At 41.4% G+C, this 270,262-nt stretch overlaps 3 protein-coding genes across 4 annotated transcripts; 1 reads left to right on the forward strand and 2 right to left on the reverse strand.

Annotated features, from left to right (window-relative positions):
- Positions 1-40,113: 40,113 nt before the first annotated feature.
- On the reverse strand, positions 40,114-100,237 carry rab35b (RAB35, member RAS oncogene family b). Of its 2 annotated transcripts, XM_060843783.1 has the most exons (6): positions 100,072-100,237; positions 81,090-81,140; positions 77,063-77,186; positions 48,682-48,806; positions 44,352-44,476; positions 40,116-44,248 (listed from the first exon to the last, which is right to left on the reverse strand). In XM_060843783.1, the coding sequence occupies exons 1-6, from the start codon at positions 100,121-100,123 to the stop codon at positions 44,120-44,122; spliced, it is 606 nt and encodes a 201-aa protein (XP_060699766.1). In that variant the 5' UTR covers positions 100,124-100,237; the 3' UTR covers positions 40,116-44,119. The 2 variants fall into 2 exon arrangements, with proteins under 2 accessions (XP_060699767.1, XP_060699766.1); XM_060843784.1 differs by lacking the exon at positions 44,352-44,476 and having other exon boundaries at positions 40,114-44,248.
- Positions 100,238-110,035: 9,798 nt separating this feature from the next.
- Positions 110,036-243,389, reverse strand: gcn1 (GCN1 activator of EIF2AK4). The gene is made up of 58 exons (XM_060843785.1): positions 243,366-243,389; positions 232,807-232,909; positions 231,346-231,409; positions 227,706-227,837; positions 225,829-225,937; positions 223,130-223,228; positions 222,127-222,261; positions 220,927-220,995; positions 219,472-219,580; positions 215,593-215,667; positions 215,188-215,316; positions 213,533-213,583; positions 209,212-209,310; positions 207,680-207,853; positions 204,959-205,111; positions 203,744-203,836; positions 197,856-197,919; positions 197,148-197,307; positions 195,699-195,888; positions 190,774-190,898; positions 187,323-187,501; positions 185,084-185,177; positions 183,869-183,982; positions 178,986-179,184; positions 177,606-177,761; positions 177,034-177,212; positions 173,303-173,383; positions 169,262-169,405; positions 167,199-167,326; positions 166,253-166,442; positions 165,509-165,579; positions 164,089-164,254; positions 163,314-163,508; positions 161,623-161,869; positions 159,858-159,979; positions 159,484-159,598; positions 158,295-158,474; positions 152,737-152,957; positions 152,374-152,442; positions 151,877-152,015; positions 150,090-150,286; positions 148,061-148,203; positions 145,845-145,962; positions 144,725-144,940; positions 139,661-139,825; positions 138,250-138,411; positions 137,400-137,492; positions 135,028-135,171; positions 134,366-134,635; positions 133,955-134,068; positions 132,670-132,900; positions 126,787-126,980; positions 125,703-125,817; positions 125,339-125,435; positions 119,338-119,486; positions 112,061-112,168; positions 111,389-111,607; positions 110,036-110,458 (listed from the first exon to the last, which is right to left on the reverse strand). Exons 1-58 carry the CDS (start codon positions 243,381-243,383, stop codon positions 110,333-110,335), a joined length of 8,001 nt encoding a protein of 2,666 aa, XP_060699768.1. The 5' UTR covers positions 243,384-243,389; the 3' UTR covers positions 110,036-110,332.
- Positions 243,390-250,543: 7,154 nt separating this feature from the next.
- On the forward strand, positions 250,544-263,437 carry LOC132827412 (phospholipase A2, minor isoenzyme-like). The gene is made up of 4 exons (XM_060844080.1): positions 250,544-250,744; positions 253,505-253,661; positions 256,664-256,791; positions 263,281-263,437. The coding sequence occupies exons 1-4, from the start codon at positions 250,711-250,713 to the stop codon at positions 263,400-263,402; spliced, it is 441 nt and encodes a 146-aa protein (XP_060700063.1). The 5' UTR covers positions 250,544-250,710; the 3' UTR covers positions 263,403-263,437.
- Positions 263,438-270,262: the final 6,825 nt, after the last annotated feature.

The raw sequence follows: 270,262 nt of genomic DNA on the forward strand, positions 1-270,262 counted from the left end.
TACCAACAACCAAGTCTAGGCTAATCGGCCTATAATTTTCCATCTTTTGTCTTGATCCTTTCTTGAACAAGGGGGTTACAACAGCGATTTTCCAATCATCTGGGATTTTCCCTGACTGCAGTGATTTTTGAAAGATGACAACCAATGCCTCCGCTATTTCCTCAGCCACCTCCCTCAGAACTCTAGGATGTAGCCCATTGGGGCTGGGAAATTTATCAACTTTTAGACCTTTTAGCTTTTCTAACACTTTCTCTTTTGTAATGGCTACTATACTCAACTCTGCTCCCTGACTCTCCTTAATTGTTGGCATATTACTCATGTCTTCCACTGTGAAGACTGACAGAAAGTACTGCCAGAGCTTTTCGAAGAATGGGTGGGAGATCCTAATTGGGCAAGAGTCAAAAATTCCGTCTCCTAACAGCAGGTCAAAGTTTTGATGTTAAGTTCTGGAACATTTTAGGTGGATCTGTTTTCTTGATCTTCATCGAAAGGAACCTTTTTTGCATTCCTATATGTCAGGAATAATCGTTAATACCCCGTCCTGCTGGAATTACATTTACATGTGCAATCTTGTTCAATAAAAATGGGAAACACCTGTTCATAAATCTAACCATATATTCTTGACATGTACCTGGCAGGGTAGACTACTTTTGCCAAGCTCCAGTGAATAAAAGCTTATTCACTAACTTGGTTCCCACATAACCAAGCTATTTCTTTGTGCAAACACTTGCAGTGTAAGGGGTGAAATCTGATCAGGTCAGCCAGCTTGAGCAGTCTCGGTCATATGTAACCTGTAGGGGATGAAGCCTCTCCATGTTGATCAGCTCTTGAGAAGTCACAATCATTTGTAGCCTGCCTCTTGTAGTTAAACAGTGGCAGAGTAAGGGGTGAAGCCTCTATGTGTTCAACAGTTCATAAGAAGTCTCAGTCATATATAATCTGCTCTCTTAGTTAAATGCTTTTATTGGTAGGACACCAGCTGGCCCAAGAGAGGTTCTCACATAGCAAACTTAACTAAGGCAGGCAAGCAGGATTCAACATAAAAGAGGAATCAACTTAAATGTTGGATTAACCTAAAAGAGAATCAGTTTAAAAAGGGGATTAATCAGAAAGGTTATCTGTGTGTGTGGAGGTGGCGTGGAGGGGTGGGGGGTGGGGGGGAACCGTTTAAAAGGAGATTTACAGAAAAGATGGATAGAAAGATGGGCTGGTTGGAAATGGAAGGTAAGGAATGTAATTTAAAGGGCATGATTGTCAGAGGCACTGGACACTGGGGAATGGATGGAGCAAACTAGGATGCAGAGGAGACAAAACTCATTGGGGGGAAAGGAAGGATGACAGCTGCACACTAAGGATGTGGAACAATTAGAGGTATTTAAGCATGATGGAAATGGAGTAAAGTGGTGGAACTGAATAGTCCCTGTCACCCATAAGCCAGCTTTAGAGATGATGTGTGGGCTTGGGGATGGATGTTGCAGACAGGGTACAGAGCAGGTTTGTCATTCACTGTTGTTGAGAGTGTCTGTTGGTATTTATAAATACGGGCTGCCTTTCAGGAGCTAAGATGGGATATGAGCAACTGTTCATCCATAATAAATTTAGCACAACATCAGGAACTTGGAGAATTCTTTGCTTGAAAAACTTCTAAATGCATGACATCTGGTCAATAAACTAAAGTTCAAAACTGAAGAATTTTCTAACACAGCAGCACTTGAAAGATTGAAGGCTGCTTTATTTGTTAGCTTGGAAGGCATTACAGAGCTTCAGTGTGTAATGTACAAGCAGGCAATTCTTTTTGATTGCACATCATTCTGAATTATTTATATTAAGTTTCCTAGCAATTTGTTAGGTGATCATTCCTCACCATACTCAATCTCTTTATGCCTTTTACTGTGATTTTATTCATGACTTTCTTGCTTTCCTTCTTGGTCACTAGTTTCCATTTCTTGGAAATCATCACATCCATGTTCAGACAACTTGAGTCTTGTTTAAGAAGAGTGAGAGAGATAAACTAGAAAATTATGGGTCTAAAAGCCTACAGTTAGGTGTGGGGAAGTTACAAGAATCTGTTTTTAGGGTACAATACTGATCATTTGCACGAATATAAGCTGATCATAAAGAGAAAGATTACATGGACTTGTAAAGAGCAAGTCATGTCTAATGTACAAGTTGAATTTTTTGAGGAGGATGCTAATATGGTAGGCAAGGGAGTATCTGTGGATATTATTTATGTGGACTTCCGGAAGTATTTAAAAAGGTTTTACATAAAATATTGTTAACAAAGATGAGACTACACTAAACAAAGGCAATCTGTTCACATGGATGGAGATTTGATTCTGGAGTAGGAAAGAAGGAACATGGTTAATGAATATATATTCGAATGAACACGCTGTGACTAGTGGTATTCCCCAGATTTCAATACTTACACCTGAGCTTTTCATTGGATTTATAAACGATTTAAATGAAGGAACAGGGAGACAATGATCCAAGTTTGACATTACCAAGGTAGGTGTCAAAATGAATAGTATAGCATAGAGCAGAAAATTCAAAAGGGGATGATAGGATATGCCTGTCCCCTCTCTTTATTCCACCAGTATCTTCAATCAAAGGATCACCCGCTGCCATTTCTGCAACCTCGAGGACAATGCAACCATCAAACACATCTTCTCCTCCCCTCCCCTGTCAGCCTTTTAAAGGAACCATTCGTAGAGTCATACGGCTTGGAAACAAACCCTTTGGTCCAACTCCTGTTTCCGGCAAAATATTGGCAGAGTAAGACTTTCCTGCTGGAGCTCCTCTGCTCTGCCTGTTCTTTTTCTTTCTTTTTTTTCTTCCTCTCTTTTTCCCACCGTTAGCCCCGGAGGTGAATCCTGGAGCAGCAGCAGGCATGAGGAGTGAGTGCTGGAGCAGCATGGGCAGTGAGTCCCAGATCAGCATGGGAGCAAGTCCTGGAACAGTGCACAAGCAGCGAGTCCCAAAACACCGTGGGCTGCGAGTCCTGGAGTAGCACACAGGCAGGGAATCCTGGAGGAGCATGGGCTGTGGTCCAGGAGCAGGGCACAGGTAGCGAGACCCTGGGACTTGCCTTGGAGCAGCTGAGTGCTGGCATGGAGTGGAACGGGGAAGACTGCTGGATTAGGGTCTGGTATGGGCAGTCAGACCACGTGTGGAGATCCTGTGCTGAGCTACTCCAACATAATGTTTATTTGAATTTTTTTTTTACCTGACTGTAATGTCAATCCTTTAATGACGTCTGATTTCTAATTTTATTTTTAATTCCTCTTTTGTATCCAAGATTTGTATCTAGATACTTGTACCTAAAGTGGCGCCAGAAGAGGCAGACACTACAAAAGCTTTTCATTGCACTTCTACAATGGAGTACACGTGACAATAAAGGATATTCTATTCTAAATAAACTGATCCACTGACCAAGTTTCCCAAACTAAACTAATCCCACTTGCTTGTGTTTGGTCCATATCCCTCTAAATCTTTCCTATTCATGTACCTTCCTAAATATCTTTTAAATGTTATAAATGTACCTGCATTTACCACTTCCCCTGACAGTTCATTGCACGTAAGAACCACCATCTGTGTGAAAACGTTTCCCATCAAGTCCCTATTAAATCTTTCTCCTCTCACCTTAAAAATATGCCCCTACTTTGGAAATCCCCCAAATTTTGCTATTCACCTTATCTATGTCCCTTATGATTTTATAAATCTCCATAAATCTTTAATACCAATATTCCAGTGAAAAACATCTCAGCTTATTCAGCGTATTCTTATAACTCAAACTTTTTTTTAATTTCAAAAATATACTTTATTCATAAAAAATATTTTGATGATCTGCATAATTGGTCATGCCATCCATACGTCAACATCTTTGCATACAGAGATTGAGTAATAATTCATATATATAGATCTGTATGTTTACTATCCATATGTTTAGCTGAGGTGTCAGCGGAGTCTACTTACTGCGTGGGCCCCCTGAACTTTGGCAGGCAGACATCACACGGTGGTCTTTCCCCACCGCGCTTTGGTGGCAGCTGCCCCAAGCTTCAGCGCATCCCGCAACACGTAGACCTGGACCTTGGAATGTACCAGTCTGCAAGACTCAGTCAGGGTCAGCTCCTTCAGCTGGAAGATTAACAAGTTTTGGACAGACCAAAGAGCATCTTTGACCGAGTTGATGATCCTCCAGGCACAGTTGATGTTCATCTCGGTGTGAGTCCCAGGGAACAGGCCGTAGAGCATTGAGTCCCGCGTCACGGAGCTGCTCAGGACGAACCTCGACAAACGCTACTGCATTCATCTCCAGACTTCCTTTGCGTAGGCACATCCCAGAGGGAGGTGTGTGACAGTCTTGTCCCCTCTGCAGCCATTTCGAGGGCAGCGTGCGGTGCGGCAGAGAGTCCGGGTGTGCATAAAGTATCTCCCAGGCAGAGCCCTTCTCACCACCAGCCAAGCCATATCTTGGTGCTTGTTGGAAAGTTCTGGTGATGAGGCATTCTGCCAAATGACTTAGACAATCTGCTCAGGGAACTGCTCGATAGAATCCGCCCTCTCCTTTTCCCGAAGGGTCTCAAGGACACTACATGCTGATCACTTCCTGATGGACTTGTGGTCAAAGGTGTTTTTCTTCATAAATTTCTCCACGAAGAACAGGTGATACGGAACGGTCCAGCTACTCGGAGCGTTCCATGGCAGCAAGGCCAGGCCCATTCTTCGCAACACTGGGGACAGGTAGAACCTCAGTACGTAGTGACACTTGGTGTTTGTGTACTGGGGATCCACGCACAGCTTGATGCAGCCACAAACAAAGGTGGCCATCAGGGTGTGGTTGGCATTGGGTGTGTTTTTTCCCCCATTGCCCAGAGATTTGTACATGGAGTCCCTTTGGACCCTGGCCATCTTTGATCTCCATACAAAATGTAAGATAGCCTGGGTGACTGCGATGGCACAGGTTCTGGGATAGGCCAGACCTGTGCCACATATAACAACAGTGAAAGTGCCTCATAGCGGATGACCAGGTTTTTACCCATGATGATGAGCGACTGTAGCTTCCATCTGCCTAGTTTCTGCCTCACATTTTTGATACGCTCCCCCCAAAACTTGGCGCATGCCCCACCCCCCCAAACCAAATACCCAGCACCTTCAGGTGGTCAGTCCTGATGGTGAAGGGGATGGAGGATTGGTCGGCCCAGTTCCTGAAGAGCATGGCCTCGCCCTTGGCTCCCGAGGCCCATTCGAACTGGTCACATGTGCACAGACAGAGGATCCGAGCAGAAAACGGCGACATCATCCATGTACAGGGAGGCCTTAACCTGCAGGCTCGCATCCTTCCTGATGGACTTGGCAAATGGCTCTATGCAGCACACAAACAAGGCAGGAGAGGGAGGGCAGCCCTGCCTGCCCAGATCTGACTGGGAAACTGTCTGATTCCCACCCATTGATGGAGACTGCACTGACAATGTTGGTGTAGAGCAGTCTGATCCAATTGCAGGTTCCCTCCCCAAAGCCCATTTTGGAGAGAACATCTCTCATATACGTGTGTGATATCTTGTCAAAGGCTTTCTCCTGGTCCAGGCTGATGAGGCAAGTGTCCAACCCCCTGTCCTGTAAGTAGGCGATTGTATCCCTGAGGAGTGCGAGACTCTCAGCGATCTTCCTGCCCGTTTTGGTCAGGGTGGATCACCGAACCCAGAGCAGACCTGACCTGGTTGGCGATGACCTTGCCAAGATTTTGTAATCTGCATTTAATAGTGAGATTGGTCTCCAATTTCTGATTTACTCCCTCTCCCCCTTCCGCTTGTAGAATGAGGGTGATGATGCCTTTCCTCATGGATTCACTCATGGTGCAAATAGAACTCAGTATGGTGAAATCATCAATGAACATTCCCACATGACTTTATGTTACTTGTTGATGCCAAAACATTGAATGTATTCAAGAGGCAGCTAGATATAGCATTTGGGATGAATGGGATGAAAGGTTATGGAAGGAAAGCAGGATTAGATTATTGAGTTGGATGATCAGCCATGATCATGATGAATGGCGGAGTAAGCTCAAAGGGCTGAATGGCCTCTTCCTGCTCCTATCTTCTATGTGTCTTACAATGGAGGAAAAATCATCAATTGAGCAGCTGAAGATGGTTGAGCTAAGGACACTACCCTGAGGTGCTCCTGCTGAGATGTCCTGGGGCAAAGATGATTGACCTTCAACAACTACAACCATCTTCCTTGGTACCAGGCAGTACTCCAACCAGTGAAAAGCTTTCCCTTGATCCTGTTGATTTCAATTACATTCAGGCTTTTTCATGAAAGAGTCAGTGAAATGCTGCCTTACTGTCAGAAGCAATCACCCTGACTCCCCTCTCAAATTCAGCTCTTTAAAAACATAGAAAATAGTTGCAAGAGTATGCCTTTTGCCATTCAGCCTGATCCACCTGTCATTATAATCATAACAAATCATTCAACTCAATTGCCTGTTCCTGATCTTCTCTCATATAGTTTGAACCCTTAATTCCAAGTGCTAAATTCAATTCCTTCTTGAATCAAACAATATTTGGGCCTCAACTGCTTTCTATGGTATTGAATTCCACAGGATCCCTATTCTCTGTGTAAAGAAATTTCTCATCATTTCTGTCCTAGCTGGGTTACCCAATATTGTTAAACTGTGACACTGATTCTAGACACCCCAGTCATCAGGAACACCCTCCTTGCATCTACCCTGCCTAGTATTGTTAGAAGTTTATAGGTTTCTATGAGATCCACCCTCATTTTTGTGAACACCAGCAAATATTATCCTAACTGATTCAACCTTTTCTCATATGTTAGTCCTGCCATCCCAGAAATCAACCTGGTAAACCACAACTGCAATCCCTTTGTAGCAAAAACATCTTTTCTCAGATAAAGAAAACCAAAATTGCACATGGTATTCCAGGTCTAGTCTCACCAAGGCTCTGTATAATTGCAGCCACACATCCACACTCCTGTACCCAAAACCTCTTGCTATGAAGGCCTTCTTTAGCATCTGCTGCACCTGCATGCTTACCTTTAGCTGCTAGTGCACAATGACACCCAGATTTAATTGCACATGTTTGGAATAAGGGATGAGGTTTGGAATTAAGTGGCCCTGCTGGAACCCAATGTGTGCATTAATTAGTTGGTTGTTGTGAAGCTGCTTGAAAGCATTGTAAAAAAAAACTCCATAACTTTGATTGAGAGTAGACTGATGGGAGCATAACTGGCTGTATCAGATCTGTTGGAGGAGAAAGTGAGGACTGCAGATGCTGGAGATCAGAGCTGAAAATGTGTTACTGGAAAAGCGCAGCAGGTCAGGCAGCATCCAAAGAGCAGGAGAATCGACGTTTCGGGCATGAGCCCGAAGAAGGGCTCATGCCCGAAACGTCGATTCTCCTGCTCTTTGGATGCTGCCTGACCTGCTGTGCTTTTCCAGCAACACATTTTCAGCTCTGTATCAGATCTGTTTTCACCTTTGTGGACTTGATAAAGACGGACAATTTTTCCCATTGCCTGTTCCCCAGTCTTTGCTGTTACAGGAATAGAGACAATCTGCATGTGAGTTACATGGTCAGAGTTAGAGATAAATAACTGTGACTGAGTTACATTTATAGAAATAGGTAGGTGGGAGTGGATTCCAAGGATAGTAACAGACAGCTGAGCTTGAGTTACAGGGATGTTGTGATGATAACTACATTTTTAAGAGGTGTATTTTATCCGTGATTTTTTATAAGAGAGGTTTTATGTCAGAGGTGTCAAGCTGTCTGTTGAAAGCCTTAATGGCTTGGTTTTTATTAAAGTTGGAACAATAGGAGCAGCCAGAATGGATGGGCCAAGTTCCCAAAGAACCAGGGGATTTTTAGTTATAGTTTTTTCAGTAGCAGTTGCTGATTCTTGAAGCTGGGTGGAAGCTACAGTATATCACTCCCTGCTTCTTTCTCTCTCTCTGTCTCTCAGTTTTTCTCTTGATGTTTTTCCCCCTTGACTGGAGAATTGCCTCTGAGACAATTTGTTTTTCTGAACTTGCCTTTGTCAAGGGTGTGTTTATGGGACATTACAATATTGGAAAAGTTACTGTTTAGTAATAAAATAAGCTATTACTTTGTTAAGTTCTCCCATAAAATTAAGTTATTCCAATTTCTTCTTTCTTTTGTTGTACTTTAACTATAATATATGAATAAAGTGTGTTTTGTTTCAAATTTGGTGGTCTGACCAATCAAATTGCATGTGGAATGCAACATCTGGCACTTGCCTTTAAAATAAGAAACCGTTAGGATCTAGGCTATCTTCTTAAGATATTTTGAGGGAGTTTTTCTGGTCATAACAATAGACATAGATGATTAGGAATGAATTATTTTGAAATTAGTGCATTCTGCCAGTGTGATTGCTCAAGTGCCTAAAGTCGTTAAATCATAGAATCTGTACAGTGTGGAAACACGTCCACACCAACCTTCTGAAGAGTATCCCAGCCAGAACACTTCCCCTGACTAATGCACCTTATCTACACATCCCTGAACACTACGGGCAGTTTATCATGGCCAATCCACCTAACCTACACATCTTTGGACAATATCAGGAAACTGGAGCACCCATAGGGAGTATGTGCAAACTCCACCCAGACAGCTGCCCTAGGCTGGAATCGAAACCGGGTCCTTGGTGCTGTGAGGCAGCATCGCTAACCACTGAGCCCATTGTGCTGTACCCCCCCAGGTAACTTCTAGTATCATGGGGCTTATTTTAAGACATGTCAATGAGGATTGGCAATATTGTCATTTGCTTGGTGCCTAAGGTTTTATGGAAGTTGAAAACTGTCTGAAAATTGATAATCAGTCTGAGAGTCCTGTACCTGGAAAGATTTACCAGTGCTTAACTTCCAACCCATATCTAGAATAGAAATCTAATATCCCATGGATAATCCAGAAAGAGAAAACTTTCAAATAATGCAATCCATCACCACTAAATATTACCACAGGATATTGATGATTTACAAATGTACAATGTGGTGTGTCTTACATGTGCCTAGATTTGATGTAGTAATAGCAATAGCAAGCACTTCCTGCATTAAACTTTTCAAAATACCCAATACCCTTTCCGAGTTTTAATTCAAAAGTACTCAAATTTTGCAATTCTGAGTTACAGTGACTAAAGCAGACTTTCCTCATTCCTGATGAAGGGCTTTAGCCTGAAACGTCGAATTTCCTATTCCTTGCATGCTGCCTGACCTGCTGCGCTTTAACCAGCAACACATTTTCAGCTCTAAAGCAGACATATCACAGAAATCATGAAACTAAAATGAGTATTAGGCTAATGAGGATATATGATTCAGACACTCACCTAGCAGTACTGAGAAATGTCAAATATTCACCACCCATTCTCAGCGGACATGAAGAAGCAATATAAAGAGAGGCTAGGGCCCGTACCTAATGCAGTACACTGATAACCAGTAGCAGTAAGACAAAACTTGCACACATTGGCAAATATTTCTGATCTTTGGATCTCCCAAGCATAGTCTTGAAGACTAAGGTAAGGCAGCTTATTATTGCATTGAGGTGATCTAACTGTACTTTTCAGAACTTTGATGAGAGATTTAAGAGAAGGCTTTCTGTTGTGGTGAAGGGTTTAATTGTCAGGGGTCTAGTTGTATCAAAGTTTTTCCTTTTTCCTTCTGACCTCAGGCTTTCCTATTCGAGGTTCTGTGGTGCCCAGCCAGATATAAATTGACAAGTAACTTTGATTAAAAATAATCTCTCTCTCACCTGAGAAATTACATTGAATTGGAATACTCAACTTCATTTGCTAGCCTAGCCAGCAATGTGGACAATAGAAAGAAGGTGCCAACATTTGGAAAGACTGTGTGTACTTTTGACTTTGCTGTTAAATTTCTGACAGAGTTAGTTGGTGAAGGAGGAAACCAGAAGTCAATCTTTATTCAGGTTTTAGATTATTTACCAAGTGAAACATTACAAATACAATTCCAAACTCTAAGTCAATTACCAGTATTAATTAATAACTCTTTATACTATTATGCTCTGTTTGGCAAAGTTGATAAGAATCGTATGAGAAATGCTGTACAAACATGATGGTTTATGAGGTTTCTGCACACAGATATTCCCTTTTGCAAATAATGGGCAATGTTGGAAGGCTTACGTAGAATTGTATTATGAACTCTCTTTCCATTGTCAACAATATCCTAGAGTGGGACTTGAATCTGGACTTTCTGACACAGAGGAAAGGATGCTACCCACTAATCTCTTTTAAATTAGAACAGCAATACATTCATCCATCATGACGTATTATCTGAGAGGTAAACTACCTGAAAATTTGGCAGAGGTGGGACATATTCTCAAGTCACTATTCAATTAATGTCCCCATCTGTACACATCTGAACTTAATGTATGCAATTAACATACAGATTGGTATCGAGGGATCTGTAGCTGACTCCACCACTTCTTTCTGCACCACCACAGAAACGTTTAGCCCATACTGGCTGAGATCACATGATGCATTTTAGGACAAAGCTGCATCACTCTGTGATGGTATATGGGATGTATTATTAAAGTTATTTTAAATCATGGCAAGATCTGGAAAGATTGGAAGAAATGTGGCTGAGCATAAGAAATAACCTTATCAGATTGTATTTTTACCACGCTGTATCATTTGAAGGCTATTCTTTGGATAATTTATAGTTTTGCACGAGTAAAGATAGGATTGTAACTTAGTGTATGTGATTTTTATATATTTTAATTAGCTTATTTTAGAGTCTGGATTTTGAATTGGTGTCAAATGGGCTTTGCTCTGTGTGTATGAGGGTTTAATGATTAACTGGTCAGTATTTCTGGAGTTTTTTTTTAATACCAGTGAGAGCGAAAGAGAGCTCCTGATTGAATAATGGGCATTTGAAGAGTTTTAGGAGTAAACAGGGCAAACACTGAAGAGCATTAGAGTTGACAGTGTGGTGCTAGAAAAGCACAGCAGGTCAGGCAGCATCCAAGGAGCAGGAAAATCGACATTCTGGGCAAAAGCCCTTCATCAGGAATGAACAGCATTAGCCTGATAGAAGAATCGGGGATTGATTTATTTTGTTCCTTAGGGATAAGCACACAGCTTGAAAAGCTTTTACTTTTCAGTTTTGCCTTGGGTCCTGGTTGAAGTTGAATGTACGAAGCAGTGAAAGTTAGGAAAATGGTTCCCTTAGTGCAAGGATTTTAGTTGAAAGCTCCAGATCCGAAGTATTCGGTTAGAACCCAGAAGGGAATATTTGAAGTGAAGGGAATTTAAGTTATATGACTAATCAAGAAAAAGCCTCTTAAACTCACAAGACTGTGAATTAGAAGCAGCAGTTAAATCAAACCTATGTTTGTGATGCAGAAGAGAACTCTCTGATATTTGAGTACTATAAAGTGATGATATCGGGATAGTATTTACTGCGTGTTTTGAAATCTTTCAAGCTGTGTTTTGGGTATTCTATCTTATCTTCATTTCGTTTCAGTCAAACTTCTATTTTATTGTTAAAACAAAATATGCCATTTTGTATGTTTGTGTTTCCATGAAAGACCACCTTATCAAATAAAATGAGTGTGACCTATGAAGCCAGACTTCAGTCTGAGATCTGTTTTGTCAAGTAATAACATCAGCTGGGATCATGACAGCACCCAGGGTTCCTAAATTGACAAGGAGATGAAATAACCATTTGCTACAGTATAAACATGCTCAGTATTCAGTAATAGCTTAGTGGCATAACTGCAAAGTTCCACTGGTTATGATCTTTCGATGTTCCTAAATTCTACAATCATCCAAATGGATTAGAAGTTAGCAAATATAGTGGTGTTGCATTTGCTAACTTCTAATTCACTGGGATGACTGTAGAATCTAGAGAATTTTGGAAGACCAGAACCATTGGAGCTTTGCAGTACCAGTACAGCAGATTATTATAACTGTGGAAAGATATAAAAGAGACCTAAGGGGCAACTTTTTCATGCAGAGGGTGGTACATGTATGGAATGAGCTGCCAGAGGATGTGGTGGAGGCTGGTACAATTGCAATATTTAAGAGGCATTTGGATGGGTATATGAATAGGAAGGGTTTGGAGGGATATGGGCCAGGTGCTGGCAGGTGGGACTAGATTGGATTGGGATATCCGGTCGGCATTGACGGGTTGGACCAAAGGGTCTGTTTCCATGTTGTACATCTGTATGACTCTATGATACTAAATGGCTTGACAGGATAAATGTGAACCAGGAATAGAACCAATAAGCAAACCCCAACCAAGACTGCCAGTGAAAACTGGGAAGAATGTGTTGGCTTAAAGAGTTGAGTAAATATTGATCATGAAAAGGGTGGAGAATGGCAGGTCAGCTATGAAAAGGGACAGTTGAACACCATATAAGTTGATGATATTTGAATTGCTAAAACTGTTAAAATATCATTGATGGGAGCAGAGGATTATACTGGAATTGTGGGAATGGAGTTAAACTCTTGTACTCAATTTGCTTTTGGGTTGAGGGTGGGTCTTGAAACTAAAGGAAATAACAAAATCTTGCATTTGCAGCTTTGAAGACAGAGAAAGGAAGTGGCTCTAGAAATAATGGATGAATTGATGGTCATCTTCCAGGAGTCTATAGATTCTGGGACAGTCCCTACAGATTGGAGGGTAGCTAATGTCACTCCAATATTCAAAAGGGATGTAGAGAAAAAATAGAGAATTATAGACCAGTAAGCCTAACTCTGGTAGAAGGGAAAATTCTCGAATCCATTATCAAGGACTTCAAGTGAAACATTTAAAAAACAGTGACAGGATCAGACAGAGTCAGCATGGATTTGTGAAGGGGAAATCATGCTTGACAAATCTGTTGAATTCTATGAAGATGTAACTAGTAGAGTTGACAAGGGGGAGCCAGTCAACGCAGATATTTGGACTTTCAGAAAGCGTTTGACAAAGAAATTATTGTGCAAGATTAAAGCACATGGGAATTGGGGAAAGTGAATTGAGATGGATAGAAGATTGGTTGGCAGAGAGGAAACAACGAGCAGGGATTCATGGGTCCTTTTCAAATTGGCAGGCAGTAACTGCTGCGATGCCACAGGGATCAGTGCTGGGACCTACCTCAGCTATTCATAATATATATTAATGATTTGGATGGGGGAACGAAATGTAACACCTCAAAATTTGCAGATGAAACCAGGTTGGGTGGGAGGGTGAACTGTTACAGGGATGCAGAAATCCTTCAGCATGATCTGGACAGATTGGGTGAATGGGCAAATTAGTGGCAGATGCAGTATAATTTGGATAAATGTGAGGTTATTCACTTTGGAAGCAAAAACAAGGTTGCAGATTACTACCTGAGTAGCTTGGGAGAGGGGAGTGTGCAGTGGGACCTGAGTGTCCTTGTGCACCATTTGCTGAAGGTGAGCATACAGGTGCAGCAGGTGGTGAAGAAGGCAAATGTTATGCTGCCCTTCATTGCGAGAGGTTGAGTACAGGAGCAGGGATGTGTTATTGCAGTTGTACAGGGCCTTAGTGAGGCCACATCTAGAATAATGTGTACAGCTCTGATCTCCTTTTCTGACGAAGGATGCTCTTGCTCTCAAGGGAGTGCAACAAAAGCTTAACGTGCTGATTCCAGGGATAGCAGGACTGACATCTGAGGAGAGATTAACTAGTTGGGATCGTTTTCATTGGACTCAGACGAATGAGGGTCTGATCTCATAAAGACTTTCAAAATTCCAACAGGACTAGACAGGGTAGATGCAGGGAGGATGTTCCTGATGGTGGGTGTGTCCAGAGCCAGGGGTCACTGTCTGAGGATTCGGAGTACACCATTTAGAACGGAGATGAGGACTCATTTCTTCACCCAGAGAGTGGTGAGCAACTCATTACCACAGGAAGTAGTTGATGCCAAAACATTGAATATATTCAAGACGTGACTAGATATAGCACTTGGGACGAATGGGATGAAAGGTTATGGGGAGAAAGCAGGATTAGGCTACTGAGTTGGACAATCAGCCACGATTGTGATAAATGGTGGAGCAGGCTCAAAGGGCCAAATGGCCTCCTACTACTCCTAAATTCTATGTTTCTAAGAAACATTCGAAAGCGCATCATGCTTATGTCATCATATATAAAAAACACTGACCCAATCAGGAGCTTGTTTAAGGAGCTGCTGTTTCAGGAGAAGTTTAAAGGAGCAGGCAGAGCTGGAGAGACAAAGAGTGAATTCCCAATTGTGGAGCATTTAAAATTGAACGCACAGCCACCAATGTTTGGAAGAAAGGGATGTATAAGAAGTCAGAGTCAGAAGACAGAGTTCATTGCAATTTGAGGAAAAGACACAGAGATATTAGATCAAAGAGATCAGTTTCAAGAAGTGTTTTAATGTATGAAAGCACGATAGGGATGCACAAAGATCCAGAGAGAATTCCAGAGCTTAGAGTAAAAGTAGCTGAAGGTGTGATCATAAATGGTGAAGTGCTTAAAACAGAAGATGCACAAGAGACTAGAATTAGAGGAATGTGGAAGTTTGTGTAGCTTGGCTGGGAATTGACATAGGTCAGAGAGCACAGGGAGTCATATGGAAACAGGAGTAGGTGCCAATACACAGAGTGAATCAAATAATCTGGGCTGCAAAGTTGTTGCTTCATTGTTGGGGTCAAGAAAACATTATTTTTAGAATGTGCCTACTCAGGATTGAACTGCAAGCTCAAGTGGGAATGATGAGGAAGTGATCACTTTTGCAATTCATGAATTTAGCAATTGAATTGGACAGAGTTACAAATCAGATAGTAAATGCAGTGCCTAACTCTTTCAAACAAAATTTGGGTTGAACTGAAGCATAGGAAGACATGTCAGTTATCTGCAAGTCTGGAGAGGGAAACATGAAAAATGTCTATTTAAACGCAATTTATGAGCAAGAACAATGCATACATACGGAGGAAGAGTCCTCGTGATGTTTGAAAAGAACACAGTTTAATCCATTGGCATTTCTTTTACCATTAACAAACATGCAGCTTGTGCATCATTGTGTCCATCAACAGACACTCAGTAGAGTCTCCCAGTTCATAGCTATTGGTTATGGATTATATACATGGACAGCAAACCCACTGGGCTCATAAATGAATGGTGAGACACCAAGGAACAATACTGGTGATGGTGTTCATTTTATAATAGCCTTTATGACTTATTACTTGCATCAAGTTAGTTTTTTTTAAGGTTAGATGCTCCTGGTTTGTTGATGTCTCTCTTTATATTTCTTGCAGTTCACCCTTTATATTATCATGCTGCTCGTGATTTATATAAAGCACCATTCGGAAGTTTTCGGGAAACCGATTAATTCTAATTCCACTTTTCATCGCAACGACATTGAGAAATGGATTCAAAAACTGAGCACACAGCCTGTTAGTCTTTCCAATGCTGAGCAGAGCAGTGTGGCTCAATGGACATACAGGTAGGGAGCACGATTTCTTAAGGACTATCAAGCATGTGTCTGCAGGTTACTAAGAATATTCTTGGTGATGGTTATTCTAGAAGGTTACCACATTTATAAACAAATTTGTGTTATGGGCATCTCTGATAAGGCCACACTTGCTTAGTTGATGGTGCTCCACATGTTGGGTCAATTTGTAACTTTTTTTAAAGACATCCAAGTAATTAACATAGGCCATTTTTTAAATAGGTATTTTTATTGAAAAGAAGAAAATTTTAAAGATTTTTTTTACAAAACAACAAAAATAGTACAAACTAGTGTATTCCACATAACAATATAATAACAACACCAATATAAAATTAAATAAATAAACCCAACTAACTACTAATCTATTCTACAAACAACCAAAACATAAAACAGGATATCATACGTTACTAACAGTAAACAAAGTAATTAAATAACTAGATACATGCTTAAAATAGATTTACATCAAGTTCTATTATAACTATGTAAATCTATTTTGAGCATGTATCTAGTTATTTAATTACTTTGTTGTTTACTGTTAGTAATGTATGATATCCTATTTTATGTTTTGGTTGTTTGTAGAATAGATTAGTAGTTAGTTAGTTTTTTATATTTATTTAATTTTATATTTGGGTTGTGAATCATTCCATGCCCTTTGAGACCTTATTGTATAGTGACCATTGGCCATAGCACTCTCCCTTCCCTATCCGATTTGTAAGGATCGACTATCAGTGTGCTCTTCTTTTGTATTAAGTCTTGTATTTGAAAATACTCAAAGAGGTCCTTGTTAGGCAGTCCAAACTTCTGGTGCAGCTGCTCAAAGGACATCATCATAACCTCCCCATCGAACAAGTCTCCCAAGCAGGAGATACCTCTGGACTTCCAAGTTTTACATGGAGCATCCGTCAGCCCTGGCTGAAATCCTGATGCTCCCACTATGGGGGTATAAGGGGAGGTTTTTTGCAGGTTACCCTCATCTTATCGCAATATCTTCCAGGCTTTAATTGTATTTAGTACAATAGAATTTTTACAATAGTCTGTATAACTCTCATCTTATCCATAAATAACAGATTGATGAGGGACATTTTGCTTGGGAGGCCTCAATATCTGACCAGATTGATTGTGGGTCACAAGAGACCCAATCAGCTACAGAAGATAATAAGGAGCTCAATTGATACCTCCTCTGGAAATCTGCAAAGTCCAGTCCTCCCCTTGCTTGTGTGAGCTACAGTTTTTCTAATTTGATAAGGGGCCATCTATGATTTCAAATAAAGGAGCCGAGCCAGCCGTAAAGCTTATGCAATGCCTGTCTTGGCAGCATCAAGGGGAACATTCTCATAGGATAAAGAAGATGAGGTAGGCTACTCATCTTATCAAAGGCTACTCTATCTAGCCAGGATATTGGGAGATCTCCCCAGCATTGAAGGTCCTGCCTTATTTTCTCTAATAATGTACGTAATTGGCTTTATGTAGCTGACCAAATACTGGAGTAGTAAAAATACCCAAGTACAGAAAACCTTCTAGTGACTATCGTAAGGGAAAGCAAGATCTGTCCGGTAAATTGGATATACTGGCAAGGCCTCCCACCGGCATAGCCTCTGATTTCCATAAAATTGATTTTGTAACCAGAGAACATACTGAATAGATTGACCACTTGAATTAAGCAGGGCCCGATCCAACCCTCAACACTGTTACATTAGGGTCAGTTCGAATAGCTTCCGCTCGTGCTTCAATCACCAGCATAAATAATAATGGTGAGAGAGGACATCCCTGGCAACAGCCCCTGCCAATGCTAAAGCTATCCGAACTTAAACTGTTGGTGATCACTGCTGTTTTGGGATCATTATAGAATACTGAAACCCCTTTAGTAAAGAGTTCTCCAACACCAAACCTTCCCAACGTATAAAAAAGATATGGCCTTTCTACCCATTCAAATGCCTTCTCTGCATCCAGTGAGACAACCAAACCTGTTGACAGGCTTATATCATATTTAAGACCCTTCTAATGTTATTAGTTGACCTGCAACCCCTTATAAACCCCATCTGGCCCTCTTTTATAATGAATGGTAAAACCGTCTCCACTCTTAACGCTCACATTTTTGAAAGAATTTTAAAATCTACATTTAACAAGGATAAGGGTCTATATGAAGAGCAATCTTCTGGGGCCTTTCTCTTCTTAAGAATAAGAGAAATATTTGCTTCTCTCGGACTGTGTGAGTAATTATACATATTGAGGAGTGGCCTGCCCAGCTCCCTTCTAAATTATTTATAGAACTCAGCCTGAAATCAGTCTGGCCCAAGTGCTTTGCCACTCTGAAGCTACCTAACCGCATCCTGTACTTCCTGGGTCGTCAAGGGGGCATTCAAGATCGACCTGCTCTGAGGTTAGGCCCGGAAGGGCCAAATTTTTAAAGAAAGACTCCATCTTCCCAGTTCTATCCTCACAGTCCTGCAACTTATACACTTCAAAAGAGAACTTTCTCAAGGCTGTATTGATCTTTTTATGATCACTAGTCAGGGTAGCAGCACTTTCTCTAATGGACATAATGGCTTGGGGAGCCTTTTTCTTTCTGGCAAGGTACACTAGATATCTGCCAGGCTTGTCACCGAATTCAAATAATCTCTACTTCGTGAATAATATTTCCCTCTTTGCTGTTTGGATAAGTGCGGTATTCACAGCTGCCCTAAGGGCTGGTGATCCTCTGCAGCTTAGTAATGGAGGGCCTATCAACATACGCAATTTCAGCTGCCTTCAGGTGAGCATCGAGTAGGCGCTGTCGCTCTCCCTTTTGTCTTTTCCGGGTCGCAGAATATGAGCTGACCAAGTCTCGCACATATGCCTCAGTGATCTCCCACATCATCAAAGGGTTACTAGCCATACCAGAGTTAATATCCCAGAAGGTTTTGAATTCCTGTGAAAAATACTTTATAAATTTGCTATCCTTCAATAAGAAAGGATCCAAACGCCAATGGTGGGGGCCTATCCCATCATCCCTAGTCTTGACTACCATATATACTGCGGCATAATCAGAAATAGTTATATTACCTATTTGACAAGACAGTATCGAATTCAAAAGGGTTGAGGGGGGAAAAAAACATAGCAATTCTGGTATGGCACTTGTGTGGTTTAGAATAGAAAGTAAAGTCTTTACCCTGAGGATGAAGACATCTCCACACATCTCCTAGTCCTAGGTCCTTGTTCAGATCCACTAGTTGCCTAGATCTCAGAGATATACCTGCAGTGCTCCTAGGTATCTTTTCCACCTCTGGGTCAATAATACAATTAAAATCCCCCACTATCATTGTATAGCGGACCCCGAAAGCCATTAACTTAGAGAACACTTCCGTTACAAATTTAAAAGGGTGTGCCAGGGGACAATAAAGATTCAAAATCCCGTATTCCTCACCGTATATTAGGGCTTTGATTAATATATACCGTCCAGACTCATCTTTGATCTGGCTTAACATTTGGAAAGGAAGATTCTTCCGAATAAGAATGGCAACTCCCCTACTTTTTGAGCTGAAAGATGAAAAGAACACCTGACCAAACCCACTCTGTTGTAGCTCAGTGTTCCTTATCAAGTAGCTGTGTCTCCTGTAAGAAAGCTACATCAACCCTTTCTTTTTTTAAGGCTTGATAATATCTTTTTCCTTTTGATTGGTGAATAGCTCCCCTTGACATTCCAGGTGCACCATCTAAGTGAATAGCTAGCCATGATTGTCCAGGCAGGGCAGAGACCCCTCAGGTGGAAGAACCCCACCCAAAAGACATTGAGTAAAGACCTTAGAAAATTCATATTAAAAAAACTCTTTAAAACATTTAAATTAACACAATTAAGAACTACTCCTATAGTTGGGGGCAGTATGGTGGCACACTGGTTAGCATTGCTGCCTCACAGTGCCAGAGACCCGGGTTCAATTCCCACCTCAGGCAACACTCTGTGCAGAATTTACATGTTCTCCCAGTGTCTGTGTGGGTTTCCTCAGAGTGCTCCGGTTTCCTCCGAGTGCTCCGGTTTCCTCCAGCAAGCCAAAAAGACAAATGTGCAGGTTAGGTGAATTGGCCATGCTAAATTGCCTGTAGAGTTAGGTGAAGGGATAAATGTAAGGGAATGGGTCTGGGTGGGTTGTGCTTCGATGGGTTGGTGTTGACTTGCTGGGCTGAAGGGCCTGGTTCCACACTAAGTAATCTAATCTAATCTAAAAATAACAAAACATATTTAAAATGAGACTTTCGCCCTTGCTCCCAGGGGGCATTACTACCTACCAATAGCCCTGCCCTCAGCCCAGGCATTACAAAAGGGAGTAAATAAATTCAAATGTCTTATAAAACAGGAATTAAAAGTGAGTGACCCACCCCACGCCATAGCCTGGACACATTATATAAAGTTACAAAATTACAATCCCAACAAGTATTAGGCAACTAAATAAGAAAAAGAAAACCCCATTCTAGAAAAAACCCTCCCCCACAAATCAGATAAGCCGCATGAGCTATAAAAAGGAGACCAAAGAAAAGAGTAAAGAACAAGCTTCCCCCCTCCCCCACAACCGTAGTCATTTTTTAAAAAGTACCAAACTATTAAAGTTTGATGTAAAATGACTAAGAGTGCTGGGTGAAAGCATCTCCCTTTTGTCCGAAGTGTAAGATAAACGTCAGTACTCTCACTCATTATTATGATCTTGCCACAAGCTCTATGTTCTGTGGTAGGGATTATAGAGAGGGTCTTGATGGCCAGGGTTAAGATGGACCCTCTCTCCCTTCCTGGGCCCATATACCCCCTTTGGATGCTCATGGTGAAAGAAAAACATTGTAATATCCTCATTTGCTGCAGTAGGAAAATATTTGAGTGCGTTGGGTTTCTGGAACTGCGCCCCCTACACATACACGCACACATACCAGAGGTCTGTTGGGTTGGCATGGGCTTATGATGGAATAAATCCCTCTGAACCTTTTCAAGAATAAGGTGCACCAAAAACAGAATTTTTAAAAATAATATATAGCAACCCTTTTTGGACTACTTTGGTGTAGATTTGTCTGCCATTTTAACTAGGGCTTTTGTGTAGCCGTGACGTCTGCTTCAGTGTACTTGATGTCCTTGAAGGAAGAACTCTAATTATTCTGTTTGTAACAGTTAGTGCTCTCAGAGGTCAAAAGCTAATGTTTTGTCGTGCTGAGCTGTTTTGCTTGCTTATTTATTCATTAAACTACCTTTATTGATTTGTCTGTTTTGCACATCGGTATAATTGGGTTTTGATTGTATCATTGTTGTGGTTTTATTTCTTTATTTTGTTGTTATATGTATAGAGAATAATATTTGCTGGTGTTGTAATTTATTTTGCTTTTTTTAAAAAAAAAATTTTGGTTTTGTAAAGAAAGAAAAATTTCATAAAAAATATCTATAAGAAGTATTTGGTCAAACACGCGATGTGTGGCTGGAGAAAGGCCATGCTGGATTGGGTAGAGATTAACAGGTTTTGTTCCCAGAGGGAAACTGAATCAGTTGTGATTATTACAACAATCTGGAAGTCCGGGTTGGTTTCTTTACCATCTACAGCCAGCCCTTAAATTAGCAGATTCTATTCAATTAAATCCCAATACCATAAATTGTTGGAATTGAAAGATTTACTTGACTAATGATGCATTGGCATGGTGGCTCAGTGGATAGCACTGCTGTCCACTGCACCAGGGATTCAGGTTCGATTCCAGCCTTAGGCAACTGTCTGTAGGGGGTTTCTGCAGAGTGCTTCAATTTCCACTTACAGTCCAAAGTTATATGCAGCTTATATGGCTAGGTCATGTTAAATTGCCCCATAGTGTATAGGGATATGCAGGTTAGCCATGGTAAATGTGGGGGGACTTGGGTCTGCATGGGACGCTCCCCAGAGGGTTGGTGCTGACCTGAACAGCCTGCTTCCGCATTGAAAAGTCCTTATGATATACAACGGAGTAGAATCTCTGTAGAGATCTGGTAATAACTTTAGAAAAATCTGGAGAAACATTCTAACATTCCAGCAACTCACCAAGACTTCAACTGTATCCTCCTAACATGCAATCTTGAATTTATAAGATAATTAAAATCGACAGTCACAAACACCACTACTAGGTGTAAGATCACTTCTAAGTCCACACCATCTAACTTGGAACTAAATCACTGTTCCTTCACTATCAAAATACTGTGACTAACTTTACTAACTGCGTGATGATTATATCTATACCACATAAAACTGTAGCAGTTAAAAGATGCAGCTCACCACCAGCTTCTCTGGGGCAATTAGGGATTGGCAATAAATGCTGGCCTAGCCAGCAATGCCTATGTTCCAATCACTGCAGACTTTGCCTGCCAGCCTGGGTCAGTGCAGTGGAAGCCTATAGTCCAGGCATTGGAAATGAAACTGGAGAAAAACACTTGTTCCAGGCTTTATTAGATTAGATTAGATTACTTACAGTGTGGAAACAGGCCCTTCGGCTGAACAAGTCCACACCGACCCGCCAAAGCGCAACCCACCCATACCCCTACAATTACCTCTTACCTAAGATGGCCAATTCACCTGACCCGCACATCTTTGGACTGTGGGAGGAAACCACGCAGACACGGGGAAAACGTGCAAACTCCACACAGTCGCGACTGAGGCAGGAATTGAACCCGGGTCTCTGGCGCTGTGAGGCAGCAGTGCTAACCACTGTGCCACCGTGCCGCCCACAGTGATTACCACGTAGATCTGATTTATTTCTTAACTCAACAGAAACATTCATACGTTAAATGTTGGCACAGACATTAAGGTTGGTTTGTGGATATTGTGATACTCAAAATTTCGTAGCAAATGTTTTCACTACAGGGTTAGGGTAATGGTCCGGGACATGAGCTGAAAGCACAAAGCAGAACTAAGACTTCCTCCACATGCTCATTTTTCTGCGGGAGCACACTTTCAGTTTACCACTGCAAAAGTCCACTTCAAATAGTGTAGGAAATAATGGACACTCCCTTTATCCATTGTCTTTACTTGTGACTCAGTCATACAGACTACTGTGACAACTAGCATTTCTCATTCTTCTAACAGTAAAACATTTGATGGAGCAAACTTTGACTCAAGCACAAAGATACAAGAACTGGCAACTGCTTTGCAATATAACACAATAATATCAATGTATTTTCTTTACAGTAATGACTTTGATGCCAGTTGGACGCCCCAGCACGCTGCAGCCATTCATCCTGTTTCATTAATAATACCTACAATCCCCACTATGCTGCTGTCAATCTGGCCATCAAGTTACCAGTGCTGAGGCACATACATGATGGCAGAGCGCTCTTGGATTATGAAAACGTGGTGGTTGCCTGTCTGTCTCCACGCCAACATCTAGTGATTTAATACTGGCTTGGACTTGAGATCAGACAGCAGTCTGGGAACTTTTCTGTAGCAACATTTAAATGAAACTGGTGACTCCTAGTCAGCCAAAATGAAACTGCTTTGATGTGGGAATGTGATACAATATATCCTACATCTGAGTTTAAATGCAGAGGCCAGAGGCCACACAGTCCAAGTGATCTTTGCTGGTATTTATATTTCAACCAAGCCTCCTCAAACCAGAGATTCTCACATCCTGCATGTCCTTCTGTTCCTTTCTTGCTCATGGTCTTACCCAGCTTTCTCTTTATTTTTAAATTTATATACCTAGTATTTGATGCTTTTAAATTAATTTTGCAATTGTGACTTTACTTACCTTGTCTAATTACTTGGATTTGAAGTTTTTGTTTGAAAAAAAAAATTAAATCTGTTCTGGTTCAATGTGTTGAATTGGTACTTCATATTCTTACCTGTCCAGGTATTGGATACAGAGGTCAGTACTTAAGCTAATGTTACGTAAAGTGTTCAGAGAAGAGGTCAGAAACAAAATTGGTACTTCCTCCAAAAAGCTATTGAGGCTTTACAGTCAGCTAAAAATCTCAAATCAAAGTGAGTGTGTTGAACTTTTGAGAAAGTTGAGAGAAGTGGTACACAGGTGAGTTAGCGGAGAATGTCTGTCTACAAGTGAATGGCAACAGCATTGCACCAGACAGGATCCAGAAATTAGGACATCATAACTCACTTTAGAAAATGAATTAAACAGCAACACGCATAAACTAAGTCAATAAAACATGGCTGACAGAATAAACTGACTGAAGGTACTGCAAATGAGGTGGGCAGCAACTGAGCTTTTAAGGAATTGGAACAGAAAGCCAGGGTCCACCTTCAATGCCAAATTGTCCATGTCTGTGATACAGTATTCGCAGATAGCTGATGATAAGCCAAGAGATAAGTATTAGGTAAGGTGCTAATGAGAAGTGTGAATTGTTGAGTGAATTGGCAATGCAGCAAAGATCCCAGACTCTGCAGGAACAAGGGGTGGGTTGTGTTGGTTGGGGAGGGGGTTCACAGTAAAAGAGAAGAGGGAAGATCACCACATATTGAAATTGTTAAACTCAAATGCGAGTTCTGAAGGCTGTAAGGTATCTCAGCTGAAGATTCCTCCAGCTTGCATTGAGCTTCACTGGAGCACTGCAGCAGGTTGGAGAAAGACAGGTTTGAATGTGGAAGCTAACACCAGATATTCAAAATAACTGGGATTTTTCAGAAGGTTCCTCAGCCATTACCCTATTACACTTTGCCCTGTTGTTATGGACTAGGCCAGATTACTCAAAACATTCTTAAACAGGCAGCCCAGACTGTAACTTCACAATTTGTTTCAGTGAGCGTACCGTGAAAATTATCCGGAGTAAATTAGTTAGGTTGACTACCAGGTTTTTAAACAGAAAAATTTATTTGCAAAGTTACAGAATGAAACAAAGAATATGACATAGAATACCCACAGACCTCAGTCTATTCAAACTAGACTTAATTATGCTGTTCTGAAAATACACAATGGTCCAATAAATAATCCCCTCAAATGGAGTGAAAACAAAAAGACTTACAGGTTGAAGTTAGAAGGGCAGAAGGAGAGAGATCCTAGCAGCCGGTTTCCACATAGCCCACTGCTGAACTGAACAAAACAAGACGTCAGCTTTCAGGACTGACCGTGCTCCTTTCATTACACAGGTTACTTCTAAATCATGAAAGCTGTGGCCTAAAGTCTCAACTGTTTACGAATAAACAAAAAACCTCAGTAAATTCTTTCATCTCTGTACCAAACCAGTCGATTCGGAGCCCAGACTGTTTTACGACCCCTCTGAAAAATAATCCAGGAAAGAAACACAGCATCCTTGAGAAAACAGAACAGCTTTTAGAAAAAAAAAGGACCAGCTTTGTGACAGCACGGATGTGGTGCTAGTAGTGCTGTCTTACTAGTTGATGCCCTGGATCCCAATACAAAACATGACAGGCAGGTCCATTCATTGAGCTAAATCGATTAAACCTCCAAGCTTTTTGCACCTTTTTTGCTGCTTAATGAAATTCCAGCATGTGGTATTTTAGGTGTTAGGGATTATTTCCTCCAATTCCAGGAACAACAATTACTGTTTTATATGAAGTTGCATTTTTTTTTCTCCAAAGTTCCAAAACAACAGCAGTTTTAAAAATGGAGAAGGAAGCACATGATGAGGTCAGTGCAGGAGAGAGAGACAGACAGAGACAGACAGAGACAGACAGGAGGGAGGGAGGAACCAACCCACTTTGCTAACTGACAAAGTTAGCAGTTCCTGTCTTTGGTGTTGAATTCATGTATCGTTGGACATTGGAATGTATCTGGGAAAATTAACACAGTGGAATTCACATGACCTTGGAGGAACCTGTTGGGAGAGGTCACAGCACAGAAACAGTTAAGTGGATGTTTAAGTGTGGTCTTAAAATAAGTCTGCAATAGGGAGTGGGTTCTTTCTTGATTATATATTTTATTGAGCTATGTCTCCTGATTAAACTTAAAATATAAGCCATAAGTATTCATTTAACCTGGAGCAGTGTTTTGTAGAGGAATAAGTCAGTGCTATTTTCTGGGTCTGTGGATTGAAAGAAGCAAAAATAGCCCTTAGTAGAGTGATATGCTCTTCTTGTCGGATGTGGGAGTTTACAGAGAGTTTACGGGGTACTGAGGATTATATCTGCAATAAATCCACTGGTTGCGAATCCTATCGGATCAAATGGATTGACTGGAGAGGCAGTTAGAGCAATGAGGAAGTTACAAGGGCAAGGGGGTGTGATGGATGGCAGTTATGGGGGGCTCTCAAATACAGTCACATAGATGGTTAACTCCAGAGAAGGTAAGAAAGGTAGGCAGTCAGTACAGACGTCTTCTGTGGCTCTCCCTATTTCAAACAAGTATGCGGTTTTGGAAAATTTAGGTGGTGATGGATTCTCAGGAGAACGTAGCACAAACAGCCAAGTTTCGGGTATTGAGACTGGATCTAACATAATGAGAGGTACGTCATGTTCCAAGCGATCTTAGGGGACACTCTAGTCCGAGGTACAGACAGACGCTTCTGTGGCCAGCAACGAAAAATCAGAATGGTGTGTTGTTTCCCAGTTGCCAGGATCAAGGATGTCTCAGAGAGAGTGCAGAATGTTCTCAAGGGGGGAGAAGGGCCAGCAAGAGGTCATTGTCCACATTGGAACCAATGACATAGGAAGGGAAAAGGTTGAGATTCTGAAGGGTGATTACAGAGAATTAGGCAGGAATTTTAAAGGGAAGTTCTTGAGATAGTAATATCTGGATTACTCCCAGTGCTACGAGCTAGTGAGGAACAGGAATAGGAAGACAGAGCAGAGGAATGCATGGCTGAGGAGCTGGTGTATGGGAGAAGGATTCATGTTTTTGGATCATTGGAAGCTGTTTTGGAGTAGAAGAGACCTGTACAAGAAGGACGGATTGCACCTAAATTGGAAGGGGACTAATATACTGGCAGGGAGATTTGCTAGAGCTGCTCAGGAGGAATTAAACTAAGGTGGGGGTGTGGGTGGGGCCCAGAGAGATAGTGAGGAAAGATTTCAATCGGAGACTGGTACAGTTGAGAACAAAGGCGAGTCAAACAGTCAGAGCAGGCAGGGACAACGCAGAGAACAAGGTAGGACTGCTAATATAAACTGCATTTATTTCAATGCAAGGGGCCTAACAGGGAAGGCAGATGAACTCAGGGCATGGTTAGGAACATGGGACTGGGATATCATAGCAATTACGGAAACATGGCTCAGGGATGGGCAGGACTGGCAGCTTAATGTTCCAGGATATAAATGATACAGGAAGGACAGAAAGAGAGACAAGAGGGGAGGGGGAGTGGCGTTTTTGATAAGGGATAGCATTACAGCTATACTGACGGAGGATATTCTCGGAAATACATCCAGGGAGGTTATTTGGGTGGAACTGACAAATAAGAAATGGACGGTCACCTTATTGGGATTGTATTATAGACCCCCTAATAGTCAGAGGGAATTGAGAAACAAACTTGTAAGGAGTTCTCAGCTAACTGCAAGAATAATAGGGTGATTATGGTAGGGGATTTTAACTTTCCAAACATCGACTGGGACTGCCATTGTGTTAAGGGTTCAGATGGAGAGGAATTTGTTAAAAGTGAGTACAAAAAAAATGTTCTGATTCAGTATATGGATGTACCTACTAAAGAAGGTGCAAAACATGACCGGTTCTTGGGAAATAAGGCATGGAAAGGGTTAAAGCATGAAGACCACTGGCAATCTGTGGAAAACAGGATGGGATAACCATAGTGGAACATTCTTACACCAATTAGCAGAGTATGGTTACAGCTGAAAGGTCACTATGGCAGGATGAGATAACAGGGAAACTAGCTCTACGAACTGTTCAGTATCATTATGGCAGGAGTGGGACCACAAATATTTGAGACATGACATTAAAATATCTAATTAATAGTTAGTAGAGTCAGCATGAGACAGGAGACTATTGTAATAGATGGAATAGCTAAATATCCGTCATGACAGATTAGTCTGGAATGGAAGATCACTGTAGTAGAGGTGATAATAAATATCTGACCGTAACATTAGAATAATATTAAGTTAATAACAAAGATAATGGGAACTAACATCACTGGTTTATTGTGTAGCTAGAGTGAGGTACTTTGATTAATATAGTTGGACATGCCGATAAGCTCACAGAAACATGATAAAAAATGAAAAAAAACACAGACCTGGAGGTTCAGGGGCATTCAAGAATCTGCTTTCTCAATGTCACGGTTTTTTGTTTGCAAATAAAAGACCTACTTCTTGAAGAACTCTCTGCGTCTCCTGGTGATTCTCTATATTTTCTCCACAACAAAGGCAGGGCAGGTGACTGAGGTGTCAGTGGGGGAGCACTTTGGGGCTAGAGACTGTAATTCTATTCGTTTTAAAAATAGAGTGATGGAAAAAGATAGACCAGAATTAAAAGTTGAAGTTCTAAATTGGAGGAAGACCAATTTTGACGGTATTAGGCAAGAACTTTCAAAAACTGATTGGGGGCAGATGTTCGCAGGTAAAGGGATGGCTGGAAAATGAAGCCTTCAGAAATGAGATAACTAGAGTCCAGAGATAGTATATTCCTGTCAGGGTGAAAGGAAAGGCTGGTAGGTGTTGCATCAGAGGCTGAGGGGTGACCTTATGGAGGTTAGGGCATAGGTTTAGGGTGAGAAGGGAAAGATATAAAAGAGACCTAAGGGGCAACCTTTTTACACAGAGGATGGTATGTGTATGGAATTAGCTGCCAAAGTGGTGGAAGCTGGTACAATTGCAACATTTAAAGGCATCCGGATAGTATATGAATAGGAAGGGTTTAGAGGGCTATGGGCCAAGTGCCTGCAGGTGGGACTAGATTGGGTTGGAATATCTGGTCAGCATGGATGAGTTGGACCAAAGGGTCTGATTCTGTGCCATACATTTCTATGACGCTGAGTGGCACATAGTGCATTACTGCCACCAGCTGGTGGCTACCTGCACTTGTAGCAGGCTGTCCAACTCAAATAAATCAGTGAAAATTGTTTTGAAAAACTAAATCTCAATGGCCTTTGAACATATAATGACTGCAATTTCACCTACCCTGGTCAATGAACACACGGAGTAGCAATTTACTGAAGGCAAGTTTAAAGGGATGAAGCCAAACAGAGTGGAGAGTACGGTACTGGAAAAGCACAGCAGGTCAGGCAGTATCCGAGGAGCAGGAGAATCAACGTTTCAGGCATAAGCCTTTCATCAGGAATGAGGCTTGTGGACCGGGTTGGGGGTGGGGGTGCTGAGAGATAAATTGGGGTGGTGGGGTAGCAGACAGTTAGATGAAGGTGGGGGGAGAAGGCAATAGTTTAGAGGAGGGTGGAGTGGATGAATGGGTGGGAAAGGTGATGGACAGGTCTGGAGGGCAGGCTTGGGACTGGAATAATTTGGGGAGAGGGAACATAAGGAAAATGTTGAAATCCATATTGGTTGCAGGGTCCCAAGGCAGAATGAGAGGGTTCTTCCTTCAGATGTCAGTTGGTAAGGGGTTGGCGATGGAGGAAGCCCAAGACCTGCATATCCTTGATGGAGTGAGAGAGGGAGGTGAAGTGTTCAGCAATGGGGCAGTGGGGTTGGTTGATGCAGGTGTCCCAGAGAGGTTCTCTGAAATGATCCACAAGTAGGCGACCTGTCTCCCTGATGTAGAGACGACCATACTTGGTGCAACTGATACAGTCGATAACATTGGTGGCGGCACAGGTAAATTTCCTGTTGGATGTGGAAGGATCCTTTGGAACCTTGGATGGAGGACAGGCAAGTGGTGTGGGCACAAGTTTTGCACTTCCTGAGGTGACAAGGCTCCAGGAATGGGATGTGGGCTGGTGGGAGGTGGTGAGGTGTGGACCTGACAAGGGAGTCATGGTGGGAATGGTCTCACCGGAATGCTGATAGAGATGGGAAAGGGGATATCTCTCTCGTGGTCAGGTGCGTTTGTCGGTGGCAGAGGATGATGCGATGGTGGCGTGGAAAGTGAGGACCAGGGGAGTTATGTCTTTGTTGCGTTGGGAGGGGGGAGTTCAAGGATGGTGGTGCAGGAAGTGCAGATGTGCTGGAGGTCATTGTCAACCATGTAGGAAGGGAAGTTGTGATCTTGGAAGGAAGCGGCCATCTGGGAATTTCTAAAGGTGGAAGTGGTCTTCCTGAGAACAGATGCTGCAGAGGTGGACGGATAGGGAATAAGGGATGACATTTTTTTTTAAAACAGAAGATAGGGTGGGAGGTGGGTTGGTCTAGGTAGCTGTGGGAGTCTGTGGGCTTGTAGTAGATGTCCGTGGTTAGTTGGTTGTTGGAAATGGAGAGGTCCAGGAAGGGGAGGGAATTGTCTAAGATGGTCCAGGTGTATTTGAGGTTGGGTAGAAGGTATTGGTAAAGTTGATGTATCGTTCAACCTCCTCGTGGGAGCATGAGGCGGCACTGGTAGTCATCGACTTCGAGGAGGAACAGTTGGGGAGTGGTGCTGGTGTAACTGGGGAAGATGGACTGTTCCACATACTCGACAAAGGGGCAGGCAAGCTGGGTCTCATGCGGGTGCCCATAGCTACCCCTTTGGTCTGGAGGAAGTGGGAGGATTGGAAGGAGAAGTTGTTAAAGACTGAGTAGAGGAACGCTTTGGAAGCTGTTTCCAACACCTTACTTTACATTGCCAATTAAGTCTCTTGTTGTGTTCACAGCATTCCAAACGCAACCTATTCCTTTTGATTGGTCGCAAATCATGGGATCCCATTAGTGGGAACATTTTACCTATTTCTGGGTGCTTCAAGAACATTTATTTTAAAAACAAAAAGAAAACTTAGCTTTACTCCAGGGAGGCTCCTGCTGCAACTGAAGACTGAGTGGAACAGTTAATTGGGAATATAAAGTGCTGGAGAAACTCAGCAGATTTGGCAGAATCTGTGGAGAGAATAACAGAATTAACACTAAAATCCTTTGTCAATCTAATGTTAGCCAAATTAATAGTGCCCTGCCCAGCACATTTACTGATTTTGGAGTGATTAGTACTTCGATGTTGGGCCTTCTAGGTTGGGAGAAGCTTTTTTCTTGACTCTGGGTTTCACTGGAAAGTCATGAAGGCAACATTCATGGTCCTTCTCCAGTGCATGGAGAAGCCTCCTGTCAACTTAAATTATGAGGACTATAGAATTAGTTCATCACAAAGTTATAATAAGAAAGTCCTTCAGGATATTACAAATCACTTTACAGCCAAAAATAATTTTGGAGCTCAAAGTCAAAACAAAGGAATCAACAGCCAATCCAAACTCTGCCAAATCTATGAAAAAGCCATCAGCTAAAAATAGACTATTCTGGTGAAGTCATTTGAGGGATGCCAGTTCCCCTCTTCTGTGACTCTCAAACTTGCAGCAGAGAAAAAAAACAAATTGGGCAGTTGCATCTGTTTCACAGTTTCACTCTTTGATGGAGCAACTTTCTTTAGTCTCACGTAGTTTTAGTTTGCAACACCAAATTTGAGGGAACAGGAGTATGCCATTCAACCCCCTAACCTTGCTGGGCCATTCAACTAGAGCATGGCACATCATCTACCTCAATGCCAATACCCATAATATCCCATAGTCCTCAAAATGTCCCATCTCTAGAAAGTGATTAAATAGCTAACATCTGTGAAAATGGTAATGAAATGAGCTATGTTGTTTCACACTGAGTTTGTGATGTTTGGAATGTTCAAAGTGAATGAATTCCACTTTACAAAATACTGGGATTAACCACTGAAAAAGGCACAGGGCTCAGGGGAGATATTATTAAACTGGAAAGAGTACAGAAGAAATTTACAAGGATGTTGGCAGGATTCAATGGTTTGAGTTATAGAGAGAGGTTGGACAAGCTAGGGCGTTTTTCTTCAGAGCATAGGAGATTGAAGGGAGATCTTATAGCAGTGTAAAAGATCATGGAGAGGCATGCATGCATGCACTCAATCTTTTTCCCAGGGTTGGGAAATTGAAGACTAGAAGGCATCAGTTTAAGCTTAGAGGAGAAAGAATAAAAGGGAACTTTAAGGACTTTTTTTTTTACAAAGAGGATGGTACGCATATGGAATGAGCTGCCACTGGAAGTGGTTGAGGCGGGTACATTAACAACATTTAAGAGATGTTTGAACAAATACATGGATAGGAAAGGTTTGGAGGGATATGGGCCAAGTGCTGGGAAATGGGGTTAGCATGGATGGACATTTTGGTTGGCATGGACCAGTGGGGGCTGAAGGGCCTTTCTCCATGCTGCAGAACTCTTTGAAGACGCAAGGAGGTTTTAAATTTCTACAAGTTAGTATTGGCAATGGCAAGCAGTGAGCTGATACCGGGGCAAGACTCAAGTTTTCAGATGCAGCCTTTAAAATTTACAACTTCTTGTCATTGTTCAAAATGGAACTTTTGGCAATTGGTGACAAGGGCTTTTACCACAGTTAGGAGAACGCAACGGAGCTCAGTGAATTTAGAATGATTGGTCAGAGAAGAAATGGTCAAGATGGTTCCAGTACTTCATTAAAACAACAATAGGCAAATATTTTCAGGTGACATCGACAAAACACAGTTGTAAGTTTAGCAATTAACTACTACAGACAATATGGACTGAATGATCATTTCGGCGCTCTGGCTTGTGTTCTGTCTTCGGAACTACCCAGCAAGGACTAGGAGGAGATAAATCCATTTCAAACATGGGGAGTTTTGGAGTAGATACATATGTAGGGGAGATGGTAGTGATGTCGTCACATCATTGGACTAGCAATTCAGAGGATCAGGCTAACGCTTGGGGCATGGGCTCAAAATCCATCATGGCAACTGATGGAACTGAATTCCATTGATAATTCTGGAATTGAAAACTAGCCATTAGTTTCATGGTAAAACCTTTTTTAAAAATCATAGATTGTAATGACCCATCTGGATCACTAATATAGTGTAGGAAGGAAATCTGTCTGTCTTATCATATCTTGTCTGCAACAAAATTCCATTCCCACTGCAACGTGGTTGACTCTTAGCCCTCTACAATGGTCTGGCAAGCCAAGCAGCTTGAGGGCAGTTAAGGATGGGGGACAAATCTTTCCAATGACTCCCACATCCCTTGGAAGAATAATGAAATAAACACTGCACATGAAAAGTTGATAAGAGGGTCAGATGGAGTTGCTGCGCATTATGTAGGCCGAAATGGAGTGGGTTGTCAAGCCTTTCAGGGGACAAAAAGGAGAAACCCAAGAGATGTAGACTGATCCAAGAGGGTGCAAACAAGATCGCAGCAAAAAAAAGTTCAAGGAGTTGAAGAGTGCTGTAGGGGAGTGAGGAACAATTGAAAATAGAGTTTGAAGGAGAACTCAGATGATGACAGGGTAGAGAAGTTGAGAAGAGATAAAACCCATTCAAGTAATGGTGACAGCATAATGCAAACCGATTAACAGAAGGTCAGGTCTGAAAAACAAAGTTTTGATCTAACTGTTAAAGACTGTTCAAGATTTTTTTGCTTCATCTGAAAAGGTAAAGATGTCATCATCCCACCGGACCAAAGGGTTGCGCTCTCATTAGAGAAGGACAACTCACAAGAGTGTAGCCTGATGGTTTCCATGCCTCAGATAATGAGGTGAACAATCCTTCTGAGAAGGACAATCGTTCATGGTAACCTCAACCAATGCAGAATTGAAGGCATACTGCTGGACATTAGTCTGCATCACACACCAGCTGTCCAGATAATAGAGTTAACTGACCCTTTCTCAGGGAGACAGGTAAGCAGGGAAACAGAGACAGTGTCTGCGTGTGTATGGGGGCAGAAGGTGGAACAACAGAGTTTGGCAAAAATTTAAAAATGTTGGTTAGCCACAGAAGGAACAGGGTGGTCAATTCTCCCCCCAACCCCAACACGACAGCAGGTTTACCTTCCTCCTTGCAATAGAGTGCAGCAGTTCAATGCAGCAACTCACCACTAAGGGTAAGCAGTAGATTCTGGCCAGCTGACATTGCCCACGCCCCTCTAATAAGAAAGTAATAAAATTCTGGGCACTGAACTTTAGGAATGATGTCAAAATCTTGGAGATATTACAGAAAGTTCTCCTTTGAAATTAAGTAAAATGTCTAGCTTCCACTGGCAGATGGCTCAGTCACCAGAGAAAACAGAAACATGATAATCGACAAAAAGGAGACATGAGAAAATAATTGTACAAAAAGCAACACAATCTGGAAAGGACTGCCTGAAAAGTGTGGTGGAAGAAGTTAGTAAAAATCAGAAGAGAATCAGAAAAATACTTGAAGAAAAATAACGATTCAGCTAAGACGTAAAGCAGTGATGAGAGTTTAAATTATTTTTCCTCAATTAAAGATGCAGCCCAATAAGCCAAATGGTTGCAAATTTTGTACGATTCAATGATATATTCATCGCTGAAGTTGACAAAAGCCCTTCGGCCCATCGCCCCTACATTGGAATTAGAATAGTTAGGTTGTTTTTGTCCAGTTTGCAGCATTTAGCCCATAACCTTGAATGCCTTGGCATTGCAAGTGCACATCTAAATTCTTCTTCAGTATTGAGTGTCTCTCTTACAGGCAATGACTTCGACATTTCCACCACTGAGTGAAAAAGATTTAAAAAGGTACAGGGCAGTAGGTTTAGAGGAGATTAGGGGAAAAACTACACCCTATGGTAATCGATCCCTTCACCAATGGCTAAAGTTTCTTCCTGTCTCTATCCCTCAATTTTATACATCTCAATCTCCTTTAAGAAAAGCAACTCTAGGCTGACCAATTTCTCTTCATAACTAAAACACTCCAGCCAAGGAAACATCCTGGTAAATCTCCTCAGCACTCTCTTTGACGTGATTCCAGAACTGCACAACCAGTTGGGAATGGTGATGGATAATTAAACAACACACTGGAGGCGGTAGCTCCACAAATATTCCCAATCAAATGGAGGAGCCCAACACATCCATGGAAAAGATAAGGCTGAAGCATTTGGAGCGATATCTTCAGCTAAGTGTATGATGCATCTCAACCTCCTCCAGTGGTTCTCAGCATTGCAGATGGCAGAGTTTAATTCATTGCATATGACATCAATGGAGGCAGTGGAGACTGTAAATGTTATAGGCCCTGATAACATTTCAGCAATAAACACTGAAGACTTGTGCTTCAGAACTTGCTGCTCCCCTAGCCAAACTCTTCCAGTTACAGTTACAACACTGGTATCTATCCAACAACGTGGAAAATTGCCCAGGTATGTCCTGTACATAAAAAGCAGAACAAATCCTGGCCAAGTGCCGTCCCGTCAATCTATGCTCAATCCTCAGTAAAGTGATGGAAGGGCTCACCAACAGGGCTTTCAAGCAGTATCTGCTCAGCAATAACCTGCTCAGTGATGCCCAGTTTGGGTTCCGCCAGGGCCACTCAGCTCTTGACCTTATTGCAGCCTTGGTTCAAACATGGACAAAAAAAAGCTGAATTCCAGTGGGGAGGTAAAAGTGACAGTCCTTGACATCAAGGTTGCATTTGACTGAGTATAGCATCAAGGAGCCCTAGCAAAACTGGAATCCATGAGTATTATGGGGCAAACTCTTTGCTGGTTAGAGTCATCACTGTCACATTGGAAGATGTTCATGGTTGGTGGAGTTCAGACATCTCAATTCCAGAACATTTCTGCAGGAGTTACTCAGGATAGTGTCCTAGGCCCAACCATCTTCAGCTGCTTTAATGACCTTCCCTCCATAAAAGGTGAGAAGTGCAACAAAACTTAGACAATATCAATGGGCTGACAAGTGGCAAGTAACATTGATGCCACATAAGTGCCAGGCAATGACCACTTCCAATAACAACCTAACCACTAGCCCTTGATGTTCAACTGTGTTACCACTGACTCCCCAACTATCAACATCCTGGGGGTTACTCCCATTGGTCAGAAACCAAACTGGACCCACCACAAACATTGGTTTCAAGAGCAGATCAGAAGCTAGGAATAATATTGTGAGTAACCCAGCTCTTTACTCCCCAAAGCCTGTCCACCATCTACAAGGTGGATGGCCAGGAGATGGGATACTCCCTACTTGCCTAGATGGATGCAGCTCAACACCACTCAAGAAGCCGGATACCATCTAAGAAAAAGCAGCTTGCTTAATTGGCACTACATTCATAAACATCCCCTCCCTCCACCACTAAGGCACAGGACAGTGTGGAGTGCAGAAATTCAAAGATCCTCAGACAGTAACTTCCAAACCCACAATAACTTCCATCTGGAAGAACGATGGCAGCAGGTACATGGGAACCCCACCACCTGCAAGTTCCCCTACAAACCACTCAACATCCTGACTTGGAAATATATCACTGTCCCTCCACTGTTGCTGGGTCAAAATTCTAGAAATTCCCTCCCACAGGATGTTGTGCGTCAACCTACTGGTTGACTGCAGCAGTTCAAGGAGACAGCTCAACACCACATTCTCAAATGCAATTAGGGAGGGACAATAACGGTGGACAGCCACAAATTAATAAAAAAAACTTGTAGCCCAAGGATCCCTGACAAGTGAGCTATCTAATAGTATGTACCAATCATGTGCATTGCAAGAAAGGGATTGTGAATTATTTAATATTATTTCCCAGAGTATTAGAACCCAAATATTAGATTTCCCTAGCTGGTGTTAGGGATAAAAGATGTTGGACAGCATCTTAATTACCACTACGAGGGAAAATTGGGATATATAAACCTAATTTTGGGCTATAGTATATCAGGGTCTAACTCAACAGCTAAATATCACTCACCTTTGTTGTAAGCCACCTTGTACCTACCAGACTAAAAAGCAATTTGCTTCCTTATAAAGTCTGGTGAACATGAAAGGGTTAAGTTTTGCAATCAGCTTTGCTATCTGCTGCAAGGACATTTGATGTGGCACAGGCTGGTGGATGCAGGAACATTAATAGTCAACTATTGCCCCAAATGTGCAAGGTGGTGGTGAAAAGTGCTTTATTTTTCATATTGGTAAGATTTAAGAAGTTATGTACCTTAATGATCAGTATGCTGGGGCCTCAACTCTTTACAATTTATAAAAATGACCCCAATGATTGGACAGAAGGTATAGCTAGCAAATTTGCTGATTAGAGATAGGTGGGAAGACAAGTTGAGAAGACGGTATAGGGAGGCTACAAAAAAAAAATTACAGACAGCTTAAGAGCACACAGATGTGGCAAATTGAGTATAATCTGAGAAAATGTGAAATTGTGCGCTGTTGCAGGAAAAAAACAACATTGGATCTAAATGGGGAGAGATTAGAGCGCTCTGGGATGCTGGGTGTCCTAGTACACAAGGGATAAAAAGGTTCGTATGCAGGAAATTAGGAAAGCTAATACAACATAATTTATCCTGTGGGGGATGGAATGCAGAAGTAGGGAGGTTATGTTTCAGACATAACAGGTCACTTGTGAGACCTCATCTGTAATACAGTCTATAGTACTGATCACCTTATTTAAAAGGAGAATGAATGCAAATATGTTGGAAGCAACTTAGAGAAGGCTTAACAGATTAATACCTGGAATGCGCAGGTTACATTATGAGGAAATGTTGAGCAGACCAGGCTTTTAAGCTAGTGGAAGTTCAGAAGAGGAGGTGAATTGGTTGAAACATACAAGATCAAAGTTTGTGAGAAGATTTGTAGCTAGGGTGCTCGTTGTTGTGGTTCTGTTCGCCGAGCTGGGAGTTTTTGTTGCAAACGTTTCTTCCCCTTTCTAGGTGACATCCTAAGTGCTTGGGAGCCTCCTGTGAAGCGCCTCTGTGCTGATTCCTCCGGCATTTATAGTGGTTTGTCTCTGCCGCTTCTGGTTGTCAGTTGCTGTCCACTGCAGTGGCCGGTATATAGGGTCTAGGTCGATGTGTTTGTTGATAGAATTTGTGGATGAGTGCCATGCCTCTAGGAATTCCCTGGCTGTTCTCTGTTTGGCTTGCCCTATAATAGTGTACAAAAAATCCCATGCAAGGACTGCACAAAACACTACATAGGACAAACAAGACGACAGTTAACAACCTGCATCCATGAACACCAACTAGCCACGAAACAACACGACCAGCTATCCTTAGTAGCCACACACTCAGACAACAAGCAACATGAATTCGATTGGGACAACACCACTATTATAGGGCAAGCCAAACAGAGAACAGCCAGGGAATTCCTAGAGGCATGGCACTCATCCACAAATTCTATCAACAGACACATCGACCTAGACCCAATATATACCGGCCACTGCAGTGGACAGCAACTGACAACCGGAAGCGGCAGATTCAAACCACTATAAATGCCGGAGGAATCAACACAGAAGCGCTTCACAGGAGGCTCCCAAGCACTGAGGATGTCACCTAGAAAGGGGACGAAACGTTTGCAAAAACTCCCAGCTCGGCGAACAGAACCACAACATACAAGATGTTGAGGGATCTTGAAAAGTTGGACGTGGAGATGATGGTTATTATAATGGGAGAATCCAGTTAGATGGTCACTACTTAAAATTTAGGGGTTCTTTCATTTAAAACAGACTAGATGATTTCTTTCCCCACTCCCAGTCAGAAGGTTGAGTTCTTTGGAACTCTTCCTTAAAAATATGGTGGAAGAGGAGTCCTTGAATATTTTTTTACTGTAAAGGTGGAAAGACCATTGGAAAGCAAAGAGGGTGAAAGGTTATCAAGAGTAAGCAAGAACGAGGGTTTATAGTTACAAATAGATCAGTCATTATCTTATTAAATGACTTATATGCCTTGTTTGTAGATTTGCCCTCTGGTTCTGAGGAATGGTGCATTCTCCTAAATCTTTCAATGTTACAAAGACAATTGGGCAGCTGGGACACAAATTTGTATGTATCTTCTTTGACTCGCGAATGCCAATTCAAATCATAGTAAAATGCTTTTAAAATTAATTAGATGCTTGATGCTCTTTAGAAGGCCTTCAGAAATGCTGCAAATTCCCTTGAAATAGTCTTTCCTTAGACTGCAATTAGATTTCACTATTCCTATATTTTATTCTTCTCTCCTGCTGTCTGCTCTGAAGCCCACACTGGAGTCTGAGACATTTTGCAAACAAACTTACATCAGAGAACCAAGTTGATTAGCAAAAGTTGCACTAGTTCCAAACCATTTGATTTAACTATTAACTTGTTACCAACTCATGTGAAGAGATACATACATCATTCAGCTGCAAACACACTGAAAAGATGGTACCAAGAGAACTCACCACGCTTCAAATCCAAGACTACTACAATTTAGAAGGACAAGGGTAGCAGATACACTGGCACACCACCCCATCTGCAAGCTCTCTGTCAAGCCACTCTAGACTTGGGAGACAAATTGCTGTTCCTTTAGAGTCACTGGGTCAAAATCCTGGAATTCTCTCCAGGATTTGTTGGTGTCTTTCACCAAATGGACTGCAATGGTTTGAGGTGGCACTATCTCATCACTCCCTTCACGGACAACTAGGCAATAAACTGCTGGCCGATACTGTCCACATCAAAAACAAGATGCACAGTAAAGGTACACACACACACACACACACACACACACACACACACACACACACACACACATACACATGAGGACTGGTGCGCAAGCACAGGGTTACATAAGATGAGGAGCTTGCTGTATAAGTCTAGATGACCACCCAAAATGACTGAAGTCAACCTGCCTATGCACTTCCAAGTTAAATTTACACATTACACTGTCATCACCATGCATTCCCAGCAACGGTTATCAGTTCAGCAGGATGTCAACAGCCACGAGACACTAGCAGCTCAAAAACTCCATAAAATGACACACATAGTACACAGAAGTTTTAAACCTGGTGTGTTTTAGGTGAAAATAAACAAATCTTTAAGCCTTCCTAAAACAGCACAATGAAACAATATGAGACAGGAAAAAAACCAAGAGACTTGACAATGCCAGAGATGCACATGACATGAACACTGTCACATGATAGAGGACATGCATTTTCCAATGCTGCCCGTGCACTTCTAGAGGGAACATGCAAATTTAACCAAGGTACATTTATACAAGACAGAGAAACATAGTCGCAGCCCTTACACATTCCCAACAGGTAGCAGGCAAACTCTACTAACTGTTTATCATTTCCCAGATGTTAATTATCAGACTATTGCTTAAGCTGTTTTAGAGCTATTTTGACCAGTTCAGCTGATGTCAGCTTTCACCTCCATCCACCCCCATGCTCCAACCACTAGGCCCTGCGTTGCTCGTTTATTATTAGTTTAAAAATAGCGAGACTTTTCGACCAAAAGTCAGCTGATACATTTGCTTGTGACACATCCTTTACTAAAAAACTGTTAAATTTCTGGAAAACAGGTAAAGTCATAAATAGTAACAATTCAGGAACTCAAAAATTGAATAGCAGCACATGTGTGAAAGTTGCTTGCGCGAGTCATGGACCTAAAGCAATATTCCTCAGAGTGGCAACTTAGGAATTATTTTAGGACTCACCTTAGAAGTCCATCAAATGTTACAGTATTTAATGGTAAGTTGGGTATTTACTTCAACATACAAGTACAGGCCACACTATCTACTGCAGGGAAGTAGATTATCCTATGTCAATTTTAATTATTGTCAAAGTGCAATTAACACCTGGCCACAATCTGGCCACAAATATTTTGTGGGCACACACTACAAATCTGAAGTATGGTAATAAATACAGAAATGACATGTAGATGTTTGAAGTAGGAATTCATTTACATGAAAAGCACTCTATACATTTAGAAAGAACTGTAGACAGCAAATGCAAAACCACATGCACACTCAAAGTAGTTGCAAACCTGACCATCATACAAGTCCCATACACAGGAATAAGTAAATGGAGTTACCACCTTGATTCCTGATGAAGGGCTCCTGCCCGAAACGTCGATTTTTCTGCTCCTCGGATGCTGCCTGACCTGCTATCCAGCACCACTCTAATCTTACCACCTTGAAGGGCAACTAGGGATTGGAATAAATCCTGGCCTGGCAGCAATGTCCACACACTCTGAATGAATTAAAGGAGTAAGTTAAGCACATGTACCAGGTGCACCAATGGATACAGACAAAGCACACAATATGCAAAGACTACAATCCTTGAAAGTTTGTTGGGTGCAGTTTATGTTGATTCACAAATATCTTTTTGTTGTGCTGTACCTGAGGGGGAATGCTTGTGAGCAGCCTGTGCACGATTGCTATATATGCACACAGCTTAAAGGAATCACTTAAACAAGAAATAGCTTATGTGTAAAGCATCTACACAACGTTAATGACAATATAAACACAGACATAAAGAAAAGGTTTCAGTTAACAGTTTTCAGAGAGCTTGTATGTATTCAGATGTGTACACACACATGCAAATACAGTAATGAGTTGTGCTCACAACCATGAATTGGGAACACACACACAATATACATTCATTTGTGGTGTATATGCAAGAGTCAAATAAGGCTGGAGTTTAAGAATATGCAAATACATTTATCAAGCACAACTCTTGCACACACAAAACATCAATAAAAAGATATTTTTAAAAAATCAACCTGTTTTGATGAACTATGATACCGCTGGAGCAGCTAGGACTGAAATGGGGCCTCCTGGCTCAGAGTTACATTCCCATTGCACCATGAGACTCCTCATCAATAATAGATACATAGATACACAAACAATGCATCCACGCTAACAAAGTTTGTGGACCAGTCTCTGAAGATACGAACAAAAGGATGCCCACTTGGGGTCTTCATGTACAAGATTTTTGAATCAGAATCCCTACAGTGTGGAAGCAGGCTTTTCAGCCTATCGAGTCCACACCAACCCTCCCAACAGCACCCCAACCAGATCCACCCCTCTCATCCTAGCCCTGTAATCCTGACAACTTCAAGAAAATTAGAGAATGATGTAGTACAGGAGGCAGCCATTTGACCTATTATTCCTCTGTCTGCTCTGAGTGATTCAATTAGTCCCATTCTGCTGATGATTCCCTCAAAGCCTTGCAAATTTTTCCATTTCCAAGTTCATCACATTACATTCACCACTCTTTCAGACAGTGTAATTCAGATTATAATGCAACTAATTTTCTTTTCTCTGCTGGTCACCTCAGGTTGTTTTATCAATTACGGTCAATCTGAGCGGTGTGATTATAGAATCTCCTGCCATCTCATTTCTTCAAAATCCTTCATGATTCTTTAACATAATGAAATCTTCAGTTCAGCTCTCTGAAGAAAGAGAGCGCCACCTGAGTTTCATTTGTAATTTCTCCCCAAAAATAAAGCCTTTCACCCCGTTACTATTCTAATAAATCTCTGCAAACTCAAAGACAGATGTCCTTCCTAAAGTGTGGTGCCCAGGTATTGGCCATAGTGGTCCAACTAAGGAATTCAATACCTAAACATCTCAGTTATTTAGCAACAAATTCACTTTTTCACTTGCCCAGGCATCTTAGGGCAAATAACTGCAAAAAGGTATAAAGCAAATTGAAGAAAGTTTGCAGGCACCCATAACCAAGTATGGTGGCAAAAGCCATACCGTGTGGATGGAAGCTACACATACAGGAGGTGCACACGCAGTCAGGTGAGCACATCCTGCATGCGTGTGGCACGATAAGGGTATGTGAGGAACATAGGACATTGCAGCTTGCACCACATTTTGCAACAATTTCTGTGTTTTAATACATAATTGTCATTACGAACAGTTGCATAACCAAATGCCACAAGATTTCAGATATTAAGATACATCTTTGAACAGAAGGGATTCCACAATAACACCTTGCAAAGTAGGTCTTCTCTTTTGATGTCCACCGTGTAGACAAAGAGTACATTTTCTTTAAAACTGTCAGTAAACGGTAATTTTTTTAAAATAATAGTTATTTAAGTTGCTTTTATTCAACAGCCTGTTAAAAAATATTGGCATCCACTATTCCCAATCAAGTACTTGCCTGGTTAGATACACAGTTTTGAACCAAGGTAGAACTCCCAGTGCAGCGACCAATGAGGCTTCAACCTCCCTCCAGTTAGCCCTTTCCATTCCCCACACCGGCAAACCACATGACACAAATCTTTTAATTTAATAATAATTAGCAGTCAATTTTGGGCAGTTTTGTGTTGCAGATTCCACCCATTCAGATTGCACTGTGAACTCAAATCCAGTGTTCATCCACCTCCCCAGCAGGATTGGCTGATTCTCCACGCAGATCAGGTGATAATGGGTCAGTATATATTTTGTGGGGTGCCGTGTTCAAAGCTATTAAATATTGGTGCTGGGGAAAAGTGACTTTCCTTTCAGTGACTGTGTCAACATTAAACAGATCAGGTTGGATACAAAGTACAGCTCTCCATATTTCTCCCTCTAGCGCTCCAAACTCCGGTAACAGCAAGGGCAGAGCAAAGCTCCCTCAATTCTGCTCCAGTCTTAGCACAGCAATCCACATTTCAAGTTGGCCATTTTAACTATTTCCCAGCCAATTGATGGCTTCGCAGGCTAGAGCTGCAAAACTAATGAAGTAGCAGGGCTGGACCATTGTAAAGTGGATTGGGGCTGCCAGAAATCTCTCCACACAAGGCCCCTCAGACCTAGCAGTACAAATTTTGACTCCAGCCACATGGTCTAGGTACAAAACTCTTGTTCCAGTGGCGAAAGACCATTGGACAAGCTAAGACGAAATATGTGCATTTCAAATGCAATAACCCCCATGTTGTAATGTGTGCAGTTATTACGTGGTGGGACTCAGACTTTGTGCTGTTTGCAGTGAGACACCATCACAAATCAATCACCTGCGTCCAGGCTGGAGGACTGAGGTTTAAACACAAACCAAGTTAACATACATGATCAACAAGCTTTTTAAAAACCATGTTCATTCACCTTGCTTTTTTTTTAAATTATTTTAAAACGTCCTCCCCCCACCCAACCCCAGTTTATACTTCTCCCCACCTGTTATAGAAAAAGGCTAGTTACTATTCCACACAAGGTAAATGCCAACCAAAATTTCTGGACCCCCTTTCAGTATAAATAGCAGAGCAGTTAGTTAATTAATTGATGGTAAAAAAAAAGTTCAAATGCAAAAAAGGGACTCTTGAATACCATTAATAAAACACCTAGTCCAGTGGTGAGCCTTTGCCCCTTCATCTCTTCAAAACGGTTAGCTTAAACTCCCCCTCCACCATCAGCCCCAAACAAACTATAAATCAGGTAATGTCAAGGGGAATCAAATGCAGGGAACAATAAAGGAATGGAAGGAGCAAGTGGCGTTATGTCAATATTAGTCAGTAGCTTGATTCAAAGAATTCTGCTTTCTTAAAAATAAAAAGAGAAGAACGAAGGTGATTCATGATTTCTTGGCATCTGAAAGGATTAGGCAAAGCGTCGATGAAAACAAGTGGCATTAGAAGCTGAAAGGTGTACATCATGTGCAGGGTTTTTAAAACCCATGGGTGAGTCAAGTCACTTGATCTTCGAGACATCCACACAAAATCAAACTGGAATGAGACGATCAAATCCAATCTTGGCACTGAGCTACATCGGCGCAGTCACTTTCATACAGGGTGAAAAATAATTCAGAAGCTGAAATCTGGGAGCAAAACCACTGAGCTGGCAAGATCCCACATCTGCTGTTGTACGTTATCCTTCCAGCCTGGGAGTGGGGATTGGGGATGGTGTGTGGAAAGAAAATGTCCATTTTTGACTTCATGATATACAAGTCCAAGTGAAAGGGACTGTTCATTGCAAAGAAGTCTTTTTTGTTGTTGTTCCTCGTTAGCAACACTTTCTCTTCTTTTTACTATTTTTGGATAGTTTGATGACATCATTCTGCTGCTGTTGCTGCTGTTTGGCTAAGTTCTCTTTCTTGGCCCGCAGAACTAGCTCCGTGATGCAGTTGAACATCTGTAAAAGGAACAGAGATGATCAGCCTGATGCACACGAGTGGAGCAGGACAAAGGAGAGCAGACAAGGAAAACGGACCAAACCTCATCACAGGGCAGCCTACCTCTTCAACGTTGAGGTTCTCCTTCGCACTAGTTTCAAAAAGCTGAATGCCCATCTGTTCTGCAAATTTCTGTGCGTCGTTGGTCTCCACCACTTTGCGAGCTGGGTCATCATTCTTGTTGCCAACTGAAATAGAAGCAAAAGCTTAAGTCATTCCTGAGAAAGGAAGCTATGCCGTGAATCATGCAGTGATGTAGGATTCAAAACACGCCTTATTGCCAGAGAACTCAAGTATCTGAATGAACAGTGAAGAATTCCAAAAACAAAAAAATGTTGGAGGAGCTCAGCAAGTGTAACAGCATTTGGGAGAGAAACAGTGTAAATTTTCAAGTTCAATTCCACTTCTTCAGAAATGGAAGGGGGATAGGAAAGTAATGGGCTTTATACAATAGGATTTAGAGGAGCAAGTAATACAGGTTGTCCCCTCTCCCTGCCTCCAACCCAATTAAACAAACATTCTAAAGATTACCATTGAGCAGAAACCAAAGTGGACTGTCAGTATAAATACAGTGGCAACACGAGCAGGTCATAGATGATGAATACTGCAGTATATAACTCACCACCTGACTCTCCAAAGCTTGTTCACCATCTACAAGGCACTAGTCAGGAGTGCGCCTGAATGGGTGCAGGTCCAACAACACTCAAGAAACTGGATACCATCCAGGACAAAGAAACCCACTTGATTGGCACCACATCCACAAACATTCACTCCCTCCATGACTGATGCTCAAGTAGGATATGTTTATAACATCTTCAAGAGGCACTGCAGAAATTCATCTAGGCTCCTTAGACAGCACCAACCAAACCCAGGACCACTTCCATTGAGAAAGACTGTACCTTTTAGATATCAATACTCAGTTGTTTTTACTTTAAGATGCTTTTTTCAAAAAAAAAAGTGGGCAAAGTTGAGGAAAGCAAGAGCTCTAAATGCTGCAAAACTCTAAAGCCTGTTCCAAGCCGTTTAGAAAAGAAAGAGTAGGTGTAAGGTTTGCACCTTTACTCTGCAAAAACCCATCACCACTACAGAAACAGCAATCAGTAGCTACACCATGATCACAGGTATGACAGGATTGGTTGAAAAAAAATAATCAGAACAAGTCCAATCCCTGAAAGCCTCAATCTTCAACATCAAAACTAGCATCAAAACTGGCAATGAGGACATCGAAACACACTGGCACTGTGGGATAGTGGACCAGTTGCTACGTAAAATGAGAACCTATCAACTTGACATTTTCAGCAACAGAGATGCGGTGGACAGACTATGGACAAACTAGCTGTGAATACATGATGATCCTTCATTTCACACAAGAACACGGTTCCCATCAAATTGGCCTCAATTGACAGATAATAGTAATATGGATATCAGTAAGCTACTGTATCACAACTCATGGAAAGTCATTGTCGTGCAAGTTGAAGCACCACAATATTAAGACACAAAGGTGGGTGAGAGACAGTGAGAGTGAGAGAGAGTGTGAGTGTGAGAGAGTAAGAATTTTACCAATTGATTGCAGGACACACTCCACCAGACAAGCTCAAGCTAATTGACCAGTAACCTCAATGCTAAGCTTGATGACAACCAGCAAGGACTGAACAGCGATCGGGCCCCAGGGATCAACAAACTCACTCATTTCAAAACAAACACCTGTTGGTCTTTTGAAGCATGGATGTGTCCAGCAGTGGGAACACCTGAATCAAACTCAAGGTCATTCACAAGTGACATGGAGGTTGCCAGATGGCAACATGCTGAACAGGACTGACTACATAGTATTGAATGTAGGCCATCCCTACAAGATGTCAGGATGCTAACACAGGATCGTACTGCCTCTTTCCGTTAGCCAGGATCCTCCTGAAACTGAGGATGACCACAATCACAAAAGACAAGATGGCCATTTGCAATGCAGAATTTAAAGGACATGGACAGTTGAGCTGATTCTCTCCAACAAACCTGAAGCACCAGTGAGGACAATATTACGTACAGTCAAGAACCTTCCAAAAAAAGGGGTACGAGATGGAGAGTGCTCAAGTTACCAATCAAGTGGAGAAGAACCAACAAGATTGACGGATCGCCAAACCAACATGGAACTGGACTAATGAAAGCAAGCTTAAGAGCAGGAGGGACCAGGAAAATAATGTCAAGCAAAGACAGTGTAATAAAGAGAAGTACAGAAAACTGGATAAAGCTGTGAAGAACTACAAGAAAGGGAAAAAACCCAAAAGGTGGGCAATGCGATAAAAACAAAATGAGGGATGCATAAGCAGCAGAATGTTGGAATAACTTCAAGATGCTATACAGGATCATCGCCTAGCCGTAGCTCCATGCGCAAATTCAATGACTGCACCGCAGCAAGTGAAAGTCAGCCTAGGAGAAATGGCCCAAAATCATCCACAGAGCTACCAAGAGCCTGAAGAATAAAATACCTACAGGTAGAACTCCTGAAACATGATTAAAATACTTAACAGAACTCTCAGACCCAATTAACAAGACTTTGAGATGGATGACTGGACGAGGGGCAGAGGAAGACAAAAAAAGGAGGAAGATGGAAACTTCACTATAACCTTAGTCAGTGCAGGAAGTGAACCAACTCTGTTGGCATCACCCCCATCACAAAGCAACTGAACTAATCAAATTTCACATTGTACTCTCAAACAGAAGTAAATAGTTGCCTTCGAGAGGAACAGGTAGGTTTCAGATGTCACATGTTGGGAGTCAATCTTTATGCATCATAGACAATTGCATAAAGCAATGGAAGCCACTCAATTGATTTCTAAAAGGCTTTCGATAGCATCTATCATCATGACTTTGGTACGACTCAAGATAGTATGGCATCCCAGAGTAGTGTATGAACATATTCAAAACATTATCCCATTTTTCAATTTCTGCATCCAGATCAGCATGGTCACCAAGGACTCCAACATCAGATATACAATAGGAATGCATACTCTCGCATTCCTTTCCCTTCTGGTTCTTGATTTTATAATGAAGGCAGCATTACAGCAAATTTAGATTTGAACTGTAAGGCAATAATAGATGAAGATTTGGGCACATTGTGGCAATACCACAAGTCGACAGGCGTGGATTTCACAAATGACCAACCACCTGTTAGGTGACAAGTCACACGCATTCCAAGGGGAGAGTAGTGGCACCAAATTTAGTCTATGCACCAGCCAAGAGAAGACACTGATGGCTGGATTGCAATAAGACCCTTCCATCATCTCTGGGGCACAGACTAAGGGTGTCAATTCCTTCCTCTCTCTAGGGAGCAACATCTTTGGTGATGGAATTGTAGAAACCAGCATCCACAACATGCATCAACAAATCAGCATTAGTTTTTTCAAAAGGTTCCAAGCAGTCTGGTCAACCAAAACCAAAAAGACAGCCACGAAACTATAGCTCTACATGTCCATTGTTAGTGTAACTATAAAGTATGCCATTTCTCTTCAGTACAGCTGGTGAACATCCCTTGAAGGTCTTCCTTAAATATACTTCACAAAGTCTTCTTTGGCCAACACAGTAATCTTTTCCCATTTGTTAATAACCATTCATGTGTCACTGCAGGGCATTCACCCAGTATACAAAATCTCTCCTGCCAGTCTGTTAGTCTGTCAAAATGTTGCACAAACACCTCTACCCATTCCTCAACAACATCCTTGCAGGTGATGTCTCTCCAAGTACCGCCCAAGGTATTGGATAGGCAGTACTGATGGAAGGACCTTTGCAACAACTTTGTTCTCTTTCATTTCTCAGTGGCATAGTTTATGGTTAGAATAACAATGGACATGTAGAGCTGTGGTTTTATGGCTATCTTTATGGTGTTGATTGTCCAGACTGAATGGAGCCGTTGGAAAACCAATGTTGATTTATGTTAGAATATAGAATCACGACAGCGCAGAAACAGACACTTCAGCCCAATAAGCCTTTTTAGTACTGCACTGTTTGTTGAAGATTCTTGTTCATCTGCAAAAAAAGTGCACTTCTTTTAAAAGGGACCATTGATCAACTCTGGCTTGTTTGTCTGGATTGAGGACTCTTGTGGCACGGCAGTGTCCCTATCCCTGGGTCAGAATGCCTGTGTTCAAGTCCTACCAGCACCAGAAGTATGTTATAACAAGTCTCAGCAGGGTGATTAAAAACTATAAATTTTAGATTTATGTGGGAACACAGCCACACATCAGTTAAAAGAGAATGCTGCTCAAGCGAGTGAAGATTGAGTGACAAACACACTCATTACCTGATGGGTTAGGAATAAGATTGGCATGCAGAGTTAAGGGCTGGTAATCATCTGGTAATCTCCAGATGAGAGACTGGGATGCAGTGGAAACTTAATACATACCTAGTATCCGACACACATCATCACAATTCTGGTTTATTTCATGTAACCATCGCTTGACGTTTACAAAGGATTCTGCACTGGTCACATCATATACTACTATAACCCCATGCGTGCCTCGGTAGTACCTGCCAAATAAAAAGAGGTAAAAATTACAAAGACGTGGATTGGTTTTGATGCTGTCAATAAGTTCACACTCCTTTGGTAGAGTCAATTTGAGGGTTCATATAGCCCTCACTCGCTCCTATTCCTTCTAGAGTCAGAGGTTTATAGCATGGACATGCCGCGCAGTTTTCACAATTAATCTAATCCCATTTGTCTGTGTTTGGTCTATATCCCTACATAACTATCCCATCCATATATCTGCCCAAATGTTTGTTAAAATGACAAAATTGTATCCTCCTCCACCAATGCCTGTGTTCATTTATATCCAAATGAAAACAAAACGTAATATAGAGACTCAAATCTCATCTATCTTGAACTTCAACCTTTCATACAAAACATAATCCAGACTGACATTGCAGTGTGGCGGGGGGAGGGAGAGAGAGGGGGAGATGCAATGTCAGAAGTGTTATTTCACAGGCAAAATGTTAAAGCCTCACATGCTGATATAAAAGATCCCATGTTTGAAGATCAGAACTCGCCTCACTTCAAGGACAACACTTATTGCTCAGCACATTTCGTCAATGCTGTTTGTGGGACTCTACTATTCTAAATGCCTTGCCTACTAGTATCACAACACTGGTGAGGGTTCAAAATGACTGAGACCTCTAAGTGCTTTGCAGCCTAAGTTGTGTCAGGCATTCTTGAATGCAAGTCCCTCCTTTAATCTGAAAAGGCTCCAAAATAAATCAACACTTCTAATTCAGTTTCAAATTCCTTTTATTGGTTCTTACATTTTGTTTCAATACTGAAAACTTTTATTGACAGATTTCTTGATGGAATCTATGATAAAGCAAAATAATTACAGTACCTTAACTGTCATCATGGACATCTTGGGACAATACATAATCCTGCACTATGTCAGAGCTATGACAATGTCTGAACTTTACAAATCCCAGCTATCCAAAAGGAGGGGTAGACTAGCAAAGATTGGATCAGATTAGATTAGATTCTCTACAGTGTGGAAACAGGCCCTTCAGCTCAAGAAGCCCACACCGACCCTCCGAAGAATAACCCACCCAGAATCCATTTCCCTCTGACTGATACACCTAACACTATGGGCAATTTAGCATGGCCAATTCACCTGACCTGCACATCTTTGGACTGTGGGAGGAAACCGGAGCACCCGGAGGAAACCCACACAGACACGGGGAGAATGTCTGTGTGGAGTTGCACAGTCGCCAGAGGCTGAAATCGAACCTGGAACGCTGGTGCTATGAGGCAGCAGTGCTAACCACTGAGCCACCATGCTGCTAGTAAGGGCACTCTTGAAATAAAGTTATGATACAAAGTGTCATATGCCTTGAACAAGGTTAAAGTAAATATTTTTGACTTAGAAATCTATAAGCTGCTTTTGCTTAAGGATCTCAGCATATCCAGCTTCTGTACATTCTCAGCCGGCATAGCAGCAAGTAGACTGGAGGTATTTCTGTAATGGAGTTGCCGAAAGCACATACATCAGCCACTGTCACTGCAGCAATGTTCAAATAGACGTGAACACCAGATGGCACGAAGATTCACTGGTTAACACTGCTGCCATACCAGGGACCCGGATATGATTCCGCTTTCAGGTGACTGACTGACTGGAATCTAGTGCGCTCCGGTTCCTCCCAAGTCCAAAACGCAAAGATTAGGTAGGCTGGCCATGCTAAATTGCCCACTGTCCAGGACGTGTAGGTGAGGTGGTTTAGCCATGGAAAATGCAGGGATATGGTAGGGGGCTGGGTGGGATGGTTTATCAAATCATAGAATCCCTACAGTGTGGGAACAGGCCCAGCAAGTTCACACCAACCCTCCAAAAGAGCATCCCACCCAGCCCAACTACTCTACATTTATCCCTGACAAATGAACCTAACCTACATGTCCCTGAACACTATGGGCAATTTAGCATAGCCAATTAACCTAATCTGCACATCTTTGAATTGTGGGAGGAAACCCACGCAGACACACCGAGAATGCACAAACTCCACACAGACAGTTCCCTGAGACTGGAATCGAACCAGGGTCCCTTGCGCTGTGAGGCAGCAGTGCTAACCACTGAGCCACCGTGCTGCTCCAAGTGGGGAGTCTATGTCCTACTTCTATGCTTTAGGGATTCTGTGATTCTAGATGACTATATATTTGGAGATGAGTCAGTATTAGTTTATACAAGGTACAGTGGAGGACAGAGTATCCTTGAAATATTTTATACAATCCCAGCAATAGGAGCATCTCAGATGGTACTCTGGTTATGTACATCATGATACAATACTGACTCATGCAAACCATATGGCCCTAGAAATGGATCTTGGTCAGTGCTGAGTTAGCTCATCTGCATGGAAGTGGCAGCAGAGAATCTGCAACATCTATCAGTCAGTGCCCACAACTTAGGGCAAGGGAGCTTGTGTTGGTTTCAGGTTGCTTTCTTTTATATTAAAAAACTACCTAAAAAAAAAAACAAATTTCAGCAAATTAAACAGATTAATGCTAATATGCTGCTGAAATAAAACAGTAAGATTATAATTAATGGTTCAGTAAGTGTTTACTGAAGTCTCCAAACTCAGAACTCTCAACAAGTTGAGGAAGGGAATCCCACTCTGCCACAGTTTGACTAAGTAATAATGAGTCATAGGGCAGCTGACTCACACTGCATGTGAGGAAAGAAACAAGGGTCTAATGTTGCACTGCTTAGCTGACAAGCAGGAATTAGCAATTCAGCCTCTGAAAGACTGTTCCACAGTATAAGTTCGATCTTGTTTGCCTGTATCTTATCCATTGACATGTCTTTTAGACCACAATTTTGCAAAACGTAGGAGCAGGAAGACTCTATTCAGCCCAGAGTCTACTTCATCAATCATTTCCAACCACTGTTGATCAGATAATTTTTAGATTAGATTACTTAGGTGTGAAAACAGGCCCTTCAGCCCAACACGTCCACACCAACTCTCCGAAGAGCAACCCACCCAGACCCATTCCCTTACATTTACCCCTTCACATAACATTACGGGCAATTTAACATCGCCAATTCACTTAACCTGCACATTTTTGGACTGTGGGAGGAAACCCTCGCAGACGCGGGGAGAATGTGCAAACTCCACACAGACAGTTGCCTGAGGCGGGAATTAAACCCGGGTCTCTGGCGCTGTGAGGCAGCAGTGCTAACCACTGTGCCACCGTGCCACCCAATACTCAACCCTACTTTCCTGCCTTTTCCCCTAGCACTTCAGCCCCATGTCAATTAAAAAGTTTTGTCGATCTCAACCTTGAACACACTTATGAAACCAGCCTTGGTAGTCTTCTGTTATAAAGAATTCCACATATTCACCACCCTCAAAACATTCCTCCTCATCCCTCTCCAATATGAGTAACCTCTTATTCCAAGACTTTTCTCTGGACATAGTCTTTCCCAAAAGGGGAAAGAACTCCTCCACATTTATCCTCTCGAGACCCCTAAAAGTCTTTTATGTTTCAGTGAGAACTCTCTCTCTCATTCTCCTAAACTCCAGTGAATACAGACACTGGTCAGCACATCTATATCCTCTTGGAATCTAAAGCTATCCTTCTGACTACAGAACAAACTTGATAATCTGAACGAGATGTGGGGGCCTATTGGATAATTGATCATTCGAGTAATTGATATGATCGTGAATAAGCAGTAATTTACAAGTGCTAGTCATCCAAACATGCCTCGGTTATTGAGCAGTGCATGCCATATTGTCATTTAACTGATAACTGAATGTTGAATTGGCCATGCTAAATTTCCCGTAGTGTTAGGTGAAGGGGTAAAGGTAGGGGTATGGGTGGGTTGCACTTCGGCGGGTCGTTTTAGTCTTCTTGGGCCGAAGGGCCTGTTTCCACACTCTAAGTAATCTAATCTAACCTTGAGTTGCCTAATGCTGTTTTTAACAGGACATTGAGATCTTCGGATAAATCAAGGCTATCCTGTATTCACCATCTGCCATTTCTCGTATCATCCGCGAACCTACTGATCATCCCTCCTACTGTCAAATCTAAATTGTCTACATATATCACAAACAGCAAGAGCCCCACTGTACATGCACTTCCAGTAACAAAAGCACTCAATCATCACTCTCTGGTTGGGTAACAGGAAGCAATTCGCCAAAGTTTCCTTGGATCCCATGGGCTCTTCCTTTTACTATCAGTCTACCACATGGACCTTACCAAAAGCCTGGTCGAAATCCAAGTAGGTTACATCGAATGCGTCGTCTTCATCAGCGCACCTGGTTACCTCTTTAAAAACTCAGTCAAGTTAGTCAGATATGACCTCTCCTTAACAAAACCATGCAGTCTATTCTTGGTAAATCCCTCCAAGTGATGATTAATTCTATTCTTCAGAATTGTTTCCAACAGTTTATCCATCGCTGAGATTTGAATACCTGGTGTAGTTTTAGCAAGATTTATTTAGTTTTATACCTCATTCCCTTTGAATGAAAAGTCAATGGAATATTGGTCTGCCCTGGTACCTGATTAACTCATATGCTGACTTGTTATTTATGAACGAGGGCTCCAAACTTCCTTGGAGCTGTAGCTATAACTTTCTCATTTAAATGATTGTCAGGAAGGATATGATCTCACTTAACCCCATTTATATTCTTCTGCAGACTCCTCATCCTCACCACATGCATTCCCATCCACTTGCTTCATCCATAAACTTAGCTTTAGTATACTCACAATCATCATCTAACTCGTCAATATATAAAATGATTATAGTACCACCACTGATCCTTGAGGCACTCCATTAGGTGCAGGTTGCCATCTGAAAACGTTACTTTATCTCAACTCCCTTCGATTAGTTAGCCAATCCTCTATCCATGCCAATTATACAAACCCTACACTATAGAGTCTTACTAAGTAGCCTAATGCATGGTACTTTTCATAGAATCCCTACAGTGTGGAAACATGCCATTTGGCCCAACAAGTCCACACCAACCCTTCAAAAAAAAAAGTACTCCAGCCAGACCCATTCCCTACCCTATTTCTCTACATTTCCTTACTAATGCACCTAACCTAAACATCCCTAATTACTATGGGCAAACACTTTTTGGAAATTCAAATATATTTACACAATGTCAGCTGTTCCTCTGTGCATCCTGATGAAGGCCTTGTGCTCGAACAGTCGACTCTCCCACTCCTCAGATGCTGCCTGATTGGCTGTGCTTTTCCAGCACCACACTTCTTGCCTCTGTATATCCTTCAATAAAATATTAACCAGCACCTATGGGGCAGCACTGTGGCTTAGTGGTTAGTATTGCTGCCTCACAGTGCCAGGGACCTAGGTTCAATTCCCGCCTTGGGCGCCTGTGTGGAGTTTGCACATTCTCCCAGTGTCTGCCTTGGTTTCCTCCAGTCTCCTCCCACAATCCAAAGATGCGCAGGTTAGGTGAATTGGCTATGTTAAATTGCCCGTAGTGTTAGGTGTAGGGAAATGGGTCTGGGTGGGTTGCTCTTTGGAGGGTCGGTGTGGACGTGTTGGGCCGAAGGGCCTGTTTCCACACTGTAGGGAATCTAATCTAATCTATGGGACCAGGAGTGTACTGATTGATCAAATATTCCAGAAAATCAGATTTATAAGATCAGGAGTCATGGATAAGGTGAATAGACAAGGTCTTGCCCCAGGTTGGGTGAGTCCAGAATCAGAGGGCATAGATTTAGGGTGAGAGGGGGAAAAGATATAAAAAGAGGGCCTAAGGGGCAAAGTTTTCACACAGAGGGTGATGCGTGTATGGAATGAGGTGCCAGAGAAAGGGAAGGAGACTGGCATGATTACAACATTTGAAAGGCACCTGGATGGGTACATGAATAGATAGTATTTAGATCAGTTTGAGCCACGTGCTGGCAAATGAGACAAAATTAATTTAGGGTATCTGGTTGGCAAGGGCAAGGTGGACCGAAGGGTCTGTTTCTGTGCTGCACATCTCTATGGCTCTATGAGGTCCACAATCAATGTAAAAAGACACCAAGTAATAGAAAATCCCCAGGATACTATGAAGTCACTCCTCAGCCTCTGATGCTCCAGGGAAAATAGCCCCAGCCTATTCAACCTTCCTGATAAGGTTCAAAACACCCTCCCCACCAAAACCCTGGCAACATCCTTGTTAATCTTTTCTGAACCCTTACAAGTTTCACAGCAAAGTTCGAAGTATTTAAGGAAAATTGACTTGAAATGGAATCAACTGTTGATATTTGTTGTGGCCATTCGATCGAACGAGTATATTGACATAGAGGTCAAGAAATTTAAAATAATAATTGGACAGAACAATAAAGAAAACTTTGTGGTATGTGAGGTACATAATGCTTGCCAATTCAAAGCAAAAAGCTCTGCTATTACATCTGTAAATGGACTCTACCATTTTCTTGATGACAGATATTAAGCAAGCTGGCTTATATTTACCATTTTTTGTCTCTTTCTTTTTTGAAAAAGGGCATTATATTGGCAGTTTTCTAATCCTCTAGGACTTAAGAACATAAAGATTCTTGAAAGATCTCTATATCCCATGATAACCTCACTCAAGAAAAATTCAACTCCAATCACCATAAGTTTTGATTAAACCCTAGCATCTACAACACCTTGTGGAAGAGATTTCCACCGCCTTTTCAGATGAAATGCCTCTAGATTTCATTCTTGAGCAGTCTAGTTCCAATTTTAAAGATTGTGCACCATTATTCAGTACTCAACTGGACACAGAAAGGCTATGTATTTTTAAATGGTTTAGCTGAATTGGCACCAGGTTGGCTAAGTGAAAGCTGGTATCATGCCAATAGTTCAATTTGGTATCTGAAAGACTGCACCTGCACTGACACGGATCATCCACAGGGTGCTGCTTCTGAATTTAACAATGGACATCATTAAGATGCCTGGACTAACGTAAGTGTACATCACCTAAGTCATAACCAGATTAGAAATGCATTCGAATTGTACAAGTATAGACTGATACTACAGTCTGTGCATGGGGTGATGCCTTCTTTCTGATGAGGACGTCAAACTGAGACACCATCTCTGGTGGGAATAAAAGATCCCATACTTCAAAAAGAACAAGGCCAATAACTATCCTTCAACAAACAATACTAAAACAGATTGCCCTGTGTTACCATGCAGTTAATGGGAATTTGCTGTTTGTAGAATGCAGTGTTTCTTACAAATGTGACCATATTCCAAGAGTACTTTATTAGCTGTACAAGTGTTTGTGTCATCCTGAGGTTGCCACAGAAATGTTAGACCTTCCTTTCAAAATCTTTAGACCTTCTTTTATCTCCAAATTTATAATCACCAAAGGCACAAGTGATTAGAACCCAATCATGAAGGAGCATAGCATAGAAGAATTTTCAATGCAGACATTTCCACAGTGATCAAATTAAAAACGTTTTGGTTCACAACTTTTGTTCCCAATTCAAACTTCAACTCTCTTAAATCTAGTTTCCAATTAAGCATATCTCAGTCTCCAAGAAACAAAACTGAGTTCACGGAGGAAACCACAAATTCTGAGCATATATTCTGCACACCACTGATCTACATCATTTGGCACGTTCAGTGAACAGAAAACCCGTCCTTGCAATCGACCACATTCATCACTAAACTGAGTCCAGACAAAACAACAGATCACTGCAGATAACTCTATACTGCAGAGGCCTCAAAAGTAAAACTAAAATTTTGGGCGCACACACTGCAGGTATCTCCTCAAAGTTAATGCCTGGACACAGCAGTAGTCTCCAGTATAAATTAGTTCTTGGACACAATGGGGGTCTGCATGTTGTTATCTGTCTCACCATTGACACATGGTGAATGTCACAGAATTGTTATATTTCTGCTATAGATAAGAATCATACTTGGCTATTTATGGGTAGTATTAATGAATAACTTGGTGATAATTGTGGAAGAGGACAGATTCCTGGTTTGACTGCACTGAAGTGTTGCGCCCCACTCACTTTGCTTTCCCCACGAGGAAAGAGAGCTACAAGGATGATTTCCGTTTTAAAGAACCCCAGGTACCTTGATAATTCGAAAGATGGAGTTATTTATTTAGTTTACTTTGAGCAGCATAAATCCCTATCAGCTTGTCTCAAGTTTCTAAATAAATATAAAGGGTTGGATAGCACTGATAAATTAGCACTGCTGCCTCACAGCATCATTGACTCATGTTCAATTCCAACCTGAGGCGATTGTGTAGAGTTTGCACGTTCTCCCTGCATCTACGTAGGTTTCCTCCAGGTGCTTAGGTTTCCTCTCACAATCCAAAGACGTGAAGGTTAGATGAATTGGCCATGCTAAATTGCTCAGAGTGCTCAGGTATGTGTAGGTTATGTACATTTCCCCTGACTAAAGCACAAGTAGTAAGGTCGGGGAATGGATCTGGATGAGATACTCTTCGGAAGGTCAGTGTAGACTTGTTTCCACGTTGTAGGGATTCTATGAAATGATTCTAGATTAATAGTTTGGGGAAGGACCAGGGATAGGAGCCTGAAAAGTCACCTCATTTCTCATCTATTCCTCCTCTTGTGTAGTTCAGCCTTGAAGAATAGCAAGCTCCTGGCATGCGTTTCAAGCTGATGTAGTGTGTGTGTCTTCAAGAGGGAGGCAAACCACCTCTGGACTGGGACAAAGATTACTTCATCTCAAAAAGAAGGAATTTAACATGCCATTTCCCTGGATTGATTTGGGTTGCCCAAGTTTGGGGTGGTGGGCAAAGGGAATTTTCTAGGGATTTTTCCTATCTTCACTGGATTTTTGGATTCTTCAGGAAAACACTCCTTTTGTCAACAAGACATCTTCCAAGCCATGTTTATATTAGAAGACTGCACTATACACAATGGTGGGTAAAAACAGCATCAGAGGAAGAATAGATTGCAGCTACAGATGAGTTATGATCAGTGAATAGCCTCAGTTTTTCCTTTTTTTAAAAAAAGGAAACAGACAAAGGATTAAATGCAGGTTTGACCTGGTTAGTACAGATTTTGGGGGAAGGTGGGATTAAAGCACAGAACAAGAAAGCAAAAGTTTTCCATGTACTTTCTGGTGTTTAACTAACCGGTTGAGGGTGGGTAGGCCTTGAAGAACCTGGGAACATATCACAAAGTGACTTATTTGGCAATAGAAATACAAAGTCAAGACTTGGTGCTAGAAAAGCACAGCAGGTCAGGCAGTATCAGAGGAGCAAGAGAATCGCATTTCGGGCATAGGCCCTTCATCAGGAATGAACAGAAATACAAAGACCATGAAAATGAAACATAAAAGGACAAGAATTGTAAAAAAGGGATTTGAAAAAAAACAGATACAGATAAAGGCTCATTTACTCGCAGTACTTGATAGCTTACTGTGCATATTGATAGGTGCTAATAAAAGGTTTTTACTTTGGTACCATGGAGGAGATACCATAGACACAGATTACTCTTAGCTACCCTAGCAACCGGCAAGGATTCATTCTTTCTGACCTGTGCCTGACATACATGAAAGCTGAATGAGGAAGTAAAAGGTTTGTGGCGACAGAGATGCAGAATCCTAACTTCAGTCACTTTTGTACAGGATTAATGTTACTGCAACTCAGAACGAACACAAAGAATCTTAAGCAGTCAGTAAAAGAACTGAAAAAGGAGGCAATAATAAATAACAGCAAACACTGTACCTATGATCTCTGGATTATAAGGATTTAAATTGTTACAAATCTGCTTTAATTTGGAAATGTGCACCAAGGTTAGTACATACTTTTCTTCTTGCCCCAGTATTTCCCCAAAACCCTCTTTAAAAGTGAACCATACGAACATAGACCCACGTGTTGAATGGCCTACTTCTGTGTTGTACATGTTACATCTCTGTTAGGACGAAAGCTCGGGTTTTCTTTTCAACAGATCCGGCTATTGTTCATCAGCTGACTTCACAGGTCACTGCACAGGCCTCATTGTTCTCGAAATAATAACCTCTGACCCTATTCCTCAGGAATGAGGGGTTTCAATTTTTCAAGCTGGCAGCTCTCAACAGTTAGCAGAGAAAGTGCCATGATATTGGAACCACTTCCCATTGGATTTAAAAACTCACTTGTCTGTTGCAAAATTCAATATATTTGCCATATTTTGATTTTTACATATTGCTCAGCGAAACATTAGTCTTTACTGCAAGACATGAACAGAGGAAATAACTACTCAAACATTATGCATTGGAATCAATAAGGGGCAGAGAGTGGAGGTATGATTAAAGAAAAGCAAAGGCTCAGTACTGCATAAAGTAATCAGTCATCAATGGCACTGCAGTTCAAAACAATTTTAGGATCACTGTTCAAGTCATTAACTTGCAGAGTTCAGGCACTTAATGATAATATCAACAATATATTGAGATTTAAAGAAAACTAATCTTGATAATTTTTGCTCCTAGGAGGGACTGCCCAAAGGCCAGAAAATAGCAGTCACTGCCTGATAGTCTAACAGGACCAGGACCAGCAGCAAAACAACATACCAGTGGTAAAATTGGCACATGTACAGAGGTGGTACATGGATACTAAAAATATAAACAAGTGCTGGGAGCAAATTAGCATTTGCGAAAAGTAGTCATCAGCTCAGAGCAGGACATTTAGGAACCCCACATGTCTGCTTGAATGCTGCTCACATGCTATTCCAAGTATTAATAAAAGATTTTAAGCGAATCTTTAAAAGATAAAAGCAAATAAGATTTCGAAAAACAAAAGCAGGTCTTATGCACATGCACTGACAGTCTTTCTTAGCATGCTTGCTCAATATTCTGAAAAGGTCCCCTACAAGCCACTCACCATACTGACTTGGAAATACATCACCTCGAGTGTCAGTCAGTCAAACTCCTGGAACTCCTCTCAAATAGCATTTGTGGGTCTAACCTACAATACATGGACTGCAATGGTTCAAATTCTCAAGGTACAAGGGACAGGTAATGAATGCAGCCCCAGCCAACGACACCTGAGAATGTGTATAGGGTATGAGCAGGCAGGGAAAAAAAAGAGTTGAGCTGAGTTTTGTGAAACAAGAGGTTCAGCTGAGCATGACTCAGATCAGATAAGAACTTAGTTAACAATGGGGTGCTGGAGGCAAGAGTTAACAAGATGGAAAAGCAGTCTATAATGGAAGCATTCAGTATGCAAGGTCAGCTAACAATGGGAAAAATGTTCATTGTATGAATTCAGTTAACAAGGTTAAGAACATTTATTGTATAACAGTAAAGGGCTTGATCTTTGCTATTGATACTTGTTGATTGTAATGGTCACCCAATTAATATATATGTTGCCTTATCTGATGCTCTTCCCTGTAAAATGACTATGTAGTTCATGGAGAAACTGTTGTTCCAGAGAAGACAGTGAACTCATGTTCTGATTGAGCCCTTCTCATTACAGATGAAGGGCTTATGCCTGAAATGTCAATTTTCCTGCTCCCCGGATGCTGCGCTTTTCCAGCAACACACTCGTGTCTCTGAGCATTTTCTTTCAACTGTGGTGTGTCATCCTGTTCGCCCCTATGTCCCACAGGTAAATAAAATAAAACCCCAACAGATGTCCAGAGATTGTTAAAGTGGATACTGAACAAAGCTCATCTGTAAGGCTCAATCTCTGCTGGGTCAGCTGAAACAAGAGCAGATGTTGTTTGGTGGGTCACATAATTGACAACTGCAGACCAAGTTCACATTTTCAAGTGGCCACTTGGCAATAATCTCGGCAGACATGTCCCCACAGATACACACATTTAATGAAGATGGCATCCTAAAGCAAGCTTTTACAAACCTATCATTCACATTTGTGCAGTATCCAAAAATACCCCTTTAAACAGTAAACTAAAAATACTTTCCTAACAGGTTTAAGGGCAGTGTGATGTTAACACTTGGACTACAAATACAGTAGCTCCAGGAAGGAGCTCTCATAAACACAGTTTAAAAAGTAGTCAGCTTCAATAACCTCTTCAGGTGTTCATCCCAATACTTCTGGTTTGGGACTAACTCCTTACTTTAAAGGTGACCTACTTTAACTACATTCTCCCCTCCTTTGCAGCACAGTTCTAATACACCCATCTTTCATCCAAAGGGCTTCATAGAACTGCCAAGCTATGGGCGCTTTCCCCAAGATAAAACAACCTCAACCTTGAAATTTCTAACACAAAAGACACTAAGGGTTTAATTGCGTACTTTGGGACTTTACAATCTAGCAAACAAAGAGTCAATAAGGCTGCAAAGAGGCTCCCAAAAAGTATTATAAAAGAAATCACCATTGCCACAGAAAACTTAAAGTTACTTATTAACTTCAGACACCATGCACAATTACTAACGTAAAATTCAAAAGTCCACTTAAAATAAATGACAAGATTTATGTGAATCAAACAGTTCACATCATATTTTACAACTCTAATGCACTAAATGATCGGGTAATAGCCAGAGGTTTTGTTTTGACAAAATGAAAACTTAGCTATAAAATTAAGCCATACAGCAGGGAAATCAAACAATGCTACGATAGAACAAGAACTTTTCAATCCCAGAATCCCTCACCTAAAATTTCATGTGCTTTACTATCCCTAATTATTGGCACATTACAGAAAGTGAGGTCTGCAGATGCTGGAGATCAGAGCTGAAAATGTGTTGCTGGAAAAGCGCAGGTCAGGCAGCATCCAAGGAACAGGAGATTTGACGTTTCGGGCATAAGCCCGAATTCCTGAAGAAGGGCTTATGCCCGAAACGCCGAATCTCCTGTTCCTTGGATGCTGCCTGACCTGCTACGTTTTTCCAGCAACACATTTTCAGCCCACATTACAGATACCACATAGTATATAATTTAAGCAATTAAGTTGGCTGATATGGGCCTCACAGACTGTGCTGAGTGCATATATCCAATAGCAACTCTGATTGCCAACTTCATAGGATCTATCAAACATTAGCAAGACCAAAAATATACAAGTCATTCTGATATGATGCGTACTTCATCAACATGAAATGGCTATGAAACTTGACGAATTGTGGATGCTATTGGATGACACAATCTTCTACAGCGTGATTTTCAATAGTGTGAAGTTATAAAGGAATGCAACAGTTGAGTTATAGCAGAATGATTTATACAGATCAGCTAAAACCAGAAACTCCACACCCTTCTTACTAATTTCAATTCCTACCCTGACAATACATACTGCCTCTCACCCATACTAAGCTTTGAAGTCAATATTCAGGCCATCTCCAAAAGCATGCACTTCTCCGCTAAAGTACCTCAGTCAAACTGTCATCCATTTAGTCACTTCAAGGTTTGATTTATTAGATTATATTAGATGATTTACAGTGTGGAAACAGGCCCTTCGGCCCAACAAGTCCACACTGACCCGCCAAAGCTCAACCCACCCATATCCGTACATTTACCCCTTACCTAACACTATGGGCAATTTAGCATGGCCAATTCACCTGACCCGCACATCTTTGGACTGTGGGAGAAAACCAGAGCACCCGGAGGAAACCCACGCAGACACGGGGAGAACGTGCAAACTCCACACAGTCGCCTGTGCCCTCCAAGCCAATAAAAACTCAAAACTTATCTGAAATTCTATGCCACATCATTTGCGTACAAAATTTCTTATTTACTATCCTTGTTCTTATTGGCTCACTGTCTGATGCCAAAGGACCATGAAATAAATTTCCAATTTGAATTAACAACTTGAAACTTGATTAGCAAGGTTAGATCTCATGGAATAAAGGGAGAACTAGCCATTTGGATACAGAACTGGCTCATAGGTAGAAGACAGAGGATGGTGGTGGAGGGTTGTTTTTCAGACTGGAGGCCTGTGACCAGTGGAGTGCCACAAGGATTGGTGCTGTGCCCTCTACTTTTTGTCCTTTACAAAAATGGTTTGGATGTGAGCATAAGAGGTACAGTTAGTAAGTTTGCAGATGACACCAAAATTAGAGGTGTAGTGGACAGCGAACAGGGTTACCTCAGATTACAACAGGTTCTGGACCAGGTGGGCCAGTGGGCTGAGAAATGGCAGATGGAGTTTAATTCAGATAAATGCGAGGTGCTGCATTTTGGGAAAGCAAATCTTAGCAGGACTTATACATTTAATGGTAAGGCCCTAGGGAGTGTTGCTGAACAAAGAGACCTTGGAGTACAGGTTCATAGCTCCTTGAAAGTGGAGTCGCATGTAGATAGGATAGTGAAGGCAGCCTTTGGTGTGCTTTCCTTTATTGATCAGAATATTGAATATAGGAGTTAGGAGGTCATGTCCTGTACAGCTGCAACTGTTGGAATATTGCATGCAATTCTGGTCTCCTTCTTAGCAGAAAGATGTTGTGAAGCTTGAAAGGGTTCAGAAAAGATTTACAAGGATGTTGCCAGGGTTGGAGGATCTGAGCTACAGGGAGAGGCTGAACAGGCTGGGACTGTTTTCCCTGGAGTGTCGGAGGCTGAGGGGTGTGGCCTTATAGAGGTTTACAAAATTATGAGGGGCATGGATAGGATAAATAGACAAAGTCTTTTCCCTGGGATCGGGGAGTCCAGAACTAGAGGGCATAGGTTTAGGGTGAGAGGGGAAAGATATAAAAGAGACCTATGGAGCAACTTTTTCACGCAGAGGGTGGTACGTGTATGGAATGATGTGCCAGAGGATGTGGTGGAGGCTGGTACAATTGCAACATTTCAGAGGCATCTGGATGGGTATGTGAATAGGAAGGGTTTGGAGGGATATGGGCCAGGTGCTGGCAGGTGGGACTAGACTGGGTTGGGATATCTGGTCGGCATGGACGTGTTGGACCGAAGGGTCTGTTTCCATGCTGTACGTCTCTATGACTCTATGGATACTGGAAATCTGAAATAGTAATAATTCCTGGAGTAATTCAGTAGGCCTGGATTCTTCTGTCAAAAAAAGGGTTAAGTTGAGCCCAATAGGACTCTTCTGGAAGAAGCATATGGGACTTAACACTTTCTCTTTCTCTCTTTCCATAAAGCTGGCAGATAGTGAGTGAGTGAGTGAGAGAGAGAGAGACACGGGGACTCAATACTATGTTTGCGACTCAACACAACAATTGTTTCAGGTACTGTAAAATACTGTATTGGGAAGAAATAATGGGTGAAATATTCCCATTAACAGTGCCAAAATTGCTAAGAATTAAAACCTAAAGAGAGACAGTAGCAAGATTCATGGTTAATCATTCCTGATGAAGAGCTCATGCTTGAAACATCGACCCAGATGCTGCCTGACCAGCTGTGCTTTTCCAGCATCACACTTTTCAACTGACCTCCAGCATCTGCAGTCCTCACTTTCTCCCAGTTAATTATAATCGTACTGCAAAGCTTCTTCCAAGGATGCCCACCATGAAGTTCTCCTCCTTCCTCGACAAGGATCTCTGAGTCTCTCTCTCACCGCAACCCCCCAGGATTCCTGATGAAGAGTTCATGCTCAAAACGTCGACGCTTCTACTCCTCAGATGTTGCCCGGCCAGTTGTACTTTTCCAGCACCACACTTTTCAACTTGTCCTTCATGGTCAATAGGCCTAATGATTGCACATCAAATAAAATAGGGACAGGTCTGCAACTTCAATACTGTTTTTATAGCCCAAATTGTCAGGGCTGAACACAAGGCAGTCAAAATAAAGCAAATGCTCCGAGTTACGAAAAACAAAACCAAAAAGTATAACTTTTAGTTTTTTTTGACCCATAGGCAGCTTCTGTGAGGGAGTCTCATGGAGGGACAAAAAATTAGTTAAGAAGGAGTAGCAAAGATAAATCGAGACTAATATTATATAAGCTGTGAAAATGCATAATGGAAACATATGTTTCAATAAACAAAAGGAAATTTGAAAATGTTCTTCATAGAGATCTATTAATACATGGAAAGGACCAGTGGAGCAGATGCAAAAATTTTAAGGAGGAAATCAGGGTGTTGAAACAGGGCAAAATGACATCCAGAACTAAAAAGAATGGGCTGAATGGTTTTTCCTATAATTAAAACAACCATTTAAAAAAAGTAATAATGTCACTTGTATTTTTTTTACAAAAGAAATACAATGGATAGTGCTTAACTTGCTGTACCTTGGCACCTATTAATAACAAAAGGCATAGATAAGAGAGAGAAAAAACCAAGTCCATCTTAATTACCTGTGATCATAACACTAAAACAGATGGGAACTGAAACTGTCCTAATATTACTAACTGTTCCAATTGTCCTAATGTTATTGAACATTCCAAGTATTGTAAATCAGACAAGATGACTATGCCAATAAGAGCGAAATACTGTTGTTTTGAGAAATCTGAAGTAAAAAACAAAAAAAAATGAGAGAGAAACTCTGCTTTGGCAGCATCTCTAATGAGAGAAAAAGAGTCCACTATAACTCTTCTTTAGATTATCAGGCATGCATAACAACTATTCGCCAGCAAGAATCTTGCGATTTGAAACATGTTCTTTTTTTGTTTACAAATGAAGCAATCAAAACATTTTGCTGAGGCAATCCCAAGATGGCAGCAATCTAGGAAGTTTGCAGGATCCTCTGACTCAATTTCCTACCAGATCCTTATAAAAGAACTCACGAAATCTCATGAGATGTTGGGTAAGCAGACAGAGGAGAAGCTGACCCCTATTTCTATCATGCTGCAGAAGCACGAACAGCAGCTGGGAGACCTGGAGAAAAGGACAAATGAGGGAAATCACAGTGGTGGAGGCTGATACCGATTCCTCCAAGGATAGGGTGTAGACCTGGAGAGGCAGGTCCATAATTTGCTGGACCAGGCTGATGACCTAGAGAACAGGGCAGGAGAAAGAAATATTCAGATCAGCAGTCTATTGGAGGGGAAGGTGAGTGGAATGTGGAATTTGTTGAGGACTGGTTGCCAAAATTCCTCATCTTGCAGCCTGGAATGCGAGGCTTGAAGATTAAGTGGGCTCGCTGGGTCAAAGCACGGAGGTCAGATCTGGATCAACATACTCATCCTATCCTGATGCGGTTTCATTACTATAGAGATAAAAGGAGAGAATCGTGGAAGCTTCCAGAATCCAGGAGAAAGATCCCAAGACGCTAGTTTACGAGGGCTCTAAGATCATGTTCGTGCAGGACTTCTCAGCGGCGGTGATCTGGAAAAGAAATCCTATGACGGCACCAAGAAAAGACGAAGGGAGCTCAGGATGCAGTACTCTCGGAGGTATCCGGTGGTGCGTGGATCACCTTAGATGGGTCTGTACATCTCTTTGACAAGTTGGAGAAGAGAGGAGACTTTGTGGACAAATTAACTTAATCTGAACAATTTAGTATGTACAAATAGTAGCGTTGTTTGGGTATGTCTCTACTTTTCTTTAAATAAAGGAGCAAGTCTGGTTGGGGCTTTCTTTTCCTTTATTTATTGGTAATAATCTGGACCAAACTATGTTCGGAGGCAATTGGGATGTGTATTTTCAATTTCTAAGTTCAGTTATACCAAAAGGATGGATCAAGTACTTACCTTTTTTTTCTTTCAACGTTTCTTTGTTCACATTCTTGTTATGCCACGGTGCATTTTCTTTCTTTTCTGCTTGTGTTTGTGGTGCAGCTCTAGCTAGGAGAACAGAAAATGGTTGGGATGGCTAGATACCTACTTATGGGCAGTTTATGCCTGGTTCAGGTAATTAAATGCCCTGGCTGCTGTACTAGCAGCAGGATGGGAAGTTGGGTTTTGGGATGTGTAGATGCCCCCTTTGGGCAGGGGGAGAGTTTCCCCATTCAGCACCATTGGTGCTTTATATGTTTTGTTTTTTGGTTTTTGTTGTACATAGTCTTTGATAGCTCTGTAGGTTTGTTAACTGCTGTGGTGGTTTTAGTTTATGTAGTTTTTACATTCGATGCATCTTGCGATACTAAGGCTCGACGATTTGTAAGTTGAGTTCCTCCTCTCTGAAATCTAAATGTTGCTGCAGAATGTTATGGCTAATGACTTGATTAAATGGTGTACCTGAAATATCAAGGGGAGTCACTCACCAATTAAGAGGAAAAAGGTATTCTCAAGTCTTAGAAAGGAAAAGATGGATATTGCTTTATTACAGGAAACTACAGCAAACTGGCTTTGATCGGGTTTACTTTTCATCTTTTAATACCAGAAGAAAGAGACTGGCTATATTGGTTAGGAGGATTCTCCCATTTAAGTTACTAGAGTGTGTTAAAGACACACACAGGTTTGTAATCCTCAAAGTGCTGATAAACGGGAAGAATATGGTATTTTGAATGTTAAATGACCTCCATCCCATCCTCTCAAATTTCTGGTTGAGGTGTTCTCTAAATTGATCACACTGGATTCCTGGCATATCATTATAGGGGGGCAAGATTTTAATTGTTGTGTGGATCCCATGGTAGACAGGTTTCTCAACCCCATCCGATACCCTCTGACAAACTAAACAATTAGTGGATCGGTGTGTGAAATTAGGATTGGCGGATATGTGGAGGAGTCTCCACCCTACAGGCAGGGATTTTACGTTTTTTTCTTCCCCAATCCACACAGCTGTCACATCAGGATTGTTTTTTCTGACCCCTGTGGCAACCCTGCACTTGGTGGCATCTTGTACGATTGATAATATAACTAACTAACTAACTATCTCCGATCATGCTCCAGTGTACCTGTTGGTGAAGACTAATGACACTCTAGTAGGTCAGAGGCACTGGTTAATGGATCCCCAAGGATAATAAGCTTGTGGAGTACTTCTGTAAGAATGTCTAGGGCATTCCTAGATGTTAATTCAGACTTGGTTAGTAGCCAGTCCATCCTTTGGGAAACTGCCGAAGCCGGTGCCTAGGGTTAGTTATCTCCTACTCCACCAGTAGGAAGCAGCAGAAGGGTGTGCAGCAACGTTTCCTTAAAGCACGGTTGAAGGCAGCTGAGAAGGCTTACTTTGACAGGCCCTCATTGGCCAAAGCTACAGAGGATTACAGCGCTGCAATTTGCATTGAATTCCGTGCTCACACAAACAGCAAAGAGCTTACTTTTCCCAAAACAAAAAGTTATATGAGCAGAGTGACAAACTGGACAAGTACCTAGCATATCTTGCTAGGAAAAGGAGTGCCCCTCAAGCACTGGCAAGGGTCTGGGAACCTAACATGTGATTGCAAAAAGATTAATGCAGCATTCCAGAGATTTTACTGAATTATACCAATCTAAGGGTTATGAGGAGAGGCAGGCCAAGATAGAGTCCTTTTTCAGGGATCTGGAGCTCACAGATGTGACCACCGAACAAGAGTTTTTTCCCAATGTCCCCTTATCAGAGCAAGAGGTGCAGGAGACTGTGAAGCATCTGCAGAGTGAAAGGGCACGCGGTCCTGATGGACCTCCCAGCGAATTCTATAAGGAATTTATAAGCATAATGTCAGGCCTGATGCTCAACATGCTCAATGACTTGTACAGTCACGGTCGTCTCCCGCTATCACTAAGAGGAGCCAATATTTCACTTAATTCTTAAAAAAGGGAAGCTTCCAGAGGACTGTGCTTCTTACAGGTCCATTTCACTCTTAAATGCTAACTTTAAAATCCTCTCCAAGACTCTTGCGTTAAGGCTGGAGACAGTGTTACCTTCAATTGTTAAAGATGACCAGATGGGCTTCATAAAGCACCACAGATCCTCCAATAATGTTAGAAGGCTGCTTAATTTAATTCAAGCATGTTGTCAACAACAGTTGATTCCTGATGAAGGGCTCTGGCCCGAAATGTCGAATTTCCTGTTCCTTGGATGCTGCCTGACCTGCTGTGCTTTAACCAGCAACACATTTTCAGCTGTTGTCAACAACAGTCAACACAGGGATTGTGATTTCCCCAGATGCAGAGAAGGCATTTGACCCAGTTGAGTGGCCATACCCTTTTTATGTTCTTGAGCAGGTTGGCTTGGGTGAAGCCTTTATAAGATGGGTAAAGATTCTCTATAGTGACCCTCTCACTGCGGTCATTACCAATAGGGTATGATCCAGCAATTTTTAGGGGCAGCAGACAGAGCTGTCCCCTTTAGCCGTTGCTTTTCACATTGGTGATCTGAACCGCTGGCGGAGGCCATTCGTAGACATCCCAATATAAATCGGCTGCAGAAGTGGGGCCAAAATTACACAAGATTTCGTTGTATGTGGACCATTTCCTCATTTTTTGACAAATCCAGCAGTTTCGATGCCTTGCCTGATCCAATGCATCAGCTCGTTGAGCACCTTTTCGGGGTACAAGATTAATTTTGCAAAATCAGAGGTCTTACAAAGCTACTAGGTGTTGAGGGCAAATCTCGATTTCCATTTGTGGGGTCATGGTTGGTGGTGGGGAAGGGCTATGTATTTGGGCATATTCATCACTCCAGTTCGTGAGCGATTGTTTAAAACTAATTTTGTTCAACTAATCAACAAAATCAAACTAGACCTTGAAAGATGGTCTCATGGTTAGGTTGGGTAGCTCTGATTAAGATGAATATTCTCCACCCCCCCACCCCCCCCAATTTGTTGCACCCTTACACTGTCGTTGTACAATCTCCCCTCGATTTTCGAGAAGCAAACATTCAAGAGATTGAACGTCTGGTTCAGCTCTTTTATTTGGCATCATAAGCGGCCTCTTATTAAATCGGCTAAACTGCAACTGCCTCACAGACTGGAGGGAATGGATCTCCTGGACATGAAAAACTGTCAACTAAGCTCACTTTTGTCTTCCGTGAATGATGAGGAGACCCTTTTTCAATATGGTTAGATATCGAAACCTCACACCCAAAGTGCCCCCTTACTAATTTGCTGTTTGTGGATAAAATGAGGACAGTTAAGGAATATTGCCACATCCCAATAGTTATCAATACTGTTAAAGCATGGAGGGCAATTTGGCAGAAGGAAGGCAATATTGGCAAAATATCTTTTATTACACCTATTGTGGGTATGCCAGGTTTTCAGTTGGGATGATGGATTCAGGATTCAGGCAGCCTAGGGGTGTGTCTTGCATGGATGATTTATTTGGAGGGAGATACAATGATATCTTTTGATCAGTTAGCGTGGAAATACAAGCTATCTGGCTGGGACCTCTTACTTTTTTCAAGTTGGGGATTTTATTCAAAAAGACTGCATTTTTGACTGATCCCTACAAATCCGACAGTGAGGAGGGTGCTAAGAGTACACTTTCTGTCAGCACAAATGGGGGGGGAACACCCCCTCAGATGAGTTTGATCGACTCTGCAAGGTGTGTGGAAGAGAGACCTAGGCATTGAAGTCTCCTCAGAGAGATAGGAAATTATTTGGGAAAATGCACCAAGATATCAATTTGCAATAGGACCCATGCTTTACAATTGAAGATTCTCCACAGGGACGAGTTGGCTCCAGATAGTTTGTCAAAATTTAAACCAGAAGTATCTTCAACATGCCAAGTGTAAAGTTAGTACGGGCACTCTAACTCATCGTCTCTGCTCCTGTGGTAGGCTTCAAACATACTCTAGTGCTGTAGCAGGTGCAATGGAGGGGATTTTGGGTGAAAGGGTGGAGAAGGACAAGATCGCTCTTCTCCTTGGCCAGCCCCAGTGTATTTCCTGTAAAATAACTTTTCAACATTCTTTCTTGCACAGAAGGAGAAAATATCTTGCTAGGTTGGGTGCACGAAAATCCCCCAGGGTTGGCATAAGATTGCTATGGAGTGTATCCCCTTGAATTTTCTTACAAGCATGGTACACCACAAAACTGAGAATTTTGATAAGAAGTGGCAGCCCTAATGATTGTGCTTTACTGTGCACATATGCTAAGATTAATGCTCTTGATATTAGAGTTAGTGTTTTGCTTTGCTCAGCTGCATTTTTATTTATCAGTTTGCTGTTAATCACTTAATTAAATCTATAAATTAAGTGGGGTTTTAAAAATATTTTTATATTTATACATTTGAGTTTTTTTTTGGCATTATTTGTATTGTTTTGAATTTGTTGTAATATTAAAAAATCTATTTTTTAAAATTTTGCTGAAGTGACAGCAGACATTTCTACTTTCAGTTCAACTTGAAAAGAACTGAACCCAGCTCAGGCCCTAATGTACATGTACTTTACCATACATAACCAAACTGTGACTAATAATTACAGCCTGTGTTATTGAAATTTAAAATAAACCTAACAGTTCAATGATTGTTAAAAACTAAATCTTCATTTGCTATTCTGGATAACTTTCTAACTCCACTCCTAGCCTGAACACTAATGTAGAAGATGAAGGGTCGGCCCAGCGACTGGCTGGAGTCAGCAGAACACACGCCAGTGGAGACTGAACTTCCTGTTAACTGCACAAGTGTGGTTATCATCAGCGGATGTCTACGTTAGGGAGTGCCTTTGAACCCATTGTGGAAAATGAGAATGAAGTGTCTGCGAGTCTGATAATAAAGTGCTGAAACTCTTTTTGAAGCAACTAAATGGTAAGCTTATCATTTGCAGTAAGATAGGAAAAATATGAAATAGGCCAATTAGAATTTGAATTACTCACCTCTGAATTACTGCATTTTGCCCAATAGAGAAACTTAAATGCAAAAGAATGGCAGAAAATAGTGCCCACTACCACCACAAATACACTGCATGAACACCAAGAAGCTGATACTTTACTGCAAGATTAACTATGATCATCTTAGAGGACAGTTGTTTTCAATGCATATTGATACCAATCAGCCCGAATTTGCATGACCACATTTGTATGTAAGAAATTTGACACAAATTTCATCTAGGTTATCCATTTCCTCTTGCTAGATGAGACAGAGGAAGGCAGTAATCAGTACTCTTTATCTACAAAATATTTTGATACACATGCATTCTAATAATTCAGCAATTAGTTGTGAAAATGCTGCTTTCCATTTTGTGTTATGACTATGTTCAAGCTACGAGTATATCAGATGGATTAATTCTGAACCAAAGAATGCCTCAAAACTAGGTTAGAATGCCTTTAATTCCCCTCGTGATTGTTCAGTTACCTTTCTGCGTTATTCTCCAACATGAGTTCAATGGTAGCACTCTTGCCTCAGTATGAAGAAGAGTTATTACATTTCTATTTGTGGGATTGTGTTGAGGAACAGGACAACATTAATATTTTTGAAGCTGAGAATTGCTTTCATACATATGGCAGTAAGATTTTGTTTTCCAGTTTTTGCATTTTATTCCACAACTACTATCAAAAGGCACAGCTAAACACACCTTTGTACAAGATCTTTTCATGACCAGCGTCCAAATGGTTGGTCTTCATAAAAGATATATAATTCTCCTATTTGCCCTCACTTTAGACAATAATGAAAATGCAGACAAAGCAACACTAAATCAGAAAGGCAAGTTAATTTCAACCAGAATTTTCACTGGTACCTGCATTCTACATCCATTTAGTTGAATTATAAAACTTCAATGAAATCTCCAACAACTTTGACAAGGAAGTAGATGAATTCCAATTCAACTTTTCCAGTATTGTAGAAATCAAAGGAGTATGTGCTGTCAGCAATCGACGCAGGATGAAGACAGAATATAAAGCATTTTTGGGAAAAAAATATCTAAATCAGAGGATCTGACGAGGGAGTCGCAGAGGGAATGGTCCACCCAGAATGTTCATGGAGTGAGGAGGGAAATACATCTCTGATGGTGGGGTCCATTTGTAGGTAGCTTAAGTAGCTGAGGATGATGCGGTATACACAGAGGTTAGTGGGATGAAGGTGAGAACCAAGGCAGGTTCTGTCCTTGTTGCATTGAGAGGGGTGGGTTTCGAGGGCAGAGGTGCGGAAATTGGAGGAAATGCGCTGGAGGGCATCATCGGCCACGTGGGAGGGAAAATTGCAATCTTTGAAGGAGGAGACCATCTAGGATTTTCTAAGGTGGAATTGGTCATCCTGGGAACAGATGCAAAAGAGGTGGAGGAATTGGGAATAGGGGGATGGTGTTTTTGCAGGAGATAGTGTGGGAGGAGGTTTAGTCTTGGTAGCTATGGGAGTTGGTGGGCTTGTAATGGATGTCTGTGGTTAGACAGTCGCCAGAGACGGAGATGTCCAGGATGAGGAGGGAGATGTCAGAGATGGTCCAGGTGAATGAGGTCAGGGTGAAAGGTGTTAGTGAAGTTGATGAACTGTTCAACCTCCCTGTGGGAGCACGAGATAGCACCGATACAGTCATCGATGTAGAGGAGGAACAAACAAGGGGTGGTGGCAGTGTAGCTATGGAACATGGATTGTTCCACATGTCCAGCAAACAGGCAGGCATTGCTGGTCCCATGGCTACCCCTTTTGTTTGGAGGAAGTGGGAGGATTGGAAGGAAAAGTTGTTAAGTAAACATCAGGTAATATGGAAGGAGGGAAACTCCCCCTACATTCCTTATGAAGGAGTTATGTCTGAAACGTAGATTCTCCTACTCCTTGGATGCTGCCTGACCTGCTGTGCTTTTTCAGCACCACACTCTCGATTCGGAGCTCCAACATCTTCAGTCCTCACTTTCTCCTCCTAATTGGAGGGGATGTTGCCATAGACAATGCACCAGGGAACAATAAATTGCCAAGCTTTGAGTTAAATTCAAACCAAGCAAAAGTTAATCCTGATTGGTTTAGGCACTGCCATGGAAGAACACACTAAGGAATGGCTGTCTCTCAAAACTGTGGGCTAGTTGAGAAAAACTGCAATGACAGACCCCGAGAGGGAATTATATGCAAGTCTTACTGATAGTGTTAAGGTGGTTGTCCGTGTAATACTTAGCACATTCAGGGTTGTTTAGAATATTAACAGAAATTGCTGGAAAACTCAGCAGGCGTGGCAGCATTTGTGGGGAGAAACCACAGCTAACAAAGTATGCCAACCTCATTTTGAACATGTTGTTCAATTGCAGACTCAATGTTGGACACTTGACTTTCACAAGCTCAGAGTAGTTGAATATAGTCAATGCTCTGCCTGTTGCAAACTGCCAGAGACTGGTTTGATATGATCTGCCACAACAGGATTTCTTGTGATGTCATGCCATAAAAGGGTTCTAATCCCATCTTTGTGGCTAGTTTCAGTAACAGTAACTATAATAACTATCAAAAATGCACATAGACCACTAATGGCCTTTAGTGAAAGAAAATCGGTCATCCTTATCTGGTTTGGTCTATATATGATTTTTGACCCACGGTAATGAGAGTGACTCTCGATTGCCCTCTGAAACGGCCTGGCAAGCCACTCATTCAAATGTAATTAGGGATAAGCAACAAATTCAGATCTTGCAAGAGACACCCACAACCTATTAACGAATAAAATGATAACATACATTCTGTCACCAGTGAACACGCTTATAAAGCTTTTAACAGCTACTCCAAAAACTGGCTACAAAAAAAAATTACAAAAATACACCACTTTTTCTTTCAAACTGAGTGCCCCTGTAAGAAGGCACCTATACAGACACTAGATTACAGAGGTCGACAATGGAAACTGCAAACAGCAAATTTTAAAAAAAAGATGTCACAAAACAATGCTGGCAGCAATTTGAATTGGCTGTTAGAACTAGTTTCATTCTAACTTCAATATCCTGTCCAGGTCTTAAACTGAACTGCAGTGAAGTCACAAAACCAAAGCCACAGTATGTTAGTGAATCAGGCGTTACAATGCTGTGATCAAGTAGGATGATATTCTAAATAAAAAGTGAATGCCACCCAATGCAATACAATGTCACCATTGTTCCAGATGACCACAGAGAAAGAGAGCAGGAGAAAGGGAAAAGAGAAAACTAGAGGGATGGAGGGAGAGGAAAACAAGAGAGAAAAGAATGATAGCGCGAGTGAGACAACTGGTGGTTTAACTGGAGGGTCACCATGCCTCAGGCCATAGATGAGGTTGTAAAGCAGAAACCAAATCCTTGTTAAAATAGATAAACCAGCCATGATATAGTTATTGTCTTCTGTACATACAATAAATAAGAGATCAAACAGTTCCTAATACAGTATGCAGAGCACAAAATTCCAAAATTAAGAGAATCATACAGACTGCAAGTCGAATGCATCATATGAAGATTCCACGAAGACGTAGACCAATATTCACGCCGACTCAAATTTTGTTTTAAACCTTAACACTCTTGAATTATAACCTTGTGTTGCTAAAATCTTATATCTGCTTATGAATGTCTGCAGAAGGAAATGCAGCTTGATTAAAGTATCTTATTTAGCTGACTCAGAGTCCAGAAGTGGTGACATATCTCTCACGTTAGAGCTATGCCATTCGAGTAGTGACATCAGAAAGCATTTCTTCAAATAGAGGATACCAGGAGTCTCTCCCTAAAAAGCTCGAGACTAGATTAAATTATAAAATTTAAATCATGGAAATTTACGATTTTTAGGCAAGAGTATTAAAATGACAATGAAACCAAAACACAGCAAGATAAAGTTAAGATCTTCTTGACTGTCTTACCATTCTCACAGCACTGATCCCATCATGTTACATAATATCCATTACTGAGTACAAATGCTTCTAGAGAGTTGCAGTATCAAAGTGCCAAGAGTGGCTAATGTACATAAAGCAATGGATTAGAACATTAAAATATTTCCAGGAATAAATTTTAAGAGGAGTTGATAGATATGAGCCATATGTATTCTGGAAAAGCTTCAACTCTCAATAACAAAAAAAAAAATCAGAAGCCATATATTCTTCAATCTCCATAATCTTCCAAATTGAATATCATTGACCAAATAGAAGTCCATAAATAAAAGTTCTGAGGAAGGGTTACGCAACCTGAAACATTAACTGATTTCTCTCTACAAATGCTGCCAAATCTGCTGAGCTTTTCCAGCAATTTCTGACTTACAGCATCTGCAGTTCTTTATTTTTAAAAATAAAAAGGTGCAGTTTTCACACAGTTTAATTAAAGATTATTTCTAGGTCACTGCAGAATACACAATACTCAACAAACTGCAAAACGATTCTGCATTTATATATGTTGGCTTCAAAAGAACTGGCTCGAAGGTAGAAGACAGAGGGTGGTGTTGGAGGGTTGTTTTTCCAGACTGGGGGCCTGTGACCAGTGGAGTGCCACAAGGATTGGCACTGGGTCCACTGCTTTTTGTCATTTATATAAAATGGTTTGGATATGAACATAGGAGGTACAGTTAGTAAGACACCAAAATTAAAGGTGCACCGGACAGCGATGAAGGTTACCCCAGAGTGTAACGTGATCTTGATCAATGGGCTGAGGAGTGGCTGATGAAGTTTAATTTAGATAAATGCGAGGTGCTGCAGAGGAAGTCGTGGAGGCTAGTACAATTTGCAGCATTTAAAAAAGGCATCTGGATGGATATATGAATAGGAAGGATTTGGATGGATATGGGCCGTGCTGGCAAATGGGATTAGGTTAGGATATCTGATTAGCATGGATAAATTGGACCGAAGGGTTTCCACACTGTACATCTCTCAAGCTCTAAGTGGAAAGTGTTAGAATCCAAGCTAATAACAGGAAAGAATCAACTTGGAGCCTCAACAGTTTTGTCATGTCTCTCAGTTCCAAAAATATAAGGAACAGATCAGGTGAATCCCTGGGAAGAGAGGGCGACAGTTTCTACCTGCTGTGTTTTAGTCAGCTTCAGAATCAGTTTTACCAGGTTATTCTCATTGCCATGGAAGGACAAGTTGACAGTTGAAATTGGGAAACAGATTTCCCACAGCACTCAGTTCCTACTATATAGTCACCAAATTCTCACTAAAGACTGTCCATCACAAACAAAGTATAATCAAGACGTGTCAGTTGATAAAAAGCAACTGCTTGGTTTTAAAACGCACTTACGTTGAGCCTCTAATAGTTGCATACACCACAGGATCAGATCCAATTTGGTCAAAACTCTCCAAACATGTGTGAAAATGCACAAATAACAAGGCTGCAGAGGCAAGTGGCTGAGTATTCAATCGTAAGGGAACTTTTTCTATGACTTAGGAATACAAATCACACTACATGTTCAGATAAGTTCACTGTCAAGATCACTGGCAACTGGCAAGGATCAAAACAAGATTCCCAAGAGCACCTATTGCATATTCAATCACATACAAGTAGTTTCTCTTGCCAGACAGGCTTTAACTATTTTAAAAGCTTCCACGTGGAAATGGGCACACCCAACTTGTAAACTATGACAGAACTAATTGTTTCATCTCAAGAATTTTCTTGGGTTTTCTCTTCACAGTAAGCCAGACTCATCAGACAATCACACAATGATTCCCAAACCTGTACTTTGGCCAGAGACTCTTCAACTAAAGTAAACAAATATGCTGTTGATTACTCCATGAAATGGCCTTCAAATAAGAATTTCAGGAGTAAAAGGTATTAGACATGAGATAAGTGAAAAGGGGACTCACGTGGAAGTGATGGTTCGAAATCGTTCTTGCCCAGCTGTATCCCAGATCTGCAATTTTACTTTCTCTCCATTGATTTCCACAGTTCTTATCTTAAAATCTACTCCTATCGTAGTAATATAACTGCCTGTGAACATAAAAGGAAAAGCAGTATAATTACTCAACATTAAGTACAAGGAGGAATGTTCTCACTTATGCAGAAAACAGAGATGGCCCTTGCATGGAGTGCAAACTAGCCTTGGGCAACACATTCTTAAATTCCAAAATAAACCTGAAGTGAGGAATTAGGCCTTTTATTCAGCCTCTTCAGCATGTGGCAGGATTTTTCATTAAGTGTTGTGTTTATATAAACAAGAACTCCATTTTCCCCATGTACCGCACAGAACAAGCTTGAACCATTAAAAAATAACCAAAATTGGACTTCTGATGGCAAATCAAGGCAACAATCCACTGTGGCTGCACAAAAAAACAGTAATAACTGAGCAGATACTAGGCTGGACATTATGTAGGGAGAGATATTCAGTTCACCTCAACATTTCCTGTCAATGTAGAGTTCCACCCAGCAGTAAGAAAATAAGGACATGTTCCTCTAACTCAGCAGGCCAGAGAAATGGATGATCAGGACGAGGAAGGAAATGCCAACATGGTGTATCTTTACTCTGCATCTGTCAAAATTATCCAAAGATCTTTTGACTATGTGATACACATTCTCTGGAAATTGTACCAGGACTGACAAGACTCAAATGGAAGAGAGAAAAAAAAATTACTCCTCCAAATATCAGCACAAACAATAAATCAGGTATAGGAAGCATTGAGAAGAAACAATATAATGCATCAAAAGATCACCTAACTCGCTCTAGAACATTATAGTACTTGTTGTAAAAGCAGATTTTTCCTTACTTTTTTGGGGAATGGTGTGGGGCCAAAAGGAAGAGAAGGGAGAAAATTGGCAAAAAATGGATAAAATTACAAGTGACAGAATTCACTCAAAACTAAACCTATAATTGTCCCTTCCTGTACATTACAGACACTGATGGAGGTGGTTTGTAAAAGCATACATAGTAGTTTCCTGCGTGTGGGAGTATAAAGCAGTGAGCAAGTGCTAGTATCAAAAACGCATTAATTGTACAGACTAATGTGCTTACAACATGACAATGTCAGTCATGTGTGACCTCTACAGTGCGAATGTGTGTTTAAGTGTGTCTCTAATTGAGTAAAAAGTGAGGTCTGCAGATGCTGGAGATCAGAGCTGGTTAAAGCGCAGCAGGTCAGGCAGCATCCAAGGAACAGGAAATTCGACATTTTGGGCTAAAGCCCTTCATCAGGAATGAGGAGTGTGTGTCCAGCAGGCTAAGATAAAAGGAAGGGTGGAGGGACTTGGGGGAGGGGCGATGGAGATGTGATAGGTCCCTCGCCCCTCCCCCAAGTCCCTCCTCCCTACCTTTTATCTTAGCCTGCTGGACACACACTCCTCATTCCTGATGAAGGGCTTTAGCCCGAAATGTCGAATTTCCTGTTCCTTGGATGCTGTCTTTAATTGAGGTCAAGAAATGTCGCAGCATGGTCTCAAGAGGAAGGCTAAGCTCATAGCTACTTGATCAGTGTTTGGGCTATTAGTAAATTTCACTCACACAGTATAAGAGATTTGAATGCAGCAAGACCAGGTCTTGAACCAAGATCCCACCCTTCAGATACCCCATTCCAATAGCACAGGTGGTTAGATCTCCTGCTGCTGCTATACACAGTAGTTTTAAAAAGCCAAACCTGTTCTTATCACCATTTTCTAATTCTACATCAGAACAATGACTACATTGCAAAAGTACTTGGATGAGCTGTCAAGAGCTTTCTGAGAAGTTTTTATATAGATGCAAGCACTTCTTTGGTGTTGGTTCACGTACAATGATGACTGCCCGTTTTGACATACTCAACTCAGACTTTGATCTCCACAGACAAGATTTAAAAATAAAAATCGCAAAACACTAGGTTACAACCCAACAGGTTTATTTGGAAGTACTAGCTTTCAGCACGCTGCTCCTTCACCAGGTCACTTCACCAACCCCAGTCCAACACCTGCACTTCCACATCAAGATTTAAAGAAATAGAAGCCCTCTCAGCCAGTTCAGGTGTGAAAGATCCCATGACAGCAGTTCAGAAGAGAAGCAGTATGTTTTTCCAGTACCATTGCCAACACAACACCATCTTCTACCTAGGTAGCCTACAGCCTGGAGGAGTCAATGTCTCCAATTTCAAATAACCTCCCTTCCCATCCCCCAACTCCCTTCCATTCCATTCCTCTGATCAAACCTTCCTTCCAGCTACCAACTGGATTCATTCCTCCTAATCGACCAACCAGGCCATACCCTGTATCTGTGTTCAACTCTCCCTATCTCACCACCCCGCCCCCACCCCTCTTATACCCTGACCACAGTCGTGAAGAACGGTTACACCCGAAGCGTTTACTTCTCCACCTCCTGATGCTGCCTGGCTTGCTGGGTTCTTCCAGCTTCCTGCTGGTTTACCTAGGATTCCAGCATCTGCAGTTTTTGTCTCAATTACTCCCCAAACTGGCTTTCATCATCTCATGAATATCTGTGCTCCTTTCTGGCTTGTTACACATATTGTACTTTTTAAAAAAAAAGTATTTCAATGGCATTAATACCCTTGTAATGGAGTGGTGAGATAATGAAAAGCATTCTAGAAAATTGTCTTGCGTCATGCAAGTTGTAAGAGATTCATTGTCACAAATAAAATGGAACTACATAGAGAGGACAACGATGTGCGTGGATGGCTAACAGGTACTCACAGTAATTTAGAGTTCAAAGTTCCTGGGCTTTCTAAAAAAAATTCTCATGACAGCCACACCCAGCAAGTTGATTGTCACAAACTGGCATAAACTATGGGTTTCTCACAGTTGTGTACACACAAGTTTCACGTCACCAGGACAACTTAATTAGCTAGAAGCGATTGCAACTCAGTACAATAGCAGAAGTGAGTAGGTGATAATTTCAAAAGCATTGTGGCTCGAGAAGAATAAGGATCCAGCAATGGACTCGAGTGTCTGAGTGAATGCAATGGAAACCGATGAAACAATTTACTTTCCAGGTCTTGATTACTCAGTTAAAGAACAACAAAAAAAAAGAAAAGCACTTAGTTATATAGTGTCCCCAATGTCTTAAGAATTAGAAAGCATAATCACTTTTGTAACATAGGAATCCCAGCAGCCAACTGGAACACAATAAGCACTAATAGTAATGTGTAAATGACTAAATAATCTTTTTGTGTTACAGACTGACAGAAAAATAATGGCCTGGACAATCAAGTAGGATCAGATTCCTCTTCAGAAAAGTGCAGTGGTCATTTTTGTTTATCTAAGAGGGTAAACTGAGGTGTCTCAGTACTTTTTCTCCTCCATATTCTTTCATGGAACATGGACACGTCTGGCAAGGTTAGACATATGCTGATCATCCCTAAATTGCCCAAGAACTGAAGAGCCTTGCTCAGCCACTTCAGAAGGCAGTTAAGAGTCAACCACATTGCTGTCCGAGTATGGAATTGCTTACAGAAGAGAAGGAAATCCACTTTGAAAAAAAGATATAATCAGTGAAACGAATGAGATTTTAAAATAATGAAAAGATAGTAGACTAATGGCACCATTACTGAGACTAGCTTTATTTTCCAGATTCATTAACAGAATTTAAATGCTACCATCTGCAGTAGTGGGATTTGAACCCATGCACCTAAAGCATTAGTCTGAGTCTATAGTTCAGTGGCTTCGTCACTACACTTCTGTTACACTAGAGTGTCTCAGCTTGTTTGCGAACTCAAGTTGTAGTGCGACTTTAAATTCACATCTTGTTATTCAGAGAAGATGCATTACCAAGAGCCATAGCGAGCAGTAAACAAAGGATTAGGAAGAGAAAGGCACTTTGTAAAACAAATCATGAGAACAGAAATTGTTCCAAGATAAAACAGTACATAAATCAGAGAAATTCACAAATATCATCAACATTACATACAAAAGGGTGCTTACCAGAAAAGGTGTTATCTGCAAATCGCAGCAGCAGACTGCTTTTCCCCACACCTGCAAAGACAGAGCAGGACAGTCAAGAGGACAGCACTTGATCAAATCAAAAACAGTACTTACTAGAATGATAAATTCACTGATAAACCCTCATCCAATTATAATGTGGGAGAGGGCTGAAGCAAGATTACAAAAGGTTCAATACATCACAAGTGAAAACATACAAGTAAAAACATACAATACACAGCTCAGCAAAAATAAACTTTACAATAACAAGCGTGAAAGGAGACTTTATTTTTGCACTATTTCCATGGTGACAAACACGTGCCATGAAGAAGCAAAAACTGGAATCTGGCAACAGATGAGAGACAATGCCAATCAGCTGTGGACTGGCAGGGAGCATGTGCTGCAAATTATCCAAAACCAGTATCCAAAAGGATGGATAGCTAAGAGACAGTACAAAAAAAGTTCTTTTCCATTCTCAATAATAAAAGTGCTGCTTGCGACCTAATAAATGTTTTTTGCTGGTTTCAGAGGCGATTAAAACAGTGAGCCAACTACAAACAAATTATGCTCATGTAAAAGCATGAAGAGAATAACAAAAACAAAACAGTGGAGAAACTCAGCAAGTTTGGCAGAACTTTTGGAGGAGGGTCAGTGGGCCGGAAATTTTAACTCTGCTTTCTCTCCGTAGATGCGGTCAGACTTGCTGAGTTTCTCCAGCAATGTATGTTTTTGTTTCACATTTCCAGCATCTACAGATTTTTTTTAAAAAGAGAATGTCACAATGACATTTATTAAAAAGTGAAATAACGAGGTGCCATTTTCACAGCTCTCCCGTATGCATTGAGTATTTGAAAATGTTTGGATTTCTCATGTCGGAGAAAACAGCTTAAATGTCATTCAATGCATGTATGATCTCATAGTACTAATGTCTAAACATGAAAAACAATGGTACTTTAAAGCATTTTGGGAGGAAGGTCCTGGGAGTGCAGTAAAGCACTATAAATGCAAAATGCTGTCTAACAAACAAGCTGAGCAGTCACCTTGATTAAAAACAATCAAGTGTAACATCTCCAGCTCAGGAAAGACAAGCCAAATCAAGTAAGTGCGTGCTTTGTTTACCAAAATGTAGACTAGAATTGAAATGGCTCATCACATAGTTGCGATAGCAGGTTCACATCCTATTTCCAGCATACACACATTTTTCACTTTGCCATTTTACCAAAAGGAAATCTCTTCAATCCAGGACCAACAAAATGATCCTTCGCCAGGGAATACTCATTGCTGTCACTTCTTTGAACCCACCCAAGTGTAATCACTGTTGCAGGTCAGAGAAAGTGAGGGCTGTAGATGCTGGAAATCAGAGTTGAAAAGTATGGTGCTAGAAAAGCACAGCCAGTCAGGTAGTATCCAAGGAGGAGAATCGACGTTTCAGGCATAAGCCCTTCATAATGTCCGATGAAGGGCTTTTGCCTGAAACGTCGATTCTCTTGCTCCTCAGATGCTGCCTGACTGGCTGTGCTTCACTGCCACAGGTCGCAAGTTTTTCATCACTTGTGCACTAGAAATTGTTGTTTATCCACTGATATACATTAAACACAAGTCACAGAATCTGAATTGAAACCGGACAGATCACCTGACATCAATTTAGGCACTGGAACAGGCAGGGGCAGGGGCAGGGGCAGGGGCAGTCTTGTCAACTCTGCAATGTCTTCCTTACTGAAGTCTGGAGGCTAGTGCCAAAACTGGTAGAACTGTCTCAGAGTAGTCAAGCAATAGCCTTACATAAGTCACACACACTTACAATGTCCCAGGCACCACCAACACCCTTGGATATGTCCTATCCCACCTGCAGGACAGATCCAGCAGAGGCAGCAGCACAAAGGTATACAGGTTTGAGAGAGTTGCCCTGGAAATCCTCAACACTGACTCAATGAAGTCTTATGGCTTCAGGTTAAAACATGGTCAAGGAAAGCTCCTGCTGATCATCACGTACTGTCCTCCCAATGCTGATGATTGGGTACTCCATGCTGAACAACACTTAGGAGGAAACAGGGAGGATAGCAATGGAAAGAACGGCACTCTGGGTAGGGAATTTCAAAATGTCCACCACCAAGAGAGGCTCAGCAACAATACTACTGATTTAGGACCTGACCAGCTCAAAGGACATAGCAGGTGGGGAGGGAACAAACAAACAAGAGAAAAAGAAAACATACCTGACTTTATCCTTACCAATCTGCTGGTTGCAGATGCATCTACCCACGACAGTGAGGCTGACCACTGCACAGTCCTTGTGGAGACAAAGTCCTATCTTCACATTGAGAATAACTTTCATCATATTGTGTGGCACTATCACCATGCTAAAATGGGACAGACATTTGAACAGACTGGGCATCCATGTCACGCTGTGAGTCATCAACAGCACCAGAATTGTACTCCAGCACAAACTAATCTCAGTTCAAGATATTCCCCACTCAACCATTAGCATCTAGCCAGGGAATCAACTCTGGTTTAATGAAGCAGCACCAGGTATACCTGAAGATGAGGTGTCAACATGATAAGCTACCAAATGCGACTATTGATGTGCCAAACAGGGTAATTAACAAATGACAGACAGAGCTAAGCAATCCCACAATCAATGAATGTGATTTAAGCTCTGCAATCCTGCCACATCGAGTCATGAATGGTGGTGGATAATTAAACAACTCACTGGAGGAGGTGGCTCCACAAATTTCCCCATCCTTAATGATGGAAGAGGCTGGCACACCAGTGAAAAAGGAAAAGCTGAAGCTTCGGCAGCAACCTTCAGCCAGAAGGACTGAGTGGATGATCCATCTCAGCCTCCTCCAGTGGTCCCCAGCCTTACACATATCAAGAAACGGTTGAAAACACTGGATGTGACAAAGGCTATAGACTCGGACAACATTTCAGCAATAGTACTAAGGCTTATGTCCCAGAATTTCCACTCCCCGAACCAAGCTCTTCCTATACACTGTTACAACCCTGGTGTATCTACCTGACAATGCAGACAATTCCCAGGTACTCCTGCACATAAAAACTGGACAAATCCAACCCAACCAATTTACTGTCATCAGTAGAGACATGGAAGGTGTTATCACCGATACCAAGCAGTATCTGTTCAGTGATGTCCAGTTGGGGCTCTGCCAGGGAAGCAGCTCCTGATCTCAATACAGCCTTGGCTCAAACATGAACAAAAGAACTGAATTGCAGAGGTAAGGGGAGAGTACAGCCCTCGACAGCCAGACTGTATTCAACCAAGTGTGGCATCAAGGAGCCTAGCAAAACTAGAATCAATGGGTATTAGGGGGCAACCTCTCCAGTGGTTGGTTCATACCTGGTATATAGGATGATGATGATGGTGGTTATTGGAGGTCAGTCATCTCAGGCTCCAGGATGACTCTCTGCAACAGTTCCTCAGAGTAAGGTCCTAGGCCCAACCATCTTCAGCTGCTTCACAATGACCTTCCCTCCATCATAAAGTCAGAAGTGGGAATGTTCACCGATTACTGCACAGTTTGCAGCACCATTTGCAACATCTCAGACAGTGAAGCAGCCCATGTTCAAATGCAACAAGATCTGGTCAGTTCAAGCCTGGATATTGTCAAGTGGAAAGCAACATTCACACCAAAGCAAATGCCAGGCTCTGACCATCACTAAGAGACAATCTAACCATCACCCTTTGACATTCAAATGGTGTTACCACTAGTAAATCCACCCCCCACCCCATTGCCAATGTCTTGAGGTTTATCATTGACCAAAAAGTCAATTGGACTCACCACATAAACACAGTGGCCATGAAAGCAGAGACAAGGAATACCGGAACAAGTCAGTCACCTCCTATCTCACCAAAACCTGTTCACTAGGTACAAGGCCCAAGTCAGGAGTGGGATGGAATGCTACCCACTTGCCTAGATGAGTGCAATTCCAACAACACAAGAAGCTTGACACCATCCAAGACAAAACATCCTGCTCGATTAGCACTACTTCCACAAGCATTCACCTGAGACTCAGAAGTGTGTACTTATCTACAAGATGCACAGCAGAAATTCAAAGATCCTTAGACAGCATCTTCCAAACCCATCTAGAAGGGGGAAGTGCAGCAGATACATGGGAATACCAACACCTGCATGTTTCCATCCGATCCACTAACCATCCTGACTTGGAAATATATTGTCATTCCTTCACTGTTGCTGGGTCAAATTCCTGGAATTCCCTCCCTGACAGCATTGTGGGTCAACCCACAGAAGGTGGATTGCAGCAGTTCAGGAAGATAGCTCACCACCACCTTCAAGGGCAACTAGGGACATGCAATAAATGTTGGCCAGCAAATGAGCCCACATTCCACAAATAAAAAGAACAGACTGCTGCTTAACAGTGAACACTTAATATGACATTAAATAGATTCACTATTTCAAATTACACAAGTTGCTAAGTTCACGATTGTTGGGACACAACAGACTGTGGATTAGATATTGTAGCAAAGGACTTAAACAATAAAAATCTGAAGTCGCAGAAGACAGAATCAAAATATCAGCAACATTTTTACTAGCACAAAAGGTTAATCAGTTTATAGCAACTGAATCTGAAAATACAATTATTCTCTTCAGACTTTTCCAATTCCAAATCTCCGTTAACCATCACTTGCTCACAACAAGCCACAAGAAAATACAGTCCATTTTAAACTAGATTAGGAAAACACATTTCAAACAGCAGATATGCTCCGGGAAACTAATTAGGTTGAGACTGGGCTTTTCCCATTTTTAAAAAAATGTAAAATCAGGAGAAGAGTTCTGAACCCAAGATTTTCAACCATGATAAGCTCATTCCATATCTTATTTTGTAAGAAAATAATCAAAACCATCATCATCAGCAGTCCTTTGCAGGGAAGGATGACTCTTCCACTCTCAGAAGTCCACTGACGGCTGTACAGACAATGCAGGTACCGCAGGCTTTATTACACTTAAGAGTCAGAGATGTACTGCACAGAAAACAGACCCTTTGGTCTAACTTGTCCCATGTTGACCAGATATCCTTAGTTAATCTAGTACCATTTGCCAGCACTTGGTCTATATCCCTTTAAACCTTTCCTATTCATATTCCCATCCAGATGTCTTTTAAGTGTTGTCATTGCACCAGCCTCCACCACTTCCTCTGGCAGCTCATTCCATACATACACCACCCCCTGCATGAAAATGTTGGCCCTTAGATCTTTTTTAAAAATCTTTCCCCTCTCACCTTACAACCTATGCCCTCTAGTTTTGGATTGCCCTACCCTGGGCAAAGGACCTTGGCTATTCACCTTAACCACACCACTCATGATTTTATAAACATCTCTGACATTTCAAGGAAAATAGCCCCAGCCTATTCAACTTCTCCCTGTAAAACAAACCCTTCAATCCTGGAAAAATCCCTGTCAAATGTTTTCTGAATCCTTTCAAGTTTCACAAAATCTTTCCTATAGCAGTAGACCAGAATTGAACAGAGTATTCCAAAAGTGCCCTAACTAAAGTACTGTGCAGCAGCAAAATGACCTCCCAAAACCTATACTCCATGCACTGACCAATAAAGGCAAGCATACCAGACACCTCCTTCACTGCCCTGTCTACCCATGACTCCTCTTGCAAGGAACTAAGAATCTGCATCCCAAAAAGTCTCTTTGTTTGGCAACAATCTCCAGGTCCTGACCATTAAACACACTAGTGCTATCCTGATTTGCCCTTCCAAAATGCAGCACTTCACATTTATCTAACTTAAACTCCATCTGCCACTCCTCAACCCATTTGATCAAGGTCCCATCTTGGAGGTAATTTTCACTGTTCACTTGACCAATTTTGGTGTCATTTGCAAATTTATTAAGCATACCTCCTATATTCACATCCAGGTCATTTAGATTAGAATCCCGTTGTGGAAACGGGCCCTTCGGCCCAACAAGTCCACACTGACCCTCCGAAGAGTAACCCACCCAGACCCATTTCCCTCTGACTAACGCACCCAACACTGTGGGCAATTTAACATGGCCAATTCACCTGACCTGCACGCCTTTGGACCGTGGAAGGAAACCAGAGCACCTGGAGGAAACCACGCAGACAGGGGGAGAATGTCTGTGTGGAGTTTGCACAGTTGCCCAAGACTGGAATCGAACCTGGAACCCTGGTGCTGTGAGGCAGCTGTGCTAACCACTGAGGCACCGTGCCGCCCATAAATGACAAAAAGCAGTGGGTCCAGCAACAAAACCTGCAACACACCGGTCCAGTCCGAATAGCAACCTTCCATCACCATCCTGTCTCCCATCTTCAAACCAATTTTATATCCAAATAGCTAGTTCTCCCTGTATTTTGTGATCTCACCTTGCTAATTAGTCTACAATGTGAAAACTTGTCAAACACCTTGCTGAAGTCCATATAGATCACATCCATCACTCTGCCCCTAAGAATCCTCCTTGTTACTTTATCAAAAAGCTCAAATTAGTGAGACATGATTCCCCACACACAAAGCCCTGTTGACTATCCCTAATCAGTCCATGCCTTTCCAAATAGACATAAATCCTGTCTCTCAGGATTCCCTCCAATGCCCACCAATGATACAAGGGTCTATAGTTCCCTGGTTATCCCTTACCACCTTTCTTAAATAATGACATCACATTAGCCAACCTCCATTCTTCCACGACCACACCTGTGGTTATCAACAATACAGATATCTCAGCAAGGAGCACAGCAATCACTTCCCTAGCTTCTCATAAAGTTTAGGTACATCTCAGTGATTTATCCATCTTTACTCGTTAAGACGTTTTAGCTACATTTCCATTAAGCACCTCTGGAACATTTATCCATGTTAAAAGATATGAAAAGAGGCAGCGGAAAGGTCATCATCCAGAAACATCAATTCTGTTTTGCTCCACATATGCTGTCTGACCTGAGCACTTACAACATTTTTCTGTTTTACTTGGTAGATGATATATAAAAATTACTTTCTTGATTGCCAAAACTAAGATTTGAATCTGGGCGTTGTGTGTGTAAAAATGGGCCTAACATGGGACAGATGGTGGTTGTGGCAAGGGGGATTGGTGTGGCAGCATGCTGGTTTTCACAGGCGTCCACTTTATCCCCCATGTGAAAGTCTCGAGATGGTTGATGCCTTCCCTGAAGTTCCTCCTCCACATTGGACAGTCTTGGGCCAGTGATTCCCATGTGTCTGTGGAAATGCCACACTTTACCAGTGAGGCCTTGAAGGTATCACTGAAGCACTTCCTCCATTTACCTGGGGCTCATCCAGCGTTTCAAAGTGGAAGCAGAGCACCTGCTTGGGGAGTCTAGTGTCTGTGCCCAGCCCATTGTAGCCACCAAAAACACTAAATGGGGTGTGAATGAGTTAAAGGATGATGGAGGCTTTGTTTTGGTACTTGTACGTATTGATGAGGTTCATGTCTGAAGTATGCTTCAAAAGGTCGCTGCATCTTAACTTCTTTTGACACAACCCTGAAGCAGCTGATGACAGTTTATAAACTCTGATTTTTAACATTTTTTCCAAAAAAAAGGGGCCATTAGTTTTGAAAATGTTCAGCGCTCTTTCTAGGAGGTTGAAAACCATTAACATGCTGAAATGTACGTTGTTTGATGCATTAGCTCCTTGTTGGTTAATGTTCTGTTGAAAGGCTCCAGCATCACCTTGAAGTTAATTTGATCCACTTCAGAATATCTTACTTGGTTGGCCATATCACCGTATTAGATTCAATTTGCTTACCGAAGCTGTAGACAGATCTTTCACCACACTTTTTGGTTAACCATTTCCCAGGCATATGTCAATATTTATTCACGTGTTGCATCTAATTTTGTTTGAGATATTCATAGGATGAGAGTCTTTATCGCCCACCTGGAACTACCCTCAGAAGTAGTGGTGGAAATTGCTTTCTGAACAGTGGTCAACGGGAGTGTACAGATACCCACGGTGCTGTTTGGAGGGAGTTCCAAGATATTGACCCAATGACATTGAAGGAGCAGTTCAAAGACAGGGTGGTGTGTGGCTCAGATGAGAACCTGCAGGTGGTGCTCCCATACATCTGCTGCTTCATCCTTGTAAGTGGAAAATGTCAAGAATTTGGTATTGGCTATCGAGGGGCTATGGTGAATTGCTATGGCGCATCTTGTAGATGGTGCACACTGCTGTTACTGTACAGTGCTGGAGGTAGTGAACTTTGATGGTGATGGATAGGGTGTCAATCAGTGTTGCTTTTCCCTGAAAGGTATTAACCTTAGTATTGTTGGAACAGAAACTAGTAAAATCTAGTATGGGTAACTTTGGCCATTAACCTTTATGTTGTTTTTATTACTCTTGATGATGCAAAACAGTTGTTAACAGAAGTCCAAGTGAACTTGTAATGTCTCCTGCATCATCACATCATAGCACTTCTAATATTGTATCTAGCCATCGTGCCAAATTTACTCACTTATAAAGGGCAAAATAATTAAGCAAATAAAGCAATGGCAGCTAACATACCTCGGACAATTAGTGCATGTGCAGAATCTTGCTACTTGCGTGCCTTCACAAAATACCCTGTGGACATGTACAGAATGTTGTACAAATTGAATAATTTTTTTTAAAGGACCTTCACAGACAACCTTCATTAAGTCTAGGACCTTATACTTCATCCACATCAAGGATTATAGATCAATAGTTTTGCTAACCATTTTGTAACAGTTGTAACTGGGATATGTGGAAACATTGTTAGTAATTTATTAACTACTCAGTAATGAAACTAAGCTATTCAAAGTTTCAAACAGGGTTTGATGTACATATATGTTACCTATGTCTATTAGTGGCAAGTATCATGCCCTTCATTCTTTAGTTGCTCAGCTTCCAAAAGCAGAGTTGTCGTCATTATCTACTGAAGGTGGCGATGAATCAAGGATAAATTACCCATCACTGCCACTTCAGACTTCTATGTTAACATGCTAGCAAGTAAATTTAGCAGTGGCTTTCAACACTTTTTGAAAAAGATCCAATTTAAAATACAGCCTATAATGGAGCATTACTCCAATGAAAATGTTAATTTAATTTTGCTTTGCTGTCGAGCTGGCCAGTTTTGAAAAAAAAGTTAACCAACTGATGCCAGGGAAGTATTATTTACAATGGGCTTCAAATCAGAGTAATGAGTTTATAATGGTGTTACAGCCAAGGGTAAGATAGAGACAGTATGCCAAGAGTTACAAATATTCAATTCTACCGCTGAAGAAAAATGTTAACTATTTCTATTCCCAAAGATGCTGCCAGATCAGAATCTCTCCAGCTTGTTTTTATTTCATTTCTTGTCCCTGGTAGTTTTTTTTTGATGGTGGTTAATAGCAATCTTGGGGGATGCTGCTGTCAAAGCACTGGTTAGGTGCTGGGATGCATCTAGCTGATAGCATATCAATTGCAAATATTTAGGCCAATGCATAAAGCACTAACAAGCAAACAGCCATACACTGGGCAGTGTTGGCACACTGATATAAAGGTGCAGAGTATTCTGATCTAAACTTTGCAGATGGCAAAGGTGCTTTGGGGAGTTAGAAGGTGAGCTAAGTCCCAGAATGTGGAAGTGGGGCTTGGCAATGATAATGCCATTAAAATCACCAGGCAAGTGGTTTATAGTCTCTCTTTAGATTATCTGTCTAATCTTCCTAGATTATAGGCTCATTAAGTCACTGAAACTTTTGTGGCAAAAATGTTGCTACCACTTGGCAGTCTAAGCCTGGATGTTGTCCAGGTCTTGCTGGATGCAGACACAGATTTCTGCAAATGGAGCTGACACTAAACAGCAGAAAGTATCCCAATTTCTGACTTGATGGAGAGAATGCCATTGACTAAGCAGCTAAATACACAGTTAGCAGAGGATGTCATGAAACACAACTTCAGCTACAATATCCTGCATTCATGACGACTAGCTTCTAACAATCATAACTGTCATCTTTCTCCTTACCCCTCATTTCACAAATCTCCAGGGCATCTAATCCAGCCAAACGCTGCCTTACCAAAAGGCAATCATTCATTCTCATTTCACCTCACAAAGTTGGTTCTCTTGTTTGGATGGCAGTAGAGAAATCCAGATCAAGTTACGCTGGCAGAATCTAAGTCTAAATTGATACTGCATCAACAGAATTGCATCAACATGGCCATTTTAGATGGAGGAAAAACACTCGTCAAGATTGCCTCCTTTTTCTTTAAACCTCCAATCCACCTCATTGCACATCTGGTCCTCTTTCACTGCAGCTTAGAAGTTAGACACAATTTTCATTGTTGTTACCAGTTCCTCCGACAGCTGATCATAAGATAGCTATCATTCAAACTTGTTCCCACGCTCCAAACGAGAGAAGCATTGAGCAATTAATCTCAAGACCATTTCAATGCCACCTCATTGGGAGTTCCTGTTCTGTTCCTGAGCACAACCCCTTTTTTTGGATCTAACATGCAATGATTATGGTAATAAGTGAGGAAAGCAATTACTTATGCATTTGCATATTTTGGGCATGAAGAAGGGTTTATGCCCGAAACGTCGACTCTCCTGCTCCTTGGATGCTGCCTGACCTGCTGCGCTTTTCCAGCAACACATTTTTCAGCTCTGATCTCCAGCATCTGCAGTGGGTGGCACGGTGGCACAGTGGTTAGCACTGCTGCCTCACAGCACCTGAGACCCGGGTTCAGTTCCCGACTCAGGTGACTGACTGTGTGGAGTTTGCACGTTCTCCCCATGTCTGCGTGGGTTTCCTCCGGGTGCTCCGGTTTCCTCCCACAGTCCAAAGATGTGCGGGTCAGGTGAATTGGCCATGCTAAATTGCCCATAGTGTTAGGTAAGGGGTAAATGTAGGGGTATGGGTGGGTTTCGCTTCGGCGGGTCAGTGTGGACTTGTTGGGCCGAAGGGCCTGTTTCCACACTGTAAGTAATCTAATCTAATCCTCACTTTCTCCTGTTTGCATATTTGGACAGCACAAGTTATGTTTAAACCACTTTTTTAAAAAAAAGTGACATTATTCTGTCAGTTAGGTCTTCCACAACATTTTCAGCTGAAATATGGTGTGCTTTAACAAACATTCCAAAGCATTTGAATTTCCTCACTTGCCTCAACCTCCCACTGAGCCTTCTCTGGGGAGTATACTGCAAAATCTCATTCAAAATTAAATAAAACTAAAAAAAGTGACCTGCAACAGTCCAAGTCAAAACTGGAGGAAGCCAGCAGTGGAGTAACATTGCTGACCACTCAAAGAATGTGAACATTTTCCAAGCTGACTATATGGGGGTTTACCTTGTCACTTTTTTTTTAAAAAGTGAGATTTTTGAGTAATAACTAAAATAGGTTAACATTGCACCTTTATTTTCAATTCATGCTCCTCTCAAAATTACCTTTTAGCCACTATTTTCCTGTTTTCCTTTGTCTCATACATTCACCGATAGTCCACTACTCAGGCTTCGTTTACCTTGTGTTCATTTTATTGAATCGTATCACTGAACTCGGAGGTCAGTCAGCTCAGTTGGCTGGACAGTTGGTTTGCAGCACAGTCTATTAGAAATAAGGTGACTTCACCATTGCAAAATCCTTCCAGCTCACTCCAATTAAAATCCTGTCAATAATCTCTATTTTGCATTTCACTCCAACACTGTGGCAGAGCCTGGCAGATTTATAACTTTTTATTTTCATACCAGACTCCTACCCAACATTCAATACCAGGCCTCTAGACAGGATCAATTCTTTATGATCCCCGAAGCACTTGGCTCTTCCCTTGTATGATTTGAACAGAGGGACTGATTGCTAAACTTGATTGTTAAACATGTCGATGACAAAAAAGTAAGTTGTGAAGGGAATGCAAGAAGTCAGAAAAGGATTATAGATTGGTTAAGTTGGTAGGGTGCAGGAATACTCAGCAGGAGTACAATGAGGGAAAAGGCGATTTTGTGCACATTAACAAAGCAAACAAAAAAAAGCTTGAATAGAGAGAAACTGTAGAATTGTGAGGTACAAGGGAATCTGGGTGTCCTGGGACAAGATTCAAAAAAGTTTAAGCAGGTTAAGCAAGTATAATAAGTGGCAGGAATCAAACTGAACATAGTCATTTATTGCAAGGGTGATGGAATGTACAATTAGGGCCTTTTACTACAACTGTAAAGAGTGTGCTTGGGAGACCATATTTAAAGTTGTGTTCCCAGTCTTGGCCTCTTTACCCAAAGAGCATTAAACAGTTCAGAGGAGGTTCAATCGACTGATCCCTAGGCTGAGGAGTTTATCTTAGGAGGAAAGGTTGGACAGGTTGGGCCTGCACCTGCTGGAGCCAAGATCTTTAAAAAAAATATTTGGAGTGAGCCTTAATGACATAGTCATCAACGATTGTCCATCCCAAACTGAATCAGGTGCCATGCTAGGCCATTTTAGAGGACAGTTAAAGAGCCGACGGATGTCAAATCACAGCTATTTAAAAACAGAGAGATACTGTAGAACAGATAATGATGGCAGATTTTCTTCCCTCGAGGACATCACTGAACATTAGTGATCTAATCGAAAAATAGAAGGTCCTATAGAAAATGAGAATCTGATGAATTAGTAATGCAGAATAAGACTATGGCAGATGAATTGAACAGATGTTTAGCATCAGTCTTCATGAGAGACAATACAAGCAGCATCCTGGAAGTAACTGTACATCAGTAATTGAAAGACGGAGTAACTCAAGAAAATCACAATTATCAGGGAAGCAGAACTGAGTAAAGTGTTGGAACTGCAAGTTTCCAAGACCCCAGGGCCTGGTGGATTTCATCCTCAGGTCTTTAAAAAGTAGCTAGTGAAATAGTTGACACGATGGTTTCAATTTACCAACACTTATTAGATTTAAGGAAGTCTCCTTTAGATTGGAAAATTGCTAAAGTAATTCCTTTATTCAAAAAGAGAGGAGACAGAAAAACAGAAAATTACAGACCAGTTAGTTTAATATCTCCACTAGGGGAACATATTTGAAACTAAAGACATTATAACAGAGCACTTGGATAAGTTCAAGGTAATGAGGCAAGTCAACATGGTTTTGTCAAAAGGAAATGTCTACTTTATTGTGTCCTTTGAAGGAGTAACTTGCATTGTGGAGAAAGGGCAACCAGTGGATATATTATACTTAAGAGTTCCAATAGATACTCAAGATTGAAAGATTGTGGAAAATAAAAGCTCACGGTGTAGATGGATAGAAGATTGGCTGACTAAGAGTAGAAATAAGTGGATCTTTTCCAGATTAGAGGTTGGTGCCTCAAATCTTTACAATAATGATTCCAACAAAGGATGTGAAATGGACACATGGAACTTACAGAAGGAATATAGATAGATCACGTGTGGATAAAGATGTGGCAAGCAGAGAATAAATGTGAGTCTATTTCAACAAAAAAAAATTTTTAAATATTGTTTGTGGAGGGATTGCAATGCTCTGATATGCAGAGACATGGGTGTTTAATGCATGAATCACAAAGTTAACAGGCAGGCACAGCAACTAATCAGAAAAGTTAATGAGTGCAGCTTTCTTTGAAAGGGAAATTGAATTCAAGGTGATAATGCTTCAGTTATACAGGACATTAGTAAGGCCATATATGGAATATGGTGTACAGTACTGGTCACAGTACTTAAGGGAAGGATGCTAATGTACTGGAAGCAATTCAGAGAAGCTCTACTAGACCAATACTTGGAAGAAGTGGATTGCCTTATGAAGAAAGGCTAGGCTTGTATCCTCTGGTGTTTAGATATGTCAATGATGACTTAGTTGAAACTTATAAATCTCGAGGGGGCTTGATTGGGTGGATGTGGACAATCTTCAGGTGCCATACCCAAAAGTTTCCAGTCATCTAATCATTGTTTTCTGATTATTCTCCTCCTGTTCTTAAATAGTGGCTATTCTGCACTCAGCTGGAGACAAAGGCACCTCCACACAAAAGATTAATCAAATGACTGACTCTTTTCAGAATAAAACTACTCATTTGTTTTTTTTTGTATAACCAGCAAAACAGCCAATCATCTCCAATCTACTTCTCCTGTCCCTGCTTCTAATAAAAAGAACATTCGTTGCAGCTTTAATCATGAACACAACCAAGGTTTATGATGATCAAAAAACTCACTGCACTGGAGTTTCAACATGTTTTAGATTTAAAGCCAAATTGCAAAGCCTTTAGTTATTCAGCACGCATCATATATATTGCAATAGTGTTGATAGGAGTGCAAGAGGAATAATCACAAGCAATTCCTGATGAAGAGTTTATGCTTGAAACGTAGATTCTCCTGTTGCTCGGACGCTGCCTGACTGGCTATGCTTTTCCAGCAAACACACTCTTCGACTTTGATCTCCAGCACCTGCAGTCATCACTTTCTTCCAGATTTATATACACTTCTATTCTGATGACAACTCACCTCAAATAGTTCCCATTGCCAGTGACAGGTCAGGCATTACCAGACATAGCTGTATTACAGCTGAAATATAGCTTTTTCTCTCACATTTGGAATGACTAGCTTGATCTGTGCCGATGCTCCTCCCCCAACCTCCCAACCCTTCAAAAATTTAAATATATGTGACAACAATTTCCATCACGCCTACCCCATACTTTAATGAAACCCTGGCAGCACAGTTACTGTATACTCTGCTGGATAGGTACAGAATTGCCATTTCAAACAAGAACTTTGTTTTAGACTTGAAATAGTATTGCTATCAGGATATGAGCTGCACTGTCAAGTCTGAATTCATTGGGGTGATGGGCATTCTTCTGTCATGGTTTGATAAATGCCATCAGCAAGTAAATGCAAGACTTGAAATCAAACTTGAAGTCATTGGTATGGCTCTGGAGTCAACACAGAGTTAGTCCAAGCAAGGACAGCAAGCAAGCTTCCTTCCCTACAGGTTCTTAGTGGCCCAGTTGGGTTTTTAACACCAGCTTCACTTCAGAAACACAAACTGAATTGAACCAGCTTCATTGATTTACATAAAAAAACTGAATTCACCTTCTTAAATTAGCATGGTGGGATTGGATCACATTCTCTATTATTAATTCAGTAACAATCACCAGCACGGAGCAAAAAGTCGCAGGATAAACTAGACAGTGTTTTCAAATAAATTAATCTTGGCCCAGAAAGCTGCATGGTAGCAATGTGCATGCTGTGTTTTACACTGCTTCAGGTTTAACAGATCTTACAGTTTTACACGATTCAGAGCAAGCTGTTCACCAGAAACAGAATTTCCTGTAAAGGTTCACATCACTGGGGCATCAAGGTTTGTCACTGACCCCAATGAACTAAGATCAAACATTTCTGCAGACGTTACAATATTCAAACAGTTTCAATAAAAGTTACAAATAATAGCTGATGTGATAGCAGTACACTATCCCTGCTCAACCTGTCTGTAGCCTTTACCACGGTTGACCACAACATCCTTCAAAGCCAAAGCCACTTGCTAGCTGAGTGGAACTGCTCTCATTTCATGTCATGACTTTAGCCAGAGAATCTTCTACAGTGGCTTATCTTCTCGTGATATTACCTCAGGAGATGTCTAAAGGAGATGGTGCCTTACGTGGCATGTCTCAGCGACAAGATAAAACACAGAGTCAAGTTCCACAAGTATACTGCTAACATCAGCCTCTATCTCCTCTTCCCCCCCACCCCCAAAACACCAGCACTCACCCTCCCAAACCCTGCAAAACGGATAAAGTGACCAGATGCCTGGAGGAAGAACACATCTTCTGCCACGGAACCCTCTAACCATACAGGATCAATGTGGATTTCAGCAGTTTTCTCATTCCACCACCACCCCACCCTCCACTTCCAACTTGGCACCGCCCTCTTGAATGGTCCTACCTATTCATTCATCTTCATTCCCACCTATCTGCTCCCTGGCCTATCATTTTCACCCCCACCTTCAACTACCTACCTCAATCCCAGCTGCCTTCTCCCCAGCCCCACCTATTTATCTCTCAGACCCTCAGCTACAAGCCCCAATCCTGATGAAGGGCTTATGCCTGAAACGTCGACTATCCTGCTCCTCGGATGCTACCTGACCGGCTGTGTTTTTCCAGCACAACACTTTTCAACTCTGGAAAATGTCTTGCTTGACAACCAGTTCTGGAGAAGTTGAGATTTCCTCCATCTAACTACTAAAAGATTCTGGATGCAGGTTTGCTTGCTGAGCTGGAAGGTTAGTTTTCAGATGTTTCGTCACTATACTAGGTAACATCAGTGAGCCTCCAGATGAGGCACTGGAGGCATGGCCCGCTTTCTATTGATGTGTTTAGGTTTCCTTGGGTTGGTGATGTCTTTCCTGTGGTGATGTCATTTTATTAGATTTATTTTTATTAGATTTACAGTGTGGAAACAGGCCCTTCGGCCCAACAAGTCCACACCGACCCGCCGAAGCGAAACCCACCCATACCCCTACGTTTACCCCTTACCTAACACTATGGGCAATTTAGCATGGCCAATTCACCTGACCCGCACATCTTTGGACTGTGGGAGGAAACCCACGCTGACACGGGGAGAACGTGCAAACTCCACACAGTCAGTTGCCTGAGTCGGGAATTGAACCCGGGTCTCAGGCGCTGTGAGGCAGCAGTGCTAACCACTGTGCCACCGTGCCGCCCACCATTTTTCTCAGGGGGGAGAAATGGGATCCAAGTCAAATGTGTTTGTTGATCGAGTTCCAGAACTCTAATCATAAATTTACGATTAAATGAAAAGATCAACAATTGGTGAGAAGGTCCCAATATTTGACTGATCCTTGTGCACCTTTCGGTACAAAAGTCAGTGCTCACTCTTTCTGCACAAGTAGTCTAATTTTAAGACTCTCTGAAACAGGGTGGATTGGTATTCTGCACATTCTCTCTCACTTGCTGACATACTGCTGCTATCTCACACACACTGGGAAAAGATGGGGTTGCGGGTGATGCCTTAAAACAAAACAGTTCTGAGAAAGGGTCACTGTACCTGAAACCTTAACGTCTCTTCACAGATACTGCTAGACCCGTGGAACTTTTCCAGCAATCTCTTTTTGTTTCTGATTTACAGCATCCACAGTTCTTTCAGCTTTTATACACAGATGACCCCCAGGATGCCTTCACTGACACAAACTAGCTCAATATATGGACTCTTACAAACACCGACTCTACCCTAGGAAGTCAAGGAAGCAGATCTACAGATTCGATTCCCAGACCCCTCAAACTCTGGCCTTGTCTTTTGGCTCAACAGCTCACTGGTACTTAACCCACTGCTTTTACTGATCAAAATCAATTACCTAGACTTGGCTGCATAGGGCAGATTTTCAAAACATTTCAAATGACAAAACTCAGATGTAAATTCATCTATGGGGAGGATAGTGATAAACAAGCTGGCAAAATACATGAACACATGGCAGGCAAAATATAATGCAGGTGGACAAGATGGCTTGAAGATGAGAAGAGGCAAAAACAAACTGAACTAAGGTAGTGTAGGAACAGAAATACATGGCTGTTAATACGTACAAATTGCTGATGGCAAGAGGACACATGAGACAGCAGTTAACAGAAGGTGTACAAGATCCTCGGTTTTAATAAATAAAGGCATAAAATACAAAGCAAATAAAATCTGATGAACTTTCATAATATACTGGCCCAACATCAACTGCAAACACTTCAGAAAGGATTCAAAGACTTTAAATGCAGACAAACATTTACAAGTATGGCTCCAAGGTTGAAGGACTATAGTTAAGTGGATAGACTAGAGAAGCTGCATCTTTTCTCTTTAGCAGAGAGGATTCAGAAGAATTTGATACAGGCATTCAAAATCATGAGGAATCTAGACAGCAGAGAAGACAAAACTGTCCCACTGATGGGAAATGGGATTAAAAGTTAAATGGTTGTTTTTGACTGACTGGGCTGAAGGACCTTTCTTCTGTGCTATAGATCTCTATGACTCTATAGCAAAAGGAATAGAGTCTAAGAAGAAACCAATTTCAGCTGATTTGTTGTTGGTTCCTTTACCAAATTACAAAGACTTTATTCCCCTCCCCAACACATCAAGTGGTTAGGATCTAGGTTGCACTTCCTAAGTGTGTAATGGAGGTAGATTCAACTGTGACATTCTAAAGAGAATCAGATGAATACAAGAGGAGAAGAAAAAAGTACAGTGAACTAAGCTGGAAGCTAGTTTGCAGGAAGTCAGGTCAGCTCATGACAAGTGGCATCACACTCCACTGTAACGATTCCAGAATTCACTTATACTATTCTTGGTGTTGCTTATACTTATCAACACACAAACACAATCAGCAGTTTCTAACATTTACTGAGACTACCACACTTAACCCATCTCCAGACTACTTTACAATTAATGTTGCGCACATAAACATACATAACCAAAATCCCTGTGTCAAAGTTCAACCAGTTGATCAGATACTTACATCATTCCCTCCCAGATCTCTCTTTTTTGTATACTGGTCCTATTTCTAGTCACACACCATGCTGGTATATCTGCTTTATCCTAATGCACAGCCCCATGTCCCCTAACAGTCACTCCCCCTCCCTTACTTGCCTTCAACCACCTTTCCCCATGTCCCAACCCACAAACTCCTCCCTGACCCCTTCCCAGCTCCCCCATCCCTGCTCTCTAGACTCCCCCCTACCCACCCCAGCTACTCACCTCCTCCTCACCCCCCAGACTGCCTGAGCCTGCCTAACTCCCTCTCCCCCCTCCCCAAACTCTACCCTCAGGCTCCCTCCCTACCCCCACCCCCACCCTCAGGAGCTCAGTAATCTCCAGTCCTCCACCCCGGCTATTTTCACGGCCCAAAAGTCAACTTCTGACAAAAGGAGGAGAGTGCCTGTGCGCTCGGCTGCGGCCTGGCTGCCTCTATCGAGCTCCCCTTTCTCGGGCCGTGCGGACACCAGTATCGGGGCCTTGGGCCCGGCCCGTTTCCTGTCGCTGTCGCCCCGACGCCGCGCTCGGTTTCCCCGCCTGTTCCTTACCGCTGTCTCCGATGATGAGCAGCTTAAAGAGATGATCATAGTCCCTGGCCATGACAGCGGCGCTGAGCAGACACCTCGCTCGGTTCAGTCTCTCAGTGGCGGCGCCGCTTCCTCCGGCTGTTTGTGCAGGGCGGCTGCGACTATCCGGCTCCCGCTAAGATCGGCTCTTTCCGGAAATACTCGAGTGCGATCCGCGGATACCCGCCCACCCGCCTTCCGGAAATAGCCCCGGCCTCCCTCATCTCGGCTTTTTCCGGAGTAATTCTGCGCCCGTCTCTCCGAAGCTCAGACGTTCGGCTCTTTCCGGCTCCGTCTCTCCGAAGCTCAAGTGTTCGGCTCTTTCCGGCTCCGTCTCTCCGCGGCTCAGACGTTCGGCTCTTTCCGGCTCCGTCTCTGCGCGGCTCAGGCGTTCGGCTCTTTCCGGCTCCGTCTCTCCGCGGCGCAGACGTTCGGCTCTTTCCGGCGACGCTGTGCGCCGTGGGTTCGTTTTTTGCCTCAAATGCTCGGCTTTTTCCGGTGAGGTCTTGGAGCATCTGGTTGAGATACTGAGATTCCTGCTGGAAGTGATGCTTTCTGAGATTGTGATCTTTCCAAGGAAACCAGATGTGGGTTTTACGGTTACTCTGGAACACTGTAGGTCACTCATCCTGCACAGACCCTGCTGCATTTCTGCAAGAGAAAAATCAGCTGGTTCCACTCCCAGTCCCACCACCTTTACCTTGTACCTCTGAAGCTATTTTCTCTTCAACTCCACATCCAATTAACTTTTGAACTGAATCTGCTAACACCATCTTAAATTCAGGCAGTGCAATCCATAAGAGACAGGAACAGATGTTTGGCCCCTCAAATCTACTTTATGATACCCCTACTCATTAAGAATCTACCTAACTGAGCCTTACAAGGACTCTGCATCCACAGTACTCTGTGGCAAGGAATTTCAAAGATTCACAATCCTCTGAGAGAAGAAACTACTCCTCACCTGAGGAGTACCTTGGCACCCCTTCGTTCTGAAACTATACTCTCTGGCCCTAGACACTCTTATGAGGGAAACATGCTCCCAACATTTACCCTGTCAAGCCACCTAGAATACAATAGAATGTGGAAGTGTGGAAACAGGCCATTTGGCCCAACAAGTCCACACTGACTCTGAAGAGCATCCTACCCAGACTCATCCCCCACAACCTATCTCTGCATTTCTCATGGCTCATCCACCTAATCTACACATCCCTGGACACTATGGGCAATTTAGCATGGCCAATCCACCTGACCTCCATGTCTTTGGACTGGAGAAGAAAACCCATGCAGACGGGAAGATTCAACAGGTATCTGGGGGCAAACTCTCCAGTGATTGGAATCATGGGTTGAGCGTGTGGAGCAGGAAACTGATGAAGGGCTTGTGCCCAAAATATCAATTCTCCTGCTCCTTGGATGCTGCCTGACCTGCTGTGCCTTTCCACACCACACTCTCGACTCTGATCTCCAGCATCTGCAATTCTCAGTTTCTCCTAGGTGATTGGAATCATACCTGACACATAGGAAGGTGGCTGTGATTGTTGGAGGTCAGTCACCTCAGTTCCAGCACACCTCTGCAGGGTGGTGTCCTCAGCCCAAACATCTTCAGCTGCTTCACCAATGACCTTCCCTCCATCAGAAGGTCAGAACTGAGGATGTTTGCTAATGACTGCACAACGTTCAGCACCACCGACTCCTCATATACTGAAACAGTTCATGTTCAAACACAACAAGATCTGGACAATATCTAGACTCCGGCTGATGTGATAAATAACATTTGTTCCACTCAAATGCCAGGCTATGACCATCATGAATAAGAGACGATCTAACCACCACCCCTTGGCATTTAATGGTGTTACCATCACTGAGTCCTACACTATCAACATCCTGGGGGTGATCATTGACCAGAAACTTAACTGGACTCACCATGTAAACATAGTGGCTACAAGAGCAGGTCAGCAGATTGGAAGACCGCAGCGAGTAACTCACCTCCTGACTCCTCAAAGCCTGTCCATCATCTACAAGACACAAGTCACGAGTGTGATGGAATACTGCTCACTTGCCTGGAGGAGTGCAGCCCCACCAACACTCAGGAAACTTGACACCATCCAGGACAAAGCAGCCTGCTTGATTGGCACCACATTCACAAGCATCCACTCCCTCCATTGGGATGCTCAGCAGCAGCAGCAGTTTGTACTATCTATAAGATGCACAGTACTAATTCACCAAAGATCCTCACACAGCACCTTCCAAACTCACAACCACTTCCATTTAGAAGGACAAGGGCAGCAGATATATGGGCACACCACCACCTTCAAGCTACTCACTATCCTAACTTGGAAATGTACCACTGATCCTTTACTGTAACCGTCCAGGTCAAAATCTTGGAATTCTCTCCTTCATGGCATTGTGGGTCAACCCACAGCAGGTGGACTGCAGTGGTTCAAGAAGGCAGCTAACTACCACCTTCTCAAAGGCAACTAGGGATAGGCATTAAATGCTGGCCAGCCTGGGATGCCCACATGCCACAAAATGAATAAAAATGTTTAAAAATGGGGAGAATGTACAAAATCCGTACAGTCACCTAAGGTTGGCATTGAACCCAGATCCCTAGCACTGTAAGGCAGCTGTGCTAACCACTAAATCAAAGAATCCTATATGTTTCAATAAGATCACCTCTCATTCTCCTAAAATCCAGTCACTAGAATCCCAACCTGTTAATTTTTACTCATAAGACCACCGCTCCATAGCAGGGATCATCTTTCTGAACCTTCCCTCATCTGTCTCCAATGAAATAAAGTTGTTCCTTAAATAAGGGGACCAAAAATGCTCTCAATTTGCCAGAATCTCCAACTCTGATGAAGAGTCATCTAGACTCAAAATGTTAGCTGGCTCTCTCTCCTTGAATGCTGCCTGACTCATTGTGATCTCCAGCATTTGTTGTTTTCAGAACAATTCTCCAAATGTGGTTTCACCAGCACCTTGTACAGCTACAGTCTGATTTCCCCACCCTTTATACTCCAACCCCCATGAAATAACGGCCAACATTCCATTATCTTTCCTGACTTCCTGCCTCAGTTCTACGTTAACTTTTTTTGTACACAACTACACCCAAGTCCTTTGCATTTCAACTTTCAGCCATTTTTCTCCATTTAAATAATACTGTTCTTTTGTTCTCCCTTTTCCATCTGAATAATGTCACATCTTCCCACATTACACTCCATTTGCCAAAGTTTTGCCTACTTATTTAACTTGTCAATATCTGTCTGTAAACTGTTTGTATCCTTCCTGCAATTTGCTTTTCCACCTAAATTTGTCTATATTGCATTTGCTTTGCTCCTCCAAGTCATTAATATATGTTGCAAACAGTTGTATTTCCACTGGTTGCTGTGGAATCCCAGGTCACCAACCTGAAAAAGAACACTTTATTCTGTTTCCTATCCATTAGCCAATTCTCTATCCATGCTAATATACTTCAAGGTGTTTTACACAATTTAGTTGAGTGCATATAATGTGGTTTAATGTGAATTGTGGATGTATAAAGGCATCTGGGTTTATTAATAAATAAAAGACAGGTAGATACAGCAATCAATTGGGAAGGGCAGTGGTATACTAGTCCTCATTGCAAGCTGATTTGAGTTCAGAAGTAGGGACGACTTCCTGTACTTTTATAGAAACTTGGCAAGACCATACCTGGAACATTGCGTGCGATTTTGGTTTCCCTAAGAAACAATATAATTGCCACAGAGATAACGCAGCAGAGGTTCACTGGACTGATACCAAACACAGAGGGATTGCCCTTTGAGGAGAGATTGGTACGATTGGGCCTGTATTCAGCACAGTTGAGAAGGATGACAGAGGATCTGATTGAAATGTATAAAATTCTAACAGCACTGTACAGAATAAATGCAGGGAGGATGCTTTCCCTAGCTAGGGAGTCTAGAACCACGGGAAACAGTCTCAGGTTAGAGGATTAGACAATTTTGGATTGAGATGAGGAGAAATATCTTCAACCAAATGTAGAGCACCTGTGGAATTCTCTACCACAGAAAGCAGTGCAAGTTGAGTCACTGAAATATTCAAAAAAGATTTTCTGTTAGACTTTAAAAACATATGGGGCACGGGGAGAGAATGGGAATAAAGCATCGAGACAGGATCGTCATGAACATATTGAGTGAGGATCAGGCTCCTAGGTTTTGACATTAAGAGTGAATGGATCCTGTTTTCATTTGTTAAAATTGCTCAATCTTATGGTGCAGTGGTAGTGTCCCTGGCTGACCCAGTTCAAGTTCCACCAGTTCCAGGAATGTAATAAAACAAATCTCTGAACAGGCTGATTACAGAGCAATGCAGCATAGAAACAGAACCTTCAGTCCAACTTGTCCATGCTGACCAGATATCCGAAATTTATCTAGTCCCATTTGCCAGCATTTGGCCCATATCCCTCTAATCTCTTCCTATTCATATAACCATCCAGATGCCTTTTAAATATTGCAATTGTTCCAGCCTCCATCACTTCATCTGGCAGCTCGTTTCATACATGTACCACCCTCTGCATGAAAAAGTTGCCCCTTAGGTCTCTTTTAAATCTTTCCCCTCTCACATTACTCCTCTGCCCTCTAGTTTTGGACTCCCCTACCCTGGGGAAAAGACTTTGGCCGTTCACACAATCCATTTCTCTCATGATTTTATAAACTTCTAGAACGTCACCCTTCAGCCTCCATTGCCTCAGGGAAAATAACCCTAGCCCATTCAGCCTCTCCCGAAAGCACAAACCCTCCAACCCTGGCAAGACCATTGCAAATCAGAGTCCTTTTAAGTTTCACAATATCCTTCCGATAGCTTTTCTAGCTTGGAGAAAATAATGTACGGGTTGAAATACTATAATGTTCTTCATTGAAATAAGATGTATAAAATAAATTATTAAATATAAAATAAATACTATAGTCAAGAACTTCAGGATTAGAAAATATCAAAAACTTCTCACTATTCCAGGATGCACTCAGAAAATTGAGATAACTCCAATTTTGTTTTTGTGAACTGCACCCTTGAACTCTTCCTTACCATTCTTGCCTATCCAGTCATAGAAAGAGAATCAGGTTCTCTTCCCACTTCTGAAATGTCAGCTCTCGGATCCCCTAAGGGTCTATTCATTGTCTCCTCATACTTCAAATTCACACAGTCCTCGACAATAGCCTCCAAAACAAGCATCAGCTTTCACACACACACTGATTACATTCAAATATTAAGGAAGTATGAATTTGTATAATGCTTTTCACTATCATCACGTTTACTCACTTTTGAGCTTTTCTCAACTATTTCTAAATTGCCACATTACCCATCAAATACATGAGCAGAAATTTCCTTCTATTAAATATTGAAAGAGTAAAGCTTTTTGTTTTTGGTCACCACTACAAGCCTGTTCCCTAATCACCGATTCCAGACTTTTGCCTGGCAACTGTTCGTGACTTTGGTGCCATTTTTGACCCTGTGATGAACTTTTAATCACATTTCCATACCGTCACCAAGATTACTTATATCCACCTCTGTAAAGCATGACCTGGATGCATTCAAGCTGAGATAAACACTCATCTGTACATTGTGTTGTTTAAAAATAACAAAATTAAGGACTATAGATATTTCACTTCGAAAGATAAATTGGAATAATGAAGTTTGGACTACAATATTGCAGAGAACGAACTCGTCTTAGTCATATAACTTAAAGGAAAAAGGGTATTTTTTGGTCACTAATTGGTTACAAAAAGACATTTGTTTTTATTTTGAAAATGCATTTTTGCACTTTTGTTTCTTTGAAAAGAAATGATATGCCCAGCAATTTGTGGATTGGTTTAAGTACAGTTTATCATTGGCACAAGAGCAATTTGGATATGGATAGAGTCATATAGAATCATACAGAACTGAAACAGACCCTACACCCAAAACCTCAACCTGAGCTACAAATCTTCTCAAAACTCACTCAGACCCTTCAGTCCAAGCATTCAATGCCAAACATAATCCTAAACTAACTAGTCCTACCTGCCTGGTCCTGGCCCATAGCCCTCCAAACCTTTCCTAAGGTTACTTCTCAACCTCCTACACTCCAGTAAGAGAAGTAGCAGCCTACCCAGCCTTAAAATCCTGAAGCTAGTGAGTTAACTCCCCTTTTCTTGAGTAGAAACTTAGTAACTCAGACTTTGCAGAAAGGTAGAACTACTGACCCAGGCGATGACCTAGGTCCAAATGACTAGTGATTTTTTTGGAGAATTGCTGCAGTTGACAACATGTTATCGCTAGGTGAAAGTGAGAACTGCAGATGCTGGAGATCAGAGTCAAGGTGCTGGAAAAAGGCAGCATCCGAGGAGCAGGAAAATCGATGTTTCGGGCAAAAGCCCTTCATCAGCAATGATTCCTGCCCGAAATGTCGATTTTCCTATTCCTCGGATGCTGCCCGACCCACTGTGTTTTTTCAGCACCATTCTAATCTTGAATGTGTTATCATTGCCATGAAACAAAAAAAATACTGTGAGAAAGTCACCTCATTCCATCTATCTTTATTTGGAATTTGATTAACAAACTTCAGGCTTTTTTGTCCCCATAATATTCCTGGGGAAAAAAAATGGTTTCTCTCATCTATCCCATGTGTGAATGAATGTGCTTTCATTTTGGACTTAAAATGGGGATCATTTAATTTTGCACGTTAATCATTTCTTTGCCACATTACAGAAAGTTTATCATAAACAAGCTTTTGTTTTGCTCAACAATGAAACCTCATCAGTTGGACAGTGTCACAGTCAGGTATTAAAGAGACTAATATATAAAATTTGTGATGTCAACTGGAATGGTAGGATATTATTTCCAGTGCACTATTCCCTGAGTTGTGACAATTATTCCAAAAATTTCACTTACTCCACCCATTTGGAATCATCCAAAACCTTGCTGCCTATGTCCTAATTCACATCAAGCCTCAGTCACCCATTACTGTTCTGACTTACATTGGGTCCCAGTTAAACATTGCCTTAAACCTTTATAATTCTCATCCCCATTTTTTAAATGTCTCCATAGCATAACCGTATTTCTGGAATCTTCTCTAGCCCTCTTAGATATCAACTCTCCATCAGTTCTAGCCTCTTGAACTCGCCCAATTTTATTTGTTGCACAACTGGTGGCATGTTTTCAGCTGCCTGTCAAAGCTCTGGCATTTTCTTCCTGAACTACTTCACTCCTGTACATCCCTTTCTCCTGTCAATTGCATCTTGACCAAGGTTTTAGCAAGCTACCTGAATGACAGACATTAACGGGCGGCACGGTGGCACAGTGGTTAGCACTGCTGCCTCACAGCGCCTGTAGACCCGGGTTCAATTCCCGACTCAGGCGACTGACTGTGTGGAGTTTGCACGTTCTCCCCGTGTCTGCGTGGGTTTCCTCCGGGTGCTCCGGTTTCCTCCCACAGTCACAAAGATGTGCGGGTCAGGTGAATCGGCCAAGCTAAATTGCCCGTAGTGTTAGGTAAGGGGTAAATGTAGGGGTATGGGTGGGTTGCGCTTCGGCGGGTCGGTGTGGACTTGTTGGGCCGAAGGGCCTGTTTCCACACTGTAAATCTAATCAAATCTAAATTGGTGTCACATATTGTTTGATAACACATTGCTAAAATAACAAATAATGTTTATAGAATATTGCAAAGAGTTATATTTTGAAAGATGGTAATAAACTTTACAAATGCCTTCCCCATCTTTACCGGAGTAAAATCTGAGATAGTGCACTGAAAACTAAAATACTGTAAGTCAGTGGGTCAGGCAGCATCCATGGGGACAGTGCAAGTTACTATTTCAAGTCTAGATGACTCTTCATCAGAGCTGACATGAAGCATGGAGGAGGCAGCATTTATGCAAAAGTGGGTGAGTGCTGGGGAAGAGAAGCTGCTGTAGGGCAGATTAAGTGATTGAAACAGGAGAATAGCAGAACAACACGTGTCTAACTGCCAAACTGGAAAGAACAGAATGCTGAAGAAAATCAGGTCTCGCAGTATTTGTGGAGAAATGTATGTTTCAAGTCTGGTATGACTATTTCTCTGAGCATTCTCAAAATGTTAACTGTTTCTCTCTCCAGATACTGCCAAACTGGCTGAGTTTCTCCAGCATTCTGTTTGTTGACTTCTTAATGGTTTATGGCACCTTGCTGCAGGCAAATTGGCTCTGAAGTGATTTGGATGTCCCAAGACTGTAAAAGGCATTTATTTTCCTCGCTGTTATTTTGTTGGGTCAGTGGAGTGAAGTCTGTTGGAAGGTCAAGGCCAAAGATTTCTCAGATTAGTTGCTGTATTATAAAGTCTATTTTGTTAGTGATTTTATTTTGGTCCATCATCCCTACCTTGTTTGGGGTTCAGTTAGCTCAGTTGGCTGGTTTGCGATGTAGAAAGACACCAATACCGTGGGTTTAGTTCCTGCACCAGGTGAGGTTACCATGGAGCGCTCAACCTCTCCTAAGGTATGGTGACCCTCAGTTTAATCTTAGTACCAGCTGTCTCTTTCTCTAATGAGATCTGCTTATAGGTCTCTGGGACTATGTCAACTTTACCTTTTACTGGTTAGGTATGTAAATTAGATTAGACTGGACAGATTTTGCTATCACTTTTGCCATATTAGGTACAAATAAGGTAAATGGACAAGGTATTTTCCTTGGCGTGGAGGGAGTCTAAAACTAGAGGGCATAGGTTTAGGGTGAGAGAGTAAAGGTATAAAAGAGACCCAAGGGGCAACTTTTTCACACAGAGGATGGTGCGTGTGTGGAATGGGCTGCCAGAGGAAGTGACTGAGGCTGGTAAAATTTCAACATTCAAAAGGCATCTGGATGAGTATATGAATAGGAATGGTCTGGAGGGATATAAGCCGGCTGCTGGCAGGTGGGATATCTGGTTGGCATGGATGAGTTGGACCGAAGGGTCTATTTCCGTGCTATGCATCTCTATGACAGAAATCCAACTCTCAAGTTTTCATTATTTTCTTATTGGTTTCAGTAATTTTTTTCTTGCCCCGACTTCATAAAGAGACAACTTAATTTATCGTGAAGATTAGATTAGATTCCCTCCAGTGTGGAAACAGGCACTTCAATCCAACAAGTCCACACCAACCCTCCGAAGAGTAACTCACCCAGACCCAGTCCCCTACCCTATTATTTATCCCTGACTGATACACTTAACACTATTTAGCATAACCAATTCACCTGACCTGCACATTTTTGGATTGTGGGAGGAAACCCACGCATACACGGGGAGAATGTACAAACTCCACACATACAGTCGCTCGGGATGGGAATCGAACCTGGGTCCCTGGTGCTGTGAGGCAGCAGTGCTAACCGCTGAGCCACTGTGTCATTAAATGTAAAAACTAGCAGCCATCCCATTCATCCAAAGATGTGTTAATTTTACAGTCAGGTTGTAGTGGTGGAATTTTGCAAGCAACACCTACGATTTTATCATTAGAGATTGAATTTCCTTTTCCTGCATTGTGGCTGTTGAATCATCTGTACAGTGGACAACAGGGAAAATTGGAAGAAAACAAATGGCCTAATTGCAGTCCTCCCTACTTAAGATCTGGGCAAACAGTGGACCCAAAACACAGTCACAGCTGTATGCGCACCGTCAATAGTATAGCCTATACAAATTGGTCTAGTACTGATGGTTGACTCCTTTTTGATTTAGCCAATAAATATTGGATATGCCCAGTATCAGAAGCAATGATCAGTTAGCCTGATCTAAACCCATTGATCATGTTACCCTTATTCATTGCCACATGTGTTGATACAAAACTGCAGTCAGGACAGATCCCATGGATAAGTTTCTCTTTGCTGACAGAAGACTATAGCCGTGTCTGTGCATATGCGTGCAAAAATAAGTTGAAGTGATTCCAGAACAGAGATCATTCACAGACCACAAAGGAAGTTGAGTACACAAGAGTCTGAGTCAAAGTTTTATTAAATCTTTATGTTTTTGAAGGCATGTGTGCTGTCACTCTCTGGTTATTTAACTCCAGGTCCCTTGCACTACCATTAATACTTGCTACTGGAAAGCCTTGTCATGACACCACCATGTCTTGATTCACTTCTCTCACAAATTACGTGCAGCAACGCTAACACAGAATCATGTCCAATTCCAACAGCCCGCCGTAATGGTGACTGCACTTTGAAACAAATTAAAAATTAAAACTTTTCACGTGAAGATGGTTCACCAAAAAATCCATTCAATTCTTCAACGTCATGTCAGAATAGTGTCATCGACCTGTTCTGTTGAGTCTGCCTGTCCGGCAAGTTTCTTCAAAGACCGCCGATAGCTTTCAGCCAATAGATCCAGACTAGCAGTATCAAGAATTTTGGAAACATTCTAAATTTTAAAGAAAAAAAAAGTAAGTTTCATTTTCAGTTTTAAGCATGTGTACCAGTGTACTGGCGTGTATAGTACTGGTCACCATAATTAAGGAAGGATGTTAATGCGTCGGAAGCGGTTATGGAAGATTTCCAAGACTAATAGCTGGAATGAGTGGATTGGTTTATGAGGAAAGGCCACACTGGCTAGGCCTGTATCCTCTGGAATTTAGAAGTGTCAGAAGCCATTGGGGAATGCTTACTGAATTAATTAAATAAATCTGGAATAAAAAAGATAAAGAAGTAATAGCAATGCTGACCAAAGATCCACCGGATTCATCGGTATCCTTTGGGAAATAGTTACCCAGCCTGGCTTGTCATTCCAGATTCTTTACTGCATTCTGAAATAGTCCAGGAAGCCACTCAGTTGTATTTTGGCTTTGTCACCAAGGGGAATTAAGAATGGTCAATAAAGGTTGACCTTGCCAAGAACACCCACATCCCACAAATAGACAAACCTTATTGTAACTTCCATCTGTATTTCAGAGCAATATTGAAGATTTAAATTGGGTAGCAATATGCTGAAGACACTTAAGCCTTTTATCCTGGCTTCTGAATCCAGACTGAACATATTTCAAGGAGAAAGCCTTGTTCTGGTTAGGAAAGCTCTGCTTTGAAATCAGTGTTTTCCTGTCTAGAATGCTGGTCATTGGAATGGACCTAGAACAGGGCTGCAAACTTTGAATCTATCACTTTTGTCCAAAACCAAAGACCAATCAATGTGACAAAAAGGAAATCTCATGTGACCAACTTGACTTCAAAGCAGAACCGTGACTCAGTGCATCACCATTAAAAAAGCATTTCAAAGAACACGTTGGAATCATTTGTAATTGCAAACACAAACAAAGCAATGATTCCCATATAAAATACTATTAAATATTCCACGTACCTGATACAACTCTTCTCCTTCCCTTAACCTGAGCAAGCTGACTATGGCCTGCTCGCTGTATGCTCTGACACTGGTGTTTTTGTCTTTTGTATTATCGAGCAAAGCTTTCAGAATCGGTTTGATTGTCTGAGGGTCAAGTGGGTTCGAAGTTTCTTTATTCACTAACCAGACCATTTTCTCTGCAACTAATTTCATGTCACTCGATGAATTCTGCAAATTCTGTATGATGAGAGTTAGTGGGTTATGTACAAGATCAATAGACGAATAAACTGACAGAAGACCATATTACACTATTTGTATTTATACCATCTTTGATATTCCATAGAAGTCTATAGTTAGCTTCCTGTTTCCAACTACATGCTGCCCCTTGATGATAGCATTCCAAATTAGTCAGGTTTTCTCATATATGCTGACCCAAACTATCCATCACCATTTCTCCACTGTTTGTGGAGTGTAATATTGCTCGTCTGATATCTAGGAAGAGATGAGGAAAAATTTCCTCCAACTAAGTATCGGGAAAACCAAAACCATTGCATTTGATTTGTTCCATAATCCTCACTCCTCAGAAACTGAGTCAGAACTAGACAAGCATACTGATGAGGCTATCTACTTCCACCAATATTAAAAGCAACCCTACTGAATAATATTCCGACTAGGTGTGTTTAGGCTTACCTTCACCAGCAATGAGATGAGTTTTGGAGACACTGTTCCACCCTCAGCCTGAACTTGGTGTTTCATCAGGAAACCCATGGCTCGGATTCCACTTGTGGCAATGGGAATCTATAGCATAAAATAAAATGATGTTACATTTTTAATTTCATGATCAGATGAATATTAAATCTCTTGGTCTCTTGATCCTGATGACGTTTACCATAATGAATTGCAATATGCAAAAACAAAAAGATGTGCATTTCTTCAGATCCTTACTTTAAACAAAATTTCATTAACCTGTCTTGGAAAATAAGAAACACCTCATACCCATGGAAACCATTGATCTCATTTCCTGGCTGTGAACAGCCAGAAATGCAAACAGACTCAAGCAAGGAGATTTGTTTGGAACGGGAGAGGATGTGAATTCAAACAGACATCAGAGAGAGAGAAAGCTGTGAATGAAGAGCAGCTGGTCCCATTGAGCACTCCATTCCATCATCAAACCAACCCCACCCCTACCATGAAACCTTTTACTGAGACAAGACATTCAAAAGGATAGTTAGAAGATACAACACACTGACGTGTTAAATATTCTTTTACATTATGGAATTGTACAAGTATGATTATACCAATAATTGGGACCTTATTGGAAAATAAAGCAGTTAACAATTCATTTTCTAGTGTTCTCTCAACAAGGATTTACTCGGTCCACCATGAGAAAACCACAAGTATCTAGTTCAGATGCCAAAGCAAACCTATCAGATTATAGCTGGTCTGTGTACGCTGACTCATACAAATGTAAGATGGTCTCAATCTGCTTCCAAATGGACAGTCATCACTTACTCCAAGTTACCCTGTCAGGCCTTGATTTGTGACAGACCTCTAACACTGCTGGCCAAGAACATCTTTCAAATGTCGAGTTGTCAGAACAAATCCCTCAGCTGTATTGGAAGTGCATTTCACAGAATGAGAAGTTATGCCATATTGAGAGGCAGAGGCATTTAGTAACTAGTTGCTCGAGAGAATTTGTTGCTCTCAAGTGTAAATCCTAAAGGCAGTATACAGAGGAACCTAGATTATCTGAATACCAATTATCCAAAAATCAGATTATCCAAAGGAGATGGAGGTCCTGATAGAAACATTACATAAAAGACGTGTTTTTAACAGTGATCGCGTCTTTTGTTTACAGTGATTAAACAGGCACCGTCTCCAAATGACTGACCTCCCGCCCTCTCTCACTCTCTCCCCCCCACCACCTCCCCCCCCCCCCCACCCCCAACCCCACACACTTTCCCTGGAGTTCTACAGAGGGGTGTCAGGGACAGGGTTTTGGGGGGCAGGCGGGGGCTCACGTGCTTTGTGCTGGGGGCAGGGCGGTGTTGGATGGGGGCGGTGGGCGGTGTTGGGGGCAGGGTCTTGCACGCTATGTGCTTCTGCAGTCTCCTGAACGGGGAGCAAACTTTTAAAACTCCGAGCCCCAGAGGAAAGACAGTTAATCGATTATCTGAATGAAATAGTGCCTACCTATCTTGTTCAGATAATCGCGGTTCCGCTGTAGACTGGTTATCTAGATATTGTTAAATTTAGTGATGGGCTATGTTCAAAGGCTTGATACTTCTGCTGCTAGTTAAATTCTGGATCCTAGAGAACAGGATTCACTGATGAGAGTAAATGCAATTAACAATAGCTATAAATTAGGAGGTAAAGGCCAAGAGAACTTGGTAAAGTTACAATAAATGGGGAAGTGATACCAAGTAACCTGATGAGCTTCAGGCTGATCCCTGGATCCTGATGGATTTCATCTTAGGCTTTTAAAAAAAGGTGCCTAGTGAGGTGTAGATGTACTGGTGTTCACTTTCCAAAATTCACTGGATTCTGGAAATATTCCTCCTCTGTTCAACAAAAGCAGCAGAAACCAGGAAACACTTATTGTGAGAAGGGTGTTAAAGTCATTCATTAAGGGGTTTTTGGTTGGGCAGTTAAAAAAGGCAAGGTAACCAAGAGGAGTCAGCATGGTTTTGTGAAATCATATTTAACTAGCCTGTTAAAAGTTCTTTACAAAATGTTTACGCACTATAGATATGAATATTTTGTACTGTACTTCAATTTCCAGAAGACATTTGACAAGGTGCTACATAAAAGGTTATTGTACAAAATAATAACTCTCAGTGTCTGGAGCATCATTTTACATGGATAGAAGATTGGTTAGCAGAAAGCAGACAGTATACATAAACGGGTCTTTTTCTGATTGGCAAGATGAGACAAATGCAGCCCTGCAGAGGTCTGAAGCTGGGGACAGGACCTGAGATGGGTTGGCTGCATCAGGGCCTCATAACAGTGGCCCTGAAGATCCAGGGTGACTACTATGCTCAGGGGGTCAGTGGCAGAGGTCAGGGCCCTGAGCCAAGAGCAGAACTGGGGTCCATTATTCCTGACCCTGACTCAGGCTGGGACCTCAGTTTTGTATCATTTATGACAATAACTTGGATGATGAATGAAGGCATTGGTAACCTGGAGATGACAGAAGATAGCTAGGAAAGTATATTGTGAAGAGAGAATAATGAGATTCCAAGTGGATTGGATAGGTCAGGTAAAAATCAGGCTTTTGGAGTATTATGTGGGAGAATGTGAAGTTGTTCACTTTGACTGGGAGACTGAAAAGAAAAGTGGCATATTACTTAAAACAGGAGAATTTCAATGTCAAGGTGTTGTAGTGCAGGGATCACAAAGGTAGTATGAGGGCAGAGCAACTAAGGTGGCCAATGGAATTCCATCCTTTAATCCAATGGCTACTGAACAGATCTGACAGAAGATAAAAAAAAGTTTGAAAACACCTAACAACAGATTCAAGATCAACTTCTTTCCAGCTGTTATCAGACGTATGAACGGACTGCTCATATATTATAGTTGATCTTTCTCTGCACCTTCTCTGTAGCTGTAACTCCATAATCTGCATTCTGTTCTAATACTCTGATGTATTTATGTAAGGTATGATTTGTCTGGTTAGCAAACAAAACAATACTTTTCACTGTTTCTCAGTACACGTGACTATGATAAATCAAATCAGAAAGTTATTACGGTTTCAGTCATACGAGCATTGGTGAACCACATCTAGAATACGTATTTGGTATTCTTTGGTCGCTTTGGTCCCCTTAAGGAAGGTGTAAATGTATTGGTGGCAGTTCAGAGGAGTGACACCTGGAATGAGTGGGATGTCTTAGGAGGATATGTTGGACAGACTAGGCATATTTCTGCTGGAATTTAAAAGAGTGAGGAATGACTCAGTTGAAGATCCTAATAGTTTTGACAAAGTGGACAGAGAAAGGGTGTTTGCTCTTGTGGGTGCATCCAGAACTAGGGGCACTATTTAAAAATTGTGTGTCACCCTTTTTGGATAAAGATGAGGAACATTATTTCCTTTGAAGATTGGGTGACTTTGGAACCTTTTGGAAGGTAATAGAAACAGGGTTATTGATTTTTTTGAGATAGTTTTGTTCCCTTGCATAAGAATCCAAGGTTACCAAGACAAAATGGGAATGTGGGATTCAAAACACAAATCAGCCATGATGGTACTGAATGACAGATGAAGCGAATGGGCCCTAATGGCTTACTCCATTTGTTTCCAACAGGAAAAGTAATTTTGTTAGATTTAAAACTCAGCTGTTATTGACGGAGTTTAGAGTCTAGACTCAGTTTAGAGTATTGAGCTAGATTGGAGACTAAATACTTTTCATAAAAAAGCTTTTGCAAGATGGATAATTGGGTTCTCTTGTAATTCTATCAGTTACTAGATTTCGAAGTATTTAGATAGTTAAACTTTGCACTATATGGGAGAGGTTCAAGCTTGGTGGGCCAATGTGGATTTCTAGATGAATTACACTTGGATAAATGTCTTAAGTTGTGGTTATGCAAATCTGTGGTGGAATAGGAACTTGTTTCATAAAGGAGATGGAGGGTTTCTAGACACATACCAACAGTTGAGTCCCTCCACAGTTAGAGAAAGTGACAAAAAATAGATTAAAATGCACTGCCATCCCATTAGACCGAGAAGAGAAACATGAAGCAATGCAGGCTAGAGAATACTTCCTTGGTAAATGTTTGCAAACTGAAATTTCTTTTATAATCAAGAATTTGAGAAGAGCAGCCAAAGGTCATATCATTCCACCTTGGAAAAGATGTTGCCAATTGCAGAAACAATGATTGTGGAATATTCTTCAGGGAGAAGACAAATTCACCTCATGACCTGGGAAACTTCTTGGTAATCAACTTGTTTCTTTAAAGCCAATGATCGCTATTGAACATTGAATACGTAATTGATTCAGTAATTCATAACCAGATCAGCCTGGATCACACCAAGCACTCACTTTTAAGATAAATTCTCATCATTGTGATCAAATTCCCCCATTATTTTGTCCCTCCTCATTCCTGTAACCACCTTCAGATCTACAATTTGTTGAAAGCTCTGCGTTCCTTGGGGCTCTCCTGTATTCACGTTTCCCATATCACATCAGCTAGTGCTAAGGCTATGCTCTGAATTTGCCTCCCAAGATTCATCCACCCTTCTCCTCATTTAAGGCATTCCTCAAAGAGTAACTTGCTTGAAAAAACATTTGGTGACCGTTTCCTCACAGCCCCTTTCTGTCTAATCATGCTCCCAGGGAAAATCCTCAGGATATTTTACTACAATAAAGTTGCAAGTTGCTGGTGTTAGTTTGTAACTTTAAAATCAAATCCAAAACAACATGATGATTTTCAGGATGCGACAAGACAGCAGAAGTATTTGAAAGCATACAAGGGTTCACTAGGGAATCAATGATGCAGGAAAGAACAAGATTCAGACATTTCAAAGCAGACTATACATCGCAAGTCTGGCCTGAGTGTTAATACACACCAAGATGGAGACTTCACAGCTCCATGGTCAGACTTAGACTTGTTTTTCAGATTCCCATTCAAGAGGATAGAAGAAATCCTAAAGGACTATTTGAGTAGCAGAGTGCCTGACCACCTTAGTGTCCTGTCCATTGTCCTTCATTCAAACCAGTAACAAAGAATCAGACTTAACTAGGCATTTTTTTTTGTTTGTGGAACTTTGCTGCATGACTGATGGAAATGAGTCATTAAACCAATGGTGTATCAGAAATCCCAGTCTCTTGAGCGTCCCTAATTTTAATTGTTTCATCCTAGTGGCTAGGCCTTCAGATACCTCAGCATTAATCACACTCCCAGGGAAAATCCTCAGGATGTTTTACCACAATAAAGTTGAAAGTTGCTGGTGTTAGTTTGTAACTTAAAAATCAAATCCAAAACAACATCATGACTTTCAGGACACGACAAGACAGCAGAAGTATTTGAAAGCATCTCTGAAATTCGGTCACTAAACATTTCTGCCTCACGTCCCTCTTTTAAAACACTTTAAAACTCACCTCCATGACCCAAGTTTTAGCTCATCTGCCTAATAACTTTTGTAGCTCAGTGTCATATTTTGTTTTAGGATACTCCTGTGAAGTGTCTTGGGATGAGGTAAAAACAATGACTGCAGATGCTGGAATCCAGATTCTGGATTAGTGGTGCTGGAAGAGCACAGCAGTTCAGGCAGCATCCAAAGAGCAGCAAAATCGATGTTTCAGGATTCCTGATGAAGGGCTTTTGCCCGAAACATCGATTTCGCTGCATTTTGGATGCTGCCTGAACTGCTGTGCTCTTCCAGCACCACTAATCCAGAAGAGTCTTGGGACGTCTTATTACGTTAAAGGTTAAAATAAATGCAACCTGTTGTTAACGAAACAATTTTTGGAAGGTTTAAATTAATACGGTAAAGAAAAGGAAAAGAAAATTTTAGGAGACTGGGACATAGGATCATGGACAATTTAAAAAAAGAGTTAACCCAGATCATAATAGCTTGAAAAATAAATAAATATTATTCTATCTAATACAAAATTAGATAGAAGACAAAAGAGAGAAATTGGCAACAAAGGAATCTAAATTTAAATTTGCATTAATGTACAGAATATGCAATTGGGGAACCAAAAAACTTGCAGGAAATAAACAACGTCATGACATAATGGCAATAACTGAAATGTAATGGTGGCTGGGTCAGGATTAGGAAGTAAGTAGTTCTGAGTATAATAATTGGGCAGGAGAGGGATGGAAGTGGATGGAGTGATTGCTTTAGAAATCTTATCTCTGCACTAATAAGGTAAATTGGAAGAAGCAAAAGAACAATAAACATAGGCAGTCTAGATGTACATTACAAGTTGCAAACAATAAATTGGAAATGGAACATGAACAAATTTTTACTAAATGAGAAATACATGCATTGGCAAAAAAATATATAATTGGTGAATTTAAGCAGCTAAAACCTGACCGGAATATGGAAAGTGCAATGAAAATAAAGAGGCTATTTCTGGACTGTTTTCAGAATTGTATCCTCAGTCAATACATTGCTATTCCAACAAAGAAGATACCTTGTTCTGGCTTAATAAAGTAAACCAAGTAGGTTTACTAAAATATTGTTGAGGACTGAATAACTATTATAAATTAAATCCACCTCAAGAAAACAAAAACTTGCAAAATCAAATGGAAAATTATTTTAGGAGGAGGAAGAAACCTTATCCAGGTGAAACTGAAAGAAAAATTCTATATGGATCAATGATGCTAAGTATTGAGACAAGGAATAGGGAAAGGTACAAAACTAAGTGCATCAAAAAAAAATTGAACATCAGATCAAAACAATGGTGTGACTTGATCAAAATTTAAACGAAATAAATTAGCATTGGTAGGACACAATAGTGTAATAGATGAAATTTAATGAAAAAAATTTAAAATGCTAATAACATAAAACAATGAAAACTTAAAAAACAGGAAAGTTATATATTATACACAGTATAACATAGCATTGTATAACATATTCTGGAAGAAAAAGGGGAAGGAAATAAAACAAGTAACAAGATTTTAAATGAGGAACAGAAGGCCCTGAATATCCAGGTACACAAGTTATTATAAATCAGCACTGAAAGGAGTTAAGACAGGAGAAAGAAAATAAAATCCTTGAAATTATGTCTAAGACAAATATAATAAGCAGCAAAAAGTTACTGTTGAATTATAATAGTCATGAAATTAGAACAGTGTGTGCAGATTTCAGCATCCAATTTAAACAAAGAAAATCAAATCAATGGGGAATACTCACCACTGACAACAGACTGTGAAGAATTTGGGTTTTCTTCCCATTAGAGAAGCTACCAAGATGAACTGACCGAGGTCAAAGAGGATTTAATAAGCAAATGAGTAGTGCTGCTTACCCTGTCTGCTGTAGCACTGGCAATAATCATGTCCAGTACGCTGGTGTTGTATTCAGGTGTGCAGAGCTTGCTTGGGGCCACTTTCATTGCAACTGAGAGCGCTACACTTCTTCCATGCCTCACCATCCAATCAATACCTGATACATCAGCTGCAAAACAAAATTGTAATTTCAATAATGTGGCTCTCAGAACAGTTACCCTGTGTCTAGCAGAAACATCTTTGGTTGACCGTCAGACACAAAAATAGCATCTGGAATACACAATATTTACAAATGCAATGTTAAATTTGACTTTAAATTGGAGTATTCAATTAGTTGCCTTTAGGATCTTTCCAAAGAATTACTACATCAATGTTTACAGCTTTTTCAATCCAGCCAGGGGAGAACTTAACTTGTTTTTTCAAATTTACTCTTTAAATCCATTTTGCTCATCCCTCATCGTTCTCAAGCTGAGTGACTTGTCGTCGGTGTGGAATTGAGAGATAGCCAAACCAAGTAATTTATGTAGATTGTGTAAAGTAGTAAGCCAGGTGGGTTTTTAGGACTAGAGATAGTTTTATGTTCACTGTTGCTGAATGTAATTTTTAATAGCAGATTCTATTAATTAATATAAATTTCACCAGTTGAGTTTGATGGGATTTGAACTTGTGTAAAAAGTGAGGTCCGCAGATGCTGGAGATCAGAGCTGAAAATGTGTTACTGGTTAAAGCGCAGGAGGTCAGGCAGCATCCAAGGAGCAGGAGAGTCGACGTTTCGGGCAAAAGCCCTTCATCAGGAATGAGGAAAGTGTGTCCAGCAGGCTAAGATAAAAGGTAGGGAGGAGGGACTTGGGGGAGGGGCGATGGAGATGTAATAGGTGGAAGGAGGTCAAGGTGAGGGTGATAGGCCGGAGTGGGGTGGGGGCGGAGAGGTCAGGAAGAAAATTGCAGGTTAGGAGGGTGGTGCTGAGTTCGAGGGAATCGACTGAGACAAGGTGGGGGGAGGGGAAATGAGGAAACTGGAGAAATCTGAGTTCATCCCTTGTGGTTGGAGGGTTTCCAGGCAGAAGATGAGGCGCCCTTCCTCCAACCGTCGTGTTGTTATGTTCTGGCGATGGAGGAGTCCAAGGACCTGCACGTCCTTGGAGGAATGGGAGGGAGAGTTAAAGTGTTGAGCCACGGGGTGGTTGGTCCGGGCGTCCCAGAGGTGTTCCCTGAAGCATTCCGCAAGTAGGCGGCCCGTCTCCCCAATATAGAGGAGGCCACATCGGGTGCAGCGGATGCAATAGATGATGTGTGTGGAGGTGCAGGTGAATTTGTGGCAGATATGGAAGGATCCCTTGGGACCTTGGAGAGAGGTAAGGGAGGAGGTGTGGGCACAAGTTTTGCATTTCCTGCGGTTGCAGGGGAAGGTGCCAGGAGTGGAGGTTGGGTTGGTGGGGGGTGTGGACCTGACGAGGGAGTCACAAAGGGAGTGGTCTTTGCGGAACGCTGATAGGGGAGGGGAGGGAAATATATCCCTGGTGGTGGGGTCCGTTTGGAGGTGGCGGAAATGACGGCGGATGATACGCTGTATACGGAGGTTGGTGAGAACCAGTGGGGTTCTGTCCTGGTGGCGGTTGGGGGGGGGGGGGGGGGGGGGCGGGGCTCAAGGGCGGAGGAGCGGGAAGTGGAGGAGATGCGGTGGAGGGCATCGTCGATCACGTCTGGGGGGAATTTGCGGTCTTTGAAGAAGGAGGCCATCTGGGCTTTATGGTATTGGAACTGGTCCTCCTGGGAGCAGATGCGGCGGAGACGAAGGAATTGGGAATATGGGATGGCGTTTTTACAGGGGGCAGGGTGGGAGGTGGTGTAGTCCAGGTAGCTGTGTGAATCAGTCGGTTTATAGTAGATGTCTGTGTTGATTGGGTCGCCCGAGATAGAAATGGAAAGGTCTAGGAAGGGGAGGGAGGAGTCTGAGACGGTCCAGGTGAATTTGAGGTCGGGATGGAAGGTGTTGGTAAAGTTGATGAACTGTTCAACCTCCTCGTGGGAGCATGAGGCAGCGCCGATACAGTCATCGATGTAGCGGAGGAAAAGGTGGGGGGTGGTGCCAGTGTAGTTGCGGAAGATGGACTGTTCCACATATCCTACGAAGAGACAGGCATAGCTGGGGCCCATGCGGGTGCCCATGGCAACTCCTTTAGTTTGGAGGAAGTGGGAGGATTGGAAAGAGAAGTTGTTCAGGGTAAGGACCAGTTCAGTTAGTCGAAGGAGGGTGTCAGTGGAAGGGTACTGGTTGGTGCGGCGGGAAAGGAAGAAGCGGAGGGCTTTGAGTCCTTCGTGATGGGGGATGGAGGTGTACAGGGACTGGATGTCCATCGTGAAGATAAGGCGTTGGGGACCGGGGAAGCGAAAATCATGGAGGAGGTGGAGGGCGTGGGTGGTGTCCCGAACGTAGGTGGGGAGTTCTTGGACTAAGGGGGACAGAACTGTGTCAAGGTACGCGGAGATGAGTTCGGTGGGGCAGGAGCAGGCTGAGACAATGGGTCGGCCGGGGCAGTCAGGTTTGTGGATTTTGGGCAGGAGGTAGAAATGGTGGTGCGGGGTTGTGGGACTATGAGGTTGGAGGCGGTGGATGGGAGATCCCCTGAGGTGGTGAGGTTATGGATGGTCTCGGAGATGATGGTTTGGTGGTGGGAGGTGGGGTCATGGTCAAGGGGGCAATAAGAGGAGGCGTCTGCGAGCTGGCGTTTGGCCTCAGCGGTATAAAGGTCGGTGCGCCAAACTACTACCGCGCCTCCCTTGTCTGCCGGTTTGATGGTGAGGTTGGGGTTGGAGCGGAGGGAGTGGAGGGCTGCACGTTCTGAGGGTGAGGGGTTGGAGTGGGTAAGAGGGGTGGACAGATTGAGTCGGTTAATGTCGCGGCGGATTTGAACTTGTCTCAAGATTATTATTAATCTAGTGACAAAACGACTAGGTTGGCACGCCTCTGGTTGTACCACTTGTCCAAAAATGACCTGTTTTCCATTCATGGAGATACACAGACAGAAGAGTTGATTCCAGATGGCAGGTGATGGTGACTGCCCTTCACATCAGTGGGACCTTGAGAAAACGAGCCAGTGGGAATAGTGGAAAGATCTCTGTACTGGTTGGATTTATATCAAGCACAAAGGAAGATAACTGTTGTTGCTGGAAGTCAATAACGTCACCCTAGGACATCTGTGCAGGAGTTTCTCAGTCCTGCATTGTTCTTGGCGCAAACATCTTCAGGTGCTTCAATAGTGACCACCTCTCCATCACAAACTCAGAAGGTGGAATGACATTTCTGAATTCCCCTTCATCCAGTTTCATGGGATGGGGGGTTGGGAGTAGAGGTGGAGGCTTATCATTGACCAGTAATATTTGATGTGATTTTTCTTTGATTTGATAGCCAAGATTCTTTTTGCCTACATACGAGACTTGCAATTGAACTCTGTAGCATGTCAGTCCCTGAGTGCGATTGATATCTCAAATGGTGGTTAGAGCCTTAAAATAACCATTGGATGCAAGAATTGAGTGGCTGGATGCAGAGCTCCAATTCTTCATATTTTTTAATACGTAAATCCTAAGCTCTGAAATTCCCTCCCTAACTCTCCCCATTTTTTTTTGTGTACTTAGTTAAACCATACTTATTTCAGAGACCTGAAAGTTGTACTCTTAGAATTGAGGCAGAAGAGAGGATGTAGAGAAAATTTACAAGGATGATGTCAGCAAAACCTGCATATTCGTATTAAGAAAGTGCATGTTCTCCTCTCTTGGAAAAAGCAGGCGGAGGGCTTACCTGATGAGCATGTTTAAAAGTTATCAAAAATTGGCATGGGATATTCTTTTGCTTCAATTCTACATTCAGATATAAGTACAGTAAGATAACATCGGCATAACAGATAGGGTGATGAAGTCGGCGTTTGGCATGCTTGCCTTTATTGGTCAGTGCGTTGAGTAGGAATGTCATGTTGCAGCTGTGCAGGACATTGGTTTGACCACTTTTGGAATAGTGTGCTCAATTTTGGTCTCCCTCTTATAGGCAAGATGTTCTTCAACTTGAAAGGGTGCAGACAAGATTTAAAAGCATGTTGCTGCGATTGGAGGGTCTGAGCTATAAGAAGAGGCTAAACCGGCTGGGGCTATTTTCCCTGGAACATCAGAGGCTGAGGGGTGACCTTATATAGAGGTTTATAAAGTCATGAGGGGCATGGATAGGTGAACAGTTAAGGTCTTTTTCCCAGGGGAGGGGAGCCCAAAACTACAGGGCATTGGTTTAAGGTGACAGGGGAAAAGATTTACAAAGAACCCGAGGGGCAACTTTTTCATGCACAGGGTAATGAGCGTTTGGAGCGAGCTGCTGGAGGAAGTGGTGGAGGCTGGTACAAATACAACATTTAAAAGGCATCTGCGTGGGTAGATGAATAGGGTGGGTTGAGAGAGATATGGGCCAAATGCTGTCAAATGGCACTAAATCAAATTAAGAGATCTGGTCAGCATAGACAAGGCAGACAAAGGGTCTGTTTTCATGCTATACGAGTCTATTACTCTATGATATACATATACTCTTCACTGATCCTCGTCTTGGCTGGTGGAACACAAAAAAACTTTAAATAGTGACAGAATTGAACTTCTCAGTGTTGATATGAGAAGATCATGCAGCATGATCCAAAAGTATAGATAATGAGGCAGAAAACCTTTGTTTCATCTGCACCTTTACTTTCAAACATGAAGTCATCACTTTCTCATGAACACTTCTGGTAATCTTGAAGAACACAGATTTCCTTATTTCAGCACAATATTCAATATAATTCTACATATAATTTGATTCAAATGTTAAATGTAAAATATTTTACAAATCTAGCCTTTGATAGAAAATGTGAGATAATGAACACTGTATCAAGAAAATATGCAATACACTCATTTTAATTGTTTTGTAAGTGAGTGATAAGAGCACTAGCAGAATTCCGCTTTCAGAAAGCAGAGGAGGTAACTTTGAAGAGTTGACTGAATTTCTTTAAGTAACAACTTTGTCCTTACTCTCCAGTACAGAATTGGAGCATATTCTACAAGCAAAGATGACATGAGGAAAGATTTTTCGCAACTGCATAACATCTCAAAGCAATTTACTGCCAAATAAGTATGCTTGAAATAAAGTCACTGTTGGAATGCAGAAAATGCAGAAGTCAATTTGCATACAGCAAGCTCCTACATCCCCGAACCTCCCAGCCTCATTCCTGACGAACGTTTTTTGCTCCAAATGTTGATTTTCCTGCTACTGGGATGCTGCCTGACCTGCTGTGCTTTTCCAGCACCACACTCTAAGCTCCTACACAGTTATATGATAATATTAATAATAATAATAATTTTGCTTGTAAGGGAGAGCTGTGGGATGGAGTTTGGCCAGGCCACGAGTCTGAGCTCCTTACTCATTTTCTAATCTCTCATTTCAGTGAGGGGGAAAGGGAATTGGGGAAAACAAAAATCAAAACTAGATCAAGTTGGCATAAAATATTTCACCAAATCTACAACATAACAAGATCTGTGGTTTTATTTATGCACCATATAAAAGTTTTCTCCTCTCAGGCCCTTTCATATAACCTAATCAGGTTTCACCTCTTGTGCTCATCCAGTTTCCCCTTACATTCATGGGTGCTATTTGCCTCAAACACTCTTTGGGGCAATGTAGCAAGTTTCATATACTAACCAGTCATTGGTAAATAAGTTACCAGATTTCCTACTGGATTTATTTGTGACTATATTGTTTAAGCCCAGAAATATTTTCTTCACATTTCCCTTATGAAGTCCACCATTTCATTAGCCCGTAACTTATTTTCTTAACCTAAGAAGAAACAGCCCCAGTCACCAGCAATTGAATAATCACTCAATTCTTGTTTTATCTGAGAATCTTTTTGGCACCTTCTCCAAAAACTCTATAGAGACCAGGTGGTGTACACTTATCTAGTGTAGTCTAACCAATACTCAGATTGCACCACTGCAGTAATGTTGCGTATTACTTACCCAAAAGGTGATTTTTTAGAATAATATTGAGTTCATCATCTGGCAAGTATGCACACAGCTCCCCTAAACAACCAGCTGAGGCCATGCGTGTTGCATCCTGAGAGGAAGAGACAGGTCATTAGGAATTATATAATCTACAGGATAGTAAAAAATCAATTTCTGGTTACTCAGTCAGCAACATCAGAACACATGATTTGTCATATTTCTCGTCCTTTGCAATGCGATATATTGAGCAGATCACACTACTCTGTGAAACTGACTTTGAGGCCACACAAGTATCACTTTCGTGCAAGAGTAGATCACTTGGTCTATTTATTGCACAGTACAGAGTGAATGTAAATATGTGAATGTACTGTTTCCATACCTCATCATGTCCCAACATTCCCAATAACAGAGTGGTGGTGTTTTTTCGGATTGTTCCATCTACCTTGGCACCAGCACCCTGAATAACAAAACGCAGTGCCTGAAGAAGGGTCTCTCTGAAAACAGAAATAATATTTGTAATCATGCAGACTAGCTGAACTCTGAAAATAAAACCTTCTCTGCTCACACTTACGGTCAGATAATCAGAAGTTATATAAACCCTGAATAAAGAGGATACCAATTGTTCCAATGGTCTTCACTAGAAGACAGCAGACAAAATACTCTTATGCAAGGGCTCAAATGTAACAGATTAATCAGGACGATAACCAAGTGCTCTTCCTCATTTTTTTGTACATCATTGCTCATGCAAATAAATACTGTCACCTAACCAAACAAGTGTCCTTTAAGAACTTAGCAACTTACAGCTATATAGATCCACAATTCATTTCTCATCTCTCAGTCTCAATGTATCGATACACTCTGTTTCAGATGACTAAAAAGTTGGATTTAGATTAGATTCCCTACAATATGGAAATAGGCCCTATGGCCCAACAAGTCCACACCGACCCCCTGAAGAGTAACCCACCCAGACCCATTCCCCTACTCTATATTTCCCCCTGACTAATGCACCTAACACTATGGGCAATTTAGCATGGCCAATTCATCTGACCTGCACATCTTTAGATTGTGGGAGGAAACTGGAGCACCTGGAGGAAACCCACGCAGACACAGGAAGATTGAGCAAACTCCATACAGATAGTTACCAGAGGCTGGAATTGAACCAGAGTCCCTGGCGCTGAGAGGCAGCAGTGCTAACCACTGCGCCACTATGCCACCCCCAGTGGCATGGGTTATTTTACAATTGCTTCAACTTTTCAATTTACCTCATGTGCTCATGTACAATCCTAAATGTTTGGACTGATCTTATATGTAGTATCGGATGTTCAATAAAGGAGTGTCCTAGATGTCTTCACTTCTATTTGATTGGACATTTCAGGCTGCACAAGAAATCAGTTACACCTTGAGCAGTAATACAAATAAGGTTTCCAAAGGGACTCACTCTCCCTCTGATTTGTGATACGTACCTCACACTAGAATCATCTGCGCTTCGCACAAGATTCAGAAGTTCAGTAAATAGCGGGTCCACCTTGGTGTGAATAATGATCAGATTCCCAAGAGCCTCTGCTGCTTTCAGGCGGACAGAACGATTTGTATCAGATAGCGCCTTTGTGAAAGTAGTTTGCAATTGTGGAAGGAAGGGCTTCAGGGCAATTCCCACCTACACACAGCAAACAGAAAAAGTAGCACGACAATTAAACGAAAGCTGGAAGTTGTACTCCAGTTAACGTACTTATGGTGATTATTAGGCTACGTTGTACAGGTAGCTCTTCTATAACGCGACGATTGTGTTCTTGTGCAACCCTGTGTTATAGAAAAATCGTGCTTTAGAAACAGTGCTTGAAATGTTGGCGATGTAATCGCGTTACAGCCAACCCACACTTTAGAAACAGTGTTCCCAATTTGTCAATCGCATCAAGCAAATTTACGTTAACGATACGCAGGGAACGACCTGTATACCCTTCAAAGAAACTTTACAGTGCTTCAGTACTAGCCAACATGTGAAAAGAAGAATGCACCGTGGAGAATAAGATCATTGAGGAGCTGAAGATATCACAAAATCTGGAGGCCACTCTTTTTATTAAAGATGTTTTAACAGAGGATGGCGGAGGATCAGGAAATTACTCCCTGATGCTGGTGGAGACAGAATTCCTCATTGCATTTAAAACAAAAGATACTTTGGCATGTATTTTAAATACCATAACCTACAGGACTACATACCAAGTGCTGAAAAGTAACATTTGACTGGATCTCCATGTGCAAGCTTGCATGGGAAAAGATCTGCAAAGTCACTGTGAAAGTGGGGTGTTTGTTAAGAAAGGCGGTGCAACGGTTATAACTCAGTCAGTGCACCCTGGGTACCAGGGCTCCTTTGGCACCCGGAATCCCATTTTGGGAAGCCCCGTCTTACACCATGTACTCTTGTCCTACAAAGAAATCTGTGCCATTTTATGAAGTGTGTTTTTGGAAATCAAACCTATAGCACATTAATAGGTTCCCCATTATCCAGCTTGCTTGTTATTTCTTCAAAAACCAATAAATCAAACATGATGTCCCTTTCATTAAAGCACGTCACCTCTGCTGGATCACAATATAATTTTGTCAGCATTCTCCAAAATCTCCTTCATTATAACAGAGGTTAGGCCAACTCATCTACAGTGTTTTGCTCCCTAACTCCCTTGTTTCTTGTCTCTATGAGTTGCAGCTTAAAGAATCTGTTCCAAATACATAATTGGCCTCATTTTCCAGACTATCTTTGCCAATCTCACTTAGCTGAAAATGTGTTGCTGGTTAAAGCACAGCAGGTTAGGCAGCATCCAAGGAACAGGAAATTCGACTTTTCGGGCCAGAGCCCTTCATCAGGAATGAGGAGAGGGTGCCAGGCAGGCTAAGAACCCAATCTACATGAGGATTAAAGTTACCCATGATTATTGCAGTACCTTCTTCCAAACCCATTTATTTCTTCCTGTGTATCATACCCTATGGTGTAATTACTGTTAGGGGGTCACTGCCACAGTGAATGTTTACCTTTCCCGTTCCTTCTGTTTTCACAAACTAGCTTTTTCTCAAATATGACTTTATTATACCATGAAGTGTGTCATATAGCTAGGGTGGTCTAGGAGGCTTTAAACTAAATTGTTGGGCAGCAGGGATAATGTGAGAAGAGATGTAATAGCAACAAGGTAATAAAGCAGGGTACTAATTTGGGAATGATAGCTAGAGTATGGCAGCGAGTATAAACTAAAGTGTGCACCACCAGACAAGGCCAGGGATTGCAAAACTACTACCACGACAGAGCTAAAGTCAGGGTATTTTAACATGTTGAGCATTCATAACAAAATGGAAGAACTGTTATCAAAGGTCAAATTAAATATGTATGACTTGATAGCAATATAGAGGTACGGTTGCAGAGACCAAAGATGAGACCTAAATATTGAAAGATATTTGACATTGAGAAGATGGGAAGCTAGTAAAAGGTGGTGGCAATTAAATTAATTAGTACATTAGTGAGAGTGAGCTAATTAAAGAAATACAATATCTTAAAAAAAGGTGGATGGCTAGTGTAATTACTATGCAAACACCAGAGAATTTCCAACAATACAGGTCGTTCTGCTTTAATACACATTTCATTAATGCGAATGCACTATAACACGATTGACAAATTGTGGACACTATTTCTAAAGCACTAACTTTTAAAGCGTGCATTGGTTATAATGTGATTCCAACCCCATTAGTTTTAATGGTGCTGCTATTATGCGATTTTCTTATAACACGGGATTGCATCAGAATGGAACTACTGCATTATAGCAGAACTGAATGTACGTAAACTTTTTAAAATGTCCTGTCAAATCTAATAATATATTTGATACAATTATTTGTGGTCGTACAATAAGTTTATATTAACGAGGTGAGGGAAGTGGAGTGGGAAGCGTGTGTAATGATTCTGAATGATTACAACGTGAATGACATGAAGTCATTGCTCCTCCATTCCTAAAAAAATGAGGGGGGAGAATTGGGTCTTCAAGGCAAATGCTAGAATGATTTAAGAACAGCAGGAGATAAAATGTAGTGTGGCATTTGCTGACTTGACATTAAAAAGGAAGCATTGAATATATTCCATGTACTTGAGCACACTCAGTTTGTTTGAAAGAATTGGAGAAACATATAGATGACAATGGAATAGTGCAGGTTAGATGGGCTTTAGTTTGGTTTCACAGGTCAGTGCAACATCAAGGGCCTGTACTGCGCTGTAATGTTCTATGTTCTAAGTCAAAGACTGTCCTCTGCTGTTGTAGAGTCCACAAATCAACGGTAACAAATGCAGCAATCTTTTAAGCTTTAGAATTTAATACAAATACATTTTTGTAAGAATATGATACAATATAGTCAACATAATCTCTATTGAGAGATGTGTTTGAATTGATCATTAAATGGATAATAGCTCCAAACCTAAAGAGTTTCAAATTAGTCAAGAAGAGTCAGCATGTTTTGTTTTGAGAAAGAAGGTCTTGTTTAACCAGTTTATTGGAGATTTTAGAAGGAATACACAATGCAGTGAAAGGGAAATCAAGCCTACAGAGGTACAACTTTGGTTTTGCAGAAAACATTCAATGAAGCATTCAGCAAAGGTTATTGCAAAAAATTATCACAATATGGGAGTAACATGTTAAAATGGACAGAATATTGGCTAGCTTGCAGAAAATAGGGAATAAGTATGCATCAGTCTTCATTGAGTTGTCAGGATATGAGGAGTGGGTTCCCTCAAGAACCTGGTCTGGGGCCTCAACTTTTTACTATTTATATTGTAATGAAGCGAGTGAAAGACTTGGCAAGTACACCGAAGGCTGCAGAATTTACAAAGTAACATTTGATTCAGAACAAACCGCACTCGCTGAGTTGCTACGAGACAAAAATACAAATTTGAATTTAGCCAATCAGTTTAAATTATACCTCGAAAAATATCAAACTCCAATCCAATTTGAATTTAGTATATTGAGCATTTTAAAAGCCAATGGCACAATCTAATGCTTGGAGGTATAAGACAGGGGAAATTGAATAGTTGAGAGGAGAACTGCCAAGCCCAGCATGTAAACAGACTGCTTGAAAAACAGCAATCTTAAAAGTACCTTTTCAATCAGTAACCGGTCATGCAGAAATTCCTAAGAAGAAGAAAAGAAGACACAAAGATCTGAATAGAAGCACGAAAGCAGCCTGGTTTAGAGATAAGGGAAGTGTGGTTTTGTAAATCTCAGTTGGGAGTTTTATTGGACTAGTATATAGAAAGAAAGGTAAAAGATAAGTTAGAGGAAGAAATTGTAAATAGTGGTTAGTTAATTATTCTCTGTTATACTTTAGGAAATAAAGAGGTTAATTTTTACTTTAAATAGTTCTTGGTCACTCGGATTTTACAGATTACTGCACAGGATAAATTTTTTGTGTTGCTGGTATAAATTAAGCAGGAGGGTTTACCGAGTGTCGCAACAACATCAATGACTTAGATGAGGCATGACTTAGCATGGCAGCTAAATTCACAGATGAGAACAACCTCGGAAGGAAAGTGTGTTGTGAAGGAGACATAAGGAGCTTGAAGATTGAGATACTTGTTTGAGTGGCCAAAAATCTGGCAGATGGAGTGTGAAGTAAACAAGTGCTATGTTGGTCACTTTGGTAGGAAAAATGTAGAGTCATAGAAATGTACAGCACGGAAACAGACTCTTCGGTCCAACTCATCCATGCTAACCAGATATCCTAAATTAATCTAGTCCCATTTGCCAACACTTGGTCCACATCCCTCTAAACCCTTTCAATTCATATACCCATCCAGATACCTTTTAAATTTTGCAATTGTACCAGTCTCCTACCACTTTCTCTGGCAGTTCATTCCAAACACGCACCACCCTTTACGTGAAAACGTTGACCCTTAGGTCCCTTTTATATCTTTCCCCTCTCACCCTAAACCTATGCCCTCTAGTTATGAACTCCCCCACCCCAGGGAAAAGACTTTGTCTATTTATCCTATCCATTCCTCTCATGATCTTATAAGCCTCTATAAGATCATCCCTCAGCCTCCGACTATTCAGCCTCTCCCTATAACTCAAATCCTGGCAACATCCTTACAAATCTTTTCTGAACGCTTTCAAGTTTCACAGCATCCTTCCTATGGGTAGGAGACTAGGATTACACACAATATTCCAAAAGTAGCCTAACCAATGTCCGGTATGGCCGCAACATGACTTCCCAACCCCTATATTCAATGCACTGACCAATAAAGGAAAGAATACTAATTTCCTCCATCACTATCCTATCCACCCGAACCTGTACTTTCAAGGAGCTATGAACCTGCACTCCAAGGTCTCTTTGGTCAACAATACACCCAAGGAACTTACCATTAAGTGTATAAGTCCTGCCCTGATTTGCCTTTCCAAAATGCAGCACCTCACATTAAATTTCCAAATTAAACTCCATTTGATCAAGATCCCGTTGTACTCTAAAAGCAGAGTATTATTTCAATGGAGAATGACTGAGGAATTCCAGGGAGCAGAGGGATTTCAATGTTCCAGTGAACGAGTCACAAATAGTTAGTGTCATGCATGTACAGCACGTCATCAAAAAGGCTAACAGATGTTATCCTTCATTAAAAGGAGGACTGAACGTGAAAGAACATTGTGCTTCAGTTTTATAGGGCATTGTTGAAACCACATTTCAAATACTGTGTTCAATTTTGGTTTCCTTAAGGAAGAGTGTGAAAGCACTGGAGGTGGCTCATTAGATTAATTCTTAAAATGGAATTTATGAGAATGGATTCAAAGGGCTGGACTTGTTTCTGCTGGAGTTTAGACGAGTGAGGGGTACATGACTCCAATATATAAGATTAGAGATTTATTCTTCTCAAAGAGGGTGGAGCAACTTTGGAACACTCTGCCTCAAAAGGTATGTGGGATCATTAAATATTATTTTAAGGCTGATGTAGGTAGATTTATGTCAGGCAAGGGAGTAAAGGTTAGAGGTTATCGGAGGGAAAGGGAACGTGCAATTCCAACAATCTGGACCTTACTGAATGGCAGAAGAGACTTGTAGGATTGAATGGTCTATTTCTGCTCATATGCATCTCATACATCATTAATATCCTCTTTCATGTATTAGCTACAGTTTATCTTCCTGGTCCAAATATGGAATTTCTCATCGTCTTCAGAAATATTCAAAAGTAATGTTACTTGCTTTCTGTAACAGCTTCTTCGTTTCTTATACCAAAACAACAACAGCACATTCTCTCTCAACATATGGGATGAGGTGGTGACTAAAATGGGGAGGCGTATCGCGCATACTCCACATTTGAGACTCGTTTTTACCTTGCTTAGCAGCAAACTGAGGGTTTCTAAGAGAGCCACTTTCACATTCCAGCTGAACCGGTCACCTAGGATACGGATTAGAGGTCCGGTGATGTTAACTACAGATGGTCGCAGCGCCTCTGCGGATGTTAGCTTGATAACAAGGCCTAGGGCCTTGGCAGCCTCCTCTTTTTGCTCAGGGTTTCCTGTCAATACACCCTCTCTCAGAACAGGCAGGATCGAAGTAACACCCTGCAACAAAATATTACGTTGATTCGAGACAGCAAACATTTATCTGCTACATCAGTACCCTGGTCATGCACTCAACTTATTTTGATTACATTACCATATTTTACATGACCAAATGCCTCTCTTAGGATTTAAACATGGTACCCTGCATGGTTCCGTGAGAATGAGTGCTAAAACATGACAGGATTGAATACTGAGATTTAACTAATCAGGAGGAAAATCACAGTAGTCTAATTCTTGAACATTTTGCCCATGAACCCCATCTCCAGTCTTTTCCCCTCTCAATGCCCTATTCCTTGAAGTTATGTAAGCAGCTTCATTTTTGTTATCAATTATCAATTCCCAGGCCGCAGTTATCCTTGATTGATCTGTCTCCCCCTGCCAGCTTCCATTCCAAAATATTGATGCAGTAACTCACAATTCCCCAAATTTCTCCACTTCTTTACATGTTAAAAAATTATTTCTGTGCAGCTTTCAGTAGGTCCTGTTATTGTGCACTTCTCCAGTGCACACCAAATATAAAGTGATAAGCAAACATTTCATTTGCATTCATTATTCTAGGAGAATTACCCACAGTATATCAGGAGTTAACTGAATACAGCCCATTTCCCATTCATCACTGTGGCTCATGGTTGCACTGTATCATAGGTTCAAGACCCACTGCATGGCCATAAGTATGAAATCAAGACTGTGAAACAGAGTATTATACTGATAAAGTATTGTTTTACAAATGAGATGTTATTTGGATGCGTTGGTTGTTCTCTTAGATAAATGCAAAAAATTCTGAAGTCCTATTTTGAAGAATAGCAGTGAGCTTTGTTGTTTAACCCTCAATCTACTTCACGAAATGGATCAGTTTGCTCACGACCAGTGTTTGTGGCAGTGTGGCATATGCAAACCGGCTGTTGCCTTTCCAATGTTTGTGACAGGGATGACTCTTTGTTGGCTGTAAAATATTTCTGGATGTCATAATATTGAGAGAGACTCTCTGTAAAGTTTCTATCTCATTTGCAATAATGGAATGCATTAACGTGACCCCAGACATAAATTCTCAAACCTTCTTAGGAATGCAGAATCCCAGCAGATGTTCCCCTTTGGTCTCAGCAGCTGCTGCACGGATATCTCTGTGCAGATCGTCCACAAGTGATAACTGGCTTCCAGCATCCAATTTCTGATGGGGGGGGGGTGGGGGAATAAAAAAGTTACATAAATTTAAAAGTACTAGCCAGTAGAGTTTTTCTTAAAATCCACATTAAAATGCCAAAGATACAATTTCAGTAGAGCTTATGATTTCTAAATTAGGTTTTTCTTCATGGTGAATACTCCACTGGAATACTGAATGGACCCAACAGTGTGCCGAAGGTGAATGATTAATTCTCTGGTCATTGATGTCGATTATAAAACTTCAATACAATATAAATACCTCAGGGTTTAGCAGCTATCATCCACATAGACAGACAGTTAGTACCTTGGTTATTGCATTCAAAGCATCCCAACTCTCATTCAGGACAGTCTCATCTGTGTCATTGAGCAATCTGATCAATCCAGACATCAGGTTCCTGACATGGGCAAAATAGTCAACTTTGGTCTTCGAACAGTAAGCGTTGATGATTGTTGCTGCAGCTTTGCGCATCCCAACATCTGGGTTCCTTGTTGCCTCCAGCAAATCCTCTAGGATGACCCTTTGACCAACCTCATCCCCCACAGACAGAATCACTGAGTGACAATTAGCCAGCTCCTACAGGAAAGGAAAATATCTCATTAGGTGGGATGACAAAATGTTGAGAGCCATCACAGGCACCAAAGGAAAAGGATAGGAAATGTATCAGCCTATCATGGGAATACATTATGAACAAATTCCAATAGTGACTGCTGTGCTATTAAAGCTGTTTGATAAAATGGGTTAAACCTGTTTGTTATTAAATGGGGCTTCTTTTGAAACCTTTGGGTGGGATAAAGATGTCCGCACAAGAACCTTTAAAATAATTTTGCTATGCAACTGAATGTCTACATAAAGTAAGTCCCAGAACTTGCAGAACTGTGGCGCTATGGAAACAAGCCATGCATTTGCTATTCATTGACAGTGGCAGAAGATTGCACCATTTGTGTTATCTTCCTACTCTCTCTCACCTCTTCCTCTTCGCTGGTTCCCATCTTGTTCTTCAGTGCAGTCATCACCGCAGGCAGGATCACATTGAGGTGGCGAGTCAACGCATCGCCTGCCACCGAAGACAAGAAAGCTAGCACCCGGGTGTTAACTGGTGGCGTTATAAGCTGCAGAGAATAAGAGAAATGGGTGAATGAAAGAGAGACTTTTTTTTGGTTGTGTGAACTTCCAAACTACCGTCTGTCTGTACTGATAGGAATGGGAATGCCCAACTGTGCCAAGCTTTTATTATCTGCAGAAGTTTCTGGGTTGGAGTTAGAGACAGGAATCTAGAATCATAAGAATGGATACAGCACAGAAGGATGTCCTTAGGCCCTACAACCTTTTACAATTTATATAAATCTTAGATGGAAAAACTGAAAACATGGTTCTAAATTTGTTGATGACAGATAGTTAGGAAAGTAGTGATGATGATAAAAGGAAGGTATATAGATTTGGACAAAGTGAGTAGGTAAAGACCTGGCAATTGAGTATAATGTAGTAAAATGTGAGGTTGTCCATTTTGACAGGAATGTTTTTGTATAAATTGTGAGAGATTACAGATTGTTGAGATGCAGAGACACCTGGTGCCTGAACTTGTGAATCTTAAAAAAGGCTACTATGCACGCACAGAAAGTAATTAGGAAAGCTAACAGAATGTCATTGTTTAATGTCAGCAGAATTGAATACAGCAAAAAAGGAAGTTCTGGTTCAGCCATATAAGGTATTGGTGAGACCAAATCTGAAATACTGTGTACAGTATTGGTCTCCTAATTCAAGGAAGGATGTAAATGTACTGGAAACAATCTGCTAGGCCAACACCTCGAATAAGGGGAGTTTGTTGAATTGAGAATGGTTGGACAGGTTAGGCTTGTATCTGCTGGAATGTACAACATTATGAGGTGACTTGTAGAAAAAGCTAAGGATTATTCAAGACAGAGATAAAGGAGAATATTTTTCTCAGAGTGAGGAGCATTGGCATTGTATTCCTGACAGTCAGTGGAAGTAGTTCCTTGAATATTTTTAAGGAAGAGGGAATTAGATCATGGAGTCATAGAGATGTGCAGCATGGAAACAGACCCTTTGGTCCAACTCGCCCATGCCAACCAGATATCCTAAACCTAACCTAGTCCCATTTGCCAGCACTTGGCCCATATCCTTTCCTATTCACATACCCATCCAGACTCATTTTAAATGTGGTAATTGTACCAGCTTCCACTACTTTCTCTGGCAGCATACACACACCAACTTCTGCATGAAAAAGTTGCCCCTTAGGTCCCTTTTATATCTTTCCCCTCTCACCCTAAACTTAAGCCCTCTAGTTCTGGACTCTCCCACCCCAGGGAAGAGACTTTGTCTATTTATCCTATCCACACCCCTCATGATTTTATAAACCTCTAAGGTCACCCTTCAGCCTCCAACGCTCCAGGGAAAACAGCCCCAACTTATTCAGCCTCTCCCTATGGCTCAAATCCTCCAACCCTGGTAACATCCTTGTAAATCTTTGAGCCCTTTCAAGTTTCACATCATCCTTCCGGTAGTGAGGAGACCAAAATTGCATGCAATATTCCAAAAGTGAGTGTCTTATAGCCTATAACAGTATATAGCCTAAGCAATGTCCTATACAGCCACAACATGACCGCATAACTCCTTTATTCAGCACTCTGACCAATAAAGGAAAGCATATCAAATGCCTTCTTTACTATCTTACCTGCCTGCGAGTCCACTTTCAAGGAGCGATGAACCTGTAATGTATTTTTTTTTAAAAAGGTTGAGAATTGGTGGAAATGTGGAGTAATCAGATCAGCCATGATTTCATTGAGCAGCAAGACAGGCTCAAGGGGTCAAGTGGTTTACTCCTCTTCATTCTGTGCTTGTTCATGTGTATTTGCTCCAGGCATGCACCCTGGTGCCAGCAGTTGTATGTGCAGAATAAGTTGGGATACAGAACATCACCTGGGGACAATCGGTGACTTAACCCTTTCCCAGAGTTTAACCGTCACTTCGCCAAAGCATTTTTAAGTTAACACTGCAGTATTTTCATTTTGTTTTTGATTTTTGCTGATGTGTGTATGTGTCAGTTTATTTTAGAAGGGTAGTTATGTTTATACTCTCGGAAAGTTGCATGATATATGGTAATGAGGCTATTCCCAAAATTACTCTCCACCCGTTACTGATGGAGCTAGTATTTTCCATTCAGAAAATTTTATTTGTCAAAGATCTTGTAACAGAATGTCCCTTTTGGTCATTTCTTTCACTGGATAGCCAAATACACAGCAATATAAAGTACACTCTCAAAGCAGTGGTCTTGTTAAACGCCTAGGTTTTGTACTGTATTTATATACTGGCTACGTACCTTTGGCACTAGGTAGGGAAGAACAACACGACTCTTCACTCCCATCACTTGCTTCAATCCATCCAGAGCAAAATCTGACATTTCCTCATTGTTCTGCAAAGAACATGATAGTTAATGATCCAACTACAAATGCACACAATAATTTGCATTTAAATAGCATCATACAAATCCCTATAGTGCGGAAGCAGCTCATTTGGCCCGTTGAGTACACACCAACCCTCTGAAGAGCACCTCACCCAGACCCACTCCTACAGACTTATCTCCATAACCCATCACTTCCCACAGCTAACCAACCTAATCTACACTTCCCTGGACACGATGGAAAATTTCACATGACAACCCACCTGATCTGCATATTTGGATTGTGGGAGGAAACTGGAGCACCCGGAGGAAACCCACGCAGACAGGGGGAGAATGTGCAAACTCCACACATACCAGTTGTCAGAGGATGGAATTGACCCAGGTCCCTCATGCTATGGGGCAGCAACATTAATCACTGAGCCACTGCCTTTAACACTGAAACCGCCAAGGCAGTTTACAGCAATTTTAAACAAAACCTGACACCAAGCAACAAAAGGAGACATTAGGAAAAACATTTGATCAAATAGCTAGGTAAATGGAATGTAAGGAAGCAGACTAGGTTTGGGAACCCAACCAGTCAAAATGAACTCTTTAATACAGGTTACACGTCAGGCTCAGAACCTCATCCCAACATTTTCACAACCACCCAGTTTGTCCTGATCTTGTCATCTTTAAAACAAGAAGTCAGGGTGACTTGAGGATGCTTGGAGTTTGGTTTGAGATATTAAAAGGAAATTCTAATCTAACGTCCTCTCCTCCAAACACTCACAAGCTGTTCCAGCAGGAATGGCAGAATGTCATCTAATGCCTGGTATCCAATTGTTGAGTGAAGCTGTTCAAAAGTCTTGGATGCAGCCTCTCGAACTTCTTCAAGTGGGTCACAGAGGGCCTTCCGTACTGTGGGAACGAGAGACTCGGAGAAGACAAGCACCTAGCATCAGAGGCAGAAACAGGCTGAATCAGCATGAATCAAACAATTAAATCAGAGCTAGGGTTAGTTGGTGAAAGCGGAAAGGATTAACACCACACTGCCTAGCCACTAAGTACATATGAAACATTCCACACCCTCAACTCCATCTCTTGCCAACACAGCTCTCTGCATTCATCTCTTCAATTTGCTTGTACTGCATTCACTTAATAATAGAAAACCATTTAAACCAGCATTTCAGCAGCTTTTCATCATTATTTGAAGTTAAATTAGTATTCTTTAATACATTAAGCATTATATGCTCATTTACTTACACCAACAAAAAAGGTTCTGAAGACACAATGGTAGTGTCCTTACCTCTGAGCTAAGTGGTCCAGGTTCAAATCCCACCTATCCCGAAGGTGAGAAGGTTGATTAGAAAATATCTATACCAATGAAAACAGTTGTGTTTCTAGAGCAAATTTAACCTAGTAAAATATTACAAGGAACTTCGTAGAATTGACCAATCAAAAATGTTATAGTGAGGTATGAGGACTTATCTCTTTAAATCCTCTTTGGTCAAGTCTAAAGCTTATCTTAAAAGGAGTAAGAGAGGTAGTTTAGGGAGGAATTATAGTGGCTGGTGACTTTGATGGTAGAATGATTAAATTTGGGAATACACCACAGGCTAGAATTTAATGCTGTTTAAACAGTTTAAACAATGAATAGTTAAATGGAGCAAATTACTGCAGGTACTGGACTCTGCTATGAAAATAATAAATGCTGGAAATCACAGCAGGTCAGGCAGCATCCATGGAGAGAGAACAAGTTAACATTTCGAATGTAGATGACCCTTCCTTATATCTGATGAAGAGTCATCTAGACTCAAAATGTTAGCTTACTCTCTCTCCACGGTTGCTGCCTGACCTACTGTGATATCCAGCAATTATTGTCAATAGTTACATGGATTGTCATTCAAATCTAAGTCAACACTTGAGAGGAGAGGAGAGATGAGAGTAGAGACCAAACAGGAAGAATGACGGGGGTGAGACAGCAATGGTTTTACTGGGGAGGTGGCGATGGTGTGATTGAGCAGGGTACCTGTTAGTGTGTAAAATATGTGCCTTAGATGTCCCTTCCCAAGTTACTTCAGAAAATTCACTGATTACCTGCAAAGTCAACACTACTTCTGTAACCTGGAAGCTTCTGGATACGAAAGTGACACAGTAGGATTGTGCAAGCTCAAAACTTCCAAGTATAATGAGTTACTTACTGCATCTTTGCTGGTTGACTTCATGATCTCACTGAGACCAATACAGACTCCCTGTCTCTCATCACTCTTCTCTGACTTTAGCCCTGCTTCCAGGATTGGAATGATCTCTGGCAAAATCTTTTCTCCCAGCTTTCGCACAAGATCACCCAGTGTCCTTGCAGCAATCTAGAGGGAGAAAGTTCATCAAACGTTAGGAGGAAATCCTATTTGGTCTCAGATTTGACAGAAAATTTATACTTTAAACATAATGTGCTTTTCAGAATGGTTAAATATCCATGTATAGCCTATAATATATGGAGTACAAAGTGGCACATCCACAGGCTATGCCAACAGACAAGTAATTGAGCCTCGGTTTCATGGACTTCTGGAATAATTTGATGTACCAATGAGTTATGTGCAGGGACAGTGCCATTAACCTAATCTTTTAACTGGCTCATAGCTGTGACAGACAATTATTATACTATGTTCTACAGTTTAGGACCTTTTTGATTGCTCAGATTCCAATACCATCCATAACTGAAACAGGTTGTAAGGTTATGTGCAGGAGATGTATCAACAGTTGCACCTAACATGGAGCAAATCAGAAGCCATTTTATTCACAGATACAATGTGGGCGGCACAGTGGTTAGCACTGCTGTCTCACAGCGCCAGAGACCCGGGTTCAGTTCCCGCCTCAGGCGACTGACTGTGTGGAGTTTGCACGTTCTCCCCGTGTCTGCGTGGGTTTCCTCCGGTTTCCTCCCACAGTCCAAAGTTGTGTGGGTCTGGTGAATTGGCCATGCTAAATTGCCCGTAGTGTTAGGTAAGGGGTAAATGTAGGGGTATGGGTGGGTTGTGGGTCGGTGTGGACTTGTTGGGCCGAAGGGCCTGTTTCCACACTAAGTAATCTAATCTAAACAAATTCTGAATGGCAATAGAGAATCACAGAAAAAGCTAAAAATAACTCAAGTTTGGCAGCAGTGGAGAGAGAAACATTGTAAAATATTTCAGACTGATGAACTTCCATTGGAAAAAAATTGGAGAGCAGTCAAGGCTGGTTTACATGAGTTGGCTCACACAATTAGCAATTTCATGTGTTCAACATTTTGGTTGATGAGAGAGAGCCGCAGAGGCAAATAGAGTCACAGATATGTACATCACAGAAATAGACCCATGCCGGCCAGATATCCGAAATTAATCTCGGGCCCATTTGCCAGCACTTGGCTCACATCCCTGTATTCATATAGGCACCAGATGCCTTTTAAATGTTGCAATTGTACCAGCCTCCACCACTTCCTCTGGCAGCTTACTCCATACACGCACCACCCTCTGCGTGAAAAGGTTGCCCCTTAGATTCCTTTTAAATCTTCCTCCGCTCACCCTAGACCTATACCTTTTAGTTCTGGACTCCCCAACCTGGGGAAAAGACCTTGTCCACCTACCCCACATGATTTTATAAACTTCTATAAGGTCACGCCTCAGCCTCCAATGCTCCAGCCCCAGTCTATTCAGCCTCTCCCGACATCTCAAACCTTCCAACCCTGGCAACATTTCTGTAAATCTTTTCTGAACCCTTTCAAGTTTCACAACATCCTTCTGACAGCAGGAAGATCAGAATTCCACACAATATTCCAAAAGCAGCCTAACCAATTTCCTGTACAGCTGCAACATGACCTCCCAACTCCTGTGGTCAATGCACTGACCAATAAAGGAAAGCATACTAAATGCCTTCTTCATTACACGGAGAGTCCACTTTCAAGGAGCTATGAACTTGTACTCCATGGTCTCTTTGTTCAGCAGCACTCTCCAGGACCATTAAGTATGTAAGTCCTGCCCTGATTTCCCTTTCCAAAATGCAGCATATCACATTTATCTAAATTAAACATCATCTGCCACTCCTTGGCTCATTGGCCCATCTGATCAAGATCCCATTGTACTGTCAGGTAACTTTATTTAAACAACTTTTTAAATCAGACAAGACCAATCATGTAATACAGAAGTAAACATACCACCATATGTCTACAAATTACCCAGTGCAGGACCAATGCCCTTTCAATTTATTGAGGTGCTTAAAGTTGGAATGAGATTATCACTCTGAAATGAGTAATAGCTAAAAAGGATGATGATCAATGTTACATTGCTGCAGTACAAGAGCATGACACCTGCTTATGGTGACTCATTTGTGTACTTGCTCATGTTTGCTTGTTGCTCGGTAGCACATTGCATTAATCTTTTTTTTAAATCTTGCGTCAGTGTGACATCTTCACTCAACATCTTATAATTCTGCAATATTTCTCGTGCCAAAATCATAGCCTGGATACAGTCTGGTGGAGACAGTCACTGACAGATTGAAGAGTAGAGAAGCCAACTGCTAACTGCAGCTAGTGTCAATAGCTTCACTTGATAATTCAATCACCACCCTTGGATTTTGTGGTTTTTCAATTAGTTCTGGTCCTTTTCCTCTCAAAGCTCTCCCCAACCCTTTCAAATGCTTACTACACAGCCAGGATGGTACTTATTTAGACCCCTATCGCAAAAGACAACATTCCATTGGCTGATACTGAATTTTGAGATATCTATTATCTGGTTCTTTCTCCCTTGTTCCACTTCTAGTGTCAGGAAACCAATCAACAAGCAGTCAAATTATTCATTTGTCAGCCCTGACATGAGGTACTGCAGAAAACTGTTTGGTTATGGAAACAGGGAAGGCGGGGTTTGTGTGGAACTTGGTCCTCCCTCGCTCAATGAGTGTAAACATGTACTTTCTGACAGAAATCAATAGATAGCGAGCAGGAACTGTAATCCTGGTTCATTTTTTTCAGCCAATCTGCTCAAAGGCTAATGATATCATCTCTATGTCATGGTTGAAACCAGCTTATTCATCACAAACAAAGAAGTAGTGAACAGTACCAGAATTGACCAGTTCAGGTATTTAGTGGATTAACGCAGTCAGCCCCAACATCAGCCCTTATACATCTTCAGTTTATGTTGTTACGTTATTACCAGAAAGTCAGTTTCCAGGTAGAAACCTGGCTCGATAGTTAAAATCAGAACAAATCATATAATCTAAATGGTTTCTCGCTGAAATATAAACATATAGTGTTGCATATTTTGATTTAACAATTAAAGAGAAGGTCATTAACAAAAGAACAAAGATTAAATAAATCAAGCTATTCTACTTATAATACAAATTCAAAGATGTTTAAACATACACAGTGAACTTGAAATACATCTCAAAATCTCAAAACACACCTTTAAAATTGGAAGAGAAACAAAACAGCTTTCACATTGTGCCCAAAACGCACCCCTGGTACAGTACTCATACAACGATTGCACTGGAGTCTCTGCATCCAATACCTCAGTCAAGCTTAATCACTTCTGACATCAATTTTTAGATGAGAACTGAAGATAGCTTTTTCCTGGATATATCAGTCACCTGCTTAAATGTACTCAACTTTAAGTAACCTATTCAAGGTTTTATTCTAATGTTTCTGCTTTGGGACAAACATGAACTCTTAACTCCAAAGTAACCTAATTCACTGTATATTCTTCACTTCTCAGGAGCATGGGTCTATCCAGTCATTCTATTCCCAGGGCTTGTCTACTCAAAATTGAACCCCAAATTTCTGAGCTTCTGGTGCTTCTCTTAAGCTTGAAATAAAAGCACCAATCATGAGGACCTATTATTTACCTTGCGAATTGTAAAACAAGCTAAAATAAACAAACGTCCATCAGTTGTGCACAAACCATTCACTCTAACGCCTGGCCTCAAACAGTTTTGAAAGAAGTCATCATGACTTCAGAAATAATTACAAGTTAATTGTTAACTTCAGACACACAGAAAATTTTGGCTTAAAAACCAGAAACCTAAACTTACAATTTAAACAAAAAAAAGTCCACAATGTAATTGAGATATTGAAACTCTTTTTGGATATTTACATTTGGAGAGCTGACATATTTGTTATTCATTAAACCTTTACGGCTTGTTCAAAGAGAGACTCCAGATTCTCTAAGCCACCACTACAAGTCTCAATATCTACAGTTCAGTGACCACCTTATTTAAATTGTTTGTTTGGGGCTTAAATTCCAAAAGCCTCAAAAGAGCCTCTCCTGACTGTTAAGTTTTAAACATTCGCACAGTGCAAATACATTGTGACTGTTGTGTAAATACATCCTGCTTTCTTTCTTTTATTACTTAAATTATTTATCCAAAGTCCTCCTGAATGCAAAGATTCCCTTGATAACTAAGATTTTCTCTTTGTTCACTGGGCTCAATAACTATCCTGAAAGTGAAGAGCTCATTCCTGATGAAGGGCTTATGCCCGAAACGTCGAATTTCCTATTCCTTGGATGCTGCCTGACCTGCTGTGCTTTAACCAGCAACACATTTTCAGCTCATTAATGTGGCCTCATGTTAATGAGACAGATATTTTCTGATATTTCCATTTAGACTAATTTTTCAAACAAACAAAATCACATTTATTTGAAAGAGGTTGAAGTTTGACTCAAAGTTATTGTGTTGCAGCTTTATCACACATAGAGTTTGTGATTTGTGCTTCATTGTTGGTGTCAGAGTTGGATTAGTGTTAAGTCTGGTGTCATGGCATGATTAAATCCTTTCCATTCAGTTCATGCTTGTGTTCTGACTGGGTTACAGTGCTGTGGGCATGGCAATAACAGCAGAGTGATGAGCCATCTTTTTATGGAGAATTGCAGCTGAGGAAACAACTAATGTATTTGAATAAAGCATTAGAAGGAATTATTCTAATTAATTTTAATGAATTTAAAAATGTAAACAATGATTTCATGCTGTGGCTATTTTGAACTGTGTGTGTGTCAAAGTGCTTCTCTGCAAATCAATTTGATAACAATTAAATAAACCTTGCTCTCCAATAAAAGGAGTGAGGGAATTACTTATAGAAGTAGCATTCGAAGATGGCAGGTTATTAATACACCCACATTTGGCTACCCCTCAAGTAAACTGGACGAGAGAAATTAAGCACATATCAATCTTTCTATAGATTTCACTCCAGCATTCTTTGACCAGTTTAATCTAACTTTTGAGTGCAAAATATTCCAACTCACCGTCCTCTTGTCAGCACAGGTACTGGCCAAGAAACCCAGTAACAGAGTGAAGAGTGTTGGCAGGATTTCCCGCAGCGTTCGTGGTGTATTTGAAACAACAATCTTCCAGACGTGTAGTGAGGCTTGACGCACCACCAGCTGGGTGTCAGAACGACCCATGTAGAGACCAGCAAGCACACGATTTCGCCTCTCAAGACCAAGTGCACCAATAATAGCCTGAAAGTATTATCACCAGGTCAGATTCTATTTCAAACCCAAAACTGAAAAGAAACAGGTAATTCTGCCCACTTGGCCTGCAGTTTTTATGCTTCATATTAGCTCTCATCTACCTTTTTCTAATGTCATCAGCTTAATTTTCTAGAGTCCTTCATATATTTATGTAGGTCCCCTTTACATATGTGTATGCTAGATGAATCAATAACTCCACGTTCATCATTTCCACATCTCTTTGGAAAAAGGTATTTCTCCTGAAATTTTTATTAGATCAATTAGAAATAACCTTATAGTTGAGGATTAAAAAGAGAAAGGTCTGGCAATATCTGTGGAGAGAGAAACAGAGTTAATGCTTTGAGTACGTTATGACTTCTTCAGAACATATCAGGTTTGAAATGTTGGTCTCGGTCTCTTCACAGATGCTGCCAGACTTGCCAAGCTTTTCCAGCATTTTTCTCTTTTACTGTAGTTGTGGATCCTAGTTTTAAACTGCCCATAAGCAGAAACATATTTGCTAAGCTTACCACATCAAATCCCTCCATAACTGTAACACTCAATAGAATGATGCCTCAGCCTTCTGTTTTCCCGAGAGAGAAGCATCAGCCTGTTCAGTTGTTATATGGATAAGCTTACTTCTTTATGTCATTGAAGGGACAGGTACATAAAATTGATAATACCCGAGTAGGTTTGTTAAGTCAGCAAGACCCTTGAAGCAGGTCCTCACGTTAAATCATTCCAAAGGTCTAGGACATATTGAATGGGTCTAAACCAACTTTATATTGCAAGGATTGACACTGAATGGTCAGTAAACAGAGGTTCATATTCTGAGCTAACGTACGTTCAATCGCATTAATGGAAGATGTTGGACATTTATCAAACAGCAGCTGTGCCAATTTCAAGCCCTCACCTTATTGGACTGCGCAGTGCCAAAGTTGTCATCTTCTGAGGCAGTCTCTGTTGTCATTTTGCCAGTCACTCCTGAAACGTGGAAAAGCAAGTCTCCCAGCAGTTGGACTGAACTGAACCTAAAAACCAAACCAAAGGAGAATAAAACACCTTATATTACTAATTTGTTTAACACAATTCAGTCTTCACCACAAAAAAACAGAAATAACAAGGAAATGGTGGAGATAGAGAAGAAAACTGGGGCCAAACAAGCACATGGGCTTTCCCCAGGGTTTACAAAAATCCTGTTCCAAAAACAAGCTCTCAACATTGTTAAAGAAACAGATATCGGTGATGCATTAGGAAACAAGAGAAATTGCACATGATCCAAATCTGACATAACCAAAGGGTTAGAACAGATGGAACATATTCAGTGGTTGAAAAGAACTATACCAAAAGTAGGAAGGTTAACATATTTCCTTGTAATACAAATGAATCAAGGCAGTATTGAACAGGTGCTGACTCCAATCTCAACACTGGAGAGACAATTTCAAAGTGTCTGTGTTCTTCGATGTGCTCTTCAGTCACAGATGTCCTCCAAAGCCTACGCAGGAGGAGATGGGAGGCAATCAGATTTTGACTGCCTACATTCCTGCAGCAATGTTACATTTCAAAAGCATTGCACAATTTGCATATTGGCTTGAGGCTTCTAGTTCCGGAGTTTGAATTGCAGCTGGGTGATAGTCCCTTCTCCTTGCCAAGTAGGAGAATAGCAAAGTAAATTAGTGGTGACAGTTTTGACCTATCAGCCACAGCACAAATTAATGATGACAATTGCTCCTATGCTGGTTTTAATAGGCTTACCCCAATGCTGGAATACACTAAAGCAACCACAGAAGTTTCAAACAGTTGAATCTTTACAAGAGAGGGTATCAAGTCTTATCAGATACAGTGATCTGCACCTATCAAACTAACGGCCTACCTATATCACACAAGGAGAAGAGGCCTGATCAACCCAACTTCAGATACAAAATCAGCAAAGTCTTTTCCTTGGCTGTGTTGATAGCTTTTAGAGTAGTAGCAAACTATACAGATGCTGGAATCTGTACTGAAAATAAAAAATGCTGGACATCACAGCAGGTCAGGCAGTATCCATGGAGAGAAAGCAAGCTAACATTTTGAGTCTAGATGATTCTTCATTCGAGCTGTCAGCATTTCTTATTTTCAGTTCAACTTAATGAAGTTCGCAAATGGAACCCATGGGAGGAACTCTTAAATGGATAACTCAATTATCATTTTTCCTCTTCCCACTGGATGATGAGTATTGTTTGTATTTCTATAATGAATAAATAATGTTCACAAATCTGTGAACATGCCCTTTCAAATCTGTGCACCAAGAGTGAGAATGTCAGGTGAAAAGTGCAAGGTTACTTTTAGGCCACTAACTGGCCGGAGCTGGAATGCAAAAGGGAGGCTTCAAGTGTCAGATCTCATCTGCATCTCAGCACTGTATTCAAACTTGGACAGCACACGTCAAAGTCGTGACCTTTGGCGGTGCACATGAGATGTTGGGGCTTAAAGGATTAAGTTATAATGGCAAGGCACATAAGCAGCTTATTTCTTTGATTGACGTCCAGGCATTTGAAATATCAAAATAAAAGTCAAGTGTACGTCAGGAAAAGTCATACTTTCTGGTGAAGGAATCTAGAAAAATGGGACACGATCTTAAAACTAGAGCTGGTTAGTCAAGAGTGAAACCACATAGGACAACAGAAATCTCAAAAAAAACTCTCCTCTGGATTATAGGACAAATGGAGCTCTCAAGGCCCAGAATGGGACAGATTTTTGTTTGATAAGGGTATCAAATGATGTGTACACAAGGTGAATAAACAGTTCTTAAGGTACAGATAAGCCATGATTTAACTGGTGAATAGAGTAAAGTCAAGGGGCTGAATGGTCACTTTCTGTCCATAAATTCCCAGAAACAGTTATGGCACTGGAAACCTATTGTCATTATTAAATGAGAAATGCACAGGGCATTTATTCATAACTTCCCAATGTGTAAACTTGTTCACCTTTAAATTGTCACGTGCAAGCCATACACAAGAATCATGGCTACTCCTCTCCATTTTCAAAACATAGTGAAATATGTATTTCCTGTATAGAAAATATGATTTGAAATTAATAGTTACAATAAACTCTAACATAAGTGCTAATTAAGTACTAAGTCCTTAATACCTGATCCGCCAGTTATCATCAAACAATCCCTGCTCCAGCTCTGGGAGCAGCAGTGCTATGGCAGTCTCTGCATACATGCTTATAATTCGCTGTCCAGCACGCAGGGCGGTATCACGAACAAATTCGTTCTCATCAGCAAGAGCCTATACAAAGCAATTCACATTCGTTAAAAATATATAGGACGTCACTGTCATTATCGCCCTGCTGACACATTCATGCTGTCGTCTGTGCCTGACATTTGATCTCAACGTAATCACTTTTACACTTCAGCAGGAATGGGTTTCAACTTCTTGGCAAAACTAAGGAAGTGCTCATGCAACAGGTTCTCCGATTGTGCAGGATCACTGACGACAAGGTAATGCATGAACTCTTATGTATGGAGTAGAGCTGCTCCCCTCTGTGATACCATACCATCTCCCACAGACAATTCAAAATTTTTTATAAGGAATTACACTGAAGTGCATGGACTCCTCAAACGTAGCAGTGACTTTAATTACGAGAAACCCCACAGACCCGTGATGAGACAAGTGCCCACTTAATCTGTTGAAGGAGAGAGGAATGCTGGGCTGGACAATGACATCACTCCTTTTGTTTTTTTTTAAATATACACGACAACCGAGAGACAGGATCATAACTGAGATCTTCAGCACACAGAAGATCTGCACCACTTTGCAATGTAACACTGAATCAATTTGGAAGCACTGCTGTCCAACAAGTGAGGGTGTAAACATCAACTTTCTCCCTGAAGTGGTCCTTATCTCTCTTCAGCACAGGTTAATATCTGCTAAAATGAGAAGTTTTTTTTTTGTAAAAGCACAGCTTAAAATGTGAAGACAATTACCTTTTGAAGTTACCTAAAGAGGGCAAAAAAAACTCAAAATGTGAATTTTTAAACACTCAAAATCAACAGGTCGAGGTCATGAAAAATGTGAAAACTAAACACCTGAACACTGCGAAGCAAGTTGAACATCTTAGTCAGCCCAACCCACTGGTCTTTGAGTATTAAAAAGCACCCATTCAGTAACTTCAAAAACTTTTTTTTTGTAAAATGTGAAAATAGTGTTTTCTCACTTTAGATCAAATTAATCTGTGCTGTCTATGCAAGAGGCAAGTTTTAGATTAAAATGTCAAGCTATTTAAGTTACAACAATCATGGCTGAAATAATTGACCTCAATAAAGGAACACCCAACCACATTATGGACTTATAAAGAAATACACCACAATGAAGGACATTTCTCTTCAGTCATAGTTCTTACTGAAGTATTAAAATCTAACTGCATGCTCACTCAAATATTCACCCACAAGTGAAGGGAAGGCTGGTTTGGATGTGCAATAGTTCTCCTATAGTCATTACTGATACTCATGCATCATTTGCTAACAGACGATGTAGGTAGGCTGCATTCATCTGCCTCCCTCACAAGTATGGATTTAAGTCAAAAAAATAATCTTAGGACAAAGCCTTAATCAATTCAATCACTTCACCTCTTTCTCCCATGTAAACCAATGCAGCCCTCATTGCAAACTGATATATATTAACAAGCCTGAGGACCATGTATGATGGATGGCAAAACCAGCTTTTTCAATATTTCCATTTTCCAACTTCCTCCCATAGTTGAATGCAACCCATGATTGATGCTGCTTAAAGTCCAGAATTTGCCTGAAAACAGCAGTGCTTTTAAATCTCCAAGTATTGACCTGGTGGGCTAAATAAGTTTTACACATTTCCTCCAGTGAAGGTAATTGATTTTTGGATACAGGTAAGATACTTACCTGGGATAAGTACCATGTCAGTGTGGGTTTCCTCCCACAATCCAAAGATGTGCAGGTTAGGTGAATTGGCCATGCTAAATTGCCCGTAGTGTTAGGTGAAGGGGTAAATGTAGGGGGGTGGGTTACTCTTCAGAGGGTCGGTGTGGACTTGTTGGGCCGAAGGGCCTGTTTCCACACTGTAAGTAATCTAATCTAATCTAAAATACAGAGAGAACAAGGGATGGCAACTGTTTCACCAATTTAGAACTGGCATTTTACCTTCAGAATGCAAGGTATGATGGGTCCTACATATGCTGTGAACTTATTTCCAAAGGTCACAGGCAGGTAGATGAACATCATCATGTAACCGTCACGGACGTGTGGGGCAATCTCCACCTTGCTGGCAGTGGCCACAATATCTGGCATGAGTTTTTCCAGCTTTTCAACTCCGAGTCCAGCCATTACTTCAGCCAGGCCTGAAATGCAAAAGAAAGGTATTAAAAACTTGATGGCTTTGCCTTTGACAGAACAACAGAATTTTGTGCAGTTTTATCAGAGGATTTTAAATTGTATCTATAGTTCCAACAATATGTTAAAAAGAGTATGAAAGTTTGTGAAAATTCACCAATCACATTGACAAGTTGAATGTTAAATTTCCCGAAGTTAGTGTGATCTTCCTTCGGCAATGTAAATGTTTGATTCTCACATGACTGAAACTCAAAATGGAACACTGTTCCTGGACAACGATGCAGGGATGAACACTTCTGCACTGAAGCCTTAATTCTGATATCACATTCTCAATTTTATCTCGGGCTAGATAATGAGGGGTTTCCCTGGTTATGAGTCTAGAACTAACTCCCATGATAAAGCGTTGTTCATTTATGACAGTGATAATACAGTTATTGAATCAGCAGGTCATGAATATTTTAAGTTTTCTACCAAAGGCAGTAGATGCTCAGTCAATGAGCAAATTCAAAGCTGATATCAATCGATTCTCCTAGATTCCAAAAATCTATGGAAATAGGTATCGGACAGCAATGTGGAATTGAAGTCAAGGATCAATCATGACCTTACAGAGGGACAGAGCAGCTTCATGAAGCTTTACAGGCCACTCCAGCATCTACTTTGTATGTTACATCCATAAGGAAGAGTCTTGTATCAACAATGCTCAAGGATTCATGCATGACAACATTGTGGTGTCGAGTGAGAGGTGTGCAGAGAACTTCTAGCCTCTAGCCATTGCTGTATGTCAAGAATTGTTTAGCAAAACCATTGGGTCATGCATGAAAAGAAAGCAGACTGAATGTGCAGGGTAGATATATCAACATCACCTGTGCTCTTCCAGAGAAAACATGTGGGAGAGGATCCAGCTAAGTACTTGTAGGGTTTGAAACCAGATGCTGATTGTATTTTATGTCAAGAACAAAAAATGCAGATGGATTGTCAACTGCCAGCATAAGCTTTGATTAATTGATAAAGCAGATTGAACCAGTGCTGACCACCAAATCATAGCTCAAACATTTGATAAATCTTTTCAGATAAAATATGGAATAACTCATGAGCAAAAAGCAGGATTGATGCAAGTTAAAGTCAAATTCTGCTCAGTTCCTAATTGGAGACAAACTTCATGATGACAATTTAACAGAAAATTACCTGATAACTTAGATAAATGGGGAAGGGGTGGCGAGGGAGGAATAGTGAGGGAGAAAGAATAGTGAAAAGCTGAGAAAAACAGCAGGTGCTGAAAGTCAACTTCAGGAGGATGTCACAATGGCCTAAAGACAACCTCTTGGCCACAGGCACCAAACAAGCAGAACAAACCGTTCTGTTCGATAAAATAAACTTTTTAAAGTTTCTGTTCTTTAAAATTGAGCTTTTCTGAAACTAAGTTCTTATAACATTGAACACAATTAAAGTTGGAAAGAAATTATTCGCAATTAAGTGTTTCCTTGTCTGGTGTCAAGAAAACTACTGCAGTCTTGCCTTTGTGCATGTGGCTGAAATATGGTCTCCAGTTAATCAGCTACTATAAGAACTTCCTCTTTTGGAAGTTCTGGCCTCCTCACCTTGTGCAGCGCCAGATCGATCAACTGAACTCTGCTCTGAAGCCAGCATCTCCATAAGCCAAGGTAGCAGATCATCAAAACACGACTCGCCCATTCCTTTCACCATTGCCCCCAGAGCCTTTGCTGATACTGTACGAACCTGTCACATGACAGAATTGCATAAACTTGAGCACTAAATAAAATATTTCAAGTTTGTGTTGATCCAACAGCATTAGTGCTTGCGAATTGAAAAAAGTATACAGGTTTAGTTGAAGCAACTATAACATATCATGGCCCAGCATCAGACTGATGGGTCAGGGTCAGCCACAGAGCAGCTCCAAGTATTGGACGGCTTCAAAGTAGTCCAAGCTGTCAGCCATGAGCCAAGACAGATCAAATCCTCAGTTGCTAATGCTTCTATTCGTCACAAACAATATTTTTAACTGCTAGTCTGAAATTGCTCCAGGTCTCTAAACATAGCCAGGGTTAGGTTAACTGGAGACAGTAAATATTCTTACCTCCGGAACAGGGTCTAGCAGAGATAACTTCAATCCAGGCATCACACTGGGCAGATATGGTGCAAGATCCTGGAATCATATCAATGGGAAGAAGTCAACAATTCTGATGTGATAATAAACCTCATTTCACTTATTCGTTAACCTTGGCAATTAACAATGTCTCTCCCTTCATGGCATGTGATGGCTGTGATTTGATTTGGGTTAACAGGTTAAAATCTATCTTGCAGCTCCAAGTATATATCTGACCTAGCCACTGGATCACACATGTCTATTGTGCTGTAATTAATTGAAATTAAATAATTTTCAATAATACAGGAGAATGAGGAAGGACATGTTCATCATCTGCAACATCACAAGCATTACCTTCTGGTCTGTAAGGGAATACATATTCCCAATAATTTGAGCTGCCATCTTACGGGTATCGGTAGATCGATCCTGGAATGCTCTTTGTACAATGGGCATTATCAGAGCCAGTGATGGCGCATCAATAAAGTGGACAAATTTGGTATCGAGCAGCGTCTGAAGGCACAGCTGTGTCCGCCTGGATGGGTCCGTTAGAGCATCCAATAGAACAGGCGTGATTGCTGGATAGACAATTTAAAACAATACTTCAGTTCTGTGCATTGCTTTCATTAGAATGTGAAAGTTAAACTAAGTTGCTCTTTATATAGTTCATAGTCACTAGTATTGAAAACATCAGACACAAAGGACTGTATTTTGGGACAGGCACCACTCAACTATCAGACAAAAACAGAAAATCATCTTATTGTTAAACAAAAAAATGCTGGTATACTCAGTAGGTCTGCCAGCACCCACCAGGGAAAGAGTTTGATCTTTCAGGTCAGTGACCTACCAAAAGGCAGGATGAAAGGTCACAATTGTGAAATAGTAACTTAATTTCTCTCTTCCCGAATGCTGCTAAGTTTAGATCTCCAGCATTGACAGTACTTTGTTTTTGTTCATGTTTAATAGATATAATCTTGCTTGTGGAAACTAAGTGCAGTTTCTGTTTATCCAACGGATTTAACACTCAACTCTTTGAGACACAGCCCTTTACAGCATCCACAGTTCTTTCTGTTTTCAAATCCACTGACTCCCACAGCTACCTTGACTACACCTTCCCTCACCCCTCATCCTGTAAAAATGCAATCCCTTACTCCCAATTCCTCTACCTCTGCTGGACCTGCTTGCAGGAGGAACAATCCCAACCCAGCTGTCCTCCTGTTTCAAGGACCACAACTTCCCCTCCCATGTGATCAACAATGCCCTCCGTGATCAATGCATCTCTTCCACTTCCCGCACCTCCGCTCTCTAACCGCAACAAGGATAGAAGCCCCTTGCTTCTATCAGTCCTCACTTTCCACCACACGAATCTCCAGATACAGCGCATTTGCCGCTTTCGCCACCTACAGTCAGACCCCCAGCACCAAAGATAGGTTTCCCTCCCTAACCTATTGGCAGTCTGCAGAGACCATTCCCTCCACAATTCCCCTGTTAGGTCCAAACCCCCCACCAAACCACCCTCCACCTTCCCCTGTAGCTGCATGAGTTGTAAAACCTGTGCCTTCACCTCGCCTCTAACCTCCGTCCAAGGCCTGAAAGGGTCATTTCAAATCCAGCAGAGATTTTGTTGCACATCCATCCACCTCATCTACTGTGCCCACTGCTCTTGACGTTGTCGCCTCTACATTGGCGAGACCGTGCATCAACTTGCAGAGCAGTTCAGGGAATATCTCTGGTCTGCATGCACAGAACATCCCCACCTCCGTGTAGCCAACCACTTCAACTGCCTGAACTCTCACTCCCACAAGTGCATAAAAATCCTGGGCCTCCTACACACCAAACCAAAGCCACATACCAGTGGAGGAAGAACACCTCACCTTCCGCTTTGGGACCCTTCACCAGTTTCCAAATCTCACCAGCCCCCACCTCATCCTAGATCCAGCCCTCCAATTTGGCACCGCCCTCTTGACCTGTCCTACATATTCACCTTCCTTCCCACCTATCCACTCCACCCTCCCCACCGACCTATCACAATTACCTCCAATCTGCATCCACCTATTGCCTTCCCACCTATCTTCCCCTCAGCTCCACCCCCAACACCTATATATCTCTCAGCCTCCTTCCCATTCCACATTCTTGATGAAGGGCTTATGCCTGAAACATCAATTCTCCTGCTTCTTGAATGCTGCCTGACCTGTGCTTTTCCAGAGCCACACTTTTCAACCCATCATACTCTACACCAAATGACAAATACCTCCCCGGTCTAATCCCACTTTCCAACATTTGGTCCATAGTTTTGCATGGTTCAGCACTTGAGGTGCATATCCAGACACCTTTTAAATAGGTCCAGGGTTTCTGCCTCAACTACCCTGTCAGTCACTTTCTGAGTGAAACCATTTTGCATCATCTCTCTGTCATATTTCAATCAACTATTTTAAATCTGGCCTCTAGTCTCATCTTTGTGTAGATAAATATGCCCTACCCATCCAGGCCCCTAAACCAAATGCCTTCACATCTGAATCAGACCATCATTCAATCTTCTTTGTTACAAGGAGAATACCACAGCTTATCGAAATTTTCCTCTCAGCTGCCTTTTTCCAGGCCTGACAAACAACTTCTTAAATCCCCTTTCCAATGCAATTACATCCTTTCTGCAGTGAGATGACCAGAACTGCAGAGTCCTCAAAATGTGGCCTATCTAATGATTTGTACAGTAGCAACAAACGCTCTTTACTTTTATATTCTATACTCTTAAAAGAAAGGATTTCAAATGCTTTCTCAACCACCTTATTGACCAGCCCTGCTGCCTTCAGGGGTCGGTGAATATTCACTCCAAGGATCCTTATTTCCTCTACCCCTCCCAACATTCTCCTATTCATTGTCTATTTTTCTGCCTTGTTTGACCTCCCCTAAAGCATCACCTCACTTCTCTAGGTAGAATTTCATGTACCACTTCTATGCTTACCTGACCAGACCCGTGATTCCTTCCTGCAGTCTACACCTAACCTCTTCACTATAAACCACACGGCCAACTTTTGTGTCGTCTGCAAATTCTTTTCATCACCACTCTCTACTTTTACATCCAAATTGTTAATATACATTTCACAAAGCGGGGAACGTGGCACTGAACCCTCTGGCAAATTTACCAATTGCAAAAGCTAACAACAATTGCCTCTTGTTTCCTATCATTGGGCAATTTTGGTTCTAGCTTGCTATGTTCCCATGGGCCTTGCTAAAATCTGTGTGGACCACGCCAATTGCACTACCCTGACTAATCCTCCCTGTTACTTCCTCCAATATTCAATCTAATCAGTCACTTAGTTCAAGCATGATCTTTCCTTAATAGGTCTTCGCTGACTACTCTCCATGTTTCGTAAGCGACAGTTGACGTTGTTTACAAAATTGGTTCCAATAATTTGTTCTGAGGTTAAACTGGTTGGCCTGTCATTAATAGGTTACTCACTGTTTGGGAGAAGATTTGTAGCTCGGGTGCTCGTTGTTGTGGTTCTGTTCGCCGAGCTGGGAATTTGTGTTGCAAACGTTTCGTCCCCTGTCTAGGTGACATCCTCAGTGCTTGGGAGCCTCCTGTGAAGCGCTTCTGTGATGTTTCCTCCGGCATTCATAGTGATTTGTCTCTGCTGCTTCCGTTTGTCAGTTCCAGCTGTCCGCTGCAGTGGCCGGTATATTGGGTCCAGGTCGATGTGTTTGTTGATTGTGTTCTATCAACAATCAACAGATTCTATCAACAAACACATCGACCTGGACCCAATATACCGGCCACAGCAGCGGACAGCTAAAACTGACAACCGGAAGCGGCAGAGACAAGTCACTATAAATGCCGGAGGAAACATCACAGCAGCGCTTCACAGGAGGCTCCCAAGCACTGAGGATGTCACATTGACAGAGGACGAAACGTTTGCAACACAAATTCCCAGCTCAGCGAGCAGAACCACAACAGGTTACTCACTCCTTTTTTAAACATGGATACAACACGAGCAGCCCTCCAGTTACTCAGCATTGCATCTGTACTCTGTCAGAATTGAAAAATGATGACCAGACTTTGCACTGCTTCCTTCCTGTGCTTTCTCCGCAATCTGAGATACACTGCACCTGGCCTTGCTGGTTAATACACTTTCAACGGTGCTTACTCCCCCGATACTCACTCTTCGCCAACAATTAGCATATCCAATAATTTAGTTTTCCATGATAATTAAAACGTTTGTATTAGCTCTCTTTTGCAGAGACAGAGAAGCGTCAACAAAGAACGACATCTGCCTCCAGATGTAGCTTACCTGTTTTGGTATTTTATGAGCATCATTCTTTCCTTACTCTTATCCTGATACGCGAATAAAACTTCTTTTGATTCTCTCTTTGATTTTGCTTGCCAGGCTTTGTTTTTCTAAATTTCTTTTTGATTTCACCCTCCACCCAAATATATAAATGTTGAGTAACAGGTAGAAGAAATAGAGTTTTTTTTAAAACCACACTGTGGTAGGGGTCTGGAACCCATTCCCTGAAAGGGTGGGAGAGACAGAAACTCTCATCATATTTAAAAGGTGCCTGGAACTGCAAACAAGACCAACAGCTGTAAGGTGGGAAAAGATAACTCTGTGGGCTGGTCAGACTGGATGGGGAGAATGGCCTCCTTCTACCCTGTGAATGCATAGGAATAGGAGTAGGCCATTCAGCCTCTCAAGCCGAAAATGTGTTGCTGGTTAAAGTGCAGCAGGTCAGGCAGCATCCAAGGAACAGGAAATTCGACGTTTCGGGTATAAGCCCTTCATTCCTGATGAAGGGCTTATGCCCGAAACGTCGAATTTCCTGTTCCTTGGATGCTGCCTGACCTGCTGCGCTTTAACCAGCAACACATTTTCAGCTCTGATCTCCAGCATCTGCAGACCTCACTTTTTACATTCAGCCTCTCAAGCCTGTTCTGCCATTCAGTGATTTGTGGCCTAACTCCATACACCTGCCCTTTGGCCGATATCCATTAATATCTTTGCTTAGACACAATTTATCTGTCTCTGATTTAAAATTACTAACTGATCCAGCATCTACTGCCATTAGTGGAAGAGAGTTCCAACCAACTGCCACCCTTTGTGCTTCCTAACATCTCTCCGGAATGGTCTGGCTCTTATTCTCAGACTATGTCCCCTAATTCCAGAATCCCTAACCAGTGCACATAGCTTATCTTTATCAACCTTTTCTATGATTCCACTTCATTCTATGCTTTGTGTAAAAAGAAAGATTGCCCAAATGTATTGCCGAAAGTGGAAGGGGGAAAATAATCACAAAATAAGGTGTATTCCAAATTAGCCCAGTTAAGCAGTGCAAAGGGATGACATGACTTTCCCAAGATAACACCAACAATGCATAATGCCCCAAATTATTCTAGATAGGATGTAGTTCTGTCTTTTTTTAAACAAATTTATTTTGCACTATGCATGAGAAAATGTTCTGTAGGGAATAAGGTATATAATTTAAGAAATACAGTAAACTTTTTATTAACCAGCACCTGTGGGACCAGGAGTGTACTGGCTGATCAAAAGATCCACAGAATGAAATGTTAAAAACACACATTAATGTAATGCAAGGGGTATTTACATCACTGTTATGCTTTATTTACAGCATAAATCATGTAAACAATAATGCAACTTTACCTTAAAAAAAACCTATGGGCAGAGAGCCTTCTCATTTGCACCCTCAACTGACTACGTGGATATTGTGGAGATAGCAATAAGACAATAAACCTACAGTATCTGAGGTAGACACCCAGTATTTGAGGTGTATAGTTTTTGCTGGTTTATTGAGTGTGTTGGTTAGAACAAAGTTTGCAGTCTATAACCTGACGCCTAGTAGATGATGATTGACATGGGTCATCAATTTTCTACATTCAATGCCCTGCACAGCATACTCACCCAGGATCTCAGGGTTTCTGATGACTGAACCAATCTGCCGCAGGGCTTGTTGTCCTGCCTTCTGCACCTTCACATGAGAGTCAGTCAGCACTTCAGTCAGCTTGGGCACGATGCTCGGCAGGCAGGATGACAGCTGCTTGGGAGCACAGTATGCCATAGCACCCAGTAATTCCACAGAACCTAAAGGTACAGAAACAGACAGTTCAAGGGTGCATCTTAGCAAAAATTTGTCCAGCTACCAAAGCCATACAAGCTCAAACAGAACAAGTATGTTATTCATCTCAGATACAGATACCTTCTGGTGCACTAGGAAATTAAGATAGGAATATCTTCTTAGACTCCAATAATTTAGGTGGGTTTTGGGAGATTGTGACATTCTTAAACATTAGAAACGCATCCAGAAATTAGTCAATTTTAATTTCTAATCAGTTTAGAGTTACAAGACAGTAGGAAATAGCAGAGAAATGGGTGGCACGGTGGCTCAGTAGTTATCACTGCTGCCTCACAGCGCCAGGGACCTTGATTCAACTCCACCCTCGGGCAACTGTCTGCGTAGAATTTGCACATTCTCCCAGTGTTTGTGTGGGTTTTCACCGAGTGCTCAGGGTTCCTCCAACAGTCAGAGATGTGCAGGTTAGGTGGACTGGCCATGCTGATGCCCAGTGTCCAAGGATGCGCAGGGTAGGTGGATTAGCCATGGAAAACTGAGGGTTACAGGAAGAGGGTGGGGGTGGGGTCGGTCTGGTTGGGAAGTCTTTGGATGGTTGGCGGGGATACAATGGGCCTAACAGCCTGCTTCCCATGCAGTGCAGATGCTATGGATCAAACTGTACATCACGCTGGCTGTCCTCTGTCGGCTGTTGGAGCCACTTCATAATTAGGAATGGATAGGAGTGTAGGGAGACCCAAGAGTTCCTTAGAGAGTCAAGAACATTCCTAATGCTCCTGCTTCCACAGGGAAAGTAAAAAGATAACCTAACTGTTTGGACGACTTCTATCTCGAATTCTCTTCCGCACCATTTCAGCTGAAAATCCAGCCAGACAGCCAGGTTAAAATTGCAAGTAGGGGCCAAATGACATCAGGTGGCTCCAAGATTGATGCGTATCCTGGACAACTTTAGCAGATCATCAGTCCAGTTCATGGCAAGCCAATAGAATTAAAGCAGCCCCTTAATGTTTGGCCAAATACCTGCTTTAGTTCTCCAAGATTCCTCTTCTAGAGCAACCAGCAGTGAAGGCAATACAAGCTTCACACCATGGGCACTGAGGTTACGCATGACTGCCTTTGCAGTGTCATCAGATGCCTGTAGAGAAAATAAGTTGCAGACATGGATATTAATAACTTTGAAAGCTGCAAAGTAAAGCAACAGTAGAATCAAGTTATACCACTTTTCTATAGAGAAAACGGTTGTTGTTTTATCTGTAACCTTTACGTAGTTCATAAAAGTGCCTCAAATTAGGTCTGTATTTTGGACATTTAATGACACGAGCTATGCATAAAAATTGACAATTTACAGAAAGTCACTTTCATATAGTGTAGACATGAATACAATGTGCACTGACCTCTCGGACATACTGGTTTCCATCCCCAAAACATAAGAGCAAGTGAGGGAGTATGTGTACTACGTACGGTTCGAAGAGTTTTCCCAGCATATTGCACAACATTTCAAAGGCAAAGAGAGCACCTACCGAGGAAGTTGAAACAGAGTAAATGCTTCTACCAGAAAAATACCAAAATAAGAAAGTGAAAAATAGGGACAAAAGCAGACAACAGATTCAGTGAAACACAGTTTAGCTTGCACTTGACTGTATTTAGCATTACCTATAGATTAATGCTGGTTTTCAGGGATGTTGCCAGAGGCATTTACAATGCGATGGTTGCGTCTTGTACAAGCCCGTGTTATAGAAAAAAATTGCACAGTAGAAAGTGCACATGAAGTGTTGGCGATGTAACTGCATTACAACTAACTAACATTTTAAAAGTTTGTATTTTAGAAACGTTCCCAATTCATCAATCGCGTTACTGTGAATCTGCATTGACAAAACTTATGCTATAGCGTAAAAACCTGTACAATTAACCCTATACTGAATCTGAAGAACTGAAGTTACTGCAGTGATACTGGCAAGTTAAGACCAAATGCAACATAAATCTACTTTATTTAAGAGGGATCTTATCGCACAGTGATAACATCCCTACCTCTGGACAAATCCTATCAGTTCCAGAGGTTTGTCATCATATTTCTGAATCAGTTGATTAGAAAGTATGTTTTTTTATGGGAAGCAATGGCCTAGAAATGTTATCACTAGTTTAATAATCAAAAGACGTGTTCAAATCCTGGTGATTTTGGGGCTTTCCTGGTGCATGTAGTTGTACCCCTATCCCTCGACTGGGAGGCCTGGATTTAATTCCCACATGAAGAGGTGTATAACCACATTTTTGAACAGATTGATTAGAAAAATAGGTTGAATTTTATAAAATCTTCTTTGAGACTTGGTGCAAATATCCACTGACATTTAAGCACGGGGAATGGCCATACTGCCCATTGTGTCTGCCACTGTTAATTCCTCACTTCAGCCAGCTAGTGTTGTGCCATTTATGAAGAATAATATTTCTCTCAAACCCTCTTTAACAATGATCAAACCAGTTTCAGCAGGAATTTACAGCAATGCAGTCCATATTCTAACAACAATATATAAAGAAAATCTAACCCGCTTTTCAGGCTGATAACATTTGTTGTAAACGTAGGATCCTTGTTACCAATTTACCAGCCAGCGTGACTCGGTTTTTGTTACTTGTTCTAAAGCTCCTTGGCAACTGAAGTCTTTTTTTTAAAAAGCAGTTCTCCGCTCAAACATCTCTCCCTTTCCATTCAAAAATATAGTTACTGATCGATGGAACTTAATCAACAAACATAAATGCTAATGACACTGAATGTGTTCTAAAACTGGGGGATGATGCTGTGGAGAACACAAGAGATGGACTAAGCAAAGTAAAGTTACACTCTGCTGCACCAAAAGGATAAAATGTTGGATTACATGATAATCACAGGAAAATAAAAATGATTTCCCCAGTCAGCTTCCAGTGAGATTGCTGTCATTGGGCCAAACCTTTCTCAATAACGTCTTATACACAACAGGAATGAGAAGAACCGATGACTGACCTCTGTACAGAGCACTGCTGTTACATGGATGTGAAAATGAGCAAGGGACGACATACTTGGAGCTAACCAGCTTGCAAAGACCTTTGATGTTGTGGGTGTTGTTTCTATCGCCTTGTTATTATTCAATACAGTTTTTAACTTTAGAAATAGACAGATGCTCATCTCACCTTCCCGCCTCCGGAAGTTCTTCTTGTCCTGAATGGCATCAGTTAACGTTACCATTATTTCCTGTTGCTTCAGGGAGAGGATGCCCAATCCTTTCACCAGCCCAGCCAGCCCATATGCTGCCCCCTTCCGCTCAGCATATTTATCTGACTCCAACAGCAGCTGCAGCAGCTTCTGAACCATTCCAGAGGCATCATCTTTGATGGCAGGAACCAGTGGTGGTAAACAGCCAGCAACTGACTCCTGAACCTGTTGCACCAAGAACATTCACTTCAGCCCGGAAAACTACATTAAACATTCCAAGAGGTTCAAAAAAAAGTGAGGTGTTGGAAAAGCCCAGTCAGTCAGGCAGTATCTGAGGAGCAGCAGGATGAAGAGCTTGTCGACTCTCCTGCTCCTCGGATGCTGCCTGACTGGCTGTGCTTTTCAAACACCACAGGTTTTGACTCTGATCTCCAGCATCTGCAGTCCTCCCTTTGTCCATTCCAAAAGATTCTGCTACCAGTACATGTTGTGGTTCTGTTCGCCGAGCTGGGAGTTTTTGTTGCAAATGTTTTGTCCCCTTTCTAGGTGACATCCTCAGTGTTTGGGAGCCTCCTGTGAAGCGCTTCTGTGCTGATTCCTCCGGCATTTATAGTGGTTTGAATCTGCCGCTTCCGGTTGTCAGTTCCAGCTGTCCGCTGCAGTGGCCGGTATATTGGATCCAGGTAGATGTGTTCTATCAACAAACACATCGACATGGACCCAATATACCGGCCACTGCAGCGGACAGCTGGAACTGACAACCGGAAGCGGCAGATTCAAACCACTATAAATGCCGGAGGAATCAGCACAGAAGCGCTTCACAGGAGGCTCCCAAACACTGAGGATGTCACCTAGAAAGGGGACAAAACATTTGCATCAAAAACTCCCAGCTCAGCGAACAGAACCACAACAACGAGCACCCGAGCTACAAATCTTCTCACAAACTTTGAGCTACCAGTACATCTCATACTTTCACCATTAACTTTATTTTTAAAAGAAAAGTTCAATTATATAAAATGGGTTGCTCCAAAAAGTATCGTTCATGACTTTGGTGGGTCCCAAAGCACTTTGTAACCACTCAAGTACTTTTGAAATGAAACCAAAATACTGAACATGCTGGAAATCTGAAACAAAAACAGGAGAATGCGGGAAAAACTTAGAAGATCTGGCAGTATTTGTGAACTTCTGAAGAGGAGTCATAACAGACTTGAAATGTTGACTCTGTGTCGGTCTCTGCAGATACTGTCAGACCTGCTGAGTTTCTCTAGCATTCTGTTTTGTTTAAGTACTTCTGAAATATAGTCACTGACGTAGGAAACACAGGGTCAATTTGCACCATAGCAAGATCCCACAAATGATGCAACATCTGACAATAAATATTGATCAAGATACCAGTAAGAACTTCCAACTTTTCTTTGAATAGTGTCAGGAGATCTTTTACACTCACCCAAAGACAAACTAGGCTTTGTTTTCATGCTTTATTCAAAAGATGGCATGTGACAGTAGGGCATTCTCTCAATATTACAGTGGTGCATTAGGCTAGATTATGCACTGCTGCCTCTCAATTATGAGTTGAACCCAGGACTCTGGCAAGAATGCTACCACTGAGCCCAGGACTATCCCACCGTCTGAGTATTTTTGAAAGCATTTTGATAGTTGAGCACATTACCTGTTGAGAAGGTGTGGAGAGAGCAGTGATGAGCTTTGCCACAATGGGTTTCACTTTGGGATCACTCTTGTCTAAATGCTTTGCCAGTGAACCCATGAGAATGACCACACTCTGTCTCACAGCATCATAGCTAGCATCGTTCGGTGCATTCCGCAGGAATTCTTCAAACACGGGGAGGAGTGAACTAACGTTATCCTACAGGGAGAAAGGTACAGTACAAGTGTTGGAAATGATTTGTGATTTGCTAGATTTCTGTTATATTGTAAACAGAACCAATAAACTAATTGTTAACTTCCGAGAAGGTTAGCTCCATGCTTAAATATTGAAAAATGAACACAGCAAATTCTACTGATAGCCAGATAATCATATTTTTTGAAAATGCAATGCTGGCTGAGATATAGATTTTGATCAGAGCTCCTCTGTTTTTCTTAAATAAGGTGATGGACAGATGGAGTGCTCCTTCACTACTCCACTGCACTGTCAGCCTAGACTGTGTTTAAGTCCCTGTAGTGGGATCTGATTCTACATCCTTCTGATGCACAAATGAGAATTCTCCCAACTGAGCCACATCAAACAGCTGTTCCAAGTGCTCTGAATTTCCTGGCTTCTGGCACCATTGCTGCCTACAACGCTGCTGTGAAGTACCAGTTCTTAACACAAGATTCTAAACAGTAATTTGTTAAAAATTAATTATTCACCACAGGTTATACACAATTAAACCAGCATGACTCAAAAGCCACAAAAACAAGTTATTTTGGAGAGCAGACAGACCTACCTTTCCATGGGTGTTCAGTGCAGACAGAGCTGCATCCAACATGCACTTCCTGACCTCTGGGTGACGGTCATTTAATGCTTCAGGTACAAAGAATTGGAACAGCAGCTTTATCTGTGATCCATCCAAATATTGGGAAAGATTGTTCAAAGCCAGAGCAATCCCACACCTTCAATATAAATATACTTTCATTATATAAACAGTATGAAACTGCCCTCACTTATGCATTCCACTGGCTAAAGTACTGTCAAACCACTAAGTAAATTTGCATAGCTCCCCAAATGGAGAGTAGTTAAATGCAACTGGTGCAGAATTCTGACAGAGACCAAAGGGCCGAACTTGCACTGGTTCTTGTAAAAGGGAAAGTATGACCTCAATGTGAACAGTCTACAGCTGCTCCTAAGTTTGTAATGCAAGTAAAGGGGCTCCTGTACTGCAGTGGTAATAAACCCAGGCCAGGCAGGGGACAAGTCACACTCGCTCCAGAGGTGTGCTCTGACATATCTGAACAGGTTGATTGCAGAGTCAGTCAGCCTGTGAAGCCTGGAGGGAGACCCTCGCATCTACATGGAGTAGGGACCCTGGTGGTGGCACGGTGTGGGCTGGTGGTAATCAGAGCGGGGATCCTGGTGGCGAGAGGCGTTTGGGCTGGTGTTGATCGGAGCGGGGATCCTGGTGATGGCACGGTGTGGGCTGGTGTTGATCGGAGCGGGGATCCTGGTGATGGCACGGTGTGGGCTGGTGTTGATCGGAGCGGGGATCCTGGTGGCGAGAGGCGTTTGGGCTGGTGTTGATCGGAGCGGGGATCCTGGTGAAGCCTGGAGTGGGACTGTAGCAACAGAGAAGGAAAACTTGGACTTCCTACGTTATCTTCAATTTTCACCTTATTTTAACTTAACGAGAGTGGCATCTACACATAGCGACAGTAACTTTTCACTATTTTTATATTGAAATCACATGACAATAATTGATTCAATTCGATTCAAACTGATTCAATTTAATTCAATAAATTATTGAGAATTTAGCTCAGCAACAATAGTTTCTCCAGTCAAATATCTTATCCATGATGATTACCTTGCACACTAAAGAATAATCATTTAGGTGGGTTACGAAAAGGAAGCATGTAGCAATGGAACTGATGACCTCCAAATCATACAGCATCTTTACTTGGGCACACGCTGTCATTGCACCATGGATCAAAGATCTCCCAATCCTAAATAGGCTACTGATCACACAGTGTTATGGGCAACGAAAAGTTAGCCCTCTCAGTGGCACTTACATTCCAAAAATTCTAAGCGCAGCTCAGACTGAGCTCTCAGGGACAAGAGAGAGTTCAAGAAGGGGAGAATACAGGGGGGCTTTGGAGGAAAAATATAGCATTTCATTTCAGCTAGCTTTTACCATCAAATTCTCAATACAGCACCTGGCTTCCCACTGATCAGGTGGAGATTCCGATATTACTCGACCAAGGGCATCTAAGACTGGCGGTGGCCTCTGAACAGAACAAAAACAATTAGTTCCTCGTAATTACTAATAAACCTAAGTACTACACAGGGAAGTAATAAGTGTGCAAAGAGTGCAAGAAACACAGAAACAAGTGTTCCCAAACAGTTTCCTCCTGTATTTTACTGAACTGCAGACAAATCCTAACAGTGAAGAGAGTTTCCACAACCTTAGACCTTTGTGCAAATGGATTGACATGGCTTAATCTTCTTTTGCGAAACTTTAAATCTTAATTCCTTGTTTTATTCCATGTATGCCTGATCAACACTTCTCTAATTTTAAAAGAAATTAATTTGAAAGGATATTGGAAATTAACATAGGTCATTTAAACTTGTTCCTTGTGCTCCATCACATAGAATATACACTTTCTTCTTTGACTTGAGCTATTTCTTGACCGGCTACAAACTTTAACTCTTCAATATGTTGGCTGCTCCCCATTACACGAAGAACTAGCATCCTCTTTTGGCTTTGATCAAACATACATCAGCTTCTACTGTTGCCAAGTTCTCTTCAGCATGCTCTGCAGAGTTAGCTACAAACATCCCAACTGTTCCACTCATTCCCTACTGTAAGATAGTAATGATATAACTCTAGCAGTCTTGGCTTCAAATTTGCCCAAAAGCCTGGGCATCTTTTTCCCTACACTTTTCCAAAGTGAACTTACGTAAAGCTTTTCCTGATAAATTTCAATCAGCTTGGCCATCACTTCGGCAGCCTGGCTCTGATACTGGGCCACGGCGTTAGACAGGGCTGCTGCTCCTGCTTGGCGTATGGCATCCTCGTGGTATATCACATCTTTAATCAGCAACGAACACAGGTTTGGCTGCAGCTCCAACCCCATTGTACTCCACAACCTAAAAAGGTTACAAAGATGGATTGATAGACAAACAGAAAGGCAGACAGTGTATGGAGTTCCAAGTCAGATGTTGAAGCAGGAAAACTGTAGTTCCATTATTTCTTTATGACAATTTAATGCTCGCTCAAAGGTATCAACACAAGCCAAAAGAATTATACCATAGGCACCAGTTCCTTTCAGTACCTCACCAATGTCCAATTTTCGGGTGAGTGTTCTGGCTGAGTATTGGCGGGACACACAAATTGAAGGAAGCAGGACAGCCAATCCAGTTTCCTCACCTCATCAACTGTCCTCTGACTCACATATGATGAGATGGTGGTCACAAGGAGATGGAATGCTGATATCTTTACAACCCATCCCGCTGTAGCCTATTGCTACACTCTCAGGAAACTAACCCAGTACAAATCTGCACTTCATTCAAGTCATTTCATGCATGGCTTAGTGGTGCACTATCACTGCACACGTTATCATATTCTTTGCAATTATTTACCACATGGCAGACAACAGTACTGAAATTAAAATAACCACTTTGTTAACAACAACACTTCACTTGTTATGTGTTCTCAATTTATCTGAGGAAAAGATATTAAATGGGCTTGACAATAACTGGAACTTTCAATTTCTTCTGATCATGCTTTTTATCTTTAACTGGCAAAGATAAATCATTTAACAAACTAGACTATGAAGTCCACATTAACTTCCTCAAACAAACTGTTAAATCGCCCAGTATTTCACAAATAAACTGATCCCTTACTGTTTAGCCTGCAATCTGGTCTCCTCGTCCACATCAAACTGGGAAACCCACAATCGGCGCAGCAAGTTCAATCCATTCTTCTCATCACTATCTGGGGTCGGCAACACCATGTTCATCTCCAACAGACCCTGCAAAACAACCAGAGACATAGGATAACTTACATCATTTTGATAGCTAGTCTCTTTTGTCAAGAGAAATTGACTGACATTATCATTACATCATGCAAACACAGGCGAATACAGGAGTAGAACTTGACTGTGACTCAACAGCAGTTTGACTCTCACGAGTGTGAGAAGAATGTATTTTCCCAAGTAGCGGAGTCGTACCTGCAGATGAGATATTAAAGAGGGGTCACATTGCCTTCTTGGATGGACATAAAAGATTCCATCGTACCTTTTCAAAAATGAACAGAGGAGTTCTTTTCTTATCACTCAACCAAAATCACTAACAGATTTTAATTAGGTATTCGCACATTTCTGTTTGAGGGACCTTGCTGTGAACCCATTGACTTCTAACTATATATGGGGTAACCAAAGTATTGCTTTAGATGTAATGAGAAATCATGCAGGCATTGAAATGTGCAGTAGAAATGCACACTTTTCTTTCACTGCAGGTAATCCAGCCAATCACAAGAAAAATCTGCCAGGGGAAGATACCAAAAACTTAAAAGCATGAACAAACTGGATGATACCCCCTCAATTTCTTTTATAGAGTTTGTTCTAAACAATGCCCCAAATACTACAGACAGAATATAGTACTCAGTTGCAAATGCACTAAACACAAACAGCAGATGAAAACTACTTCCAATTCAATGCAAGTATGGAGAAGTGTGAGATAGTGGTGGGTCTAAGATAACATCACAAATAACAGGACAGTAAATTCAAAATCAGTAGAAAGGCACTCAAACTCAGACAAAAACATTTCTGGTCTCTCGTCCTTCCTCTCCTGTTGCCTCACTATTGGCAGTTGTGCTTTCAGCTTATTGGACCTCAATCTCTGGAATTCCTTCCCATAACTTTTCTGCTTCTTCACATGCTTCTGGAGACTTTCCCCAAAATCTGTGTGGCTCACCAGCGTTTGGTGACAATCCTAAATTCGCTTTTGACAGGGCTGTCATTTTAAAAGAAAATGCCTCTGTGAACACCTTTGGCACCTTTTCGACAATGAACACCCTGTTAATATGTCCTGCATAAAGTTATTGATGCAGAAAACAATGATAGAACAAGGACTGTACTAGATTTAGCTAAATAATCAGATTAGAACATTCACTTTTAATAAAACAAGAATGTACGGTCTTGGTGCTGCCTTGTCAACAGCTTTGAGTTTAACCTTGAATATACTGGCATATAATGAAGGTGATGTACAAGTAGAATGAATGTCAGAGAATTAAGATCATGCCTACAGTAAGTAACCTAATATTTACCCTGACTCATTTACACGCCACAAATATAGATGCACCAAAATAGTACAATAGAAAATACTACAGGTCACTCTTACAAGCAAAGCAGTGCCAAGGCACTTGCCCCATCTTGTGAAGCCAGCAGTGATTACTCATGACACACTGCTCCAGACCACTGCCTTGGTGATGTCAAACAAAGCAACTTACAGTTAGGCATTCTTTAAAATAGAAATATGTGCAAAGCTGCTTCACAGAGGTGCAATCAAATAAAAACTGTCCGAGAGATTAGAAGTGACCAAAAGCTTGGTTAAAGCATTGGATTGTATCTAAGCGGCTAGCTATTGTAACTCTGCTTACACTTCAAAATCACTTAAACAACTGTAAAGCACTTTGGATGTTGGTCTGTTTTGAAACAGTAAGAGACTAAATGAGATGTTAAGGATGGGAATACCAGATTGCTAGATCAAGACAGTCATTATGGGTGACGGAACAAATATGGAGTTGGAGAGTTCTTGAAAGACTCCACAGAGGGGATAAGGAAGAGGTGAGGCTGTGATTGGTAACTGAATGCCTCGATAAAAACATACCATTTCAGACACTGTGAAACAAGGAACTAGTGCAGCAAGCCAACTCTTGACGGACATTTTTATGGCAAATTTTTTACCCTTAGAGCAGCATCGCGCACTGCAGAACATGGCGACAGTAAAGCTTGCAACAAGACATCAATCTCCTCCTGTTCAGCGTATGCACACCCTTCCTCACCGCTGCTGCTGGCACATAACGAAGTCAGTGTATTCGAAGCTAGCACCTAGAAAAACAGATGCAATTTAAATATTTCTTAAATAATGAAGATCCAAATACATTCTTTCAATTAACCTGTGGCTTTTCTGCAGCTAGGAACCTCTGTGGCAATCATGTTACTTATTTTACATAAATAGTGCCTAAAAACTTACAAACCTAGTATCAACATAGTTGCTCACTTAGCTTATTAGTAACACACTTACTCTATGAGTCAGAAGATCATGGGCTCAAATGTGACAACAGGAAGATTAACAGTAATGTAGATTGACACCAAAGCAACACAGAGGGCAAGTGAAACACAATAACAGTTGTCGTTGTTTAAATGAGTTAAACTGGTGTCCTAAATAACCAGTCAGCTGGATGCAAAATGCTCCAAGGCATCATTCAAAGAATAGCAGGATGCTCTTGGCAACCTTGTGAATAAATATCCCTCAACCACCATGAAGTAGATTATCAAAGTTCCAAGTAAAGCTGATTGGACTCGAAAGTCAACTCTCCCGCTCCTCTTGACACGTTTACTGCCAGACTTGCTGAGCTGAGCCTGTCTAACAGATCGGAGATTCTGGTTTCCTGTGTGGACGAGGGCAGATTCTGTGGGGAGTATGAATATACTGCCTGTAGCATTGTGATATAAGGAGCAATTCAAGAGCTTGAGGAAAGACAAATACAGTTGTAATCAAGATAGTACAATCAGGGGAAGAGAGGGCTAGGATGAAGAATCCCAAAATCTGCCTGGTGCCTGGGTTCTGGGAAGCTCATCCAGGCTGTAGAGTTACTTGAATGGCAATGGAAAGATCCAGTTGTCGTGGTCTATGTAGGTACTGACTACATTGGTAGAGAGAGACTTTTCCAAGGGTATATGAGCAGCATTGGGCTCAATTAAAAACCAGAACCAAAAAAGATAATCTCTGGATTACCATGTCAGCCACGAGCTAATTGTCAGATTCAATAAGGTTAAAGAAATAAACGTGTGGCTTGAAAATTGGTGTGGAGAAATGGGTTTGAAATCATAGTACATTGGCACTAGTTCTGGGGGAAGGAGAAAGCTTTTCCAATGGGATGAGCTCCACCAGAAACTGGGCTGGATCCAGAGTCCTGACAAATTGCATATCTAAGGCTAGTGGTAGGGCTTTATCGAAACAGTTAAAGGTGATGAGGGCTCAGGAGGGCTTACTAAAGTTTTTGGAACAAGTCATAGGACAGAGTATGGGAAGGGTCAGAAATCTAATTTCAGGCAAAGCAGGTAAGGGGACAAATGAGAAATGATGGCAGTCAATAAAGTACGAGGGAGTTGTATCTAATTGCGCACGATATACGAAACAAGGTAAGTGAACTTGTAGGGTAGACTGAAATTGGTGGATACAATGCTGTGGCACATCACAGAGACATGGCTGCAAGAGGATCAGTGCTGGAACTAAATATCCAAGGATATGTCTCCAATCAGAAGGACAGGCAGATGGGTAGAAGAGGTGGGATTATCTTGTTAGTAAGGAATCAAATTAAATCAATAGCAGGCTGGAATATAGGGTTAGCAAAATCTATATGGGTAGAGTTGGGGAACTCTAAAGGACAAAATACCTCAATGGAAGTTATGTTCAAGTTTTGCGTAAAGATGTGTCGCTTGGGTGCCAGTTGCTGTAGTTGTGAGTACGTTCGTCGAGCTGGGAAATTGATTTGGACATGTTTTGTCCCCTGTCTAGGTGACATCTTCAGTGCTTTGCAGCCTTCTGTGAAGCACTGCTGTATTGTGTCTTTTGGAATTTATTTGGTTCCATTCCTGTTGTTTCCGGTTGCTCATTCGGGTGGCCGGTATATTGGGTCTAGGTCTATGTGTTTGTTGATGGAGTCTGTGGATGACTGCCTGTTCCCATTGTGGGCAAGACTAACATAATTTACAAGATTCCATGCAAAGACTGAACAAAAGCACTATATAGGACAAACAGGCAGACAATTAATAATCCTCACCCACGAACACTAACTAGCCACTCAACCCCATGACCAACTGCCCCTCATAGCTATATGCACAGATGACAAGAACCACAAATTCAACATAACCATCATAGGTCAAGCTAAACAGGAGACAGTCAGAGAATTTCTACAAAGCATGGCACTCATCCACAGACTCCATTAACAAGCACATTGACCTAGACCTAACATACCAGCCACTACAATGCACAATCGGAACTGGCAACTGGAAGCAGCAGGAACTGAACCAAATAATTCCAGAAGACAGAGTATGGCAGTACTTCACAGGAGGCTCCAAAGCTCTGAAGGTGCCACCTAGACAAGGGACAAAACATCTGCAAATCAACTTCCCAGCTTGGCGAACATAACTACAACTACAGTAATCAGATTTTGGGGCAGAAAATAAATCTTGAGATAGAAAAAGTACGTAATGAAGACACTACTACAGTAAACATGAGGTGACTTGAATTGGACTGAGAAAATTAGGTCAGCAGTGAATCCCAAGAAAAGGAATTCGTGGAATGTCTACAAGATGGCTCATTTAGAGCAGCTTATAGTAGAGTCAATTAGAGAACAGACAATTCTGGATTTGATATATATGAGGTGACAGACTTAATTAGGGAGCTTAATATAAAAGAACCCCTGACAGACTCAGTGTCCATAATATGATAGTATTCACCTAGCAGCTTGAGAGGGAGAAGGTTGAATCAGATTTACTGGTATTACACTTGAATAAAGGTAACTACAAAGACATGAGGGAGGCACTGACCAGAGTTGATGGGAAGGGGAGTTGAGCAGGGAAGTTGGTGGAGCAGCAACAGCAGGACTTTCAGGGGTTAATTTGGGCAGCACAGCAGAAACTCCTTCAGGAAGAAGAAATATCCTAAGGGAAACTAAGGGGAAGATGAGGCAATCATGGCTGACCAGTGAAGAGAGGGATAACATAAAAACAAAAGAAAAAGCATACAATGCAGTGACGATTAGTGGGAAGTCAGAAGATTGAGAAGCCTTTAAAAACCAGTAGAGGACAACTATGAACCAATAAGGAAGTGGTAGAAGATAAAACATGAGGGTGCACTAATTGTAATATAAAAGAATACTGCAATTTTTTTTAAAAAGGAGATATAATAGGTACGAGAGAGGCAAGAATGAACATTAAATTCTTGGAAAATGAGGTTGGAGTAGTAGTAGAGGGCAACAAAGAAAAAGTGGAGCAACTGCATGGGTACTCTGCACCAGTTTTATGGTAGAGAACACAAACAGCACATCAGAACTTCAAGAGAGTCAGGGCAGGGGTGGGGGTAGTGGCCATCACAAAGAGAAGGTGCTGCGGAAGCTGAAAGGTTTGAAGACGGATGAATCACCCGGACCGGATGTACCACACCCCAGAGATCTAAAGTAAACAGCTGAGGAGATGGTGGCAACGTTATATCAGGAATCACTTTAAGGTCCCAGAGAACTGGAAAAGGGCTAATGTTTAAGAAGGGAGGGAGGCTGAAGAGAGGAAATGGGGATCTACAACAGGCCAGGATGAAAAATCATAACCTATGAAAACGGAAACCTCATGGAGAAGAGTGAAAGGCAGCCAGAAATTCCAATTAAAGAAACCTTGATGAGATAAAGTGCAAGTGCAGTTCAAAACGTATCCTCGGCGAAAGGGAGAACTGCAATGCTGGAGATTAGAGTCGAGTGTGTGGTGCTGGAAAAGCACAGCAGGTCAGGCAGCATCCAAGGAGCAGGAGAATTGACGTTTCGGGCAGAAGCCCTTCATCATTCCTGCTTCTCTGATGCTGCCTGACCTGCTGTGCTTTGCTAGCACCACCCTTTCGACTTCAAAAAATGTCCATCAGTAATAAAAACAAAATATACAGAATCAACAAATAAAAATCAGAAAAGTGTTATCCCTCACCTTACAAAAGGAGGGAGGAACAGATTTTACCTGGAGTCGTGGTGAACCGGTGGCAATTACTCTGGTCAGTAGCAGGAGCATCTCCATCCGTGGTAGCAGCTCAGGACCAGCCTGTCAAAACAACTCCATTTCATTTCACTGCTCAAACACTCCATTTGCTATTAGTGACTGCCAAGTAGCCATGATCTTCAGCCATGGACAGCTCTGGCACTCAGTCATAAAAATGTACAGCATGGAAACAGACCCCTCAATCGAACTCATCCATACCGATCAGATATCCTCAACTGATCTAGTCTCTTCGGCCAGCACTCGGTCCACATCCCTCCAAACCCTTCCTATTCATTTATCCATTCAGATGCTTTTTAAATGTTGTTAATTGTACCAGCCTCCACAACTTCCTCTGGGATCTTATTCCGTACATGCAACAGCCTGTATGAAAAGGTTGCCCTTTAGATCCCCTTTAAATCCTTCCCCTCTCCCCTTAAACCTACGCTCTCTAGTTTTGGACTCCCCTACCCTGGGAAAAAGACCTTGTCCATTCACTCTATCCACGTGCCTCATGATTTTTATAAGGTCATCCTTCAGCCTCCAATGCTCTAGAGAAAACAGCCCCAGCCTGTTCAGCCTCTCCCTATAGCTCAAACCCTTCAACCCTGGCAACATCTTTGTAAATCTTTTCTGAACCCTTTCAAGTTCACAACATCCTTCTTATAGGAGGGAGACTAGAATTGCACACAATATTCCAAAAGCAGCCTAACCAATATCCTGTACAGCTGCAAAAGGACCTTTCAACTCCTGCACTCAATACTCTGACCAATAAAGGAAAGCATACCAAGCGCCTTCTTCACTATCCTACCTACCTGCGACTCTACTTTCAAGGAACTATGAACCTGAACTCCAAGGTCTCTGTTCAGCAACACTCTCCAGGACTTTACCATTAAGTGTATAAGCCCTGCCCTGATTTGCCTTTCCAAAATGTAGCTCCTCACATTTATCTAAATTATAAACTCCATCCGCCACTCCTTGGCCATCGGCTCATCTGATCAAGATCCCATTTCACTCTGAGGTAACCTTCTTTGCTGGTGTCTTGGACTATGTATTGTGGCACCCCCAGGCTTGCTACTAGAGCGCCAAGTCTGGTTGGCTGCACTTCAGCAAGTATACATCATACTCCAGATTTAGGTTCGCTATGCTTTGCCCACACAAACGGGCAGCTGTAGGGTTCTGCGGCACCCCACAGATCCTCATAACCTGCCACAATAGCTCACTTGTCTTCATCAATCTTTGCTCAAATTATGCCATTTGTCACATTCACACAATACATCAAGTTCCAAAAAAAGTCATTTCCTATTTACCTTTAAAATTCCTTTCATCTAACTTTTCTGCCTAAAATCCTTTCCTCTCTTCCATTGTTGGCTCCGCCATTTGCATTTGTAAGTAACTTTTCCCATGTTACTTTCCCTCTCATTATTTACTCTTTTCTTCCCTCATCAGCCCAATTCTTCCATTGACTTTTTTTCATTTGTTCTCAACACAATTAGCTCGGAGATAGAATCGACTCGAATTCATGGGACTGGTTGCCCTGTGAGTAAATGAGCTGGGACAGATTTGGGTCAGTCCTAGGGCATCTCCAATGAAACACTGCATCATCTTACAAGTCCTCTCCTCAACTGAATACAATCAAGTGAGGCACAGTCAATGGACATTCCAGTTTCAGGCAAAGAGATCCAATCAAAATAGTGAGGGGTCAATTTTGGAAGAATCCTGATCTAAATGACTACTCAACTTAATCCTACAAATCTTTACTTCCCTGCATATTACTTCTGATGAAACCCTTGCCCCAAACAAAGAAATTACTTTCTGTCTAAAGACTTGTAAGAAAGCCACATTCACACTAATAAGAGGATAACATTTCCATACTTTGCACATTTAGTACTCCATTCATTGGAATACAAATTGCATCTCACAGCTCTACAGACATCGAGAAAGATTTGGGTTGCAAATGCCAAGAGGTAGTCATGGTCTTCAATCTGTTCCAGGGAATTCCTTCATGTTACCAGTATACAAGTGGACAGAACACATACTATATCTTTATAGGAAAAACAACAAAAATGAATCTATTCATAGATTCCCTACTGTATGGAAGCAGGCTATTCGGCCCATCAAGTCTTCACTGACCCTTTGAAAAGCATCCCACCCAGACCCCACCTTATCCCTGTAACCCTTCATTTTCCATGGCTAACCCTTTTAGCCTGCACATCCCTGGATATTATGGGCAATTTAGCATGGCCAATCCACCTAACCTGCACATCTTTGGACTGTGGCAGGACCTGGAGGAAACCCACGAAACAGAGGGAGAATGTGCAAACTTCACACTGCCTAAGGTTTAGAATCAGACCTGGGTCCCTGGTTCTGTGAAGCAGCAGTGCTAACTACTGAGCTATTCCTTCACTTGTTCTCACTTTTAAAGATACTTTTGGTCAGAGACCCAGAAATTCCAAGACAGGGAATTCATCATGTTCCTAGAAGCAGGCAGAAGATGCTTTCACTTCTCAAATTCTTGCATGGCTACTGGTCAGCCCAACTTCAAGCAAGTTTGGTTTGGAATCAGGCATGCCACTACAACCGAGGTTTGTCAGTAAACCCCACTATTCAATCTGCTATCCCTGGAACAAGCCAGGCAAGACCTAACAGAACACTGTCATCCAAATGTGCTCACTCTAAAAGTGGGGAGCCCTGGAGGTGCTCTTTTCTGAGGTGTGTGTAAGTCCCGTTATTGAATATATTCAATGTGACAGATTGATAGATTTATAGGCATTAAATAGATCAAAGGAAATTGGGATTGTATGGAAAAATGACTGAGGTAAATCAACCCAACTTAATTAAATGGGGTGAAATGGCCCACTCCTGCTCCTTTTTCCTATGTTTCTATGTTCCAAATATTCTACTTGCAACTTGGTATGGCAAAATGGTGAATACTGCGGCCAGAAGGCCACCACACTGGAAGCAGCAAAAGAGAGGCTGCACAACAGTCCTAGAAATACCTGCTCACTAAGGTCACAGGGCCTACTTAGCACAGAATTCACCCCTCCTGGATTTTTTACGCTATCTCAAATTTAATTGCAAATGGTACACCTCTTTAATGTGGTAAAATAACACCATAAATAGGTGCATGAATCATCTGTGTATGTGACTACACTCAGAATTTAAGGGATCCAGTATATGCTTAGCTCTCAGGTGAAGGAATTCAGCAAGTCTATCATGAGACAACAGCTTGCTGCAGAGGGAAAAGAGCTACCTTCTGACATCTAATCTAGACACAGTCTGACATAACTTGAAATTGTGATGTTGTTGTCTTCCCCAACAAACTGAGTGGGAATCAACAGAAACTCAGTTTGTTTCACAACTTTGTCAAACAATTTCAGTTTCCAAAGTGTGCAGAGACGTATCAACAACATTCTCCTGTTGAAAATAACAAGACAAGGCAAGACAGTGGAGAAAGTGAGGACTGCAGATGCTGGAGATCAGAGCTGAAAATGTGTTGCTGGAAAAGCGCAGCAGATCAGACAGCATCCAAGGAACAGGAGATTTGACGTTTCGGGCATAAGCCCTTCTTCCTGAAGAAGGGCTTATGCCCGAAACGTTGAATCTCCTGTTCTTTGGATGCTGCCTGACCAAGACAAGACAGTGGCTTTTCAAAGTACAATGATAATACATTCTTATACAAGTCAAAGATTAATGGTCAAAAACACAAATATTACCTCATCAATCAATTGAGAGCTGTCAGTTGCTGATCTCAGCTGAGCATGCTCATTGATCACTTGGAGTGCCTGAATCAGTATCCCCTCCTTTTCTTCACTGTCATTGATTGTATCAGTCAAGACCATTTTTAAGAGGGGGAAGCAATAAGCAAATGCTGGAGCAGTGAGGGGTCTGACATCTGCAAGAGGCAATACAAACAGTAATATTCACTGCGGCACTTAAAGGCAACCTTTCTAATATTTTAACTCCCAACAAAAAATATAAATGGAATTTCTTCAAACAACCAGAAACCACATGAGTGCAAAGAAACATTGTCACAGCAACTAAACAGAAATTGGAAACAAATCAACATAGGAAGCAAAATAAAACGACTAAAAAGAAATCAAAATTCTATGAAACAGAGCAAAATTCAACAAGCAGGTAATTTAAAGATTACATTGTGGAGTTTTCCAATGGGATTTTTAAATAAAGATTCAAATTCCCTCAAAACCTGAACTCATCATAGTCACTGAGCAATAACCACAAGGGATATGACAAGATGATGTAATTTCACTTCATTTGAATGACATACCAGCCTCAACCTTGCCTGTACGGTTCGCCACAGTAAGTGAACGCAGCAGACACACAGCACGGGCGGTCGCAGTTAGAAGTTCTTCCTGGCACCAAGCTTCATCCAATTCACACGCAGGTTTCAATAGCCGAAGCGTCACATGGCCAATTAGGGAACCTAAATCATTAACAGAACGTCAGGTCACCTTCTCATTGAATTATGCTTTCATGCTATACACCCAGTAGTGAAATGCATTCTCCCCAAGCAGCTACTTCAGCAGAATGCACATGCCTTTTATTAACTGGACTATTCCAAAGGCATATAAAGAAAATAGTTAGTTATTTTGATGGTTAAGGCCTAGACAAAAAGCTTATTCCTGGGAATCCACTTTGGGATACACTGCCTGAGAAAATCACCAATATTTTTCATGAAATTTAGAGAAAATCCAATGTTATTGAATTGACTAAGATTTTTAGGTAAAGGGAGAAAAGCCTGTGAAAGGAGTTTACGATACTGTCTTTGTGATCCAGTACAATACTTAAATGAAAAGACCCAGACTATTCGATGAATGGATACGGTTATGATTTTGAATGATACCGAAAGGATTCATGCGTTTAGAAATGCTTCAAAAATTGAACAGATGTGTTGCAGAATTTGATTGGCCTTGCTCCAGTTTAGCAAAGGATGATTCCTGGAATGGGCCTAACATACCACGAACAGCCAAGGATCATGAGATTGTATTCATTAGAGTTAAGAAGGTGGGGGTGAGATCTAATAGAAACCTACAAGATAACGCATGGCTTAGAAAAGATGGATGCTGGTAAGTTGTTTCCGTAAGATGGGGAGCCTAGAACCCATGGGCACAGCCTTAGAATTAGTGGGGGTCAATTTAAGAAGGGAAATGAGGAGACATTTCTTCAGCCAGAGAGTGGTGGGCCTGTGGAATTCACTGGGGAGAAAGTGAGGTCTTTCCTGAAGGGCTTATGCCCGAAACGTCGAATCTCCTGTTCCTTGGATGCTGCCTGACCTGCTGTGCTTCTCCAGCAACACATTTTCAGCTCTGGAATTCATTGCCAAGGAGGGCAGTGGAGGCTGGGACGCTAAATGTCTTCAAGGCAGAGATAGATAAATTCTTTATCTCGCAAGTAATTAAGGGCTACAGGGAGAGTGCGAGTAAGTGGAGTTGAAATGCCCATCAGCCATGATTAAATTGCAGAGTGGACTCGACGAGCTGAATGGCCTTACTTTCAGTTCTATGTCTTATGGTCTTAAGCACATGTTAAACTGCTCCATAGTTATTTACTTTCTGCTTGCCTCATAAGGCAGCAAATAATTCGAGAGACAACAAATGCACTGTACAATAACCAAAGTAGAGTTTGAAATCATGCAGCAGATAATTACCTAGGTTTTTTAGATCTGCTGGCAAGATACATGTACCCAATGCCAAGAAAGTATTCTTAATCCTGGGAGCTACAAGTGGTGACTGGAAGAGTGGGAGGAATGAGCGGATCAGAGTAGGAATCTGCTGTGACAAACCAGGTGGGTTCTTTTTGATGATGGCATTCAGAACATTCAGAGCGGATTGCAAATCCTCATCCAACTGTGGGCAGACAACAGAACAGAACAGCATTTCTTTAGTAATAGCTCATTTAGATACAGTCAAACATTAGGCAAATAATGACAATAAATGCCAAAATGCCATTTACCCTCCTTATTCCCTGCATACTTGGCTACTGGTTTTCTGTCATTCATGCATGAGGACACCCTGATCCTTCTGCACTGAAGCACTGTGAAGTTTCTCTGTTAGATCATGGATATACATTTCCTTTGTATTTGTCTGACCAAAGTGGATAACCTCATCCAGATTAAACTCCATTTGCCAAATTTTGATCTGCTCACCTCACCTATTCATATCCATTTATAAATTTCTTCTGTTTACATTGCAACTTACTTTTCCACTATTTTAATACCAAATGCAAATATCATACATTCTATCCCTGCATCAAAATCATTAATATAGATTAAAAATAGTTGGGGGCCCAAGGGCCAAACCCTGTGGCATCCCAATAGTTACATCTTGCCAAACATATAAATACCCATTTATCCTAGCTCTCGACTTGGTTGGTTATGCAAATGCCCCATCCAAGCTAATAAATTATCCCAATCCCATGTGATCTTAACTCATGTATTAGCAGTTTTTCACTGCATCTTATCAAGTGCCTTCTGAAAGTCCAGATATACTGTACCTGCAGAATCCCCTTTCTCCATCTTTCAGGTTACATTTTGAAGAACTCCAGCAAAGTAGAATTATCCTTCATGCCACTCTTTCTTGGGTTGCATTATGACTTTCCGAATATCCTGTCATTACTTCCTTCATAATGGATTCTAACAATTTCCCAATGATATATGTTAAACTAACTACTACTTAGTTTCCTACTTTCTGCCTCCCTCCCTTTTTGAAGAAGGGCATTATTTTTCCAACTCACTGTAACCTTTTTCACATCCAGGTATTTGTGGAATGTTATAACCAATGGATCCACAATCTCTGCTGCTTCCTTTAAGAACCTAGAACATAGGCCAATGGGCTTTGGAGACTCTTTGTACTCCATTCCCTTGGAACGGAAGTTCAACATTTCACTTGCCTTTCCAAATACCTGCTCAACTTGAACATTAGCTTTTTATGATTTACGGACGAGAACTCCTAAACCTTTGTGTGCCATAATTTTCTGCAGTCTTTTTCCATTTAAATAAAATTCAGCCCCTCTATTCTTAATACCAATTGCATAATACCACATTTTCTCCAAATGATATTTTGCAAAGTTTAGCCTAACTAGCTTAGCCTATCTTATTTCCCCACAGACCCTTTACGTCATTCTCATCACTTGCCAATCACAAACCTGGCTATAGTACACTCTCTTCTGTCATCCAAGTCATTTATAAATATTGTAAATTACTGCAGCCTTATGACTGATCCCAACGGCACTCCATTCGTTACAGGTTGCCATCTTGAAAATGCTCTCCTTATCCCATTTGTCTGTTTTTGATCAGTGTATTAGCATGGATAGAGGTTGAATAACTATTTCCAGTTGCCTAAGGTGTGGAACCTTAAAAGCCTCTGGAAATCCAATTACATTAATATCTACAACTTCCCCCTTCTTTTTGATCATGGTATTACCACAGCAAAGAACCTTAATACATTTATCAGGCATGATTTTCCCTTCATGAAGCCAACTGACTTTGCTTGATATGTATTTCTAAATGCTGTACTATTCCATTCTTTATATTGACACTGAGTGACAGATGTTAAGCTAACTGGTCTATTGTTAACTTTTTTTTTTGACTCCATTCCTTTTTGAATATGGATGGAACATTGGCAGTTTTGCAATCATCTGGAACTTTTCCAGAAGCTAAGGCTTCTTGGAAAATTACCACCTGTGCATTTATGATCTCTGTAGCTATTTTTTTAGATTCTAGGATGCATTCCATCAGGTCTAGGGGCCTTATTGGTCTATACCCCCATTAATTTCCTTAGTTCATTTTCTCTAGTGATCATCATTGCACTTAGATTTACTTAGACTCCCTACAATGTGGAAACAGGCCCTTCGGCCCAACAAGTCCACACCGACCCGCCGAAGCACAACCCACCCAGACCCATTTCCCTATATTTACCCCTTCTCCTAACACTACAGGCAATTTAGCATGGCCAATTCACCTAACCTGCACATTTTTGGATTGTGGGAGGAAACCGGAGCAAATCCACGCAGACACAGGGAGAATGTGCAAACTCCACACAGAGTCGCCTGAAGCAGGAATTGAACCCAGGTCTCTGGCATTGTGAGGCAGCAGTGCTAACCACTATGCCACCATGCCGCCCACCATCAACTTGTGTAGTATGATTAGATTCTCTACAGTGTGGAAACAGGCCCTTCGGCCAACCAGTCCACACCGACCCTCCGAAGAGTAACCCATCAGACCCATTTCCCTCTGACTAATGCATCTAACACTATGGGCAATTTAGCACGGCCAATTCACCTGACCTGCACATCTTTGGACTGTGGGAGGAAACCCACACAGACACAGAGAATGTGCAATCTCCACACAGACTATCACCCGAGGCTGGAATTGAACCTGGGACCCTGGTGCTGTGAGGCAGCAGTGCTAACCACTGAGCCAAAATCTGGCACTTATTTCCTCTCTTCTTTCTGCCCCTTAAGTACTTAGTATTTTTGGAATGCTATTAGTGCCTTCTATCATGAAGACGGATGCAAAGTATACCTTCAACTCCTCTACTATTTCCTACTTTCCCGTTATTTCCTCAGCCTCATTCCCTGAGGGGCCGATGTTCAATTTGGTCCCCTATTCCTTTTTATATCTCTTTTCTTTATTCATTCACAGGATGAGTGCATTGCTGGCTTGGCAGCATTTCTTGTCCATTCCTAATTACCCAGAAGGCAGTTAAGAGTCAACCACATTGCTGTGGGTCTGGAGTCTCTTGTAGGCCAGACCATGTAAGGATGGCAGTTTCCTTCCCTAAGGGATATTAGTGAAGCAGATGGGTTTTTCTGACAATCAACAATTAGATTCTTAATTCCAGATATTTAGTGAACTCAAATGCCACCATTTGCTGTGGTGGGATTCGAATCTGGATCTCCCGATTAACAGTCCAGCGATAATACCACTAGGCCACCACCTCCCTCTTTAGATATTTCAAGAAGCTCTTGCTGTCCATCTTGCAAATTCACCCTCAAAGTTTATCATCTTCCTCATTTTTCTTTGCCTTCAGTTTTTTTTCAAAACTCACCCAATGCTCAGGTTTACTATTAATTTTTGTCACATTGTACGTTTCTTCTTTTAATTTGATGCTATCCTTAACTTCCCTGGTGAACCATGGGTTTGCTTACCCCTTTCCTAGAATCCTCCTTTCTCACTGAGATAAATCCTTGTTGTAAGCCTTGAATATTGTCATTGTCATTACAACACTGCCATTGTCCCTCAACTATCTATGTTGCTGAACTCCTTTCTTAGTCCACTCCAGCAAGCTCTACACTCATTTCTTTGTAACCACCCCTGCTTATGTTTAGTACTAGTCACTTCCAAACCAGGTTTCTGCCATCTTATGGCCAATGTTTCCGAAGGAGTCTTTTACTCTGACATCATTTATTAAACCTGCCTTTTTACATACCCCTAGGTCCAAAATAACGAGATTCCTGGTTGGATCCACAATATATTGTTCTAGAAATCTAATTTGAATACACTGTCTGAATTCTTCCTCATGGCTACCTCTGCCAATCTGACTTTTGCGATTTATTTGAATAGCATGGTGGCTCAGTGGTTAGCACCGCTGCCTCACAGCACCAGGGTCCCAGGTTCAATTTCAGCCTCGGGTGACTGTGTGGAGTTTGTCCATTCTTCCAGTGTCTGCGTGGGTTTCCTCTGGGTGCTCCGGTTTCCTCCCACTGTCCAAAGATGTGCAGGTCAGGTGAATTGGCCATGCTGAATTGCCCATAGTGTTTGGTGTGTTAGAGGGAAATGGGTCTGGGTGGGTTACAACTCCGAGGGTCAGTGTGGACTGGTTGGGCCAAAGGGTCTGTTCCCACAATGTAGGGAATCTAATCTAATCATTAAAGTCACCCTTGTTTAATGCACGTAGCAGCCTTTTGAAACAGCAGAGTGTTTAAAAAGGTTTTGACAGATGTTCTGACATGGCTATAAAACCTCAGTTTTAAAACCGGCAACACAGACACAGTCTTCTTTTAACTTTGTCCTGTTTGGAAATTTAGTGCTTTAATGTTATAAAGTTATTGGTGCTGGAAATCTTGTTGAACGTTGAAAGATTGCTTTTTTAAAAAAACGATGTGTACTGCAGTGCCTGACCCAAATTGATGCCATTTTGGTGCAACCTCTCCTACTCTGACTTGAGCAGCTCCCAGCAGCCAGCCTTCCAACTTTTGACCATTGCCCATGATCTGTACCAGGGAACCTCCGCTCATCATCATGCCCGCTCGAGCTGTCACGCTGCAGATATCTCCTGAAGACTCCAGTTTTTTTTTTAAAGAACGAAATCATGAGTAGAAAGCTCAATATAGCTCCAGTACTCTGTCATCCCACAATGTCAAATGTAATCACCATGTCGCCTCCCTAGAACTGATCACACGAATAGGGTGCGTGTGAATTAATTCCTTGCCTTTTGAGGAAATGAAAAATTATCCAAATTAAACATTTTAGAACTAAAGTATCTGTAAAAGCAAGACTTTGGTTCTGGTGGTATCGGAGTTTCTCTGTACCTGCTGAAGTTGCTTCCTGATCATAGACTCTTTCTCCAGCTGACACTGCAGGAGTTCCTTCTGTTTGTTGCTCAGCTGCACCTCGTCCTTCAGACCTTTCTTCTTTTTAATTTCCTGTCACAAATGGTTTTATTTTGAAACAATGTGCAGTGACACACCAATTAATTACAAATCCAAATGTAAGGTGGTCTATATTTAACAAGCTGCCTTTTAAAGACACAAAATTTATAATTAGAACTGGATGTTAATAAAACACTTCCCACATATTCACAGTGTTTATTGTATCTGATATTTTGTCTGTTTGATATCAGCAAAATATCTCAGTGCATGATACTGGAAAATTAATGAAACCTATTTCAGAGAGTTTATGAGAATTTGTGTTGCAGATGTCTCGTCCCCTGTCTAGGTGACATCCTCAGTGCTTGGGAACCTCCTATTAAGTGCTTCTGTGATCTTTCCTCCGGCATTTATAGTGACTTGTATCTGCCGCTTCCAGTTGTCAGTTCCAGCTGTCCGCTGCAGTGGTCGGTATATTGGGTCCAGGTCGATGTGCTTATTGATTGAATCTGTGGATGAATGCCATGCCTCTAGGAATTCCCTGGCTGTTCTCTGTTTGGCTTGTCTGAGAGTGGTCTCGGACAACAACTCACCAGGACAAAGGACCCGATATCCAGCATGAGCAAAACCAATGTAGTGTACAAAATCCCATGCAAGGACTGCACAGAACACTACATAGGACAAACAGGAAGACAGCTAACAATCTGCATCCATGAACACCAACTAGCCATGAAATGACACGACCAGCTATCCTTAGTAGCCACACACTCAGATGACAAGCAACATGAGTTCGACTGGGACAACACTACTATTATAGGACAAGCCAAGCAGAGAACAGGAGGCTCCCAAGCACTGAGGATGTCACCTAGACAGTGGAAGAAATGTCTGCAACACAAATTCCCAGCTCGGCGAACAGAACCGCAACAACGAGCACCCAAGCTACAAAACTTCAACATTTGTGAGAAGATTATGAGAATTTGCATTAAAAGTCGACAACATTTTGAATTTGTTTTTGACATGAGGCCCTGGTTTATTCCAATGATGAATACAAATTCACATTGTAGCGTAGGCTTGTGAGAGGAAAGCAGAGTTATTTATGGTATGTAAAGAAAGAAAATTACATAGCAGGCTAAGAGCAATAAATAAATTGTTAATTACCTCCTTAAGTTCCATGTCAATTATTTGCTCCTTAAAGGAATATGCTTTATTTTCCCGTTTCAGATTGGCTTTCTTTGTGGTTTCTTGCTGTGCACTAGTACAGAATAGAAAGAATCCTCAAAACTTACAAATTGGCCTGAAGAAAAAGATCAACCATCAACACATCAATTCCACAACCCATCCTGGGGCTACCAGTTACCAGAAACTGGTACACATTGTTGCTACTGAGCGTCAATAACAGAAGATGTGAATGTAGTGCCAGCGAAGTGGCTGCTTTGTCTTGGATAGTGTCAAGCTTCTTGGATAGGTTGAGTTGCAACAACGCAAGTGGAGAACATTCCATCACATTCCTGACATGTGCCTTGTAGATGGTGGACATGCTTAGGGAGTTAGGAGGTTCTCAATGAGAGAGCAAATAAGCAAACCTCCAATTAATGTTAACCATGGAGTTTGAGAACACATTTACAACACTACAGACAAAACAAATCAAATATAACAAAATATTGATTTCTGTAATTGGTACAGTTTAAGTTTAGGCAGGACAAATGCATTTTTAAAACAAGCTTCTGCCAGCTGCATATCAGAGAAGTAAAAGGTTCTGTCGTAGTCAGCCAATATAATAAACGCGAGTTGTTGTATTTTGGAAAGGCAAATCAGGGAAGGACTTATACACTTAATAATAAGGTCCTGGGGAGTGTTGCTGAACAAAGAGACCTTGGAGTGCAGATTCACAGTTCCTTGACAGTGGAACTGCAGATAGATAGGATAGTGAAAACAACGCTTTGTTGGTCAGTGCATTGACTATGGGAGTTGGAAGGTTACGTTATGGCTGTACGTGACATTGGTAAGGCCACTTTTAGAATGCTGCATTCAATTCCGGTCTCCTCGTATAGGATGTTGTGAAACTTTAAAGGGCTCAGAAAAGATTTAGAAGGATATTATCAGGGTTGGAGGGATTTGAGCTTAGCGACAGGCTGAATTGGCTCGGGTTGTTTTCCCTGGAACGTTGCAGGCTGAGGGGTGACCTTATAAAATCATGAGGGACACGGATAGGATGAATGGACAAGGTCTTTTCCCCAGAGTGGGGGAGTCCAGAATTAGAGGGCATAGGTTTAAGGGGAGAAGGGAAAGATGTAAAGGGGACCTAAGGGGCAACGTTTTCACACAGAAGGTGGTGCGTGTATGGAATGAGCTGCTAGAGGAAATTGTGGAGGCTGGTACAATTACAATATTTAAAAACCATTTGGATTGGTATAGGAATAGGAAAAATTTGGAGGGATATGGGCAAAATACTGGCAAAGGGGACTAGATTAATTTAGGATATCTGGTCAGCATGGATGGATTTGACTGAAGGGTCTATTTCCATGCTGTACAGTTCTATGACTCCATGTATCTGGCAAACTTAGCGCATTATTCAGAATAGTTTGCCCTGCATCAGTTCTGAAAATGTGTTGTTGGAAAAGTGCAGCAGGTCAGGCAGCATCAAAGAGCAGGAGAATCGTCAGGAATCTGAAGAAGGGCTCTTCATTCCTGAAGAAGGGCTCATGCCCAAAACGTCGATTCTCCTGCTCTTTGGATGCTGTCTGACCTGCTGCGCTTTTCCAGCAACACATTTTTAGCTCTGATCTCCAGCAACTGCTGTCCTCACTTTCTCCTGCATCAGTTCTCCACATTTCTATGCCTTTAAATAAAGTTGTTAGGGCTTTTGGGGCAAAGTGACAGTATTCCTTTCTCTGAACCAATGGGCATGAGCTCAAGTCCCACCTGCTCCAGGAACATGAAACAGCATCTCTGAAAAATACCTCAAACAGTTGTTTGGTGACTGAACACCTTAAGTGGAATGACAACAGGTAGACTAACTGGAAGACATAAATTATCCTTTTTTATTAAACTGTTCGAACGAGATGCCCACAGGTTGACAGCAACAAACACTTCAAGGTGTGAACTGTTATATATTAGAGCACCATTGCTCCTCAAAGAGGTAGAAGCAAACTCTGCTACCAAAAATAATATGGGCCCCAGCAACTTTTACAGCAAATTGTGACAAAAGCCCAAGACATTATTATTATACCTCACTTCACTCATGGCAAAGAAAGAAAATGACAGAAAACCTTGTTGAAATGATTGTCAAGCACAGATATTGATTTCTAAAGGTCCATTCAATGTTACTTCCCTATCTACTTTGACAAACTCCTAATATTTTGCCCACACTGAGCAAGTATGTGAAATAATGACTTACATTTGGATGAGGGACTTGTCGTACAGCTCTCCCTCAGGAACCAGCATGATCTTATACTCCTCATTAGTCACTTGATGGAAAGCAGGATTTCCAAACATGCTTGCAACCAGGCTACTCACATGTGGCAATACAACTGATGAAGCAAAGACAGACATGGAGGCCACAGCATTTATAATGGCCTACGGAACAAGTAGAACAGTCAAATTAAACCTATGCTTGCTGCCACCAAAAAAAAAGTTTTTTTTTAAAACCAGATTTTATGCTTGATAACCATTTTCATTTACTAACCATGTTCTTACAAACCCCATTTCCTGTCTTCCCCAGCATTTGCAGTCTTCCTGGGCTCCAAGTTCCAATTTCTCTGCCTAAGGCTCTACTTTTCCACCTCTTACACAGTAAGACACTGTATAAACCCCACCTCTATGATCAAGCAGTTGGTCACTTGTCTGAATGTCCCCTTTGGCTCCTTGTCAACCTTATTTACATATTCTACAATTTATACGGTGAAGAACCATAGGATGTTTTGCTACATTAAAATGACAAGTAAATGCAAATTTTTGCTGTAATGCTGAATACTGTTGTAACTTCCACATAAAGAATTCACTATTTTAGCAAATTACTAGGTTAGATGACTTTCAAAAAGTATTAATTAAGTAAAAGGACAAGTGTTAGGTTAATGACAATCTTTTGCTAGGAATAATTTTCTGTTTATAAGTTTGACTTACATGAATACTTCTCGCAAACCATTGCATATAAGGCATTGCTTTTTTGTCAATCTTTCTGTTCGAAGATGCAGGTTAAAAAGCAGGAGGAGGGGCAAAGTATCACCAAATTCAAAGTTGGAAATTAATAGGTTATCAATAAGTAATTCACCATGGCTCCTTTGACAGCATATTCAAACTGTCAACCTCTACCACTTACAAGGACAGGGCAACTAGAACATGGGAACACTGCAAGTATTCCCTCCAAACCTCTCACCATCATGACTTGGAACTTTATCGCTGCTCTTTCACCGTTGCCAAATTAACTGCACTGTCTCCCTAAAAAGCATTGGGGTCTCCCGATGCTCCCTCCCTCTGGCAGCAGTTCAAGAAGGCAACTCACCCCCACCTCCTCCAGGGCAATTAGGAATGGGCAATAAATGCTCACCTCGCCAGCAACACCCATAATACACAATCAAATTTAACACTTTATAACACGTTAACTACTCATTTCATTGATGTGGAGTTGGAGGGAATTGGTGTGTGTAAAACTGGCCAAGTCAAAGCTGCACCACAGTGACTGCACATTAAAAAGTGATGAATTACCTGGGCTGTGTTGAGGACACAAAGGATAAGAGTCATAGAGTCCTACAGCATAGAGACAGGCCCCTTGCTCCAAACTAGTCCACGCCAGCCACGCTAACCCCATTTCCCTGCACTTGGCACATATCCATCTAAATCTTTCCTATCAATGTATTTGTCCAAATGTCTTTTAAATGTTGTTAATGTACCCGCCTCGACCACTTCCACTGGCAGCTTCTGTGTAAAAAAAAAATTGCCCTTCAGGTTCCCTTTTATTCTTTCCCCTCAAACCTTAAACTGATGCCCTCTAGTCCTCGATTCCCCAACTCTGGGAAAAAGATTGAGTGCATTCACTCTATCCATGCCTCTCATGATCTTATACACTTCTATAAGATTCCCCCCCCCCTTCAGTCTCCTACCTCGAAAGAAAAAAGTCCTAGCTTGTCCAACTCCTCCATATAATTTAGACCCCTGAGTCCTGGCAATATTCTTGTAAATCTCTTCTGCACTCTTTCCAGTTTAATAACATCCTTCCTATAGCAAGGTGACCAAAAGTGAACACAATACTTCAAGTGTGGCCACACAAATGTCCTGTACAACTGCAACATAACTTCACAACTTCTACACTCAATGCCCTGGCTGATGAAGGCCAGTGTGTCAAAAGCCTTCTTCACTGCCCTGTCTAGCTGTGACTCCACTTTTAGAGAACTGTGCACCTGAACTCCAAGATCCCCGTTTCACCATGCTCCCTAAGAGCCTACTATGCATCTTGAAACTTCGACCTTGATTTGACTTTCCAAATTGCAAGACCTCTCACAAATCTATTTTAAACTCTATTTGCCATTTCTCAGCCAACTCCTCCAGCTCATCAAGGTCCTGCTGCAATTTCTGATAACCTTGCTCACTGTTCATGATACTGCCTATTTCAGTGTCATTTGCAAACTTACTAACAGACAATTCTAAATGATTCTTCTTCTGACAACTTAAGAGTCAGTTAGGGCATAGCGCCAAATGTTATCCTTGCTATAATGTCCCCACGCAATGGAAAAAAAATGTATACTGAACCAGCAACTTCATATACTGTGAAAAGCATAATATGATGGACATTGTAAATTTGAAACAAAGAAAGAAAGTGAAAAACACCCTGCAGGTTTGACAGCATCCATGGAGAGAGAAACAGAGTTGAGTCCGTGAGCGTTCTATCTGGGAAAATTTAATGACGAGAAAGGATGAAGAGTGGGTGGGACACAGACAAAACCAATGCCTGCAACCTAATATTTATGTCACTCAGGGATTAGTGATAATAGTATGGAAAAGAATTTGTCAGTACATAAAATACACAGATATTCCAATTTTAGTCAGTTTGATGAAATAGCATTCAATCGTATAAGAAAATTGAAATACTGGAATGAAGCTCTGAACATTCACTCTATTCCTCTAAGTGATTGGGAAGTAAGGAAGAATGAATGGTGAAAAATTAGGTCAGAAATGCACAAGTTATTTAATACATCACTTATAACTCCTAAACTTACTCGTACAGTGAAAGAAGTTAAGAAAACAAGACCACACAATTTGCTGCAGGAAATCTTGACAGCCAAACAACCTTGAATCAATTGATGTTCTACACATTGGTAACCATGTTATGGCTGATCCTGTCTGACTGCGTTCAGTTAATGATTAGATTAGATTATCTACAGCGTGGAAACAGGCCCTTCAGCTCAACAAGTTCACACTGACCCTCCAAAGAGTAACCCATCCAGACCCATTTCCCTCTGACTAATGCACCTAACGTAATAGACAATTTAGCATGGTCAATTTACCTAACCTGCACATCTTTGGACTGTGGGAGGAAACCGGAGTACCCGGAGGAAATCCATGCAGACACGGGGAGAATGTGCAAACTCTACACAGACAGTCAACCAAATTGAACCCGGGTCCCTGGCACTGTGTGGCAGCAATGCTAACCACTGAGCCACTGTGTCGTTCCCGCAGTTTCTATCTGTGTTCCTGCTTCCAAATAGACCTGTTGGACTACAATCTGGTGTTGTGATTTTTAACTTTGCACACCCCAGTCCAACACCTGCATCTTCAAATCTGGATTACTGGCATTTATAATATTAAAAAAAATTACAAAAGAGTCAGACCACAAAACAGTCACATTCACTTACCTGGTTTTTGACAGACTGGGCGGTGACACTGGGCAGGATGTCATTCAGATGCTTTTTAACAAACTCAACAGGGTCCAACTTTAGTCTGAGCAGAACGGCCAACCACAGTCCTGTTTGAGCAGCCTCTGCAAAACAAAGAGGAAGTGTTAGTGTCATTGGGAACAGGCAAGAGAACCTGCCTGAAGGTGTGAATTATAAAGTCCAACTCATTTCACCTTCACATGAAGTATGATCCTCCATACTGCACAATAAGACCACTTGCATTTGTATCCACACATAAGGTAACCTAACCTACTTGTTCTCCGTACTCAAGTACAGCCAAAAATCAATTTTGTTATGAATAAACTCAAGAAAATTCCAACAAGGAACCATCATTGTTTAAACTGGGCCAAGAATAGGTCCAAAAAGAAGAGCTGGCAATTCAACAATTCTGCTTATGAACACAAACACACCATTATGTCTCTGAGCATTAGTCAACATTAAATAAAGAAGATTACAATTTAATGATTTTATTTATGGTAACAGAACAGCCGAAGAAGAATCTAACTTAAATGGTACTGATATTTATGGATGAGACCCAAAAATCAATTCTCAGTGGGAGCAGCAAATCTACAGCAGCATTGCTAGCTTCAGCTAATTGAGAAACACAGAAACAAAATGGCTTTAACACTGGAACCCCGATCTAGTTTGTGAAGCTCGAAATCCAAAAAAGCCTCAAAAATGAGATCAACATTTTGAAAAGTAACTGAATCAATTGACTGTTGTGAGATCATAGCAAGAGTAGGGGAAGGGAAAGATAAGAAAAAGGAAACCAGGGTGGTCTTTAGGCTTTATATACAATGAGCTGAGAGGACATGGACAATTTTGATGAATGGAAATAGATATTATGGGTTGAGTCGTCAGCATTTGTTTATGCATTTCTTGAGGTTTACTGGGTTGCACGGTAGGGTTGTGACAGTGGTATTCGCTAATGAAGGTATGTGCTCAGAGGTCGAGCAGCTGGAGAGTTAATAGGCTACCATCAAGGCCACTGAGCAAAATTGTTAGCCTTCAATGTCATTATTTCTCTGAAACTGACAGCAACTTTGAACTCACAAATAATTAAACATGAAAATCCAGAAAATACTGTGCAGCGATGCTTGCTATTCTTCTTTTATTGTTGTGGTTGTGTTCCACAACAACGAACACCCGAGCTACAAATCTTCTCCCAAACTTTGAATTCTTCTTTTACTTTTCTCAATTTTTGGTGGAGCTGAGAGTTGAGGTTAGGGCTACTTTGACAAACTGTATGCTTTAAACAAAAGCAAAATGTTTGTTGCTGGCCTGATCTAGAAGATAATATAATTTTTAACCTGAGGAACATTATGGACAATTCAACACTGTATATTGCCATGTCCACGGGTGACAACTGGTTGAATGCTGAGTTGATCAATTGGGACTGCACAGTGGCTCAGTGGTTAGCACTGCTGCCCCAGATCCAGGGACCTGGGTTCAATTCTTTCCTCGGGCGACTGTCTGTGTGGGTTTCTCCCAGTGTCTGTGTGGGTTTCCTCTGGGTGCTCCGGTTTCCTTCCACAGTCCAAAGCTGTGCAGGTCAGGCGAACTGGCCATGCTAAATTGCTCCATAGTGTTAGGTGCATCAGTCAGGGACAAATACGGGGAATGGGTCTGGGTGGGTTACTCTTCGGAGGATCGGAGTAGACTTGTTGGGCCGAAAGGCATGTTTCCATACTGTAGGGGATCTAATCTGATCAATTGAGGAGGAACAATGCTAACTATCCATAAATAGATAATATTGATTAAAGAAAGAAAAAGGAGGGAGTAAGCTGGTTTTGATTAGTTTTGGCCCATGTAGAATGACTTTTGGAAGCTTCAGGACTGGCTGCTATGTTTTACTCTCTCTAGTTTTCTGGCCAGTTAAAGAATTGCTGAATGTTCTGAGAAAAGTATCCCTGTCTATAATAAATACATATACTGAGCTGTCTGCATTCATCAGTGGCTTTGAAATTAGATATATAGTTAGGAGCCTGTGCATAATGCATCATCTCAGGATTTGAAAGCTTGGCATCCATGGCAAATCACAATTCTTTTCTTTTTCATTTATTCCTTAACTTTGTAAGTCTGCCTGTATGAGAGTGGAGTTATGATTAAAGAAGATTGGGTTTAGATTAAAGATATTAATTAGATTAGCTTATTATTTAACTTTATCCTGCTAAAGTTGCAGTTTTCATAATAAATTGTGTCAAAGATCATAGAGTCTGGCTAGGAACAAATGGACAAATTTTGAGGGTCACTGACCATGTCAATTTCATTGTGTTACTAATACAGTGACAGGAAAGCTGACTTTATTTGGTTTGCTTTCTTTTGGCCCTAACAATTATTAATGATTCTAACCTTCAACAGAGACTGTGTTGTTGAAATCCCTGTATACTACAATTAATTAGAAATCACCAAACTTTCAATATTCTCTAATAGCAACATTGTATATACACTTGAAAAGACTATACCTTATTGAATGAGGCGTAATTGGATTTTGAATAGTTTACCAAGTTCACAATGGGCATGGATGCTTATCCTGCATGGTGACTTGGCCCAAGATTCAAACTAACATCGTGGTGTGAATTTCCTCTTTCACAGAGATCACTTGACTTTTGTGTGCAGCATTCATGGAAATCTGCTCAATGCCATCATCTCAGTTTTGACTTTGATTGCAAAATCTGGGCTATTAAGTGACAAAGAGATGTACAGCACGGAAACAGACCCTTTGGTCCAACTTGACCATACCGGTCAGATACCCTTAATTAATCTAGTCCCATTTGCCAACACTTATCTCTCTAAACCCTTCTTATTCATATGCCCATCCAGATGCCTTTTAAACGTTCCACTTGTACCAGCCTCTTGTACCAGCCTCCACCACTTCCGCAGGCAGCTCATCCCATACACGCACCATCCTTTGCGTCAAACAATAAAACCTATTTCCCAGACACTGCTATTGCTGAGAATACATACTGTTGTCAGGCAATATGACAAGTTCTGGAGTGACCAGCTACTGCTTTTGAGCATCTCCACATGTTACAATGTTCCTGACCCGTGAGAATGTTCTGAAGATACAAGGGATTTGGGTCTATGTTTATACTATAATAAAATCTTGGCCTGAGTTGATACAGCATGCAACACTGCCCAGTTTATAATCTGTCTAGCCACTGCTTATAAAAAAGTAAATGCTTAGACCAAATGCTTACCTGTTCCCTCGACCTATTGTGCATGTGGAAACAAAATCAGCTTCCCACATTTTTCCTTCACCACTAAAAATGCCATCAGGGCTACTGGCACAGGTCGAATTTTCAAGTGATTTTGAAATATTCTAACAGAGAAAATAAAATGTGTCGCAATGTGCGTATTTCACGCCATTAAAAAAAAACTGAAGATGCTGGAAATCAGAAATTGTTGTAAAATCTCAGGTCTGGCAGCATCTGTGGAGAGAAAGCAGTGTTTGTTTTCCCTCAGGATGTGGTGAGAACAGATGTTTCAGGAATGTTGTATGTCACGTAGATACCTGTGATCCTGGGTGGATTCAAAAATACCAAGGATGAAACTTGAGACATAATCCACATCGGGCAAATCTGAGCCAGAGGCAGTCACTGAGGAATGTGATATAGCTGTGGAAGTGAGTTGTGTCAAGGTTTGGGCTCTGAAGGAGGGTCACTGGACTTGAAACATTAATTCTGCTTTCTCTCCACACATGCCACAAGATCTGCTGAGTTTTTCCAGCAATTAATAATTTTGTTTCATGCCATAAAATTTATCTTTGGGGTGATGTGATAATAATTGCTATCACTGAGTAGTTAATTATATTCAGATGGGTATTAACTCAGAAACCACCCGAGCTCACACAGAAATATATTACAGCTGGGGGGGGGGGGGGTCTTGTGGTACAGTGTCAGGGTCAAAATCCCAAACTGCCTTGGAAGTATGCCATGGAATATTGGATTAGTTTACTTTTTAATTAACCTATCATTTATAATTGGGACAGGATGAAGAAGGGGCTCTCTTTTGTTGAATACAGTACAAAATATTTGTGACTATAAATAGAAGCTTGTAGGTGAATAGAGACTCCAGTATTCGACCTTCCACCAACTGATTGAGGCTTGACACACAGTGAAAAGCATCATAACCTACGACAGATATCTCCAGTATCAACTTCTAACTGATGGGGCTATGAAATTTCATCCTTAAACAAATCCATCGAACAGTAAACATGGATGAGTCACCAAACCAAACAACTTGGGTACAAAAGTGAGGCCAAAATTAGTGAATGTGTAAATTTTTATACATTTAAAATTATCACTCAGCTATCCTGCTAAGAATATAGCTCAGTAGAGAAAAGTTATGATCAAATAGAGCCGTCAGTGAGAAAGAAATGAACTGTACAGAAAACAGCAATTAACATGGTTGGTATGCAACAGAAATGCTACTGTAATTTCAGCAATCTATGGTAAACCAAGAGTCTGAAGCTATTACTATCAGGTTAGAACCGGGAAAAGACACTTCAAATGTTAGCCCTTTTTCACTCTGGCTTAAAAACATGAAAATTACTTGGTGAAAATTAAAGAATAATAAATTGCTTCAGCTGCTCAGTAAGACAGGCAAAGGAGGCAAAAAAATTAGAATTACTTAAACAGCTATAGGGAAACAAATTCTTTGAACAGAGCATAGTTGAAATGCAGAAGAATTCATTGCCACAAACCAGTAACAACATCAGAAGATGGGTATTAGACCAGATGGTTCTTAGAACAAATGCTGGCATAAACATCTTGGGAAGACTGTGTCAACTGCTCATATTTCACTTAACATGCCAATGAAGTTTCAAGCAATAAAGTTAGTGACATGCTTCAGAACAAGTGCAATTTAAGACTTTCTTTTACCTATAGAAGGGTGATGTGCCACAAACACCATTTTTCTGGCCAATTTCTCAGCCTCGTTGACATCATTCTCCAATCCTGGGATACCTGTTATCACACATAATGCCTCTAGCAGCACTCGGGGTGGAATGTAGGACCTGCCGGCTTCTGTTGGTTCACCCGATTCAGTCACCAACCCCTCCTGAGGAAGTATCTAGTGGAAAGACATTATTTCTTTGATTTGTGTTTTAATGCAGTAAATTTGAGCTTTACCAGCAACATGAGAGCATCCATGCAATTCACTACAGACCACTGTCAAAATAAGTATAGACATAATGTTAGTTTATAATAGCTACTCACATCTAGAGAGCTTTACAGAGCACTCCAAACTGCTCCATAATCTTTCAGGTAAGAAGTAGTTAATGAATCAAAGAAAATATTCTTTCCTATCAAAGAATTTTCATCTGAAGGCCCAAATCTAGACATCAGTTTGCAATATATGAATGTCCAATGTGTAGTAATTTTAAAAAAAACCCACAAAATGGAAGTTCATTTAGGTGAGTTTCACACTTAAATTTACATAAGACCCCAGGATCATCTAAACTATGATAATGTGGGCGGCATGGTGGCACAGTGGTTAGCACTGCTGTCTCACAGCGCTTGAAACCCGGGTTCACTTCCCGACTCAGGCGACTGACTGTGTGGAGTTTGCACGTTCTCCCCGTGTCTGCGTGGGTTTCCTCTGGGTGCTCCGGTTTCCTCCCACAGTCCAAAGATGTGCGGGTCAGGTGAATTGGCCATGCTAAATTGCCCGTAGTGTTAGGTAAGAGGTAAACGTAGGGGTATGGGTGGGTTGCGCTTCAGCGGGTCGGTGTGGACATGTTGGGCCGAAGGGCCTTCCACACTCTAAGTAATCTAATCTAATCTAATATATATGCCTCAAGGAATCACCACTTCACGTTGTTGTTTTCTGGGGAGGTGGCATGGGAGGAGGAGTAAATTCTCTAGCACACATGTTTTGAGTATATCTTGGGTGCTACAACTTTACTCTACAATCAAAGGCACTCACACAGTGGACTTATCAGTTGGTGCTCAAAGGTTAATTTTGGGGTCAGGCAAGAATTGACAGGAAATTACACACTTGATCTTATCAAATATAGAAAGAGGGGGGTATTTTATCCAGTATCACAGATAATCACAAATCTATTAACATTCAAAATGGTTCAAGTGATCACTGTCGAGAGTGTGGTGCTGGAAAAGCACAGCAGGTCAGAAAGCATCCAAGGAACAGGAGAATCGACGTTTCGGATGTAAGTCCTTCATCAGGGATTACTGTGGCTGGCTTGATTATACTAGCTTGAAGTGCATAATTGCATGTCCTTTAGATTTTCAACTAATATTTCAAAATTGTTAAAAGAAGAGTATACCAGATGATTTATGTGAACTGTGTCTTCACTAAAAGAAGTGACAGACCTTGTGGGTGCTCAGAATGATTTGGAGCTCTTCCAGTAGCCCATATGCTAGCTTAACACCACCGAGAGATGACAGTAACTTCCTGACTGTCTGCTGAGCCTGTTTCCGAACTCGCCACGTTTTACTCAGCAGCACAACAACGAGGGCTTTGTGGTACATCCTGCAAATAGCAAAGATCACATAATTTGCAATGAAGGATGCATCACCTAGCATATTAACACACTCAAAATGATCTTAGAAGCAACTATAGAACAAAGATCAGATTGCAACATAAATTTATGGGTTGTTACTTAAAACCTATGCTAATTACAAACTTTTATCTTAAGGAGCATTTCATGAAATTAAAACAAGATTCAGAAAACAATTCAGTACAATTAAGTTTGAAAACGCATCTATTGGAGTTGCCAACTGATCACTGCGGAGTCTTGAGACATTTGATATAGCTTCAGAATCTACATTCTCATTCTACATACTCTTCATTCGCCATTTTTTCAAATAGGAATGTAAACTGTGACTACACAAGATTGTGTGTGCGTACACATCGTGCCTGCTTTGGATGGAAGTAATTCACAGTTCCTTGAATGTTTAGAAGTTCTGGACTTCTGTGTAGGAACACTCATTAACCTACTATCCAGCTACAGATATACAAACAGCTCACATTGGTGGACACAGAAGAATGCAACATGTGAAAGTGAAATTATTACGTACTGGCCCTTGATTTCTGGAAGGTCTAAAAGCAGTCTCTCAGTGAGTTGCAACACTGTGCAAAGAGCTGTGGAGCAAGGAAAAATAATCAATAATGTAAAACCAACACAGCTGCAAATACTTGGGTGCCCTCATACATGAATCACACAAGGGTAGTATGCAGGCACAGTATGTAATTAGGAAAGCAAAGAACTAATTTATGACAAGGGGAACTGAATACACAAGTAAGGAGGCTATGATTCAGTTATACAGAGTACTGGTGAGACAATCTAGAATACTGTACACATTAGTGATAACTATTTAAGAAATTATATAAGTGCATTGGAAGCAGTTCAGAGGAGGAGGTGTCTAGATACATACTTGGAATGGGTTGGTTGGTTTATGGGAAAAAGGTTGGACAGGCTGGGCCTGTATCTAGTGGCATTCAGAACTGTAAGGTACAAATTCATAGAAACATACAAGATTGGCACAACAGCTCAGTGGCTAGTACTGCTGCCTCACAGCACCAGGGTCTCAGGTTCAATTCCAGCTTTGGGTGACTGCTTGTATGGAGTTTGCACATTCTCCCCGTGTCTGTGTGGGTTTCCCTTCCTCAGAGTCCTCCTGTTTCCTCCCACAATCCAGGGTGGACAGGGAGAGTCTTTTTCAAAGTATGGTGATGGCGAGTACGAGGGAGCATAGTTTTAAATTGAGGGATCATAGCTAGTTTATTTACTCAGAGAGTAGTAAGGGTATGGAATGCTTTGCCTGCAACGGTTGTAGATTCGCCACCTTTTAAGTACATTTAAGTCGTCATTGGACAAGCATATGGACGTACACGGAATAGTGTAAGTTCGATGGGCTTTAGATTGGTAAGACAGGTTGGCGCAACATCGAGGGGCGAAGGGCCTGAACTGCGCTGTAATATTCTATGTTCTAAAGATGTGCAAGTCAGGTGAATTGGCCATGCTAAATTGCCTGTAGTGTTAGGTGCATTATTCAGAGGGGGGTGGGTTGCTCTTTGGAGGGTCGGTGTGGACTTGTTGGGCCGAATGGCCTGTTTCCACACTGTAGGGAATCTAATCTAATCCTAGAGGTCTTGACAGGGTAGCTGTGGAGAGGATGTTTTCTCTTGGAGAACTTGGAACTATGGGAATCACTGCTTAAAAATCAGAGATTAGGTGAAAAGATAGTGGAGGGAGAGTCCTTGAACAATTTTAAGGCAAAAATAGAAAGATTCTTGTAAAGCAAGAGTTCAAAGATTATCGGGGTAGGCAGAATTCAGTTTTGAAGTTACAATCCAATCAGCCCTGATCTTTTTGAATGGCAGAGTAGGGATGAGGGGTTAAATGGCCTGCTCTTAATTCACACATTTGTATGTTTCATTTACATGCTTGGGCTCTAATTTCAGAGAGTACTTTGGTGTACTTCAATTTGCACATTACTTATACCATTAAAGAAAGGTTTACCTCATTATGTTGTTTGAGGCAGTCAAAACAGGGAAGTCAAAAGGGGTACAAAGGTTTCAAAGGGAAGATAGGAGCTGAAAACAGATTTAAATTTTTCTGAAAAGGAATGCTCACAATTAATTCCTTGGAAATTAACATAGTGTTTCTAGATTAAAGCTGCAGGAACTTATGAGCTCCAGTATGGGCCAAATTTGGATACTGTCTGTTAAATACCTTGTGTGCACCCCGTATGAGTTGCCCATTGAGAGTTTGCCTGTTACCTGCCATTAATTTCATTCCATTTCTCATCACTGATTTCAGTCATCATACCGTAATGATTTATTTTCTAGTCTCAAATTCACTGTCTACCCTAAATGCAATGTAGTTTTTTATTTGATCAGAAACATCATATGGACATATGTTTTGGAAGTCTAAAGGTCGCAGAGTGCCTGGTTAATGTGACATTCTCAAAGACAGCAAATCAGGTAAAAACACTTTTTAACTCATTAGTTCTCTAACTAAATTATTTTTATAGAAGCGATACTCCCTCAACATGCCTATTAGAATAGCTTTGAATGATCTTATGTTTGACTGTTGGGACTATTATAATATTCAGTGTCAGTTTGAACATACGCTCCTATATTTACCAGCTTCTACTCTTGCAGAACCTCAACAACACCTTCCAATTCTTACTTAATGTCAGCCAGTTACAAGAACTTCAACACTCCATTAATCCCCAACCTACCCATAAATAAAACAAATTGATTGCATGACAACTCTACAGAGAGAGCAGTTAAACGCGTGGCTACAGGGATGGTGCAGGAGGGAGGGATTCCGGTTTCTGGACAACTGGGGTTCTTTCTGGGGAAGGTGGGACCTCTATAAAAAGGATGGTCTACACCTGAACCTGAGGGGCACCAGTATCCTTGGGGGGAGGTTTGCTAGTGCTCTTTGGGAGGGTTTAAACTAACTCCGCCGGGGCATGGGAACCTGGACTGTAGCTTTAGGGTACAGGACCTTGAGTGTAGGGAGGTTATGAACAAGGCAGCAATCTCGAAGGAGGGTGCCTGTAAACAGAAAGGTGGCTTGAAGTGTGTATACTTCAATGCCAGAAGTGTAAGAAATAAGGTAGGTGAACTTGCAGCGTGGGTTGGTACCTGGGACTTCGATGTTGTGGCCATTACAGAGACGTGGGTAGAACAGGGGCAAGAATGGCTGTTGCAGGTTCCAGGGTTTAAATGTTTTAGTAGGGTCAGACATGGGGGTAAAAGAGGGGGAGGTGTGGCATTACTTGTCAAGGATAGTATTACAGCGGTGGAAAGGACGATGGAGGAAGACTTGCCATCTGAGGTAGTTTGGGCTGAGGTTAGAAATAGGAAAGGTGAGGTCACCCTGTTAGGTGTTTTCTACAGGCCTCCTAATAGTCCGAGAGAAGTAGAGGATAGTATTGCGAGGATGATTCAGGAGAAGAGTGAAAGTAGCAGGGTGGTTGTTATGGGGGACTTTAACTTCCCAGATATTGACTGGGAAAGCTATAGCTCGAGGTCGTTAGATGGGTTGGTGTTTGTCCAATGTGTGCAGGAGGGTTTCCTGACACAATATGTAGACAGGCCAACAAAAGGTGAGGCCATACTGGATTTGGTTCTAGATAATGAACCAGGCCAGGTGTTAGACTTGGAGGTAGGTGAGCACTTCGGGGACAGTGACCACAACTCGGTGACTTTTACTTTAGTGATGGAGAGGGATAAGTGTGCACTGCAGGGCAAGAGTTATAGCTGGGGGCAGGGAAATTATGATGCGGTGAGGCATGACTTAGGATGTGTGGATTGGAAAAGCAGGCTTCAAGAGAAGAATACTAATGATATGTGGAGATTGTTCAAGGAACAGCTACTGAGTGTCCTTGATAAGTATGTACCAGTCAGGCATGGAGTTAAGGGTCTTGTGAGGGAGCCGTGGTTTAATAAGGAATTGGAATCCCTTGTGAAAGGGAAGAAGGCGGCTTATGTAAAGATGAGGCGTGAAGGTTCAGTTGGGGCGATTGAGAGTTATAAGGTAGCCAGGAAGGATCTAAAGAGAGAGCTAAGAGCAGCGAGAAGGGGACATGAAAAGTCCTTAGCTGGTAGGATTAGGGAAAATCTAAAGGCTTTCTATAGGTATGTCAGGAATAAAAGGGTGACTAGGGTAGGTATCGGTCCAGTCAAGGATAGTAGTGGGAAGTTGTGCGTGGAGGCGGAGGAGATTGGAGAGACACTAAATCAATACTTTTCGTCAGTATTCACTCAGGAACAGGACACTGTTGCTGGTGTGAATATTGAGTCACAAGTGATTAGAATGGATGGCATTGAAGTATGTAGGGAAGAGGTTTTGGGAATACTGGAAAGGATGAAAATAGATAAGTCTCCTGGGCCTGATGGCATTTATCCTAGGATCCTCTGGGAAGCTAGGGAGGAGATAGCAGAGCCATTGGCCTGGATTTTTATGTTGTCATTGTCAACGGGAATAGTACCAGAAGACTGGAGGATGGCGAATGTGGTCCCCTTGTTCAAGAAGGGGAGTAGGGATAGCTCGAGTAACTATAGGCCAGTGAGTCTGACTTCTGTGGTGGGCAAAGTCTTAGAGAGAATTGTAAGGGATAAGATTTATGAACATCTGGATAGGAATAACGTGATCAAGGATAGTCAGCATGGTTTTGTGAAGGGCAGGTCGTGCTTCACAAACCTTATTGAGTTCTTTGAGCAGGTGACTAAGGAGGTGGACGAGGGTAAAGCAGTAGATGTTGTGTATATGGATTTTAGTAAGGCGTTCGATAAGGTACCCCATGGTAGGCTAATGCAAAAACTACGGAGGTATGGCATTGAGGGTGCATTAGAGGTTTGGATTAGAAATTGGCTGGCTGGAAGGAGACAGAGGGTAGTAGTTGATGGTATAGGTTCATCTTGGAGTGCAGTTACTAGCGGTGTACCTCAAGGATCTGTTTTGGGATCATTGCTTTTTGTTATCTTTATAAATGATCTAGAGGAGGGGCTTGAAAGCTGGGTGAGTAAGTTTGCGGATGACACAAAAGTCGGTGGAGTTGTGGATAGTGAGGAAGGATGTGGCAGGTTACAGCGGGATATAGACAAGTTGCAAAGCTGGGCAGAAAGGTGGCAAATGGAATTCAATGTAGCTAAGTGCGAAGTCATTCACTTTGGTAGGAGTAACAAGAAGATGGATTACTGGGCTAATGGTAGGCTACTTGGTAGTGTGGATGAGCAGAGGGATCTTGGTGTCCATGTACACAGATCTCTGAAAGTTGCCACCCAGGTAAATAGTGCTGTGAGGAAGGCATATAGTGTACTGGGCTTTATTGGCAGAGGAATTGAGTTCCGGAGTCCTGAGGTCATGTTGCAGTTGTATAAGACTCTGGTGCGGCCTCATCTGGAGTATTGTGTGCAGTTTTGGTCGCCATACTATAGGAAGGATGTGGAGGCATTGGAACGAGTGCAGAGGAGGTTTACCAGGATGTTGCCTGGTATGGTAGGAAAATCGTATGAGGAAAGACTGAGGCACTTGGGGCTGTTCTCATTGGAGAAAAGAAGGTTTAGGGGAGATTTGATAGAGGTGTACAAGATGATTAGGGGTTTAGATAGGGTAGACACTGAGAACCTTTTACCGCTAATGGAGTCAGCTGTTACAAGGGGACACAGCTTTAAATTAAGGGGTGGAAGGTATAGGACAGATGTTAGGGGTAGATTCTTTACACAGCGGGTTGCGAGTTCATGGAATGCCCTGCCAGTAGCAGTGGTGAACTCTCCCTCTTTATGGTCATTTAAGCGGGCATTGGATAGGCATTTGGAAGTTATTGGGCTAGTGTAGGTTAGGTAGGATTTGGTCGGCGCAACATTGAGGGCCGAAGGGCCTGTACTGCGCTGTATTTTTCTATGTTCTATGTAAGCTTTTAAAATGGCATGCAAACTATTTCATCCTGATTACACAGGCAATCTCCCAGTAATAAACTGTACCCCTGTGTGGTGACACTCTTATCAATTAACTCAGTATGATTTGCAACAATACAAATGCAAGTTGTTATGGTTATTTTCATGTGTTTGGACTGCTGGTTAAACAGAAATAGGAATATGGCTCTTTCATAACTAAGAAATATGTTGTGCTGTGCAAAACCACCCTGATTATATTAAGTTATAGTTTCTGCAGCTGTCTTTCAACTAGCATATCTGAGTAGTTTTGCAATGTGTCATTTTGCTGGATTCAGACAAAGAGAGAGAGGGGGATGGGTAGAGCTCTCAATTCACTTGAACACATGTTGGTTCCATTGCTGCATCACAATGGACACTGAGGAGATGCTATCATGGTGGATCTGACGACTCACATTTAATTGGCACAAGCAGCAAAATGTTAATATTGTTCAGAGCTAACAGGACAGTGCAAGTAACTAAACATTGCTCATCATAAATTACAGGCACTCACCATCCTCAGAAGCAAGGGAAAGGAACTTTTCAGAGGCAAAAAATTGTTTCTTCTCATCTAGAACTAACGGCCAGAAAGTTGTCAACTTGGACTCTGGAAGTAAAGTTAAAACAGCATAAATAACTTCCAGCTTAAAGCGATGTCCTTCTACAATTGTCTTCAATTACATTATCCTGACAAATGAAGTGCTGATTTAAAGATACCCAACATCCAGTGGAGTGGATTGTTAAGGTCCCTTTTCTATTTTACAATGAAATTTGGTTTCTGTAGCCCCAGTCATAATCTTCTCTCTTTGCTTGATCGTTGATTCTTTGACCATTATGGGCACTTAAGTGTGTGACAGAAACAGAAGTGGACATGCTACTGAACAAAAAAAACTCCTGAGGTGGTGACACAAACACAGTTGTTGCACAAAAGACCAAACATATGTAGTCACGTCAATGGATTCCGCTCCCAGCTTTTCCGAAAGTAGCAGAGGGGCAGTCAAGACAATTAAGACACATTGTGTTCAGGGATATTGCATGACAAGCAATCTCTACATAACTGTAGTTTCTAGAAAACAACAATCAGAAGTGTGTTCTCTTTTATGTCTTTTGTTTTAGTCAGTCAATCATCCCAAACCAAACCTACAGATCACACCAGACTGACAAAGGTTTACATGATCCACAGAATGTGGGACTCTGATACTCCAGGTTTCGTAAGCTCCTCCAGCTTTTATCAACAGTAATTCTCTGCTTATCTTGACTGCAATGACTGCATAACTTTAATTTCCTTCTAAGTTAGTGGGGTACACAAATGCCAACCCAAGAACTTGACACTCAAATTTTAGGCTGATTCATCATTGCAGTATTAAGGGAGGCTGCAACTACTCTCTTGGAAATATGCATATAAAATCCGTAGCACAATGTGAAGAAAAGCATGGGAACTCTGCCAGTGCTCTGGTCAACATTTATGGTTCAACCAACATCATACAAATTGATTTCTATCAGTTCTGTTTCTGAAAGATGCTGTGTATCTCTACATTTAAACAGTGACTACACTTCAAAAAATAATATTGACTAAATCATTTTGGAACATTGTGGAGCTGTGAAATTGCTACATAAATGTAAATTCTTTGTTCAATATGAATTGCACCCAAAATAAACCACCTGTACAGAAAAAGACTAGAATGCTAAATTCAGTTCTTGTGGTGCCAAAGATGAGGAATCTTCTTACCAACTGTTGTGTCCACCAAAGATAGTCTGCAGATCAGAACAGCAGCTGCAACACCTTCTGCTACGATGGGAATTTGGGTACTCTGTGAGGGCACCTTTTCGACAGTCTGCAGGAACAGCGGCAATAGTTCTAACGCTTGAAGTAAAGTGTCACCTGATTGGGTGGAAAAATTATCACTCAACCGTGAATGAGAATGCAGTTGCTTATTTTATTTTTTAAAGAACTATCAGACAGTGCAGATCAGTGAAAATAACAAAACATGTTTAAGAAAACAATCCAAACCAACAGAAGGCACACACATAAATGCACCATAATGAGAAATATGACTAAACCATGCACATCTTTGTGACTTTAACTTTTAAATGAAATTAAATTGTAATGCTCAAACAAAACAGCTGTTACCCCATTGAGAACAAATCTCTAGGAACTTGGGTGTCTTTGAAAGGCTGTTGATTCCTTCTTCCCATACTTGCACCAACACGTGAAAATCAATGTCTTCCAAAGATTTTGATGTAACTAAATAATCATTATCATTTCATAGGCCAGAGCAATATTAAGTGTAGTATTATTGTGCACACTTGAGTGCAGTAAGAAAGGCTGAAGCAGCAAACAAAAAAGTTTGGTGAATAATTTGTTATCCATAGAGTAATATGGCTACATTGAAGATTATGCATCAACATTTTTATAAAATGCTAAACAATGCCAGCTTAAGGCAAGAGGCCTATCCAATTGTGATAGTTTCTTCCATCACATTTTTGCACTTGGCAATCTTGATATCTTTTTCACTTTTAAGAGGGGGCATAATTGTTATTTACTTGATTAGTAATTCAGAGTCCTAAAATAGTAACTCAGAAAATGAACATAGAAATCCTTAAGGACTTAAATTCAGTTTACAAACCTAGAAATCAAAAGGAAAAAGTACTTGGAACATTTTAGGCTTGTCATAAAAATGAACTTGGAAAAAGATCTGCCATTCATACCTGGCCTGTCATATACCACACCCATATTAATGTGACTTGACGCTTCCCTTTCAGTAGCTTAGCAAGAAACTCAAGTTGCATGCCTATAATGGCTCAGTTGGCAGCACTCTCGCTTGCTTCTCATCGATTGTCAGATTCAGGTCCCACTCCAAGTTTTGATATTAAAATCGAGGCTTCAATGTAGCATGAGGAGGGGCAGCATGGATGGTGCTGTCATATTTTACCTAAGACTTTAAACAAAGGCCCTACTTCTTTCTCAAGTGGATATTAATGCCTACACGACACTATTTTGAACAGCAGGACTGTAAGTCCTGGTATCCTGATCAATATTTATTCCTTAAGCTACATTACAAAAACAGCTCGGAAATTTCACTTTGCTGTCTGAGTGTTTAGGGGGCACACATCAGCTAGAACATTGGCTAGGTTTCAAAAGTATTTCAGTGGATTTTGATAAAAGGTCGAGAAAGAGGTTATACAAATGTAATAAAGCTGCAAACAAAAAGGCATACAACTATTAGAGATAGAAACAAATGCTATCCTTAGTTAGAAAGTTCATTAAAGTTATGAAATTAATAACTGCTCATTAATGAGTACAGTAACCTGTGCTTCAACTATAGGGCAGTAGTTTAAAAAAATGTACAGAGTGATGTGTTCTGTCTGAAGGGTCAGTGGAAAGCCTGAGATTCTATATTCCATCTTATCATGTTAAAACCTGTACCATATTCACACAATTGAACAATTTGGGAAGCAGTGTTACAGCAACCTACACTATTTGTGCCGCATTAAATAGAGATTTTTTTGGGCATCACTAGCAAGGTCAGCATTTCTGTTCATCCATAAAAGTTCTTGAACTTAACTACCTGTTGGGCCATTTTAGGGGGCACTTAAGAGTCAACCACATTGCTGTGGACCTGGAGTCACATAGTAAAGATTGCCAGGTAGGTCTTTTTTCCCACAAGTTCCATGGTCATCAATACGACCACTAGCCTTTACTACTCAAATTTAAATCCCAGCAACTGGTGTGGTAGAATTTGAACCCATGCCCCTGGGGCATTAGCCTGGGCCTCTGGATTACCAGTCCAGTGATATTACTACTAGTCACCATCTCTCCACAGTACAGATGGAGCTAAGGAAGCTATAATTCTCGTCCAGAAGGGGATTGGGTCATTGGTCCACTCTGGTCACTGAAGCCTGGTTTTCGGGACTTGTTTCCAGATTCTGCAGGGTTTTCCATGCTATTACTTGGCAGTGTATCTCAGTTAAGGGTATTTAAGCTCAGAGTCTCATTAAGTGCTGTCAGGTTCTGGCTGAGGCAAGAGGATCGAGTTTATAATGTCCTCCTTAGTGCTTGTTGATGTGAAAATAGAGAACAATTTCTATAGCCACAAGCAACTGTACAGATGGTAGCACATCATCACTTGCTGTAAAAAACAATCCATCAAGTTCTTTCATGTCACTTAGGGAAGGAAACTCCATACCCACAGCAATGTGACTGACTCTTAACTGCTTTCTGAAATGACCAAGCAAATGATTTAGTTCAATGGCAATTTGTGAAGGGCAGCAAATGCTGGCACTGCAGGCTATGCCAAAGATTATAAAGACCATACAGACAATATAATTGTTGAGTACAAAATCACTTTAGACTCGACTACTGAACCCAGAAAAGGATTTCCAACCATCACATTATCAGGAGACACCAACAGATGCAAATAAAAAGATTTTTTTATGCAACTATACTCACCACGGAATGAGACTAGCATACATTGCAGATAGGCGTGTCTGATGGCAGACGTTGAGGTTTTCAGAGTGAAAGCCTTCTTGAACCATTCTATCAGTTTCTTGGGAATCTCAGTTGTGAACTTGCTGCACCAGAGTGCAAGGATGGAGATGGCATGAAGCAAAGTGCCCTCATGAACTTCAGGAAAACATAGACCATGTTTTAAATATAAGCTCAGATACATTAGATAGACTCTCCTACACCTAGAAATTCTACAACAGCTGCAAAGTCTATTCAACATTCCTGAAATGACTCCAAGGCTTTGAACTTCACTATCCAATAAAAATACCCATTCTAAATTTTAAAACATTCAAGACGAGATTCCTGACATCAGCCCTAAACATTTTTCAGTTTGAAATCACACTCCTCTCCTACTTGCTTCTCACGCATCAGTCACCCAAGGGAGTTGGAGTGGAGTCTTCCATTTTAAAAAAAAAAATCCCTTTTCAATAAGTCAAGGCAGTAGAAAAGCATAGCAGACAGACAGAGAGGATCTGAAATATATTTCTTGAATTCTACGCTGCTCCACTGATGAAACCCAAAATACATGACAAGAAACTACAGCAGCAATGTATGTTTACGCAGAGTGGTGACTAGAGGGAGACACAAACCAAGAAATGTAATCACATTATGTTTAGAAGATAAAAACAGAACATTGTTTGGAAATCAAACGCATAGCACCAGAGGAAATAACTTTAAATTATTGAGGAAGAAATGTAAAAACCATAGCCGCCTGTTTCTATTCAGTTTTTCAAGCTTCTTCCATTACACGGTTTGACCATGATTGATCTACGTACTCCTCAATAATCTAATCCAACAAACAAACCTCATTTTTGAGATTTTCAGTGGCTTCTTCCAAACCACCAGCCTCAACCTCACTTTGGGAGAGTGACTTCTTCTCCTGACATATCCAGTTCTCCTGATGTGGAGTGTTTGCTGATTTTACTCCTGAACAGCTTGACTATAATTATAAAGGTGACCGATAATTCAGGGGTTCTTATTACAGAAGGAATAATTTCTCTTTCTATTCAGCTTCTCCATTTTTCAGCTTAAGCACCTCAAGCAGATCTTTGCGCAAGAAAGTAATGACAGAGGAACCTCGATTATCTGGCATCCGATTAACCAAATATCGGAATATCTGGCAAGATTTCAAGGTGCTGATGCTTGGCTAAACTATGGTATCCAGCATTTGATTATCCGGAATTTGAGCAATGGAACGAAATATTCCCCACCTGTGTCCTTCAGATAATCGAGGTTCCTCTGTATATGAAATAATAAGCAACACATTACGGAATAATATGCAACAGATAAGAATGGAGGAAAATACTGATGCATTCAAACCTAAGTTGGACTCTGAGCTGCTAGTTTTAGGACATCAGAGGGGTGAGCTGAGGCATTCTTTTATCCCAAACTGTTCTTGCAAGTAAAAAGGATGCAAAAATTATTTTGCCAAATTTATAACAGCATTTGAGATTTAGAGAACTGAAACCACTCACCTTCTTGTTGCAGGAAGGGGATGAAGAGCTCAGCGACTGTACCACTCAGGGTTTGACTCGAAATACCACCAACTGTATGGTGACTGCAGCTTCCAATGCCTATGCAAAAGAACAACGTTTAATGAACACAACTCTACATTCTGACAATACATGGAATAATACAACACCTAACATACATTCTCAGACAAAATATTTGTGTTAAGAGCACAATATCTGTTGCCTTTATATTCAACATCCCATATGTTAAGGCTCCTACTACTGAGCATATCATTCTGAAAAAAATGTTGAGATTCAAAAGGAACTATGGGTTGCAACAGGGGATACTGGAAGTCCATGCACAAAGGCTGGGAGATCTCAGCTGACAGCAGCATTTACATTATAAAGGCTCTTTGGATCAAACAGTTTTATTTATATGTGTGTAGCTTCATGTGATGTGAGCTTCAATGGCTGAACCAGCATTTACTGCCCATCCTGAAATACCCTAAGGAGGTAGCAGTGAGCTGCTTTCTTGAACCACTGCAGTACGCACGCGCGCGCGCGCACACACACACCATATTATCATGGAGGGAGTTCCCAAATTCTGATCGCGTGATACTGAAAGAACGGTTTTATATTTCCAAACCAGAACATTAAGTGGCTTGGAGGGAACATACAGGTGGTGGTTTCCAATGCATCTGCTGTCCTTGACCGTCGAGATGGAAGCAGGGGAGTGGTGTGTTGGGAAGGAGCTCTCAAAGAAACTTTGGTAAATTTCTGCATTATATCTTGTAATCGTTGCTGCCACTGAGCATCAGCAGTGGAGGGAATTAAGTGTGCACATGGTGCCAATTAACTGGACTGCTTTGCTATAGATGGTGTCAAATTTCTCGAGTGTTGGAGTTGCACTCATCCAGGCAAAGGAAGAGAATTCCATCACATTCCTGATTTATGCCTTAGATGATGGATAAGCATTTGGAATTCAAGAGTAAGTTACTCCCTGCAGGGATCCTACACTATGGCCTGCTCTTGCAGCCAATATTTATTGGTGAATCCAATTCAGTTTCTGGTCAATGCAGTATCCAAGATGTTGATAGTGGGTGAATTCAGCAAAGGCAATGCCACTGAATGTCGAGGATCAATGATTAGATTATTTGTTGCAGATGGCCAATGCCCAGCATTGTGTGCACAAACGTTACTTCCCATATGACAGCCAAGCCTACATTTTGCCCAGGTCTTATTGCATTTGAATCTGGACTGCTTCAGTATTTGAGAGTCATGGATGGTCCTGAACATGGTCGCACATGACTGCACAATCCCCATTCTGATCTTATGAAGAAGGGAAGGTCATTGATGGAGTAGCTGAAGATGGTTGAGACTAGGACACCCTGAGGAACTCCCACGGAGATGTTCTGGAGCTGAGGAAAATGGCTTCCAACAACAACAATAACCAGCTTCCTTTGAGCTCAGTATGATTCAAACCAACGAAGAACTTCCTCACTAATTCTCACAGATTCCAATTTTGCTACGACTCTTTGTTGTCACACTTAGTCAAATCTGGCCTCAGAATCATAGTATCCTGACAGTGTGGGAAGAGGCCCTTCAGCCCAACAAGTCCACAGTGACTCTCTGAAGAGTATCCCACCCAGACCCATTCCCCTACCCTATTATTCTACATTTCCCCCCAACTAAGGCACGTAACCTACATGTTCCTGAACACCATGGGCAATTTAGCATAGCCAATTCACCTGACCTGCACATCTTTGGACTGTGGGAGGAAATCAGAGGAAACCCACGCAGACACAGGGAGAATGCCTGTGTGGAGTTTGCATAGTCGCCTGAGACTGGAATCGAACCTGAGTCCGTGGCGCTGTGAGGCAGCAGTGTTAACCAATGAGCCACCACGCCACTGCTGTGACCTTGATCTCACCTCTGGAGTTCAGCTCTTTTACTGCTTTGGACCAAAGCTGGAATGGGGTCAGGAGTGAAGTAAACTGTCAGTGAATAGATTATTGTTAACTAAGTGCTGTTTTGCACTGTTGCCACCCAGTTCCATCACTTTACTTATGATTGAGAGAGAACTGATGAGGTGGTAGTTGGCCTGGTTGGATTTGCTCTGCTTTGTGTGGATAATTATCTGCATCGCCGAGATGTCGCCACTGCTATAGCTGTACTGGAACAACTTGGCTAGGGGTGTGACAAATTTTGGAGCACAAGTCTTCAGTAGCATTGCCAGAATGATATCAAGGCCCAAGGCCTTTCCTGTTGTCAATACCTTTAATCATTTCTGGATTTCACATAGAGCGATAGTCCTACATCTATGATGCTATTGATTTCTGGAGGAGGCCAAGATTCACTCATCATTTCAGGCTGAAGATGGATGCCTTTTCTTTTGCACTGACATGCTGGGCTCCCCAAGCATTGAAGGTGGGGAAATTTATACAGCCTCTTCCTCCAGTGAGTTATTTAAATGCCCATCTCCATCCTGATGAGGATACATCAAGACTGCAGAGCTTCAATTCTGAGGAAGGGTCACTTGACCTGAAATGTTAGCTTTGATTTCTCTCCATCGATGCTATCAGACCAATTGAGCTTTTCCAGCAATTTGTTTTTTGTTCTGATCTATTTGGTTGGTTGTGGAATTGCTCAACCATGTCTATCATTTACTGCTTAAGCTGCTTGGTATGCAAATTGTCGAGTTGCAACTTCTCCTGGCCTGTCCTTCTGCACACTACATTGAACCAGGGATAATCCAACATTGATGGCAATGGCAGAATGCGAGATATGCTAGGTATTATATTACAAATTGTGATTGAGTACAATTCTACTGATGATGGTCCACAGATACCCAGTCTTGAATTGCTGGATCTGATTGAAGTCTATCCCATTTAGCAGTGGTGGTGCTATACATGATGGACAACAGCCACTGTGTGAAGACTGAACTTAGTCTTCACAAGATCTGTGCAGTAATAACTCCTACTGATACAGATGCACTTGTGGCAGGTAGACTGGGGAGGATGAGGTCAAGTAATATTTCTCTCCCTCTCATGTTGGTTCCTTCACTGCCTGCTACAGACCCAGTTCAGCAACCATGTCTTTTAGAACTCAACCAGTTTGGTCAAAAGTAATGCTGCTAAGTCACACTGGTGATATAGCCTCCATCCAGAGTATGGATGTACGCCTTTGGAAACTTCATTTCCTCCTCCACATAGTGTTCAACATAAATATCATCCAGGGTGGAGGGAAATCAGCTAGATTCCTTGCCCATGTTTCACCTGATACCATGAGACTTCATGTGGTCCAGAGTCAACATTGAGGACTCCCAACTCCTTCCCATGTTATACCACTGTGCCATCACCTCTGATGGCTCATCCTGTGATGGGACAGGACATGCCCAGGGATGGTAGTGGTGCTGTCACAAGTATTACCTAAAAGGTACAATTGTATAGTATGACGATGTCAGTCTGCGAGATAGCTACAATTTCGACATTAGTCCCCAGGTGAGGAGGACTTTGTAGGGTTGACAAGGCTAAATTTGCTATTGCTGTTTCTGGTACTGGGACAATGCCAGGTGATCTGTCTGTTGTTGAGACTTTTTAGTGCTGGATTCTTGGCTATTCCAGAGGACAGTGAAGATCAACCATATTGCTATGAACGTGAAGTCACATTCAGGACAGGTGACGATGACAAATTTCCTTACCCAAAAGACATTAAGTAAACTAGATGGATTGACAATGGCCCCATGGTCATCATTAGACTTTTAATCCCAGACTTGCTTTAGACTTCAAATTACACCACCTGCTGAACCCTGATCCACAGAGCATTACCTGGCCTTCTGGGTTACGAGAAACAAGATCACTACATCATCTCCTCCCTCTTTCTCAAGCGCTCATAATGAGTTCTAAAACAATATAACAATTAAACAAAAGGCTTAAATAAAATATGCAGAGTTTTTTACAAAATGTTAACAGGAAGAATAACATCTTAAAACTAAACTAACAATTCAGGTTACTGACAGATTTGCCAGCATTTCATTATTAGCACTCAGCAGGCTGAGACTTTGAAAGGTACACCACAGCACTCACCTTAGCGCTGACAGAAGGCATTGCCTGCAGAGGTAAGTTGAACTCAAACTAATTTGTGAAAGAACATTGGATAAAAATTTGCGCTGCACTCTCAGTGCAACAGAATTCTAAACTATTCTATTTGACTTCTATGTAGTTATGCACAAAAACACTCCAATTCAGGAAACGTCTCAACAGTATGTCCATTTTCTTCTAAAATTACTAGAAACTGTATGAACAGGTTTTCTTCAATTTTATTTCAAGTGATTTAAATCACCAACCTGACAGCACACTTATCTTCTGTGATATAGCAGTCAGCTTGCCCTCAGAACCTAGAGGAAAATATAAATGACAGTGAGAAGTTAGCAGCCATTACCAAGAATCTGTTCAATAAATATGCATTTATAGAAGGCATGTAACAATCCAGAGGCCCAAGGGAATTAGTGAAGAATAAACTATTTTTGAAATGTAATCATGGCTCTAATGTCAGAAAATACAGCAGCCAATTGTACAAACAATACCACAGCCAGCAATGTGATGAATGAACATGCAAACTGTTTGTGATTGCAGTCAAGACACCAAAATAATTCTCTTGCACCTCTCCACATATTACATTAAAATCTTTCACATCCACCTGAGGCATAGGCACGATCTCACCCAGTTGTTACATTATACATTCAAGATATAGACTGCTTGTGTATCTTCTCTGAGTGCCGAATTACAAGTTTCTCGCCAAATGCCCTCACACAGAATAGAAAACTGAAGATATCTGGAAATATTCTATCCAAAAAATTCTTCTTTCACTACCTGCAAACACAGGATACATTTTGTACACAAGTAGATACACAGTGACATTCATTACCATGGGCACAGACAACGGAATAAGAAGTTATGTAATGAAGTGCATTGAGAAAGTGAGGAATTATTAGGGCCGTATTAGGGAAAATACGGAGGGTGGAATGATATGGTTCTGCATGTTGTGTATGGTCATGAAGTGGAGGGGCAGCCGTAGTTGAAGTTGGTTTTTTAAAAAAATTGCAAGAGTATTGGAGTAATGATAAATTGAGGATGTACAAAATTTTAAAATGGTGTTCGTGCGTAGAAAACAGTGAAATAACCCGCACACTGGAGTCAAAATATCAAAGATAACATTAGAAGGAATAGTAGACAAGAAACATTATAGTAAAAAGAAGAAAGGAAAAGGTCTTCAAAAATGCTGAATAAGTAGAGACTAAAGGAAAGAAATGGAAGGGCAAAAAAAAAATAAGGCAAAAACAAACAACTTGCATTTTAAAAAAAGAGACCATGGGAAACTGCATGACAGAGTTTAAAATCAAACAAAAACAGGACTAAGAATCCTGCAAAAACACGGTGGGGACTGGGTTTGAAAATGGCAGGAATCAAAAAATGAACTAGAAATGAGTTTGATGAAACATATGATAAAATAAAGTACCACAGATCTGGATGTTTAAGAAAATAAATGGAGAAAGATATAGGCAGAATTAAAAATCAGGATTAAAATCTTTGTACATTGTTGGAAGACAAAAGGCAGTAAGGGAAAAAAACTGAGAAAAAAAACACAGATAGCAACAGAAATAAGGTGAATGACAACCCAAGCCCGGAAGCAGTAAAGGCCAGAAAATCTTACTGGAAAAGAATTCAGCTGGACCTGAGCCGTTAGGCACGTTAAGTTGAGAGCACCATTATCGTATGATCCTTTTGTGGCAATAAATGGTGCAAGGAATTTTGTGCTATCACAGGAGCACCTAACTATCATGTCAAATTAGACAGCCAAAATTAGTCCTACATTAAAATGAATGAGAAAGGACAAATGTGACATAAATAGCACAAGCGTTACTTCCCTTGTCAGGCACATAATCCTAGATAAAAATACACACACACAAAATGTCCTGGATTTCTGGTCCATAAGACATACCCCCAAGAATGGCAAAGAGATGTCTGACAAGAGATTCAGCAGCTGTCTGATCACTGCACTGATGGGTTAAGTTGCGTAAAGCTGTCACAGCCTCGTCCATCAGTTGCGCATTGTTAGACTTCAGTTGGCCTGTGGTACAGAAAAGAAAGTAGCAAACCTGGGATAATCAAATTGAAACAATTTCCTGCAACAATCCAATGTTATAATTTTAAAAAAAAAGCTTGTCTAATTAATTTATCCCTTCTCTATGATTTAAAAAATATCTGGAGAATGACCCAGAAATATACAAAATAATTACAAACAGATCACAATTAAATTTAACAATGCTGAAAATCTATGCAATTTTTTTCATTTATTATTATAAGAGAGGATAACTCATTACATAGCTCTCTATTTCACACTTACTTGCAAGGCCTTTGGCAATGTCCATTGCATACTGGCTAAGGTCAAGGGTTACTGAAGATAATAAGTAGGAGATCGCTGTGAAAAAAAAAGTCAATCAGTGATTGCCAAACAAAGAAAAATTCAATCCATCACTTTCCTCAGCAGTAGTTTCAACAACACTGCAGAAATGGAAGAAAGACTTGCATTTATATACCACCTTTCACAACTGCAGGATGTCCCAAAAGGGTTTCACACTTAAAGTACACCACATTGTGATTATGTATGAAAGGCAACAGCAATTTACACACAGCAAGCTCCTGGTAAACAAATTGCGATCACAAACAGATACTCTGTTTTTGTTGATTAAGTGATATCTGAAGGATACATATGAGCCAAGACATCAGGGAACTTGAGTAAATAATACCTTGGGGTTTTGTGCATCATCATAAGGGAGCATCATAGCATTAACATTTCTGAAAGAAGGAATATCCAACAACACAAGGTACTACGTTGGAAGATCAGTCGAGAGTTTTGGTTCACAATCTTCTGATCGCTGGGGAGTGTGCAATTAACACAGCCATGATTGTTACGTTATCAGGGTTATTTAAAACATCACGACACTGTATCACTTCAAACAACATGTGAAATTTCAACTCCTGGTCTATCTTCCACGGATGTCATGGCATATTTTGATATGGGGCACAGCCAATTATTCAACTCAAATCCTAATGTATACTGAATGTGCTTAAATTTAAATTTTCAATCCCCGATTTTGGCCTCCCCACATTGCTGCACAACTTCCAACAAGAATGGGATCGGATGCCAGAACCATGGAGACTGGAGCTGTTCGCCCAAAACTATTGTGGTGTTTACTTAGAGCTTTCTCTAGCAGGTCCAAAGCCTACTCAAGGATGCAGCTTGAAGTAAATCAGCAGTCGAATCAAAGCCTCAGGCATCACAGCCAACAAAGCAATGTTGACCACTCCCACCATTCGCAGAACTTCCAGGCAATACTCCTAGACCTCTTAAACCCACTTCCCAAAATTAATGGTTTTCTTTCCATAGAACAATATTGACACTTCCAAATCTCACGATGATTCTCTAAATACGGTAAAGTCCTCACTTGCATGTATGTCCTTCATGAATTTGCTTATCCATGTAATACTTACTGTACACCTCTTTTAGGAGAAAGTGAGGACTGCAGATGCTGGAGATCAGAGCTGAAAATGTGTTGCTGGAAAAGCACAGCAGGTCAGGCAGCATCCAAGGAGCAGGAGAATCGACGTTTCGGGCATGAGCCCTTCTTCAGGAATGAGGAAAGGGTGTCCAGCAGGCTAAGATAAAAGGTAGGGAGGAGGGACTTGGGGGAGGGGCGTTGGAAATGCGATAGGTGGAAGGAGGTTAAGGTGAGGGTGATAGGCCGGAGTGGGGGTGGGGGCGGAGAGGTCAGGAAGAAGATTGCAGGTTAGGAGGGCGGTGCTGAGTTTGAGGGATTTGACTGAGACAAGGTGGGGGGAGGGGAAATGAGGAAACTGGAGAAATCCGAGTTCATCCCTTGTGGTTGGAGGGTTCCCAGGCGGAAGATGAGGCGCTCTTCCTCCAGCCGTCGTGTTGCTATGATCTGGTGATGGAGGAGTCCAAGGACCTGCATGTCCTTGGTGGAGTGGGAGGGGGAGTTGAAGTGTTGAGCCACTTTCCCCCCAGACATGATCGACGATGCCCTCCACTGCATCTCCTCCACTTCCCGCTCCTCCGATCGCCACCAGGACAGAACCCCACTGGTCCTCACCTATCACCCCATCAACCTCCATATACATCGTATCATCCGTCGTCATTTCCGCCACCTCCAAACGGATCCCACCACCAGGGATATATTTCCCTCCCCTCCCCTATCAGCGTTCCGAAAAGACCACTCCCTCCGTGACTCCCTCGTCAGGTTCACACCCCCCACCAACCCAACCTCCACTACTGGCACCTTCCCCTGCAACCGCAAGAAATGCAAAACTTGCGCCCACACCTCCCCCTTTACTTCTCTCCAAGGCCCCAAGGGATCCTTCCATATCCACCACAAATTCACCTGCACCTCCACACACATCATTTACTGCATCCGCTGCGGCCTCCTCTATATTGGGGAGACAGGCCGCCTACTTGCGGAACGTTTCAGAGAACACCTCTGGGACACCCGGACCAACCAACCCAACCACCCTGTGGCTCAACACTTCAAGTCCCCCTCCCACTCCCACTCCACCAAGGACATGCAGGTCCTTGGACTCCTCCATCGCCAGACCATAGCAACACGACGGCTGAAGGAAGAGCGCCTCATCGTCTGCCTAGGAACCCTCCAACCACAAGGGATGAACTCAGATTTCTCCAGTTTCCTCATTTCCCCTGCCCCCCACCTCCCCCCAAATCCCTCGAACTCAGCACCGCCTTTCTAACCTGCAATCTTCTTCCTGACCTCCCCATCCCCACTCCGGCCTATCACCCTCACCTTGACCTCCTTCCACCTATCGCATTTCCAACGCCCCTCCCCCAAGTCCCTCCTCCCTATCTTTTATCTTAGCCTGCTTGGCACACTCTCCTCATTCCTGAAGAAGGGCTCATGCCCGAAACGTCGATTCGCCTGCTCCTTGGATGCTGCCTGACCTGCTGCACTTTTCCAACAAAACATTTTCAGCTCTATACACCTCTTTTGCCAAATGAGAATCTAATCTTTTCTCTTTTAAACTTTGGATAGGTGAAGAAATTCATGAAATAGAAGCGTGCACAAGCACAGAGGGTGATGTTTGCTGTTTGTGAAAACCATTCATTGCGGCATTTGCCAGAAATGCATGCCGTACATACAGCAGGACTTTAATGAATCCTGCTATAACCCCCTTAAAATGGATTCCAGCAATTTATCCATGACTGATGTTAGGCTAACATAGCCTAGCTTTCTGCCTCTCTCTCTTTCCTTAAATAATGGTGTTGTGTTCACAACTTCTCAATTTGTTGAAACAATTACAAAATCCAAGGAATTCTGAAAGATTATAACCAATGTCAATACAATGTCTATAGGCATTTCTTTTGAGATCCTTCAGTGCAGACCATTCAAATCTTGGGAATTTGTCAGCTTTAGGTCTTAATACTTCCCACCTCCTTATTCCTGGTGCTGGCAATTATTTTAAATTCTACCCACTCTTTCAGCATTTGATTTTCTAATGTTTTTAGGAAATTTCCTCAGTGAAGACAGACACGGATTACCTGTTCAAAACCTCCGTGATTTCCTGGTTTTTGCAATATCAGTCGCCTAGACTTGCTTGCTACAGGATCAATACTAGTTTTAATTACTCTTTCTCCATTTAATTGTTGAAACATATTACCAGCTCGCTTTCTCTCATATTCTACTTCCACTTTATAGTGTGTGACCTCTGCGTGGAATCTTTCAGACAGTGGTATCTTGATGTGTCCATTTTCAGCCTTTTAGGTGGTAACGGTTATAGATTTAGAGACATGCTATTGATGATTTGCTGCAGTGCATGTGGTAGATGGTTCACACCATGCACTGGCGCCAGAAGCTGTGAATGTTGAAGTTGGTGGGTTGGGTGCCAGCCAAGTATACATTTTTTCTCGAATGGTGTCAAAATTCTTGGATGCAGTTGGAACTCCAGTGATTCAGGCAAATGGTGATCATTTCTGACTTGTGCTTTGTAGACATGGACAGAGTTTAGCAAGTCAGATGAATTACTCACACAGAATTTCCAGCTTCCAACCTGATCTTGTAGCCAATATTTGCATGGCTGGTCTAGTAAAGTTTCTGAGATACCAGAGGACTGATTATACTCAATAACTATAGCTAGAGAAGAGAAAGATTGGAAACATAAAATATCAACAATGCAGGCCAACTTGCACCTCACTTACTTTCAATTACATTCTCTGGGCTACGCAGGATAGATTTATGCATTGTCGGGAGCAGAGAGCTCTTGAACTCTTCATGGGACACATGGCGAAGCAGTGGTTCACAGCGTTCCTGTGAAAGCAAAACAGGAAAGCACCTCCAGCATTCATTATTTGAGAATTAAATGAGACAAGATGTATATTTCTTTCATTATGTTATGTGGCCACATTTTAACTAGCACCACATTGAATTCCTTAGAATTAATCCTATTCCCAAACTGACTCAGTGAAGGCTTTTCTAATAAGTAGAAAGATTCTACTTTTGTAACGTAACCAGAGCAGCAGTTTCAACCAACGTATCTACAGAGACCCTAAATGGACAACTGAATGGCAGGGAATGGTGTTACGGCTCATTGAGATAGTGCTCTGGAAGTTGAATCCGGGCATTCCTGGAGTCATCACAGAAGTAAAAAATGCTATAAAATATGTAAAGATCCCCTATTTACCTGACTTTCAGACCCAGACCAATACAAAGTGAAGTAAACAAGAATTACTATTTAAGTAATTAGCTGGGGTAAACAGCAATAAGCTGGGCGGCACAGTGGCTAGCTCTGCTGCCTCACAGCACCAGGAACCTGGCTACGATTCCAGCCTTGGGTAACTGCGTGGAGTTTGTACATTCTCCCAGGGTCTGCATGGGTTTCCTCTGGGTGTTCCAGTTTCCTCCCCACAATCCAAAGATTTGCAGGTTAGGTAAATTGGCCAAGCTGAATTGCCCAGAGTGTTCAGGGATGTGCAGGTTAGGTGCATTTGTCAGGGCTAAAATATAGGGTAGGGGAATGGGTCTGGGTGGGTTACTGTGTGGAGGGTCAATCTGGGCTTGTTGGGCCGAAGGGACTGTTTCCACACTGTACACATTCTACGCACTAGAAGCTGTTAGCATTTAACACTAGCAATTAAAACTCCACCTTACACACACAGGCAAAAACACAGAAAAAATTGATTATTAGTCAGAGGAGATAAACTGGAAAGACAGTTCAATAGTCTTTGTTCCCAAGTTCTTATGTTGAAATGATCCTTATAATTCTTTTGCTGGATAACACGTTGTTTCAATAGTCCTTCTGTGGATGCTTTCACTTATTGGTAAGAGACAAAAGGTGACTAGTCCACATCTAAAATGTCTCTGACTTATCAGTCAAAAGTCACAACTTTAAACAACTGTTACAGGAAAAATAACCAGTTTTCTTCGGGTTTACAGTAAATTTTGTCTGCAGAGAACAGAGAGACCGCTCCTGAGCGGCAGAAGAACTGAACACTTTGCTTTCTCCGTAACTTGGTCCAAGTTGCAATCTGCTCAGTTGTTAAGAACCAGTCCACAGTTTTTCTTTTAAAACAAGCACAAAATAAAAAGACAATTCCATGCGCTCATTTTATTTAAATTCTTGTAAACGTTCTAAATGACTTTAAATTGCTGCTCACCAGAAGATATTTTGGAGGTTTGGTCTTGCTCATCAGCACCGTTTTCATGTAGAGATCTAACATCTGACTCTGTAAAACAGTCAAGAGGAGAAGTGGTCAGCCTTTGTCCAGGAAAATCGAATAATGCAGCGATCATTTGGAAATTATCTCAATGTAGACAAGATGAACCTGTGGCACCAGTACAATGGCATCCCTTCAAGTTCAAAATGCCTTGGGACACACCGGTTGCATCACACTGTGCTAGATGACATACGGGCCTTGAAGGCAACAACGTACAGGCAATTTCCTCAAGTGCACCGGCACTTCAAATTTTTGACAGGCCACACATGCTTGGACGTAAGAGGGCCATTTGAATGCAGTCTGTGATGTGATTTTCAGGGTGCAGAGTAGCTTAGGGAAAACTACAGCTCAGATGTACCAGAATGATGCTGCAGCTGAATGGATATTTAAGGAGGCCAGGTGCAACCATTAGCTTGCACTCCCTTGAACACAGGATATTAAGAGATGATTTAATTGAGGTATTTACAATAAATGTTTTTTAAATTGGCATGGTGGATTGAGAGAAAGCATTTCCTCTGGAGCATGGTGCATTAACTTAAAGGTTCAAGCTTGTTCATTCAGAAATAATGTCATGAAGCACTCCTTCCACAAAGCAAGTGGACGTCTAGAACTCTTTCCTTTCCAAATCTATTCGAGTGCCAAAGGAAAACTAAAGTGAAATTGATAATTTGTCGGGCAAGGGTATTAAAAGTTTAAAAAATCAAGGTAATGGAATTAAGGGATAAGTCAATTGAGAATTAACTGATTATCAGCTGAAGAATCAGAGCTCTACAGTTCCTATAAAGCTCTCAATCATTGAAACCTCTTCAAATCCATTTAAGTTCCTAAAATCAAAGCAAAATACTGCAGATACTGGGAATCTTAAACAAAAAGTACTATAAATGCTCAGGTAACCTACAGCAGCTGAGGAGAAAGAGTTAGTGTTTTCTGTCAAATATAACTTCTTCAGACCTGATTTTAACACTTTCTGCTTGTATTCCTGTTGAGACCCCTCTGCCCACATTAGTTCAGCAGGATTAAGTCATGATTAGTGAGGGGTAAGCTATGATTAAAATGGTTCCATAATGCAGAACCATTTGATCCAAAACATTACAGTGCAAAGTTCTCTAAAAATCTGGAAAGCAAAGATATGTTAAATACCTTATGCTTGTTGATGGTGGCGATATCTTTCTGGTCTGTACAGTACTGCACTAAAACTCCTAGCATTGCTAAATGGAGTGGGTTTGGTTCCAGACCCACTGCTGTTGCCAAATACTGCCGTGCAAGATCTGGGTTCTGTGAAGAGAAGTAGAAGATAAAGGTAAAATGGATCAGGCACCAGATTGACAAGCCGCGCAATGGATCTGTAGTGCTCAAGAATGCTCTCCCTTGTACAGATACATGAGACTGGGACTAAGTGAACCAGTGCATTGCACATCCATTAGCAAGGTCCAATTTTGTTGGACTCATTTTAGAATTGAATCTCATACAGGGTGACTGGTTCCAGGCACTAGATGATGCAGCTGGCTTATAAATGGGAGATAGTTTTCCTCATATGGCTGCCATCTTTCGAAAGAATCCCAAAAACATTATTTAATCATTTTCCTAACCTACTTTGCTATCTTCAACAACTTGTTTGTCTTGTTTTTCTGTGCTGCCTGAAGAACTGTATATGTTATTTATTATTATCATTGACAGTGAACTGCTTTGAAAAATCCTGAGCTTGTGAAGGATGCTATCTAACTGCAACTCAGTGTTATTTTCCACAATTCGAGAGAATTATCCAAGTGAAAACTGAACTTCAAATGTAACTATCAAATCAAAACGTTCTTTCCTCAACTTTTGCCACACTTTGACCAATAGAAGACTCAAAATGCAGAAACTCATTTAGTGGCAGTATTTCATCATGTTATGTCTATCACAATAATGATGAAAAATATAAAAGCCAAGAACCATTTCTGTCCACAGAAATTTCACTTCTTTCTTCATTTCAGCTCTATCCAGCTTTTCTCAAAGATAATCTTGTATACAATACAGTCACAAGTTGTTGCTCACTGCATTCTCATGACTCTGCTTCACCCTTTTTCTCAGTTCATTCTGCAGTCATTAACCTGCCCCTTGATCCAGGTATCATTCCATACCACTGACTCCATCTTTTCCTTACCTCTTTCCATAGATGTTTGAGTTTCTTCAGGGCCCCATTCACTGTATGCTTGTTACCACCACCCATAACCTCCATTAAGAGCAGGCACTGTACATCTACCTGTTAGGAAACACAAGATATTGCAGGTTGATCACTGCCAGTTGAATTTTTGCTGTCCACACCAGATGTATTCAACTGTGCATCTGAAAGACCACCTAGGAGACTGAATTTATCCTTGCAACCTTCTAATTTGATTTTGGCTCGAGCTCCTTCAGTTTCTTGTCAATTAGGGACTGAACAGGGAACCATATAGAGAGAGATGGCATGGGTGAGGTACTATGAGAGCAAAAAAAAACGCTTAAAAAAAAGCCAAAACGGAAGAACTGGCCATTGAGACAGAGGATGGAACAACAATGACAAAATGATAAAAGGATGATTGCACTTAAAATGTTGTTAAGTCACCAGGACCAGATGGGATGCATGTGATGGCATAATCATCCAATCCACTTTTAGTGGTGCTACAGCGTTGTAGCATTGAAAATTTTACATCTCTGCTCATATAAATACGATAACAATAAACCAAAGTGATCTTTGTTCAGGAACAATAATCTGAATAAAACTAACAAACTGTCACTTGGACAAGGATGAATTAATTACAGAAAGCCAACATTGATCTGTTAATTCTGAAAGGTTGCAAGGACACAGAACAGGGGCCAAGTATTAAAAAAAATCAATGAAGTCACCAGGAAGATCGAAATGTGGTTAAAATATATATAGGATCCTTGGATTTATAAACTGATGCATTACATCAACAAAGAATTTACGAAAAACCTCTATCAACTACTGATTTTGCTTTAACTGAAGTGTTATGTCCAAGATTAGGCACTGCATTTTAAGGCATTCTAGATGGTCAGAAAAAAAATGGTTCCAGATTAGCGAATGTGGGACTGTACTCTTGAAAATAAGATCTGGGGAGATTTTGTAGCATTGTTAAAAATCATGAAGGGTCTGAGCAGTTTAAAGGAAGAGAAAATGCTCCTAATATCTAGAATTCAAGAAAACAGATTTGACATGATTATCAAAGGAACTAATGGTGACGAGAAAAACTCTTTCACGCAGAGAATGGTTAAGATCTGGACTGCATTGCCCAAGATTGTGGTGGGAGCAAATTCAATCATGGCTTTCAAAAAGAACTGGATAAGCTGGGCGGCACAGTGGCTAGCACTGCTGCCTCAATTCCCGCCTCAGGCAACTGTCTGTGTGGAGCTTGCACATTCTCCCAGTGTCTGCATGGGTTTTCTCCGGGTGTTCCGGTTTCCTCCCACAGTCCAAAGATGTGCAAGGTTAGGTGAATTGGCCATGCTAAATTGCCTGTAGTGTGAGGTGAAGGGGTAAATGTAGGGGAGTGGGTTGCTCTTTGGAGGGTCGGTGTGAACTTGTTGGGCCAAAGGGCCTGTTTCTACACTGTAAGTAATCTAATCTAAGCTCCTGTAGAGAGAAAATTTGATCTGGGGAAAATGTAAGGAAATGGAACTGGCCTTGCCAGTTAATATAAACATCACAGGTCAAGTGGTCTCTACTTATTCTATAATCGTTTTGTTATTCACTACTCTCAGGTTTCTGCAGTTTGGCTCACCACCCTACCACCTGATACCCTTGAACCATGCAGTTTTTATCATTCATTTATGAGATGTGTGTGTGTTGCTGGCTGACCAGCATTTATTGCCTATCCTTAGTTACCCTTGAGAAGGTTATGGTGAGCTGTCTTCCTGAACCAGTGCAGTCCATCTACTGTGGTTTGACCCACAATGCCATTAGGGAAGGAAGTCCAAGATTTTGATCCAGCAACAGTGAAAGAACAGCAATATAGTTCTAAGTCAGGATGATGAGTGGCTTAAAGGGGAACTTGAAGGTGCTAGTGTTCCCATGTATCTGCTGCCCTTATCCTTCGAGGTGGAAGAAGTCATGGATTTGGAAGGTATTGTCTGTGGATCTTTGGTGAATTTTTGAAGTACATCTTGTAGATATTAGGCAACATTCTTGCCTCTGATTCAGAAGATCCAGTTCCGATCCTATGCCATAGGCATATTCTGATCAAGCACTCTGCTTGAGTACAGGAAATGTTGCACTGTCATAAGTGCCATCATTTGGATGAGATGTGAAAGCAGTGTCCTTTCTGCTCTCGTCTGGACTACTAAGAGAGTAGGTGAGTTCTGACTATTAGCCGTCATTGTACTTTAATAAAGATTTGCCCCATTTTTATAGATGGAAGCTATTCTAATGGATGGATCAAATGAGAAATGATAAAACAAATAGGAAGGCTGACGTTTCAGCCAGGAAGCAAAGCAACCCTTTTCAAAATTTGCAAGAAACCAGCAGCTTTAGGAACTCAAAATGTAATATGGAAAACTCTGTGTGCCCATTTCCTGTACAATCTGTGTACTTCCCACTCTACCATGAGTTCCATCTCATCTTAACTCCCTCTGATGTCATACAACAAGCTTTTACTTTGCTCCCTTCCAAAATGAAATATGCGCAAAAATGCTGATCATTTACACATTTTATTTAAGTCATCCAGCCCAAGCTGCTTTTCTTATAGACGAAGATTTAACAAGCTGCAGTATCATTTTTTTGTATATTTTCTGAATGTTGCACTGACCCTAATCTTTGCTTCAACAGCCCTAAGTAAAAATTAGCCACTTCTATACCCTGATACTCACCAACTTTATCCAAATCTCGGTTGCTTGTTTTTCAGGGGTTGTGAATGCTGTCTTGACCAGCAGTAATGTCCAGTTGAGAGCAAGGGATGCTGCTGAGGCACTGCTTTTACTGTTGAGAGAGAAAGGGTAGGAGCGCATACTTAGATGTTAATGACTTTAGATTACTACAATCTCATAATTGAAAAGGAATTCTCAAAAATAACCCGAACAGAAATTGATACATCCAAAGCCCCCTTCACCCAGCATATCATCGGGTATAGCGGATGCCGGTTGTTATCTGCAAGCTGACACTCGTGTTATTCCACACGCTCCCTGGCCTGGTCCCTCGGCAATTCCTATCCATGACAGACTTATTGATCCTTTTGCCTCCACTCAGAGCTGTGGGGTTATAATGGAGCTGGGAATCTCTTTTCTCTACCCCAAAAGAAAGTAACAAAAGAACTTCTTTTGCAAATTTCCCCAGCCAAACAAGAATTATCTACTTCAGGCTTCAAAATATTCAATGACATCACTAGCATTGGAAGTCCCTGCCTCAGGAGCAAAGTCATGCAACCCTCACTCAAAACAGAGATAAGAGTGAAAAATCATTTCACTGAAGATCCTGAATGATCTTGACAAGGTGAGCATGGAAAGGATTTTTACTCTTGCAGCTGAATCCAGAAGATAGGTGACACTCTTAAAATTAGGGTTGACTTTTAGGACAACAATGAGAACACTTTTATTTTCTCTCTCGGAAGCTTCTGCAGGTTGGAATTCTGAATCTCAGAGGGCAGTGAAGGCAGGGTCATTGAATGCTTTTCAGTCAGAGATAGTCAGACACTTAATAGGTGACAGAATTAAATGCTATTCATTGTAAATATGGAATTTGGAACAGAAGCCATTATGAAGTAGAGAATGACCTCCTACCAATCCCAATTCGCAAACAGGATTATACTATTTCCATATTGTAAATCAAGGGATCTAATTACATTTTAAATGGAATCCCAGAACGTCCTGACCAAGAATGGGTTCTTTCAGACATCACATTAGTGCCTGCTGATTGAAAGGGCTGATTATTTCCAATAATCATCTTGCAATCCAATGGTATACACACACATGAACAGAGTTCTATGTACCACCAAATGGACAGCAGGTTCTTAGGACAATACCATTTTGAATTGTGGCCCTCCGGAATGATCTGATCTAGAGACACCATTATCTGTCAGAGATCGCACCTCAGGCAAAAAAAAACACAAATATATTTTACGTAGCCAGCATCTCTATAGAGGTGGAGATTTTCTGGACAACTACAACCAACAAATTTCAATTAGAGACAGAGAGTTTCAATGTCTAACTCAGACCCAATGAAGTGATTACTGCAGTAATCAATTATGATTTGATTCACCAATAAGGCCAAACATTCCTTAAATAAATAACACTTGCTGAATCTTGCTACTGTTCAATGTAATTTAATATTTAGTATAAATATATACAGTTATAATAAATTAAAACTAACACAATTCAGTTTGATCAATCAGTTCTGAAGCTATGTAACTGATTCAGAACCTATAACCCTCTGAGAGACACATATCCAGCTTCAAGCCTAGCTCAACGTGTTCAGTTTTAGCAGCGGTTTCCACATCAATTGGTTATGTGTAGTATATGACAGAGGTTAGAGATCTACAATTTGCAGTGCGAAGTGCAACATGTCCTAAGGTCACATGATGCTCCATTTCTGCTTTGTCTCAATTCTATTTTGACCAATTACCCGTAAAGACTATGGAATCTCCAATTCAGAAGATGATCTATCCACAACTATCATCAAACCTACTCTGGTAAACAGAGGAAAGCAGTTGTAAAACTCCAGGCAAGTCTGTGGCTTTCTCCTTTCATTATACCTTGGATTGCCATTCTTACAGGTGATCCCGGTCGACTGCAGGCATTGCACCAGGTGTTTTGTTGTTGCCTCAGCATGACTTTCCACCAGTTGCTGAATTACTGTCTGAAGGGCTCTTTGTGATGTTGCATCCCTGCCAAATGACAGCAAAACAAATAGTTAATTCCAATACTTTTCAAAAGCCTTATTATTCAGCAACCTAACTGCAAGGCAAAGACTGATGTGGTTAAAAGGATTATATTTATCTGCATCTTGGAGTTACTGATCCATATCACTTCAAATGTTCAGAGGGACCATTATAGAGCAAGGTTAGAATATGACCAAAGAACATGTTGCAGAACCAAGCCTTAGATATATTATTGAATAGTATATGTGAACTCTGCAGCTAATCTCCTTCTCCCTCACTTTTGAATCCTTAACGCTGCAATTCATGGCAAGAATTTGGCAGCACCAACATTCATCACCTTAAGCATGGTTTAAAAGAAAATTGTCTTTTGGAGTAAGGAGAATTGAGAAAAGTAGTTTGCTTGCATTGATAGCCAGAGAACCAAGATATGGCTGGGCTTTCCACACAAAGATGCTGGACCATAATCTGCCAAGATACAGACGTCGGTTTTAAATTGTTGGTCTGACAATTTCCTGAAAATGTAAGCTGTTAATGTCGCAGTAAGGAAAAACAAAAATCAGGAATCCGAGTGAAGAGGGGAAGCAACTCATTAAATGTCTTTAAACATCCAGTTTAAAGATAAACATCCTTGATAATTGTGAAATTATCAAGGATTGAGAAGGAAGTATAAAATAGATGGGATGAATTAAAGGTACAATTTGATAAACAAAAAGAAATAAAGGGATGGGAGGAAAGATTACATTGAGAGAGAGAAAGACATAGATACAAAGGTAAAATCAAGTTTACAGATCTCCAGCAATTGAGACCTGAAGAAGTGAGACTCCTGTAGTGCAAAAGCTCAATTTCAGGGCTAGAGAGATTGATTGGCAATAATTTTAAAATCTATTATGCTGTTTAAAAGGGTCATCAGATGGAAATGAACAAACCTAACTTTCAGTGGCAAGTCTGATTCAGTGAAGCAAAGACACCTCTGGATATCTAAGTTTAACTCTGCAATTCCATTTGCAAACAAGTAACAATGAGAACCATTAGCCTCACTACTAATTTGATACTATATTCTACCCAGAACAATATAACAGCAATCCTCCCTTACTGATCCCCACTCTACAAATACAAGCTTGGTGAGAATAAGGAATGATGCAGGCAGTACTGCTTGCTGGGGCAGAATCAACATGGGGAGCAGAGACATGGAAGATCAGCAAATCCCCTTCGGGCGATCCATGCTTCCAAAGATCTGAGACAGGCTCTCAGAAATTAAGATGACATTTGAAACAAGCAATAAAACTGATGTTGATGTATTGCACAAGCTTGATGAGTCACTGGATCATGTAACTGCAAGGACATGTGCATTGCTTTTAAGAAGGGAGTTCAGGATTTTGACCCAAGTGAAAGAATGACAGTAGCATTCCAAATAAGGGTGGTGTGTGAATTAGAGAGGAACTTGTAAATAGCATCATTCCTATGCACATTTCCATATTATTCCCATGCATGTTCAATCCTCTGGGTGGCAGAAATCATAGATTTGAAAGGAATTGCTAAAAAAAAGCCTCAACAAGCTGCTTCAGTGCCTCTTGCAAATGGTACAAATGTAGTCACAATAAGTCAGTGGTGAAAGGAGTAAGAAAGTGGTGGATGTCAATCAAGCTGCTGCTTTGTCCTGGACAATGTCAAACATCTTAAGTGTTGTTGGAGCCGCACCCATCCAGCTAAGTGCACAGTATTCAACCACATTCCTGCCTTCTGTCTTGTAAATGTTGGGCCAGCTTAGGGGAGTCAGTCGCCGACTTAATTTACACAGAATTCCTAACCTCTGATCTGTTCTTGTTATCATATTATTTATTTCATTGGTTCAGTTAAATTTCGGATCAAAGGTGAACACCACGGTGTTGGTGATGGGGAATTCAACAATAGTAATGCTGCTGAATGTCAAAAGAAAGTGGTTAGCTTATCTCTTGTTGCAGACTGTCACTGTCTGGCATTTATGCGGTACAAATGTTACTTGCCACTAAACACTTCAAGCATGAATGTTACAGAGGAACCTTGATTATCTGAATATCAATTATCCGACGATGATTTCAAGGTCCTACATCAAAGAGGTAAGTGTATTTGATTTACCTGTACTGAAGATGATGTGAAAATGCTGGCAAAATACAAAGAAATATAAGCACCTCAAGAATCAGTGACTGGACATTTTTTAGGTAAGGGTTGTTACACAGTCCTTTGCAAAAATAAGTGTTTTAGAGTACTGTATTCCCCTCACTTTACCAGGCCGTCCATGAAAAAAATGGCATGTGCAAGGTGATGTTTCTATCTTTTTGTTGCGAGACTGAGTTCCTGGAAATTGATAAATGCTCTTGCACTCGTAGCAGCTGTTTAATACTGTCTCCACCACTTCTTGCCAAATGCTAACTACTGTTGCATGTTTAAAACGTTTTCTCGCATTATCATTGCTTTATTTTATTCATCATGTAAAATCAGTGTCCTCTTGTGCTCAATCCATTAAAATTATATTTAAACAAATTCTCTGGTAGAGCACACCATTAGATCAGCATGGCTTCCCTCCTTTCAGGTAAAATCGATTATCCGAATAGTCAATTATCCAAGTGAAACAGTGCCTGCCCACCTAATTTGGAATATCAAAGTTCCTCTATATCGAAGTCTTAAAGCACAGACTGCTTCAATATCTGAGGATTTGTGAATGGTACTGAATACTGTGTCATCAGTGGACATCCATTCTTCTGATCATATAACAGAGGGAAGATCATCTTCTAGAATTCAGCTCTTTTTGTAGAGAAATAAATCCCAGAACAGTAAGGCCGACGGCTAGACATGGCAGGAAACCTGATTTTAAATTCCAGTGTTGTAGTTTGAGACTTTGAAATCACTTTGTAAACATTCTTTGCAATTAAATCAGGTCTCAGTAAAACTGAATGAAACTGCCACCTTACTACACAAACCCAAATGCTCCACTATCATCATTTAGGGAAAAACAGCCTACCACCCTCCCATGGTATAGCCTATAAGGTACTGCAGATCCACACCAAAATGTTTTACTCTTATATCAAAGTAAAAATAAAAAACTGCAGATGCTGGAGATCCAAAGTAAAATCATTGGACTAATTCTGCCAAATCTGCTGGGTTGTTCCAGCACTTTTTGTTTTATTCTTAACATCTATCTCAAGTGGTAAAGCAAACTGCTCAGACTTAATCACTACCCTCTCCAAGACAATTAGGAACAATAATTTCCATCATGCACATATCTATTTTATGGAAGTTTGAATATGACAGAAAAGGTGGACTAAGAATGAGTGAAAATGGCAATGGTGAGCTGATGATGGCGAGACAGAATAACAACACATATCTTTGCAGAATTATAGAACAAGGAATGCACTCAAATTGCAAACACATTAGGAATAAATCAGTGAACCTACAGTTACAGGTACATTAGCTCCAGTTGTTGGTGCAGTAACTCCAGAAGGAAATATATTATTTGAACCAAAATTCTGATACTAACCTGTAGCGATGTAGAGTCAAGCAGAAAAGTTTGCACAAACCTTTCACAGCAGCATCAGGTAGATCTGAATGGACAGATGAGAAACAACTGTTACACAGCAATAAACATAGGGACAGTTCCCCAAGAATAAAGTTCCCCATCCCTTCATCTATGTTAACATGCTTTCAAAAAAAATCTTTCAAGGCTAGCATTCGATGCCCATCCCTCATTGCCCTAGAATTGCATATCTTGCTGATATATTTCATAGAGTCACATGGATAAGGATAGCAGACTTCCTTGCCTACAAAACAAAACCAGATGGGTTCTTAAGACAAATTAAAGATAGTTCTGTGACCACTATTTAATAGAATTTAAATTCTCCCAACTGCTGAGGTGGGATTGGATACTGTATCCTTAGAACATTAAGCTAAGCCTCTAGATAACTAGCCGAATAACATTGTCATAGTACCACTGTTGCTCTCTGCTCCCTGCAAACTAAATGTCCTGTCGATGGTATGAAATACTCTCAAGCATGAGACAGAATTGACATATCATGCATCAGAATTAAAAAAACCTTCAGCTACAGAGTAAGCCTCAATCTTTCGCACATGCAGACACAGTGGAAAAAATCCAAACCCACTGACTCAGTGGGTAGTATTCAGACTTCTGAATTACAGGATCATAGATTATCACTTCACTGGAGCCTTCAGTGCTTGGTTATTTAGGTCAACAACACTATTCAAAGAGCAGGTGATTTCTCCAAGGATCCTAGCTAGTCACAGTCTTCACCCAATAGTGACAAAACAGGTTATTTGGCCACTTATCAGACTGCTCTGCACAAGGCAACCATTATGTCTCTTTATTTTATACTGGTGAAACACTGCACTGGTCAGTTTGGGATGTGCTGACTGATGAAAGACATTATTTAAATATAAGTTCTTTTTGCAAACACAAAAGATTGAAGACTCAAATGTAGAATGGATCAACAGGCAGCAGAAATTGCATTTATAGAATGCTTTCAGCCATAGACTAGAGAGAAAAAAAACAAGACAAGAAACCAAAAACAGAGTTCCCTCATCTGCTGTCCATAGACTCCCTGATCGTTTGACCACCTGTTATCCACTAGTCTGGCTTTCTGCCCATATTTTTCCTGTAGGCAGACATCTGGCCACCACTCAAATCAGCATATTGCTGACCTGCACTTTATCACATCATAGCAGAGATCAGTGCAGCATTAACAAACAGCTCTCAACTAAGACACTACAGCAGGCTTCAATAAAGACTACAACAGAGCTCACTTCAAAAATCAATATGATGCCACAAGCTCTGGGAGACAGTAAGATACTTTCAAGCAGAGTGCACCAGATTTCCACCAAAGAATGTGGAGCAGCTAGACATTCAAAATGAAAATTTCATTTTGTCCCAGTGTAAAATGCTAGGATGCTTGGGCACCATAGGGATGAATCGATTCAGCAGGCATACCTTTTCCGATAACACAGTTCCCCAATTCCGAAAGTATCTGTTGCCTCTCCTTCACACTGGCTGTAGTGACTTTCGCAGCAAACCTCCTAAGGGTGTCTGAAACCTGTAAGTAAATCACACGGTTCTCACTCTTCATCCTGCTAATCAAAGTATTCAACTTACCCCACAGTATTCTGTTGTGTTTCACAGGGGTAGCATGCTGGAAATCCACTACTCCTGGAGTCATTGCAAAAAATGAAGATTTTAACAAGAACATAGAAATTCCCCAATTTACCAGTCTTTTAGGCTCAGCTTGACAAAAAGACATAGACCAGGTTTCTGTATTTAACAAGAATTCACATAATTAACTGATTACGTTCACAGGGTGTAGAATATCGGAGCAGGGAAGTCTTGTAACATTGGAGAGAGTCGGCTAAGCTGAAAATGGAACTCTGTCTGCAATTTTGGTCACCAAACTATTGGAAGGATGTAATGTTATGGAGAACATGCAGTGGAGATTCACCAGAATGTTGCTGGGATGAAAAGTTTCAGTTATGAGGAGAGACTGAAAAGCCCTGGATTTGTTTTCCCTGGAGCATAAAATGCTGAAGTGGAGGGATCTGATTAAGGTATACAAAATTATAATAGGCATTGACAGAGTAGATTGTAAGACCTTTCTCCCCATGGCAGACATTTCTAAGGCCAGAGGGAATTGGAGGGTGGTAGAAATACAGTAGGCGCTGCACGAGAGGGTGGTGGTGACGGTGGGTATTTTCACAACATTCAAGACCATACGAAATAGGAGTGTAAGGAAGGCCATTTGGCCCATCGAGTCCACTCCACTATTCAATCATGGCCGATGGGCATTCTAACTCTACTAACCTGCACTCTCCCCGTAGCCCTTAATTCCTTGCAAGATTAAGAATTTATCAATCTAGGCCTTGAAGACATTTAACATCCCGTCCTCCACTGCACTCCGTGGCAATGAATTCCACAGGCCCACCGCTCTCTGGCTGAAGAAATGTCTCCTTATTACCATTCAAAATTGACCCCCTCTAATTCTAAGGCTGTGCCCACGAGTCCTAGTATCCTCACCTGACGGAAACAATTTCCCAGCGTTCACCCTTTCTAAGCCATGCATTATCTTGCAAGTTTCTATTAGATATCCATTCAACCTTCTAAACTCTAATAAATACAATCCCAGGATCCTCAGCCGGTCATCGTATGTTAGGCCCCCCCATTCCAGGGATTAGATTAGATTACTTACAGTGTGGAAACAGGCCCTTCGGCCCAACAAGTCCACACCGGCCGCCAAAGCGCAACCCACCCATACCCCTACATTTACCCCTTACCTAACACTACGGGCAATTTAGCATGGCCAATTCACCTAACTCGCACATCTTTGGACTGTGGGAGGAAACCGGAGCACCCGGAGGAAACCCACGCAGACACGGTGAGAACGTGCAAACTCCACACAGTCAGTCGCCTGAGTCGGGAAATGAACCCGGGTCTCAGGCGCTGTGAGACAGCAGTGCTAACCACTGTGCCACCGTACCGCCCACTATCATCTGTGTGAATCTCTACTGGACATGCTCCAGTACCAGTATATCCTTCCTGAGGTGTAGGGTCCAAACTTGGACACAGTATTCTAAATGGGGCCTAACCAGAGCTGTATAAAGTCTCAGCAGCACATCACTGCTTTTACATTCCAACCCTCTTGAGATAAGTGACAACATTACATTTGCTTTCTTCATCACAGACAAGTCAACTTTGAGAAGCATCTGAATGAGCACTTAAAATGCCAGGGAATGTAATGGATGGGTTCAAATAAATAGGATTAGTATAGTTTAGCGTTTGTTGGTATAGACATGGTGGGCCGAAGGGTCTGTTTCCATGCTGTATGACTCTCTATGATTCCATAAACAATTATGAAACATTGATGTATAACTCTACTGGTGAAAACTCTAACCCACTTATAAAACAGAAAGTTGCTTCTTTACCTTCCATCTCCTGGTATTTTCAGTTTTTGCAGAAGGCACAGGGTGACTGGTTCACATTTATAAAGATCTCTGCCTTATTAAAAGTAACAGCTTACAGTTGGAAAAAGGAAATAAACGGCCACCTTCAGGCTCAAACGCTTTTTAATGCAGAGAGAAACAGAACCTTCTTTTCCAGAGGTCTGATAATTTCTACCTAAACCTTCAGATCCAAGCTGATCAGCTACCCATGTGTCAACTGCAGCTGTTAGTCCGCAGGAAGCCTTTGTCATCAATAATTGATCACTAACCTACACACTCCCTTGTCTCCAGCTTGTCTGTAAATGGGCTTTCCTCATTGAAACAAGAGCGATGTAAGTAGCACTTACAATCCGTCAGGTAACTTGCTTTTAAAAAGCGCAACCACCTTTCAACAATCCTTGGCTTTAAAACCAGTTCTTCTCTCATTTCAGTCTACAACTAAAACAACAGACAAAAAAATGGATACAGTCTTTACAATTCCAAATGTTTTACACTTACTTCCAAAGAGACTATTGGTTCTATTACTATCTCTAGCTTATCATTAATAGATGTAACACAGGAGTGAAGAGGATCAGCCCTGTCAACATTAACAAAGCTCAACACAGGGCATCAAGATGCACTGGTACTGAACCCCACATTCCAGAAATGTCTGATCCCTTACGCATACTGAATTAGCTCATATAAATAGTGAATAAAGGACAAAATGCACCACAGCCTGGCAAGGTGAAAATTTGGGAAGTGCATTTTATCTCAGCTCTGAGTTTGAACTTGTCTGGACTCAGATGCAAGTACACTCACTTGAGAAAGGTACCTGAATAAAGCTTAGTAAATATTCAGTTGCATTGCCCTACACAGGTGCCTATTTTCAGAGACTGTGAAAGGGCAAAATTAAGAAATCAAACAGGACCTCGGAAATGGCTGAATTGTTAAGATTTAGACAAAACGATTTTTGAAAATGCAGTTCCAATAACAATTAATAAAGAAGAGAGATAATTTAGCCATTTAAATAGATGCCAGGCTGTAACTGAAGCTACCTACAAACTCCTTTGAAGTCCTCCAACGGCACCATGCTTTCTTCAGTAATCGAATTTTCTGTTACATGATGTGACCAGCTCAGAAACAATCTACTCCATATTGTGAAAAATCTTTGATGCAAACTTTACCTGTACTTGAAAAGCTTACATCTTTCCCCAGACCGCTTATAAATGTTGGTTGAACTTAAAATAAAATAGTTACTAAAGTTCTGCATTACAAAGGTTAGGCTTTTACATCATGCCTGTATTAGCTTTTTCACAGCATCTAATTAGTTTCCTCAGCATTTTTTTCTACAGATTTGCAATTTCCTTCTCTGAATTTTTCCAATGATATTTGGAAAGCCATTCGGTATTCTGCTCTCACCACCCTTTCAAGCAGTGTTTAAAGCAAATTCTCATTTCATCTTCAGTCCTTTTGCTAGTTGCTTTGAATCTATGACCTCTATTAGCAAGCCTTCAGACAATGGAAACAATTTCTCTTTAGTTCTGAAAACTGTTCATGATTTTGAAGGATACAACTTAATCTATTTAAACTTTCTTGAACTGAGGAGCACAATCCCAGCTTCTCAGTAATCTCTCAATATAATTGCTTTTAACCTCCATTTGGCTATTTACAAAGCCAAGAATCCCATGTATCCTATCACCTTGCCATGTCAGCTTCCAAAATGAGGGCATATACCCCAATTTCCATGGCTCCTGCAATGCTTTTTAAAATTGTATCATTACTTTACATCACACTTCCTTATTTTACCTTTCAAACAGTACCATTTCAAAACTGCATTAAATTTCTTTTGTCATGTGTCTGTTAATCTCAGCAATCTGCACAACCTTCCTAAATCTACTGCCATCCTTCCCATCATTTGCTTCATTTCCCAAAATTGTGGCATCTTAAAACTCAGAAGTGATGCAGTATGTTCAAGTCAAGGATATTTACAAAAATTAGAAAAGCAGCCATCCCAAGATAAATGGATAAATTTTGTGTGATGAATAAATTTGATATACTGATCAAGGTCAAGTCTTGGGCACAGTCATGAGAACTGTGTGTGGTGGTAGTGTCACCACCTTCGAGTCAGAAGATCCAGGTTCAAGTCACAGCATGTCTGAACAGGTTGAGTAAAATAATCTCTCTAAATTTACAGCAATTCCAAATGTGGGAATGCTGGAATACCCTTCAGTAAGGCACATCTCCACACACATCCTCCCCCTTCAGGATTGATGATATAATATTAAAATACTCCATGCAAGAATTAAGAATTAAATTTCCAAACTTATTGTAGCTCAAAATCTGAAGCACAGAAACAAGTCATAACATGGAGATGACAGTTCAATATGATAGTAGTTAAAAACAAAGTGCTGCACAGAACTTCAATCTTAATTCAACACTCTCCTTCCACTGCCAGTGCAAAGGGGTTCTACTGTGCATCATCCGAGAGATACATTGCAGCAACTCACCAAGGTTTTGTCAACAAAAACTTTCCAGACCTACAATCCCTATGCCTAGAAGGACAAGAATAACAGAAGCACAACTGCCTCCAACTCATGCAACACAAGGATAGGTGAATGATTAATCTCTACACTACAGTCATTTCATAAGGTGGTCACTTGGCCCATCATATCTACATCAGCTTTCTGAATCCAGAAAGTCCTAGTCCCTTCTATGCCTGTCACTCTGCATTGATCCATGTCCGTTTCGAGCACCCAGAGTTCCACATCATTACCAGTCACTGCATAAATAGTATATACTGGAAATACATTGCCATCCCTTTATCGTTATAAATTTGATATTTTGGAACCTCTTTCTATCTTCACTATCTATTCCCCAACAGTTCAAGAAGGAAACAATCACAAAATGCTATGAATGTTAAAAATGTAAAATTAAACTATAAAACACTGGAAATACTCAGCCTGACAGCATTGGTGGAGAGAGGGATCACACTTTTTAAAAAAAATGTTTATTCACAGGATGAAGGCATCACTGGCTAGACCATCATTTATTGCCCAGACAGTAGTTAAGAGTCAACCACATTGCAATGGGCCTGGAGTTACATGTGGTCCAGACCAGGTAAGGATAGCAGTTTCCTTCCCTGGAGGACATTTGTGAACTAGATGGGTTTTCCTAACAACTGACAATAGTTACACAGTCATCATTATACTCTTAACCCCCAATTTTTATTGAAAACAAATTCCACCATTTCCTGTGGCAGGTCCTCAGAATACTACCTGAGTCTCTGGATTAACAATCCAGTGAGGTCATTACTTCCCCAATGTTTCAGTCTAAAACTTTTCTTTAGGTGGCTCATCACCACATTCCAAAAAGCAAACAGGGATGGGTAATCTCTGGTCTTGCCAGTATTTCCCACATTCATTAATAAATGAAAGAGAATTTACAAAAACCAGCTGGTTAAAAGAATGGGAAGCATGCTGTTCATACCATTGAAGGTCACATAAAGGACTTGTTTTCTGCTGGGTGCCAAGTCAGATTAGCTGTGCTCGTTAAGACTTGGTGCTAAATCAGCAAGGTGCATGCAGGCATGTATCAGCCAATGGTAACAGATTGAAGCAAAACAAAAAAAGCCAAGATTTCCCTCCCTCATCACTATCCAGGGATGCAGGCTGGGGGTGTATATATGGATATCAGGTCAATGACCCCTGATATAAACAGGCTCTGTCCTCAACGTATAATGGCTCATCCATTACAAAATAATCACTTGAGTGAGGTACCAATAGATTAGTAGCTGTTAAATTGCACTCCAGCAAAAAAAAGAGCATCAGACATGATAGAACTATTTTCAAAGGTAAACATTTGGTAATCTTCACTTGAGCCATGTTGTTACTCATCCACATTTGAGCCAAGTTGACCCTTCTGAATTCTGTGACTCAGTCTTACAGTAAATCCTATTTTAAACACAAACATCTCTAGGAAGGCAATGCCTCAGTCTTATTAAGGCAAAGTTGTAAGCACACACAAAATGGTGCTGGAAGTTCAGAGGACGTACAGCACAATTTGGGGCGGTGCGGTGGCCCAGTGGTCAGCACTGCTATTTCACAGCGCCAGGGACCCGGGTTCAAGTCCAGTTTCGGGTGATTGTGTGGAATTTGCACATTCTCCCTATAACTGCATGGGTATCCTCAGGTGGTCTGATTTCGTCCCACAGTCCAAAGATGTGCAGGTTAGATGAATTGGCTATGCTAAATTGCCCATAATGTTCAGGGATATGTAGGCTAAGTGCGTAAGTTAGGGGAAATGTAGAGTAATAGGGTAGGGAAATGACTCTGGGTAGGATACTCTTTGGAGGGTCGGTGTGGATTTGTTGGGCCGTTTCCACACTTTTATAGAACCACAGAATCCTTACAAAATTGATAAGCCAAGCAAATCTTGTTTGGACAGTATATCAGCAATTTAAAAGACATATACAAGGGTATGGAAGGAGAAGTACAGGATTTGCCAACCTATATGTAACATGAGCTTAAAGTGAACTCAAAGTTAACATATAAACAGAAATGATAGATACATGCATAATCCCCGCACCAGAGTCATTACAGCACACAAGGCAGCTATTTGGCTACTCCTATCCAATGCCAGCTCTTCTGAGTACAATTCCCCTCTATGTCTAATGCCCTGCAAGTTTATTCCTTTCCACTGGGCCTAATTTCTTTCTGAAATTGATTAATCTCCAGTTCTAGCATCTAGAGCTCCTGAACATTAACATTCACTGCGTAAACAAGTTCTTCTTAACAGACCTCCCACATCTCTTCCTGAAACTTTAAACTGATGTGTCCTAGCCATTATGCCATAAGGTAATGGCAACAACTTGTCTTTATCTACCTTTCCTAATTCTGTCACAAATCTTTGTGCATGAACGCAGCACACACTTTAGAACTGTGATGTTCAGTTCTCAAGAACAGTCATATTCAACTCAAAGCAATCTTTCTTTTTCTCTGCACAGATGCTGTCAGAACAGCTGACTAATTCCAGCACATTGTTTTTATTCAAATTTTATATTGCTTTTATATTCAGTATTTCCAAAGTGCCAAAATGCACTGCTCACACTTCTCTGAATTAAATTCCAACTGTCACTTATTTGTCCATTCTGGTCTGTCAACTTACTGCTGCAGTCAATTAGTATCATCCTCACTTTGAACATGGATATCATCAGTAAAGTTTAAAGTTTGATTTTATATATTCATATTCAAGTCATTTATGAATATCAGAAAAATGATTCTACTACAAGCTCTTGGAGATAACTGCTGTCTATCATCACTTCGACTGAACTGCAAACATTTGACTCACTGCTTGGTGTCCTGAAAGTCCATTTTTATCCAAGGCCGGCACTAACTCTCCCAACCGATGAGCTTTAGTTTTATTAATCAGTTCTTAACGTGGTGCTTTGTCAGAAGTTTTATAAAAGTCTGTATAGACAACAACTATCAAGAAATCCAATTTGTTAAATCAAACACTATCTGCCTTTTACACATTCATGCTGGATCACTTCAAGAAACTCAAACACTTACAATTTATTTCCCTTATTGATTCTGAAACTGTACCAAGCACAGTGCTAAAGTGTCTGACCTGTGGCTATTAAGAAGTCCTTATATGCTTTCTGAATGAAGGCATTATATGATCCACTTCTCAGCTTTTGGCACTCCATTACCCATGGTTCCATTTCAGTTTTCCTCATCTGTCATTGGTTCCATTTTACACTTACTACAGTCAATGGTACATAACAGCACGTAAACAGATGCTTCGGTCCATGTTGTCCTAAATTAATCTAGTCCCACCTGCAAGCATTTGACCCATATCCCTCTAAATCTATCCTTTCATGTACCCATCCAGGTGCCTTTTCAATGTTGTAATTGAACCAGCTTCCACTACTTCCTTTGGTAGTTCTTTCCCCACACGCACCACCCCTTTCACCTTAAACCTATGCCCTCTGATTTTGGACTGTCTTACCCTGGGGAAAAACTTTGACTATTCACCCAATCCATGCCCCTCATGATTTTATACGAGATCCCTACTCATTGAAGTTAGTCCTCTTCTAATTTAGAACTTGTGCTTTAGATTACTCATTGTTGTTCTCCATTAATAAACCAAATCTCAAGATATGTCAACCTACCCCATTTTCATTCCTTCACTACCTTTTCTGAACACTGTGTCCTAGATTATTAAGTGCTCAGTCATCACCATTTTTCCATTATTTCCAGCCCATTACATTCCAATAATGCTATTTCAGCTCGTGTCTCACCAACCTCATTTTCCACACATCCATTCTAAAGCTGCCCTAGTAGTCCCTGCAATCTTTCTTAGCCTGCTCCTAGCTAGTGTAGTTCTAATAGTTCCATGGACACAATCTTTTTACACATTTAATTCCTCTTTCCTGCATCTGTATGTTGGTCTCCACCAAAATGCTAATTTATTTCAAACTCTCCTAATCTCATGAATTTCCCATGTCAGCACTGGACAAATGTTTCTCCAAACAAATGCCTCTTGGTCTAGAACTGATCCCAATACCTCAAAAGTCTAAACCCTTTTATTCCAATTTGCATTACCACATGCACTGGAAGCAATGTGTAATTCTGGTCTCCTTTCTATCAGAAGGATGTTGTGATATTTGAAAGGGCTCAGAAAAGATTTATAAGGATGTTGCCAGAGTTGGAGGATTTGAGCTATAGGGAGAGGTTGAATAGGCTGGGGCTGTTTTCCCTGGATCATTGGAAGCTGAGGGGTGACCTTATAGAAGTTTAGGAAATCATGAGGGGCATGGATAGGATAAATAGACACAGTGGGAGTGTTCAGAATTAGAGAGCAGAGGTTAGGGTGAGAGCGGGAAGATATAAAAGGGAAGTAAGGGGCAACTTTTTCACACAAAGGGTGTGCGTATATGGAATGAGCTGCTAGAGGAACTGAAGGAGATTGGGACAATTACAGCATTTAAAAGGCATCTGGACGGGTACATGAATAGGCAGGGTTTAGAGGGGTAATGGGCCAAGTGCTGGCAAATGGAACTAGGTTAAGTTAGGATATCTGGTCGACATGGACGAGTTGGACCGAAGGGTCTGTTTCTGTGCTGTACATTTCTATGACTCTACGATCTGGTAATGGTCCTGCATTCAACTAGTTCTCACCTGGAGCTGTGGAGAGCTTTCAGCAAGCAACTGCAGTCACACCTCAATAAACTGCTTCAATAGGCAGAATTAAACAGCTGAGGGTAGCCAATGGATTCCCAACCCGTGGTAACTTAGAGATTTAGCTACTCCAATACGTGACAATGGATTACTGCAGACAAGGCAGATAAGCCCAATCAAAGGTCCAGTAGTTTTGAAGGTGGGTTGGCATTCTGTTGTGGAACATACAGCTCAACAAGATACAGACAATGTCCTGATCAACCCACTGATTTTAGATTTATTTCCACAATTATAGAATTATGATGTCACTGTGAGGAGATAGGTCAAATGGGAGAATCGGGCTGAAAATGCCCACCTCTCCCTCAGTACAAACCAATATACACAAGTCATGTTCAGCACGATGGCTCAGTGGTTAGCACTGCTGCCTCACAGCACCAGGGTCCCAGGTTCAATTCTAGCCTCGGGCGACTGTCTGTGTGTAGTTTGCACATTCTCCCTGTGTCTGTGTGGGTTTCCTCTGGGTGCTCGGGTTTCCTCCCAGAGTCCAATGATGTGCAGGTTAGGTGAATTAGCCATGCTAAATTGTCCAGAGTGTTAGGTGCTCCAGTCAGAGGGAAATGGGTCTGGGTAGGTTACTTTTCGGAGGGTCGGTGTGGACTTGTTGGGCCGAAGGGCCTGTTTCCACACTGTGGGGAATCTAATCCAATCAAACAAAACCTTCCGGTCAGCCTCACAACCGAGTTCGGCTTAGCATGTCCAACACTCACCTACCAAACCAAATTTTATGTGCACAGCTGGACTTTTTACAGCAAACTGACTAAGTCATGCAGCTGATAGGGTCTTGGCAAACGTCCAGACCGAACTGTTCTAAGGAAGCGCTGATGTAGACTTTGACTTCTAGAAAAATCTCAGCCAAGATCACTCCCCTAACGCTGCAAACTCAGCGTCGAAACGACACCAGAAACAGAAAGGAGCCCAAGGAGTGAAAATGCCTGGCCAGCAACTCGTCCAAAACAATCACCTGAAGTACCTGGGTCTTCATGCTGCAGCACATTCTCAGGACTGACCAGCATCTCTAAACACCAACATACCCCTCGAAACCTCACCAAATGCCCTAGATGATGTACGTGGTCATCATCACCTCCAATGGCCAACAGATGCCTCTAACCTCCCAGTGAGCGCGCTCCTAACCCTCAGGGTAACAGCTATCACTCTAACCCCACCCCCCAGAGTTCTGAGGGTGCCCACCCACTGTCTCCGCTATCTCTAACTCAGACACCCCCCCACCTCCCAGATCAATGTCGCCCCACAACCCGAGGTGTCTGTCCGCCGATTCCCAGCGCGAACCCGGTCCCTGTCCGCGCAGGCCCAACACAAGCCCAGGCTCCGCTCCGCCAGCACAGACCTGCGTGTCCGTCGCCATTTTCCACAACACGCCGGAAGAGGAAAAGGTACCGCTTCCGGGTGAGCTATCCGGCCGGTGGAAAGGGGCGGGGCCGCAGCGGTTGCCTGGGAAGCCCGGTCACTAGGCAACAGCTCAGCTACGCCCCAGCAGCATCAGGACCAGCATCTGGCTCTCACTCAGCCACCACTATCTCCACCCAATACCCCAATTCAGGATAAATATAAAATACAGTACTCTGGAAACCTCCAAAATTGTTTTATAAATGGCTCTATACCCTCAACTGTCCCTAAATCTGAAATCTTCTCTCCAGTCCCCCCCCCCCCCCCGACCCTCAACCACAAAACTGAGTTCAGCATCGACTGAGTGAAAAATCTGTGCAAAGGGCAAAGATGCTGCTGCCTTCTATTACTTTTCTTTCTGTTTATATTTTCTTGGGATGTGGGGGATCACTGGCGAGGCTGGCATTTGTTGTCTATTCCTAAATGTGCTTGAACTGAGTGTGTTGCTGGGCCATTTCAGACGGCAGTTGAGAGTCAACCAGATTACAATGGATCTGGAGTCACATATAGGCCAGATAAGGGGTAAGGATACCAGATTACCCTCACTACAGGTTAGTGAAACAGATTTATTTTATAACAATCAATTGTAGTACTCATGGCACCATTATTGAGACTCACTCCAGATTTATTAATTGACTTTAAATTCCATCAGCTGCCATGGTAAGAATTATGTAGGCAGAGCATCAGCCTGAGCATCTGGATTGCTAATCCAGTGACAATATCACCATGCCACAATTTGCTTTTTCTTGCAACCTGGAGAGGAATCTGAGCCAGTAAGTGTTTAGCACTTTTATCCACTACTTGTGCAAGCTAGTATAAAGAAAAGGAAACCAAACCCTACAACAGATTAAAACTGACACATAAAGAAGCTGTCTGATTTACCGTAAGATACTGTGGAGCCTGCAGTATGGTGAACTGCAGTAGTAGGATTTTATGATTAGCATGACTTTCCAACTGGAGGAGAAAGGGCTGAAGAGCTTCTGTGCAGAGGAGATGACCTGGGGTGTGCAGTGAGAGAGGGACTCACTGAAATCCTTGTAGAGGGAGGAAGAGAGCTTCTTCAAGGAAGGCATCCTTGCAAGAGGATTCGCAGTACTTCAAGGAAGGCATCCTTGCAAGAGGATTCACAGTATTTCAAGGAAGGCATCCTTGCAAGACTTTCCAACTCTCCACCTTGTCACTCTCCCCCTCAGAGATATTGAGCTTGAATGTGAGTTGGTGTCTCTCCACCACATAAGGCAGAGCACAGCACCAAAACAGTCTGCTCCAGACTTTGGTATCATCTTGAAGATAAATATAAGTTCAGAACAAGGTTGGAGATAGATAGTGTGCAGAGTAAGTCAGTGTTTCCTATATAACCCTATTTTAACACTTGAAATTGCATGATCCAAGATTCAGCAAAATAAACAGCATGAAAGCAATATAGTAACATGTACAATTATAGTAAGTATATAATTATTGAACTTTGCATTTATGGATCATCATTTAATCCATCATATAAATATGTAAATCAGTGCTTTTAAAGTACTTTGTAAAATTGTACTGTGTGCTCACTAATCCATTACTTCATCTAAGGCACGTAAGCTCATGAACCTTGATCAGAAAGCAGAAGAAGCAAAGGTTGAAATTCTTGACATGGCTGACTTGGAGCACATGTCATTCTACAAAGCCAACATGACAAGACTGTGCTTCGTCAGGCCACAGCTCAACAGTGGAGACATTGTACTGGATCCGTGGCTGTGGCTGGATTTAGTAATGTTGGTGTGGGATGGTGGTGGTTGGAAAGTTTACAAACTGTTTCTTTGTTTCTGTGACACCAGTTGAGGGCACAAGTCATAATTTGGAAACTGCTGGGGTAAGAGAAACCACAGAAACTGATCTGAACAGGTATAACACACTTCTTACATATAAACCTAAGGATGTAGACTACTGGAAAGATAGATAGAATGTGGACCATGATATCTTGGTTCAGGAGGTTATTGAAAGGCATGAGGTGGGTGAGCCTCAAAAGCTTTATTCCTTTTCATTGTGGGATGGGCTCCCACCATTTGTTGACTTTATGTGAGATAAGATGCATTTTCATGTTTTTCAAAGGCTTAGCTATTGCCAAAGGGAGAAGGACCCCACAGACATGTTCTGTCATTCAAAAAGTTATGATCTTTAAACATACAGATACCGAAATACATAGCCTCAGCGCCATCTTCCCACACTAACTTCATATCCTTTCATTTCCTCAATATCCAAAAATATATTGATTTCCATATTGACTATACTCAATGACTAGCACAGAGAATTTCAATAATTCAATAACCTTGCCCCCTTAATTTCTTAAAATACAGAGGTCATGTATTTTCTTTAAATGTCTGGCTCCCTTTATATTGTTTTGCACAGCTTCACACACTCGGTAGCCTGAATGGACTGACCTGTAAGCGAACTGCTGGTTATTGCACAGCTTACACAGAACATTAGTCTTGAGCTAAGACATTTTTCCTCATCTCACATTAATTCTTGGAATCGATGCATTTCTGGCAAAGTCAGCATTTAATGTCCATTTACAAATACTCTCGAGGAGATAGTGGCAAGCCACCTTCTTGAATACAATTCAATAGCTTCTGAGGACAATTAAGAGTCAGATACATTGCTGTGAATCTGGATTCACATATAGATCAAACCATACAGGGGCGTAAGTGAACCAGAACTAGATAATCCAATTGTCTCAGAGCCAACATTACTGAAATTATCCTTATTTTATTCCAGATTTATTCATCTTTTATCTTACATTGAAGGAGTAACTATATCCAAATTATTAGTCTGTCTTTTCTCTGTATACTGACTGATGTCTGCACATTTCTAGCACTTTCAATGCATTTACTTCAAATTTCTGACTTAGGTGTTTTCATTTTTGTCTTGCATCGTTTTCGTTAGCTCTTTGTAAGAATTGTAATCCAACATCTACCAGCAGAGGGCTGTGTCACACCAAGCTGTACACCAAATATAATAGGTGCTGGTCTAGTGCTGTCCTCCAGTGGCATTTATAGGAATGTGTTGCACATTTATGGTACATACAGTATCTAATCATGGTCTGGTGTCAAACTTGAAATTCATTAAGGAAGAAAGGGAAGATCATACAGGATAGTGAAAAGTCAACAAGGTAGACATGAAGAGAGAAGAGGTCAGAAATAAGATGAGGGAGAAGGGGCTTTGGCTGAAATAACATTCAGGAGTTGCTGGAGTTTCCATTCTTTATTGCCTGTAATGAAGAGAATAAACATTATGTGGCTCCTGTCTAGTAAACTGAATAAGAGTGAGACCAATGGCAGTTGAGACATGAATTTAACTGTTGCTTCTCTCAAAATGAATTGGTAGTGTTGTAGCTAGGAGAAAATTACCACAGAAGTTGGATTGTTTATTGAAACTAAAAACTACTGAAAATCACTGTGAGTCAGGCAGCATACGTGGAGAGAGCAAGCTAACATTTTGTGTCATCCAGACTCAACAGCTTGCTCTTTCTCCATGGCTGCTGCCTGACCTGCTGTAATTTCAGCAATTTTTGTTTTCAGTTGTGTTGTATAGTGGTGTATACTGCCTAATTTGGTGGTGTATACTGCCTAATTAGTAACTACTAACAGCGTTAAGTACTTACATGTGGCATCACAGGGGTTTATTTTTGAATGGACCATGAACACCATCTCTCTCCTCTCCATCAAGGCTAGATGAGGGAAAGTCTCTGTAGAAGCAATGAGCTGATGATTGGCTCCCTCACCCTCTATGTATCTGATCAGCAACTATTCTGCAACTATCAACAGATAAAAACTCATTTGAAATATAAAATGCAGTGACTGCTGAACTCCTGCACCGAATTCTCCTCACCTTCTCCTCTCTTGTACTCACTCGATAGGTGCTGCATACAATTTAGTATTGTTTCAAGATCCCGAGTTTGAACCCTGGTTGTGCTGAGTCTAAACAGTGGTTGATCTAATTCACTTCAATAATGAAGCACCTTGAATTACCACACTTTCACTACATGAAGGTTACGTCAAGAGCAACGAACAATATGCTGGCACCATCTGTTAAATTCACAGAGATATGAGAAAGTCCACCCTTGGCAAGTAATGGATGGAAGTTTTTGATGTGTTTGTACTGAGACCAGTGGAAGAAAATGATCACAAAGAGTTGTAGCCTATGTTATCTGAAAATGGATACATATGAAATGGAAATTGCAGCCAAGGAAAGTTACTGACGTGACCTTAACATGCAGACTAACTAATCTATTTGTAGGCTTTCTTTTGCCAAGTACTTAATAATTAAGATAAAATCATGACATTGACAATGCTGTCATGTGCTTCCTTCTTTCAAAAGAGACCAAGGTTAGAATGATGGTATGAAAGAGTTAGTGATCCACCCTTACTTGAAGTGTCCTAATATTAACTATTCCCATCAGCTAATTATAATTGCTGAGTCACATATCCAAGTACAGCAAAGAAGTGAAAGTATGCAATAGAAGTGTTTCTTCAACTTGCATATTATCATTATCCTTTATTTTTCTTTTCTTCATTTCACAAAAAAGTAACGTTGTCCTCAGATAACCAACCCTTCCTCCAACTCTCTCCTGACTGTCAGAAACTTTGTCATTAATATATTGCATTCTTACTTCCAAACTATATATTTGGCCTCTGAACTTTCTTCCTGCTAATCAAAACTCATCCATGAGATAGAAAGATATCATAGAATCTCTACAGTGTAGAAGCAGAACATTCAGGCCATTGAGTCCACACTCCCCCCCCAAACAGCATCCCACCCCATATCTGTAACCTTGCATTTCCCACGGCTAATCCCGCTAGCCTGCACATCCCTAGACACCACTGGCAATTTAACATGGCCTGCACATCTTTGGATTGTGGGAGGAAACCTATGCAGACAAGGGGAGAATGCGTAAATTCCACAAAGACAGTCAGCCAAGGCACTGTGAGGCACCAGTGCTAACCACTGATCCACCATGTCATTAGAGATTGGTGCGGAGCATCAAGATAGGCATTGATCAGGTACAATTCCTATTTCAGAGCTGCATATTCAATGCAATTGCTGTGCCAGAATCCCTTCCTAATAACATTGTGGATGAATCAAGACCACAAGGACTGCAGCAGTTCTAGATGGCAGCTTACTGCTACCACTATCTCAAAGTCATTTTGCGGTGGACAATAAATGCTGGCATGGCCTGAAATGCCTACAGCTTGTGAAAGAATACTTTTCAAAATCTTTTGCAAAAGGACTTATTTCACACCAGAGTGACTGACAATCTCAGAATATCCTCTTCTATTTCCAGCTATTTAGACTTCAGTACCTCATCATCTGGGACAGCCAGTCTGGCAATCCAAATGAGAACTGACCATTTCTGCTCCAAGTCAATGAGCCTGGTAAAACTGGAACTCAGATCCAAGGCAATGCAGTTGGAAAGAAGGAAGATTTTTCTCTCCAGATACCAATATGTCAGGCAACTATGTATGGCTCAATGTAAAACTTATATTTCCTGTGTATTTGCAGCTTTATATATACACAAACTAATGAATTAGGAGTAGGAGGAGGCCACTCAGGCTGTTGTATCTGCTCTGATATTCAATAAGGTCTGATTAATTGATCTACCCACTTCCCTTCCATTCCCTTACTTATCAAGAATCTATTTACCACTGCCTTAAAATAAATTCAAGTACTTGTTTCCCTGCCTTTACAAGAAGAGAGTTTTAAAGACTCCCAACCATCTATGAGTAAAACTTTCTCCTTGACCCTGTCTTTATGGGCTTTTTAAAAACAGTGACCCCTAGTTCTGGGATTCTTCCGATGGACAAAACACCATTTCTCATGCATCTTCCAATCAGGTCACCTCTTGTATTTCTAAGCTCCAGCAGATATAAGCCTAGCTTGCCCAACTTTTCCTCATAGGACCTCTCACCCATTCCAGATACTAGTTTAATAAACTTTCTCTGAATTGTTACCAATACCTGGTATAATTGAAACATAACCTCCTTCACAATAAACAGGAACATTATTATTTCTGAGTTACTTTCTGTATTAATCTTTTGTGATTTGTACATGAGAAGACCCAGACCACCCCAGTATCTCAGAGCTCTGCGATCTATCACTATTAAGATAAAAATGCTTATTGTTATTCTTCCAAAATAGACAATTTCATGCTTTCCCACATTATGCTCCATTTGCCATAAGGTCCCAACCTGTGTTATCCTGCAATCATTTCTTTATTATCGCTAGCATTTCATATTTATTCTCTGTATTTTTTGTATTTTTAATCTGTGTTTATCTTTACTTTTTGAATGCTATGTGCCTTTAATATCATTATTTTTGTAACCTTTACCTTTATCTGTTGATTTCCTTTTCAATTTGTAATTTCTATCCTTTCCTGTCACAGTCAGTTTATCATTTGCCATCTTCGTACCTTTTCCTCATGACTTATCTGTATTCTGATATACCACACTTGCCCTGACTTAATCCTTTGCCCTCACTATTTAGTTTAAAATTCTCTTTATTTCTCTGATTATATACCTCACTAGAACACTGGTCCCAATATGCTTCACTTGTAGACAGTTACAGAAGTACAGCTCTCACTTCCCCTAGCATTTGTGACGGTGCCTCACAAACTGCAGCTCACTTCAACCATAACTAGTCTCCTCATTTCTCTGAGTATTTAAGCAACAAGCACCATTCAGGATTCAAGGTGGCGGATTAATGACCTCTTCCCATCAGTCAATTGAAGTAGTGACAGGTCATAGGTGTACTGCTTGCAATTACGCTGGTGGAAATGTGTTGACACTGTGACATGCTGAAGCACATTGGAATGTCTTGAGGACATGAAATGCACATTCTTCTTTTAATAATTGCAGTTATGATGTTTCAGGTTTACAGATTGAAATTATACTGAGTGACAATATGAGGGTCTCACTGGTGGAGGTAATACTGGTTGGACCTGTATTAGCTCAGGTTATGCTTTTCAAGATAACAATCGTTCAAGTTACAAAGTGAGATCTGACAGCAGCTATTGGTCATACAGCAATTATTTGCTGTTGCTTAGCAAATTGAACTTCATTGAAACTGTCAACATAGATTTGATTAGTTTGTCCTCTCACTGTCTGTGAAGGGGTCCACCTGTCCAGTCAGCTTCTGGTTTGATTACACAGGGTCTTTTGAACTCTGAAGGTCAACATTTGGGTATAAAGTTTGAGTCTCTGGGCTCCTCCCTTGCAGTCTACAATTCAGTTGCAACACAAGAGGGGAGCATGTGGTGCCTGCTCTTCATTTTTTTATTTGCTGGTAAGAAATGCAGAGTATTGTGTTTTATATAATTATAAGGCAATAACATTTGTCTAAATGTCTCTTTAAAAGAAAACTATTGAGTGCAACAACAACTTGAATTTATAGCACCCAGCAGTAAAAATGTCCTAAGATGCTTTACAGGAGTGGTATCAAATAAACTGCAACATCGAGACTCATAAGGAGATATTAGGGCAGAAGATCTGATGCTTGATCAAGAGGTAGGTTTTAGGCTGTAACTTAAAGACATGAGACAGAAATGTGAGACAAAAAATATTAGAAAGGTAATTCTAGACGTTAGGATCCCAGGAGCTGAAGGCTTGGTAAAGCAATGAGATTCAGAGATTTGCAAGGGACCAGAATTGTTGCAGCACAGAGATCTTGCAGGTTTGTATGGTTGGAAGAGTTAACAAACATAGGGGTGAGGAGGAATTTGAATACCTGGATGTGAATTTTATAATCAATGTGGTGCCGGAACAGGAGCCAATGCAGGTCAGTGAGCACATGAGTGATAACTGAACATATTTAGTGCGAAACATGCAACAGGCAGAAGAGTTTTGGATTAGCTCAAGTTTACAGAAAGTGCAAAATGGGGGCCTATACGTATTACTGATGTGTTTCAGCAACAGATGAGCTGTGGCAGGTTAAGATGGAGGCATTATTTAACTGAAGAGGTAGGTGCACTTCGTTATGGGACAGATTTAGAGTTGGAAGCTTATATCAAAGTCAGGTAGGATGCTAAGGTTGCAAACAATTTGGTTTAGTCTCAGACACTGACTAAGGAGTGGGATGTAGTCAGTGGCTCAGGAACAGCTGTTGTGGTGGGACCAAGGCAATGGATTTGTACTTTCCAATATTTAATTGGAAAATATTTATGCTCCTTCAATACTGGATAAGGGCTATGACAAATTAGAGACAGTGGAGGGATTGAAAGAGAATGGTGAAGCTGAGTGTTGTCTGTATTTAATTTCAACCCAAACATGATACATGATGCAGTTGACAAATGGCATCCTATAGATGAGAGGTAACCGGAGGCCACAGATCTTTGGAGAGTTCTTCGGCAGTATAGGCATGCGAAGAGTAGCCAATGGAGGGGATTCTCTTTAGTACTGTTGGAGAGATAGAAATGGAACCAAATAGATAAATGTAAACAACCTATAGATATAGGTAGCTTTTTATATTAGTTAGGGAACTAGATTCCCAATGTTCTCCACTTGTCTCAGTAAGATTGATAATATTTGGGCACACCTTTACGGCTCCTGACCACTCTCTGGTGTTTGAACTGAGACAGTGGTTGTTGGCTGATTAATATGCCACATACACACACCTGTGCCAAATACCCAAAAATAAAAACAGGAAGTTCAGGAGAAACCCAGCATGTCTGACAGTTACTGCTGCTGCATCAGATGTGATCAGCACACTCAGCCCAAAAGAACAGCCAAATCCACTCTGGCCAGTCTGATCCAACACTGCAAACCACAGTGCATTGACATATTGAATCATGTTGATATCTTATTGTAAAGGCATACAACTGTCAATCTTGTCTCAAACATTATTACCTCTAAATCAGAGGACTCCATTTCCATGTGTATATAATCCAGTGCAGCACTGTCAGAGGTGCCATTTTTTGGATGAGGCCCTGTGTGCTGAATGTAAAGAAAAGTAGCAGAGTTTTTTCTGCTACTGGCAAACAGTTCATCCTCAAAATCATCCCTGAAGCACTTTATTTTATTCATTGGCTGTGGCTGTCACTTGCTGGGCCAGCATTTATTCCCTGTAGTTAGCTACTCTTGAGAAGATTAGATTAGATTACTTAGAGTGTGGAAACAGGCCCTTCAGTCCAACAAGTCCACACTGACCCACCACCCACCCAGAACCCTACATTTACCCCTTACCTAACACTACCAATTCACCTGACCCACACATCTTTGGACTGTGGGAGGAAACACACGGGGAGAACGTGCAAACTCCACACAGTCAGTCGCTTGAGGCGGGAATTGAACCCGGGTCTCTGGTGCTGTGAGGCAGGAGTGCTAACCACTGTGCCACCGTGCCGCCCACTAAGATGGTGTGAGCTGCCTTCTCAAACTGCTGAAGTACATTTGGTGAAGGTACACACACTATACTGTGAGAGATTTCCAGGAGTTTGACACTGAAGGAATGTCAATATATTTCCAAATCAGGATGGTGAGATCACCATTCCTTCAGTATTGGAGGTAACTTGTTGGCAATATTCCCATAAGTCTGCTGACCTTGTCCTTCTTAATTTAGTGGCTCTGGAAGGTGCTATCTAAGTAGCCTTGGTAAATTATCTGGTCATTATCTAAACTATTGTTTATGGGATCACGCTGTGCTGAAATTAGTCACTGTGCTTCCCTATAATATTGAGTACAAATAATTAGCTGTAAAAATACAGGGGATACCTTGAGACCATGAGTCATCGAATCATGAAGGATGTTGTAGAAGTTTGGGTTCGGCATTCTTTGAAATCAGGTAAAAACAATGACTGCAGATGCTGGAAACCAGATTCTGGATTAGTGGTGCTGGAAGAACACAGCAGTTCAGGCAGCATCCGAGGAGCAGTAAAATCGATGTTTCGGGCAAAAACCCAAAAACCCTTTTGCCCGAAACATCGATTTTATTGCTCCTCGGATGCTGCCTGAACTGCTGTGCTCTTCCAGCACCACTAATCCAGATTCTTTGAAATCACACTCCTCAGTGTGGAGGATATTAAAGCTAGTTGTCTATTTTGTGTTTCAGGTGCTCAAGGAGAAAGTTTTCAGCCCAATGCCATTTGGCAGTTCCGTAACATGATCAAGTGTGCTGTTCCGAACAGCCATCCTGTGTTTGATTACAGTGATTATGGGTGTTACTGTGGATTTGGAGGGACTGGAACTCCAGTTGATGAACTGGACAGGTAACAAGAGCTCTTCTGTTTATTTGGGATGGGGAATGAAAGATTAAATATCTGAATAAAATGTAACTGGAAATTCAGTTAACCTCCCTAACTAAATGTCAGTTATCCCTGTCAGAAGAGTGGGTGAAATATCTGAGTTTTTAAAACCTAATTCTTGGGATATGGACATCACAAGCATGATCAAGACCTGTCTCTAAATACCCTTGAGAATCATGATTTGGAGATGCCGGTGTTGGGCTGGGGTGTACAAAGTTAAAAATCACACAACATCAGATTATTGTCCAACAGGTTTAATTGGAAGCACTAGCTTTCGGAGTGCTGCTCCTTCATCAGGTGGTTGTGGAGTATAAGATTGTAAGACACAGAATTTATACCAGAAGTTTAAGTTACATCACACTGTAAACTTATGCTATAAATTCTGTGTCTTATAATCTTATACTCCACAACCACCTGACGAAGGAGCAGCACTCCGAAAGCTAGTGCTTCCAATTAAATCTGTTGGACTATAATCTGATGTTGTGTGATTTTTAACTTTGTACATCCCAGTCCAACCCTTGCATCTCCATATCCTGATTATATTCAGAGTCGAAACAGCATTCCACCAAACTGCCAATCGAGACCCTAAAGTAGGCAATGAATTCCCATTTAAGAATCTCATTCCACCATTGCTGAAAATCACTCAGCAGCAGCTGTGGGGATTGCCATGTAAGATGATTGAAAATAAAATATCTTTGGAGCTGCTGATATCCTTCTAGGGGATTAGGTGGTGATGCAGTGTCTTTAATTCAAGAGCACTCAGTATTTGAAGGATTCTGACATTGGGGAAGGATGGGTCCCACTGAGAGACTGAACTTGCTGCCAACTGCCCCCACCCCTACTTCCCATTTCCATTTCCATCTTGCCATCATTCAACTGTGGTCTGGATTCCTCAATGATGCTCTACTTTGAGTGCTGTTGAGCTCTTCACTTGACAGTGTGTAGGGCCTTACCTTGGTTAAAACCAAATTGTATATGATCGTCTGACAAAGCCATGGTTGTAAAGTGTAGTTTTTTGAAACCTGAACTTTTCACAAATAAAGCTGTAGTGTATAAAAGCCAAGTGGATTTGCTAAATCTACACAGAACATTTCGATAAAAGAATGGCAGATGCCGTAGATCTGAAATACACAAAAACTGCTAGAGAAACTCAGCAGATTTGGAAGCATCTGTGGAGAGAAAACAGTTAACGTTTCGAGTCCAGTGATCCTCCTTCGGAACAATTCAACCTCATTTTAACAATGGTTTCCAATTCCTTGCAGCTGAAGGGTGTGAGGGCAAGGAACAAAGAGGTGATGGGGAGTTTAGAAAGGGCATGGAAACAGGTAAAGCAGGTTCTTGATTTCTCTCCCTGACTGGAGGGTGAGACCCTAATCTCCATTAAATATTACTCATTGCTTGTTTATACTCTGATTCTCTTCCTTCATCCCTTAAAGTTATTCAATGACACTTAAAGACCTGGTATCAGTGGTCGTTCTTCATATGTACTCGTCTGTTCCCTTCTAACATTTGTTACTTGTCCTGCAGAGAGGAGAATATAAGTTGGCATTGAGACAACAGACTGCAAGCTCTCCTTGTATACTGTAACCATGGAATCGGTTTTAGGTATACTCCACAGCTTGAGCATTAGCCTCAGCTGGTCCTCCAGAGTAGGAGGACTGAGTATTGCACTGTTGGAGGTAATAGAGACAAGGGAAATATGAGCAGAAGTAGACCATACAGCTATTTGAGCCTACTCTGTCATTCGACACAGTCATGACTTATGTTCTGCCTGAAGTCTCCTACCTGCTCCCCATATCTCTTGGTTTCTTGAGAGATCTACAATGTGGCAGGACCCCTACCATTGGGCCACAAGGCTTGGGTTCAAGTCCCACCTACTCCAGAAGTATTTCAGACATGTCTGAGCAGTGTGATTCATTTTTTAAAAAAAAATCTAGAGGTCAACAACTATCTCAGCCTTAAATACATTCAGTTGTTTGTTAAAAGTTGATGAAGAACAGAGGGGAGGCATTTGTGGTTGAGAGTGTGGTGCTGGAAAAACACAGCCGGTCAGGCAGCATCCGAGGAGCAGGAGAATCGATATTTTGGGCCGGAGCCCATCATCAGGAATGAGGCTTGTGGGTCGGGGCTGAGAGATAAATGGGAGGGGGTGGGGTTGGTGGGAGGTAGCTGGGAAAGCGATAATAGGTGGATGAAGGTGAGGGAGAAGGTGACAGGTCAGAGGGAGCAGTGATCGACAGGTCCAGAGGGCAGAGCCGAGTTGGAGGCTTGGGATTGGGATAACGTGGGGGAGGAGGGGAAATGAGGAAGCTGTTGAATTCCACATTTATCCTGTGTGGTTGCAGGGTCCCAAGGTGAATTATGAGGCATTCCTCCTCCAGATATCAGGTGGTAACAGTTTGGTAGCGGAGGAGCCCAGGACCTGCATGTCCTTGATGGAGTGGGAGGGAGATTTGAAATGTTCAGCCACGGGGCAGTGGGGTTGGTGGGTGCGGATGGCCCAGAGATGTTCTCTGAAACGATCTGCAAGAAAGCATCCTGTCTCCCCAATGTAGAGGAGACCCAATGTCATCTACTGCATCCATTGTAAATAGGATTATTATAATCTGAATCTAGAATTCATATACAAATAGCTTTTGACAGCACTGGGCAACATTGGGTAATTGAGATGAAGGGAATTGTGGACACTAAAACGTACTGCAGCTCCACGCAATAATAGGATATGGCAATGACAATGCTACTCAGAAACAGTTTTTTTCCAGAATTTATTAATTCTAAATTATTTTCAACCACTTTGTGGCTAAGTACCATTTGTGGACACATGAACCTAATTGTTGAATCCAGATGCCTGAGAGCTGAAAATGAAGATTGGAATCTGAACCTAGAATTTGGCTGCTGATTGGTTAAAGATTCAGAGGGACTGTATTCACAATGACTAAAATGATTCTGTCTCTGTACTAATCCAGATGCTGCCAGATCCATGATCACTGCTATGGAGGAGCCAGCAAGATCAAGGAATGCCGGCCAATCTATGACAACCCTTACATCAAATTGTACAAATACTCCTGTTCTAGTGACATGATCACTTGTGGCCGTAAGTATTCTTCACTTAGACTCCTGTAATTCCTACTTCAAACTGTCACAGAGGTCTCCAAGCAGTTGGCCAAAAGGTTGTCTAAAAATTGGACCCTTTTGTAATTTTTGTAATGTAAACAATTTTAATTGGCTCAAATCATTTTAACTGGACAATTTGGCAAAGTGCTGCAATGATAGAGCATGGTTCCAGACAGTAATCCATCTTGCTGCTCACAGCCCCATGATCCTGCACTCCATATGACCCTTGACCCCATTCTGAGTAAAACTACCTGTCCCAAAATCCTGTAATAAACAAAATCGAGCTTGGCCTCATTTTGCCAGGTTGCCAGTTTTGTAACACACTCCCAGTATTTCCCTGAGCATCAAGTCCTCACCAATGGGCCATCCTTCAGATGTGAGGCTCTCATGTGAAGCTGTTTGATCAGGGAGACATCACATTTATGTACAATGTTAGCCTCACTTGAGGTCTAATTACTGGCTCGTGATTAGGAGCATGGGTTCCAGTTGGATTTTCCTTTCCTGTGTTAAGGTTGCAGAAGCACTTTATAATTCAAGTTCTAGAACTTCAGAATAGTCATCAGTGGCATATCCTGGCTGATGAGGGCTGAACAAATTTCACCACACAGTGAGATATGCTGGACATGGATAACAGGGGACACATCTGTATCATACATCAATATTCAGGCTCTACATGTGCAGCAACCTGGAGTGTAGGTGCTGCACTGGCTGATTGATTACCCAAAATGATCAAGAAGAGAGTGACTACAGTGTCACACCACTCTTTCAAACCTGGACCTGTGTCAAACACTAAACTTCACGTGATATTCAGCACAGACCATCATAACACTTAATGATAGATGAGGGTCTGTTTCCATGCTGTACATCTCTATGATTCTATGAATCAAACCTAAGGTTCACAGAGGACCCTCGGAACTATGAATAATGGCAATCCTTCACCCAGCAGTGACTTTTTGTACTTCTTTTGCTACTAATGTCAACATTGTTGAGCTACTAAAGTTCAATTTGCAAGCACCAAAGGCATGTAGGAAATCAATCCTGACCAGCATGTGGCCCCTCTGCATGAAGAATGTAACTGCACTTTGCAAGTAGCTACTACGTGTTTGTTGATACAATGTCAGTGACTAGTGGCATTAACAAGGAAATTAACAGGCATTATGGGGAGGTGTTGGCCTCATGATATAATGGTTAGACTATGAATCCAGAAACTCAGCTAATGTTTGTGGGACCCTGGTTCAAATCCTGACAGGGCAAATGATGGAAATTATATCTGGAATTAAGAATTTACTGACGACCATTATTCCATTATCAACTATCAGGAAAAACTCACCTGGCTCCCCTTAAGGGAATAAAATCTGCCATCTTCACCTGATCTGGTCTCCATGTGATTCCAGACCCGCAATGTAGTTGACTCTCAATTGCCCTCTGAAATAGCCTAGCAAACCACTCCGTTCAAGGGCAATTAGGGATAGGCAATAAATGCCAGCAGCCAGTGATGCCCAAATCCTGCAAGTTAATTTTAAAAATCTGTTAATTGGCACATCGGAGGGGAGATGAGGAAACTGGTGAAATCGACACTGATGCCCGTGCGGTTGGAGCATCCCAAGACAGAAGATGAGGCATTCTTCCTCCAGCCGTCGGGTGGCTTGGATTTTGGCGGTGGAGGAGGCCCAGGAGTTGCATGTCCTTGGCGGAGTGGGAGGGGCATTGAAGTGGTCAGCCACAGGGTGACAGGGATGTTTGGTGCGAGTGTCCCAGAGATGTTCCCTGAAACATTCCACGAGTTGGCGTCCTGTCTCCCCAGTGTAGAAGAGACTACAGAGAGCAATGGACATGGTAGGTGTTTGGATGTGCAGGAAAATCTCTGCTGGATGTGGAAGGATCCTTTGGGACCTTGGACAGAGGTAACGGGGGGAGATGTGGGTACAGGTTTTATACTTCTTGCAGTGACAAGGGAAGGTGCCGGGAATGGAGGGTGGGTTGGCAAGGGGTGTGGACCTAACAAGGGAGTCATGGATGGCGTGGTCTCTGCTGAATGCTGATAGGGGTGGGGCTGGAAATATATCTCAGGTGGTGGGTCTGATTGTAGGTGGCGGAAATGGTGGAGAACTGTATCTGGAGATTAGGTGAGGACTGGGTGGGGGTTGTGGGATGGGGGGTTCTATGCTTGTTGCGGTTGGAGGGGTAGGGTTCAAGGACGGAGGTGTGTGAAGTAGAGGAGATGTGCTGGAGGGCAAATTGCCGTCCTTGAAATAGGAGGCCATCTGGGATGTTCTGGAGTGGAATTGTTCCTCCTGGGAGCAGATACAATGGAGGCAGAGGAATTGGGTGTTAGGGATAACTGACAGCAGCAGTCATGGAAGTTGTACTCCAAAGGATAACGTTTACTAAGAAGCTGGTAAGAGGCATAGCGAAAACTATGTACGCTGTGGAAAGAGGCTCTATAGGAAATGTGTGAAGTTCAAATTTCTGAGGAAAAGGGGGGAGACTTTACAAAAGACCATGCAGGGAAAGAAAGGAAATGTAAAAAAAAAGTTCTTGCTGCTCAAAAACCAACATTGCTGTAACTGCGCATAGTCTCCATAATTAGCATGTCCCCTGTTCAAAGATAATACACCGAATTGTGAAGTGCCATATTTTTCCACCAGCATGGTTCAGGCTTTCCACAATAGGTAGGCATCACAGATTCTGGGATATGTTTGGAATACATAATAATATTTTGATATAAATTGGTAAGATTTCTTTGGAATTTGATTCTTATTACTGTACTTTTTGGAGGCTACTTGCACTGATTTTGTTTACTCTGATTATTTTAAAAATAATGGAAAAAGGAATGTTGCTGGCAGCAAATTACCCAAACCAGAAAAGGATAGAGTTTTGGATGAGTGGGCTGCCATAGTACTGATCATGAGATTCTTTACCAGCCTTTCAGTTGTTCAGACTGAAATGACAATCATGGCAGTGTTTGAATTCAAAGTCTCAGCTTTTTAAAGGACATCTGCTGTACATCTGACCCCATAAACTAACTGAAAAATTCAAAGCACACCCTGATCAATGGCTCGAGCTGGATTTTTAATTATTTTAATGAATTATCCTCCACTTCTTGACAGATAGCCATTCCTCATCCTATCTGACTTCCAGGACCATGATGGGGATCCATCTCTCCAACTAGCATAGGCAATTTCACACCTATTCCAACATGAGGGCCAAAATCCTGCCCCATGCATCTGTTAGACCTATTTAATCAAAGCCATTCATTTCTCACTGTACTAATAATTCATAATAATTCACCTATTTTGTGATGAATACTTCACACGTTCAGACTTAATGATTTTACCTTCACCTTTATATTTTCCTGATATCACTTTGGAACACTTTGAAGCTGAAGACAATGTACTCATGGAGAGAACGGATTAAATTTTAGCATCCGCCTATTCAGAATGATTTATTTTTCTGCTCCTGTTCTCCCAGCTGATATGGAACCTTGTAACCTATGAATTTGATTCCAGAATGTTTGACAGGAGTTTAGAGAATTGTGGTTCTGTGGGAGGATTTTCACTCAGCTCTAGATATTGTTTTCCATGTTTATATAACACCCAACTTTGATAAATTCATAACATTAAGAAGTACACTTCACTGATATAACAGCAACCCCAACAGCATTCTCATTGAGGAATGGGGAACCTTACAAATTACCCAGTAAAATATCATAATAAATAACATCACACTGTACTCAACTATTTTTTACAAATATATTTCCACCTTCTCCAAATTTCCTGTTCTTGTTAACCACTGAGAGATTATAGATAACACGGAAAATGTTCCAAATACACTTTAGATCTTTTACTATTTGAAAAGATGGGTTAATGTTCAAGTTGAAAATTGTTCAGCTGAGCTTGGAATTTGAAGGTAGCATGGCCCTATGTGATGGCTATTGTTCAACACATGGGACTGCAGACTCCTTTCGTGGACAGAGTTAAAAATCACACAACAACAGGTTAGTCCAACAGGTTTATTTGGAGGCACTTGCTTTTGAAGTGCTGCTTCTTCATCAGGTGGTTTTAAAGCAGGATCATAAGACACAGTATTTATCGCAAAAGGTTACGGTGTCATACAGCTGCAATGAAAAATTGGACAATCCTAGATTAAGTATTTCATTTTATAGAATGGGTTTGTTAGTTTCTGTTCTTCAATATGTAAATCCCAGAACTTCTTTTAAGTCATATTCTCAAGATAATTTCAGGTTATATAACAAAAGGTACCATCCCAACTCAGACGATGCATTAAAGGTGTGAGGTTAAAGTCTGTCTTTATCCCAATCTTGAGTCACTTCAGGTGACCATCCTCCAAGGCAGACTTTGGCAAAGGCAACAACACAAAGTGGCCCAGTAGAGGCTGACAGCCAAGTTTGGTACCCATGAGGATGGCTTCAACCGGGATTTTGGGTTCATGTCACACTAGTAACCCCACTGCACTATACACTCTCTCTCACACACACACACACACATACACACACACACACACACACACACACACACACACACACACACACACACACACTAACGCAGGCCCTCTCTCATACTTACACATATACACCCCCCACACTCACACCCATGCTTATACCCCATTACACTCACACACATACTTTACCAAGCTTGTACGTATGCAGGCACCCACTCTCTCACATGCATTCACATGCACAAACTCACTCTGTCTCTCACTCTCTCTCTCTCCTGCATGCACACACACAAATTTATGGGGTGAATTTATATTTGCAGAATTATATTTGCATATACTTTCTATTTTGTTCAAAAAATATATAACCGACAGTCAATCTGGGTAATATCTTGTAAATTACACTTTAGAAATAGAATCAGTCTGACTCAAGATTGGGATACAGACAGACTTTAATCTCACACTTTTAATGCATTGTCTGAGCTGAGATAGTACCTCTGTTATAAAACCTTAAGATATCTTGAGAATGTGACTTAAAAAAAGTTCTGGGATTTACATATTAAAGAACTGAAACTAACAAACCCATTCTAAAAGATGAAAGACTTTATCTAGGATTGTCCAATATATCATTTCAACTGCATGACACAAATCTTTTGCTATAAATTTTGCATCTTATGGTTCTGCTGCACAACCACCTGATGGAGGAGCAGCGCTCTGAAAGCTAGTGCTTCCAAATAAACCTGTTGGACTGTAACCTGGTGTTGTGTGAGTTTTAACTTTGCAAAAGTGAGTACTGCAGATGCTGGAGGTCAGAATCAAGACTAGAGTGGTCAGGCAGCAGATCAAGCAGCATCCAAGGAGCAGGAAAGCCCTTCCTGATGAAGGGCTTTTGCCTGAAACGTTGATTTTCCTGCTCCTCGGATGCTGCCTGACCTGCTGTGCTTTTCCAGCACCACTTTAATCTTGACTCGGAGTTTTTTTAATAAATATTTTTATTGAAAAGCTTTGTAAAATCTTTTACAAAACATTTATATGTAAAGTAAACAAAAACACCATTGAAACAGAAAAAAACAATCGAAAGAACAAGGCCATAACATAGCACCATTGTTACTAAACAACCACTATTCTACCAAAACAAACCTGTCTACTTAACTAAACTAAACTAAACTACAAACATATTAAATAAATACTAGCTTAAATTACATTCAAGTTACTTAAATTATATAATGTCTTACTACTTTGTTCTGTCTTACTCATCACACCTCCACTGAGGCTCCCATCCTGGGAGTACCCCGTATAGTACCCATATTCTTTTCCTTCCAGTTGTCCACCCCAGTCCAACACTGGCTTCTCCAAATCCTTTCATGGAGAGATTGTAAGTTTGTTTGCAATATTTTAATAGGTATTCAGGTGGCTTGACATGGATGAGAAATTGCCAATGGTGATATTATTCAGTGAGTGATGGGTATTTTTTCTGTGTTCTTTTCATGGAATGTTAGTGTTGCTAGAAAGGCCTTTGTTTGCTGAATATCCCTAATAGCTGTTGAACTGAATGGATTGCTAGGCCAGAATGGTATATTTCCTTCCCTGAAGTATATTAGTGAACCAGGTAGGTTTTTACAACAACAAAATATAACTATCATGCTTCCCATCACTGAGCCAAGCTTTATATTACAGATTTATTAATGAAAGCTAAATCCCACCAGATATCGTGTGGACTTTGAACACATGTCACCAGAGTTCTTGTTAGTGATATCAGTGACATTACCACAACAGGGCCTGAGCAGTCTTTTCCTGTTCCAAATAATCATTCTTAAAGGCCTACACCTCATCTAAATAGAAATGAAAATATGCAAACGGTCTTCTTTGTGTATCAGACAAATGTAACGTCTTTTGTGTTTGACTAGTTTGTATTCTGGACAATCAGTGACAGACCTTACACCAAATGAAATGGCCTCTGTATAAGGGCTTATTCCAAAGTGGTTTAGAAATTGTTTCTTTCTTTCTTCCACAGCTGATAACAATCCCTGTGAAGCCTATATCTGCGAGTGTGATCGGCAGGCAGCCATGTGCTTTGCTGAAGCACCATACAATGAAGAATATAAACATCTGGACACAGAGAAGCACTGTGTCTAAAATAATACACAATCACATGGTGAAAAAGAAAAATAAAGTTTGATCTCACTTAGTTTTCTATTCCACTTCTTTGTATACAGTAAAGCCCTACTCACACACTGCAGGAAGGTTAACTAAGCAATTTCAGAATCTCAAAATAAAACTGAGAAGTAGCCCTGAATAAACCCAAGACTTCTGATTTACAGTGACTGAGTAGGCCAGAATACCTTTTCATTAATTTGAATGTCAGGGTTTTTATTTTGATTTGTGTATCACATTCCATGTTTCGATTTAAATTTATACAAATACTATAAAATCTGATTGAAGATTTGTAGCTCGGGTATCCGTTGTTGTGGTTCTGCTCGCCGAGCTGGAAGTTTTTGCTGCAAACGTTTCGTTCCCTGGCTAGGGAACATCATCAGTGCTGTTGGAGCCTCGTGTGAAGCGCTGCTTTGATGTTTCTTCCGAATGCAGAAAAATAAATACCGGAAGAAACATCAAAGCAGCGCTTCACACGAGGCTCCAACAGCACTGATGATGTTCCCTAGCCAGGGAACAAAACGTTTGCAGCAAAAACTTCCAGCTCGGCGAGCAGAACCACAACATACAAATACTATTCCTAGAGAACTGATGCAGTTCCAAAATAAACAGAGTTGTCAACTGTGCAGCATAACTACTGTTGATTCACACCAAACTCGGAAAAGCCAGAATGAATGAAAGATACTATTCTGTATCGGCTGCTGTCTGGCTTGCCAAGTGACTCATTGTGATATAAAATCTGATTGAAGATTTGTAGCTCGGGTATCCGTTGTTGTGGTTCTGCTCGCCGAGCTGGAAGTTTTTGTTGCAAACGTTTCGTTCCCTGTCTAGGGAACATCATCAGTGCTGTTGGAGCCTCGTGTGAAGCGCTGCTTTGATGTTTCTTCCGGTATTTATATTGGTTTGTTCTTGCCGCTTCCGGGTGTCAGTTTCAGCTGCAGTGATTTGTATGTGGGGTCCAGGTCGATGTGTCTGTTGATGGACATTCATCCACAAGCATGGCATTCATCCACAAACTCCATTAACAGACACATTGACCTGGACACCATATACAAACCACTACAGCTGAAACTGACACCCGGAAACGGCAAGAACGTCCATCAACAGACACATCGACCTGGACCCCACATACAAATCACTGCAGCTGAAACTGACACCCGGAAGCGGCAAGAACAAACCAATATAAATACCGGAAGAAACATCAAAGCAGCGCTTCACACGAGGCTCCAACAGCACTGATGATGTTCCCTAGCCAGGGAACGAAACGTTTGCAACAAAAACTTTCAGCTCGGCGAGCAGAACCACAATCACTGTGATATATTTCTAGCCTGAGTTCTCTTTTGAAACATTTCTCAAGATGCATTACAGTCTGAAACTATCAAATCATCTATATGATGCTGTTAACTACCAGTAGAACATTCTTCAAACTCATGCATTTGATTATTTCCCCAATATAAGCTGATTTTCAGAGGCCACAAGATATAGTTATTGCATTTCTGTACAATGCAGAGACTTGGCTATCATGTCATTGTGGAAGATGTGAAAAGAGAATTTAAAAAAACTTAAAATAAAAGGATAGAAGGAAAAATAACTGGTAAGGATTAGAAATATGTAGAAATAAAGATTTACATTTGTATGACATCTTGTATAACTGCAGGAGTTTAAAGGCATTAAGGTTCTTCTGAAGTATAGTCACTGTTGTAATGTAGGAAATGCAGCAACCAATTCACAAACAGCAAGCTCCTGCAAATAGTAAATAAGTAGATAATCAGGTGATGGGGGCAATTTTCCTTTAACACTTTTGTCCATTTTGACCCGCATTAAGAAAGTATATTTGTAAAGTAAATTCAGTGCAAAATAGATTAATATTCAGAATTATTCTAAAGATTTCATAAACATCACCAGGGAACAAGTCAGTACTTTCCTGACACTGTGTTTAGAAATTGATTAAGCAACAAGTACTCATTAAGTATTTATAAATTATTGTGCACCATAGAAGCTGAATGAAGACTTCAGGCCACATTGTTCCAACACCGCCCCCCCCAACCACATACAATACTGTAATTCCCCTATGCTTTTACTGCTAGCTGTATTTGTACATTTTAAATACCATGGAGGGTTTAAAATTATACATACGCTCAGAAAACACCACCCTGGCACACTGAGCTAAATTAGCCTGGAGCTCTGCAACAAGTACTCCTGTAACACTGTGGGGTTTTTGGACCTATGCATTTGTGGGATCAATCAGTTTTTTCCCTAAAAGACTGTTCAACCTGCACTGGCATGTAAGAAAGCACAAAGCCAGCTGCTAGCTGTAAATTACCATCAGGAAAGACTAACAGGCTGGGACTTTTTGTTTCAGAAAAGGGAAGCTGAAAGTGTGGCCTAATAGTTGTTTTGAAATTATGTGTATAATGCTGTACATATAAAGAAAACATTTCCACTTGTGAAGGACACTAAATGTAGGAGGCATAAATAAAGATATGTGCTAATAATTCACGTAGGGAATTCAGGAGAATCTTCTTTAACCAGTATGGGTATATGGTTAGAAGGTGACATTTACAACCACATGGAATAATTGAGGTGAATAGCGTTGATAAATTTAAGGGAAAGCTAGATAAACACGAGGCAGAAAGGAATAGCGGATTATGCTAATGGATTAAGTGATGGATCGCAGAAGAGCCTTCATATGGATCACAAATCCTAGGTCAGATCAGTTAGGCTAATCAGAGATCAGTTAGGCTAATCAGAGATCAGTTAGGCTAATAGCTTGTTGTCAAATTATGGAAATCTAAATTGGAAAGGTGGTAGCATTGTGACACTGTGACTGGACTAGTCATCCAGAGACCCAGGGAGAAAATGAGGTCTGCAGATGCTGGAGATCAGACTTGAGAGTATGGTGCTGGAAAAGCACAGCAGGTCATGCAGTATCCGAGGAGCAGGAGAATCGACGTTTCGAACCAGAGCTCTTCATCAGGAATGAGGCTGAGAACCTCCGGGGTGGAGAGATAAAAGAGAGGGGGGTGGGGCTGGGGAGAAGGTGGCTAAGAGTGCAATAGGTGGATGGAGGTAGCGATAAAGGTGATAGGTCAAAGAGGAGGGTGGAGCGGATATTTCGAAAGGAAGATTCACAGGTGGGACAGGTCATGAGGACGGTGCTAAGCTGAAAGGTTGGAACTGGGGTAAGGTGGGGGGAGGGAAAATGAGAAAACTGGTGAAGTCCACATTGATGTCCTGGGATTGAAGTGTCCCGAGATAGAAAGTAAGGTGTTTTTCCTCCAGGCATCGTGTGGTGAGGGAGTGGCGATGGAGGAGGTCCAGGACTTGCATGTACTCGGCAGAGTGGGAGGGGGAGTTGAAATGTTTGGCCATGGGGTGGTGGGGTTGGTTACTGTTGGTGTCCCGGAGATGGTCCCTAAACTGCTTTGCAAGAAGGCATCTAGTCTCCCCAGTACAGAGGAGAATGCCTCGGGAGTATTGGATACAATAAATTACATGGATGGATGTGCAGGTGAAACTTTGGTGGATGTGGAAAGCTTTTTGGGACCTTGAATGGAGGTGTGGGGGGGAGGTGTGGGCTCACGTTTGCAATTCATGCGGTGGCACGAAAATGTGCCAGGAGGGGAGGGTGGCTTGTTAGGGGATGTGGACCTGACCAGGTAGTTGTGGAGGGAATGGTCTTTACAGAAAGCAGAAAGGGGTGGGGAGGGAAATATATCCCTGGTGGTGGGATCCATTTGTAGGTGGTGGAAATATCAGCAGATGATGTGATTTATGCGAAGGTTGGTAGGGTGGAAGGTGAGGACCAGGGGCGTTCTGTGGTGGAACTGGTCGTCCTGGGAGCAGATGCGGCAGAGGCAGAGGAATTGGGAATACGGGATTGCATTTTTACGGGAGGTAGGGTGGGCGGAGGTGTAATCCAGGTAGTTGTGGGAGTCAGTGGGATTGTAAAAAATGTCAGTGTTGAGTCAGTCCTCGTGGATGGATGTGGAAAGGTCTAGGAAGGGGAGGAAGGTGTCAGAGATGGTCCATGTGAATTTGAGGTCGGGGTAGAATGTGTTTGTGAAATTGATTAACTGTTTGACCTCGTTGTGAGAGCATGAGGTGGCACCGATGCAGTCATCAATGTAGCGGAGGAAGAGGTGGGGAGTGGTGACGGTGTAACTCCAGAAGATGGACTGGTCTACGTAACCGACAAAGAGGCAGGCATAGCTGGGGCCCATGCGGGTACCCAGGCTACCCCTTTCGCCTGGGGAAAGTGGGAGGATTGGAAGGAGGAATTGGAAGGGTACTGGTGGGGACGTTGGAAGAGAAAGAAATGGAGGGCGTGGAGTCCCTGGACATGGCAGATGGAAGTGTAGAGGGACTGGCTGTCCATGGTGAAGATGACACATTTGGGGCCAGGGAAACGGACATCTTGGAGGAGGTAGAGAGCGTGGATGGTGTCCTGAATGTATGTGGGGATGTACCTTCCCATCCCATATGCTTTCCGCAAAGACCGTTCCCTCCGTGACTACCTGGTCAGGTCCACGTCCCCTAACAACCCACCCTCCCCTCCTGGCACCTTCCCCTGCCCACAGCAGGAATTGCAAAACCTGCGCCAACACCTCCCCCCGTCACGTCCATCCAAGGCACCAAAGGAACCTTTCACATCCATTAAAGTTTCACCTGCACTTCCACGAATGTCATTTATTATATCCGTTGCTCCTGTTGCAGTCTCCTCTACATTGGGGAGATTAGACGCTTTCTCGCAGAGTGCTTTAGAGAACCTCTGGATCACCCGCACCAATCAAACCCCACCAACCCGTGGCCAAACATTTCAACTCCCTCTCCTACTCTGCCGAGGACATGCAGGTCCTGTGCCTCCTGCATTGCAACTCCCTCACCACCCAACGACTGAGGAAGAACACCTTATCTTCCGCCTCGGGACCCTTCCACTCAGGACATCAATGTGGACTTCACCAGTTTCCTCATTTTCCCTTCCCCCCCACCTTACCCCAGTTCCAACTTTTCAGCTCAGTGTTGTCCTCATGACCTGTTCCACCCGTCAATCTTCCTTCCCACTTATCTGCTCCACCTTACCCCCACCTCCAGCCACCTATTGCACTCTTTGCTACCTTCTCCCTAGCCCCACCCCCTCTCATTTATCTCTCCACCCCAGAGGCTCCCAGCCTCATTCCTGATTAAGAGCTCTGACCCGAAACATCAATTCTCCTTCTCCTCAGATGCTCCCTGATCTGCTGTGCTTTTCCAGCAACACACCCTCGATTCAGAGACCCAGTCTAATGTTCTGGGCACATAGGTTGGAATGTCACCATAATAAATGGTTAAATTTGAATTACTGAAACTGTGGAATTAAAAGCGAGTTTAATCGTGATCATGTATCCACTGTTGATTGTCGCAAAAATTCAGCTGGTTTACTAATATCCTTTAGGGAAGGAAATCTGTCATCCTCACCCATCCTCACCCCAGACACACAGCAAAGTGATTCACTCTTAATTACTCTTGGAACTGGACCTACCAAGCCATTCAGTGCGATCAGCAAGAGGGATTGGTAATAAATGGTGATTCAGCCCGCCATGTGAACATGCTGCAAATTATTTTTTTTTAATCTTGGACCAGGAAACCACTCTCATCCTCACTCTCTAAACTTTCCCATTGTCAGATGCGTTACATTAAAATAAATCAAAAATTGCACAGAAACATAGGAATTGCTTGGCGAGAGGTCCACTTGGTTTGCCTTCTACCATCCATTAGAATGTGTGTTACAACACTATGACATTAAGTCCAACAAAAATGACTTTTTCTTATTATTCAATCTTCACATCCCTCAATTCTTCTTCTAGATTGTTTATGCATTCCTAAAATCTGGGCATTATTGGCAAGCGCAGTATTTAATGCTAATCCCCAACTGACCACATTGATGATGAGCCACTTTCTTGAACAACTCCAGCTGGAGTTCTATAGGCACACCACAGTGCTGTCAGGAACAGTGGAACAGGAGTAGACCAATCATCAAGCTTCTTCCACTATTTGATACAATAATAGCCAATTGAACATTTCGTTGCCTTTTATCAAACTATTTTCATAGACCTTTATGCAATTGGTTATTAGAAATCTATCAGTCTCTATTTTAAACATACTCAAAGGTAGAGCTTTCACAAGCCCTCTGGGATAGAGAATTTCAAAACCCTCTAAGTACAAAGAATTCTTAGTCCTCAATGGCATTCCCTTTATTTTTAAACATGCCTTCACTTCTAACCAGGAAAATATTTTATCTGCATTCTCTCTAATTCTTTAAGTGCTTTATAAGTTAATGAGATTCCTTTCATTCTTTGAAAATCTAAGATTACAGGGACAGTTTGCTCAATCTCTCATTGCAGGACAGATGTTAGAGATCTCCAGGTATTTGATGCAGTGGTTACAACTTACAGTGATGGTGGTCCCATGTTAGTGCTGCTGCTGTTGTCCTTCTCGTTTAGAGGTTTGGAAAGTACTGTTAAAGAAATTGTTTGTGTAGCTGCAGTGCAAGTCATTGAAGATGGCAGGGCAGGTTGACAGCATGATTAATAAACCATATAATATTCTAGGTTTAATTAATAGGGGCACAGAGGACAAAGGCAAGGATATTATACTAGACTTATAAAAGACAAAAGATCAACGTCAGCTCAAGTATTGAGTCCAGTTCTGAGTACTGCATATTAGGAAGAATGTAATTGATTGTCGTCATGTATGGAGATACAGTGAAAAGAATTGTTTTGCATGCTATACAGGCAGATCATACCTGCGATGATGCTTTCACTTTTACAAGATTATTTTGTCTTTGGGTTCTTTTTAAAGAG

Source organism: Hemiscyllium ocellatum, chromosome 24, assembly GCF_020745735.1.
Source record: "Hemiscyllium ocellatum isolate sHemOce1 chromosome 24, sHemOce1.pat.X.cur, whole genome shotgun sequence".
In the NCBI taxonomy this organism is placed as follows: Eukaryota; Metazoa; Chordata; class Chondrichthyes; order Orectolobiformes; family Hemiscylliidae; genus Hemiscyllium; species Hemiscyllium ocellatum.

Bases quoted from the DNA above. Each gene is read 5' to 3' on its own strand.
- gcn1 (XM_060843785.1), bottom strand. The intron at 187,502-190,773 runs GTAAGTGAATGT...CTTGTTCCGTAG, and splicing joins CCCAGTCTGTCAAAAACCAG to GCCATTATAAATGCTGTGGC. The intron at 145,963-148,060 runs GTATTAAGGACT...TTTGGTTTTTAG, and splicing joins GATGATAACTGGCGGATCAG to GTTCAGTTCAGTCCAACTGC.
- LOC132827412 (XM_060844080.1), top strand. From the start codon at position 250,711: ATGTGGTGCCTGCTCTTCATTTTTTTATTTGCTG. The intron at 250,745-253,504 runs GTAAGAAATGCA...TTTGTGTTTCAG, and splicing joins CTTCATTTTTTTATTTGCTG to GTGCTCAAGGAGAAAGTTTT. The intron at 256,792-263,280 runs GTAAGTATTCTT...TTTCTTCCACAG, and splicing joins TGACATGATCACTTGTGGCC to CTGATAACAATCCCTGTGAA.
- rab35b (XM_060843783.1), bottom strand. From the start codon at position 100,123: ATGGCCAGGGACTATGATCATCTCTTTAAGCTGCTCATCATCGGAGAC. The intron at 48,807-77,062 runs GTGAGTCCCCTT...TTTATTTGGCAG, and splicing joins TTTCGAACCATCACTTCCAC to GTACTACCGAGGCACGCATG. The intron at 44,249-44,351 runs GTAGGCTGCCCT...TTCCTTTTACAG, and splicing joins AGAACCTCAACGTTGAAGAG to ATGTTCAACTGCATCACGGA.